The sequence below is a fragment of the Beta vulgaris genome, chromosome 3 (assembly GCF_026745355.1).
Source record: "Beta vulgaris subsp. vulgaris cultivar EL10 chromosome 3, EL10.2, whole genome shotgun sequence".
In the NCBI taxonomy this organism is placed as follows: Eukaryota; Viridiplantae; Streptophyta; class Magnoliopsida; order Caryophyllales; family Amaranthaceae; genus Beta; species Beta vulgaris.
This window is the reverse complement of record NC_079204.1, coordinates 54,762,832-55,051,189: the sequence shown is the minus strand read 5'-3', so window position 1 is coordinate 55,051,189 and position 288,358 is coordinate 54,762,832. Positions and strand designations below refer to the sequence as shown.

The 288,358-nt window shown below is 34.8% G+C and overlaps 22 protein-coding genes and 2 long non-coding RNA genes across 31 annotated transcripts; 8 read left to right on the top strand and 16 right to left on the bottom strand.

Moving 5' to 3' along the window:
• Positions 1-5,838: 5,838 nt before the first annotated feature.
• LOC130590858 (putative disease resistance protein At3g14460) lies at positions 5,839-6,477 on the bottom strand. Its single transcript, XM_057393443.1, has one exon. It carries the CDS (start codon positions 6,475-6,477, stop codon positions 5,839-5,841), a length of 639 nt encoding a protein of 212 aa, XP_057249426.1.
• A 32-nt stretch (positions 6,478-6,509) lies between these two features.
• LOC125495789 (putative disease resistance RPP13-like protein 1) lies at positions 6,510-8,471 on the bottom strand. The gene has a single exon (XM_048640614.2). It carries the CDS (start codon positions 8,469-8,471, stop codon positions 6,510-6,512), a length of 1,962 nt encoding a protein of 653 aa, XP_048496571.2.
• A 26,631-nt stretch (positions 8,472-35,102) lies between these two features.
• LOC125495432 (putative disease resistance protein RGA3) lies at positions 35,103-50,850 on the bottom strand. 3 transcript variants are annotated; one of them, XM_048640011.2, is made up of 11 exons: positions 50,671-50,850; positions 49,228-49,560; positions 48,444-48,604; positions 47,791-47,856; positions 45,875-45,992; positions 45,675-45,784; positions 45,518-45,574; positions 42,800-42,923; positions 37,697-39,454; positions 36,198-36,256; positions 35,103-35,442 (listed from the first exon to the last, which is right to left on the bottom strand). In XM_048640011.2, exons 2-11 carry the CDS (start codon positions 49,466-49,468, stop codon positions 35,389-35,391), a joined length of 2,748 nt encoding a protein of 915 aa, XP_048495968.1. In that variant the 5' UTR covers positions 49,469-49,560; positions 50,671-50,850; the 3' UTR covers positions 35,103-35,388. The 3 variants fall into 3 exon arrangements, with proteins under 3 accessions (XP_048495968.1, XP_057249180.1, XP_057249181.1); XM_057393197.1 differs by lacking the exon at positions 45,518-45,574; XM_057393198.1 differs by lacking the exons at positions 45,518-45,574; positions 45,675-45,784; positions 45,875-45,992 and having other exon boundaries at positions 50,671-50,846.
• Positions 50,851-54,931: 4,081 nt separating this feature from the next.
• LOC104889631 (syntaxin-52) lies at positions 54,932-60,470 on the bottom strand. Its single transcript, XM_010674895.4, has 7 exons — positions 60,301-60,470; positions 59,538-59,807; positions 56,625-56,830; positions 56,438-56,538; positions 56,246-56,290; positions 55,475-55,610; positions 54,932-55,299 (listed from the first exon to the last, which is right to left on the bottom strand). The coding sequence occupies exons 2-6, from the start codon at positions 59,753-59,755 to the stop codon at positions 55,485-55,487; spliced, it is 696 nt and encodes a 231-aa protein (XP_010673197.1). The 5' UTR covers positions 59,756-59,807; positions 60,301-60,470; the 3' UTR covers positions 54,932-55,299; positions 55,475-55,484.
• A 1,701-nt stretch (positions 60,471-62,171) lies between these two features.
• LOC104889630 (protein sym-1) lies at positions 62,172-68,482 on the top strand. Of its 2 annotated transcripts, none has more exons than XM_010674893.3 (8): positions 62,172-62,714; positions 64,161-64,248; positions 64,447-64,541; positions 64,785-64,857; positions 64,997-65,089; positions 65,215-65,301; positions 66,279-66,359; positions 68,055-68,482. In XM_010674893.3, exons 1-7 carry the CDS (start codon positions 62,326-62,328, stop codon positions 66,357-66,359), a joined length of 906 nt encoding a protein of 301 aa, XP_010673195.1. In that variant the 5' UTR covers positions 62,172-62,325; the 3' UTR covers positions 68,055-68,482. The 2 variants fall into 2 exon arrangements, with proteins under 2 accessions (XP_010673195.1, XP_010673194.1); XM_010674892.4 differs by having other exon boundaries at positions 62,173-62,714; positions 68,051-68,482.
• Positions 68,483-83,928: 15,446 nt separating this feature from the next.
• LOC104889622 (calmodulin-binding protein 25) lies at positions 83,929-85,201 on the bottom strand. The gene has a single exon (XM_010674880.4). It carries the CDS (start codon positions 84,919-84,921, stop codon positions 84,205-84,207), a length of 717 nt encoding a protein of 238 aa, XP_010673182.2. The 5' UTR covers positions 84,922-85,201; the 3' UTR covers positions 83,929-84,204.
• Positions 85,202-92,578: 7,377 nt separating this feature from the next.
• LOC104900760 (uncharacterized) lies at positions 92,579-98,005 on the bottom strand. The gene is made up of 4 exons (XR_791103.4): positions 97,741-98,005; positions 97,486-97,637; positions 96,254-96,643; positions 92,579-92,791 (listed from the first exon to the last, which is right to left on the bottom strand). It is a non-coding gene; the product is annotated as an uncharacterized LOC104900760 (long non-coding RNA).
• Positions 98,006-101,439: 3,434 nt separating this feature from the next.
• Positions 101,440-123,967, top strand: LOC104889623 (hypothetical protein). The gene is made up of 22 exons (XM_010674882.3): positions 101,440-101,721; positions 101,992-102,175; positions 102,264-102,348; positions 104,402-104,441; positions 104,540-104,788; positions 107,049-107,148; positions 107,228-107,302; positions 108,789-108,887; positions 109,049-109,165; positions 109,490-109,605; positions 109,768-109,867; positions 112,218-112,573; positions 113,802-114,129; positions 114,782-114,981; positions 116,132-116,350; positions 118,696-118,882; positions 120,020-120,258; positions 120,499-120,591; positions 120,683-120,784; positions 121,017-121,374; positions 122,589-122,726; positions 122,808-123,967. The coding sequence occupies exons 2-22, from the start codon at positions 102,044-102,046 to the stop codon at positions 123,696-123,698; spliced, it is 4,224 nt and encodes a 1,407-aa protein (XP_010673184.2). The 5' UTR covers positions 101,440-101,721; positions 101,992-102,043; the 3' UTR covers positions 123,699-123,967.
• Positions 123,968-124,353: 386 nt separating this feature from the next.
• Positions 124,354-134,390, bottom strand: LOC104889624 (putative disease resistance RPP13-like protein 1). 2 transcript variants are annotated; one of them, XM_010674883.3, is made up of 5 exons: positions 134,003-134,390; positions 132,235-132,352; positions 132,034-132,113; positions 127,123-127,150; positions 124,354-126,378 (listed from the first exon to the last, which is right to left on the bottom strand). In XM_010674883.3, the coding sequence occupies exons 1-5, from the start codon at positions 134,075-134,077 to the stop codon at positions 124,580-124,582; spliced, it is 2,100 nt and encodes a 699-aa protein (XP_010673185.2). In that variant the 5' UTR covers positions 134,078-134,390; the 3' UTR covers positions 124,354-124,579. The 2 variants fall into 2 exon arrangements, with proteins under 2 accessions (XP_010673185.2, XP_010673186.2); XM_010674884.3 differs by lacking the exons at positions 132,235-132,352; positions 134,003-134,390 and adding an exon at positions 129,962-130,162.
• Positions 134,391-141,944: 7,554 nt separating this feature from the next.
• LOC104889737 (putative disease resistance RPP13-like protein 1) lies at positions 141,945-144,671 on the top strand. Its single transcript, XM_010675035.2, has one exon. It carries the CDS (start codon positions 141,945-141,947, stop codon positions 144,669-144,671), a length of 2,727 nt encoding a protein of 908 aa, XP_010673337.2.
• A 10,818-nt stretch (positions 144,672-155,489) lies between these two features.
• LOC125495431 (putative disease resistance RPP13-like protein 1) lies at positions 155,490-164,322 on the bottom strand. 3 transcript variants are annotated; one of them, XM_048640007.2, is made up of 5 exons: positions 164,040-164,322; positions 162,114-162,231; positions 161,913-161,992; positions 158,319-158,346; positions 155,490-157,519 (listed from the first exon to the last, which is right to left on the bottom strand). In XM_048640007.2, exons 1-5 carry the CDS (start codon positions 164,145-164,147, stop codon positions 155,718-155,720), a joined length of 2,136 nt encoding a protein of 711 aa, XP_048495964.1. In that variant the 5' UTR covers positions 164,148-164,322; the 3' UTR covers positions 155,490-155,717. The 3 variants fall into 3 exon arrangements, with proteins under 3 accessions (XP_048495964.1, XP_048495965.1, XP_057249179.1); XM_048640008.2 differs by lacking the exon at positions 164,040-164,322 and adding an exon at positions 159,857-160,057 and having other exon boundaries at positions 162,114-162,138; XM_057393196.1 differs by lacking the exons at positions 161,913-161,992; positions 162,114-162,231; positions 164,040-164,322 and adding an exon at positions 159,857-160,885.
• Positions 164,323-173,657: 9,335 nt separating this feature from the next.
• LOC125495788 (putative disease resistance RPP13-like protein 1) lies at positions 173,658-176,462 on the top strand. The gene has a single exon (XM_048640613.1). It carries the CDS (start codon positions 173,658-173,660, stop codon positions 176,460-176,462), a length of 2,805 nt encoding a protein of 934 aa, XP_048496570.1.
• A 4,245-nt stretch (positions 176,463-180,707) lies between these two features.
• On the top strand, positions 180,708-184,636 carry LOC104889626 (putative disease resistance protein RGA3). 2 transcript variants are annotated; one of them, XM_057393195.1, is made up of 3 exons: positions 180,708-180,877; positions 181,968-183,734; positions 183,866-184,037. In XM_057393195.1, the coding sequence occupies exons 2-3, from the start codon at positions 181,997-181,999 to the stop codon at positions 183,889-183,891; spliced, it is 1,764 nt and encodes a 587-aa protein (XP_057249178.1). In that variant the 5' UTR covers positions 180,708-180,877; positions 181,968-181,996; the 3' UTR covers positions 183,892-184,037. The 2 variants fall into 2 exon arrangements, with proteins under 2 accessions (XP_057249178.1, XP_010673190.2); XM_010674888.3 differs by having other exon boundaries at positions 181,968-184,636.
• A 1,092-nt stretch (positions 184,637-185,728) lies between these two features.
• LOC104889625 (putative disease resistance RPP13-like protein 1) lies at positions 185,729-188,662 on the bottom strand. Its single transcript, XM_010674885.3, has one exon. It carries the CDS (start codon positions 188,660-188,662, stop codon positions 185,729-185,731), a length of 2,934 nt encoding a protein of 977 aa, XP_010673187.2.
• Positions 188,663-190,537: 1,875 nt separating this feature from the next.
• On the top strand, positions 190,538-191,134 carry LOC125495787 (disease resistance protein RGA2-like). Its single transcript, XM_048640612.1, has one exon. It carries the CDS (start codon positions 190,538-190,540, stop codon positions 191,132-191,134), a length of 597 nt encoding a protein of 198 aa, XP_048496569.1.
• A 7,376-nt stretch (positions 191,135-198,510) lies between these two features.
• On the bottom strand, positions 198,511-201,299 carry LOC125495784 (uncharacterized). The gene is made up of 7 exons (XM_048640609.2): positions 201,023-201,299; positions 200,749-200,934; positions 200,544-200,654; positions 200,399-200,447; positions 200,208-200,308; positions 199,367-199,492; positions 198,511-198,890 (listed from the first exon to the last, which is right to left on the bottom strand). The coding sequence occupies exons 1-5, from the start codon at positions 201,292-201,294 to the stop codon at positions 200,261-200,263; spliced, it is 666 nt and encodes a 221-aa protein (XP_048496566.2). The 5' UTR covers positions 201,295-201,299; the 3' UTR covers positions 198,511-198,890; positions 199,367-199,492; positions 200,208-200,260.
• A 7,430-nt stretch (positions 201,300-208,729) lies between these two features.
• On the bottom strand, positions 208,730-221,917 carry LOC125495430 (uncharacterized). The gene is made up of 3 exons (XR_007272067.2): positions 221,850-221,917; positions 212,054-212,125; positions 208,730-208,821 (listed from the first exon to the last, which is right to left on the bottom strand). It is a non-coding gene; the product is annotated as an uncharacterized LOC125495430 (long non-coding RNA).
• An 8,127-nt stretch (positions 221,918-230,044) lies between these two features.
• On the top strand, positions 230,045-232,111 carry LOC130590667 (protein FAR1-RELATED SEQUENCE 5-like). The gene is made up of 2 exons (XM_057393193.1): positions 230,045-231,238; positions 231,964-232,111. The coding sequence occupies exons 1-2, from the start codon at positions 230,198-230,200 to the stop codon at positions 232,096-232,098; spliced, it is 1,176 nt and encodes a 391-aa protein (XP_057249176.1). The 5' UTR covers positions 230,045-230,197; the 3' UTR covers positions 232,099-232,111.
• A 3,042-nt stretch (positions 232,112-235,153) lies between these two features.
• LOC130590857 (uncharacterized) lies at positions 235,154-239,621 on the bottom strand. Its single transcript, XM_057393442.1, has 7 exons — positions 239,322-239,621; positions 239,033-239,172; positions 237,873-237,960; positions 236,766-237,343; positions 235,805-236,053; positions 235,449-235,595; positions 235,154-235,353 (listed from the first exon to the last, which is right to left on the bottom strand). The coding sequence occupies exons 1-7, from the start codon at positions 239,596-239,598 to the stop codon at positions 235,159-235,161; spliced, it is 1,674 nt and encodes a 557-aa protein (XP_057249425.1). The 5' UTR covers positions 239,599-239,621; the 3' UTR covers positions 235,154-235,158.
• A 177-nt stretch (positions 239,622-239,798) lies between these two features.
• LOC130590668 (uncharacterized) lies at positions 239,799-241,536 on the bottom strand. Its single transcript, XM_057393194.1, has 2 exons — positions 241,244-241,536; positions 239,799-240,225 (listed from the first exon to the last, which is right to left on the bottom strand). Exons 1-2 carry the CDS (start codon positions 241,439-241,441, stop codon positions 239,854-239,856), a joined length of 570 nt encoding a protein of 189 aa, XP_057249177.1. The 5' UTR covers positions 241,442-241,536; the 3' UTR covers positions 239,799-239,853.
• Positions 241,537-248,206: 6,670 nt separating this feature from the next.
• Positions 248,207-252,747, top strand: LOC104889738 (putative disease resistance protein RGA3). Its single transcript, XM_010675036.3, has 2 exons — positions 248,207-248,487; positions 248,977-252,747. The coding sequence occupies exon 2, from the start codon at positions 249,677-249,679 to the stop codon at positions 251,732-251,734; it is 2,058 nt and encodes a 685-aa protein (XP_010673338.3). The 5' UTR covers positions 248,207-248,487; positions 248,977-249,676; the 3' UTR covers positions 251,735-252,747.
• A 2,983-nt stretch (positions 252,748-255,730) lies between these two features.
• Positions 255,731-257,223, bottom strand: LOC104889739 (disease resistance protein RGA2-like). Its single transcript, XM_048640608.2, has one exon. It carries the CDS (start codon positions 257,216-257,218, stop codon positions 256,139-256,141), a length of 1,080 nt encoding a protein of 359 aa, XP_048496565.2. The 5' UTR covers positions 257,219-257,223; the 3' UTR covers positions 255,731-256,138.
• Positions 257,224-260,463: 3,240 nt separating this feature from the next.
• Positions 260,464-262,408, bottom strand: LOC125495429 (uncharacterized). The gene is made up of 5 exons (XM_048640004.2): positions 262,099-262,408; positions 261,825-262,010; positions 261,620-261,730; positions 261,282-261,523; positions 260,464-260,565 (listed from the first exon to the last, which is right to left on the bottom strand). The coding sequence occupies exons 1-4, from the start codon at positions 262,368-262,370 to the stop codon at positions 261,457-261,459; spliced, it is 636 nt and encodes a 211-aa protein (XP_048495961.2). The 5' UTR covers positions 262,371-262,408; the 3' UTR covers positions 260,464-260,565; positions 261,282-261,456.
• Positions 262,409-270,346: 7,938 nt separating this feature from the next.
• On the bottom strand, positions 270,347-272,475 carry LOC125495783 (putative disease resistance RPP13-like protein 1). The gene is made up of 2 exons (XM_048640607.2): positions 272,004-272,475; positions 270,347-271,917 (listed from the first exon to the last, which is right to left on the bottom strand). The coding sequence occupies exons 1-2, from the start codon at positions 272,473-272,475 to the stop codon at positions 270,347-270,349; spliced, it is 2,043 nt and encodes a 680-aa protein (XP_048496564.2).
• Positions 272,476-288,358: the final 15,883 nt, after the last annotated feature.

Genomic DNA, 288,358 nt, shown 5'->3' with positions numbered 1-288,358 from the left:
AGAAGAGAGCTTGAAGGACTTCTTGGAGAAAAGAGGATGATAACAACAATGGGAACCAACAAAGTGGAGATAAGAAGCCTAAGCCTAATGGTGGATTTAACCAAACTGAAAAGAGTATCTAGTCGGAAGCCTAATGGGAACAAGGTAATGGGAAGAAAGCTGAGAACTTTTTTTCTGCAAAAGGTGTGATGAGAATACACTGAAAGATTGTCAAGGCAACTTGGTGACATGCCATTATTGTCAGAAATTAGGGCACCTGAGTATGAGTGCTTTAGAAAAGCTGGTGGAGAACCTGCATCAAACCTGACCCGAGTAGTAAGGCCCCTAGAATGATCAAAAAAGTTAGCTTCTTTCAATGCTGGTGATTAAACCAGAGATGAGGAATTAGTCTAAAGATAGAGTTTTTGTCATGAACCGCCGTGAGGCTCAGAATGTTTCTGAGGTAGTAGTTGGAACCTTTTTCATTAATTCCTTGTCTGTCAAAGCGTTTATTTGATTCAGAGCATCTCATTCATTTATTTCTAGCACTTTAGTAGAAAGCTCCAGTTAAGCAGTCCAGTGTCTATTTTCATTAGAAATTGCATTGCCATCAGGGAATGTTTAATTGTACTAGTTGCATAGTCAAGTACCTTTAGTGATAGTTGGGTGAACTTTTCATCCGACTTAGTTGAGTTTGCTTGTCAGACCTCGATGTAGTTTTGGGGATGAGATGGTTGGGAAGATTAAGGCTCAGATTGATTGTGAGGCCAGAAGTGTCCTTAGTCGGTCCAAGAAAGAAAGGGTGACTTATAGGAAGCTTGGGAAGGAGAAGGGAATGAAGATAGTGTCTGCGATGAGAATTCAATCTTATGTGAAGAAGGGGTGTCCGTTATTCTTATGTGGAGTTCAGAGGATTGAAAAGGAAGATGAGAATAGGGAGATCCCGTCGTATCTGAGTTTCCTGATGTGTTTCCTGAAGAGATACCGGGTGCCACCGGTTAGGGATCTTGAGTTCATCGTAGACTTGATGCCAGGAACCGGACCTATTTCAAAGGCTCCTATAGAATGGCTCCAGCTGAGATGAAAGAGTTAAAAGTTCAGTTGGAGGAGCTATTGGAAAAAGGGTATATAAGACCTAGTTCGTCTCCTTGGGATGCACCTGTATTGTTTGTGAAAAAGAAGGATGGTAGTTTGAGGTTGTGCATTGATTATCGGGAGTTGAACAATGTGACGATCAAGAATAAGTATCCACTTCCGAGAATAGATGATTTATTTGATCAGTTGAAAGGAGTGGGGATTTTCTCGAAGATAGATTTGAGGTTAGGTTATCACCAATTGAGGATTGCTGAGGGTGATATTTCTAAGACTGCATTTAGGACGCGTCATGGTCACTATGAGTTCACAGTGATGCCATTTGGTCTGAATAACGCACCTGCAATGTTCATGGATTTGATGCATAGGATTTTCAGGCCATGCTTGAATAAATATGTGGTTGTGTTATAGATGATATTTTGATATATTCGAAGGTTAGGAGCAGTCATGAACTGCATTTGAGGGAAGTTTTGTCCACCCTAAGAGAGCATAAGTTGTACGCCAAGTTCTCTAAGTGTGAGTTTTTGGTTGGATAAGGTTGCATTTTTAGGACATGTTATCTTAAAGGATGGAGTTTCAGTGGATCCTGCTAAGATTCAAGCGGTGCGCGAGTGGCCAATACCAAAGATAGTGTGTGATATAAGGAGTTTCCTTGGGTTAGCTGGTTACTATCGAAGATTTGTAAAGGATTTCTCGAATATCTCGAGACCAATGACTAGCCTGATGAAGGAAGAATGTAAGTTTGTTAGGAATCCAGAGTGTGAGGAAGTTTTTTTTTTGGTGTTGAAGGAAAGGTTGACTACAACACCTGTTTTGGCTCTACCTGATGAAAGTCAGCAGTATGATGTTTATAGTGATGCTTCGAAATTTTCGTTAGGGTGTGTATTGATGCAGAACCGGAAGGTCATTCTTATGCTTTTAGGCAGTTAAAACATATTAGGTGAATTATCCAACTTGATCTTGAATTAGTTTAATAGTGTTTGCTTTGAAGTTATAGCGAACTACTTGTATGGGGCAACATGTAAGTTGTACACAGATCATAAGAGCTTAAAGTATATTTCACTCAGAAGGAGTTGAACATGAGGCAGAGGAGGTGGTTGGAGTTGATCAAGTATAATGATCTAGAGATCCAGTATCATGAAGGGAAAGCTAATGTTGTTGCTGACGCATTAAGTCGAAAGTCGAGTCATTCAGTTAATGCAATAGTGTTGCCAAGTCAGTTATGTGTCGAGTTTCTAGAAAATGTCATTGGAAGTAATAGAAGAAGAAGGTGTTGAAGAATTATTGGGTTCTTTGTCGATTCAACCTCAATCTATGATGAGATTAGGGAAGGTCAATCAAAGGATGAAAAGTTAGAAAAGATTCGAGAGAAGATCCAGGATAGTCAGGTATCGAATTTCCAAATAGCCGATGATGGAAGTATTCGGTTCAAAGGATTGTGGTGTATACCAAATAATAGAGATAGTTAAGCGGAAATTAATGGAAGAAGCTCATAGCTCACCTTATTCAGTACACCAGGTGGTGATAAGTTGTATAAGGACATGAAGCAAATGTTTTGGTGGCCAGACATGAAGCGAGAGGTAGCAGAGTTCGTGGCTAAGTGTCTCAATGCTAAAAGGTCAAGTTTGAGCACAAGAGATCGCAAAGGAAGGTTCAGCCCTGGATATTCCGAGATGGAAATGGGAATTCTATATCAATGGATTTTGTGTCTGCATTACCAAGAATTAAGGCTGAAAATGATACAATTTGGGTAGTGGTAGATCGTTTAACTAAATCTGCAACTTTCATACCTATGAAGAATACTTGGTCGATGGATCAATTGGCTAAAGCATATGTGAAGTGGGTGGTGAAATATCATTGTGTGCCTAAGGACATTGTTTTCGATCGTGATTCACGGTTCTTGTCCAACTTTTGGCAGAGTTTGCAGAAGGCTTTGGGTATTAATTTGTTAATGAGTACAACTTTTCATCGGCTACAGATGCGCAAAAGAACGAACATTCAGACTTTAGAAGATATGTTGCGATCTTGTGTTATGGAGTATCAGGGTTCGTGGGAGGATTTCTTGGATTTGATAGAATTTTCCTACAACAACAGTCATCATGCAAGTATTGGTATGTCTCGTTTGAGGCTTTATATGGTCGGAAGTGTAGACGTCAGTCTGCTGGAATGATATTAGTGAAACTGTGGTGCTTGGACCGAATTCCTCAAAGAGACGGCGAAAGAGGTAAAGTGATTCAAGAAAAGATCAAGGTTTTAAGAGTTATGCTGATTTGAAGCGAAGGGATGAAGAGTTTCAGGTTGGGGAGAAGGATTGTTGAAAATATCTCCAATGAAAGGGGTGATGCGATTTGGGAAGAAGCGAAAGTTAAGTCCAAAGTATATCGGGCCATATGATGTGTTAAAGAAGTTCGAAAAAGTGGCATATAAGTTTGATTTGCCAAATGATTTAAGTCGAGTCCATGATGTTTTCCATATATCTCAGTTAAGGAAGTATATTTCGGATGTGTCTCATGTGCTGCAACCTGAGGCCATTGAATTAGATGATAGTTTGACTTACGAGAAAAACCTGTAAGAATCCTTGATAGTAAAGTTAGAAGTACTCAGACTTAGGATGTAAGATTAGTCAAAGTATTATGGTTAAACCATCATATTGAGGAAGCAACATGGGAAGTTAATGCGGATATGCGCAAAAAATATCCGGCGTTGTTTTTCGAGGTTAGTTGTCGAGTTACGGGGTCGTAACTCCTTTTAAGGGGGTAGAATGCGATAGAGTTTCGCGCTTCTACTATAGTTATGCATTTAGCATATTTTTGAGTCAGTATATGCATTTTAGACATGAGCATTTGAGTCAGAAACTACAATTTTGAATTTTAATCCGTTTTTGGAAAGTGTTTATGACTTTTTGTCTTAAGTTTCGAGGTCGAAACTTCTTTTAAGGGGGGTAGACTGTAAACCCCATATTTTTAGTATTTATTTAAATAATAAAATATTTATTTTATATTTATTTTCTAAAATAAATATTTTAAGCAAAGGGTATTTTAGTATTTTTAATTATTTTGGCGGGAATATGGCGCCAAAATTGAATTTGTTAAGCTTTTGGTATTAAATCCTAGTCAAAAAATTTCAGAAAACCAAAAAAAAAAAAAAAATAAATTTTTTTTTTTAGGGGCCATATATTCCTACGGGATTTATGGTGAATGGAGGGAGTTTTGTTTTCCTATAACTTCCAAATTTATGATGGATGTTACAAATCTTGGTTTAATCCCTAATTTATGGTGAAGGTTACAAATATTTAATTTTTGAAATTAAGTACTACCTATTCTACTCCTATAAATACCCCATACCTTAAGCCATCTTTCCACACAACAACTTTGAAGAATTCATATTCTCTTACTTCAAAGTTCTTCTTTCTCTTCCTATGTATTCTAGTTTTATATTTCTTATTCAAGTTTCAATTTTCTTTTGTTAAGAAAAAATTTTCATATTTCTTACTCAAAAATATTATGCTCATGATAGATCATTCATGTTTAAATTCATGATTAAGTTCATGTGGTAGATTGCTTGTTGGTTGGCTATGAGAAAGCTCAAGTATAAGAATAAGTGAAGATACTAGTATTAGTTTGTGCAAGATCAAGGTACGTTATGTAGCTAGATCTTTTAAAATGTGGTTTATATGATAAAGTTGTTTATTATGGTTGGATTGGTTTAGAAATTTGGTTTGAAATGGTTACAATATTTTATTATTTACTCTTGGAAGTGAAAAGAAGGAATGATTTTATCAATCATTTTTATATAGAAGTTTTCTTATCCTTTTTGGAAAATTAGATTATTTTTACAAGGAAAGGTTGATTGGTTTTTATGAACTTTGAATGTTCAAAAAGTTGTTTATGAGGAAAGGAGGTTTATTCATGACTTACAAGTCATATTATTATTATTTCCGCTTGATTAATATCAAGAGATTCAAAGTCCACTTGTTGGCAATTATAGTTACCCCTTGATATAGCTCCGTGATGGGATGACTAGCTTGGGGGTGTGCACACTTAGCAAAATAGAAGGGGTGATAAGAAGAGGAATTGTTTTCAGGATTATTTTTAATCCAAGTTGTTTGGAAAGAGTTTGTTCTTAAAAGGTTATTCTTGAATTATTATTCAAGTGTTTGGAAAGAGTTTGTTCTTAAAAGTTTATTCTTGAATTATTATTCAAGTGTTTCAAAAGAGTTTGTTCTTAAAAGGTTATTCTTGAATTATTATTCAAGTGTTTGGAAAGAGTTTGTTCTTAAAATGTTGTTCTTGAATTATTATTAAGTGTTTGAGAATAGTTTATTCTTAAAGAGTTATTCTTGAATTATTGGTGATGGAGTTTTCAAAATGAAAAATTGTTATGAACTAACAAATGTGTTACTTATCTAGTACATTTCATACTCAGTTTTATACTGACCATATTTCCTTTTTCCTATTTGGCTTTGCCCTGTTTACCTTTTTGGTAAGCAGTTTTACAGGTGAATTTTGGATGTGCATGGGAGCATACTAGGAAGGGATCTTCACCTAGATTAGGGTTTTTATTTATATTGAGTTTTGAGACAATATTTACTTTTATTAATAAAAAAAGTATTATTATTATTTTTGGTTAAAGTCTTCCGCTGCAAGTTATTTTGGTTAGTTAGTAGTTGGTTGTCGAAAGCGTGTTAGTCACGTGGCGGTAATACTCCTAAATTACTCAAATATTATTTATTAAATTATTTATTTAAAAGTGAGTAATTTGGGGGTGTTACAAAGGGCACCTCACAAATCTTAACTCCTTGAGGCAAGGCATGTCTCCATGCTCCAATCTATTCCAACTAGCAAGTTGTTCCATGTTACGCACTTCTAAATATTCCAATGCCCCAAACCTCCGCTCCTGCTGGGAATCCCCAAAAAAATGACGATCAACATGCTTTAACTTGCACATTGAATCCAAATTAAGAGTCGTTAGAACTGGAAGTTTCCACAACGGTGGGAGTTCGGTGCAATGTGGCCAATGGTGCAAGTGAATCTTTTGAAGGTTATGGAACATTTGACTGTAAAACCACAATGGATAACTAAGACCACTATAATTTGTCACCTGTAATTCCGCCAAATTTATAGGAGGTTGAAGCTCATTTAAAATCTCTGTCGCATTTGAAATCTCTGTCTTAGCTGATGATTCAGGCATTGAGCTCTCTGTCCATTGTAGCTCTAACCTTGTGAGTCCTGACTTCAAGGACAAGGAGGCCATTGCAGCCTCACTTCCGTCTTTGACATTTTCAAGATGCACAATCTTTATTGATCCTTGAAGTGCATTCATATGTTTTAGCTCAGAGATTCGATGCCCCTTGTTCTCATTCACTATAAACTTATGCAAGGTTTGCAGGTTGATCAGTTTTCCCATTTTGGGTGGAGTGGAAGTTAAATTTGTTAAGGTTAAATCAAGATGAATAAGATTGACCAGGTTGGAAAATTTTTGGGCAGCTGTTGAAGTTGAGAACACCCTTTGAGTTTGAGAATTCTCAGAGCGTAAAGTTTACAAGTTGCATCAGGCAACAATCTGATTGTGGTGTATGAGAGATCGAGGTAGCGGAGGTGTTTAAGTTTACCTATGGATCCGGGTACAGTTGTTATACAAGAACGACTCAAATCCAGCACACGCAGGAACTTCTGAAATACACAGCAAGGCACTCGCTTAATGTCCGTTCCATATTTGTGCATCAGAATAAATGTTCTCAGGTACTGAGTTCTTTTAGCAATATTCTGAGATATATTATCTTCAAAGTTTTGGCAGCATACTGAGATATGACGAGTGTCTTTTGGAAGGTCAGAGTCGTCACCTCTATCAAAGCTATAACACATATTAGAGGCAATAGATTGAGCAATGGTACGAGTGATTTCAAGAACTTGGAAAGAGGATGGATCTTGGTGATTTTCTTCATTGTTGATTGAACTTGGTTCAATCATAGATGCTGGTAGCATTTCATCAAAATGTTGGTTGGCAGTTTGTTCCCAGTTTGTCCACTTTTCTAGCTGAATGAAACCTTCTGCCATCCAGAGTTGGAGCAGATCATCCTTGTTAAGTACGTGTTCGCGCGGAAACAAAGAGAAGTATGTGAGCAACTTATTTGAAGACCTTAATCCCGGATTTCTAAAACTCAACACTTGAAGTATCTCTTGTCCGACTAATCCCCACAAATCTGATCCCATAAAATACGAGATGGCTCCAATGGCACTTCCATGTCTGCTTATCTGAGCACATAATGTATGTGCAGTGACACAGGCCACTAGTGGCATGCCCATGCATTTTTGAGCAATTCGGCTTGCATTGCGAGTAAAGAAGTTTCGCTCTACCTCAGACATAAGTGCAGGATAAACTCTATAACTAATCAATTCTTTACAATCCTGATCTGTCATTCTCTTCAAATAAAATGGAATGGTGTTGGTACCCCACGCCACTCTTGGATCACGCGTGGTTATGAGAAGCGTTGTTTTATTGGTTTCAGATCGGAGGTTTTTCGATCTGAAAATATCTTCCCAAGCCATCATGTTTCTCGGTGACACATCTTGCAGATCATCTAAAACAAGCAAGGAACGAGTGGACAAATGAACACGAGCTTTGGCACGACGAAACTCACGGGTTCTGACATTATTGAGCCTACCAGCTGCTTGACCCCACCAAATTATGTGGAAATGGTGTCTTAAACTTGCATCATCCAGTATGGATCTAGCAAGCGCAGTCTTCCCAAGTCCAGTCATTCCAACTATGGAAACACCAACAACATCTTCTGTCAAGAGTTTTTGTACAATGTTGTCCTTGTCACTCTGCCTTCCTTGAGGGAGGGCCAATGCATCTGAAAGACGCAATATTTCATTCGGATCATCTTGCACCCTGCTGTGATTGAGTGAACTCTGCGGCCACAAGTTAATTGCTTTCTCCATGTTCTCCAATTCTCGAAACAAGGTGCTTATCTTACGAGGGAGTCCCCACATTGTCAATTTCGACAAGACGATCTTGTGCGCTTCACTTAACATTTGATCATCCTCAGGTAGCCTCATTGGCCCCCGATGGAGAAGTCTGTACAGCCAATTCCTCGGACGAGTGAGACGCTGTCGCCGCCTCATGCTAGCTAGTTTTATGCTATCTATTATGTCCTCTATGTCGTAGCACATCTTGGTTAGCTCTTGCACCCATGACTTCCATCGGGCCACGTCCATCAACTGAGGATCAAGCTTATCAAGCCTTTCTTGGATTCTTTGAGCTGCCATATCCAACAGTCTAAGGTTTTTATTTACATCTACTAGATCTCCGACTCCATGGCTGGCCAACTCCAACAATTTATTTGCTGTTATGGCAATGGTGGAAGCCGCCACGGAGGCTCCAAAGTCGGCTGGCATATCAAAGTAGTTAAATTTTATTACTAGTAGCTAGTTGAGAAAGGTGCAACAAGTGTGGCAAAGGGATATAGAGTGGCAACAGAAAATTGATTAAGTAAACTGGAAAGTGCCTCCCTAATACTCTCTTTGAAGTCTGGCCTCAAATAAACTTCTTGTATTTTTCTCAAGTAGTCCACAATTTTTTTTAAATTGTTACGTAAATTCTGCTCAAATCAGTTTTATCTGCAAATATGGGTAAGCTACATGAAAAATCAGATTTGATTAACAACAATAAGTTTCAATCAATTTTGAATAGTAAATTATTGTAAGTTACAGAAAAAAGACATTAGAGAATCAACAAAATTTAGTTTCATCATAAAAATCAGATTCAATCTATAAAGAGAAATTTTAAATGGTAAAAATAATTTCAATCTAGTAAATTTAGAGTGAAATTTGAATAAAAAGGCCAATATACCTCACATAACCCATGTAATGTGGACCCCCTAACTCTCTCATTCTCACATTGTCTTTCGATATTCCATGTAATGTAAGATACCCAGTTTAATTTCCCAATAACACTCTTTCTCGTTTCCTCGCTTTTATAATATCTACCAAAATCCCAATACTCCCTACTAAAATTTATCAAAAGGGAAATTTGAGTAAGAGAGTACTAGTTTAACGAATAATTATTGAATTATAATTGTGTATATATGGATATTTTGAGACTCTATCTAAGTGCGTGGATGTTCATACTAGATTGTTGAAGTACAAAGTAGTACATTGAGATTTTCTGAGAGAACAAAAAGTGAAGAGTATTAGACAACAAAAAGACTCGGCAAACACCCTTATTAAACGAGGATGTACAAGTTTGGTAAAACCGTAATAGGATTTTTGAGGGTTACCTAATTTGTGTTTTTGATGAATTTGGTGGAAATGAAAGTATTGGAAGAATTGAATAATAAAAAGATGTTGTAAAGCAGTATAATTGAGTGATACAGGTTAGTCATCATAAACCTTTTGTCATTTCCGTTCTTTATGCAAATACAAAATATAAAGGGAGATTAGAAATGTGGGAAAACTTGAAAGTTTTCAGTAGAACTGTTTATCACCCTTGGTTGGTTCTAGGAGACTTCAATGAAATTTGTCATGCACATGAAAAAATAGGAGGGAATAAACCAAAAGAGTACAAAATGAGAAAGTATAAAGAAACAATGGATTTTTGTAATGTTAGAGATCTGGGTTTTATAGGAAGTAAATTTACATGGTTTAACAAAAGGAGGAAAAAGCCTATATTTGAACGGCTGGATAGGTGCTGGGCCTCGCCCAGTTGGTCGCTTGACTACCCATCGGCAGTGGTCCATAATCTCCCAAGACTCTCTTCTGACCATAATCCAATTCTTCTAACCTTAAAACCATCTGATGTACCCCAACGAAGAAATTATTTTAAATTTGAGCCTTTTTGGATTGCTGAACCGGGCTTTGTTCCTTGGGTCCAGAGTAAATGGGGAGAAAATAATGAAGTGTTTTCACAGAAACTACTGGGCCTCACCCCTAAAATAAAAACATGGGTGGGAGATCACTGTAATATTTTTGCAAAGAAAAAGAAATTAATGGCAAGATTGAACGGAATTCAAGTAGCACTTCAAAACGACCCTACTAACACTTTTATATTTGATCTTGAAGTTGAGTTAAACAATGAGTTAAACCAAGTTCTAAACCAAGAAGAAATTTACTGGCATTCTAGAGCTAGATCTAATTGGCTACTTCAGGGAGATCGTAATACAAGATTTTTTCATCTTTCCACAATACTTAGAAGAAGGTCTAATAGAATAACTATGCTTAAAGACTCTTGCGGTAACAGTACCACAAACCATCAAAATATTGAAAACATGTTTCAAGATTATTATAAAAAGCTTTTCACCTCTGAATCAGTGTGCACATTCCCAAACATTTTGTCCCTAAATAAAATTGATTGTGTTAAAATCCCGACATTGGAGGAACTAAAGGATATAACCTTCTCAATAGGGAGCACTAAAGCCCCAGGGGATGATGGATATCACGCAATTTTCTATCAAAATTTTTGGGAGGATATCAAATCGGACCTATATGATCTTCTAGTTTCGATTTTTCATGAATGCAGTGTTACTAGAAACCTAAATACTACGCTGGTGGCCCTTATTCCAAAAATTGATAATCCACTAAGAGTTCAAAACTTTAGACCCATTAGCCTTGTTAATACAACGTATAAAATTATAGCTAAAACACTTGTTCAAAGAATCAGACCTCACCTCCATGATATAATCTCTCCAAACCAAAATAGTTTCCTCCCGGGAAGGGGCTCGGATGTTAATGTGATAATAGCTACTGAAATTCTCCATTCAATGAAAAAGAAAAAAGGGGGAACGGGGCTTTTTGCATTAAAATTGGATCTTGAAAAGGCTTATGATAGACTTGAATGGCCTTTCATAGAGCATTGTCTTAGGATGACTCATTTTAATGAAAATTCAATTAAGATGATCATGAGTTGTGTTACTTCAGCTACCATCTCCCTTCAAGTAAACGGAAATAGAACTCCCTCTTTTCGCCCATCAAGGGGAATTCGTCAGGGAGACCCCCTTTCCCCTTACATCTTTATTATTTGCCTTGAATACTTATCTAGGAAAATCCATGAAGCTTGTGCCTCTAAAGCTTGGAACCCTTTCAGAGTTAGAGGAGGGAAAACTGATATTTCACATCTGTTATTCGCGGATGACCTTCTACTTTTTGGTATTGCAAATCAAAAAACTCTTGAAACCATGAATCACATTTTAAAGGATTTCTATCATATCTCGGGTCAAAAAGCAAATGAAACCAAAAGTATGATTTACTTTTCGCCCAACACCCCCAAATATAAAAGACGATTTTGAGCAAGAGCTGAATATCATGAGTACAATTGATCTGGGTACATACCTAGGATTTCCCTTGTGCCATAGAAAACCTTCAAAGACAAAACTAAGTTTCATCATTGATAAAATGGAGAGTAAGTTAGCGGCATGGAAGGGTCGAGTTTTGTCAAAAGCCGGTAGAATAATCCTAATAAACTCTACGCTTCAAGCTATACCTAGATACTACATGCATCTCTTACTTTTTCCAAAAAATATTACAAGTAAACTAGACTCAATATGTAGCAGATTCTTCTGGAATGGGAATACCGAAGCTAGTAAAATCACTTGGGTGGCTTGGCATAACCTGTGTAAACCGAAATCGGAGGGGGAATTGGATGCATCTCTAACCAAAACCTGAATAAAATTAATCTTGCTCGCTTGTGCTGGAAATTGGATAATAATACAATGTGGGCGGCAAACTTTTTATTTGAAAAGTATGTGAAAAATAAAAACCAACCCACGAATTTTAACAAAGGCTCTCATATCTGGAGAAACGTGGGCTGGGATGGTGCGAATACAGTAAAAGCCTTGCGTGGAGGATTGGTAATGGGAAAGACATAAAATTATGGGGTGACTTGTGGTTAAATGGTCAATCTTTAAACTCTTTACTCATAGGGCCTCCAACCTTGAAGGAGTTAAATATGAATCTAAATGAGCTTAAAACAAAAGACATTACTCAACTAATTTCCTTCCAATTGGAGGATTACTTGATAAGTAAAATAAGAGGCATTCAGTTCAATGAAAAAGATGATAGTACCTACTCAACCTGGACGGATGTGAATAAATTTAACTCAAAATTAGCCACCTCACACATAACAAATCACAATACTACGGGGAATAGGAGCTGGGATTGGGTTTGGACGACACCGGGTCACCCCAAGCAAAAACTTTTCCTCTGGCAAACTTGGTGGGAAAGGATGCCAACAAATGCTAACTTAAACTGGAGAATTAAAAACCTAAGCCCGTACTGCACTTTCTGCCCAGGGGTGGTAGAAGACATGGAACACATACTGCGTTTGTGCACACGTGCAAGGGAGGTTTGGAACCTCACTAAAGTGAACATCCAACCTACTATACCTTTCAAAATCTGGCTAAAGGATAACTTATCAGTTAACTCCCTAAAAATTCATACTCCTTGTAATGCAATTTTTATATTCACAGCGTGGAATATTTGGCTAAGACGCAATGCTTGGGTTTTTTCTAAAACAAACGTGACATCTGATGTTCTCATTAAAAAATCAAATTGGGCCGCCACTGAATGGTTCTTTACTCAGAACCAACCTAAGGTGGGAAAAGCTCCCAAACCCGGAACCGCTACTTGGAAACCACCACCCTTAAACCAATATAAAATAAACACAGATGCCTCGTTCTATGCCAACACAAAACAAGCCAACTTAAGTGGAGTTTGTCGTGACCATGCTGCCGATTGGGTTGAGGGATTTATAATGTCAACTTCTTCAAGTAATGCCTTGGAAGCGGAAATTCATGCAATTCAAATAGCTCTAAATTGGATTAAGATGAAGAACTGGAAGGAGACTATTTTGTCTTCTGATTGCCTACGTGCAGTACTAATCATTTTGCAGGAGAAAGTGCTAAATGATATTTCCTCAGATATGATTGCATCTTGCAGGGAGTTGCTCCAAGAACTCAGAGGCGTCAAGCTGGTTTTTGAAGGAAGAGGCTCAAACAAACTCGCAGATAGCGTGGCTAAACAAGCTAAAGGATTATCGGATGGTTTTAATATTTTATGTACTTTAAGCTCCCCCCCCTTGTTTTGTAATGAAATCTTCCTAGCTGAAAAACAAAACTTAAATACTGGTTTAGCAGAGGGGGCTTCGAATGAAGGCCAACCTGGAACTGGATTTAATGGGCCTGCTGTTTTGTAGTAACTTTTTGCTTAAGTAATGTTATCCTTCTTTTCAAAAAAAAAAAGCAGTATAATTGAGTGGCAAAAGAAGCTTAGATGCTAGAAGAAACTTAAAGAGGTAGTTAGACTTTGGTCTTTATACTTTATATATAGGCTTGAGGAAGAACGAAAATTGTCGTAGAATCATTTTTTTCTAAACATGCAGAAAAAGTCATTGACATACCATTCCAATTTCGAATCTCAACGTTTGGAGTTGTAATCTAAAGAATGGTTCACCTTAAGTCATTATTAGTAGTTTGGAGTCCATTATATTGGTACCAATAGAGCATATGCTCATTTTTATTTTTTTTTGGCTCAAGGTTTTAACAACGGTTCTGCATTGACTTTTGCATCTTCTATATATTCTATCCGTTTAATTTTAATCTACACACTTTGACATTTTACACTATTCACAAATTTCACTTTGACCATCATTTGTGATTCATATGCGGATGAAAATATAGTCATGTGGAATCTTGTTAGATTCACCATAACGTGTATTTTATTAATATGTACTTTCTATAATTTTTACAAATACAAAACTAAAGATATATGTCATCAAAATTTTACATTGGCATTCGTGAAAAGTGTAAGTGTATAGATTAAAATGAAACGGAGGGAGTATCAACCATATATACTAGCTTATTGATGTATATAAAAATGTAAGTATATAATTATATTCAATGTTATCGCATTAGTCTAATTCTATAATTTGAAAGTATCAACTTCTATTAATTCTACTAATAGATATATTAGAGATTACTCTTGTGTATTAAAAAAGGTAACTGGACCAATTATTAGAGAATGAATGAAGTTCTAAATTGTCAATATTTCCAAGAATGGATCCCTTCCATAAGGAATAGCACTATAGCACCCGTTCAATGTTCATGGGATGCAAGTTAGACTATCAAAATTATAAAGTTGCTTTAGTGATTTTAAGAACAGATTAGGTCAGTGATTAATCTCATAAGATATGTTGTACAACAAACATATCACATATTATAGTGCAATAATTTCTCGCTCAACACTTAAAGAAAAGGAGATTTTGAGGGAACTTTTGATTTTCTATTTTGGTTAACATAAGTTTTGTCGTACGATACAAAATTACAAACAAAGGTTAAATTAATTATTTTTTCCTTAATTTTAATCTAGCGAATTTAAATAACTAGACTCTTTTACTATGTACTCTTAACATGCAAAAGTAAACATAACACTGTCTCTGATAGGTTAATAACTCAATGGCGCTCCCACCGCAAGGATGTTGTGAACTTAATTTTGATGGCTCTGTTGTTGGGACCTCCGTTTCGGCTGGTGTAATCATCCGTAACTCTGCCGGACAAGTATTAGCAGCCCAAACTTATCATTTTGGTCAAACTTCAGCTCTTGTAGCTGAGGCCAGGAGATTGCGCAATGGTTTTAGTTTGGCACAAAATCTCAATATGCAAAACATTTATGTCGAAGGAGACAGTCAGATGGTGATTCACATTCTTCAAGGTCGATATTCATGTCCATGAAGCATTAACACTCTCATCAATGAGATCCGGTTGAAAATTAGTCGAATGACTATTTGTTCCATAGATCACATTTTCCGCGAAGCCAACTGCACAACAGACTATCTATCAAAAAAAAGGTCACACTATTTCTGCTGCGGTGGTGGACGTTGACATAGGAAATGATCCTACGCTTGCCTATTTTGTAAACTTAGATTTGTTAGGTTACTCCCATGAGAGAAGGATGCCCTAACTTGTCCTTTTGTATCCAAAAAAAAAAAAAAAAAAAAACTCAACTACTCAAGGCGTATTAAGAGTTCCCTTCTTACAGTTCCTCTTAATACTTTTCATCTTACCTCTATTTAGAAATAAAAGATAATAACTCAAGGTCAAAAGGAGTATTTTGATGTGTAGCTTACCCTTGCAAGTAACTACACTGAAAATTTCAACTAATTTACTTAAGTATGGTGACAGTCCGATAGATAAGCCTCGGCATTAACCATCACTACGAGACAAACTGACAAAGAATAAGAAAGAAAAGAAAGATTTTGTGGCTAACAACTCAACCAGAACATATGCTAACATGGGTTTTAATATTGACCTGGAGTATCAAGTATGGAAGTCCTGCATATATCATCTGTTGTGGCTCTCAATGATTAACAACAGCTGGGTCGTGCCGTCGTGGTAATGTGTTTATTCGAAAAATTGTTTTGCATTGATTGAATTCTTTGGAAACTATGTTGAACTTAGGCTCCGTTTGGTAGGGCGCAAAACATTAGCAGTGTAAAATGATTTTCATGGAAAACAATTTACAATGGAAAACACAATTCCAAAATTAGTTTTCCGTTGTTTGGTTCGATGTAAGAAAAATGATGAAATGAAAGGAAAGGAAAATGAAAGGGAAAGTAAGGATGTAGTGAGTGGAGTGTACAAGAAATATAAGGAAAGTGAAAGTATTGGGTCAGACCGTCTGACCCAATGCTTTCTATCAGACGGGCTCTCTCTCTCCTTATTCCTCATCATCCTCCTTTTGACTTCCCCTTATTCCAAACCACCTCCACAACAATGGTCATCACTCATCACCGTTGTTCTTGATCTCCCTGTTGAAGGAAACATGTGGGTGACACATTTTCTCATTCTTGAAAACCAAACCCCCACAAATTTACCAACTTCCCAGACCTTAGTAAACGCCGTAGTAATAGTATATATACTTTCCTTTCATTATTTCCATCCATCATCGTCTTTATTTCACGATCGTTTTACTTCCGACGACTGTCTCGGCGGAGACGACACCATTGTTTGAGAAGAAGGTGTGATTCTCGCAGGACTTGTCATAGCTGCCGCCATGGAAGAAGGAGATCGAGCGAGAGAGAAAATGAAATCACTATCAGACGCAGAGGAATGAAAATGAAACTGACTGAAAAAAACAAAGGATCCGTAATGAGTAGTATTGCTGATGGGCCGTACTTCACTTTCTTCTAGGTTGGAAGAAAAAAACCAGCTAAGAGAAATGAAGAAGAAGGAGAAAGTGAGAGAAAGCTGAGGTTAGTGTTTTATTTTCTTTTCAGTTGGACTTTGTTTTCTTTTAGTTGGACTTTGTTTTCTTTCAGTTGGACTTTGTTTTTTTTCAGTTGGACTAATTGAAAAAAATGAAGACTACCTGAAAAAGAATGAAGACTACCTGAAAAAAAATGAAGACTACCTGAAAAAGAATAAAGACCAACTGAAACCCAAAGTAAGTCTAACTGAAGTACAAAAACCAACTGAAAAAAAAGAAGACTAACTGAAAACAAAATGAAGACTACCTGAAAAAAATGAAGACTACCTGAAAAAAAATTAAGACTAACTGAAAAAAAATTTGGAACCACCTGAAAGTCGTCCGACCAAAGATTATGGTCGGACGAGTCCGACACAATACGTTCTCATAAGGAAAATAGTTTTCCCTTCATTTTGAAAGGAAAATGGTTTTCCATCATTGGGAGAGTAATTTTACCCCAAGGAAAAATGATTTTACACTCTTTTGCCAACCAAACAATGTAAAACTGAAAATAGAGGAAAATAGTTTTCCGAAAAAATATTTTACGCCTACCAAACGGAGCCTTAGTCAAATTTGATTTCCACGTTTCTTTCTTATGGCTTATCCTTTGACTTGAGATCCACGATAATGGTATCATTGTAGTTTCATGAAAAAGTTCTTTTTTATGATTGTATCTATAGTATAGAATTAGGAAAATAAGGTAAAAGAGAAGGAGCCGATGTAATATTTTATTGTTACTCTCGTATTTTTTAAAGATGTTCCCTTTTGACTTATACATTTATTAATGTACAATTTTCACTTTTAATATTATAATTATTATTAATAATTTATTATGAAAAATTGATATTTATGAAAATTTATGTTAAGAGAAAATCAATTACATATTCTATGCTAATTTTGGTTTTTATACATATGTAGAAAAATATGATCATAGTAGAGTTCATAAATAGTGTAAAAATCATATTGGAGTATCTATTTAAAACTAAATGGAGTATTATTTATTTGACCGCACAACAGATATATTACTAAGGCTATGTACTTATGTTACTATTAGAGGTGGTAAAAGTTGACATGATTCGCTAACCCGATCGGAAATTAGCGGGTTTGGGTCAAGGCCGGTTTCAACCTGTTTAAGTAAGCAGGTTGACCCAACATGACCCGTTTATTAAACAGATTGGGTTGGGGTTGAACATTTCAACCTAAATCCTACGCGACAACCTGTTTAACTACTATATTCTACTATCAATATTAATCGTTGAGCTTGAAATAACTTGAATATTTTTCAATAAATACATATATTTATTCTTTGGTTATCCGTTTTGGTTTATCTAGGTAAGATATTACTATATAAGTCGTGCATTAAGAAATATGACGTACATTTGTTTAGTTTATATGTATATGCGCTCTTGATAAACGGATCAGGTAACCCATTTAATAAATGAGCCGGGTTACGGTTGAGTGTAATTGACCCTTTAATAAATAGATTGGGTTAGGTTGAGGGTGTTCAACCCGTCTATAGTTAGACCTGATACGATCAATTTACTAGCTATATAGTTACTATGTGATATAATGTTTTACCTCTCTAGTATAATGTAATAATATCTATTGTATATATATAATATTAGAGTCATAAGATCTAACGTTATAATCTTTCATTACAATTTTCTTCTTAAATGACGAGAGAATGAATATTATGCATGTTAGAGTCATGTGATCTAATGTTGTATCATTCTAATCTAATATATATTTATCTATTACTTGCATTTTCTTTTTTGCAGAAGGACTTAAATTAAGAAGAGAGATAGAGGATAAAAAAGAACCTTATGTCCTAAGAGAAAGAATATATTGTCAAAAATAGAAACAATGCAAGTAGTAAGAGATTTGCCAAAAATAAAAAAACAATGCAAGTAATAAAAAAATAGAGGAAGTAATTATTTAGCCGAAGTTACATTGAAAAGGCACAAATTCTTATATACAGCCGACCACACCAGAAATTTCGCTTGTAGTCGACCTATATATAAGCCCAGGTGGAAATTAGCGCTTCTTCTTACGCGTGATTCTCTTGTGAATTACATACCAAATTCTTCTCTCTCGTGGTTGAAGCCGACGACAACGTTACTTCCCCTGGACCTCTTCAAGACTCTTTAACATTTTCTCTCTCCTCAATTCATTTCTTCTATTTTCTCTCTCCTCCATTGAAGGAAGCTTCACTCGTTCTCTCTCTTCTTCTTCTTCTCTTTCTTTTCAATCTCTGAAGAACTCTTGTATTTGATATCTATCTTGTATTTTCTCTATCCTCTTTCTAAATTGTTATCTTTAAGGGGAAAAGAGTTTAAAGACTGAATTAGATAAGTTAATTTGGGGATTTTAAATGGAAGTTAGTTTAACGTTTTCTTTTATTTGGGATTTCAACTGAGTAACCTCCATTGTTCATATCATTAACCTTATTTATTCATATCATATCATACCAGTAATCTCATTTGTTCATATGAGCAACCTTAAAATATTATATGAGTAACCTTATAATATTGTTGGAGTAACCTCGTTTAATACTATGAGTAACCTCATTTAATCTTATGAATGACCTTGTTTAATTTTATGAGTAACCTTGTTTAATCATACTAGTAACCACATTTATTTAATTATATGAGTAACCTCATTTAATCATACGAGTAACGACTTCAATGATTTTACACTCTTTTGCCAACCAAACAATGTAAACAGAAAAATAGAGGGAAACACTTTTCCAGAAAAACGTTTTACACCCTACCAAACGGAGCCTAAGAGTAACCACATTTCTCTATAGGAGTGACACCTTTTTATTGTTAAAAGTAACCACATACTCATACAAGTAACTCCATTTGATCATAAGAGTAATTCCATTTGTTCATAAGGGTTTGTTCATAAAGGTCAATTTCAAAAGGTCATATCTCAAAACACACTTAATATTTTGGGAAGATTCAAGTTGGGATGAAAATTTAGCTCGATAACCTTCCGACGCATGGTCAAAAGCTCGATTCCGATGAGAAACAAGTGAGATATAACCATTTGAAAATGAGCTGACGGACTGACAGGGTAACAGGATGTCGCGCTGCGACCACAACTGTAATTTTACGTGTAGCCGGCCACATGCAAGTCCCGCGGTTGAAAAGGTACCATACTTTGCCAAGTTGTTCCGCCGTTCTAATTTCAAGTCAAGGGATACGGTGATACGGAGAAGCTTTGTTTTGAGGACAATACCATCCTTGCTCTCTGCATCTTCGATGGCTAAAATCGCATCAAATTAAGTTAGTGATAGTCTCCCTGTGTAGTTTGAATCAAAAAAAAAAAAAAATTGTCTCACTGAGTAGCAAATTTTTTTTAGTTTAGTAGTTTTTGTTTTCACTTTGCTACCATCCATCCCATAGTCATTTAATTCTCTGATAATAAAACAATAATAATAAACTTTGACCATATTTCTGTGTTAATAATACTTCATCCTTTTTTTTTTATTAAGCAAGTCCTTTCTTCCAAAAAACTCTCACTTAAAAGAAAAAGCGACTCATTTAATAATAACAGAGAAAATATAAACTACAAAGTCAAAATATAATAGATGTGGTAGAATTTGTATATCAAGTTGTACGTTGCTGAAAAATTGTACGGTTTAATAGTAAAAAAATACATCTATACTAAGAGTCTGTTTTCTTCGACATAAAACAACTAAACTGAACTGAACGCAACTGAACTGAACTGAACTGATTGCAACTGAACTGAATTAAATTATAACTAATAGTAGTGATAATAATATAATATTATTTAATTAATAATAATAAGTTATTAAATAAAATAATAATTAACCGATTATGAAAACTAGTTAATGTTCGATAGTATTATTATTTTGCCTAGTAATTCAACTATCAAAACATGTATTTTTTTTTTATTTCAACAATGACAAGTATTATTGTTGTTATTATTAATAGTATTATTGTTGTCATCTACTAAAAAGTTTGTACTTTGAACAATAACAAATATTATTGCAATGTGTACTTCTTAGGCTTAAATTATCATTTCAATATAATTAGCCGAATCATATAAAGAAAGTATTAGCAAAACAATAATTAGCAATATTAAAATAATAATATATAATAATAATATATAATTATTATAATCATATCACAACAAGAATGTCAGTCTTTAGCGTCCGCAAAAATCAGACGCTAAAAACGCGGAATCGGACGCTAAATATATTAGCGTCTGCTGACGGACGCTAAATGGCTGATGCAAAACCCTTGGTCGCTACTTCTCCAAATTGCGTCCGCTTTGCGGACACTAAAAAATTAGCATCTGATATTTCGAATTTAGCGACCGTTTCCTAAGCAGTCGCTAATTAGCATTGTTTATAATAGTAATAGTAGTAATAATAATAATGATAATAATAATAATAATAATTATCATTGTTTTATTACCAGCGAATTAAATTACTGAACTGAACTGAAAATAAGTTGGGGAGAATAGGCCCTAATATATTGAAAGGTGTTACTAAAATACTCCCTCCGCTTCCTAAAGATCTTCTTTGTTACTGTTCCTACAGATACGAAGGAGGATCAATTTGTGTGGGTGTGGGGTGGGTAAAGTAGGAGAGATAAAGGGGTTAAGATAAATAAACAAATAAAAAAGGGTTAAAGTAGGATAGAGAAAGGGAGTAAAATTGAATTAATAATGTAATGGTGGACCATATGATAAGGACATGAGAGGGTAAAAAGGGAAAAAATTTCAAATAAGGAATAAAGTAAAAAAGGGAAGATCTTTTGGAAACGCACTTAAACGGAAAGAGTGAAGATTTTAGGAAACGGAGGGAGTAATGTTGTATAATTACAAGGTATCAAACACGTGACCTTTGAAATAAAAAGTGAAAGTTTGATCATGAATCCAACATAAACAACATTGTTTAATATTCCAAAATAAAATATTATAATGTCTTTAATTATATCTAATTAAAAGATTTACACAAGTAGTTAGATACCTAACCTTTTATAATATAACAATAGTGTATTATATATAGACATAAACTCTTATTCTAATTCATCGTAGAAAGTTAATAAGATATTACTTCAACCCCAAAGTTTTAAGAATTTCTTTTTTAAAATATCATGCAATTACTTATTATATCATTACGTCAATATTTCCTCACCGAAAAAAATTTACGAAAAATATAACATGAGGCATCACCTGGTCACTCACTGGTTGATATATATAAAATGTCAAGATCCATCAATTAGTATTGTACAATGGGAGTACCGGAGTATATTGTTCTACGACCTATCATGCGTTGAGGCTTGCATGATATGTCATGGCTAACAAATCATCAGGCACTAAGCACACGTTAAACAAAGTATGTTCTTTGGTAAGAATCAGAGGCATCTTTGATTTGGTCTCCACTAACAACACAGTCCTTTACCCCTTGACATTAAAATATAGTATGTAACAGACAGTGCCCCTCCATTTCCCAAAGAGATGTATCTAGAATAGTCTCATCATTTAGTGGATACTTAATACCAAATTTGCTACTCCCTCTGTATTTTTTTATCTTTCTCACTTAGAATCTTGATACTATTTACAATTAGAAAGAATCTTTTAGATTTTTCTCAATATATAAGAAAAAATATAGTCATGTGAGATCTTGTTTGATTCGTCTCAATGAGTACTTTATTAATATTCAATTATTATAATTTTTACTAATATGTGATGAAAGATATTTAATGTATAATAAGTGCATTGGCAAACGTGCAAAGTCAAAGTAGGAAAGATAAAAAAATACAGAGAGGGAGTACCACATAATTTTGATTATTAGTATATCATGACTATCTATCTATATTATTATTAATATATTAAAAGGCGTGCGTAAATCAGGAACGGTGTCACGTGGCGTTCTCCCTAGGGAGTCTTAGTTCATGTAATCCATGTACATTGAAAAAAATTAGAAATTGCATAGTATAAGTTTTGATCCCATGTCCTCAGGTTCATGTACTAAAGTTTTAACCACTAGACCAAGTTGTATTTAGTGATATCATATCAAAGTACAATATAATAAATGAATTTTTTTTTATCCGGGGCATAACTCTGGCCCAATAACTAGTTTATTAATAAAAGTTGTAAACAGTTATACACAATTCTAATAGCATTTTACATAAAACATTTGATTTTACTTTATCCGTTGCTAAATACTTCATCCATTTTCCTAAATCCTATCCACTTAAAATAGACCCAATAACTAAGAAAAATAGGAAAAGGGAGCACTGCACATATCCTTTAGTTACTTTCAAGGAGTAAAGAGTAGAAACAAGACCCAATTTTTTTTTTTCTCTTTAACATGTAAATAAAAATGAAAGAAAGTATATATTAGTAAAATATTATACTCAAAGTAGGATACATCAATAGTGCGCAAGCAAAGCACTATTCTCACATTATTTGTATACAATATTTGGCCGGATTTCATGCTAAACTTTACAAATTCTAATCATAAAATACCTTAATTAATATAAAAATAAAAAAATAATCTATACACTTTGTACTTTGCATTATGGATATAATCTATTTTAGTTTGATCATTTTTTGTTATTTACAAATAAAGAAAAATATAATTATGCGGAGTCTTGTTAGATTTGTCTTAATATATACTTTTAATAAATCAATCAATTTGTAATTAATGATAATTGAAGATTATAATTATTAAATTTATATATTGACAAGTATAAAAAACAAAGCGTACAATTGATGGGCAGTAGACACTTATTTATTGAGGGATTTTTTTTTTGAAAGAGAAATTTCATTAATTGAAGGCCAAACGGCATTTACAATAGATATTAAAGAAAAACAAGATACAATGAAATAAGGTTAAATCAAATTCGTCTTCGAAAAAACTACAATGAACCAAATCGAGCAATACATCGCAACCCCTTGTATTTGCTGAATAAACAACTATTGATGAGGAAGTCTATCATTCTGACATAGTTTGAGAAGAACAATCTTGATCGAGCCATGTTTACCGCATCCGAGATTCCAATACCTTCATGTTGAGTCTCGAACTTCAACTAATGAGAACAATTTCTCATACCTAAAAACAAAAAAACCATACTCACAACTCCCATAGGGGAGAAGGAGATCTCCACAATAGAGAGTACTAAAAAAATCCCATAAAGAGATACTAATTTATTCAACAGAAATAAAAACTGAAAATAAAAGAGGGAGAGGGGCTTACCATGGATGAAAACATCCATGGCGCAACCCCCTAACTGATGAAGAAAGGGTAAGGGAGGCCAGGGTTTAGAGAGAAAAAGAGAGAGAGGGGGGAGGGAGCGGCCCCCACATAGTTGATAGACGAGATATATTGTTGTTTTTCTAATTGTTATATATTTATTGGGAGATAACTTTTCGTTATGCAAACAATCAACAAGTTGTGTGAAATTTCTTGGACTATTGTGCTCCTATTTTAGATTTTACCGAAGATATGAAGAGATTTAAGGATGTTCAAATTCCTTATGTGTATCGGGAAGCGAATAAAGCAGCGGATTAGCGGCGGATTAGTTGGACTTCCTCGTGGGACCCAGCGTAGTTTCTTTCCATATAAAAATGCAATTTTTGTTTCTGTCAAGGGAACAAAAAGATAATGAACTATTTGCAGTTGAACGGGTACTCGCGGCTCCTTTAGGAGATCCCCTCAAAAAAAAAAAAAGATTTTATCGACTTAATACAATCTTTGTCCTTGTCAAGGGGAAATAATTTTTTTTTTTTCAAACAAACTACATCTAACTTACAAGTTACAAACGAAAAAGAAAGTTATGACTTATGACTATGAGTGGTATCTGACCGTTTTTGACGGGAGATATTCTTCTTCTGATTCTTCACTTGATCAAGCTATGCCTATCTCTATTAGTTTATTATATATGTCAAGATCAGATGAAGTATAGTGTTCCTATTTAAAATAATTAGGGCATATTTAGCAAAATTAGGGGTTTTAATAACGGTTAGCTGTAGTTGTAGTTGTTGGGGGGTAGCTGCTAGCTGTCTACTAGTAGCTGTTAGTGATTAGCTATCAAAGTAGTTATTTAATTAAAAGTGTTTAGCAAAAGTAGCTATTGAAATTGTAAAAAACAATAAATGACATTTATTCTTTCTTTTTTTTTGAGAAAACAAGAATAGATATATAAATAAATCCTCAATAATCCAACAACTTAGCCATGGTCAGAATGACCACGCACCATGCTACCAATATTACAATTAAGCAAGTCTGTATCTAAAAACTTAATACAATCCGGGGGAGGGATACAAAGTTCATGCAAAACATTAAAGCCTACGGTCCTCCCTTGTCCATACTTTGCTATTGAATCCGCAAGCTTGTTGGCGAGTCTACCTTCATACTGCAGCTCCAGACCGGATTTCCTTGGAGCAATGCCCTACAATCATGAACAACATTACAAACAATATTCTTGATATTCCTATTATTTTTTATTTCCTTTAAAGCATTTACGCAATCTGAAGTGATGATGCATCGGTCCCAATTCTGGTTGATTGCCCACTTGATGGCCATTAATATACCTCTTAATTCAGCTTCCATGGCATTAGAATATAAGTGCTCAAGAAAACCGCACCCTACCACTTACCATAGGGGTCTCTGCAGATTGCCGCTAAACAAGATTATTTTGATAACACAAGAAAAGAGCTGTCCACATTGATTTTGAGGGTAGATGCCGGGGGAGGGGCCAAAACTGGCTCACTTTCGAACCAAGGGGGTTGCGAGATACAGATGGTAAGGAGGAGGAGGAGGGTAAGGAGGATAGGGAGGAGTTGGGTGCTTTTCCCACCTTAGGTTGGTCCCTAGTGTAGAACCATTCGGTAGCGGCCCAACTGGACTTTTTGATTGTAATGGAAGAGGATATATTTCTCTTGGTGAAAACCCAGACGTTACGCCTTAACCAGAGGCCCCATAATGTGAACAGGAAGTCCACTTCTGGAGGAACCCCATTTAGAAGGTGGTTTACATTTTTTGTGATTTTTTCTTTTAGCCACTCCTTGAATGGTATAGTGGTGTTATGGTGTTCGTTCTTTTCGTCCCAAACCTGAATGGCCCTAGGACAATCTCTTAAAATGTGGCTCATGTTTTCAACAATATGAGGACAAAACGGACAAAATTTATTGTAGGAATTAACTCTATAGTTAATGTTATCGAAATAAACTACAACGATTTCATATGTACGTTCAATAAATTTAATATTTATTTTTTCAAATAACTTGCATAAAAGGAGTATACGATTATTTATGATGATCTTCAAACCTCAAAAAATTTATATTACCTATTTTAATTAAAACGCTTGTGGAAAAAATTGTAAAATATTAGTTATATGTTATCTTAAAAATAAGTATTGAAATCACATAAATGAAAAATAAATAATTGCCACAAAATGAGAAGCAATCAATAAACAAAAAAGGAAAAAGAAATTAAAAACCTTGGTTAATAATTCTACCTTATGCTAGTGTTTACTCCCTCCGTTTTATTTTAATCTACACACTTACACTTTTTAGGCATGTCAATGCAAAACTTTGACGATATATATATATATATATATATATATATATATATATATATTATATATATATATATATATATATATTATATAATAATATTATATATCTAGTTTTGTATTTGTAAAAATTATAAAAAGTGCATATTAATAAAATACATACTAAGACGAATGTAACAAGATCCCACATGACTATGTTTTTATTCACGTATAAATCACAAACGAGGTTCAAAGTGCAATTTATGAATAATGTAAAATGTCAAAGTGTAACAATATAATTAAAATGAAACGGAGGGAGTATTTGCTAGACCGCTACCTGTAAATCTCAAATGTTACTTGTAGTAACGTTCCACAACCGCTACCCGCTACTACAACCATACTTTACCAAACACTCATAATTTTCTTCAGTAGTGTTTCAATCTAGTCCAACCGCTACCCGCTACCCAAACCTGGTGCCAAACAGGGCCTATCTAATAATTTAAAACAATGTTTTCTTTTATGAAAGAATTTAAAATGAGAATCAATGCAACTTGTCATATGAGTAAGTCAATAATGGAATATGCAATCACCATTAATAACTTGACAAAATAGATTGTCACAATCAATTCAACAAAATTAATTAGAATATTCCATCAAAAAAAGCTAGCGATATATATCGTGACAACTAATACTTCGTATTTACAAAGTTCAAACAATTTGAACATTTATAATCGCTAAAGAGCTATACTTTATTTGCTGACAAGGAATTATTGGATCATTGGTCACCTTCAATTTAAAAAGATAATAAAGTCTACAAATTAAAATAACCTCAATAATATACATCACTATCAAAATAATTTAGATAAAAAAAACATGTCCATTCATATATATAACTATATAACTTTATTGACGCATGCATCGCGTGCATATACAACCAGTTTAGTATTGACCTACGATAATTTACAGCCAAAGGTCTAAAGGATTATCGATGTAGAAAATCCAATAAATAAATAAAAACACTATCCATTTCAAGATTTTATCACAGGACATGGAGGCTTCAGTTCAGCTGCAGGACTTTGCAACATTCCGTTTTATTTGAATGGCACATCGAGATATCTTTATTTATTATTTTTTTAAAAAAAAAAATCTACTTTCAACTTTTAGGTTTTCTACATGATAGTCCTTTTTATATTTTTTCTTATATTTGGTAGCCACAAACTTTTAGGTTTTTTACATGGTAGCACTTTTAAGTAAATTTCGTCAAGTTGTAGTTAATTTTGACATTTATTAATCTGGCACGCAAATCGAGACATTTTCGACATCCAAAATGAGTAATTCTAATCATTTTTTGAGAATAAAAAGGGAGAAAATTTGTCCTTAAAAGCTTGATTAAATGTCGGCGGAATTGTCAAAAAATTAATCAGAAATACTCGTTTTAGGAGTCGAAAAATCTCGATTTGCATGTCAGTCTAATAAATGACAAAATTAACGATAACTTAACGAAATCAACTTAAGAAATGCTACCACGTAGAAATCTAAAAGTTCGGGGCTACCAAATATAAAAAAATTTAAGAAGTGCTACCATGTAAAAAACCTTAAAATTGGGGGATACCATGTAGAATTTTCCAAAAAAAAAAAATATTCAGAGTAAGCAATTCTATAAAATCATGAGCCTTTATATAAGAGAATACTAGTTATTAGGCCCGGGCTATGCCCCGGGTAAGAAAAAAAATTTATTTTTTAATATAATATTTTATGATAATAACAATAAATACAACTTAGCATAGTGGTTAAGACTGTAGTATATGTACTCGAGGTCTTGGGATCAAATCCTATACTATGCAATTTCTAAATTTTTTTATTGTACATAAATTACATGAACTAAAACTTCCTAGGGGTAGTACTAATAACATTAATTAATTACAACACATATTTTTAATTTTGTGGAAACATGGATCATTAAGAGATGTTAGATGAGATGGTGATTCTTTGAAAACAATTACGTAAGGTCAGAGGTTCGAGCCTAGGCTTCAGCATATTTATTTTTTAGATAATGACCACTTGACTTTGTTGGTTAACAGACACGTGGCAAAATTCTAGTGGCAGGAGGAGAGTGCCACGTGGCGCATCGACGTTGTTACGCACGCCTTTTAATATATATGTATAGATATTATATGTGAGAATAGATTAATGTTTTGAATACAAACAATACTTTTTATAGAATATGCAACACTTTTTAGCACATACTTAACTTTTCTTTATAGAAAAATAATTCAACACTTTTTATAGCATGCACTTTTTATAACATATAACTCAGAGAACATATCTTATGAGTTTTAGAACATAAACACATCTTTTTAGTCTTTAGAATGTAGAACCTAATTCACATACACACAAATGAGTCCATGCGAGAACGAGGTTTTATGTGAGATATAAGAACAGATCTCAACCCTTAAATCATGGCTCGTTTAATGGCCTAGATTAAAAGGTAAAACTTGAAAGAAAATTCCTAAAACATTCATGTTTCCCTCTCCTCACGTTTCTTTGGTTTCTTTTGTTTTCAACACTTCTCTCTTGCGAAGGTTCACTCCTCCATCTCCAAACTCGAGAATGGAAAACTTCTAAACCAAGTATTTCTCTTCTTTTCTCTTTGCTTCCTGCTTTAATTTTTCTATATTCACTTTTTTATTCCATCGATTGAGATCTAGGGTGAGAGAGATGGATTAAGCAGCGACAAACTTTCTATGAGTTTCGACAATAATGGTGGAAGAAACTTGCAATATGGACCGCAATTCACAGACCTTGTTAGACTATGTATATATATATTATGTATACATGAGAAATTAAATGAGAATGAATCTCAACCATTCGATTGGATTAGAGTTACAACACTTGTTCATTAGAGTTATATCCCCCTAAAAATTTTTGAGCCCAATTTTTTTTTTTTTTTGAATTTTTATTTCTAATATTGTTTTTTTGAGTTACATCACTTTTATTTTAGAATTACATCACTTATTCATAAGAGTTATAACGCGTAAAATTCATTCTCATTTCTTATGTAAATATGCATTATCATATATATATATATATATGAAAGAACAAAAGTATGTATACGTTATTATGTATAGTACAATAAGTTATGAGTAAAGTCCCATTCCGACAATGGAGATAAACTCAGCTGAGGTTCACGCCATTAACCGAGCGATAAAGATATCCCTCTCATGTGAGGTAATTAAATCTCACCCGATCATCATTGAATCCGACTCAAAGAATGCAGTAAGCTGGTGCAATGCTAGCAACTCGGGGCGTGGAATCTAAACTTCGTACTAAACTCCATCAGAAAAGTCCTTCACTTGCATCTCAAAGTTGAAATTGTTCACAAGGGCCGGAGAGGATCAAATTCGGTGGCTGATGCGCTTGCTAAGCAATTCCTAGCATGGATGTAGCTCTATAGTCAGTTGTATAAGGGCCTGCCTAGTTTTACATACTCTCATTTTGTCTCTGGCTAGTTTGGATATATGTAACTTCATGTTGCAGCCCATGTACTAAAACGCAAGCGAATTTGCTGCTTTATAAATGACAACAGCAACTTATCAAAAAAAAAAGTTATGAGTGTAATATGTTACATCCAAGACGCGCTGATATGCAAATGGATAATTTAACTCTCTTTGATTGAATTATACAAAATGATCCATTCCCGTCCAAAAAAAATACAACTACTTTTAATCGCGAAAAAATATTTTATAGTAATATAGAGATTATGTTTCCTTTTGTTTCATTTTGATTAATATATAACACGAAAAAAATATTTTTTCTAACCTATGCACCTTGGACAAAGGTTAAGGGTTATCTATATTAATTAACTAAAATAGAATATCCTCCCTACCATTAATTATGCTATATAAATGATTAGTTTTCTCATATATATATATATATATATATATATATATATATATATATATAGGAATGAGATCTCGTGAAAACTGAAAACAAGGGTAACTTTTAACCCCTTTAGGGTAACTTTTAACACTTTTAGGGTAACTTTTGCCAGTTTTGGGGTAACTTTATTATATCAAGGGTAGTTCTATATATTTGAAGGATAACTTTATTTATTATAAGACTAACTATTATAAAACTGAAATTCATACAACCTATTAGCCCAATTGGCAAAACATTGTGTAAGACACAACGATGTAGGTTCGAATCCTTCATAGGTTTCACTATAATCAAAGTTAAAATAAGTTACCTTAAAATCTAAAAAGTTGTCATAAAAAAAGGTAAAAGTTACCCTAAAAGTGGTAATAGTTACTCTTATAATAAATAAAGTTACCCTTGAAATATATAGAACTACCCTTAATATAATAAAGTTACCCTAAAAGTGACAAAAGTTACCCTAAAAGTGTTAAAAGTTACCCTAAAAGAGTTAAAAGTTACCTTGTTTTCAGTTTTCAGATTAAGAGATGTTTTCAGCGGATCCTACCCCTATATATATAATCCTACCCCTATATATATATATATATATAAATATAATATATATATATATATATATATATATATATATATATATATATATATATATATATATATATATATATATATATATATATATATATATATATATATATAGTTATATGAGAATCATGATACAAATGCCCAATATGAAAGGCCCAACAACCTTGGGCTCTGATACCATGATAAATTTGATACGACTAAAAGTGGGCCTGTGCAACCCAATATCGAGGAGGAGAGTTCGGTCTACATACGAGCCCAAAAGAGGTTACATACTAAAACCAATCGGCAATAGTAGAGAGTAGCTCCTCTCGCTGATATTGTGGTACTTTCTCTCCTTTTTCTCCAATGTGGGACAACTCACATGTGCACAACATACATGGGTTCAACAAAATCGGCTTAAGACATCGAGCAGGTTCGATCAGGTGATACTTCAGGCCAAAGATTCAGCCTATATCAAGTCATGCCCATGTTTATCCTCAAAGGGAGTCGTGACACTTAGGGACGGCTAAGGCCATGTGTCGGGTAACCCTAAAATATAAGGGCCTAATTCTTCAATTAAAGTAAAAAAGAAATAAATCTAATTACAAGTGTTCTTTTCAATTTATCGAGTGTAATGTTGGATGCAAATTCAAATAGATTAATTTCTATTTGGTGTTTTTCTTATTCTCCAAAAAAATTAATGACTCTTCATTTCTTCCCATTCACAAAAAAATTTATAATTAATTTAGCACAGGACCCTTAAATTATACGAGACTGCCTGGCGAAGTTTGTGGATTGATCGAGAGCATGTCACCAATTTAAGACTTAACCTCGCAAGAGGTACTGTAGTATACTAATCCATGTAAATAGAGTATATATGTCCTTTTACATATGTACGCCTATATATGTATATATATAAGGTCCTTGATGTACAAATTCATGTGAATGTAAACTTTCTATTTGTTTCACAAATTATCATTGTATAGTATTATGCAAATGATCTTCTATAAATAGTTATGTAACATGAATATAGGCAGACTGGAAGACAGTGCTTGGAGGCTAAATAAATTATAGCTTTATGTACCTATGTAAGTTAAAGCAATTTATAGTTCTATGAGTGGAACAATAATAAAGTACTTTTAATTACCAAGAATGTCTTGGCCTAATAATTAAGATGGAGGCAGTGGCGGATCTTGACCAACAATTTTACAGGGGCCGAGTAGGAAAATTAAAAGCTTAATTATAAAATTTAAATGATGAATAAAAACACTAACAAAAGCACATCATCAAAGTTTAAATATATTATTACCATCGGTTACAAAAAAACTTGTAGCTAATGTAATTGCTCTAAATCCTTACCCTTCTATTTTTAGACAGCTTTATCCATTTATTTATTTGACCAATATCAAATTTTCAAGGTATTGAAAGAGTAGTTTACAATTAAGTGGGTAGATTTCTTAGAAATTGAAGGAATAGTTCATTAGTATTATTAGTAACTAAATCGATTATCAAATTGTTTTCTTAAGGCACGACAAAAACAAAAAGGTACATCTATCATTTCTGATTATTAGGAATAATTTGAGAAAAAAATTCTGATTAGTTTAGAAACTTTAAAAAAACAAGAAGATACTTACAATGAATAAAAGATTTTGCAATATTAGGAAGACTATAAGCCAAAGATATAGGGAAAAAAAATACTTACAACAAATAGAAAAGATTTCTCAAAAATTAGAAAAATAATAAGCCAAAGATAAAGGGGAAAAGGAAAACAAATAGAAAAAGAAATAGAAAAAGAGAAAGAAAAAGAAAAAAATGAAAGGCATAAAGCATGCATGGAGAAGGATCGAACATGAAACCTCCTACTACAAGTAATATTCTTGCTTCGCCACTATGCCAAACCAAACTCTTATGTACTGTTTTGCAGTTTAACTGTTTTCATTTTTCAAAATAAGAGGGGCCAGGCCCCTGCCCGCCCCTCTTATAATCCGCCCCTGGATGGAGGTGATATGAACAATAGGTCACAGGTTCGAATCCTCCTTCCTTATCTTTGTACTTTGTACTGCTTCGTGACTAAGATATTGAATGCAATATACTTTCAAAAGCCTAAATATTTGTCCTAGCTTCATACATACAACTAACTTTGAGGTCCTAATAATAAAATAAATTTGTATGGATATCACCAAAGTCTATTAGCAAACACAAGTCATGAGTGTCTTCCATAAAATTCCCAAGATGCGAAGTCACTAGGGTGAATATCATCTCGGATCATGGTCCGAGAGCGTGCTAGTGGGCAGCCTAAAAACAAAATTAAGGAATTTTCCTTCCAGACGGACTCATCTCAGCCATACACGTGTATAAGGATTATCCACCCTGTCAGAGAAATAATACTTTTATAAATAGCCATTTGGTACTAGTCTGCAGGTACGTTCTGAACATTGCTTTCTCTCTCTATCTCTTTACTTTATCTCTCTAAATTCTTAGCGGACACAATACTGACTTGAGCATCTGACGGGGTTTTGGCATCCCCTAAGGGTAGTTTACATTTGTTTAATTTCCTTGCAGACATTTACTCGCGGAAGCCCACTCCTTTACTGACAGACACGTTTAAGGACCGTCATCGTTCTGATACCGAAACAACTTGGCGCTGAAAGGAGGAGTACCCTATTTTGTGAAGCAATCATGGATAATGTAGACAACTTGTGAAGCAATCATGGATGGTTATCTATTTTCTTTGAGTTAGAAAAAAGGTAAGTATGTTAATTTTTATGTGTCGATATAAAAAGGGAGTTTTAGTTTCGAAATTGAGTTCATCAAAGAAAACGTATTTTGAAAGGAAAAGATTTTATAAAAAAACCGTTTTAAAAAAGGATTTTTAAAAACCGATTTAGAAAAATTAAAGGATTTTGTAAAAACCGATTTAAAGAAAACGTTTTATAAAAGAATTTTGAAAACAAAAGGAATTTTAATAAAATAAAAAAAAAAAGTAAAACTGGTTTTGTTAACACGTTTTAGATAAAAGTTGATTTCCAGTTAACTTGGAGAATTCTATCTTATAAGGATTGAGGAAAAAAAATCAGTTTTTTATAAAAGATAAAAATTGTTTTAAAAGGAGAAAAGTTTTATCTTTTAATCTTAGGAATAAAAGATGATCATATCTTGGAGAAGGTTTTTCGTTCATAAAATAAGTTATATAAGGGATAGAAACTCAGAATTAGAACTCACATTTTCAGATTTAATATCAGAGATTTCGGGAGCTGAAAACTGATTCCCAAAGCACAGAGTTCTGATCAGATTAGGTTATTATACAATGTTTGTAATTGTCCTCTGTTTTGCTTGAATAAGAAGCACGCTTTTGAGGATTTATTCTTTCTGTAATTTCAAACATAATAGAGAGTAGCAACACTTAGGGTTAAGTGTTGGGGAGTACTACTAGAGTTAGTAGTGGGGGAATCGTATTGTATCAAGAGGTTGATATTTTAGGATTCAAATAATAAAAGAGTTTGTTTGTGTGGACATAGATCTCGGAGTTGATTGAACCACGTTATTTCTTGTGTCTATTATTTGAATTTGTTGTCCTCGTAGTTTGATACAAGTTAGTTGTCGCAAAAACGTAAATCGAAGAAGTTACGGGTAAACGGACTATGTTAGGCACTATGCTATATTGCGAAAAACGATTAGTTTTTGTCATTCAATTCAACCCCACCTCTTGCGTGTCACCTTGTACTCCAACCAGTGGTATCAGAGCAAGCTATTCTCGAAAGGCTCATTCCTAGAGAATAGAAGTCATGAACATGCAAGATGACTCTTGAGATAGACACACAAAGTGTCTAACTTTTAACGGAAAAGACAACGGATGGTGGAAGGTGAGGATGAGGATCTACATCCAAGGATCGGACTATGAATGCTAGAAAAGGACATATCCTTATCCAAACCAAAGATGCTGCGGGAGAAATGGTTGACAAAGAAGAAGATGACTATAATTCACTCGACTATGCTAAGGCCGGGAAAAACTACAAAGCAATGAGTATTCTCCAATATGGAATTGGACCTGAACTCAAGGATCTCGACTTGCACTACAGCGAAAGAAATATGGGACACGCTGGAGTTGGCCCACAAAGGTACGAATGAGGTAAAACAATCTAGAATAGATTTGCTTGCCCAACAATATAAATTGTTTACTATGAATGAGGACGAATCTATTAAAGAGATGTTCACTAGATTTACATTAATCACTAATGAATTGTGTCTCTATGCACAACATATAATTCTGAAGATTTAGTGAGAAAGGTGTTAAGAAGTTTAACAAATCGATGGCTCCCAAAAAAACCGCTATTCAAGAAGCTAAAGATTTGACTAAACTTTCACTAGAATAATTGATTGGATCATTTATAACTCATGAACTTGTTTTAGACTCTAAAACTAATGAACCAAAAAAAATAAAGGTCTAGCCTTGAAGAACTGAATTGGAAATTGAAAATAGTGATAGCGATGATGATATTGATTTTCTTATAAGGAGATTTAAAAAATTTCTCACAAAGAACAAAAACAATAGTCCTAGAAAAAATGAAAATTTCGAAGGTAAGAGCACTACCTATAACTTTAAGAAAAGTGCTACTAATTCCGGTTGATGAGAAGCCTAAAGAAAGAAGGGAGCAATCCAAGAAAGAATTTAAAAAGGAATGTCCCTTATGGGATGATGAGAAGCCTAAAGAAGAAAGCAATCCAATAAAGAATTTAAAAAGGCTATGATAGGTGATGTTTGGGGAGATACATATTTTGATGAAGAACATAAAAGTATTATTCAAAGTAAAAACTCGAAGTATCATTTCAGTTACACACTGATTTAGATAATTAAATAAAGAGCTAAACTCATCCAATAATAACTCTTACAAATTGATACTATTTAAAGGTTCAAAACATCTAAAGGCAAGTTTGAACATTATTGTTAAGAAATCTCACTTGTAAAACCCTTACTTTATGAGTAAGGTAAAACCAAGAGAGTTCCTATATAAAGCAAGATAAACATAAGTAAACTCATAGCTCGAGATATAATATTATTCCACACTAGTATCCCTTTGCAACTCAGCATCTGATGTTTGTCCGTTATCCTGAAAGTAACCAACAATATCCCCTCAAAAAAAAAAGTAAGCAATAATTAAGCGTCACACCTCCAAAAAAAAGGAAAAGAAAAATAAATTAACAATGGTGAGCAATCAGCATTGACCTTGTTTGAAATGCTATTAAACGGAGCTAAACAGCTAATTATATAACAAATTTATTCTCCATCCACCCATATTAATCGTAACACTTATTATATGCGACCGTCTCATACTAATTCGTAACATTTTAATTTAGACATGGACGAACTCTGTTTATTATTATTTTTCACTTTACAACTATATTCCACATCCTTATAGAAAATAATAAAATAATATTTAAGTTATTACTCCTTAGACATACCCACCTTCAATTAAAGGACCCAAACAATTTATCTATAATATAAAATAAAGATACTTTTTATTTGAAGGGATAATATAAAAATACCTACTATCTTTAATCAAGTAAGCTTTAAGAATAAAATAATGAAACTCTGTACCACTTTATCTACTTTCTAAAATTCTATGTAAAAGGATGTATCGCGATTAATATGGAATGAGGGGAGGATATATAATATTATATGCGAGAAAAGTCCATGTATTCATATATGTATTCTTCAATATCATATCTTTTTGTTAATAGATTTTCATTACATTTATAGTACTTCATCCGCTTTGTTTTAAATGAAACATAAGAGATTGACACGAAGTCTCTAAAATAATAGCAGAAAACATATAACAATTTAAATATTCAGAAACAAGCATACCTTTCGATCAACTTGGTCTTCGCCTAAATCAGAATCATCAGAATAGTCGGAGTTGCTGCCTGAAAATAAATACGTACGTAGAATATAACTTGATGATTAGTATACTAAAACCTATGTTAATAAAGTTTAATTCTTACCCATAAATAAAGAAGATTAATATAGTACAATTATACTGGCAAAATATTAATGGGTAAATCTTAACTAAATAACGTTATTTTCATTACCAAACCCTAATTAATCCCTATTTGAGTCTGTTATTCCAATATATCACCATTAAAACACAACCAATGACCAAAAAACTGGAAAAGTGTTATGGAAGAAGAGAGAGAAAAGGGTCGTAGAAGGTAATTTCAATGGTTGTCAATTAAGGTAAGTAGGTCATACAAAGGTAAATCAAGATTTCGTAACAGGATTAAGGATTAATGATTAAAAAGACTTACATTCGTTAGTCATTAACGACATATAGTGAGTTTTTAAGAAATTGGGAAGTACATGGTGAACTTTAGAAGGTTAGAGGGTATTTAGTGTAAAAAGAAATTACTCGGAGACATTTGGTGAAAATTTCGAAATTAAAATTTGTGGCATATATGTATAGGAGAGAGGGAGTACCAAAGGGTACATTCTCTATCTCTCCCCCCTCCCCCATTTGTACTCACTTTGTATACGTTTGGATTAAAGAGGAAGTGAAAAAGTAATAATAAAGAAGATTTAGCGTGGTCTACATGTGAAAAAGTAACAATAGCTTTAATAAAATTAAACCTTCTTCGTATAAAATTAAGGGAAATTCTCAATGGTAATCCTGCATTTTGACTTTTCCTGTTTCGTGTTCAAATTTAATTTTAATTCTTAATGGTAAGGTAATTAACCCCAAGTTTATGATTATACTTGAGAGAGTGGTATGAATAGCCATTTGTTGTTATAAAGAATTAGTAAAAGGGTTCTTTATAAACTAATTAAGGTTTTATAGACTAGAACGAATGACATAATTTCCTTAAAAAAGCTGACTTTCCTTTGTGGTTCATTAAAAACTTATTTCATTCCCGTATATAGAAAGATATGAATGAGAATATGATTTTTTAAAAGGGAAGTTATGTCTATCTATACGCTAAAATACTTAGTTTGAATACAACCCTTTAGCAATTGCATATAACAAAATTAAATATTGTTAATACTAATTTCTTAAGTATAACCATACATGCACGGTTACCATTGAAAATTGAAATTATGTTTGGCTACTAAAAAGGAAAAAGCCTGAATTTAATTTTACCGTTGAAAATATTCCTAAAAATAATACAACACTTGCATTTTTTACAATTTTTAATATGTCATTTTAATTATTATTATCTTCAATTATATAATTTTTGAAATGGAAAACTACACACGTGAGATGAATGTAACAAACTCCAACTTGACTACCTATTTTTCACTATATCATTATTATATAAGAAAACATTGTCGTACATAGAATGTAAGAGCCATAATTTAACTTAAAGAATTACCTGTACCCTCGCTATCATTCTGTGTATCGTCTTCATTCAATGTGCGGGGATCTTCATGATTAATCCAGATATTGGGCACTTTCCGTATACTCTCCCAATCTGTACTTCCCTTTGAGCAGCTCTTCTCTAAAATCGAACAACGATTGATAATCAGAGTCTCTTTCGTAGTATGGGGTACTGATTCAAAAATTTCGCAACGGCTTATCTCCGCATGTTTCAAGCAATGCAGGTATGGGAGGAATGGAAGTGTAGCCAACTTTGGACATTGCTTGATCACGAGCGTAGAAAGGGCTGGAAAATCACAACTTTTTGTTCGTTCCCATCCTTCCAAACTAGACATACCGTCAATAATTAGCGTCTCCAACTTAGGAAATGCAACATTATCATCTCCACGTAGAACATTATTATCGATCTTCGACACATTATTCATTTGAACAATTTCAAGATACTCGAGATTCGGTAGCGCTCCAAGAGATATGTCGAGCTCATTGTTTTCACATTCAAATAGGACAATACGAACAAGCTTCTCGAGCTCGTATTTCTTGCCCATCCAAATTGGGAGCTGGGAGCCAGGGTAACAATACATCTCCAACTCCTGTAAGCATGAGTGAGGCTGGAGCTTTTGAATTACTTGAGTGTGGTCACCATAATTTTTATCTCTAAGACGATCCCATCTTAAATGCAACTGAGTAAGGCCCTTTTTATCCCTTAAAAGACCATCATCAACCGAGTCTGAAGGTACATTCTCCAATCCGGAGAGGCAAAAGAAACCACTGAGGTTATTCAAACCCTTCAACTCGTTAATGTTGCAACCATCTCTATCGTCCACAAGAAATGCCGAAAGGGTGCGAAGCTCAGTAAGGGCTCCTAAGCTTCTAGGCATGTAACTCAACTGGCCAAGAACATCAAAGTACAAATGGCGAAGGTTGGTTAATTTTCCCATACCTTTGGGAAGCTCACAAAGATGTTTGCATCCTTTAAGTTTCAAGGTTTGTAGCTCGTGAAGGCAACCTATAGAATCCGGTAACCTTTCAATTGGTGTGTATGAAAGATCAAGATAGCGTAGCAGTGTCAAATACTGTATGGAGCTTGGCAGCTGAGTTATCTCACTTCCACTCAAATCCAATGCTTGCAAAGATTTAAGAGCTAAAAAAACTCCAGATGGTATCTGTTTGAGTGAAGAACCGTAATTACGGAGGAATAGAAGTGTCCTCAATCCATCAATTTTTTTTAATGTCGTGAAAGTTGTTTCATTGATACGATCAACCAACACTGAGACATGGCGAGACTTTATAGGTGGAGCACAATCTGAACTTTGTTCTTTGATCAATTGGGAATAAAGATCATGACTTTGCGTCTCAACGAAAGAAGCCTCAGTTTTGTCAGGGTTACTTTTGTACATCATTTTCCCTGATGAAATGTCAAGTCTTGAAGGTAAGAGGTACTCATGCTTCTCAAGAATCTCAAAACATAAGTTACCAGCATCTTCCATTTGCATCTGCTTCATAAGCTCCCCATCCATGTCGGATCTCTTTAAAAAGCCTTCTTCAATCTGCACATTGTTCAAAAACCCTCCAGCCATCCATAATTGAACTATTGTGTCTTTCTCAAATTCATAATCACCTCCAAATAGAGAACAATAGAGTTTCGGCTCTTCTAATAACTCCTCTTGCAATTCGATCAGTATCTTCTTTCTTTCTTCATTAATATCGACCTTGCTATACATATTAATTGATTCTGAATCTTGGTTGTGCAAGCCTACATACAATTTCGTAACAAAATAGTAATAAGCCAAGGTGAAATTCGAAAATTCTAAAGTGAGTATCAATCACCGCTGATCACCACTATGCTTAAATCGCAATCATGGATTTATCAGATGAAATATGCGCCGTAGAATTGAATATAACAAATATATATTTACGGAATCGAAAAACAGATTGATATTGGTTCTTAAACCTAGTTATTGGACGGATCGGTCCGGGTTATTTTATTGGTCCTATAATAATCCTATCCAATACAAGCCTTATAAAATTGACTCTAACCCTTTAGTCTTTATTGAAGGTTAATTTAGAAAAATCTAGATGTCTAATGTATCTTAAAGATAGTTTAGAAATATCTTGTAAAATATCTAATAATATGTGATTTAGAAAAATCAAGACATAAGATATTAGAAATTTCACAAACTTTTTATAGAGGCGGGCCACACCTTCAACTAATAGTGTGGCCACCCCCCTTCCTCTAACTAACCCCTCCCCTTCTCTCATGTTGTCACGCCCCTTTCCCTTTTTCTCTCATTTTTTTTTTTAAAACTCTTTCTTTCTTTTTTTCTCTTCTCTCATTTTGTCCTATTTTTTTGCCTCATTTTCTCTCTCCTCTTATTTCCCCTATTTTTTTTTTCCTATTTTCTTTCTCCTCTTATTTCCTCTAGAATTTTACCATTAATTCCCATCCCCTTCTCTCAAGCACTCCCCCCCCCCCTTCTCTCATTTTTTTTTTGTAAACTCTTTCTTTTTTCTTCTTTTTTCTCTTTAATGTCTCTCATTTTTCCTATTTTTTTGCCTCATTTTCTCTCTCCTCTTATTTCCCCTATTTTTTTCCTATTTTCTCTCTCCTCTTATTTCCCGTATTTTTTTTTCTTATTTTATAATACGAGGAGCCTATTACTCCATAATAAGTAACTATTATTATTTGTATCATTGTTTTATCATACGAGTAACTCATTTTATTCTACAAGTAACCCTCATATATATTTTCAAATGACCCATTATATTATAAAAGTAATCTCATTAGTTAATAAAAGTAACCTTAATTAAATGTATAAGTAATCTTATTTATTTGTTCGAGTGACATCATATGTTCACAAAAGTAAACCCAATTATTATATAATAGCTTGAAATATTTATAAAAAATAACCATAATAAATGTACAAGTAGCCCATTAATTAGTTCATAAAAAGTATCCCCATTATATATATAAAGTAATCTTATTTCTTCATAAAAAGTAAAACGCGTTGCTTTTCAATGCTAAAGTGTTACTTTTAGTGAATTAGAGATTACTTTATCGAATACTAAGGGGTTATTTTACTGACACTAGGGATTACTTTTTATAATGCTAAGGGGTTACTTTTACTGTAAGTATAGGTTACTTTTGTACCTATAAGGGTTACTTTTACTATAAATAGGGGTTACTTTTACTATAAATAGGGGTTACTTTTACTGAAAGTATAAGTTACTTTTTGTAACTGTAATGGGATTACTTTTACTATAACTAGGGGTTACTTTTACTACAATTAGGGGTTACTTTTTGTAATGTTCATGAGTTACTCCTACTAAAAGTAGGTGCTACTTTTGTAATTATAAGGGGTTACTTTTTAATTATAAGGGGTTACTTCTACATTAAATGGAGATTACCTTTTGTAATTATAAGGGGTTACTTTTGTAATTATAAAGGGTTACTTCTACAGTAAATATGGGTTACTTTTTGTAATTATAAAAGGTTATTATTACTGAAAGTAAGGGTTGTTTTTTATCATTATAAAATGTTATTTTTACTGAATTGGAGGTTACTTTTGTAATTATAAGGGATTACTTTTACTAATGAAAAAAAAACTCAAATCTCCTCTCTTCCTCCACCACAATCTCCTCTCTCTTCATCAAAAGAAAGATAGCGTGAATCTTTGATGAATGAAAAATGTGGCTACAATTTTAGAGTGTTACACCTCACACTCACACTCTCAAACACATCTTTCTCTCTCATCAAACACCTTCAACCATTTCTACATATTTTCACACTTCTGCCTCCCTTGGCATCCCACATATATTTGTCAATTTATCATTATAAATTTGACACTTCTGTCCTTTAACCTCCTCACTAAACCTCTTTGCTAAATCACACTATGGACTAAAATTACAGTCCTCTTTGTACTATAGCAGGATATATAGAACTAAATATGTGAACTCTGGCTCTACATTTCTTAAAGAGACCCTGAGAAATTAAATCTTGTAAGTTGATTAAAGTAATCATTCATAATTATGCTTCATATAAGAGTCCTAAAGAACCAAGGTATTTAGGAGTAGTGGATATTATTGTATCTTCCAAACGGGAAGAATTCAACAGCATCCTGACTTGCATAATTTCTGCAACTGTATACCTCCTCCATATTTTTTTAATTGCAAGATTGAAGGTTGGCGCACTTTTCGACGAGGCCATGTGAAGAGGAAAGAGATAAAAACAGATAAACAGAGGGACCCATGTTACAAGAGAGAGGTATATAAATTTTTTAGTAATGTTGGAATGGATACTGAACTTCCATTAATGGGAAGTGTCGCAATAGAAAAAAGATTTCAAGTATAAATAACTCTAGATTAGTACTACCTCAATTTCAATTTAAAGCCACAATGGACTTTGTTATCAATTTATGATATTGAAATATCAAATATATGTGTAAATCATAATATAAACTTACCTCCTTACCGGAATATAATTTATTCAATTACAAGCACTATCGGGTGGCACACACCTTCACAGGGTACATCCCAGGTACTGTCATTCTCTCCCCCTGCTCCCCTCTCCTCTTTACCCCTTTAAATGTTGATCTTTGGGCAATTAAGATAGCATGGTGAGTTGGTGACAGTAATAGTTGCAGATGAAGCATGGGGTACCGACGAAAATGAGAAGTGGGGGAGTGATGCCTGTACTCAGGAAGGGAAGAGAAGAGGCTGCACGGTTGGAGGTTCATACAGCAGTGGTTGGGGTCATACTTGGGGAAAGAAGAGAGGAAAGGAACAGCAGAAATGGTCATTTGTGCTGGTGGCAGACAGCTATCTCTGTGATGAAAGTGAGGTTCCTTTTCATTCATTTCAACAGTGTGGCAAGCATGAGAAACCCCATAACCCTATATGGCTCCTATCCCTCTAATAAGGGAAGTATGACTACGAGTATAAAAGAAAATACATGAGTGCATCCCCAATACAACACGGTTCCGAGTGATGGACCAAAGTCACCTAAGCAATTTTCCGGCTGCAGGTCAAAATAAATATAAAGAACCTATATATGAAGTGAAAGAAAACATGAAAACTTGGAACAATTGGTTGACAAACTAACCATATTCTGTTTGCATGATATACTTAGTGCCCATCATCAATGCAGTTAAGAACTCCCCACGTGTGCCATAGCTTGTAAACAAGGATCTTCTAACCAGTGTCAAGCGTCCAAGACACTCCAAAGCCTTAACAGAAAATGTTGAGCTATCAGGGTCAAAAATATAAAATTATCTCACATGTACATAAAAATTAATTTATACCAGTTCCCAATCTGCTCATCAAACATACACCAATTTTTAAAACTAAAATGAAGTGAAAAAAAGGTGAGGCAACATGAAATAAACAGTGAAATATTTGTTTGTCAACCTAATTCCAGTTTAAATCAGTGGACAAAAATTGTTCATAAATATTTGACAAAACCTGTACTTCTGCTAGGCAGCAGGATTCTAATTATACCTTTCAGGAAAAGGAAGATGTAAGACAAACTGGTATTCAAAGAAAGTACATAAGCGCACAAATTCTTGAGCTTTCTAAGCTCCGCATAAAAACTGTTGAAGGCATATTACTGTCTGCCAAATATATATATGATACACTGTACACAGATGTACGAAGATATGAACAAATGTTGCATTAAATTGCTAGGCAGCAAGCCAGCAATCCTTCCCCTGGTCACACTGCTATGAACTGACATAGCTTGGACACTTTAATGGCAGAAATTAAGGAAGAAAATGAGTTTTTTATTGAAAAACAGAAATTACAGCAATATAAAATGATAGTTACAAGCTTTCGAGAGGCTTGTTCTCTCCCATTGAACTTAAAAAGCTCACCCAATTTTTCTTAACAATTTTCAACATACCCCTATCTCTCTAATTAACCCTATATATAGAGTAATTTCCTTAGCATAACTACCTAGCTTATTTCCCAAGCTACTCATTAAGATAAAACCTAAATTATCATCCCCCTAAAATATCAGTTCATAGCACTACCGGCCGCCCAAACTTCCACCTTGTCCTCAAGGTGGATAGTAATCAGCGTTGAATTCTCGGCCTCGACAGTTTTTGACTGTCTCTTGTCGAAAATTGATGCCCGGCTTCCACTGGCATTCAAGCTCCTCATTGGTGAGTACTTGTACATTTGGTCTTGGAGGTGGTGTTTTGTTGGTGGGAAAAGTGGGTGGAAAGTTCAGCTTAAAAGAATATTGGTTTTGTAAGTTGGAAGGCTGGTGGAAGGTATGTGGAGTGTTGAGCCCATGAGGTAAGAGAATTTCGCAGCACCTAATACAAATTTAGGAGGGATTTCCTAAGGTTTGGGTTGATGAATTGGGCCGAAATTCAAAAAATATAGACATGGTGAAAGAAGTGGTTAGTATGGAACCCTTGACCTCATCATCACGTGGCCCCAACAGCTTAATTCCATCACTGATGGTAAATCTGTGGTCATTGACTAAAGTACCCAACATCTTTTTCATTTGGCTTCCTCTCAGGCGAAAGATGGGCATATAAAAACAAAGGACTTCAAGGAGGTTCTTATAATACAAAGATTTGGGATCTTCAACTGGTGAACAAAATGTCCTTCCTTAAGTTACCTGAGACTATGTGCACCCGCATTAAGGAGTGCAATCCCAGATTTAATGAGAAATGTCTACTTCTCCAAAATTTCATTTTGTTTCTCAAGAAATTTTTGTTGAGGTAATATACACTTGTCAACATATTAAAGTTAGAGAGTGATCGGCACTCTCACTCTGAAAGGCAGATAGCACTGCTTCAAATCAAGAAGAACTGTGGGATTATCAGCAAATGCTAAACATTGTCCGTGCAATTGACAAGCAAAAAACAATATAAAGACGAGAACATCGAGAGAATCAATAAATACACAATTTCCACCATAAACATGCATAAAAGCACTAGTCAGAACCCAATCCTTAAGATGATCACGATTCAAGAGGGTCCATCAAATACACATTGACCTCCACTATGTTTGTGCATTGCATGAACAATATACAATAATGTAAATATCAGAGAGATGTGAGAACTTATTTGTTAAGAATGAAGTTACACGACAACAAGGAATGGGCCTCAACCATATATTACATCCCCCCAATTCAGTAATATATTTATGGCATCAATTTCTACGAATATGCTTCATCTTGTTATTATCCAGGGTCGAAGGGCGAAGGCCTTAGACAACTCAAGTGGCATTTGGTTAAATTTTGGCTCCGAGAAAATTTGTTTGGACGAGTATTGAGATATATATCTACATTTTATATCTCCCAAGCACTACTCTGGAACCCTTGACCTCTCTCTCTACCAGCTTGTTACATCTTGAAGAAATTTAAACCCATGTCTATACACTCCTCCTAACCAAACATCCCTCGGCCCAGATATAGACAAGGTATATGATGCAAAAATATAAGAACACTGGTAACCAAATAGTTTCTAAGCAGGCAAGTTACATCTAAGGCTACAGAGTGCAGAACCTTGAAGGAGGATAAGAGAGCAGGAATTCACAAACTATCGCAGAAATAGCTCAAAGAATGGAACAGAAATTAACTAACATATCATACTAAAGTTAACTTTGTCATCTTTCATTAAGATTTAAAGCTTACAAGAAATATCTCATAAGCTCTTCTAATAAATTAACTGCCAGAAAATAGAATTTTGAGAATGGACCCAAAAAGTAACTTTGACATTCCCACTAAAAAGTATCTGAAGTATTCTTACTCAAGTTAACCCGTTTTCTATTCCTTCAGACCAACCACAGGGAGAAGTGTGGTACTCACTAATTTTGAAACAGGAGGACTGGTGCCAGCATGATAGTCATAATAGTTAAAATATATCTGTCACCCCATTGAAAAATGGTTAGGAGAGAAGATGCTGGATAGCATATTTTTTTCAGAGTAAATAGTAACGATATCACTTTCCATGGTTTAGAAGTACCTGAATTGCACTAACATCATCCGAACTTCCATTATCTGACGTTTCCATAAAATCAAAAGATAAACATTGCAGAGAAAGTGAAAGAGCCAACTCCTGCAACTTCTGTTGAGCTACATACCCAGAAACTCTTAGGAGGGTCGAAGAATAGATTCTATATGAAGAATTGGAAAGAATCACTAAAAAAGTATCTTGCTGGTTACCATTATTTATTACTCCAATCAATGATGTAACGGATATTGAATAAATTTCAAGAAGTGCCTGATCTATGAACTTGGTTGACACCTTCCGATGTTGTATTACAGAAAATCCTGGAGTTTGCTGTTATTGGAAAGAGTTTGAAGCACCAATCAGTAAAAAGAAGTTAAAGCAATTGAAGAAGGACGCAATCATATCAATCAATCTTCAACAGCAAACATCAATCCTTAATAAAATTATTGTATTTTCCCCATGATATGGTGACATGGAATATACGACTAAATCTATGATAGCAATATAGCAACTGTAACTGTGGCAAAAAGGGGTGGCAGATACAAGTTGACAGTTGAAAAACTACAAAAACCAGAGTGAGACATATATACTGAGGCTGAGAAAACAGAAAAGATCACACTCAAACTACAAGCACAGATATGGATAGAGACAATTAATTTCCATGAATTGAACCGGATTTATCATTCAAGTTCTGGAATTGTCAACTCGATCACAGAGTACAACATCCAATATGAACATGAATTAACTGAGCTCGAAGCTTCAATTCATTACTCCCGGAACATTTTAGTAGCGCCTTCAGTCCTTGCCTCATTTCATAAGGGCCTGAAAGTGGCTCTATTCCATTGTATATATGAAAAGTTACAAAATCATCATATAATGAACAAGAAATCTTATTTGATTGCTAAGAATATGAAAGGTCAGGGTTGGACCCACCCCCACCTCATCTCAGAATTCTCTTCAATTGCAATACGTTGTAAAGAATACAACTACACCATAAAGCATAAAGTTCCACTTCAGTAACACTATGATACCACTATACTGTAACCGAACATGGACTAAACTGTAACCGAACATGGACTATTCGAGGCCTTGATCTTTGACAAGGGAGATGGTTAGGTAGAATTAATCGCTTTACAGCGATAGCTGCCTCAATTAGTGAAAGTAACATGTATGATACAAATGGGTAGCATGTTCAATACGAAAGGGCGCACAGCCATAGGCCAACCAAAAACAAAATCATTGATCCTGATGCCAATAATTGGTAAATTATCCAAAGGGAAAACTCATAGCGAGACAACTGCAGGATTTGTTTAAAAGCATCAATGTAGCTTTTTCTGTTATGCAGTAAATTCCAGTAATCTGCCTACACAAACAAAGACCTAGTGGTGTGTTTGGAAACCAAAAATTCATTTGAAATTCTAGAATTCGGTCAATTTATATGTTTAGATGATTAAATATTTGAAATCTGGAATAGGAATTTGGAACTACAAATCAAACATGACCAGTTAACTACGTATTGACCAGTAAATAGAAATTTGGAACTACGTATTTGAATTTCACTAGCTCAAAGCCCAATCACTTGCCAAACTTTAGTCGACCATAACCTCCGAGAGTTTTGCTACACCGCCACTTTTTTACCGGTTTTGGAACCAAACCTCCTTCCCTCCACTCGTTCGACCTAGATCTACTCTCACTGATGATCTTGCGCAAAGGCTGCAAAAATCTTGAGAAGTTCTTCCCTAATTCAAGCTCTACTATATAGTGGCAATGGTAACTTGTAAATTCTTTATCATATTAGGAAATGAATTGAAAATTAGGGAAAAGAGAAATTGAGTGGCTGAAAATTACGAAGCTGATGCTTGTGAAGGTTATGATGATATAACAATGTAATATGAGGATAAAATCTTTAACATCTAGGTTTTGTTAATTTTGTTAGTTAAATATGGGCACGAAAGCAGACATAGCATGTGTCCGGCCGATCATTCCGCTGGCATCTAGCATCTCGCATTCCCAAACACTACGTATTTCAAGGGTAGCCAAAAGGTAGGCTATACAGGAAATGAATTTATAAAGAGAAAAATAAAAAATAGTCGCCTTCCCTAGATCTATACAAGCAATTTTATCTTACCTGATTCATCTCACTCACAAGCTGGTTCAACATCTTCAAACCGATTGCATAACAAGAGGATTCAGGCTGCAAATAAAGCAACTTAAAACATTGTTCAAATCATACATTATTGGAAAGCAATAACATCATGACCAAAAACTTTAATTGCAACTTGAGGAAAGAGGGTATGTTCACATAAAGCAACCTAACACATCGTACAAATGGTACATGCGAGGCAAAAATACATGGCCACTTGCTAGCAGCTTAAAACATTGTTCAAATCATACAAATGACCCCAAAACCAGGCAAGGCAAACCTTCATTTAAGGGGAAGGATCATTAGTTCATCGTGAATAACATGTCTGAGGATCTTTTTTTTCTGTAAGCGACATTTTTCATACTGTATTTTGTAAGACTCAAAGCATCTTAATCAGAAACTGACATCCAATGAACTTCTGTAGAACATTCAACACTAAGAAAAAGGAAAAGGAACTGAGCAGAAACGACAAAAAAACTAGGTTGTAATGTTGTATGCTTACTGCCTACAAAGAGGAGATGAAATGAATAGCTCAAATATCAGATTCCTCAAACAGAGGAACACATGAACATTTATTCAAGAGATTAAAGATTGAGATAAGCATTTTTAAATACTTGCAAGGGGTTACGTTCGCTAACCTCATTCAAGAACTTCACAGAATCACTAATGAACTCTTGAAATTTACCATCACCAAACCAACCAATTTTTGTCAATCGACATACAAGTTGAATCAATGAAGTCGTTACAAAATTCTCCAAATCAGCACTTCTAGTGGCCAGATAGTTTATAACACGGTTGCCTTCAGATCAAAGTCACACAGGTCAGATTAATAAATATGAGGACAAAGTTTCAAAGCTTACACATCGTCAATATACAATTACGCAGTATATCAGAGAGGATTCAAGTACCTAATGTTTCAATCTAGTGGGGGGGGGTATAGAGTAGAGAGAGCTTCATTTACTTTTTTTAAGGTACAGAAGGAAACTTAGGGAACCTTCTTTCAAGGGTTAATAGAGAGAACTGCATGCTCATAGCATTTTCTCCAAAAAAAACACATGACTTGAATTCTACTATCCTCGGTCACACTTAATAAGCCAAGATCTCAAAATGTCCCTTTACAATGGAATTGGCTCAAAGCATAAATTAATCCTCAAATTTCATGTCATTCAGAGTGAATGAGATGACCCATAACCTTTCCACCCAGAGGTTAATTTCACAGCAGAGTGAACAAGTTTCTTTACTTTTTGTTGCATATATTTTATGTCATCCATATGGCGGAGAATTGAATCATATTCAAAGTTGCCTTGCAAAAAACAGTAGGAACTGCAATCTAAAATATGGAAAAAGAGATAGTAACCGTAAAAGTAAAATTATATCAAATGCAATCAAGGTACAGAATAATCAAATGGGAAAAAATATTACGAATTTGAAGCTGTAGCTGCGAAGGAGGATTATTATCAGTGACATGCTTCAACAAGCTTGAACTAGCAAAATAAACAGCATATGGATTTTTTGCATTTTCAAGTACGTATTCCAACTGCGAAATGAAGTTGGGATCCTGAAAGAACTGCTTGAACATGTTCTCAGCATTAGCTCGCTCGGCTGAGTCGTGTGAGCTGTAAAGTCCCTCACACAATGCTTCCAGCACTGCCAAATTTTCCATGTAGAGTTAAAGTATGCAAGCACGACAACCAGCAGGTAATTATTCAAATGTGGTCTCTTGTTTCCCTGAATTGAACGCGGTAATTTCCAAACCTGAAATATTTAAAAAAAAAAAAAAATCAAAGAAATATCAATCCAATTATGATATTTAAAATTTAACTTCAAGAAACAACATGCCCAAAAAAACAATCACCACCAGGCCACCAACCAAATCCCCAGTAGCAATTTCCCAGTGCAGATATAAAAAGAAAAGAAAACTAACAAATCCAATAATATCTCTAAATTCTTGATTGAATATCCAGTGAAATTCATATCCAGATTGTGAAGTACTGCAAGCAATTACCAAATTGTTTGTACCCAAAAACAGTCAAATTAAAATATACAATACCCTGAACTAAATTCAGCACTAGATTGAGTAAACGAAAGACGACCACAAATCAAGAACTTAATTGAGTAAATGAAACTCAAACCCAGATTATGAAACACTGCAAGCAATGACCAGATTATTCATACCCAAAAACAATCAAATTAAAAGTTACAATACCCAGAACCAAACTCAGAACTAAAAAGAGTAAATGAAAGACAATTATAAATCAAGAACTTAATTGAGTAAATGAAACTCAAACCCAGATTATTCATACCCAAAAACAATCAAATTAGAAGTTACAACACCAAGAACCAAATTCAGAACTTAATTTAGTAAATAAAATTTAAACCCAGATTGTGAAGTAAAATTGCAAGGAAATTACCATATTATTCATATCCAAAAAAAAATCAAATTACAAGATACAATACCCAGAACTAAATGCAAGAACTAAATTGATTAAACGAAAGACAATTATAATTCAAGAACTCAATTTAGTAAATAAAACTTAAACCCAGATTGTGAAGTAAAATTGCAAGGAAATTACCAACATTATTCATACCCAAAACAATCAAATTAAAAGATACAATACCCAGAACCAAATTCAGAACTAAATTGAGTAAATGAAAGACATTTATAATTCAAGAACTTAATTCAGTAAATGAAATTTAAACCCACATTATAAAATGTTGCAAGTAATTACCAGATTATATCATACCCAAACAAAGATACAATACCCAGAACTAAATGCAGGAAGTAAATTGAGTAAATGAAAGAAATTATAACTCAAGAACTTAATTGAGTAAATGAATTCAAGAAAAATAAAAATAAAAACTCACTATCAAAAAAGTTATCTCTACTGCAAATGGTAATAGCGCCTTCAAAAAATGCTACGAGAAGATGTAATCGAAGATTAAGAATGTAGTTTGTGATTTTGTTTTATGAGAGAATTTTGTGATCAAGTAGTTTTTAATGGAGAGAGTTATGAGCATATATATGAGTATATATATGAGTTGAGGATTAGAGGTTAGAAAAAGGAGGGAACAAATCTTTGGTCGGTTTGTTATTAAGTACTACTATGTCTAATTGTCTATGTGGGATAATGTACGAGGTTGTCCTAAATTATCACGATAATACGTAAAATTGTTAAACTGGCGTTAAGTATTTTGGAAATATTTTTATTTATTTCGGCAAAATAGTGCGCAATTAAGAAATTTGCAATAGAAAATAGGAAATGTTTCAAGTTGAATTTTATTTCAACATATAATGATATAAATAGTTATTTGGATATTAAATCGCGTTAACAAAAGACAATGAGTCCTTTTTTTAATTATATGTGAAAGTATTGGGTCAGACCGTCTGACCAATACATATTGTCAGACAAGCTGCCCAGTACTGTACAATTTTAATTTGCTTTGTTACGCAGAGCTGCTGATATTTCTACCACTTTCCGAGTTCGTTTCGAGTTGCCGAAATCGGAGCTACCACGGCGGTGACCTGGCATTACTGTCGCGGGTGACGGAACTCCTGATCATCGCCACTGGAATAATTCATACCTTGGGCCAATGGTATATGTGGAGAGAGATAAAAGAGAAGTCCAAATACATAAGGAACCAATTTCTTCTTGATAAACTACTGCAACAATGGCGACAGATGGTTGTGAGGTGATGGAAGAAGACATTTGACTCCAACAAAAAGACCTCATGAAGACCTCATAAAATCAAAAAGACCTCATGAAGACATTGATGAAGAAGATGATGGGATAATTACAACAAAAAAGAAGGAAAAATTTTTAAGAGAAAGAGATGAACTCCAAAACTTTTGAAGGTGATAAAAATTTTGTGAAAGAAATTGCAGCGAAGCAGAGGTGACGGGAGGAGAGAGAAAATGATGTTCAGTCTTCATTCTTTTCCTATTTTCCAATTTCAGTTGGACTTTGTTTTGTTTCAGTTGGACTTTATTTTGTTTCAGTTGGACTTTGTTTTGTTTCAGTCGGACTTTCTTTTGTTTCAGTTGGACTTTCTTTTCTTTCAGTTAGACTTTCTTTTCTTTCAGTTAGACTTTTTTTTCTTTCAGTTAGACTTTCTTTTCTTTCAGTTGGACTTTCTTTTCTTTCAGTTGGACCAACTGAAAGAAATAATGGGCCAACTGAAAGAAATAATGGACTAACTGAAACAAAATGAAGACTACCTGAAGAAAAATGTAGACTACCTGAAAAAGAATAAAGACCAACTGAAACCCAAGTAAGTCTAATTGAAGCACAAAAACCCACTGAAAAACAAAGAAGACTAACTGAAAACAAAATGAAGACTACCTGAAAAAAAATTGGAACCACCTGAAAAAAAATGGAGACTACCTGAAAAAAAATTGGAACCACCTGAAAGTCGTCCGACCAAGATTATGGTCGGACGAGTCCGACACAATACGTTCTCTAATTATATATAGGAAAAATTGTTAGAAAGTACCTATTTAAAACACTTTTTTAAAAAAAACTACCTTATATCATGTTTATTTTACAAAACTACCTTATAAGTGGAAAAACTTTAAAAAGCACTACCAAATTCATAATTTTCTAACTATGGTTAACTACTCCCTCCAATTTTCCCTCTAATATAAGATTATGAAAATACCCCCTAAATTCAGTACGTTACAATTACGATATCATCACTTTCTTGATCACTTGATGCTCTATCTCTCAAATATACATGTGGCAAGCACAAGCACACCTTCTCTCCCCAAAAGTCAATCCCAAAAACAAACCAGCAGTAAAAGTGTCTAGTAGAGCAAGCTTTGCACCATCATCAAACCATATTCTTCATCATCATCAACGACATCAATTCATGACCCAAAACCCAATTTCTATCTGCTTTTGTTACTCATAATGAAGAATTAATTGGTGAAGCAAAAGGTTGGGAGAAGAAATTACACAAACGATTTAAGGGGTATTCAATAGTTTAACGCTCCTGTGAGGGAAATTAGCAAAGAGGGGTTGGGGTAGTTTAGTATTCTTAAATTAGAGTGATAATTGGAGGAAATAGTTAACCATGGTTAGTAAATTCTGAATTTGGTAGTGCTTTTTAATGTTTTTCCACTTATAAGGTAGTTTTGTAAAATAAACATGATATAAGGTAGTTTTTTTTAAAAAAAGTGTCTTTAATAGGTAGTTTCTAACAATTTTTCCTTATATATATTGAAAACATTGGTTTCAACTTTTGAATTCTGAAAATTCTGTTGTGCTCCCAGGATCACGGTGTCCATAATATACCTAGTAAATTTGTTTTATTTTCGATGAGTAAATGTTCTATATCAACAAATGTTTGTTTTAAGCATATTTTTTAGCGAAAAAATTAATTTTTTTGTGAAAATTGTTCTATTTCAATAAGCAAATGTTGTATTTCAAGAAATGTTCATTTCAAGCATAATTATCAACAAAAAAAATATGTTCTATTTTCCTTAAACATTGTTCTATTTTCAATAAGCAAATGCTCTATTTCAATAAATGTTCGTTTTAAGCTTATTTTACAGCAAAAAATTATGTTCTATTTTCACTGAAAATTGTTCTATTTTCGATAAGCAAATGCTCTATTTTAAAAAATGTTCGTTTACAACTTATTTTTCAGCAAAAAAATATGTTCTATTTTCTATGCAAATATGTTCTATATTTGTTGAGCAAATGTTCTATTTATATAATTGAATTCTTATAATGTTCCACTTCAACAGTATTATGCTCATTTTCTTAATTGAATTCTGATAATGTTCCACTTCAACAGTAAAAGCAGATTGTAGTGCTAGGATAAGTCTCTAATGTTGCAGGATTGATAATTCATATCTACAATGTTTTTTTAAAATTTATGTTGCTGACATATTGACATAGATACTTTATCTATTTCTTTTTGATGCTATATGTGCCATTTTGGTAAGTAGATTAAATAATCAAATATTTCATCTTAAAAAAGTAAAAATAGTATAATGATATTGAAAAAAGGAAGGGTTCCACGTGGTAGATTGCAATTCTTACTCACACTTTTTAAAAACAATAGATAGTAGATGTTTTCACTTCAGTTGATAGTTACTACTTCCGTACTTCTTTTGATTTAAGACCAAGAGGAGATATTATAGTTTAAAAATTCCACATGGATATAAGTCTTTCAAGTACTCTTTGATTGAATTTGATGATTAATTAATACATATGATGATACAATGAAATATTTCGTGCAAGTCTTATTGATAGTCATATTTTAACTAATACATAATTAAAGAAGTTTTTACGGATCAAAGTTGTACATCATAGTTCATGTAAAAGGCTAGCAAGTACTAGTTCTTTGTAGGATGAGTGCATTCTTTAATTTATATATCTCCTCCGTTTCAATTTAATTGTGACACTTTTAGAATCACGGAATCCTGACAATTTTTGGAGAGAAAAGAGATAGAGAAAGAAGATAAAAGGGTTCCATGTGATAAGAGAGGGATAGAAAGAAGTTATTACCCAAAATGAAAGTGTCACAACTAAATAGAAACTTCCTAAAATAGAAAGTGTCGCAACTAAATTGAAACGGAAAAAATAACTCTTGTATTGCATGGGTTTAAAGCTAGTTGATAAAACCAACGACCTGAACTCCTAATTTTCTATTCCTTGATTTCTCTTGTTCTCCCTAGCTTCTTCCTAATTGAAGAACACTTGTAATGGTATGTATAGAAGTGGTTGGTGGCGGTGTTTACAGTAATCGCATCGATTTAGCAATGGTGGGGAGTTTGATGGCACTTGAAAGGTCCGGGTGGTGGAGAGCTCCAAATGCACATATCACACATCTTCTTGCATAATCTTTCCGAAACAATGGAGCCATGAGCGAACATGGTTCAGACAGATTTATTTATGCGAAACAATGGAGCCATGAGCAAACATGGTTCAGACAGATTTATGCACAACAAAGAAACAACTCTCCCCTTTACCACTGTTGAGAACTGGTTTTAGGGTTTGACACATAAGTTCTCATTACTTTTGTTGGACATCTCTTCCTCTTTCTGGGAATTCGCAGATCGATGACCGATTAGGCCTACATCAAGCAGGGTGCAAGACAATATAGAGTAAAAGGAACATGATACTGCTAAAATAGACAATGAGCTTCCAATAAACCATCCAGAATTCATGAATAAGTACGAGCTTAGGACAACAGAAGCTAATGTTTACAAGTAAGGGGGTCATCAGAGAAAAATTCAGCAGATGCTGAAATTTAACTTGAAGAAAGACTAGATGCTCTTAGAGGAATAATACAGAAGGGTGAGAATTGCGGAAGACACATATACTTTATATACTATGCATGAAGGCTGCCCATTTTGCAACTAATCCATAATCACTGCAAAAAAATTAAGGTCCAACAGGTACTTTAAGCGATGAAATCACTTGCAGATCCCAATATCTACACTTTCGCTGACAGGTCCGAGTTCAATTTGCCATCCAGGACCTACAACTGAAATTGAAAAAAATTGAGAATGACGCCATGCTACTATAAGAAAACAATTTCCTAAGAGAGAAAAACAAAATGAGGAAAGCGCTGCATAAAGGCCGAAATGAAGAGAAAAAACATAGGTGACAATCCACTGTTTGATTCTCTCTAAAATGGGTAAAAGTAATCTTGAACTTACCAACATAGTCCTAAAAATACTTGATCAGGGCCAATACGACAAGGATGAGAAACACAATCAAGATAACCAGTAGACACAGGCAGGTGCAACCTCCCTTGGTGCGTTTATTGAAAACGGCCAATCTCCTTTGAATACGCTGCTCCAAGAGGGGTATATACATATTAGAAACCCAAAAAAATCAAATAAATCAAAACAAAATAAAATCCATGAACCATTAATAAATTATGTGCAACAGAAACGAAACCTTAAAAGATAAAACAGAAATTTGTCTTCAATATTCAAAATGAGTTTTATAGTCAACAGTCTTGAAATAATGAAAACCAAAGGATAAGGGATTTTCAAGGGTGAAAAGTAGATCTAGATAACCAGCACATACTTATGCCAATCTTCTTATGTTTCTGCGTGTGTGTCGCTCACTAGTCAAATCTCACAAGATTATTAATATGGTCTCTGTCAGTTTGAATTATGCACCTGAACTAAATTTGGAAGATTATTTGGAAAATAATGAAAACCAAAGGATAAGGGATTTTCAAGGGTGAAAAGTCTCCGTCACAAGATTATTTAATATGGTCTCCGTCAGTTTGACATGAACATATGATCAGAACGACACTATTTCAAGTGCTAATCTTTTTCAATTCCCAGCAGTAGTTAGGAGGTACAAACTACAGGCTGGGAACCACACTCAAATGCAACTATTGTAACAAAAGCAAATATAAACAAGAGGTCATGCAAAAAGCAAGCAAATGTAAAAGCACAGCGAGAAGTAATCACCTGCAAACGAGAATTCGTTGACTCCACATGGTCATCCAAGGTATCCTACAATTAAAAGATCAAGATTTAGAATTTTATAGAAATTACAGCGACATCAAAATAAACCAACAGAGAAAGAACAGCAATGTATTTATATTTAAATCATTAAGAAACACGAACGAAATATGTAATTGACCCATGCTAAAACACTACCAGGAGCCTAGTGTGAAGGTTGAGCTCTTCGTTGACTGCCAGTGCTATATGTTTTGTGCTTATTACTGTCTCCTCCAATTTCTCAAGGCCCTCGTCTTGTTCTGCTCAGGGAGAAAACTCTGATGTAAGCAAAATCACCCAAAAGAGGGATACATAACAATGTAAAGATGTAAACTTATTTTCCTACCTCTCATAATCTGACGTTGAAAACCTACAATCCCCTGGTTATCCATGTTAGATGCCCTCTTTATTACATCATCTGACTTTAAATCTGGACCAAGTAAGCGGTCCCTGTAAGCAGCACTGTATGAATTGAGTGTGTTTGCCATCTGATTGACTTTAGATTTCATATTCGTCAGCAAGTCATTACGTCTATTTATCTCTTTCCCTGTTCTGCATCAACATGAAGAGCATCATCAACATAATCCATCATATCCAAACATACAAACAGATAGGAAGGCAATAAAAGATCAGAGAGGGTAAAACAGAACACTACAGACAAAGCATAAGAGGATCTTAATCTAGCAACATAAATGACTCCAGCCCAATCCTACAGTTGTACTCTCATCACTCTTATTATTCTTGTGCATCAGCTTTAGGTGCATAAATGCTACAGCACACATGAAAAGATCATAAATAAGTAGATAACCTTTAAATATTTTAAATAAAAATAAATAGATAAAACCAGAAAAGACTTTAGCGTAAAGAATATTTGTTATTGAGACATGCGGGAACAAGTGTAGAGAAACAATATGGAATCAAGATATTTGGAAGAAGCTTGGAATTGCAGATATTGAGAATAACAAATGAGAAAAATCAGATACGTGATTTAGGCTTGTCAGACGTTGAAAATATCATCTTACTTATTTTGTCTACTTCAAACTCTTAGATTAATGGAGAATCTGTCAATATGTGAAATCTCTAGCTTATTGTGCAAAATCCTAATGTTTTAGTTATGTAGGAATGGATGGAGTGTTGGTCATTTGAAGGAACCATTTCAGTGCTCTAGTTAAATGATAAATACGACCTGAAAGACTCGGGGTCTCTTTAGTTCATCCAAGAGAGAAGGAAACGAAGAGACCTGAACCAAGAACGAATATTTAGCAATGTAATTTAATCAGCTAGGGTAATGGAATAATATTCACTTCAATAGTGTTTGATTTATAGATATGAAAGAAAAAGAAACAAATCGCTACTCAACTTTCGCAATCCTTTACCCGCTATGCTATCTTCTTCTTTTTACTAAGTGTCATCCTCCCTTGACCCAGCCCGCCCTACAACCAAATGGCATAAGATACTAACCACCCAAGGTCAATATGAGCATGAGTGCATGACAATGGGAATATTTTGTGAGCATAGTAGAGATATAAGAAGTTTTAACTTTTAATACCAGTGGCTAGTGAATAATAAAATATTTCTAGATCCAGTATCAAATAGGGAGAATTAGATACGAAACACTACCACTAGCGCAAAGCTCGATAACTGTCACTTGGCATTGGGTATTGTAATAGAAGATTGATGCGGTTTTCTCTTCCAACAAAAATTTGGTGCCACTGCCACCAGAAGGTCCGGAAGACCGGAACCATGATTGCCACTTCTCTAACTCCTTGCCATAACTCTTTTTGTGGCTTCCAAATTCCAAGGCTGGCAGTGCATGAGCAGTTGACCAGAAATCGGCAGTAAGTGGTGAGTGGTTGGTAGAGGTGGTCATTGTGGGAGTCACTGGTGAGTATAACTTGAGTTGTGGTGATGGTGGAATGAAGGTTGAAAATTTGTGACGATGACATGTTGACAACATTTCAGACAACAAAGAGAGAATATTCCCTAAAGTTGGATTCTCCTATCCCTAAGGGTTGAGGCCTTTGAGGGGAACCAGTGCAAAAACTTTCAGGTAATTCCATCATGGAAAAGTGTGAAAAGGGAATGCAAAAAATGTGAGCCCAACACATAAATAGGGAATGCAAATATTGTGATCCCAAAACATAGATAGGGAATGGAGGCTCTACATTTCTTTTCGTTTCTTAAAACCCTATACCAAGCAACCCCTCCTTGTAGTCAACGAAGTCATGGACATATTAATCAGCTTGTGTTCATCCCAAAGTGTAACTCATAGCTAATGGGAAACAAGAGTCCATGCAAGAAATTCATAAACTACAAAAAATTGAAGGCAGACACGGAAACTGCAGAACCCAATATATTAATGCAAAAGTATTTGGACTCTATAATCTTGCCTTTTTTAACCTGCCAATCTAAAACATACTTCCTCCTTTTCAAACTTAAGTACTGCTTTGAGTTTTAAGGTCAATATTTTGAACTTGGACAAGTAATTCGCTACAGTATATATCAATTTGCAATATAAAATTGACATTGCAAGCTTAATCGTAAAATTTCCTTCTGTAATATTATGTTTTACATTTGTTCATTCTTTTATGTATCAATACAATTAAAGGAAAAGTTTGGCGAAAATGACACTATATTTTTGGTAAAAGGAGCAGCGCCACCAACTAGAGCGGGTGTATACGGCAGCACCACTGTAACATTTTGTGCACCCAATGACATGGGCCATAAAATTTATTGAATTTTGGTGAATCTATCTATATTTTGTCGACGGTAAGCCATAAGTGGGAAGTACAAAGTCAGAGAAAGGGTTTTATAAATGGTTGGACAAGTGGAGAACCGCCCGCTTTATAACCATATCTCATAGGGAGCAACAGCAGTAAAATACACGCTGCCCTCTGCTCCCAAAATTAAAGTTTATGTTGCCCTATACATCCAACTTTAGTTGGTGATGCTCCATACAACCCAGCAATAGTTAATGTCATAAAAGCTAATTATTCCAATTGGACTAGAAATTCATCTTCAGGACAGCAAATATAGGAAGAGCAACATAAACATAGGAACCCCATAACAAAGAGCCACTGGAAATCTCTTACTGAAAAACAATCATGGTAAACATAAAGACATATTGGGACCTTAAAGCATACTTCGTTCTCGGCATTCTTATTACAGGTCCTAAGGGAAGATAAAGTTGCAGCGTAGCATTGCACTAAACAACCAAAAATAAATCATACTAACAATTGTTTCAACTCTATATACTTACATTGCCTGCATGCTTGGGAGCTTTGCTAAAAGTGACTCCAGATTTTCAAGTTTAGTATTCAATATGGTGATCTTCCTGCGAGTGGCAGAAAAATGACGCTGTGTCTGTGTTCCAGTTGCCGGTAAAGTACTCGCCTCCGAGACCATGCTGTTTATATCATCAGCAAGCTTTGATGCTTCATTATACTCCCTCATCCATGACTCAGAAAGAGATGCCATTCCAACTAACAGTAATATATAGAACTTCTAAGAAGATTCGGCTACCCAACACCTGAAAAACCAATATCATATCACAAAACTTGAAATCCTCAGAATCCCTAAAATTAAGTAATCAAACTGCAAGTTTTCTCAAACAATCAAAACCTAGAGAAAATTCAAAAGTTCTGAAAACTGAATTCCTGCTACCAGAATATAAAAACCAAGCTCAAAAGTAGTATAATTTACACACAAAGGAAAAAAAAATCAGGAGCAATTGGAATTTTCTTAAACCCTATAATTTAATCATATATCAACAATCAAAAAAGAGGGGTATCATAACTATCCTAGTGAAGAATTTATAACAATGATTTTAACAAAATTCCAACACTTTCCGTACAATTGATGCGAAATTCAGATAAAATTATCAGCATCAAGAATTCAGCACTAAACGAAAAAGAGGTGAATTGAAGCGCAAAATTGAATATCTCACAAGAAATTTCGGCAATCAAATTACAAATTAATCAAGATAAATCATCAAGATGAAGCGAAACTACAATAACAATTACCTGAATTTGAAGATAAAAACTAGGGTTAGATGAGTTTCTGGATGATTTTGCTCAAGATAAACAGCATTAAAGGAGGAGAGAGAGAAAAAGGCCGCGTGGAGAAAGGTATAGTGGAATTTGCGCAATTTCGCAAGGTATAGTTGTTGGTTCTTCTATGCTTCTAGGTTGTCGTAATGTGAGTTGATATATTATCCTAATGAGTGGTTATACATGGATTTTAAAATTCAAATTTGTATTAAGATCGGGAGTAAGATTAGGATTAGGATTAGGATTAGGATTAGGATTAGGATTAGGATTAGAATTAGGATTAGAATTAGTATTAAGATTAGGATTAAGATTAGGATTTACTAGCTCCGGTATGAAGGGTGAGATATATATTGTAGAGGTGGAATACGTTGTTTTTGATATCACAATAGTGTATTCCATTAGTAACTACGATATTTCTTGAAAAGAAAAAAAAAATCGGTTAATCAAGTTTAATTTAGTTTAAATTTTGTAAGCTTTTTGGCTCAAAAATGATGATTTCAGACATGATTTTAAAAAAAAAAAAAATCAAAAAAATTTGATTAGTTTGGCCCAATTTTTCTACATTTGATTACTAATATCCAATCCTAGTTAGGTTTTGCAAGCCCCGTCAACCTGGAAAGAACAACTTTATTGAGCAAATGTGAAATTTCTTGATAAACGTATATTATAGGATCTATATGAAATAATGAAAAAAATAATTTTGAAAACATACATTTGTGATGAATAGGGAAAAATAAAAAAAAAATGTTATTGTGCAACAAATATCATGACATTGATATTACACTTATGCGTTGCATAAATTACATAAGTTTTTTTGGGGGGATCCTTTTAGGAAAAAAGAAGATTGTAATAACTAGTCTGTATAAGTGTAAAATCTCTATGTCCCTAGCTTTTACGTAAGTTAAGAAACACAATTTGTAATTTGTAGGTATCAAGAAATTTAGCAATAAGTTTATACATATTTGTAATTAGTTTATATATATATTTCATGCAAATTTGCATATATTTTATATTAATTTATACATGATACACATAAGTTCATACATATTTAATTTCAATTTATTGGACATACATTATTATCAATTCATGGACATATGTTGACACTCCGATATTAGTTTATAGAACTTAATCTTTCAATAACCGAAAGACCATCATGAATCTACATATTACCTTTTTCCTTTCCACCACGATCAACACAATTCAATCTACAAAAATTTAAACTGTTAGTGAAAGACAGTAACGACCTTGCAAACATGAGATTGAATTAATTGATGTTGGTGGTGGCAAATAAATAAGTACTCTTCTTTCTATCTTCATTTTTTGTAAGCAAATCAGATTGCCCATAGAATGGAGAAAATAAAACCAGGTGTTTGCTTCATTTACAAAAAAATTGAAATGTGATGATTTCAATAGAGGGCTGAGAAATAAAGCAGGTTACTATATATTAATGACTACAAATTTGCTGTTGGTTTAATTAGGGTTGGGGGGACTTCAAGAACCAACTTTTTATATTCAAGCATGACATAAAAAAAACTGATAAGCAAAAAATATTGTTTCATATCGTTTTTTGGATTGAGGAGTTGAAGTGATCTTGGTTATTCTTAAGATGGTCTCAACCAAGTTTTAAATTAAATATTTTATATCAAAACACTAAATCCTCGTCTATCTTGTCAACAAATATGGACATTCATAATATAATATTGTCTATAATTTGGAGAAACTAAAATCTAAATTAATTACAAAAATAAAAGCATTTTCAAATCCATTACAAGAATCAAAGGATGTAACATGCCACTTGCATATATAAATACTAATTACTAGTAAAAAATCCACTTAAAGGCACATTTCATGCCCCCATCAAGCCAAACTAGAAAAACACTAGAATTTTGTCTTAAAACTTCCATAACCCCAACAAAAACCCTTGTGTTGTGGCCAAAGTTATAGTACTACCACCATAACTGCACAACATATTATCATCTTAAACAAACACCCAAAAAAATGGTTCTCACCACCTCCACAACCATTCTCCGCAACACCCATTTCCTTCTCCCCCACTCTTCAATTCTCTCTCCTCCAAAATTACGTCCTTCTTCTCCCCGTAATTTCACCTTCTTTCAACCAAACCCACTTCAAATTCCCAACTTTAGAACTTCCCAACAATCTCAATTTTCCATTTGTTACTCAAATTTCAGTAAAAAAGAGTTGGGTTTTTCTGGGTTGAGTAAAAATCATATGGGTAAAGGTTATTCTCGTCTTTCCGCCGAATCTGGTGGTGGGTCCGGCGGTAATGGCGGAGGTGGGTTTGGTGGGTCCGGTGATGATGGTAATAATGGTGATGCTAATGGTGGTGAAGATGGGAATCAGTCTAAATGGAGCTTGATTTCATGGTAAAGTTTCAATTATTTGGTGCTTATTTTTTTTTTTTTTGTGAAGTAGTGAGTTAAGTTGGCATTGTTGTGGCAAATTGTGCTGAAATTGTGGTTATATAGTTAGAATGTGATATGAGATTGAAAATTGTGCTAAATTACGGTAATATGGTTAGAATATGGTGATGAGATTGGAATTTGTGCTGAAATTATGGTAATGTGGTTAGAATATGGTGATGAGATTGGAAATTGTGCTGAAATTGTGATTTTTAGTTTATGTTAGGGAGTGGGTGTAAGCCGAAACCGATGTAAATGAAGACAATAGCATGTTTATGCACAGGGATGTACTAAGGGACCTTTGCTTAGCGATTTGTGTCACTTGATGTTATGGATGATGAAATTGATTGGATTGTTATGTATATAAAAGGAATGAGAACATGAAATGATTGCATTATGATGGTGGTGATATGTGGAGGGAGGTGGGTAGATTGTGATCGAAGCAAATGAAGAAAACAAGCATGGCGGAGACTCTAGCAAATGAAGAAAACAAGCATGGCGGAGACTTAATTGGCTTTGAGTTTATCATCTTAGTCAGATGAGCTGATACTTCTTTGTTGGTTTGGTCTATATACTACTATTTGTTAGCTGTATATTTATTACTTTGGTGACTTATGACTGATGATTGATTGGAGAAGGGCATTGAAAGATTGAAGAACTTTAAATTTGTTGGGATGAAAAAAAGTGTGGCTATTAGCCCTTCTTTGCAGGCTCTGCCTCCCCCTGCGGATAAGATGGGGCATTTGGCTTGCAGCGCTAATTTTTTTTGGCTGCAAACTTCTCTCAGTTGAATGAGCAAGTTTGACATGGTTTCTGTTTTTTGTTGCCAGTAATGGTTATATATGATGCTTGACTGACAATATTTTTATGGGGTCATCCTCATCACAATTGAATTACTTTTTAACACGTGCACTAAATCCAAATGTCTCACCAAATTGTCTAAACTTCTTAGAAGTAGCAGAAGTTGGTGCATCCTTAATTAATGGAAAAGTTCTTTTCTATTGCTGAATGATGGTATATGCAATCCTGTCCTACTTGCCTTTGGGTGGAAGAATCCACAGGCACTGGGGTAATGTTGATGTTGATGTTGGCATTTGACATGCTAGTCTTGGCAAAAATGTTAATGGACCTTTGGTTTAGTAACATTGACGCCTAATATATGTGTATATACTATTGTGGTGAAGTATATACCAGAGCTTTGTCCTCATGAAGTTCGTCAGGCTTTACTTATGGCTTATGAAAGGCAGTACAGGCTGTAGCACAATTATTATCTACCGGATATAATTTATTAGCTAAAGTATGTGCAGTGTTTGAGTTGGGGTATTGCTATATGAGTGAGTTATACAGTTGCACGTATTTTGCTTGGGTTACTTTTCCATCTCTTACTGATGCTATTACATGGGGTTGCAGGTACATGGACCTTCTAGTGAAGTTCCCTGTGCTGACTAAAGCTGTGACTTCTGCATTGTTAAACTTGATTGGAGACGTGATTTGCCAGGTATTACTTCTCACAGCTCTGTTGCATTCTCAGTTTCTCACAGGGAAGGTTGAAGTGTCGAACCATGTGGTTCTTTTTGTCCGGTTTAGTAGCACTGTGCATATTGCAATGGTTTATATTGTTTAAGCAACTTTTTTTAGCATGTGGATTTTGGTATAATTGTTTCTGTTAACTGACAGAGTCATCTTGCTCATACAGCTTGTTATAGATAAAGTCCCATCGCTGGATTACAAAAGGACTTTCATGTTCACCTTTTTGGGACTGGCTTTGGTTGGTCCAACACTGCATTTTTGGTATTGTTCCAGAACCTAAACATCCTGTAGACATTATTCCACAGTTCTTTCATTATTTGCTCTTTTTCTCGATTGACAGCTTGTAATAGCTTTTAAGGTCCTTTGAGGAATGAATCAAGTACTGGATACATATTATATTATCAGTGCCATTCCATTTTAGTGAACTTTTGATACTTTTAATCTTTTTCTTGCGCCGTATAAGAAGTGTGCCACCATCTAATAGGTGCAATTTTATGTAATTAGGTATCTATATCTTAGTAAATTGGTCACTTTACCTGGAGCTTCTGGTGCTTTCCTGCGTCTTCTACTTGATCAGGTTATTTCTTGTCTGTTTATCTATAATATTTTCTCTGTTTGATTTGGCCTACCCCTGTTAATTAACTTCTATAGCTGCTATGGTGTTTCTTTTCTTCCTTTGCGATTGTTACTCAAAAATGGATTCATATATATTGCAGTTCTTCTTTGCACCCATCTTTATTGGAACTTTTCTCTCTACATTGATCACATTGGAAGGAAGGCCTTCAGAAGTTGTCCCAAAGCTTCGACAGGTTTGTGGAGTTATATCTTGTGATCTTTTCTTTTCTCATGCTCTGTTATTTCATGGGAACTGGGATTACTAGTGTTTTGCACCTTCATACATACATTCATATTAACTGAAGTTAAATTGTTTCAGGAATGGTTTTCCTCTGTGCTTGCTAACTGGAAATTGTGGATACCATTTCAGTTTCTGAATTTTCGTTTTGTCCCCCAGCAGTTCCAGGTTTGTAAATATGATCTCTCAAAGGTTCATACCATCTGATATGTGCATATTGTGGAGAGTCTTATTCATACTTTTTTGAGGAGGGTAAGGAGTTACTGTCCTAGCTCCAGCCCCAGTGATCACCTTAGTCTATGGGTCATGTTGGGCAATGAACTTGGACCGGGCCAAGCCAATATCACTGCCCTAGGGTTTAGGTGCTGCTTGGAAGTACATGAGAAATGACGGAAGTCAAGTAATGTTGATGTGTTAGCTTAGAGCATCTCTACATTTTGCATATCATGTTGGTTTGGAAAGGCTGTATGCCCTATTGCAGGAATTGCATAACTAATACTGGTTCAATTGATTAACTAAAGACTAAAGAGATTCTTCTTTATTGAGGGTGGTCGGTCCTAGTAAAAGTTACTTTGGAATGACCTGTTTCTTTGTTATGAACTGAAATCTGAGATCAGAATGGATGAAGAAGATGACTTCGGTTCATATAATGGAGAACTACAGAAATTAAAAGATGCACAAGCATTTGAGGCTTCTTATCTCCAAAACTAAACTACACTGACTAACACGAATAGTCGATATTCTTTTGATAATATCCTTCCCTTTCTCACCATCTCCTTTACGTAATTTCTGCCTGTTTCATCAAGCTACATCTTAGCAGAATATAATACTATTTCCCATGCTACTCTTCTCCTTTAACTGGCTCATTGCATTATTATATGTCTATATGGTTAGCAGAGTGCCTTTTCTTGAGGGGGGAGGGATGATGTACCATGATTTCTTGATGTAGAGGGAAGTATTGGCTCTTGTTTGTTTGATATTTGGCCACTTAATTCATAATGGCCAATAACCATTCTCAAGCTGTTGTGTGTAAGACATTGTATCCGCCCCCCCTCACCAGATTCTGTGCAGGCTTCTGGTTCTGATCATGATAGGATGTTTTGTGCATATCTCATACTTTCTTCTACTTTTGGTATGAATTTCAGGTTCTTGCTTCTAATTTTGTTGCTGTGATATGGAATGTGATCCTATCATTTAAAGCTCATAAAGAGGTTGCTCCAAAATAAGTATGATTCTGAACTTTTTCTCCATTCCTTGTTGATGTAATTATTTTATGAAAAGTAAACTGATTTTGAAAGAAAGGTTGAGCATTCAAAATCTGATTTACAATGCAAGTGTTTATTATTTAATGTCCTATAAGACCCTGCATACATCTTCAACACACCATTTATTAGGGCTTGATGTGTTTAGCAGAGAATCTGTGGAGGAAAAACCAGTTTTAGCGTCTTCGACTTTAGTATATGACATAAGATATAGATTACTTATACTGTGATGGTCTAACATTGAAGAAATTGAACATAGTATACCTCTTTGGAAAATATATCTGGCATGTGGTTTCAGGAATGGAATAAATTAGGTCATGATACTTACCATGAATAATAAATGTAATATTACAGCTTTCTGTTTTGGTATGTCCAAATTGTTCGTCGTATCTGGTCACTTTGTGTCCCAGAGAATATTTATCATTACCTCAGGCTCAATAATATCTTAGTCACTTTTCTTTTTTGAGGAAACAAATGCTGTGCATTTTAATAACCCTTTAAAGAGGTGAAACAAGGAAACCAGAGACTGTTATGCTACTGCTATGGGAAGGACAGACATTCTCGAATCCCTGTATTGGAATTGTTGGAATTATTCTTAGGTACAAGAAACTTATGTGTGGCTTGCCTTTGTATAGGTCCTGTAATACATTGACTAGTCTCTAAAACAGTTCATTCTTTATCTTCTAATCAACTTTATTCTCTCTTACCCGTAGTCGGGGACTGAGGCTGGGCCTTCAGCCCAAGGGTAAGATTTTCTCTGACCTATTTTGATGCAGTGATGGTTGGCCTTCCACATAGTATTCAATTTTGCAGCCAATAGTTAATAAGATTTTGGATTTTGAAGCTTACTGCCTTTGGCAATCCTTCCAACCACGATCATTTCTTATATGCCTAGTACTTGCATTGCAAATATATATTTAAGTCCGACATTGATAATTGAATGGTTGTAGTAGTACAAGGATAAAAACTAGGAGCTGCTATGGAGTGAGTTGGACTGAAATAAATATTTTTTGTTTGAGCACTTTCCACGTACTATTTATAAAAGAGAGAGAAGGCAGGAAGGGAGACGTGAGAGGCAAATGGAAGGAAAGAAAAATGTTCTAAAGCACTCAAATCTCTCCACTCCTAAAGACAATTAAGGTTCTGTTTGGATGGATGGAAAATGAATTCTCAATGAAAAAGATTTTCCAAGAGCAAACACAAATGTAGATTAGGCTCCTTGCAAGAAAAGTTAGAGAAACAAAGAAGATTAAATTTGAGGAGAGAGGACGAATGGGAAGAGTAAAAGAGGAAGGCAAAGAATGTGGTGGAGAATTTAGCATTCCTTCCTGTAAAATATAAAAGATATTCCAGCCTTGGATCTTTTTTTTCCACTCTTAGAATAATTGTTTCCCACCCCTTCCAAACCAAACAAAAGAAAACGGGAAAAACTTATTTTCATGGAATATGTTTTTTCTTCTATCCAAACACTAAATGGTGGTTCATGAAAGATTTTTGTCGTGGGAATCGAATTCCCGACCCCTTTCTCGTACAATCGTATTACTTTAGAATGGTAATCCCTCCCCTTAGCATCCCTTTTTTCCCGCATCGCTGCAGATCAATAAGTACATCTTGAAGGTGATGTTAATGCTCATGTGGATGTCTTCTTGATCTAGGTAGCTCGGAGCAGATTCGGCTTCCCAGGCATCAATCTGCCCACCTACCTGCTTCAGTATCACTTGTCTGAAGCACTGAGTTCTACACAGGTTGCTCTTAATGCACTAATCACTTCCTGAAAATCTCAACTTGTAAATATTCATCATTTGCTTTTTATCTGAACTGCATCATTGGGTGAACATGCATCACCTAAATGGACTGAGACACTTTCTTAAGGAAGGTGTCTCCAATTTTGCCGAACTACCTCATTTTACGCACTCTGAGCTGCAGAACATGGGAAAAGCTCTAGTATCTAACAGTGCATATCAAGCTTGGTATCAATGGCGGTATTTAATCACTGAACTTATGTAACTTAGCCTCATTGTATATGGATTCAGTTGGAATGACAGTTCCAAAGATATATCTGGGGATCTCAGTGTCCCCTTGTCCTCTGTTCTGCAGATAATTGTCACTCCATTGTTGTTCGTTTTAAGAATGCCTGAAAGTTTGTCATGGGCGGAGTGCCGGAGTGTATGCATTAAGAGGTGATTCCAAATAGGTATATGGGTTCGGAATAGTTTCCAACGTTGAGATTTTCTAGTCATATATGGCATCTGATAGAAGTATCTATTTTTTAAGGTAAGAAGAATTCCCTTGCAAAACAGAGGACCTTCTAAATTATAACCACTTATTCAACTTTGATTCTCATCTGATATAAGATCCATCCCTTAATGGGTATAGAAAAAACCACCCCTATACGGCTATACCAAAGTGCTATAAATACTAAAATATATTTATAAAATCCATAAAATTATGGGTGATTACACCCCTCCTCATTCAAAAAATTAGAAATTGCATAGGGGTGATTACACCCCTCATTAAAAAAATTAGAAATTGCATAGTATAGGTTTTGATTTCGTGACCTCAAGTTCATGTACTAAAGTTTTAACCACTAGACCAAGTTGTACTTAGTGTTATCATATCAAAGTACAATATTAATAAATGAAATTTTTTCTTACCCGGGGAATAGCCCGGGCCTAATAACTAGTGTTGGCTTAAAAGACGCACTTGATAATACAGTCATATATTAAACATTATCGTATAATTCTAATTTTTTTGTTCGACATTGTCTTTACCATTATCATTTACCACTTACCACCAACTATTTTCAGCTGATTGCTACTCCAATTTTTATTCATCAATTTTTTCTACGAATTTCTTATTTCAGTTAGTCTTGTAAGCGACCGTCTACTTTTAATTTAAAAGTAGGCGCGGCCCAAGCCCAATATTAAGAAGAGAATAAATCATTTTTTTCAATATAGTGACTAGTTTAATCTATTTAGTGACCATTTTAATCTATTTAGTGACCAGTTTAATCTACATTAATAACATTCTTTAATTCATTTAGTGACTGATTTAATCCATTTAGTGACTAGTTTAATCCATTCTGTAAGACTGTCGGAAATATTTTTAAAAAGTGTTTGTTCTAATTCGAAATTCAAAAGGAAATAAAGGAAAGAGAAGAAATTGACGACTATGATGGTGCAAGATACCTAAAAATAGTGTTAGGTTAGAGAGAAATTGAATGGGCTTATTAGGAGAATGTAGGCTTGGATTGTCTAATTTTATAATAAAATTAGACCGTCTATTATAATAATTTGTGTTCTTATTTTATATAATATCTAGAGATTTTCTTTTCTATATTATGGAGTTAATGATGTCAACCACGATAAGTCAGCGAAATGTCAATAGTTGAGTTGGCTTCAATAAAACATGAAGCCCGTTATCTCCTTGGTGGGCCTTAACTAGTTACGTGTGAGGGTCTAGCATAACAATCAAAAGTGGGCCCAAAGTCCACGTTTTTGGTCCATTAGTGTCTATTATGTTAACATGCAACATAATGATTAATTTATTATTCATTTTCTTGTTAGCTGAATGTTGAGCGAGTTTATTTATGATGAATGAGAAATTTTCAAAAATTCAACTACTTGTTAAATCTTTCACTTCACTATCATCAATTGACTAATATAAATTGTCAAATCTTCTCATCAAATTCATGATAAATACTCTTAAATAGCGACATTCTTGTACTAATGCTTGTATAACCATTAATCAGGGGGAAATCACACTGATTATTTGGTCAATAATTATGTTCGACTATTTCTTTTTTGGTAGTAAATAGGTTGGACTACTATTATCACTTTGAATAACTCATTTATTTGGTGATGGTAGTCACATATTTTATTCATTCCCCCCTTTTCACAAAAATACGTAGGAATTTATGACTAATGGTCGTATTATTGGAGTTACATGAGTAGTTTTTGTAAGAGGAAAAGAAAAGCATAGTAGAGTTGAATATACATCTTATAAGTTTAAAAGAGTAAAATATACGAATAAAAAAAAATTACGGGATAATTGATTTTTAGGAGGTTTTGTCATGATTCATGCATAAGGCCCCTTTGTTTCCGATATTTAGGATGTTCTAACTAATTTATGTTTATATACGCAAAAGCTACTTCTCAAGAATGCCACATAAAAAAGTCATGTTATGAAATGATTGATATTTATATTGATTTTTTTGCGGGGATATACCTCAATAATGTTTTTGGTACCTTTTAACAAAACTTAAATTTAGGTTGGTATATCCCGACAAAAAAAAAATTAGTGAGGTATATCCCTACAAAATACCTTATTACCCTAGTATATCCCCGCAAAAAACTCATTTATATTTTGTAAATGTGTCAAATTTTTAACGTATCAAAACTCATTTTTTTTCTTATAAAAACTGACAATAAATTGGACAAAACATAATTTATTTGTATTTTGAGACATGTTTTTTAGACTAAGAAAAATTGAACTGATAGAAAAAAAAATAACAAAGCAAAACTGAATTAAACTGAATTGAAATGAACTGAAAAAGTCCAAACAAACATGTCGTACTTATACTCTCATATTTCCTTCAACTAGAGAGGGATGACATGTAAGCATCCAACCATGCAAGAGACTAGAGAGAGTGATCTTATACATGTAGGGTAAAATATTTTCCATTAAAAAATGAGAGTAGAGTGAATGACGCAATGCAAGTGTAAGCATGACATAGGAAAAATGTGGGACCCAAAAAGTAGAGAAATCCACCGCTAGATAGTTAGAATAAAAAAAGACAAAATGGGCATACACATTACCCAAAACACTGACATGTCAGCATCTCATGGTTAGCCCGTCTTCCCCGTCCCCTCCTACTTGACAATGACTAGTAAAAGTCAATCATTCAATTTTTTTTTAATGTGGACCAAACTTACACCTCATCTCTCATCTTTTTACAATTATTGGTTACTTTCAAATTTCCAAGTACCACTACTAGTAGAATTTTCGATTTTTCAGGAACTGATTATAAGTGCCGTTTGGTTATCTTTTATCAATGAAATTATTTTTTTTCCTGTCAAAAAAACCACTACTAGTAAAGTATTTAATTACTTATTTTTTCTATCAAATGAAAAAAAAATACTTCCTTCGTTGTTAAATAGACTTCCCATTTCTAATATTACCACAATATATAAGTGAAGAAAATCTTTTAAATTTTTTTTCAATATATGAGAAAAAATATATTCATATGCAGTTTTGTTTGATTCGTCTCGTTTCGTACATTAGGAAAATTGAACTTTTAAATTTTTTACTAATATGTAATTAAAAATATTAACGATAAAAAACATTCATCGATAAATGTGCATGGGAGAACTAAACAATGTATTAAGGGACAAGGGAATAGTAATAATTTACTTTACACTGTTAACTTTGGAGTTTGTAGCTTGGTTTAAGGCTTTTAATTTGTCATGGTACTGCTAAAAAAATTTAAGGTGCAAAGAAGATGATAAAAAAGATACTCAAAACTGTTTGGGATACTTACTTCGTTTCTTTTTACTTGGTATATTTCTATTTTGGAAATCAACCTACCAACTTTGATCGATTATTTTGGTTTATTTATAAGTAAAAATATAGTCATATGTGATCTTGTTAGATTCGTCTTGATGTATCCATAATATCATTGTTTTTGTATTTTTTACTAAAATAAATAAGAGATATTAAGAGTTAAAAAAACATCTTAAAAATTAAGCCCAAACAATGTATCAATTAAAAAAATAGATAAAGTATAATTTAAGTGTTACACCATGATTTTTTAATTTGTAGAAAGAAATATAGTTTTGATTAGTTAAATATACAAATATTTTGTGTTGGGACACAAAGATTTGCTTTATATTTTTCATCGACATAAAAAAAGACTTATGATAAGGCAATAAAATAAATGTTCTCGTGTATAGTTTGTTTATCGATGTTATACAACATTCCTTAATAAGATTATTTAATTAAAACTTTTTTATAACAAATTGAGAGAAAAAATATTCCAATATCATTCTTGCAATTAATTCATACTAGTCCAAATTATTATTTTTCCAATCACATTAATATCATCATATGTAGAAGAAACATTCCCAATTGGCCAATAAAATTTCAGTAATGCCATTAAATCAAAAAGAAAGAGGTGACATAAGAGAACAATATCACAGTAAAATAAAATATAGATAAAAAAAAAGGTCCCACAATCTTTTTCATCCGATGACTTGATCACATTTTTCGTCCTAAAAAGCCACGACACATCTCTGACTCTGTTTATTTAGTCAACAACTACAACTTCTCCCACTACCCCATCTTTCTCATATGACTCACAGTCATACAGAATCTAATCTATTTTGAACTTCTTTACGCACAAGTAAGAGCTTAGTTTAGCCCCTCCTTTTTATTTCATTAATTGTTGTGGCATATGGTTCATCTTTATCAATGACTTAATGACTATACTTTCTCCATGTTACAACAAATAATGGTGGTTGTACTAGTATATCTCTTATCACAATTACTATCATATTTGATTTTTGGCGAATATATCGTGTCATAATTAGACCTGGTTATTGGACAGGGTAGTCCAATGACTAAAGGAGTTAGCGTCAAATTTACAAGGCTTTTATTGGATAGGGTCATTATTAAATAAAGAACAAGTTCGTCAATGAATAATGGGAATAAATGATGGGGACTCCCATCAAGTGATTTATTTACCATATCGCCTTCTTTTTTAACTTTGGCCTATATATTTGATTGCACCTGAATACCTGATAGCTATGCACCAATCTTAGCTTAGTTAGCTAATCTGATCCTTAGCTATGAACATACACTTGAATAATTGAATTCAACTTTTTGGGTCACCGTCATCTATGAGTATTAGCCTTTTTCACATGTTTTTGGGCCTAGGTTTTTTTGTATTTAATGTAACCGTGTTTACTGTGTAGTGTAACGTAACTTTACTTTGCCTGGACATGAATGTACATGCATGCAACGCACGCATGTTGACAAGGTTTTTGGAGGCCAGTAAGTACAACTTTGTTCATTTCTTCCGACAACATCATTTTTTACCTTTGATTTATATTGCAATGAATTTGCCTACTCCTAATAGTTCTTTCTAATGCATGGAGAACATTGTAATTTCAATCATGAAATTACGGATATTAAAGATAGATATTACGCACTTTGTTAAAATATTAAAGATAGTATTTGATTATTTTGATCCATCCATCAAAAAAGTAAATGTTGCCTCTAAATGAACAGGCCATCTAAAAATAGAGGAAGCACGATGAAATTTAGGCCCGTTCTTTTGCACAGGCTGAGAGAATCTGAACTGAACTGAACTGAGAGAAACGACACCGAAGATTGGATGGTGGCCGGAAGCCATCAACGGTCACCATACATACAGAATAACGCAACGAGTAATTGAGTGCGTGTTTCAGTTAGGAGGACATGTTTGAATGTGAAGGTGAAAGAACAGCGTACACTATTGATTCTTGGGTCCATCAGTAGGCAGAGCGCAGAGGCACGCAATTTTGTAACTGCCACACATGGAACAACTTAACGTGACAGTAGCACACTATTTTTGACTTGCAAATTGCAATACAATTGTACTATAATAATGGTCTCTTTAGCAAGAATGAGCAAGCCAAGATCAGCATACACGTAGTATTGATTATTAGTAGTGTTTTAAACTTTTATTCATGGTAGGCAAAATTTTTATGCGCAAGTTTCATTAGATAAGTAAGCATTGAATTTAACTATGATCTAATTAATTAAAGTGTTATAACTAATTCCTTAATCGAATAATATATGTTCGTTATCGTCATTTTCAATTTCAACAACTACTTTTACTTAATACTTGTGTGTTAAATAATTATGAAATGCTAAACGCTAATAGCTACTTGCTAAATTGCCAACACTTACTGTAGCCTATGTTACTCAGACACGAATTGAGTGTCTACTCGGATATGGGGTGCCCAAGTGTCAGACGCGGCTATTTTGTAGAAAAAAGTCAAGTTTTTAGTTTAAAATGAAGTATCCAAGTAAAATATCGTGTCAGACACGACGCGGCACGACACCCCATTTTTAAGGTAAATGAAGGTGGCGGAGTAACACTGACTGCAACAACTAACAACTAAGGTAACCGCTAACCGTTTTGCCAAATAAGCCCTAAGTTTTAATTTAGGAAAGAATCAATGTTATGTTATGCATGTATGATCACCTTTTTTATTTACAACTAATCTATAAGCTCCCGAGTGATGTTGATTGTAGTCCTGTAAGTCACACCAAAGAAAGATAAGCAAAGGAATGATAGTTAGAAGTTAGAACTATATTTATTTCTATTGGGGCTTGATTTATCGCCTATCTTGATTTCTATTAGGCCTTGTGTTTGAGGTGTAATGCAATTATGTTTTTGAGATAGGGAAAAAATGACGGCTTTAGAAGCATAATATTATAGATATCATTATATCAATATAAAGTTACATGTTAATTGTGAATAATAAACTGATTTTGTTAATCCAATCTAATCTTTGCTCATCAACAATGATGTGTAGTACATAGTACGTAATAACTAAAACTTATTTTTACTGTATCACTATATAATTTTTATCACATATATCGAAACATATTAACATTGATTTTTATTGATTATTTAAACTAATAAAGCTATATTGAGGACAAAAATAGGTTAGTAAACTATTGAAGTTATATATTTTTTACTCATCAAAACTAAACCTGGCAATCGGACCAATCGGATCTGGATTCGGACTAGAGCAATTCAGCTGGGACCTTTCGGATCAAGTTAAATTCGAACCGAGCGGGCCATTTCGAAACGGATCGAAATTCGAATTATGTTTCAGATCATCATTGGATTGGGATGCTTTTCGGATCGGACAATTGTGGATCAGATGGTGGGTTGTCTCATCTTTATTATGTATGGAGTTGTTACTCCTTTGATTTGATGGTTTCTTTGACCATGAGCTTCTATTATGTATGTATGGAATTGTCACTCTTCGTGTTTTCGAAAGGTATACATAACTAATTTGCATAGTCAGAACTTGTGCCAAAGAGTACTTGTGATAATCATTTTTTTTAACGAGTTAAGTTCAGTACTTTGGATCAAAGCCTGATGGATGCCAATAATTTCTTATTGCTTTGAGATCGGGTTACCTTTGGATCAGATTAATTTCGGATCGGACAAGATCATATTGAGTCATTCGGAATTCGGATGAGTTTCGGATCAAGATTATTTCGGTCCGTATCGGATCATTTCAGGTTCAAACCGTTTGGTTCAGACCCAGATCGGACCACAGATCGAATATTTCGGATCATGACCAACTTTGCCAGGTCTAATTAAAACTTATTAATATTACAAGTTAAACAACACAGACCTTACTAATTTAATATTTCGGATCAGGACCAACTTTGCCAAATCTCATCAAAACTGATTAATTTTACAAGTTAAACATCCTAACCTTACTAATTGAGTTTTTTTTTTTTTTTTTGAGGGGACCTTACTAATTGAGTTTATTCCCTCTTAATGTCCCATAATAATGATAATATACGACTATACAAGCACATTTCAAAGTTGGTAGACTTGTTGAGCATCATGCAAAAGCTTAGGCTAATTCCTCATCAGATACGACTCAGATGGTAAAATTTGACCTGGAAATTAACAATTAATGCTTTTGTAGTATTGCTTGAGATTGGTGGTATAATCTAATCCAAAATGGCTGATGAGGTTCTTGACATATTATGACCAAAGCACTTTCGTCAGCAAAAAAAAGTGGAATATTTATACAGGTAGTAAAGAAGGTTGGGAATTTAATCCAAAATTGGTACTCTATTTTTCTTTGCCTCCAAATTAGTGACATTTTGAAGCTAGGTCCCTTCTTTTTCCCGACTTTTTGATAAGAAAGCAATGGATTATGGACGGTTCTTGGATCATTATAATCTGCCAATCTGGATATGACTGTGTATGTACTTGTCAACCACTCAAATCTTAACCTTAGCTTATGACTAGAAGTATTTGTAAAGAATGGTACAAAAAATCATACAGAAGCAAGCGGCAGATAATAGTCGAGTAGTGTTGATATCAATTCTAATTTCAAAGATAATGGAATCGAATCTTACCACTTGATTTACAGTTTTACAATTAACGATTTACAATTGAATCTCAAAAATCATAGACTATAGTAGAGTAATCCCCAATTTTCCCCGTCTATATTTACAAGAGCTTCATTATCTTACCTTATATATATAAAAAAAAAACATAATCAATTGTTCATTAATTGCGCATACTACTTCTTAGGAATAAAAGAATCAAGTTAGATTTTAATCATCATTCTTTGTTTAATCAAATTCTTTCAAATCTCTCTAATTTTTGTAGAATCATGTCACGAGAAAAGAGATTGAACAAAGATGTTTAATAGGATCAGGATCGAGTCTATACTAGTACTATATTAAAAGGTGTTCGTATGAAAGTCTATGTGTCGCATGGCACCTCCTCTAAGGTGCTAATACAAATGCTCGATTTCAATGTCAAATCTCTCAACTAAAATAGTAACATTGTGTAGTTAATTACGAGGTATCAAACTCGTGAATTATGATATGACAAGTGAGAGTTTAACCATGAATCTTACATTAAATCAATGTTTAGTATTTGAAATTAAAAAACAATAATGTCTTAAAATCTATATAAATATATTGAAAGGCGTTCCTAGACAAGGAATGTGTCATGTGGCGCTCTTTTTTTTTTTTTTTTTTTTTTTGACAAAAGATGTGGCGCTCTTTGCCTAAGGGTATTTAGTTCATTTAATCCATGCACAATAAAAAAAATTAGAAATTGCATAGTATAGGCATTGATCTCATGACCTCAAGTTTGTATACTAAAATCTTAACCACTAGACCAAGTAATATTTGGTGTTATCATTTTAAAGTACAATATTAATAAATGAAAAGTTTACCTTACCCGGGACAAAGCTCGTACCTAATAATTGGTTATAGCTTATTTAAAAACTTATACAAGTAGTTAAATCCCTAACACTTTAATGGTAATAACAAGAGATCGTTGTAAACATAAACTCTTAATTCAGCCATTTTTTTTTTGTAGAAAGTTAAGCCATTTTTTTTCATGACGTTAATTTTGTCCTCACCAGACAAAAATTTACGAAAAATAGTAACCCGGAGCATCGCACGGGATACTAACTCGATGAAGTTAAATCCTATGCAAGATCCAATTCTTAGTGAATTTAGTTCGAAATCAAAGTATATATTTTATTTACCAAGGATGTCTCGGCCTGACCTATTAAGATTGAGGTACTATGAACGATAGGTCACAGTTTCGAATTCCTCCTCCCCTTATTTGTACTTTTTACCGTCTTCGTGGCTCATATGCATAAAAAAAGTATATATTCTATTTAGTCAAAATTGTTTTCTTTTATTATAATCGATATATTTCCTTTTGAGTCGAGTTGATTTAATTCTAAAGGAAATGTGAGTTACGTTGTCATGAATCATAATGACATCATCCTACATAAATATTACTCCCAATTAATAATTAAGACCGTACATTAAACACGGTAGAGGAGGGTTATGTACGTTTATAGTAAACAATACTATTTCATTCAACTTATATACCATGTTAACTAATTAAGTTTGGTACATTTATCTTGTACCACCAAACACCACTAAGCCACTTGTTGTATTAAAGCAAAGTCAAGGTCAATGAATTGTCATTCTGATCTTGTAAAACATTATGACCATTACTTTGACTTGTACAAATATACTAGAAGTAGTACATGTTAATAATATAAAGGAACTAGCCTAATTAATCTCTGTCACATAGAATTAAGCAACTTCATTCATTATAAGACTATTTGGGATTCTAAGTGTACTTAGAGTGTAATACTAAATATAAAATGTACTTCACTTTTATGATAGATATATTAAAAGGATTTCCTAACCTATCGCACAAGTTATAGGTTAAGAGAATTATACAAAAAGTTTGCATTTCAATATCCAACCAATCTTCAATATTTATTCTTATTTATTATTTCCGAATAGAAATTTGTTGTATTATATACTTTTCTTAATGAAATCTTGAAATTCTTAACCTATGCCTTATAACACAGGTTAGAAAAATCCTATATTTATAAATAGATCAAGCTTGAGATTAAACTTAGCTTGGAATTAATTTACAAATTTGCATTTAAAATTTGGAGCCGGGCTTATTTTTATCTTCATATTAGTGCATAAAAGCCATGATTTACTGAACAATATTTAATACTTCCTATGATTTTTTTACCCACTTGAAATTCTGACTCTTTTTACAATAAGAGAGAATCTTCCAAATTTTTCTTAATATATAAGAAAAAATATAGTCATGTGAGGTATTATCTGATTCATCTCAATAAATACTTTATTAATATTTGTAATATGCAATAAAATATATTTAAAGTTCATAAATACATTAATAATTTTTGTAAGGTAAGGAGAAGGTGTCCTAACCGGACTGAAACCTCACTCAGGTCAACCCGACCCGACTTTGCAAGCAAAAACCCCTTGGAAGTAGGGAAATGGTAAGGGAAAATCTCATCCCCAAAGTGCTTCTAGTAGGGTTTGATCCCACAACCTCAATGTTGTGAGATACAAACCAAATCATTAAACCAAGTAGTACTTGGTATTACATTAATAAATAGCAAAAAGAAAATGACATAAAAGTATTTAGGTATGGAAGATAGTATTGTTGACTTGTTGTACATCCCTTACCTAAAGAAAATCCAGGCGAAAGAATAAAAAAAAATACGAGAATAAGGGATAACCTAGTGGTTAAAGCTTTCCTCCAAGTTTCAGGAGGTCAAAGAATCAATTCTCACGCTTAATAATTTGGGATCTCCTTTATTTCTTCAACTTATCAGGATTTCTTATTACTTTATTTTAAAAAAAAAAACTAGTTATTAGGCCCGGGCTATGCCTCGGGTAAGAAAAAATTTCATTTATTAATATAATACCTTATGATAATAACACTAAATATAACTTAGTCTAGTGGTTAAAACTTTAGTATATGTACTTGAGGTCTTGGGATCAAATCCTATACTATGCAATTTCTAAATTTTTTTAATGTACATGGATTACATGAACTAAAACTTTAGGGAAAGCGCTACGTGGCACATAGACGTTCTTTCGCACGCCTTTTAATATATTTGTATAGATAAAAAAGATGCCAATGGCAAAATGGCCATCAATATCATTGCAGATTGGAACTCTGTGATTTGAGGCGCCAAAGATACCATCTATTACATCACTCCATATGGCATATGCTACCTTATTCAATAGGCAACCGTAGCTTAAAAGTTTGGTAAAAATCGATCATTTCATTTTTATCAATTACCATGTCATCAACATATCATTAGCTTCAAAGCCTTCAATATCGTCTTGATTGGCGTTACGTGTGCCAGAATTGCTCTCAATTATTGTATACGCAAGGAAAGAACAAGTAACAAGTTATAGGTAAAACTTAAAAGGTAGTACTAATAGTACTGGAGTTTGTCTAGGCAACCAACCGTTTGAGTCTTTTAGGAGACTCAAACAGGGGCAATTTGGTCATTTTAAGCTTTGGAAATTTCACTCGCGTGTTGTTTGGTACCAATGCTAGGTTAGATTGGTACATTGTCCGAAAATTTTGATACCAAAGTAAGGTTGCTTGGTACCAATCCTGATAACAATGTGATACCAATACCAGGTTATAATGGTACCAATGTGAGTGTTTGAGTCTTTTTTGGACTCAAACAGTTGGTTACCAAGGCTTTCTCAATAGTACTGCTAGTTTTTTTATTCCTTTTGAAAGATTGCTGGTTATTCCCTCCGTCCTATTTTGTAGTTCTTGTATTTTATTCGGATGTCTCAAAATGCTGTTTTTATATCTTTTGTTTTCATTTTAAAACATCACTTTTTGTTCTCTTTCTTCGCTTTTTCACATAATTTTTTGACACCTCATTTAATGCTCCTTCAATTTCATTGGTTAATTATATAAAAAAAAAATATTTTTTTACTCTCTCTCTCTCCTCTTTTCATATGTCACCTATTTAATGTTTTCATTTTTTTATGACGAATTGACGATAATTTCAAAAAAGCAATTCCTCCCTATGCAAGTACTCCTTTCGGTCTTTTATTACTTTACCCTTTTTTTGCATAGAGTTTTAGGAGAAATAATATTGTGGGCCATAGAAAGAAAGAAAAACTATTATTTTATATTAAAGTTGAATGTATTTGTGATAAAAAGTTAATGATCTCATTCCAAAAATAGAAACAAAAGAAGTGGGTAAACTAATAAGAAACATCCAAAAAAGAATAGGGGTAAACTAATAAAAAACGGAGGGAATACATCATAATTATTGTTTTCTTAATTCCCGTGCCTAAAATGAAATGAGAACTATAAAATGGGACGGAGGAAGTACCTGCTAAGTATTTTGAAAATTCTCATTGAATTTATTATATAATTCAGGGGTGACAATGAGATGAGACAACTCGCGAGTTACTCGATCAAAACTTGACTCGGTGAACTCAAATTGAACTTGAGCTCGACTTGAGATGTGTGTGAATACAGTTGAGAAACTCGATGCTCGACCAGGAAACTCTTGAGAAGCTCGAATACCCAATTATCATTAGCAAAATACCTAAGAATAGGAGTTAGCTCAAGTGGGTAGAGCGCTCCCCCTTGGCCCCTGAGGTCAAGGGTTCGATCTTTTCCCCCAGCATTATGCTGGGGTATTTTCTTAGCATGCTATGCATGCCTTTACCACACAATGTGTTGGTGTTTCCTACAGGCTAGTAGCCTGGTGTTTCCTACAGGCTAGTAGCCTTGTTAGCTCTTTGGCTGACTTAATTTCCTAATAAAAAAAATCATTAGCAAAATACCTAAATTCAATATTTTTTACTCCCTCCGTCCCAAAATATAGTTCCCATTTCCATTTTGGGTGTCCCAAAATATAGTTCCCATTTCCATATTTAGTTCCACATTTTTCCGTAATTTGCCTAGAAAAAACGTGTCCCATTATTTATTTGCTTCTTGAACTTTGTTTTTTCCTTTGTTTATTCAACCAAAATGTTACAATTAATGCTCTTTCACCAATTATCTCCATTCTCTCTCCTAAAATCATCTTTTGCCATACAACATTTATTTAAATAAACAAAAAATCTTTACTATCCCAACTTGCATAAATTACCGTGAAAAAAGGGAAATGGGAACTATATTTTGGGACGGAGGGAGTATCTTATTGTTGCTTTTAACATGAGAACCTTGCAAGCTATTCGAAATCAACTCAGTTAATGCCCGGATAAAACTCGACTCGAGTGAGCTCAACTCACTCAAACTCGACACGAAATGCTAACAAATCAAGTCGAGCTAGCTCAAACTCGAACTCAACTCGCATCATTGCCACCCCTTAAATATCATATTATAGAAAGTCAAAATAGTTTGGTGGAAAGTGTTCAGCATATATTTACATTAATTACTACTTCTTACTCTCTTTTTTTACCCCAGTCAATTTTATGTTTCTTGATACAATACTTTGCCAGTTTTTTTTAATTATGGCTCCGTTTGGTAGGGTGTAAAACGTTTTCCCGGAAAATTGTTTTCATCTATTTTCAGTTTTACATTGTTTGGTTGACAAAAGAGTGTAAAACCATTTTCCCTTGGGGTAAAATTACTCTCCCAATGATGGAAAACCATTTTCCTTTCAAAATGAGGGAAAACTATTTTCCTTCTCTCTTTTGTACACTCCTATCATTACCTCCTTACTTTCCCTTTCATTTTCCTTTCATTTCATCATTTTTTTTACATCGAACCAAACAACGGAAAACTAATTTTGGAATTATGTTTTCCATTGTAAATTGTTTTCCATGAAAATCATTTTACACTGAAAATATTTTACGCCCTACCAAACGGAGCCTATAAGTAAATTTTATTTGAAAGTTATTCACATCTTTAAAATATATATATATTGATAAAAATCATAATATGATCTCACATGATTAATTGCATTAAATATGCCAAAAGTCGACTATATAAATACTCGTCAAAAATCAAATTGTTACAATTACAAAAACATCATAAGAAGTATTTACTAATCACTAATGACCGACAACCTGACATTTAAGATACGTAAGTACCGCTAATTGACTATAATTACTGTCTCTTTTATCCTTTTTGTTACTCTTTTCTCATACTATCCTGTAGCTATCATCACTATCAAATCGGACAAATATAGATCTAAAATATTTGGTACCCATGGCATAAAAGATCAACAAATAGTTTGGTGTTGTGCAGGTGTTATGAACCCAACTACATTAACATAGGTATAGTACGTGAATGTAATTTTGCAGCTCATGTTCTCATTCAAAAGTATTTAAATAAGCAAAGAAATAGATTAAAAGAGATACAAATGAGCACGAAACGATTTATGATATACCACATCATAATCAGATCAGGATATATACATATTAGTATATTACAAACGCGTTATGGATCGATGCAATAAAACAAAATAATATCAAAATAGACCAATCACGCAAAGATTGATTAACTCATTTCAAATCAAAATTTTTGGATTGTAGAATGTCAATTCAATTTCAAATCGATGGATAACTCATTTTTTTCTCAAGCTATCACTCAAAAGTCGAGTAATTAGTAATCCATTTTTTTCATGTCGGATTTATTTTTGTGAGTGCTAATAAATCAAAATCGAATCAATCAATAAAGTACTTACGGACAAAAAAGTTGCTTGTTCAAAAGAAACGACTATTATTCGGCAAAAATCAAAGTGTTGCAACTAAATGAAGCATTTACTAATCATTAGGATGACCGGTAAGTTGACATTTTAGATACGTAAGTACCATTAATTGACTATTATTACCATCTTTTTTATCCTTCTTATTACTCTTTTTTCATATGATCCTATAGCTATCAATCCTCACTAGAAAATAGGACAAATATAGATCTAATATATGTGGTACCTATATATGGCATAAAAGATTAAATGTATTTGTTGTAGCTCAAATTTTCAAGATATAATTATAACTTTTTTTCGTATACATCTACATTTGTCATATGCATATTACGTGAATTTGATTTTGTAGCTCATTTTTTCACTCGAGAGGATTCAGTTAAGCAAACAAATGAGCATAAACACAATTACCACATTATAATGTAGATCATTAGATGTTTTATAAACGCGCTATTGATCAATGCAAAAATATAAAAAAATAAAATCGAAATAGACAAATTAGGCAAAGTTTAGTCAATTCATTTCAAATCAAAATAATACAGGCTTGGATAACTGTCAATTCAATTTCAAATCATTGGTCACCTCAATTTTTGTCTCAAGCAAGCTATAACTCAAAAATCGATAATTAACAATCCAAATATTTTTCAAATCGATTTATTTTTGTGAGCTCTGATACATTAAAATCGGAACAGTCAATGAATTATTTATAACAACCAAGATACTTGATCAAAATAAACGACTATTATTATAATAAGTACATAAAATTTAACATCATAAGGTCCATAAATTTAAACTACATTACACTTTAACCCATCAACTAAAAAAACTCCGAAATATTAACAAAACCCCACTATTCTTATCTAAATATCCCTCTGAGAAACACCCATTTAAAAATGGGAAGATTTTTTTTTTTTTAACAAAAAGAGATACTCAAAAAAACATATCATAAAACAGAAATACCTAACTATGTCACCTATCTTTTTTTTTTTTTTTTCCTAATTCCATGACTCCAAAGTTGGGAACCCAGTAAACCCATCAAAATCCATCCTCGGCCCACCACCACCTTGACCCACCACTGCAGGCGGCCCAAACTCAACCAAACCCGGGCCCATAACTTGTTGTTGATTATGATCCAAGAAAAAAGCTGACGTGTCAAGTGTAGGTAAAACACACCCGGTTTGTAACCGGTTCACTACTCCAACCGGCCTTTGAGGCTCCGGTTTAAGTATCGATCCAACTTGACCTGAAACCGAACTCGAGTTAAATCGAACCCCAGTCACTTGTTGAACCATTTGTCTAAAATTCTCCGGGTCAGCCGTTATAAACGTTGTAGGAGAACGTTTCGAAGCGCGAGACTTACGTTTCGTGATCTTCCCACTCGGAGGCGCAACGTTTCGAAACGTCGTACGTTTCGAAACGGTTTCAGTCTCAGAACCACCTCCTGAGCTGGAAAAACTCTGTGTTTGTCGCTGTGATGACGGCGTTTCGACGCTAAAAAGTTCCGCGTACGAAACGTCAACGTCCGAAACGTTATTGTTATTATTATTACTATTATTGTTGTTATTGTTGTTGTTGTTGCATATCGATTTGTGAAGAGCTTTAGTTAGTATATCTGCATCACGAGCAAATGCTTCGGATATCCATGAGTTATCGAATGTAGAACGAAACGCCCACGTTTCGTTACTCGCAATCAAGTTATCAGATGAAGCCATTTTTTACTGGGAAATTTGTGAGGAAATAATAGATGAAGAGAAAATATGATGAATTTGTATGAAACTATAGAAGCATTATATAAGGTATAATTGGAGGTTAAATTGATGGAAAAAATTGAGTCAAAGTAGAGAAGAAATGTGGGATTGATGGAAGTTAATAAATGAGTCTTTTAAGTCAAAAAAAAGTGAGGTTGGAAGAATGAAGATAAGAAGTGTTGAAAAGATTTGAGATTAGTGAAGAAGGAAATGAAGGAGAAAGTATGAGGAGGGAGAGATGGAGTTTATAAGAAGAGAGGGGAATAAATAGGACGGTGTAGGTGTGGGGTTCATATAAGCGCGTTTCTTGGGACACGTACTCTGGTTTTATTTGTCCGTACAAAGTTTTTGTAAGATTTTTTTAACCATGGTTAGTTTTTTCACTTGATATTTTGCTCACATCATGTTCAAACAAAAGGGAAAAAAAAAAAGTTACTAGTTTGTTGCTTTTATAGTGTTGACTAGTTTTAGTAATTTTTATTTAGGAGAGATATTGATATGTTAGGGGAGTAGTAGAGGAGTTTGGATATTCTAGAGTTTTAGTGAAACTTTATAAGGTAGAGTTGTATTTGAACTATATTAGAGCTGATCAACTTCAGCCTAGTTCGATTTTTGGGCGGGTTCGAGAAGAATTTTTAGGTCCGCGGTCGAGTCTGGTCCAATCTTGGCCCGAAACAGCGGGCTTAGGACACAAAGATTGGCCCGAATTTTAGCCCGGTCCGACCAATGGGTAAATGGGTAACTTTTTTTAAGGCGTGACCCAATCCATAATAACCTCTAAACCATACCTTTTAAAATTAGGCTCGTATTGGTGGGAGGAGAGAATTAGATGGTGGATTTTGATGAGAAAAAATAAGGCGGGTTTTGAAAAGAGATTATATGAGCCATTATTTTGTTATTTAATGGTTGATATTGTTCAAACTCTACTTTGTAGTACTTTGTAGAGTTATTTTACAACTTTAGAGGATCCAAATACGGAGTAAAGAGATTTTCAATTTGTCAAGGATGAGAATCGATTTCAAGATATTTTGGAAACTCTAAAATATGTTATAATAATCACTTAGATATTGGTAATTTTTAGTTGACTATTTTAGTTATTGGTTGGCACTAGTTGTGTATGTGTATACTTCGACCTTATCTCTTCTGGTTTGAACTGTAGTAAGTTATAACAAAAATAAATTGAACTAAAACTGTGAGAAGAAAAAACATGAACTAAAAGTAGATCAACTTAAGTGAACTGAAATTGTGCCTAAAAGAACGTGATCTTCCTCCATTCCATTATTATTGCAGTATCATTCCTTGACACGTTATTTAAAAGCAGATAAATGATTTAAAGATACTATAGTCATTATTTCTATTTTTGCATACCATTATGAATAACACTACTAGTATACTATAGTCATTTCATAATCTTTTCATGATTTGAAGATACTATAGTCATTTTAAAGATCTAATGTTCACTACTACCAAAAATAGCAAGAAAACAAGTTGTGCGGGTAGCAGTGTAGTCGGTACAGTGATAGTTTGACGGTCATGCCGCGTCGTCATTCGTCGCTATTCGTCTACGCGTAAACTATTCCTAGACTAGCCAGTAGCTTTTACTCATACTAATATAAATTATGCAAATTCTGTTGTTTAAATTTTAAAGTCAAAATTACATTAAATGAAGTCAGCAGCAAAATGTTAGTCTTATTTTACCTAACTGTTGCCTTCAAAATGACTGCCTTCAAATTTGAAATACTCGCCCGTTCCAAATTATTTGCTACATTTGCTTTATCACAAAGATCAAGGAGGGAGTGGGGACCATTGCCATAACAAGAATTAACAAAAAAAACAAATAGGTAAATTGTGGGACTTATGTATTATATATGGAAATATTTACAAAAACCAAGGAGGGAGTGATGGCAAATTTGTAAATAAAGTGTGGGACCTATGTACTATATATGGAAATAGTTACAAATGTAACAAATAAATTGGGACACACCTAAATGGCAAAATGTAGCAAATAAATTGGGACGGAGGGCAAAAATTATTAAAAGAGACGGTCTAATTATAATATAAAAGTAGACCTAGTAACTAAATGGATTAAACTAGTGACCGAAATAAGTTAACCTAGTCACTATTGGGCTTTAATATTGGGCTTAGCATTGCCTAATTTTAATTTAAAAGTAGGCGGTCTCTTACAAGACAAACTCGACGGATGGAGTATTAATTTTGATAAAAATCATTGGGCCCATACACAAGTCCACTTCAGATATCGGGGTTGACTTAAGTGGTGAGCTTTTCCATCTTCCCTAGTAAGGTCTAGAGTTCCATTCTAAAATCGATTGGTAATAGGTGGAGTAACCGACCAATGTATGTGTTAGTCATTCTCTCTAATTCTTCAATGTGGGACAATTATTCCTAACTCACATGTGGGTTTTACTCTTAACAAATTTTAGTTCGACTTTTATACGTGCCAATGTACATTTTGGATAATAGTATCTTTAAATATCCAAGTAAATATATATAATTGGTACATTTTGACTATTGGTAATGATAATCTTATCATCATTGGGCCTTTTTTTGAATTTACTTTCAGTTTAATTTATTTCATTTTCGTTAATTTCATTTCAGTTTTTCTCTACAATTTAATTTCTATCAATTTGGTTTGGTTTAATTCAGTCAATTTAATTTCTCACAATGTAAGAAAATGAGGCCTAGGGTAATAGTTGATGTGTTGGCTACTAATGGCTTGATAAATTAAACTTGACAATCCTGTATTTTATTCTAAATAAAACAATGATTGTAGTTAAACAAACAAAACCAATTAAATTAAGATATCACACAAATATATGGTGAAGTTTAATTTGGCATGATCTATATCAAATAAATGGAATCCAGTAAAAGGTTCAACGAGTGATTCTCATGGCTTTATGAGTTGTTATCAATGAAATATTGTCCTGTTTATCAGTGATGATCAATATTTTCTAAGATGCCTTTGGCAAGTCCACATCAATAAAAGAGCTAATTTGTTTATCTTATTGCAATTTTTTTCTTTTCGTAGTTGGTTAGTTAGTGGCTTAGTGCTCCCTTGCCTCCTTTTAGTCGGTCATGATTTTTACTCCCTATTGAGATGTCTATAGAGATCAACTGTTTTTCTTTCGGATTTTAAAAAATTACAACACTTCGATTTTATGATTGTTAATACATAACTTTAATATTAGTATCTATAGAATATTCAAATAATTCAATAATATTTATATTATAGTTAAAGAGCAATATGCAAACAGTGTAAAATTTTAATTAAGTAACATCATTACCATTTTTAAATACAACGGAACCATAAAACTCAAGCTCAAGGTAATTTGTTGGATAGCTTTTTGAAGGTTTCTCCTTCTATTCCTATAAATTAAAGAATGTGGAAGTTGCTTGGGTTACCCCTCCTGAACATGCCTTTAAGCTTAATTTTGATGGTTGAAAGTTTTCAAATGGTAAAAGCTTCCTTTGGGTTCACTATCCGGGATCATTTGGGAGGTCTTTGTCTTGCTGATGCTATGGCTTTGTCGTCTAATTGTTCTATTCTTCAAGTTGAAGCTTGGGGTGTGAAGGCAGCTAGGTTTCTCAATATTTCCTCTTTTAAAATCAAAGGGGAAAATCTTGTGGATATCAATTCTATAATTAGGAGATGTTGAAAGATATCGTGGGATCGGAATTTTCTGGTTCGGTTGTGATTCGATTGAAGACCTGGAGAATGTTTCATAAGTTTCGTTCAACCACTATTTTAGAGAAGCGAATCAAGCGGCAGATTTCATGGCTTATAAAGGTCACGAGGTTTCCTCTCTATTATATTGGTTTTCTTCTTCTAATTTCATCATCCGAAAGAATGTTGTAGACTAGTCCTATATTAGAAACGTGCGGTACCTAGTTTTTCTTTCTTATAACAAAAAAAATAAAGCTAGTGTTATGATTTATAAGTGAAGACTTATAAAATTCAAATCTTGTTATCATAAGTTTGTGGAACAAGCTAAGAATTTGGGAACATAAGATTAATTTGGTAAGATGAATAAAAAAGAAGCAATGTGATGCTTTCTTTTTGTTAAACATGTAAAGATACATCAACATACCTATCTTAGAGGACAAAGGGTGAATATGTCTCGAACGTTTGCCAAATCCACGCGAAAAGTAATTACACTCCAGTAGAGAGGAATTTATGAGATCCCTGTGGTAAAATATATAAGACTCAATTCTAGGATCTTTGTAGTATTGTCAACATCAATAAGCTGTCACATGCTCAATAAAAGAGCTATTACTATACTATTGTTATAGGCTATGAAGCTCATATGAACTCATACATATATATTCTATGAATTATTCTTGTGTTAAGAAAAAAATACTATGTGTCGACTTCAATACTGTATTTCCAAAATCAATCATTGCTTTAGATATTAAGACAAATGGTTTATTACTTTTCAAATATAAGTCTCAACAATTATTTGTTTCCATCAATCAACTATCAAAAACTATTTTTATTATGGTCAATACGATAAATTTATATATCTATAAAGTTTATTTAAATGCACCCGGACCATTTCTTGAATAACAAATAAAATAACTTGTAGTTAAATTTTTATTTATATGCTTTTTCGGGAATTGATAAAAAAGTCACATTTGAAATTGTAGCACTTAATTTTTCAAATATAAATAAATAGTAAAAAAAACACAGATAATAATAATAAAAAAAGAAAGGGAACAAAAAGTGACGATAAATTAATAATGAATTTATTTTACCTTTAACAAAATTCTTAGAAGGATGAGGGTCCAATAATATTCCTTACTTTCTAGATTAAATGTGGGGTCATGAGCTAAGAAAATATAAACTTTACTTTATTAAAATGGGCCCACAAACGAAGAGATAAAAAGATGATAATTAAGTACCAAAAATAATTGGGAGCAAATGAGCAATGGAAGAGAAATCACATGCGGAAGCGATGACGTGGGTTTTTTTTTGGTGATATGATGAGATATGTGACGTGCAATGTTTATACTCCCTTTGTTTCATTTTAATTCTTACACTTTGACATTTTATACTATTCACGAATTGCATTTTAATTCTCATTTGTAATTTATACGTGAATAAAAACATAGTCATGTGGGATCTTGTTAAATTCATCTTAGTATGTATTATAGTAATATATATTTATTATAATTTTTATAAATACAAAACTAGAGATATATCATCAAGTTTTGCATTTGGCATGCGTGAAAAATATAAGTGTAACAATTATAATGAAACAGAGGGAGTAAAAAGTTCTAATAAAAGATTGAAAATGAAAGATTTGTACTTTCTCAGTTTTATATTACTCGCTACATTTCTTAATTCACATACTGCTAGGTACTTTTTCGAAAAGAAAAAGGTAAACAGTAAAAAGAAAAAGGGATCCATATGAGAGGAGAGATAGAGAGAGTTTATTGCCCAAAAAAAAGTATAACAAGGAATGTAAAACTTCTCACTATGAGAAATATGGCGAATATTATGAAACTGATAAAGTATTTCGTCATTGAGATTTTAATTTTAAAATTTGTGGTATGATTATGATACTAGCTAATAGCTATGATTTGTTATTTGTTTCTTCCACATTGGAGACATAGTGTAGCCTTGTAGGCCAAGTTTTGTTGGGGTTTATGGGAGATCGAGGTCGTAGCCCACGCCTATGTTGGGCCCTTAATTTGGATTTTTGCAAGCCTAACCCACTTGATATTTATACTCCATCTCCTTGTTTTAAATTGTAACCATATAAAAGATTTACTAATAATATCTTAAAATAATTCATTGGCACACATACTGCCTTTGTTATATAATAAATGAAATACTTATTATTTTAAACCATTTCAAAATAAATAAAACGATACTATACTTGATACTTCTTTCGATCTATTTCTCATTCTCGCTATTCATTACATGGGTCTCTCTCTTGTTTTTTTTTTAATCTGTCTTTTCTATAAATCTTCGTGCAAAGATTCTTCGTTTCATTTAAAAGAAAACGAAGGAAGTTCAATATTATTTACATACACAAATTGTAATTATTAGACATATTTGTTGGCAAAAAATTATGGTCAATGTTCAAATTTAACCATAAAAATACAAAGTCTAACTATTTAAAAACACGAGAATGATATGTTATCTATATATTTAAAAATAATATTATTGTAAGGTCATCATCATTCTTCAAAATGCACCACAACACCAATGATGAAGACTTGTCTTTTACATCATCAAGTTCTTGATGACAGCTCACTTGATAGGATGTGAACATATTAGTGTTGATTATCTAGCCTAACTATGCAAAAATCGTGGATTAGACTATGTTTATCTGGCTATTTTTGTTGAATTTTTTTTCCTAAATTTAATTACTTAATTAGCTAAACTTAGCTTATGGGTAGTTTAACTTAAATATGCAAAAACCTATATTAATAAATAATAAGTTAAGGATAACATCAAAAAAAAAAAAGAAGTTAAGGATAACAAACCTTAGTTGTCATTTGTCCACTTCTTAAGAACAAGTTTGGTATGAAATTAAGTTTCAGAAATTTGTAAGAGAAACAACTAAACAAAGAAACCATAATTTATGTTATTTGTTGTTTAATTAGTACTACTATGAGTGAGGATTGAGTAACATACACTTAGTTTATTAAGGATATAGTAGTATAACTATATATATATTTCCATCAAATTATTACCTTTGCAAAAGATTATGATAATATATTATCCTTCTCAATTTCACTCGTGGAGTGGGATTCAAATCCTTTAGAATTAATTTTAGCGAAACTCAACAAGGTAGAGTTGTATTTGACCCATATATTTTAAAATCAAAGGGTTCATATTAGGTCCTGTTTGGGGAACCATTTCTGGTGACTTAAATGATAAGGTGCTACAATTTTAAGTTACCTTATATGATTATTGGTGTTTGGCCTGGTGGAGGAACTTAAATAAAATTTAAGTCCAAAACTTGACTGAAATTGAGTTGGAGTAAAATATAGCGTTTGAGATCGGGTGCTGATTTTTTTAAGCCTAAGAAGATATTTCAACTACAGTCATACGTAATTTTATCAAACAAGTTATGCAATCAGCTAGCTTATCAGTTTCAGCGTCTTAACAGTTTCAGCTGCTACCTAATCAGTTTCAGCCACCCACTACAACAAATTGCCACTTGTGCCACGGTAAGAATCGTGGCCCAAGTTAAAGGAACCCGTGGCTATGTAATCTAGCCACGGGAATTTTGGAAAGTACTCCCGTGGCGCAAGTGGCCGTGGCTAAGATTTTGCCACGGGAAAATAGAGGGTGTGGCGTAAAGTGAAATGTATGCCACGAATACTCCCGTAGCTAAAATATCCTTTGCCACGAGTATTACCGTGGCTGCAAAGCCTTTGACTCAAGTACTATTGTGGCTAAAATAATCCCTTTGCCATGAATTTTACTGTGGCTAACAAATCTTTGACTACAATTTTTTCTCATGGCTAACCAATTCAGTATGCATAAGATCTCCCGTGGCAAGAAAGAGAGTACACGATTTTATATATGTTACCAATTTCATATGCCAAATATATATTTTTGTGCAAATAAATATATAGTAAACCATAATTTTTAATATGGAATAACGAAATATTATTATTAATATAAAATTTCTAATATCTTTACATTAAAATGTACTTGAAATAAAAAGTTCCATGGCAACTAAATAAAAACACAATATTCTCCATTCTTTTTACATAGAAAAATTATAAACTACATAGTACTTTAATTGTAACTAAGAATGTGTCTTGTGCTTGATAATATGTACCCTCTTTCTCCAATCTGTAACAAATCAAAAAAATTTGTTAAAATACTATAGTGACATCCATTAATCTTGCTTTGATCGAACACAAATTAAGAACCAAAAAAAATGCATTAACAATATTAGTGTCTGGTTGAATTCTCTATGTCTACAAGGATCCTCTTTCTTTTACTATATTTCCTTTTCAAAATGAGAGTTGATCAAACACATATTGAAAATTGAATGCCTTCCAACTTTGAGTTTTATTTACATATCAAATTAAGCATTTCACATAAAGGTTTTAATTTTGTGAAAAAAGCAAGACAGATTGTGTTTTCCCAATCAACACTAATGGAGGAGGCTCTAAGCTGAAGGCTGTCAATGCTCTTCATAAGAAGCTGAAGGCTGTCAATGCAACATCTTTGGTATCTGCATGATTTCAGATATTATATTGCTTCAACGTCAGAAGCTACTGATATTAGCATCCCAACTTAAATGGAAATGTACACCCTTGTCAGCTTCTTAAGCATAATATCAAATTGTACATCTCTCATGCCCTAGAAGAAGATTAAAAGGAAATTTCTAAAATGGTGATCACTCTTCAATTGTATATAAGTTATTACTTGACAGTAGTACAAGTTCTTATGAATTACGATCTTGACTTGGGTAGAAGATAAGAAAAAACCCAGTTATTTGCTCAAATCTAAAACAATGGTATAGGCTAGGATATTCGATATGTTGTAAATGGTAAGTGAAAGTCCTCAATTACCACTTCCACATACAAGCCAGAGCGATTTGGTTGTTGTTTTCTATGATGATGAACCTGCTAGTATAATATCAACATTCAGAGAAAAGTCCAACTGACATACCCTTAGTACCAGCCCCTTTGACAGCCAATAAAACCCACAAAATTTACCCTATAACACCACTTCATTTCCACCAGAATACCCTCTAAACGTCACAGTAATCAGCCATTATAACACCAAATATATAGCAGCAAATATCACCCAAAACCTGCAACGATACCAATGTATCACCTCCAAAACCAACAGCAAAAAAGCAGTAGTAAACCACCCCTTTTACAAAATTCAATGAATAGATAGGTGCTAAGAATTACCAACAGCCAATGATCAAATAATATTAATAGAAATTATAGTAACCAGTTAGATATTGCATTGATTTACCAAAGAAGTGAACCAATTACTATCACACTCATTCGAGAGGAATGTGAGCTCTCCAAGTCTATCACCTTACACTTTTCTGAATACCCTTCTCCTTATCCTACTCTCTTTATTTATAGATCCTAGAGTAGATTCTAGAATGTCAGCTACATTCCCCCTGGACAGACATTTCTCTAACCAATCTCCCTGAATTTACTCTTAGCTCTTTTTTTGGCAAAAGTTCTCTTTATCATGTGTATGCAATGCTATTCTGTTTAGCAAGTTGTTGATAAACCACCACTGATGTGTTTCTTATGGGTGCAGGACAGATCATTATTCTTTTCTTAAATCAGGATCCAAACCTTTTGCGGGCTTATGTTGTCCGACCTGAAGGAACTCCTCTTCTTGGTCTCCTGGTATGTTTAATAGGTATGATGTATCAAATATGGGTCATATATATATATATATATATATATATATATATATATATATATATATGCTGGTGTACAATCTCTGTATCTGGGTTAAAATAGTTAATTATGTATGCTTTGCATAAAGTGGAAACTGTAGAATTCTTATCTTCTCTATTAGGGATATTGAAACAAAGATATATATATATAATTCATAGTTCCTGTGGGTAATGATGGGTAATCGCCCTGTAATCCGGGCGACAATGCTCATTTGCTTTATTTGATCATCGAGATATGCACCTTGAGCAGGAAGGAATTAATTGGGCATCTTGCGCACCAAATTGCTCAATGTGCAATTATTTGCTCCATTGTCATGGAGTTGAGGGTAGATGAACAGGAAAACTTTTGGTTGATGATGTTTTGAGTCTAGACTGTAGACACTTGGAGTATCTACTATATTAGACAGATGTATAATTGGAAGCATGCTTCTCTAAGGGATTTTAGTGGAGTGCTACGACATTGTACTTTTTTTTTTATTTACTTGGACACCTCATGACTAAGTACGTACTACCTACTGAAGTTCTGTGGGGCTGCTTAGAGATTGACATACCCTTAGTACCAGCCCCTTGGACAGACATTTCTCTATCCAACTCCCTGAATTTCCGCACCCACTAGAATAATAGTAACTAACCACCTGCCAGCTCACTCTTTCACTCCAGTATTCTGCCAGCTCATTCTATAATCTAGTATTCTTCCCCCTAGACCTCCTGGTGTATGTGAACCTGATAGAATGCAGTCAAAAGTGATGTAGCAATAGGCAAGCTTACAGTGTGGAGATGTTGGTAAATGGAAAGTGAAGAAGAATGATTAATTCACGAAATAGGCTGTTATAAGTATAACCTTATACAATGTTTGTAGCTGAAGGAAAACATCGAGGTTGTATAATTTATTTGCAGTTTGATGTAAGACACATATTGCTAGAATTTGATCGAATATGAATATTGTCAGGTCATCTGAATAATTAATTAATTCAGTTATCCTAGGAACTACTTCTATGTATTAGACCAATAATCAGGCCTTTATAGATATTAAAAGGCATGAAATTATAGTATTAGATGTTGCTATGCTATTGCTTCGATATTTTTATGATTTTTATACTTCTTGAGTTCTTGTTAGGGAATCATGCAAAGTACTACCTCCAGTATCTCTTAGGTCTAACAGAGTATCTATAATACGACATCAAGTCAGTTGGGAGCTCAGCAATTGGGGTTAACCAAATAATAGGCGTAGTTGTTTAGTATGCTAAATTTATAGGAGGAATGGGTTATTCATATCAAGGTTATACAATCCATTACTTTAACTGAATAGTTAATCGATTGAGCCATTCAAATTTCAGGTGTGTTGTTTGGGCAGGTCAATCTCAGCTTGGGTAAAAAACCAGGTATCAAGTACGATTCACGTCTAGGTCCGGTTGGAGTCACTTTGCCAAGTCCTAGACTTGAAGAGAAGGCTAAAGGACTCGGTTGTTTTGCTTTGTTAATGCTAAGAAGTAAGAAGCAGACTACAGTGAGTTCCTCCAAAATGTTGACAGGAGCAGCTTGTAGAATTCGGCTATAAGACCCACAAAATTAACAGCCAATAAAACCCACAAAATTCACCCCATAAAACCACTTCATTTCCTCCAGAATACACTCTAAACGTCTACAATAATCAGCCATTATAACACCAATTATACAGCAGCAAATATCACCCCAAAACGTGCAATGATACCAATGTATTACCTCCAAAACCAAAACCAACAGCAAAAAGCAGTAGCAATCACACCCTAAAATCCCCTCTAGGAAAATATAAGAAAGTAGGTTCAGAAAGGAGGAATGCACTCCAGGAATAATTAAAATTAGTATTTCTATTATTATGAAAGATAAGTACTTACTTTAAGTCGAAGAACCATCACTCGAGGAATCATTATCGTGAAACATATCTATCCCAAAACTTTGTAGTATACGCTTGAACTTGTTCTCCCAAACCTTATTGTTTGCAGCAATTTTTCGATCTACCTCATTCCTGGTTTTTTCGGCTTCATTCTTGGCAAACTCAGCATCTTTCCTAGTTTCTTCAGCTTCCTTTCTAGCATCCTTGGCCTCTTTTCTAGCATTCTCAGCGTCATTTCTTGCTTCTTGAACTGCTTGTTCAGCTATCTTTTTAGCTTCAACCACCTCTTGATGTAGATCAATTCGAGAAGGCTTGACTTGAAAATGCTTTGTAATGCTTTTTCCTGGTCCATAAGCTCGTAAATACCCATGCGTATCTTTGCCAAGTACATCTAGAAATATTTGTTAATGGAAAAAAATGAGAAATTTGCTTCAGCTAAAATATGGAAAGCAGATACTTCAGAGAAAAATGCATAATCATATTCTATTTTGCAGCATGCACAATATCACTCAAAAACAAAAGTTGCTGAAGCAGGAAGTCAGAAATTTGAACGAGGGTTTCTCCAATATTCAAGCCTTGGATCATATCTCAGTACCTATTATGATTTGTTGCTGAGGCTAACTTACAAGCAGAACTGAATAAGAAACAAGCTGTTATTGCTGACAGAAAAGATTGCAGGCCCTGCCCTCGGCCTCACTGAGAGTCAGAAGCAATTGATGAAACTCACTTTCACAGGTGATGAGATTAATGCTGCAGTGTTTTCTCATTGCAAATGGGAAGGCTACTGGTATTCATGAATAAGAGCCAGTCAAGATAAGTAGATAACTTTCCTAATGAATACTGTTATGTAATGTAGAAATTTCTAAATCTTGATCCTGTCGGTTTGGCCTTCTTATAATTAGTAATTAATCAAATAACTCTCAGTATTGCGCTTAATCGGGATATTGAATATTTTACATAACAATTCGATAATTTAAGAAGTGATTCAATTGCTTAAAGAACAAATTAAACACAACTAAGACAGAATTCAGATATAGTGAAAGCAAAATTGGATATTATCGAATATTTTATATACAACACAAAACGACTAAAATCGAAAATTGCACACATAAATCCCTAAAATAATCAAAACAGTTCAAACGCGAGGAATGAATAAAGAATACTGTTCTGTAATGTACAGGTCCATAAAATATTTTATATACACCATGAATAAAGAGAGGAATGAAGAATTACCAGTTCAAACGCGCAATTCTACAAGATGAAGGACCGGTGAATTGCGTTAGACTGATGACGAGGTCAAACGCGTAGAATCTAGAGTAATTGAATGCAAAGCGTAACTCCGTAAGGATGGGTTCTTCGTCTTCTATTCTCTTTGGAACAGATGTCTGAGAAGATTTTGATTATCAAAGAAACGACGGTCAAACAACAATGGTTGAATTGCAAAGCATACAAATTCATAAAAACCAACCGATTGAATTGCAATCTTACCAACGACGGTGTGAGGGAGAAGCCGATCGTCAAATTTCATGCATGAATTACAGTGGTGGTTTTTGAAGGTAAGAAGAATAGAGTTAGATAAATGTGTGAGGAATAACTCAGCCTCAACCAAAGTAGGTTTAGAATGCCAAAATTCCTTCTACCGCCATAAGCATATGATTAGCGCTAATATTTTGGAAATTACAAAAAAAAATTGATCTAAATTTTACGTTTAAGTAAGAAACAAATACTGAACCAAATATGCTTAAATATGTGTGTTTAATAAGTTAATATGAAAATAAATATAAAGGAGAATAAATAAGTTAATAAATTTACAACAAATTTATTTACTTAAAAGGCATTATTTATAGATAGATTTATGTGTTCCTAGTTGGTTGTTAAACACTTTTTTTCGAAAAAAAAACTCAACATTTCTATAAAAAATGTTAATGTATTTTAACAAAAATGGACCACATATACCCTACTTTTAGTATGTATTATGTTTAATATACTTTTATATAGAATAACAAAGTCTGATGGCTAAATTTGTGATGAAAGGTATATTTATTGCCATGAAATTATAAGCCACTATATTCTATTTTCCAGTGGCCAACATAGATTTAGCCACGAAAATTTGTAATGTGGCAAAAATCGTGGCATAGATGTATGTTTGCCACGAAAAATTTCTTACTCTTGGCTGAAGTTTAAAGTTTGCCACAAGAAAATATCTACCCGTGGCATAACTTTGATATTTGCCACGGGAAATTATTTACCCATGGCATAAATTTTTCTTCTTCTTTAGATTATGTCTTACTATTTATTTTTCCCGTGGCTATATACAATTATGCCATGAATTTTGATTTCCCGTGGCATAATTCGTGGCACAAGTGATGATTTGTTGTAGTGACCTTATCTGTTTCAGCTCTATTTCAGTCAGTGCCAAACATAGCTTTAGTGGAAGGGAAATATTTAGGAATGGACTTATTTTACAACTTTAGAGGATCCAAATGTCGTGGAGTGTGGATTAACGGATGAAAGTACAAGATTGATGCTTGAGCAAAAACATATTGTCGGAAAGCTACGTGCATGAAAATGTGTAGCTAGACTCATCTGCTTTTTGGCCATTCGTGGATGAAGAAGTCCCTGTGACAAGGATATATTATACTAAAGTTGATCAATAGCTAGGAAAAAGATAAAAGAAGATGATGATCAATGAAAAAGAAAGTTAAAATTTGAAGTGAGAATCTTAAATACATGCATTTTTTTGATCATATACATACGTTTAGTTGAAGTAAAGGATATATAAAGAAACCAAAAGGATAAACAATAAAGCAAAAAAGTGATTCTCAAGTGATTACTCCACCCATGGACTGTGGACACTGATCATATTCATATGTCTAATAATTGAAGAAAGTGTAACATTTTATCTATTTACATTTGATCCAAAAGAATTGTTCAAAATTCCTTTTCTTTTGCTAGATAGCTAGGGACACTTTAGGAGACATGATATCCTTACTCTTCTCTCCATTCTTAAAGTATTTAACTCGCTAACTCGGATTAATGTGACTTGCGAACGGTTCTGACTTAATAATATCTTCCACCTTGATTGTTGAGTGGTATTGTATGCATGGTGAAAAGAGAGAAAAATAATCTCTTATAAACCTAAAAATAAAATATTACTAGTCCTTTGACTAATTTGAAAAGATGAATTACAAATATAAAAATATCTTGAGATTACAATTTCGGAAAGGCCAATGAAAGTTGAAATTACTCTTTCTAATTTTTATAATGAATAATTATAATAAAGTTACTTATCTCTTTTCATTTTTGCTAATTTTCGTTGTTTAATTTTGGACATTCTTCATCCTGGGCCAAAGCAACGGATACATTAAGTTTCAAACCAATTCTATAGTAGGATTTGAACAAGAAAATATATTATATGGAATACCTCGTTGAGTATTTGATCAAGAGCACAAATGCTCTTTCTAGCCATTCTTTTGAAAAAAGGACCCTTCTTAACGTCTTGTAATTCATTTTTCATGAAATATATGTAAACAGGATTTGGCGAGTTCTGATCATTTAGAGTTTGAATAAAACTCTACTAACATTTTCTTTTGCTTCACCCTTTTCTTTCTTCCCAATATGCCACTTATATGAGAGTTATCTAGTTGAAGAACTCGAATATTATGAAAGGAGTAAATCACTACACCCTTACTAGCAAAAAATATAAATATTATTTTGTAATTGGCTTTATTTAAATCAACTTATATATCCACTTATTTTCATAAAAAAAAGTTTAGACTAGTTAAAATAGGTTAAAATAAGTTATAATAAGTTTAGATTAGCTCTAATAGTAACAAACACCTTATAAAAATAAAGTTCAATAAGTTTTGAAAAGTTTGAATAAAATCTAATAAGTTCAAATAAGTCTAGATAAGTTTCAACAAGTTATAATAAGTTAATATAAATAAGTTAAGATAACTTAACACAAATCAAAATAAGTTGAATATAATGCATTTTATATTTATTGCCCATGGACCTCTACTTGGATTGTGCCTAAATACAAAAGTAATCATATGGATCTTTCAAAAAAAAAAAAAAAAGTAATCATATGGATTCTTACTACTCACAATTAAAACCCATTGCAAAAAGCCAATTCGAATAATACCGTGTACCCCAAATCTATTTAAAGGTACTCTCTAGTTTTTAAGCCCAATGGAATAAGATGAAGAAGCCCAACCAAATCTTGTAACAATGCCCACCAGAAGTTAAACTGTTGGCCCATTAGATAAAGAAAAATAAGACTAATGCACGATATAAAAATCTTTTTGATCCAACATGTCAATGCTTTTAGCCTTTAGGTACAACTATAAAATACCGGCAAGAGTTAATATAGGCTTAGTTGATTGGAGGTCATCCTTTCTCTTTTATGAGGTTGTAAACTTGTAATAGGGATTGTTTCTCGTCTCTTGTAAAATGAGATCCCTCAAGTTTCCTCCAGTCTCCACTAGCAAGTAGTAAAGGATATTTATTTTATCTCTAAAAAAACTATAAAACAAGAACCCCTAGTCTAGAATTATCTTCGAGAATTCTGGTGTCAATGTAAAAAGACTAGAACACCCTTACTCACATAATAACTAAAACTAGTTTTTAGGCTCAGGCTATGTCCCGAGTAATTATATCTTTTATTTATTTATTAATATTTTACTTTGAAGTAATAACATCAAGTAATACTACTTGGTTTGGTGGTTAAGACATTAGTATATATGGTTGTGATCACGGGATTGAATCGTACATAATGCATATTCTATTTTTTTTTTAATGTATGTGGATTACATTGCATGGAACACTCTAGGGAAGGCAGTCACCATGCAGTATCGTCCCGTACAAATCCCTAGTCTATAAGTTATCTTGGATAATTTCGGTGTCAAGACTGTCAACATAAATCAGCCAAAACAACCTTACACACATTATAATTAAAATTAAAATTGTTTAAAAAATAATGTAAATATTAGTTTATCAATGAATCTCATCACATATGTACATGTTTATTTAGTGTTCGTTAAATTAAATTAATATCAATTTTATTTAGAACAACTTTAATTTATAATTTTTCCTACCTATTATTATCATTGTCAAATATAATAATTATTACATAAAATAATAATTTCTTAATACTTGTTTTTGCAAGCATCGTGTGCATACGGAACGAATTACCAAAGAGGGAAACTCTCCGCGGGGAAGAGAAAATGAGGAATGTAAAACTGAGCATAGCATAAGAAAATTGAACTAAGAATTCCTCAAACATCAAACTTCAAAACAACTTTGTGATTTCTTCCACTCACACAGCTTAATTCGATGATCACTTTAAACTTAAAAACCAGCTAATTCATCTGCATCTTCAACTCTCACGAATAAACTTTCATCATCTCTAACTTTTTGTTGCAGATCCAATTCAATCTTTACCTCTCTCTCCTCCCCGCTTTACTCAAGGTCAGTGCATTTTTTTTTTTCGAGAATTTATTTGGTTTAAAATGTCCGATTTTCTGATGCAATTATACATGTAATTATTTGTGTTGTTTGTTTTAGTTTTTCATTGTTTTGATCGTTCAATTTTATGATAATCGGTTGATAAATTGGTTTCGGAGATGATTCTGTTAAAATGTAGGTTAATTTTGCCGAATTCGATGAGTTACGAGAGTTAGGGTTTTCAATTTTATTGATGTGAGTATGTTGAAGCTGAATTTTAATGGTGATTTGCAGAATCAACCAGATCTAACCTCTTTTGTTAGAGAGAGAAAGAGTTTGCGAAGAAATGCTAAGGTTAAGGGCATTTCGCCCGACAAATGAGAAGATAGTAAAGATTCAAGTTCATCCAACGCATCCATGGCTTGTCACTTCGGATGCTTCTGATCATGTTTCTGTTTGGAATTGGGAGCATCGTCAGGTTTATACTCTCTTTTCCTTTTTCGGTGAATTGGAATTTATGAAATGAGCTATGAATGAAATGTAATTGTTGTTTGTTTTGATTTTAGGTTATTTACGAGCTAAAAGCTGGCGGAGTTGATGAAAGGCGGCTTGTTGGTGCCAAATTGGAGAAGCTTGCTGAGGGTGAATCTGGTAATGTTGAATGTTTTTATGCTTGATCACTTAGAATGAAAAGTAGGTCTATTGTGCAAGTATGAGAATTTATTTTGTGTAATGAAGCTTTTGGTGTTAGTAGTGTACAAGTTCTCCCCTTGCTTGATCGAACTAGTACAATTTATAGTTTGAATGAGTCAGCGATGTATAGTTGCCGTGACAATATTTGGATCAGTATTCTAGTGTCATAATGTACCTTAATCCTTGCTCCTCTTATCTTTTGTGTAATATTGATATTTAAATGTTAGAACACTGGCATCCTGCAAGAGTTCGTTCAGGTAGTAGTTTGATGTTAGAGTGGGTTACCTGATGATTGATCAAAAGTGAGCAATGTTCTTTATTCTTTTCAGGACCCTTCTTCAACAAATTTTTAAGACAGGAATTGGCAACTACCCCACTGTTAATGAATAGTTTTTTCTGTGAACCAAAGTCGATTTTTTTTAGCCATTAGTATTTTCTTCCATTTTTCATTTCGCTGTGCTTGAGGAACAACTCAAATATAGCTTGCTGTTGATTTTTGTAAAAGTTTGTAGTTGTCTTTTTGACGAAAATTTCTATCATTTTGATTTTGCATCTAGTATTACGTTTCAGGCTCAGAGAGATGAGGTTCTCCAAGTTTGGCATTAAATATGCTCTTAGATTGAAATATCAAGTCAAACTTTTTACAAAATATAGTTAAACTTAGAGGTCCTTTGTTCACAAATCACAAAAGAGATAAGAAGAAGATTTGTTTTTGCAGATAACTTTCCTCCCAAATTTAAGTTTTTCTCCAAGGCTCTGGAGAGTACAAAAAATGTAATTTCCTTTAATATTACTTATTTATTATGTCCTTGTTTTTCTTTTTCCCTTATATGGTCCTTGCTTTGTATAACTATGAAAGAATTGGCTTCCACCCTTCTGGCCAGGAAGTAGTCCATTCTTTTTTTTTTTGTGACGGTAAGGAAGTACTTCATCTTTGCTTTCTATGCAATCAAGCTACGTTTTTTGGGCTTTATGGGTGAACCTAATATTCAATCAAAGACAAACTATAACCAGCTGCCTAGGACAATAACAAGGACATAACAAAATCAACCATCACCGTCTTTACCAAAGGCTACACCTACTTACTAGACTTGGGCTACGCCTACTTAGTACACCTGCTGTGTAAGATCTCTCCCCTTGATTACTGCCCTAGCAAACATAAAAAGCGTTTGGAAGAGCATGAAAACTCCATATGGGATGAGATGAGAGGGAAGTCAAACAAATTGGCTTCAGTTATGTGAAAATATCCTCTATTGTCATGTAACCAAAAGTCCTAAATATAGCTGCATCTGCTTAAAGTGGTGGTTGAACTGAGTAGATCCAACTAGATCCATAATGGATAGCTTGGCAGTTGACATCAGAATTAGTACACAGAAGATAAAAACTGAGCATGGAATTGGGATTAGACGCAGAGTGTTTGCTCCAACTTACCTTCACCTTTCCTTTCTCTCTTTTATAGGGTTTTAGGATGAAAATTATTTTGAAATAAAATAACTTTACGTAAGTGTGAAAGCCTTGAATCTGCAATAGAGGAAGGCTTGTAAAATATGCTACTTGTATTAGGGATTATCATATTTAGTCCAGCAGATGAGAAGATGTAGTCCCAGAACCCAGCTAGGCATGCTCATGAAGTTATGATATAGCCAGACCAACTTGAGATCTGACGTATCCCAAGCCTTAATGCTGGCCAATCTGACTCAGCCTACCTAGAGGCTGCAAATAATCTGCTTGAATAAAAACCTTGAGATATTAATCAATGTTTTTTTGGTGTATATGTACTCCATCGTGGTAGTGTTAGTTCGTATCATGATGGATGTCTCTCGGCTGTCATTGATGAACTTTTTTTCTCAAAGATTATATAATCATGATTGGCTCTATATGAATTATCAACAAGAAAATGAAATTTAAAATTGTCATGTTACTGAATGTAGATTTTTTTTGTCATTAATGTGTTCTTATTAGCCTTTGCTGACATTTTCTTACTGCCTTTGCCAATTTATGCTGTTAATAGAGTCTAGAGGGAAGCCTACTGAAGCTATACGGGGAGGGAGGTGAGGAGTGCTTACTCGCTTTCCTTGCAATTGATGGTTTAATTTCTGATATTCTGTGTCGCAAAGTTTTAATTTTATGTGGTGGTTGGTTGTTGAAGCGTTAAGCAGGTCAATTTTTATGATGATGATGTACGGTTTTGGCAACTTTGGCGTAATCGAGCAGCAGCTGCTGAGGCTCCATCAGCAGTTAGTCTTGTCACTTCTGCTTTAAGCCCTCTAGCTCCAGCAACAAAAGGAAGACATTTTCTGGTCATCTGTTGTGAGAATAAAGCTATTTTTCTGGACTTGGTAACTATGCGTGGTCGTGATGTTCCCAAGCAAGAACTTGACAACAGATCCCTAATGTGGTAAAGTATCTAGAACTTCGAAATGTATAGCATGTTTATAAGTTTTTATCCAGGATATTGGCCAGTGATCTAAAGATATGAGGTGAACTAAGGATTTATCAGTAATGCAAGAGTAGAAATTGTGCATCTGGGTTAAACAAGGTGCATGAATTCAAACCTAAAGGTATAGTCACTCATTTGAAGAATATCAGACACTGAATTGAACATTATAATATTGCGACAAAAGCCACTGTATTTCGGATATTAATAAAACATGATGGTACACATTTGATGTAGTAGAACAGTAGGATTCAAGTATTTCAGTTTTTGTATTAGAAACATATAAGAGTCGGTAATTAATTACTCTGAAGTGCATCTCTTGTGCCTCAAGTGCAGCAATGCCTTAGGGAGCCTTGACTATGCCTCTATAAAATTATATCTCCTTGAGCAATGAACATAAATGAGATACGACTCTGCTCCTTGCGTCTTCTGTGTGCCTTGTTCCATGCTGTCCATGCTACTTTGCATGTTATGTATGATATATTAGGGCCCGCTCGTTATCGTTTTTTGTTTTCAGTTTTCAGTTTTTTTGAAAACTAAAAACCAAGTGGTTTTCACTTTTCAGTTGTCAGTTTTCAAAATCATCACGTTCCGAACAAATTTGACTAATTTTTTTATTCATTACAGGACATATATCATGACTTTGAAAATCAAAAAACCAAAAAAAGAAAACCACAGTAATACCGAACGGATTCTTAGTTTTTTGATTGCTCCCCCCCCCCCCCAAAAAAATTTTTTTTTATAAAAAAAATCACAAGGGTTGTGTGTTTTTGTACTTCCTCCGTTCCAAATTAAATGCACCAATTTCCATTTTGGGAAGTTTCAAATTAAATGCAACAATTCCAAACCTTCTATTTTTGGAAAGTTTTTAGGTGTGAATTTACGAAAATACCCTTACTAAAAAATTAAACCACACTTAATTATACCTAATGATCATCTAAGCCTCCGTCATCAACCCCTTTAAGTTTCTCTCTAATGACATTTATACTAAAAATATAAGAATAAGAGTGATGATATCATAGAGTGAATTGTTCTCTGTAATCCAGATTCTTTTCATTTCATTTTGTGATGCTTACAATGGCTCTTTACAAGGGCTTAAACAGTAAGCTAAACCTAGAAGAAACCTAAATGACAAGGCAACATAGAATCAACCTAGACAGTTGTGCAACAGCCTTAGGACTACCGGACAAAAGAAAGGACAACTAGCATTAATTGGTTGCTGATCATTGGCACATGATCCCACGCACCCAAATCTTCCTAGAGAGTAGAGATGTAGTGTAGTGCTGCTGTAGGAAGGACAGTGTACCTTCCTCAACACTCTCTCCTCGCTCCCACAGTTTCTCTCTCCTCACTCCCACCCACCACCACTTTCTATCTCCACCACCATCCTCCGAAATTCATCCCAACCACCCGTCGGAATTTGTCCCCACCATCACCATCCTGGAATTCGTCATTCGTCTGCATCTTTTCGAATTCTGATCTCTCTCTCTCTTCGATCTCCTTCTTCATCTCTCTTCCTTTCTATTCTCTCTCTTCGATCTCCTGCATCTCTCTCTCTCTTCGATCTCCTTCTTCATCTCCCTCTCTTTCTTGTAGATGTGGTGGTTTCGAGGGTGAGGTTGTTGGTTTTAGTGGCTGGGGCCTGGGGTGGTTGTTCTCAGATGGAATGGGGTTTTGCTGGGTAACATTGGTGGTTTGGCAGGTCAAGTGGGTTTCGGTGGGTAATGTGATGCTTTCGAGGGCTGGGGGCTACGAGGGCTGGAGTGGGTTTCGGTGGGTAATGTGATGATTACGGGGGCTGGGAGCTGCAAGGGATGGAGTGGGTTTCGGTGGGTAATGTGATGCTTTTGGGGGTTGGGCGCTGCGAGGGACGGGGTAGGGTTGGAGTGCGTCAGATGGTGGTTTTGCCATTTCGGGCCAGTGGTGGTGGCACGGGTGGAAGGTGGTGGCAGCTCAGGTGGAGGGGTGGTGGCTTGAGTGGAAGGGTGTTGGTTAAGGTGAATACGAAGTAGAGGAGAGATTAAGTGCCTCGGTGGTGGTGGTAGTCTCGGTTGATTAGCCCTCACTTTTGTTAATCAACCCTTAAGAAATTTTGCCTAGGAGTCCGTGTCGACCAAATTATTGCATTTAATTTGGAACGGAGGAAGTGTGAGATTGCGTATTAAACTGGGTTGTTTTTATAGATGCAATTGCTAACTCATGTTTAAATTTGGGATTGCAGCATGGAGTTCCTGTATAGATCCACTGCAGGTGAAGGTCCACTAGTTGCTTTTGGTGGATCAGATGGTGTGATTAGAGTTCTTTCAATGATAACTTGGAAGGTTAGACTGTCAGAAACCTTTCTGATTCCTATGGACTTATGATACCTTGTTTCCAAAAGGTTTTGATGCTTCGTTACAGCTTGCTCGGAGGTACACTGGAGGCCACAAAGGAGCTATAAATTGCCTGATGACTTTCATGGCTTCTTCAGGCGAGGTAAACCTTTATAGAGTTAGTGTGAACACTGACATCTTGTGCGTTCGTTAAATTATAATTTGTTGTTAATCTGATCTTCTCATCCGTATCTTCTTAGCTGTTTCATTGCCCTCTAGTTTGGAGTTTCTGCTTATATTGCCATGTTGCCGTTGACCTTTGTACCTTTGTTTTACTATGGTTTAAAGTATCACATCCTTTTATTACTTTTCTAAAGGAATCCTTCGTCATCTGCTCCGCGGAACTCCTGCAGGCTTTAGATATGGAGATGTCCAGAGTAGCCTACTTTCTCTTTTCCTATTTAGAATTTAGATCTCAGAGACTCAGACCTGGCTATTGCATGCAGACTAGATAGAGAGATAGTAAGAAGTAGTTTACTTATTATTACACAAGTGTGAATATTTTTTAGGATGTCCATTTAGGGATGCAGTTCTTCAGGTAAGTATGAAGTCTATTTAGGGATAGAGGGAGTATTATTGTAGCTATGTAGTTTAAATTTGTGGTGAATGCATTGAATTCCTTGGTTTGCTGGAGCCCACTGTAGGGGTATGGACTAGTATAAAACCAGAATAAGCCCCTGTTTAGACTTATTTTTCAGTTCAGTTTGTTCATCAGTTCAATTCAGTAATGTAGATGCTCTTTTTTATTTTTGTAAAGAAAATCATTGCAAGAGAAAATATGCTATTACCAAATAGCCATTTAACATAGTAAGAATTTACACATCAGAATGTAATGAACTAGCCTAAGGGAGGGACAGTGTAGACAATGCAGAATCACTTGAAAATTAAGTTAGAGGATGCTTGAGCAACAAAACATGGGGTATTAGGTAGTCTATAAATAGACGAATTTACGGAGAAAGAAAGCAGGCTGAAAGTCGTGAGGAATTACTTTGGCTTTGTCAGGGAGAGAACAAGACTCTCTATTGCTGCACTACTCAAACCTCGTTGTTGAATCTGATGCATTGGATATGGTATGGAAAATTAAGAAAAATACTGATTCGAAGAGATGAGGCCATGAGGGAGTGAATGATTTAAGACAAGAGAGATGACAGCCTTCTCCATAATGTTAAGAATGGTTAGTTTGTTTGCAAGAATTTAGGTGATCCAATGTAATATTCCAGGTTTTGCTCAGACTGGAACCATAATTTGGAACAACCTGACATGGGGCCTGAATCAATTTACTCCAAATTGGTCTGGTTCTGGTCCTTTTGTATGGTCTAGACTCTAGACTGATCTGTGCACACCCCTAGTTGAAGGGGTAGATAGTGGACTTGTAGGCTTTGAATCGCAGGTGTTCTTGGATATGTCAAATATTGATTGAAACCTCAAAACTTTTGTTAATAAGGACACTATGAATGGAAAATGGGGTTGAAATTTTCTGAGTTTTATGACATGATGTGGATTCTCTCTGTATAGTTGAACCTTGTGCATCTGGGAGCTAACCTGTCGTTATTGCTGATTAATTTCATCATTATGCTGCATGACTGTAGGCGTTGCTGGTCTCAGGTGGGAGTGATGGCTTGCTGATACTCTGGAGTGCCGATCATGGTCATGATTCCCGAGAGCTTGTACCCAAACTTAGTCTAAAGGTACCTGTTCTGTTCTCTCTACTGATCTTATTGAAAATGGTATTCTCGTAATGATAGGCACTTCTTGGCCATTGTTTGTTTTGAGACCTTTTGAAGCCTTTTCATTTCCTTTTTTATTCGTATCTTCTAAACTTGCCATTTGTTTCATGCTAAATTTGAAGGCACATGATGGTGGAGTTGTGGGTGTAGAATTATCAAGAGTGTCTGGTGGTGCGCCACAGCTTATCACAATTGGTGCTGATAAAACACTGGCTATATGGGACACAATATCATTCAAGGTAGGTTGTGGATGCTGTAGGCTTGTCTTCTTGGCAGCCTTTCTTTGTTTTTATTGTAAGATGGCTGGTTAATTCTTGAATGCTACGTGATCAGAAACGTTCACATACTGTTTCTTGGTTTTCATTTTCAATATAAGAGTGAGGACACTAGGCCATTGATGGTATATGCTCATATGCTGATAAATGCTCTTATGACACCCGGGTTCAAGATTTCAGAATTTGTGATTCTAATGGGAAATTTCTGGTGTATAGACTAGAAATAATGTTTCCTTAACATATGAGATTCTAGATTGGCTATCTGACATGATTGTTCTTCTTTCTCAGGAGATGCGGCGGATAAAACCTGTTCCAAAGATGTCTTGCCATAGTGTGGCATCTTGGTGCCATCCTCGTGCTCCAAACCTTGATATATTGACCTGTGTGAAGGATTCACATATATGGTAATACTTTTGCAGCACATATCAAACTTCTCCCAGACATCACTTTCTCTATGTTATGTCCTGTTGTGCTCTAGCAAACTAGCAGTTGGCTTTGAGATCACTTTGTATCACTTCAAAGTGACTGGCATAATGTTTTTACATGCATTGTTGGCGTTGTGACAGGGCCATTGAACATCCAACATATTCAGTGTTGACAAGGCCATTATGTGAACTTTCCTCTCTTGTTCCTCCACAGGCTCTTGCACCGAACAAAAAGCTCCGGGTATGTTTCTTGCAAGCTTTTTTTAGTGTAGTTAGATAAGTTTGAAGTCCTAAGTGTGGAGGGGTTGATGAGTTTGCTGAATCTAAGTATGTGAAATTTTCTTCCTTTTAATGTATTGGCGATATTGTGGGACGTAAATCTGAGAGCTGGAAGCCAATGGTATGTCAAGTTAGGGGATCATAGAAAATTTTCTAGCCTTTGGTAACTTCTGCTTTGTAAAAGGCTTCTCCTCTTACATTGAGTTGAACATATTTTGAGTTGATTACCGACATGTTTCACCATAAGGATATATCCTTATGGGTGCTTTTACAAACATAACATCCATAAAGTGTACGCTCAACGCCAATGGTATGTCAAGTTAGGGGATCATAGTAACTTATCTTGTTTTGTATAAAAAAAATGGAGGTTTCAAACATTTAAAACGACTTCAATATGATTATAATCTTATCATATGTGTGATTCTGTTTGTATTAGTACGCTTAATGCTTTTGATACCAGATCAAAACGGCTGATGGGTAAATAGCAGATGTCACAACGTGTTTTCGAAACACGCATTACAGAACAGCATTACATGAAAAGGGAAGTTCAGAATACATGACATCATGGTCCTGTGTAATGTAACGACATTGTCTCAATTCCTGATTTTTGTGTGTTTAAGGGTTTGAATCTACAAAGAGAATTAAGGGAATTACGAAACAGTTTGATAGTTTTGTTTGGTTCATACCAGTGTAACATAATTTGCTTTTCAGTTAGCAGTTTTCCCCAGAATGGGTCAAAAATAGCCCAAAACCGACCATAATCTGCTTTTTTCAGTTCGCAATTCGTTGGGAGATTAGGAAATTTGTTACTCTGGTTGATACTCTAAATAATTTTTCATTTATATATACAACGTGTATGTTTTTAACTAAAACAAAGAATAGTACTCACTTAATTATTCCTCCTGTTCTTCGTTATATTGCTCGATTTTCCTCTCTTCAATTCTTTTGTTATTAGCCCTTCTCCCTCTTCCTCCACTACCACCTCCCAGATTGATGGACCCCACTGCTCCCTTCTCCCTGTTCAAAACAGCTGCACTCTGTTGTGGCCAAAAGCATATTGGCCTTTTAGAGGTCAAACTGAGGCTCCAATGGAGTCTCGATGGTCAAATTTGACCTACTAAATTGTGCCTTTAATTTTTTAAAGATCCACTTGGCCTTCCTCTAGTATTATAGTATGATTCGGAGTATGAATCTGCAAAGTATTGGATGTGTTGGGTTTATGGAGGGTGAAAGAGTGGTGGTGCTTTACATTGTGTGATGGGGCAACTTCTACTTTTCTGATTTGAGATTGGTGTTTTCAGTCAAGAGGGCAGTGGTTGTGGCTGGCTGGAGAGGGTCAGGCTGGGGGAAGTAGTGCAGGTGGTGGCGCAGTAAAGCTTGTTGCAAGGGGGGTAAAGTGGGGGATGGTTGCTTGAGGGCCGTTGTGACACAGGTCAGGTTGTGAGGATGGGCAATTGAGTGGCTGGCGAAGGAGAGTGCCAGTGTTGGTGAACCTAGTGGCAGTCTTTCAGGAGCTAGTTCTGCTAGATGAATAAGATGATTATGAGCAATTGACACTTAAATAGTCGAAATCTAATTCAGAAATACAAGTCCTAAGGGGGGATTGAACCAAGTTACGAAGATAGAGAAAACCCAAAAAAGCAACCAAATCCTAGTAGAATCAAAAGGAGAATTCTGTTTCTCTTGACAATGCTAATTAAATGGCCCCTTTGGGTTGGTCTCTCACTTGAAATAGTGTGGCAAAATTCAAATTTTATCAAGTTGCTATGTAATGATTTATTTGGAGCTAGTATGAAGCTGAGTCACATTCCTGTTAGGGTAAGGGTAAATGGCTAATTGTTTATTGGTCAATAAGCTTATAAATATTTCTGATCTGCCAGCATTGACAAGTTTTTTCTGCATTGGCTAGAAAGCTTTTTTTATTTATTAATTTTTTGACAAGGATTTCAGGATGGAGTCAATAAAATTCTGAGCTGCTGTAGTTTGTTCCAGACTAGGTAGTTATAGACTTATAGTGACTGTGTACTAGTCTAATCCTGAAAAGATTCTGATGAAGTTGTAGGGAAGCAGGTAGCTGGAAATTGTATTGCTGAAATTCATAGCAATCCTTTCAGACCATTTGCTTTATGTTCTACTTCTGTATTTTACTTTGGAGACTTTTCTAGATAGTATCTTTGTTGAACTTAAAGTGCACTTATCTGTTGTTTTTATTGGTCTAGTCATTCTTAATATGGTTTGTGTGAAATATATTGAAATTCATTGTATAATGGGATGAAAGATCCAGGATTAAGTGTGAATACTTGCTATTGCAGGTTTATTGTATGGTTGCACACCCTTTACAGCCTCACCTGGTTGCTACTGGAACAAATATTGGTGTAATCATTAGTGAGTTTGATTTTCGAGCTCTTCCACCTGTGGTTGCTTTACCGTCACCGCCTGGAAATCGAGAGCATTCTGCGGTATATGTAGTTGAAAGGGAACTTAAAGTATCAACCTTTCAGTTGTCTAATACAGCAAACCAATCTTTGGGTAGCAATGGCTCATTGACTGAATCAGCTAGGTCTAAGGTGGACTCAGAAGCATTGCAGGTCAAACAGATAAAAAAGCCTGTCAGTACACCTGTTCCACATGATTCATACTCAGTTCTTTCTTTGAGCAGTTCAGGAAAGTAAGTGTCCTATATAGATTCGTTTTCAGCCAGTTTAACTCTATGCATGTAGTTTATACTTTCTCCATCCTTTTTCTGTTGCAACATATCTTTTTGTGGTCAAACTTGACAAATATTTAACCATATGTATATATTCAATTGTAATCAAAATAAATTATCAACTGAGATATTGTTAGATTCGTCTCAATGTGTATTTCCAAATATCAGCTTGTAATAACAATATTAATGGTCAAAGTTTGCGTTGGAGCCTGGAAAAAGATATGTTGGAATTGTCGAAGAATGGAGGTACTCTTCAACGGTTCAACCCCCCAAAATTCTCTTGGTCTGGGTTTCTTTTGGAGTCTTTGTGTGACTCTTGAGGTCAAAAGAAGTTTATAAATTATTTCTTTGGGATTGGTGAAGGTTTTAGATATAAGTTAGTTTTTGGTCTTGAGTAATGTGCTGGATGATTTTTCTGTGTTACATTTCAATATCTCAAGACAACTAATGTCATTTAGTGTAGAAAGATGTCAGTAAAATGGAGGAAGTAAGTCATTTTTTCATAATATGCATTGGGAACATTGTAGCTTAATTCTTAATTTCCATTAAAAACTCATAATATCATCATTAAATTTGATAAAAAAAACAATAGAAGCGTAGTGAAGTGGTGAATATATCTCTATATTCTATACCCGAGGTTTTGGGTTCGAGAATCCATGTTGGCAACGTTTATATTTGTTTAAATTTATGAAAATGACGTGGATTGAATGGTATTGGAAGAGGGATGGGTGACACGTGGTGGGCTGGCAGCCTGCATTTTTTTTTCCACACTTTTTAATAATGATAGTAGATGTTGTTTTCCAATCTATGGTTTTCAAAATGGTAGTTGATGTTGGTTGGTTGACAAATTTTTGGAGGTTGTTGATTAGCGTAGCTAGTTTATTGGGGTCTAGACCTTACTTGCATCATATCACCTTTTGTGATGTAAGACGGACCCAACAATACATGTCCCCCGCCTCCCCTTGGAAGCAGCGTTCATTATGTATTTTAAGCCCAAGAAGTTTCTTTGTGTTTTGTAATATTTATTCGATTTGATCTCAACAGACCAAAGTGACCTCTGAATTTTTGGTCAACACCAATCTTTTCAGATTGGGACAAAGGGATCTCTAACATCTGAAGCATATCATCTTATTGCATGCTCCACCAGAAATTAGTCTTCTCTACCTTTCTCACTTATGGTCTGATGCAGGTATCTAGCTGTGGTGTGGCCCGATATCCCTTACTTTTCTATATACAAGGTCAGCGACTGGTCTATAGTTGATTCAGGCAGCGCAAGACTCTTGTCATGGGATACTTGTCGTGATAGATTTGCAATATTAGAATCTGCTGTTGTTCCACGAGTTCCTGTGATTCCAAAGGGGGGTTCATCTAGAAAAGCCAAGGAAGCTGCTGCAGCGGCTGCAGCCGCGGCTGCTGCTGCTAGTGCTGCGTCTTCAGCCTCTGTTCAAGTTCGAATTTTACTGGATGATGGGACATCTAACATACTGATGAGGTCAATTGGTGGAAGGAGTGAGCCGGTATTGTTCTGCATCAGAATCTTTCAATAAAGTGCTTTTACATTATGCCACTTGATACGATAAAATAAGTTTTCCTTTTCCTATGGAAGTGTAATCTTGATGGGCTTTTGTCCCCTTTCCCTTATTTACTTCACCTAGGTTAGATGTTCCATGTCTTTGAAAGAGGGAGAGCTCATACTTATACCAACCTAATGGGATTTGAACCCCTGGGCCTGGGGGATTTGAGAGCAGTGAAGGGGTATTGAGTTTGGTAGGTGCAGATGTGACGGAGAATTGCTCCCCGGGAATGGTATTTGCTATTTAAATATTGGGAAGTTGTTGTGGTTGCATCTTGACTCAAATGCATGGGACAGGCTTTGGTCCGATTTTACTAAATGGTGTTAGTAGTACATTGCTGATGATCAGTATATATTGAAAATGGCCACTAGAGTAAGATCTTGAGATTTACAGAACTTGTCTTGCGTTAGATTATAGTTGTGCATGGAATAGGTTTATTGGTGTTAGTGATGCATTCTTCATCTTGTTTCTTTGACAAAAGTGATACATTCTGCATGTCATATTAGTTTATATGTATGATTTCACATCTGATATTAAAGGATTTGTTTAGCTTTATCTGCATATCGTGATGTTTCTTCAATTAATCTGCAACCAGGTTATCGGTTTGCATGGAGGTGCACTCCTTGGTATTGCATATCGAACTTCTCGCCGTGTTAGTGCTGTTGCAGCTACTGCAATTTCAACAATTCAATCAATGCCGTTATCGGGCTTTGGGTCTGGTGCTTCGTCATTTAACACATTTGACGATGGTGTCGGTTCTGGAACCTCATCCACTCAAAATTTCCAGCTTTATAGGTCAGTCATTCTGTTTCTGTTTAGTGAATCGTATCTCAAGTAGTGTGCTTGGCCTACATTCCAATTTTGTATTGAGTCTTCTGATAGGTATCAAGCCATACAAACCCTACTTTTTTCTATTCTTTTAATTATCTAAATGTGTAATGATTCATATCTTTAAGACATTAAATTAAATTGACTTATTCATATATGGTAGTGACTTAAAGATAGATTTAAAAATTCTATGAATTTTATAATTTTTTTTTTACTAAACGAATCCTTGCCGTACCTGTTTTTTGAAATTTCGATTTTGCTGTTTTCCGTTACCGTATCTGTCCCGATGCTACATAGATTACCTAAATACCTAAATCCTAATGTTAATTACTTACTGCTAAGCCGAATATCTCAAGATTGTAATATGGATTATATTTTGAAATGATTTTTCTTGAAGTGTTTTTAAAATTCATGGATTGGAAAAAAAGTGGTAGGTAGTTGGTAATGACCCACCATCCATAACTCACCAATAATTGTAAGGTGACATTCGAAAATTTTGAGACAACATGGCTACTTTTCTAGCTATAAAATTTGGACTTTAGTTGGTGTTAGATGCGGGCTTCAGGAATATTGAAGTGGAGTCGAAATGCCTCACGGTGGTCAAGCTGCTCAAAGGCAGTCGAGTTCGAACTTGCACCCAAATTATTGTTGATGATATTTTAGCTTTGAAGAATCATTTCGAATTTTGCTCTTGTAGTCATGCTAATAGATTGTGTAATCGAGTGGCCCATTCCACTGCGAATTTGTCTTTCGTTGCAAGAGGTGAGATTTTCGATGGAGGATCACCCAAACGAAATTTCCTCCCTTGTCGATTTCAACAAGGCTTTTGTTGCTTAATATATTGATCATATTTCCGAAAAAAAAACCTTTTTTTTCTTGTATACCCGCTATTCTTGCCACAATGAGATTTCACATGTTCACAAAATTGGTAGGCACATATTTTCTTCAAAATTTGGTCTCTTGATCATTAATGGCCTTAATGTTCAGCTTGATTGCACCATACTTTCATATTCAGCGTCCTTACCTCTTCAACATTTATTTGTTCAATTTCTTTTCTTGAGTAATATTGGCTTGCATAATCTCTTAAATTCTTATCTGATCAAATTTTTGCCTGCAGCTGGGAAACTTTTCAACCTGTAGGCAGTCTTCTCCCACAGCCAGAGTGGACAGCTTGGGACCAAACTGTTGAGTATTGTGCTTTTGCCTATCAGAAATATATTGTTATATCCTCCTTGCGCCCTCAGTATAGGTACCTAGGAGATGTTGCAATTCCATATGCAACTAGTGCTGTGTGGCATCGCAGACAGCTATTTGTTGCTACTCCAACTACCATCGAGTAAGCTACTTAAGCTTCAGCTATGTGGTTCAACATCATCTGTTGTGGTTTTCACCACATTTGGCTCTTATCTGTTTTCATTTGTTTATGGTGTTTCTTCTATATTTAATCGTTTATCTATATATATGTATATGTGTATATGCTGTTTATATATACTTTTTTAAAACTTATTCATTAAATTGAACTCTAATCGTAGAATCATAAGTGCATGTTCATCATTTCTAAACTCTGGGCCCATTAAATCACAACTGAACATCCTAATTTTCAAATTAGATCTTCATCATTTTTGGGTTGCAGGCTCATCAACTCCATCCCAAGAAGCTCAAGGTCTAGAAAAGTTTGAGAAGGATCTACTATCAACTACTCCCTCCATTTCTCAATATAAGGTCTAGCAAGATGGTCTTGCTGATAATATTGTATTGGTGGACGAGATTAGAGAAGAAATTAAATTCTAAATTATAGCACTGTATGCATAACAATAGAATTTTCGAGGTTTTAGTAGGTTAAGTCCGAGCATTCTGAAAAGTGAAAACATGGAGTACAATTTTACTAATGAGAACTAGCTAAGTGAGGTGGTGGTCATATTGGATGGCAAGGAGTTATCTATGAGTGAGTATTTTAGATATCTTGGCTCGATTTACAAAGGAATAGAGATATTGACTAAGATGTCACTCATAGATGCAGCTGGGGTGGCTCAAAGGACGAGGAGTAACTCAGATATTGTGCCATTCCTCGGAGGTTAAAAGGAAAGTTTTATTAAACTATTAGTCGAACTGTATTATGTCAGTACAAATGAGGGAGGATCACATTAGGAAGATGGGGATGCAGTTGCAGAGTTGCATATGTTGAGATGAATGCGTGGACATTCCTTAAGAGATAAGATCTTAAACAAAGGAATGCAGTAGAAGGTTGGAGTCATGGACAGGGTAAGATAAGAGAGAACCAATTGAAGTGGTTAGGCCATGTGAAACGTTGAGTAGATGATACCCGATAAGGTTTGCGGAGTGTTGGGATTACGGAGATCTTAGAAGTCGATGGAGGCCAAAGATGACTTGGTTAGATAGCTGGTCTATAGTTATGTGCTCCTGGTAGCTTGAGTGTGTGATAGTTTTTTCTCTATTTTCTGAAAGATAAACCGTCTATGGGCCATGGCAAGGTTAAGAAGGATTATCATTAACTGGTGTTACAGAAGCCTAGTGAAAAGCATGTTGGAAAAAAGTGGTGTAAAAAGAAAAACAAAAAAAATCTTAAAGAGTACGCGACTTTCAGAAAAGCAGACTTGGTGTGATCTGTGATATTTAGTGGTCTGCAGTTACAGCTCCAATACAGCGCTTTGCTGGTAGTGGCATTGGTGCTACACAAAGTTATATACATACTCTTTTTTTTTAATACTTGCATCATTTCCCTTTTAAGGAAGTTGCATAATTCTTGCATCATTACTTAAATTGGCAATGTGTTCTCTGTATCTCTCTCTGATCACATGGACTTTCCTTCTTATATCTCTCTCCTTTTCCCATGGTCTCGTAGAAAACCTCGCCCAAGCTACATGATGCAAGCAAAGAAAAAACGGGCACTAATATATAGGGCTGGGTTCCGATGAGAATAATCCTTACATGATAACATGAGAACACTTTGTTAGAATCCTTTTTAACAATATGTAATCCATTTTGGCTAAACTATAACCTTTTTTTTTTTCCCTTGCACCAAGGATTATATTTTCAAGAAAAAGGATTATCATGTAATATGTCAGAGAAGGATTATATTTTCACTATTATGGATTATAATTTCACTAATATGGATTATAATTTTCACTGTTCTCACGGTCTCATACAAGAAGTGTTCTCATGTGAACTTTATCCTATCTACTTCCTCCGCTCCAAATTTATTGCATTACTTGCCTTTTAGTAGTTCTTTAATTAATGCAAACTTCTATACATGGAAAAAATATACCCACACATGGGACCACTTATATTAAACAACTTTTCTCTCTTACTAATACCAGCCCCACTTCCAACTTCCTCCTAAATTTCCATGCCAAAAATCAAGTGTTGCAATAATTTTGGAGAGGAGGAAGTATATGTATAGATTCTAGCCACACTTAAAAGCCAAGTACTCTACCTTTGAGCTAGCAACCCTCATGGTTTGTGCACTATTTATTACCGTAATGCAACACTTGAGAAGAAGTAAACTCGCCAGAGCAATCCTCATGGTCTGCACTATTCATCACCGTAACGCGGTGATTCTATAAAACCTTGGAATATGATGCAGGCTTTAGGCATAAATTCTTCAGAGGATTCTGGTTTGTGATATGTGCTTACATGCGGTTCATTTTGAAACTCTGTCAGGGTGGTTTTTGTGGATGCTGGAGTTGCTCAAATTGATATAGAGACAAAGAGGATGAAAGAAGAACTGAGACTGAAAGAGGTACAAGCTAGAGCTGTTGCTGAGCATGGTGAATTGGCTCTAATATCAGTTGATGGTCCAAAAACTGAGACAAATGAGAGAATTCCTTTGAGACCACCTATGCTGCAGGTATTTAGTTTTCCACAACAATGTATGCTCCTTCCCCAGTGCTGCATAGCAAGTTATGTTCTATTCTTTAGGAGGTTTTACTTTTTTTTTTTTTTGTAATTGTTTTGTGGCAAGGAAACAAATCACGGGAATCAGATTATTTTAACCTTGTGTATGGAAACTTCTGATGATTGTATTTTTCCTGGGTTGATGTGACTGATAAAATCAATCTCAAAGGACTAGCTTGGTTGATAAACTGCTGAATGTCTATCATTCAGATCTTCAAACTCCCTTGACACTTGACAGCACATGTAAGAACTGATGAAATTTCAGCTGGTTGTGATATAAACGTATTAGATCTATAAAGTAGCATAGGTTCATGGAGTGTTATTGATTGAGCTATGCAACTTGATGTATCTGGATGTAGGTCCAATTACACTATACGGTGCGGACATATAGAATCAGGATTGAACTCTAAAGGCTAGGTCACCGAATTCTACGCTAAAGGATCGATTATGCAGTTTGCTTAAAGATTAAATTAACTGCAAGCTAAATTAAACTGATTTGTGTAAGTTTAGAGGAATTAACCACCAATTCACAAAGATTAACTCATTATTTTGCAGCAGCAAAATATGTGTTAATTGATCAAACACCTATATTAAAATGTTAAAAATGTAGCCCAATTTATAGGTTAGTAGATGCTGAGAATTCCAGAAACAACTAGGAAAAGAATCAACAAACATGGCTCTAGCAACCTTCTTAAACCATGTAGAATAACTAACTAAATAAAAGATATTTTTTAGCGTATGTAAAATTTACTCCACAAGGGAAGGGCAAAACCATGTACTTTCCTAGTTGAAATAAGAAAATATATGAAGAATCCTGATGAGATTAGGACCCAACGAGCACCTGTTCACATGTTTCTCCACTCGTATAGACACTGTGCCATGCCCTGTAGTCCAGTCTGATATTTCACTGTGCCGTTTTAGCTGGGTGCTTGTAGGCTTGTCGTACAGAGTCTTGGTGGCTAATTGCGGGTGTAACTTTATGAAAGAGTATGTGTTGTGAAATCTTCTATTGCTCGCTGATTCTTTAGAATGTAAAAATATGTGTGTTGTATGATTAACAGATGAATGATGGATGATAATATTCTTGCAGGTTGTAAGATTAGCTTCATTTCAGCATGCTCCTTCAGTGCCACCTTACTTAACATTGCCAAAACTATCGAAAATCGATGGGGATGATTCAGGAATGTCTGATGGAAAAGCTAACGAGATCGCTGTTGGTGGTGGCGGAGTTGCTGTTGCGGTTACTCGCTTCCCTATGGAGCAGAAACGACCAATTGGTCCACTTGTGGTTGTGGGAGTTAAAGATGGAGTACTCTGGCTAATTGATAGGTAAAGTATCTTAAATATAGTGCAGCTGTGATATCATGCGTGGTAAAAAGAAGCTAAACTTATGGGTGCTCTTCTTAATCTGATGCTTAACCAGAAAAGAAGAACAGGAACTTGTCTATGACATTTCTTAATTATTTTTCTGTCTTGAATTGTTCAATGTTGCTACTTCTGTCTTGCCTGTATCCGGTATTCTTGTGTATGTAAGTTTTATTTAAATGCACATCTTGATATCACCTCCAGGTATATGCGTGCACATGCCTTATCTCTCAGTCATCCTGGTATACGTTGCCGCTGTCTTGCTGCCTACGGTGATGCTGTCAGTGCAGTAAAATGGTAATGTTATTCTTCAGATTTCCCATGCTAGCTGGGTGCTTGTGTTTTATGAGATGGTTCATTAATTATTTAATTGCTTTTGCATCCACAGGGCTACTAGACTTGGCAGAGAGCATCATGATGACTTGGCCCAATTTATGCTCGGAATGGGTTATGCTGCAGAAGCTCTTCATTTGCCCGGAATATCTAAGAGGTGAAGCTCATGCTGCATATTTTCCCCATCCATATTTACACCTACTTCATTAGATATAAGTTGTTGCTGATCTTTTCAACTAAGACACAGTGCTGATTCTGCTTATGGGAAAGGCCAATTGCTCTTTATGATTTGTAGTGGCCAACATTTTGATTAGTCGATGCCTGCATCATTGCTATTATACACTGCTGATAAAAGTTTTTAATCTGTGATTTCATCTTTCATATTGCAGGTTGGAGTTTGATCTGGCCATGCAGGGAAATGATTTGAAAAGAGCTCTTCAATGTCTTTTGACTATGAGCAATAGCAGGGATATAGGAAAAGAAACTTCAGGGTTGGATTTGACGAACCTTTTAAATGTAGCTGCTAAGAAAGAAAATATAGTCGACGCAGTTCAAGGAATAACAAAATTTGCGAAGCAGTTTTTGGATCTTATTGATGCTGCAGATGCAACGGCACAAGCTGAGATTGCTCGTGAAGCCCTTAAGCGTTTGGCTGCTGCTGGTTCCATAAAGGGATCCTTGCAAAGTCATGAGTTGAGGGGCCTGGCCTTGCGACTTGCAAACCACGGAGAGTTAACACGCTTAAGTGTATGTTCCTCATGTGCTCTTCCTCTTTTGTTTACCCATATGCTGTAATTCAAGCTATTAGCATCTGGATTATTACTTATCAATCTTATGATGCTTACTTTTGTGAATTTCATCATCTAATTATAATATGCGTAAAAGACATGCCTTCAGTAATTTTCAATTATTTACCCCCCATGTACCTGCCCTTAATCAGTGCATTTCTTTGGACAAAGATACTGTTTTTTTTCTCTCTCCAGAAGGTGAATGTTTCACAGAACATAGTGGTGGATCTTGGCCTTTGGATCTTAATTAGCTTGGTTTGTGCTCTATCCTTATCTTGATCATCATGTCAGGAATACATCTATTCCTCCACTAAGGTTCACATACGCAAGGAGATCCAAGGGGAATTCAGGAAATCAGTAGGAAAGGAGGTTCTAGAAGAATTCAATTGGCAACACAGCTATATTGTCTATTTCAGTGTTTTGTCCTTTTTGATTGAATATTGCTGTTAGAAGAAGAATATTCCTAGGACTAGCCTATAAGTAGAGGAAGGGCAGCAGGAGAAAGGTATTCAGAAAATCATTGAGCTTTGGTTTGTATTGGGAGGAACCCAGCTCCTCAAAAGCTTTGGAAATTGCAGCCTTGTTTTCAGTAATACACTAGTCCTTTCCCTCTAAAAGTTTCCATCTTTCTTGCGTTATTATCTATCCAAGTTGGTTCATTACACATTAACAACGTGAGCCTGCTAGAATATGCAGGGATAGTGGTTCCCATCCTTGCACGACTATGGAAATGTACATCCTGCTTTGCTTTCTCTTCTATGTTTTTCTTACCTACCCAGTGTACAAGAGATGTTAACAGTACATAAAAATTTTTATCTTTAGAAATTAGTGTGACATCAGGGAGACTGTGGGTAAGGCGTTTCTATTCGCAGCTTCTCATTGAGGCAGTGTATGTGTTTACAGAAGTGGTGAGCAATAACTTGGGAGTCCTTTTTGATGTAGATTTATCCCTGCAACACCATAGAGGTTGATGTCCTAGGTATTCTAGTTAGGCATCTTAATGGTTCTTCAATGCTCTGATATGTGACACTGCTCCTTTTCTGGGTTGTCTTAGTTGTTATACATTATTCATGTGGATTTGTTCGAATATTGCTTTTTCACATCTGTTGCTTCTTTTTTGTTATGGTTCTTCCTGTGGCCTGAAAATTTGTCTAATGCTCTAATTGATTACAGACTTTGGTGAATAATTTAGTCTCACTTGGTTTGGGACGTGAAGCCGCATTCTCGGCTGCAGTTTTGGGTGATAATGCTCTCATGGAGAAGGCATGGCATGAAACAGGGATGCTTGCGGAGGCTGTGCTTCATTCCCATGTATGGTTTTCAAGTTACAGGGAGCCTTTCCTTTTTAATTGTTATCACTGCCTTCTCATCTGACTGGTGTATATATATCAGGCCCATGGACGACCAACTCTTAAGAACTTGGTTGAGGCTTGGAATAAAATGCTGCAGAAGGAGATTGAGCATACTCGAACGACTACTAAGACAGATGCAACTGCTGCCTTCTTAGCTTCTTTGGAGGACCCCAAGCTTCCTAGTCTAGGAGACACTGACAAGAAACCTCCTATTGAAATTCTTCCTCCAGGGATGAGCTCCCTCTCTCTCTCTATATCAGCTCCAAAGAAGCCGCTGCCTACTTTAAAGGGGTCACAACAGGAGCCTGGTAAGCCGTTGTTATTAGGAGCACCTCCTACCACCGCACCAATTAATGGTGTTACACCACCACCAACAGATTCTGGTGATTCAAGTGTTGTGCCTCCAGCAGAGTCCAGCCAACCTGGAGCTCCATCGACAGCGGAGTCAAGTCAACCTGGAGCTCCATCTACAGCAGAGTCAAGCCAACCTGGCGCTCCATCTACGGTAGAGTCCAGTCAACCTGGCGCTCCATCTACAGTAGAATCCAGCCAACCTGAGGTCCCTCCGCCAGATTCCACCCAAGCTGGAGAGGAATCTGGTGAAGCTGTAGCTCCTTCTGCCGAAGTTTCAAATCAACCAAAACCTGAAGGAACATCTTCTTTACCAGATTCTAGTGAAACAGGAGCTTCAAATCAAGTCAATTCAAGCGAGTCAGAACCTACTAAACTAGCTGATTCTAGTCAGTCAGGAGCTCCACCACCAGCTGACTCAAATCAACCTGAAGCTCCACCACCTACGACTGATTTAACTCAGCTCCCCTTGGATCCTAAAGTTGCTGAGCAACAACTACTCGACAGTATAGGTCCAGAGGTCGTCGCTAAACCAAGCAACTCAAGGTCTCCATTTGCTGATCTAGCACTGCTTATGTAGCCAGCAAGTGAACAGATGTGTAGAGTTTTTTCCTCCCTCTTAAAATTAACAGATATATATTGTATGATATCAGTTTGCATTTGTAATTGTTTTTTTTAAAGTTTCTTGGAAATGTCACAATTGATTTTTATACTCAATATTCTTTGTATCATTGTATTCGATAGATTTAGGTTCAGCTAGGGTTTTTTTGGATGCTGTATTACTGTATACTTCATTTGTAGAGTTTTCTACCAGTGTCATCAGAGCCATTTGTGATCTGTTTCTTGGGATTTGACATCTCCACCTGTTAGTTCTTCTTTGGCTTTTTTTTTACTTAAATTCTTGCTAAGTGTGATTTGTGATTAACTACAACAGTTGCTACCCTTCATAAATTAAAGTTGGCTGTATGTATGAACTTAGGACAAATATTCAGGCTTTTGAAAGTATATTGCTATTATTATCTTAATTACTGAACTAATTAATTATACTATCTCTGTTTTATATTATTTGCAATGATTAGATATTTTCTACTCATATTTTATGTTAAATCGTTATAAATAATATGAAACGGTTTGACGGGTACGCAAACATCTTCTTGTAGTTTTCCTTTATTCTAGCAATTAGAAGTACTTTATTGTTCCATTCTTAAAACTAGAAATTGCTTTAACTTACATAGTTACATAAAACCATAATTTATTTAGCATCCAAGCACTGTCTTCCATTTCCAGTCTTCCTATATTACATAACTATTTATAAAAGATCATTTGCATAGTTACAGTACAATGATAATTTGTGAAACCAAAAAGATAGTTTTACATTCACATAAATTTGTACATCAAGGACCTTATTTATACATAATAGGCGTACATATGTAAAGGACATATATACTCTATTTACATGGATTAGAATACAAGAGTATCTCTTGCGAGGTCAAGTCCTAAATTTGTAACCTGCTCTCGATCAATCCACAAATTTTGCACAAGTTGAGTGTTTAAACGATCTTTATCTTGGTGTTTTCGAAACCATTTTGTGATCAAAGGGCATTCTTCTATCACCAAAGTCACAAGTGATATGGACAAGATATAGTCAGGCAATGCAGCAAGTTTTCGACAGTTGATTACTTCGACATGCTTGAGACTGTACAGTTGCATAAACAGAGAAGATGGGATTGCAACCAAGTTAGAACAACGCTCAATTGTGAGCTTTTGAAGAGATGGATAATCTCTCTTCTCTACTTCTTTCCACATTTCCAGCTTAGAGAGGCCAACAATTGTAAATCTCTCTAGGCTTGGAAATGCAACAGAAGTGCTATCGAATCCTCGAAACTTTTTCCCAATCTCTATCACATTATTCATTTCCACCAAGCTTAAGTACTTCAAAGATGGTAGTTGTCCCAAAGAAGGAAGTACATCTGAATTATCACATTTGAACAGGGTAATACTAGTAAGATTTTCGAGTGTAGGATCTCCGATCCAACTAGGAAAGCTCGTACCACCATAACACGATATTTGTAGTTGTTCCAAGCTAGAATTTGGGGATAGTGCTTGAAGAATCTCATCTTGGTGTATTTGCTTATTACTAGATTGATGCAAGTCACTCCACCTCAACTCCAACTCCTTCAAATGCTTCTTTTTGAATAACGCAGCTTTCTTAACTTCTGAAGGATGTACAACATTTTCCAACCTTGATATGCAAAAACTTCCCTTAAGCTTATTCATTTCTTTCAATTCTTCGATGCTTCGACCATCATCCTTATGTACAAGATATGCTGATAAGGTCTCAAGCTCTGTAAGTTCTCCCATTCCTCGCGGCAACAAAGATAACTGTCCAAGGACATCAAGCTCAAGATGTTTCAGAGATCTTAGCTTTTTCATCCCTTCAGGTAGTCTAAATAACCTTCTACATTCTTTGAGTTTCAAGGTTTCCAATTTCAAGAGGCATTCTAGAGTTTCAGGCAATAACTCAATCAGGGTAAATGAAAGATCTAAGTACTTTAGTTCAATCATATTCCCTATTGAATTAGGCAACTCAGAGATATTAGTTCTACTCAAATCCAACACCTCCATATGCTTGAGAGCTGCAAATACATTTCGCGGTATCTTGCTAATACTTGAAACATCCTCAGATAACAGTAGAAGTGCTTTAAGATCCTTGAACTCTTTCAATCTCTCAAGACTTACTTCGTCGATGCCATCAACCACCAACGAAACATATTGCACTTCCTTAGATGCTTTATGATGATGCAAGTTCTTCAATAGAGAAAACTTCTTATGTAACATTGTGCTATTATCTTCTTTCAACTTATTTGTATTTACTTTATATATGTCTTTTGCATTTGGAGACCATGTTGTTGCTTTTGTAATATAGTCATTAGACAATAGTATTCTGAAATAGAAGTCACCAATACTATACTTATGCTCACCCTTAAGAAAACCTCCTGATATCCACTGTTGAATAAGTGTGTCTTTCTCAAACTCATGATTTTGGGTAAAAAGTGTGCAAAAGTGCCACATTTTTTTCTCCCCTTCTAAGTGATACTTAATTTCATCTGCTGACAAAGCCATATCTTGCAATTTATTCAAGAATTTTTTCCTCACCACATCTTTGTTTCCTGTTGACAAGCTTGATTTTTGATCTAGTACACCCAACTGCTTTCTTTCTGGTTTTTTCCCTGATGTGCTCCCTATCCATGTATTCTTGCCTGTATCCATTATTGCAACAAGAGGAATGTTAGATAAATCTTAACGAGTGGTCAAACAATCTATTGTTGCGGTTTTTTTTTAAGGTATGCCACTCTTTGTTTTACATGAAAATTTGTTATACAAATGATGTAGTTTATAACATAGTTTAGTTAGGCCACAAATGCAAAACATAAAGTTATCATTGTACAAAGTTGACTTTAATGCAACTTTGAGTAATTTCATTTTTTATATTTCATCCGTTCTTTTCTAATTGCAACATATATTTTTTTATAATTAAACTTGACAAATGGGCTTAGGTGGATCAAAGCATTCAAGAGATAGCAAGAATGCTAAGTCCAATTCCTCAATATTCAATCAATCTTCTTCTTCAGTGGCCCAAGCAAGATCATCTTTTTCCAAATCAGAGAGGTATGTAATCGCTTATGCGAAGCTTTTGGATAGGGTCCAAGGGAAGAAAGAATGTTAACCGTATATATATTTAAAAGTAATCAATATTAATTATCAAATGAAACATTGTTAGATTCATCTTTATATTATTTAAATATAAACTTTTTAATTTTTACTTACACATAATTACGATATTAATGGTCAAAATTTGTATAAAAATCCGTGAAAAAGATAGGTTGCAATTAAGAAATTAAAGAATAGAGGAAGTATATTATACGCTCAATATAAACAAGAAGGTAGACATTAGATACACAAGAACTAAGTGAGATCTAGATTATTTTGATCATCATAAGTACCTTCATAGCTTGTGGATGTTTTCAGCATCTGCATGTGAAGTGAAGAACAAGTTAGGGAAAGGAAAATTATGTGAGCAAGTAGCAAGAAATGAAGGAAAAACATGTACACAAGTTTCCAGCGGAACATAATGCATACATGATACATACTATCATAATCCTCCGTTTCTTTTTGTCGTTTCAGTTGTTTTTTCACCATTTTCGTTACAAATGTTAATCATTGATATCTCTAATTACGTGTTGGATAGAATTTAAAAAAAATCGATGTTGTGTAAATTCATTAGATAAAAACAATATTCCACATGATATCTTATTCATATATATAATATATTGGCGATAACTGATAATTTATCAACAAAATTTGGCTTGATAATCAAGATATTCCATTTAGGAACAATGAATAGAAATTAAAGGAGCAGTTCATTTACTTTGCGAGCACAAAACGAATTAATCCTAATGGGTAAATCAATTAGAAACAAGAAAAAAGACTCGATTTCTATTCGTCGCCCCCAAATCTACTTAAAATCGCCCAAGTTTATTTTTTTAGACTATTATACCCTTTTTTTTTTCTCACACTACCCACCACCCCTACCACCCCTGCCAACCCCGACCACCCCCTGCCATCACCTTCGCGTCACCCCCACCACCAATTCCACCACATTCGCGTCACCAGCCCCCACCACCACCTTCGCATAACCACCACCACCTTCAAAAAGCTGGGCGAAATTTTTTTAAAATCGCGAACGTCCAGCCAGTTGGACGTTCGCCCCATGGTATGAATGTCCGGCCAGGACGTTCACCCCATGGCCGAAACGTCCTCGCCGGACGTTCATACCATGGGGCGAACGTCCTGGCCGGACGTTCGCGTTTTAAAAAAAAAAATTCGCCCTTTTTTTTTTTACAAAAAGATCGCCAGCTTTTTTGAGGGTGGTGGCTGCGGTGGACCGACGTCGCGCGAGTAGGTTGTCGCAGGTAGCAGTGGGAAGGTAGGTGGTGGGGGTGGTGTGGAAAAGGGCCAACGGGGAGAGGGTGAAATGGCAGTGGGATTTATGGGAAGGTAGGTGGTGGTGTGGGTGGTGAGTGGTGTGGAAAAGAGGAGAGGGTAAAAGGGTAGTGGGGAGGTAGGTGGTGTTGGTGTTGGTGGTGGTGGTGGAGGAGATGGGTGGTAGAAAAAAAAGGAAAGGGCAAAATGATCCATAAAAATAAATTTAGGGCGATTTTAAGTAATTTCTAGGCGATGTTTAACAATCCCCAAAAAAGATGCTCAAAATGAAAGAGTTTCTACAATTAGCTATTATTACACTGATATTAAATCATCACTTTGTGCTCATCTCCAAAAAAAATTATCCCTTTGAGTAAAGTTTTAAATCACTAGGGTGTACCATGCAGACTAATTTATGTTCATTTAGAACTTTCCTTTTTAGTATATTTTACTCATTTAGATGATTTCACATGAGCAATGAACATAAAAATAGTCTTAGGCGTACCTTTCCTCCGGTATACCCGGATGTTTGATAAAATTTGTATCTTTAAGACTCATAAATTCTTAGAATTACGAACTCCTTGTGATTATAGTAAGATATACTTCTTTATTTATTTTTAGTTGTTTCAATCTGAAGTTATATATTGTTTATACTAGTAAAAAAACTAAAATATAAATATCTTGAATAAAATAAATTGAGACACATCCTTTGATATTTTTCTTGATGATATTAGTTTTAATATATTATACATAACTCTAATTTGCTTTCTCTAATCAAATAAAAAAAAAAAAGATTTTTTGTCCCAAACTCCCTTTAACTTTCAAGTTTTTACGAGAAATACCTTACTTTTACCATTTTGTTGTTGACAACTACCTTATGCCGGTTTCCGGCATTGACTCTTGTTTTTTCCGGTTTTTTTTTTATGTCACGTTATATCACTTGAGCTCTTCAAACCCTTTTTTCATTTTCCCAACCCTAGCTAATTTCCCCATTTCCTCGTGCGCACACACTCTCTCATATCTTTGTGACACTTTGTACCACCATTAAATTCCTCTTATACTTAAATTAAAATTGAAACAACCTCCCTCTCTGCCTCCTCGAATCTCAAGCAATTTCCACAAGAATAATTAAAAAAAGAACTCTAATTTGCTTTCGAGTGGCTTCACAACTATTTTTTAATTAAGTTTGGGATATATTTGAAAAATCTAATCATTCTTCTTTATTTTAGCAAATATGACTTTTCTTTAGGGGATCAAAATTTCAGAGAAAGGGAGTAATTAACTGACATCAGCGTTAAATATAAAATCTAGTAAAAGTTTGAATCAAAGAGAATGACCCAACAATGGTAGGACTTGACCTCGGCTTATCTGAACCAAAATTTTTACTCGATAGTACGTGCCTTATATCTTGTAACATAGGATTAGTTTTTTGTGCACGTTATGTGTGCAATAACATTTTGGGAATAATTATTGAAAAACTAAAAAACAAAAGTTTCTATTTAACTTCACCTCTATTTTATGAATAAGAAAGATTGAAATACTTACAATAGTATTTAAAAACACATTAATAAATAAGTAACGAAATTGCATCTCTAACTAATTTTTTTGTCAAAGTTCTAAACAACCCCATGAACCATGACAAAAAGAGACAAAAATAATGCAGTCGTTTTTCGCTCTTTTCAATTCTTAACGACTCCTCCCATTCAGAAACTCATCTCTCTCAATTTCACGCAATTCTTTTTCCATATCTATTTAATTGAAATAATGCACTCACTTTTTCTGATTTCTTTTTCATCATTTTCCTCAATTCTCTCCCCAAAATTAAACCACACACTCGATATTTCCGTATTTTTAGCTAACCTCTCAATCTCCGCTTCTGTGGACTTTGAATAGAGCTTTGAGTTTCTCAGCGAGCTCTCGCCGAGTTCTGCTCCCTAGTCATCGAGTCCACTCTCCTCAAACCTTCGATCATGATCTCGTCGTCATTGGAGCTGGCTTTGGCGATCATGGTGCTGCTCTTTATGCCGTCGATAAGGTAATTTTGAATATCAAGTTGATAGGCTGAAATTCGATGATGGGCACAAAATTTTTGTTTTCAAAATGTGGGTTGAAGTATTTTTTTCTCAATTATTTTTTAATATCTAGGCACAAAAACAATTCGTGTTGAAGTATTTTGTCTCAATTTTTTTAAATATTATGGCACAAATTTGAAGTTATTTTTTTGATGAAATTTGATTTTTTTTTTTCCTGACCATTTATGATATAATTTTAATTTGAATTTCAACTATATTTAAATGAAATTTTAAATAAACCGTAATTTAAGTTTTTTTTTTTAAAAAAAAAATCTAACACATCACATATTCGTAAGATTTAGGCCCCGTTCTTTAGGACTAAGAGAAACAAAACAAAATTGAACTGAAATTAACTGTACTGAACTGAACTGAGAGAAACTGAATTGTAGAGAGAAATTAACTAAACTGAAATTAACTGAAAATAAGTTCAAAAGAACATAATTTGAGTTTGAATTTGAGTTGGCCCTGTAATGAGAATGACGTGTATTTTTTGTGTGTACAGTAGTATTAATGTGTAGTAAGTTTTATTTGATTATAAATCTTTTAATTTGATTGAATCTTTTTTATTGGCAACTTTAGATTGAGCATTACATGAGTTAATTGGGTGTAATAGAGATTTGATTGATTTGTTTTTGGCAAGTTTATGCATTGAATTGGTTTTGATTAATTGCTAAAGGTTGTTTTTGAAAATCAGAAATGTAATATTTTATGTTGTGGAGGGCAATTAAGTAAATTTCTTGGGAGGACACCATTACTCCTTCCTTGGCTTATAAAATAGAGATAATTCATACATTGAAAATTCTATTGTGCTCTCAGGAGCACGATGCACTTTATGCACTCAGTTTATTTGTTCCATTTTCGATGAGAAATGTTCTATTTCAACAAATGTTCATTTTAAGCATATTTTTTAGCAAAAAATATGTTTTATTTTTCGTAAAAATTGATGTCTTTTCAATAAGCAAATGTTTTATTTTAACAAATGTTTGTTTTAAGCTTATTTTTCAGTAGAAAATTATGTTCTATTTTTCGTGAAAATTGTTCTATTTTCGATAAGCAAATGTTTTATTTTAAAAAATATTCTTTAACAACATATTTTCCACCAATTTTTTTTTTATATTTTCCCTGAAAATATATTCTATATTTGATAAGCATATGTTCTATTTAAAAAATTGAATTATAGTAATGTTCCTCTTCAACAATAAAATGTTCATTTTCGTAATTGGATTCTGGTAATGTTCCACTTAAACAGTAAAATGTTCATTTTCGTAAATGAATTCTTGCAATGTTCTATTTCAACAATAAAATGTTCATTTTCGTAGGTTAATTTTGTAATGTTCCAACTCAATAGTAAAATGTTGGTTTTCGTATTTATAAATGTTCTATTTTATATTTTGGGAGCACAATTGTCATTGTGTTCCTGAGAGCACAATGCACGCATTAATCATACATACATAAATCAAGACTATATATAAACTAAGTAGAAAGACGGATTTTGTTTTGGATTGCGAAAAAGACAAATTGAACTTTTCCAATTTCAATTAGAATGATGATGTGATCATATATCATATGATAGATCGAATATTTCAATGTCATATAGTGTATCAAAATTTTTCTAGTCAAAAATTCAATTCGACTAGGTACTAGACTAAGCGGGGAATATAACAAAAAAGAAAAATGAAATTAAAGGCCCCATCCGATCATATTTCTCCAGAGATGAAAGAAAAGATAGGCAATCTTTTTTTTTCAAAGCTACCGTCTCAATAGAAAATATATTTTTGTTATAGGTCCTGTTCCTAACTTATTTGATTTCTTTTTGCCTCTTTCTCAAAAAAAAAAAAAGCTAATGTAAAAATTACAAACCTCCAAATGCTTGTAGACATCGAACAGGTTCAGCCATTCATGGCTTGCCAATTCATCTAATACAGCCTCAGGGGTAGCTTCTGCAAATAATAATTAGAACACAAAAATTCAAACATACAACAAAAAAAAAAATACTATAGGTTATATTTGCTCACAATAATAAAACTTTGGAATTGCACAAACTATAAAAGTGCCACACACTTTTAATACCGCCTAGTCTGTTCACAGCTTCAACAACTATTTGATGAACGTTTTCTTCAGAGACCAAATCTTTAGTTTCCACAAAACGTGAGATGCTTGATGATGGTGTAGCTGGTTCCTGCAAATGCTTCCACAGAAATTCTTTAATTACAAAGTTATGTAGCCCCTTTAATTCGAGACCATTAATCAATTTGTTGTACGTATGCAAAAATTGTATCCATATCTTAGTTTTTCTAAGGGTGTTCACCATCAATTAATCGTACAATTAACCTTAATGGGTCGATTAATCGTTATAATGGTTATGAAATTTACCAACCATAACCTACGTTGTTAACATATATCCTATTCTAACCCGTAACTAGGAGTGAAAGTTTGGTGTGCGGTTTGGATTAGAGCCTAATCCAATCCAATCCGAATAAAAGTTGGATTTCAATTTTGCAATCCGAATCCAAACCAATTAGGGTTTGAATTCGATCCAATCCCATCCGAATTTTCATACTCTAGATTGGATCCGATCCGAAAATTCGATTTTTTTTTATAACTCTAGTTTTTCGATGAAATAAATTAAGCACAACAGCAACCTAATAGATTTAGGAAATGAGAAATTAAGTGCAATTAGTGTTTAAGGAGAAGGGTCGAAGTGCTATGTGTATTGGGCTATGGAGTATGTTTTGTTTTAAAAAAAAATCACTTAAGCACTTATGCCCAATCCAGATACATAATATATACAAGGCATATTACTATTCAGTTATATTAGATTTTCGGATCCAATTACCCTCAATCCACTCCTATTCGAAAATCCAATTTTTAAAAAAACTCAATTCGTATCTAATCCGAACACAGTTCAAATCTGATCCGAATTACTAATTTGGATTGGATTGAATTTTATCCGAATAACTTTAACCCCTACCCGTAACTTGTATTTTATGAAATTAAATTCACTGTGATAGAGAATATTTAGTGGTTGTTTGGTATACATGGGAATTTAATTCTCATGGATACTTCTATTTCTTAGGAAGTTATTTCCGTTATGTAATTTCTTAGGAAATGAGCATGTTAAATTGACATAAAGAAACTTGCACTTTTCATGAATTGATGTGAGAATTTTAAATGACCAAGGAAAGCTAGGTGAATAACTTCTCACGTTTTGAGGGGAAGAAAGTTTCATTTCCCTTATTTTCCACACTTTTTGTTAACTAAACAACTACCCAAATAAGAAAATCATGGGAATTTCTATTGCCTACAGAATTTCTTGTATACCGAATAACAACTAAAACTATTCTTGAGATTTCAACCATCAGCTTATTCTTTTGGTTGGGTTGGTACTTTAATACACCATAATGCATTACTGAATAAGCGGTTGTTTGGTATACGATAAATTATATAGGCAATAGAAATTCCCATGATTTTGTAAATTGGGTAGTAGTTTGGTTGACAATAAGTAAAGAAATTTTCTAAATTGGGTATTAGTTTGGTTGACAGGAAGTGAAGAACACGGGGGCAATGAAAATTCTTGAGATTAAAATTCCCACAAAACGTGGGAATTTATTCACTTAATCCCAAATACATTAGTCAATTTCCTAATAATTACAAAAAAGAAATAACTTCCTAGAAAATAAAACTTTACATGAGAATTGAATTCCCATATATACCAAACACCTACTAAGCATTATTGATTGATATAGTAATTTTAGATAAAGAAAAAAGGAAATGTCATATATTTTCTCTGTTGATGATTTAAGTTACATAATATGACCTATGACATTACCTGTGTTAATCTCTTCTGTCCGCTTCTTGTTGATCGCTGCAATTCAAGCAATTGTAAATAATATTTTTTCATCATGTTTCCTGCAATTTTTCCCGCAATTCCAAATTTGTTTCTAACTCTTTTGGTCTGTTGCCAAAGGAAAATTCAAGATCATATATGACAACCAATAACCCAATATGTCACATTTCAAATAGTGTATGGATTCGAAATCTTAAGATCAGATCGATTTGGGGAGAAGAAAAAAGAGACAAAAAGGTGGTGGCTTCTTGACTTTTTTTGTGTTGCTTCACCAGATCATACATACATATATATAAACAATATATGGCACATAGGAAAAAGAAAGGGATGGACATCGATCTCGACGATTCTCCTTTGTTAATTGTTTATCTTTATGTTTCTTAGTTTGTTTATTGCAGATATGTTTCTTTGTTCATTGTGTTTTCTTTGTCTGTTCATTAAGTTGAGTGATTATTCATCAAATATTTTATCTTATGTTCATCTTTTTTTTTTTCTTGTTGTTTATTGTTAATTTAGATGTATGTTCATTGAGTCTCGTGTGTTGTTCTTTTGGTTAATTTGTTCATTGAGAATGTTGTTTTGTTCATTGTGTTGAATGGCGCACACGATTTAAATAATAGACTCGTGTCTACTAGGGGTGAGCACAACTGGGTACTCGGTAGAATTTCATAGGCCTGGATCTAGACCCGGACCCAGTGGGTATTAAAAATATGGAATTGGAATTGGTCAAACCGAGTCCTAAATTTTTGGACCAAGACCCGAAACCGGTGGGTACCAGGTCCAGAACTGGGTACCCAATTGTAAGTTTAACAGTATACTAAGATGGGCCAATTGAGCTATACAATTTTTTAAAAAATTAAATGGGCCTTAAGGCCTACTAAGTACTAACTTTTTACTTAACAACTATTATTCTATTACCAATTCTATATGAGTATATAAAAAAAACCAATTCTGAGTATCGGGTACCTGGACCTAGACCCACTCCAACCGGGTACTCAGAGCTGGAACCGGTCAAATTGAGTACCCACCAGGTACCGGGTCCGACAAAATTCTACCTAGAATTGGAACCGGATGCAACTGGGTCCATTTTTTTGGACCCAGACTCGGACCCAGTTGGACCGGGACTGGGTCCGGACACGACGCGTCCATACCAGGTCCGGGTTTGGGTCTGGGTACCTGGAGTTTCTGCTTAGTCCTAGTGTCTACCACCTAATTTCCGAAAAAAAAAAACACTTGTTCAATATAAAACCAGAAGGAAATGAATAAAAGAAGTTGCTCCCGTTTAGACTTTAGTTCGTGCGTCTAAGTCCTTCAGGAAACCGTGTGCTTTTGAGTTGCTCTCTCCAACACCTCATCCATATTGTGAGATGTGTGTTTAGATCATATTATATACTGAAGATCATGAATCATGATATGCCATGTTTATGGTCAATATTCATTTCATTATATATATATGCTTGTTCTTTTATTACCTATGCTTTTATTATAAATTGTATCTTCTCTTTTGAATGAAACATGACATGTGTTAATTCATTCAAAATTGTATTTTTTTTTTGTATTATGTTGCAAATTGTATATGCTTGTGTAAACGTACAAATTATCATACCGAAATGAACTATATACAACAAGCAAAGAACAAATACAATGAACCAAACCCAGTAAGCCACACTAATGATATTGAAAATAGTCTTGTAATTAAACGTGTTGCGTGTTACCGTGTCGAATTTGCATTTGAAAGTTCAATACCAAACCCGTTTAAAAACTAGGTCATGTTAGGTTGATCCATTTATTTAAACGAGTTAAAATTACTAAATACTACCTATTAATTTGTTCGGATTGAAGTCAGATTGTTGGATCATATCATTATTTACCCCTTCATATTCTCAAAAGATATAAAGTCTCTCAGTATTATCTATAAAATTAAATGATAAAACAATAAATTCCTCATTTCCAGATCTTATACACAATTGTTGAGCCCATCAAAGAAGGTTACTACTAGACAATGAAGGGGATAATAAAATAATGTATATTTTAGAGGGAAAATTCTCGACTCATTACCAAAGTATTAGAGTCACATCTTCAAACATGTGTTTTCCTTCACAATTTTTCATCCCATATATCATTTTCTAAATTGTTCAATAATTAACATTACCATATATCATTCTTTATGAAATACTATCCGCATTCTTTTCTTCAATTTTCTATCAACAACCTATCTGTAAAAATCATGAACTTCTCTTTGATTTTTATAGAGATTCTTTTTTCTCTCTCCTGCACTTCGACCCAAAATCTCGAACACCAAGCTCGATCTTCTCTCTTTTATTTAGACTTTTGCAGCAAGAGGAACACCACAATTGGTGGTTTTGGGAAGAAAATTGAGACATTTTTTGTCTATAATAACGAAGATGAATGAGAATAAAATCTAATATTATGCTAAAGAACACCATAAAATTCCGCTATTTAAGGCCAATTAAAATAGTGGAGCTTGCATCATTTCCCATACATTTCAATAACATACCATATTGTGGGGCAGACAATTCCTTATTTTTTCCCTCTAAATGTGTTAGAAAAAACAGAGTAATTCATTTTTATTCATATTACATACGCATACAAAATTTTCGAGCTTGACTATTGAGTTCCATCAAAACTCATAATATCATCTTATTTAAATAAAGTGGACTTTGCAATTTGTAAGATGCCTGTAAGATGCCTTAAAAAAAGCTGGCGTAACGATAATCTTAATTTATTAGTATTCATATTATGCTAACGATCGCCTTTGTCATGACTCATGAATAAACTTTCTTCATGAATTCAATTATTGATCTTAATCACTTGTACAAGTGTATAATCGTATATTTTAAGAGTATGCACAAGGTCAAATTAAATGAGATCAATTGCTATTAAATTATGGCAACCACGTAGAAAGCTTGATCAATATGACCTTTCGTGAATATTCTAAGTCCTTAATCACGTAGAGTGATGGAGTATAAAATTATTCACGGACCTTCAATCATTATTTAAGTTTTTGGTTAAGTTGATCCTTTAATATGTTACTAGAATCAGTGTGACAGAAAAGTCACAGGTTCGAATCTCACCCACCAACCTTTTGCAATGTTTGCTAGTGAGTTGTGAACATTGCGTTTGGAAAGTCTATTTTACCATTACTTCCAAAGTAACAATATCATATTTGTCCCTTAACTCTTGTGATAAATATTTTGGTATAATAGATGTGTGTCAGTGTGTATATATATAAAATTTAATCCCACTTTTTCGAGGCAAATATAACGGACTTTTCAGGACAAAATAAGATCGGTCCAAAATTTAAACTAAAAATAATTTTTTAGGTTGCCGAAAATCCACTCTAAACCCAAAAAAATTGGGTCGAGCTCGAATTTGAGCCCAAAAAAAATGCCCAAGCCTGGACATTTTTGGGCTAGGCCGGACCGGCTCACTTTGTTCATCTCTAATATTAATATATATAGAACCATAATCCAATGAGAACCAAGTCTATAATGAGAATGAGAATGAGAATGAGAATCAAGTTTACCCCTTAAAAGTAAACTAAAAAGATAATAAAGTACTCCCTCTGTTTTTTTTTTCTTTCTCACTTGAAATCTTGACACTATTCATTCATAAAGAGAATCTTCTCAATTTTTCTCATTTTATAAGAAAAATGTAGGATCTTGTTTGATTCGTTTCAATTAGTACGTTATTAATATTCAATTGTTATAATTTTTACTAATATATAATGAAATATATTTAAGTTTAAAGAGTGCAATGGGAGACGCGCACAGAAAAGTGAGAATGACAAACAAAAACAGAGGGAGTAAATCATATTGAATGAAAAGTAAATAAACAAAAATGCAACTTCTTATACTTGATATTTTAATTTAAACTTTTTAAGGATAAAAGTACATTAATGAGTATAAAATATCATTATTGGCATCTAACATTTCAATTTATCTTGTAAAATTACCGTCTTGGATAAGTTTAAGTTAACTTAATATTAGAAGTAAAGGTAAAACTAGTAAAAGTAAGTAAAATTGGCCCAAAAGTAGATGAAACTTCTGTAAAAGCAAAGAAATCGGGAATCAATATAAAAAGTTGCATAATTACGAAAAAGTCATTAATGACATGGGGTCTAAGGGCTTATATTGGTTCTTGCTTCTCATTATAAAGCGTGGTTCTCACCGGATCTTGATTATACATATGATTTAGTACTTATAGAGATACTATTAAGGATAATATTTTCTCACCTAAATAGGATATAGTTTGTATAGATTATTGTTATATCTATTTTTCGGATTCCTAACATGATCAGGAAACATATTTTGTAAACCCTGTAAGTTTAGATCAATGGAAACACTCCAAGGTTACGAAGTTTCTAATAATCTAACATGGTATCAAGAGAATAACTTAGTGATCCGACCTTAGCACAACAAAGAAAACCATCCGGACCTCACATCCATGTTCACCAAAGTCTCGATTTTCTTTCTTGTCCTTTGCCTCGTGCTCACCTGTGATGATCCTACTGCAACCAAAGTCTTCCGCTTACATTAACCTTTTTAGCCACCATGCTAGGCGACGTTGAAGGCAAAACATCCAACATGCCACCTCCGCGTACCCCTCCCCCTGTCGCCTTTCATCCAGCACAAGCAGTTAGTAATATAAAGAATGAGATTCCAATCATACTTGATCATGAAAAGCCTCAATATTCCAATTGGGTTGAATTATTTGAAATCCATTGCCATCATGCGCGCAATGTTTTGGATATATTGATCCAAAAACTATGTGCTCCTTGATATTCCGACCGATTTATGGAATCGTCTTCTTGATTCGATTGTAAAAAAGTCGATCTATGGCATCATTTCTTATGACTTCCTTCAAACCGTCTTATATCGCGGAGTCACGGCCCATGAAACATGAAATAGACTAAAATTTTCCAGGACAATAAACACACACGAGTAGTGTAGATGGAAAATCAATTTAACGCCATGCATTTGTCGAATTTTCCCGACATCTCTGCCTACTATCAACAACTAAACATCTCAAAGATCAATTAACCAATGTTGATCAAATTGTTTCTGAGCAAAAATTAGTTTTGCGCATGGTTTATGGGCTCGTTCACACTGAATTTAACACTATTGCATCACTGATACAATAAACGAATCCTCTATCTTCTTTTGAGACGGCCCGATCTCGTTTTCCCCTAGAAAAATCCAGATGTTCTCAAGAGCGAGGCACCTAAGCAGGCCCAATCCTTTGTTGCTACGAATGATACTCCACAAAATCAGGCCCAACCGCAGGCCTAACAACAAATTTAGCCCAATAACCGCAGAGGTGGCGGCGGCGGTGGCCACATCGGTGGACGCGGCAGCGGCCGCGACAATGCTGACGGTGGCAGGGGACGTGGTCGAGGATGCGGCCAAAACAATATCCCCAGCAAACTGCCCCAATGTGGCCAGGCATCCCTCCCTTACATTGGGCCAATCCTCCTCTACAACCCAATCCGTACTGGACTCCTCAGCAAGGCGCAAGTCCTATGCATCAACACCTTTTCCTTACCCTCGACGGGCCTATGCTCCTGGACCCATGTCTGCCCATCCATCTTAGCGTGGACCTCCTGCCTAGTAGCAAGCTTATCCGACTTACACAACCCCATATGGACCCCTTATGACTCCTACGAAATTGGACCATGCCTTTTCTACTATGAGCCTCCAACAGCCAGATGATGGATGGTATATAGACTCGACTACTACATTTCACATGACACGTAACTCAGGTATGCTCATGCCCTTATCTAAATTCAGCACTAATAATCATATTTTAGTTGGTAACGGGGTCCACATTCTAATAACGAGTTATGGTCATATCTCTCCCCCCCCAAAACTTACCCTTCGTGACATTTTTCTAACTCCTCAAATAATTAAAAACCTAATTTCAGTTAGAAAATACATATGTGTTGTATTACATATTTGCATATATGTAAAAAAATTTTAGCATAATGGATACCGAAAATACATATTTGCATAATGCATAATGTATTACATTTGCATATATATGTAAAACCTAATAGTATAACTTAAATACCGGTTAATGGTTAATCGAAAAACGGTTAACAAATTAGGCGACAACCAGTCTAAACAGTTACGGTTCGCAAAAAGAGCGATCTGAAACTTACGGTTACTGAACCAAAATGTTATTTCGGGACGGTTAACCATCTGTGAACACCCATAGACACCACAACCACATTTGGTTTGGAGCCTAATAGTTAAAGACGACCCCTTTAACATTGTTCAACAAACCAAAATCAAGCCCTAGTTTTATCGTCACAAATAGCATAAATAAACCCTAAATTCGTGAAAATCGTTTAAAAAAAGTGGGAGAGATAAGAACCTTGCAATTTGCAAATTTGATTTCAAAATTAAGAAAATAAAAACGTTCCTTGATCGGATCTCGATTTCCAGCTCGAGACTTCAACAAATTGAGATATGATTAAAATTAACAAGATAGAATGATGAGATATACCTATTGTACAAATAAGAGTCTAGTTTGATATATTTTAGGAGTCGTGTTTAAGAATGTTTCCTAAACCTTGTTGTATATATATTTGATTGATTAATTTGAAAAAGGTGAATAATTTTGAGATTGGTATTGATTACTGTTTATGCCAATTTTGTACCAAGTACGCAAAAGGAAAAGGGAACCAACAACGAGATCTTTACACTATGGCAATCAATATTAACGAATAAATGAAATATGTAAAGGAAATAAAACAATAAAAAGACAAACGAATTGTTAACGCGGAAAACCCAAATGATGGGAAAAACCGCGGGTGATACTCTTGATCACCAATCCACAAATATATGCCGACGGCCTCAATACAAGGGTAAATTATAATATCAAGCTTTCTTGTGCCACTATGGAAAATATTAGAGTAGAGAATAAAGAATATGAATGTGTGCGTGGAGAGAGAGAAGTAGTAGAAGAGAAACTAGGGTTACATTGAACTACATATATATATAGGCTATGAGAAGTAGTAGAAGAGAAACTCCCTTGAAGATAGGTAGTGCCTTGTTTATCTCTAACTTCCTCCTGATTTTCCTCCAGCAGTTATACCCAAAGTCAATGCCAATCCCATGATTCTTGCTAACTGATATTTAATTCCTTCTTTGCTAATATGAAATTTTCTAGGCCCAACAATTACCATAGAGAATTTTAACAAATTGCTTCAATAGAAGAAGAAAGGGATGCATGAAATTACCTTCTTATTGATATCCTCCACCAATAATTTTTTTTTTTGAGTAAATAAAGGAACCACAGTTTACATACTAATATTTAACATATTACAATCCGAACATCCACCAATAAGATTGAGTGGCACAGATAATGATACAAGAATATTTTTCAGCCATTGGAGATTTCATAGACACTTTCCAAATATTATTATTCAACAAACGACAGCATTGAATACCAATTTTTTTTTTCTATTACATGTTTAATTTTCATTTTTCAGAACATGATGAAGAAATTTTAAAAGATGAATGATTGAAGAAAAAAAATATATTTACTTGACTAATTCTAATTAGTCTAATAATTGCAGAATTAAAAACAGATGACCGATGACCATAGTTTATTACGAGAATCAAAGCATGAACTACATGTCTACATGTATTAAGTATATCATTTGATTCCGCGTTTACATTATGTCCTTTGGTCTCTGCACTCTGCAATTCTTCGTGGTTGTGCTGTCGTTATATTATAAAGCGACATTGAGATTCTAACTACCTAGGAAACTTACCTAGTCAATCTGATGAACCAAAAACACTCTGTACAATAATATACTTCAAAGATAAAATGATCACTTGATACAACTTTTCTCTCATTAGTTTCCCAAAGCCTAACTAAATAAAGTGGAGCAAATATGGAGTTTATTCCATTGGCATCACCTTTTCTCACAATCCTGTTAAAGAATTTAACAGATCTCGCCATCAACGAGATCAGTCATATACGAAATGTAAAAGAAAATTTCAGATCACTGATCACAAGTTCTGAGGTGGTGCAGCACAAGCTTAATCAGCTTCATGACGATGAGCACTTCAAGGTGCTTTTAAGGGAGTGGCTGCAAGACGTGACCAAGCTATTCTACGAGGTGGACGACATAATTGATGGCGTAAGGCTTGACATAATGAAGCAGAATCACATTAGAAGCAACACTAAGACGAGTAATTCTGCTAACTGTTGTCATCCGATCCCAGAAAGCGAAACACAGTTGGCAGGCAACAATTTAGCATCATTGAAGAAATGGAATTTGCCTCGTAATATAAAAGCTCTCGAAGATAAGCTGCAGAAGATAGACAGGGAGGTGGATGGCCTACTTCAAGCTGCTGCTACCAGTAACCGGGTGGGCAGAAGTTCAACTGCTGCTTATTCTTCTACACGTCCACAAAGGCCGCTTGCTCGAGCAAGATATAAAGACAAGAGAGCCATAATGCAGAAGTACTTGCTCAATCCTTCATTTACAGGGAAGGGTGTTTGCATTATTGGCATGTCAGGCTTAGGAAAAACAACACTTGCTCGATTTATTCAGAACGATGCCACGATCAACAAAGAGTTTTCTGTCAAATGGGCTTCTGTGCCGGATGATTTCAATTCTACGAGCAGCATCATTGATGAACCATCTATGGACGGTCATGTGGCTTATGGATATCCTGTTACAGGGCCACCACATAAAAGAAGAACTTTGCTCATGTTGGATGACATGTGGAATGTGCATCACTTGGCTTGGAGTACATTGCTTTCCAATCTTGCTCCTGAAACTATCTTTCTTATCACTACTCGTGATCCTAAGGTTGCTTCTGTAACTGCTACAACTCCATACTACATTAACCGATTGTCTGACGAGGATTGCAGGGAGTTGATTCTGAAAGGGTTGGATGAATATCCAGGCAGTCTATCTCATCATCGATATGGTCACAGTATTTCTCGAATAGCCGAAAAATGTGCAGGTTTACCTCTGGTAGCTAACTGGTTCAGTTTAGCGATATCAGCTGAGTGCATCTCACAGAGGTCAGAAGAGGCAATTTCACATTTTGAGGAAACGAACTTGTGGGATTTGAGGGAGTTTTCTGATCAAATCTTACCAAAGTTAAGATTCAACGACCCTGTTATGCCACCAGAGTTGAGTAAGTTTCTTGCTTATTTATATCTCTTCCCTAATGATTATTACTATAGAAAAGACGAACTCTCGCAACTTTGGATGGCAGAAGGTTTTGTAACACCTGAGGAGTGGACTACCTTAGGCTTGAAAAATGCAGGACAACATTTTGATGATCTATTGTCAAGGTCTATGTTACATGTTTCACATTACCCCACAGAAGAAAATAAAATGGTTGCTTGTAAAATTCATGAGTTTACTCATAGGTTTGCTAAGAATATAGCTTCCTACCTAAGCCATCATCAAATGAATGATGATGGTGACCGACCATTCCTTCCTACGAAACCCGTCTACCATTTGTCACTATGCTGTCAAAACGTAACTTCATATCACTTAAAGGTCATTGAAAAATTCTACACCCACTTAAGGACATTTCTTTTGTTGCCTAAACAAAGAGCCAACCTCAGTGAAGTCCCTGAGTCTTTATTTCATAAATTGAGGTCATTACGTGTACTGAGCCTAAACAGATCCCTAATACATACTCTTCCTAGATCAGTTTGTAAACTTGTACACCTTCGTTACCTAGATGCATCTGATACCCCAATCCAGAGTTTGCCAGAAACAACCTGTGAACTCCTTGGTCTGCGCGTCATAAAGCTTAGATACTGTCCACATCTTCTTCAGCTGCCTAGCAGAATCTCGAACCTAGTTAATCTAATCCGTCTTGATGTGGATATCAACAATTTGCGTTCCACACCAGATTACATAGGAAGGCTAACCAACCTTCAAGCCTTAGATGCTTACATTGTGAAGAATAGAGAAGGATATCGTATCACAGAACTAGGGAACATGAATAGCATCCGCGGGTCAATCAAGATAATGGAGCTTGAAAATGTTCAAAATTCGGGAGAAGCTGAGAATGCCAAACTACGCCTAAAACCCCACCTTAAAAAACTGGAGTTGCATTGGACAGACACAACAATGCGAGTAACAGCGATGGTAAGAATCCTCAATAAGCTTCAACCTCATAATAACTTAACAGAACTTCGGCTGACAAACTACAGTGGAGCTGCATTTCCAAGTTGGCTTTGTAGTAGTTCGTGTCATCTGAAGGTCATTCGTCTGTACAATTGCTCATACATTACTGAACTTCCAACATTCTGGAAGCTTCCACTTCTGCAAACTCTTTCCATTGATACAGCACGCAATTTGGTCCAATTAGGCCGACAATTTTTTGGGGATGTTAACTACACCAGGTTCCCACAATTGGAGTTGCTAGAACTTAAGAACATGCAAGGACTTACTAGGTGGGAAGGATTGAAGCCTGGGGATATGCCTCATCTTCGCGAGCTGAGGTTTGTCAAATGTCCTGCATTGTCTGTCTTGTCTACTTTGCGACACTTAACTTCACTCAAGAATTTAGAAACCGTAAAGTGTCGAAATCTACAAACAGAACCAGATCTTCCTATGGGGGTCGATACTTACAAGTTTTGATCGCTTTGTGGAGTGAATTACATGCTGATGATCAAGAAGAGGGGCAAAAAAAATTTCAACAAGCTATTGTATGGAACAATATCAGATCCATTCATATATAGTGAGCGTAAATGTGTGTTTTTTTTTTTTAAGTGTAATAGTGACTAGTGAGTGTTATCTGTACTTGTTGGTTGTTGAATGTCGAATAAGCAGTGATGGCTAACTTGCCTGACAGTATAATGCTTAATATCGTAATTTTTTTTTTTGAAGGAAATTCATGTTTTTATATTCTAAGTGGGTAAAATAAAAAGCTATCAATGGAGTATTCCATATCCATTTTTTATCATCACTACCATTTTACACTGAGACATTACAAAAGACCGCGGAGAAGCACAATTTGCCTCGTTAAGTATACGAAATCTTGGCAAACAACCTCTAGGGATACACGCATATTTGGATTTATAAAGAAGAAAACCAGACAGGAGACTGTATTTCACCAAAAAAAAAAAAAAAAAAAAAAGACAGGAGACTGTATTAGAACATCAAACTTTTTGTTCTTTTGAAGCACACAACTTGGAGATCTTCCTGACGCCCAAAGGCTTCAAAGCAGGCATCAACGGCTGCATTGTGCATCGATGGTCCTAGTGCCTGGCTTAGCTACAAGACCCATGTGCGCTTGTCGATTTTATTTAACTTGGACAACAACTTAGACTACTTTCAATGTCAGTTTATGCATTTTGATTACAACAACCGCAGTACTCTCTTATAAACGTATGTAAGAACCGGTGAAATTTTCAGCTGGTACTGGTATAAACGTATCAAATCTATAAATTAGCATAGGTTCATAGAGTGGAAATATAGATTAGGATTGAACTAGAAAGGCATAGGCCACTAAATTTTAGGCTAAAGGATCGAGTATGCTGTTTGCATAAAGATTAAATCACCTGCAAGCCAGCTAAATTAACCTGATTTGTGTAAGCTAATTGCTCTTTAAGATTTTTAGTGGCAACATTTTGATCAGTTGATGCTTGTATCATTGCTATTACACAGGGCTAATAATATTTTAGGCTGTGATTTCATTTTTCGATTTGCGGGTAGGAATTTGATCTGGCCATGTGAGAATCAGAGAACTCTTACATGAGTTCTTTAGAGAGAGAATGATAGAGGAAGCAAGACTTGAGAGATGTTCTTATTATCATAAGGAATGAGCTTACATCTCTTTTATACTAGTTACAAATAGAAGAAACTAAATCAGTTATAGAATAACAAAGTTTGTTATTACAATAACAGAATGTAACTAACTAATAACAGAAAGTAACTAAGTAAATCTCTTTATTCTTCATATCCCCCTTCAAGCTGGACATGATTGGAGTCAACAAGTCCAAGCTTGGCAGTAAGATACTGATGCTGTGGTCCTGGTAAGGCCTTTGTTAACAAATCTGCAAGTTGCTCCTGGCTTGAAACATGAGAAGTTTGAATAAATCCAGCTTCTACCTGCTCCCTGACATAATGACAATCCCTCTTTAGATGTTTTGTTCTTTCATGGAATACTGGGTTCTGAGCAATGTGCTCAGCAGCAGTATTATCACAATATAAACAGATGGGAAGAGGAACATGCACTTTTAAATCTTGCAATAATCCTTCAAGCCAAACTACTTCAGAAGCAGTGCTTGACATACTCCTATACTCTGCTTCAGCAGATGATTTACTGACAGTCCTTTGCTTTTTAGTTTTCCAGGACACCAAATGATTCCCAATGAAAATACAATATGCACTTAGAGATCTGCTAGTAAACAAACATGTGCTCCAATCTGCATCACTGTAGGCCTTAACTACATCATCACTGTTGGCAGAATAAAACAAACCAAGATGAAGTGTGCTCTTCAAGTATCTAACCACATATAATGCTGCCTGTAAATGTGGTTTTCTGGGGCAACTTAAGAATTGACTCAAGTGTTGAGTAGCATAAGATAAATCAGGCCTTGTGATATTGAGATACAACAACCTGCCAACCAACTTTCTGTACTGTTCTGGCTCTTCTAAAACATCACCCAATTCTGTGGACAAAGCTAGTCCTTTAGGAAGAGGAGTACTAACTGGTCTGGAATGATTAAGATTTAGATCTTTAATCATGTCCAAGATATAGTTCTTCTAGCTAAGCACAATTCCTGAAGTATTTCTAATGATCTCAATTCCCAGAAAATACTTTAGTTCACCCAAGTCTTTGATTGTAAAGGCTTTATCCAAAGCAACCTTTATTTCATCAGTTTGTAATTGTGAGGTACCAGTCAAGAGCATATCATCAACATAAACCAGCAAAATAATAAATTCACCTTGAGAGTCTCTAGTAAACAATGAGTAGTCTTGCTTAGATTGAGTAAAACCAATGGACATCAGAAATTTATTGAGCTCTTTATTCCATTGTCTGGAAGCCTGCTTAAGGCCATAAAGAGACCTTTTAAGGTGACAAACCTCATCAGATTTGGCTTTATCATAGCCCAAGGGTGGCTTCATATACACCTCCTCTTCTAAGTAACCATGGAGGAATGCATTGTTAATGTCTAATTGACATAAAGGCCAGTGTTTGGCAGCAGCAAGAGAAATCACAATTCTCACTGTAGCAATCTTAGCAATGATAAGTCATTTATATATATAGTTTTTAGGTACATTTAGGTTGCATTTTAGAGCATTTAGTTTCATATTTAGGTTCATTGTTGCATTATATTCTTAAGTTATACTTTTCTACTCCTATTCGGTATGTTTTCTTGTTTTTGATGAATTTCAGGCATTGAAGACGTATTTGGTGTATGATTAGCTAAACTTGAGGATTAGGAGCACTTGGAAAGAAGTTACAATGCATAAGGATCTTATGGATATGTCATAGTACGAGTTTGAGCAAAAACGAAGCGGAAAATCATTAGAAGAAATGTGAAAAAGGAGTCACGTCTACTCTTATGATCATAACTTTTGACGTGCTTATTAAAATCGAGTAATTCCAGCATATTTGGAAACAAGACTTGAAGAGATTTCCAACGATAGGTGGCACACCCCGAGGAGACTTCTAGTCAAGGAGTTATGTCTTTCGGAAGATTGCATGTTTCTGCTGGAATCTGCCACGCATCGCGCGGATCACTAATCCGCCTATTAATGATTTATTTAAGACTTTCCTTATCTTGTAAATTACTTTCCTAGTCATATTAGGTTAAAAGATATTATTTAGATAAGTTTTTCATTCTTTCTCTCGCCTCTCCCCTTTCACGTTATTTTTTCTTAGTTCTAGGTTTAGTTTTTCTCCTCTCTTTTTATCTCTAGTTTTTAGTTGTAAACCCTAGTTTTTATTCTTTTTCATTAATTCATGATTTCTTTTAGTTTCTTTTCTTGATTTCTTTGATTATGTTTTTATTTGTAGATTTAGATTTCATTATTTATTTCATGATAGAGTAGTTTTTATTTCTAGGGTTTGGGAATCCAACGTTTATATGCTATCATTTGATTGATACTTATTCATGGTTTGATTAGTTATTGATTTCTCTAATTAATTAGTGTTTATTGTTAATCTTGCAATCTATCAATTGTCTGATTAAATATTGTTAATATGAGTCATAGATCGAGAGATAGTACTCTTTAGAGGCTTAACTACAATTAGCAAATCTGATTATGTTGAGCGACCGTACTAGCATATGTTGATTTGAGAGTGTTAATGCCTGACCAAGGATTAATCTGCGCTCCAGATATCTGATTAATTGAACTGTGATAATATTTTGATAGTTTATAGTTATAAACATGGTGAACCATTCCCCTAGATCTTTTTAGTTTGATTTTCGTAGTTTGATTAGTTTAGAACATTAATTCACTTATTCCTGATCTTGTTTAGTTTCTCCATATATTAAAAGCTAGATTAAAACGACCATCTCTCTGTGGATTCGACCCTACTTACCCTACTACATTGTTAGAAGGTTTTGTAGGAATTATTTTTGACGGGTGTACGACAACCTATCAAGCAACAGGAGAAAAGGTGTGAGTAAAGTCTTCTCCTTCAATTTGCTGATAGCCAGTTGCAACCAACCTGGCTTTGTACCTCTCAATACTCCCATCTGCCTTGTGTTTAATTTTAAACACCCATTTAGAGCCAATTGCTCTCTTGCCAATAGGTAAAGAAGTTAAAACCCAAGTTTGATTCATTTCAAGGGCATTTAACTCTTGTTGCATGGCCTCTCTCCACTCAGGAAATTGGTTAGCTTCCTTATATGAAGTAGGTTCATGTAAGCAAGTGTTGGAAGTTTGAACATGAAAAGATTCAGAATGAGAAGAAATAGGAAGAGTGGGACACACAAAATCCTTGTATTTAGGAGGAGGTTTGCTAAGCCTAGTAGACTACCTAACAGCAGGTATGATTATGTTATCAGTGTGAGAGGAGACATGAAAGTCTTGAAGAGAACTGTTAGATTGAATATCAGGTAAATTGATGACATATGTGGACTCTTGTGAACAATTAGAATGCTGAACAGAATTGTGATTGGTAATAGGAGAGTCTGGAACAAAATTATGAGAGTTAAGAGAGTTAGAATGCTGAACAGAAGGAGAAGGAGAATTAAGAGAAAGAGAAGGAACATTAGGATCCATAGGTGTATCAAGAGGAGAAGAGCAGTGATTGTGAAAGGAAATAATAGGTATATCAGAAGATGGAAGATTAGGAGATTTATCAATCTGGGAATGAAAAGGAAAAATATGTTCTTGAAAGACAACATCTCTAGTGACAAAACACTTGTGAGACTCCATGTCATAGACTTTGTATCCTTTTTGACCAAAAGGATAGCCAATGAATATACACTTTGTAGCTCTTGGACTAAATTTGTCTTTATGTCTGTCTATATTGTAGGAAAAGCATTGACAACCAAAGACCTTGAGAAAAGAATAGTATGGGGATTTATTAAATAAGATTTCAGAAGGTGTTTTCCAATCTTTGACCACAGGATGCATTAAATTGATGAGAAAAGTAGCTGTAAGTAGGCAATCACCCCAGAATTTAGTAGGTAGGTTGGCTTGAATTTTAAGAGACCTAGCTACTTCCAATAAATGCCTATGTTTTCTCTCTACACGTCCATTTTGTTGTGGTCTACCTACAATGCTAGTTTGATGTATGATGCCTTTATTTTGAAAAAGGGTAAGACACTGATCTTGGATGATTTCTGTACCATTGTCTGATCTGATAACTTGACCTTGGTATTGAATTGGGTTTCAGTTTGTAAAAGGAAGGAAGATATGGTTCTGTAAACTTGCATCTTATTATGTAAGAGATAAGTCCATGTACATCTACTATGATCATCAAGGATGGTGAGGAAATATGAAGCTCCTGTCATGGTTTTGGCTTTATAAGGGCCCCAAAGGTCTATATGGATTAGATCAAAGCAATGAGAAGATCTACTGACACTTCTTGGGAAAGGAGTTTTATGATGCTTAGCAAAAACACAAATTTCATAAAAGTATTCACTCAGATGATCACAAGAACATACATATTTCATTTTGGATAATGACATGTGACGCAATCTTGCATGAAGTAAGTCAACTTCTGCTTTTGTAAGATTTCTTTCCTTTGGAGAAGAAGCAGAATTCACTACAGCTATATTAGTAGCTGTAGTAGGTAAAGAATGAAGATCAGAATTGGTAGAAGATGAGGAGTGAATGAGGTATAAGCCTTTGTGTTTAGAGCCTATAGCTAGAATTTTAGATGAGTGTTTGGAATCATAGACAACACACTTGTTTGCACAGAACACTACTTCAATATGAGATTTAGCTATCAATTTTCCTATGGAAAGCAGATTATGTTTAAAATTTGGCACATACAACACATCCTCAAGCAATAGATCATCATGAATCTTGACACTACCAATTTCAGCCACATATGAACAACTTCCATCAGGAAGGCCAATTTCCACCAAATTGTGTAATTTCCTTTTATGTACAAACAAACTATCATCAAATGTCATGTGATCAGTGGCTCCTGAATCCACTATCCAAGTGCTTGTAAATAAAAGAGGATTAGAAGTAATACCTGCATAGTTAGCATATGAACATCCAGTATTATTGGGGGAATCTGCCCCAACTTGCTTCCCTTTCATAGCTCTCATTACTTCTTGAATTATTGACTGCATCATCATGAACTCAGAAGTAGTACCACCTTCATTTGATTGAGAGGGACCAGCTACATTACACTCAAGAGGATTATCAGCAATATAGTCTGCTGTATCAACAGACACATGTGCAGCAAGTTTTCCAGTTCCAGGTTTCTTAGTGAACCAATCTGGATATCCTTTGAGCTTGAAACATACATCCTTAGTATGTCCATTTTTTTTTGCAGTACTCACAAAACTTCTCTTGCTTATCTTTCTTCCAATCTTTCTTATATTTATCCCTAACATAATGAGGCTGTCTTTGTACAGCTAGAGCATTCATTTCATGAGTCCCTGGTCCAGCATTCAAGCCACTAACCTCCTTTTGTTTCTCCATTTGTAGAGCTAAATAAAAAGCTCTACTAATTGAAGGTAAAGGATCCATAGCTAGGATACTACTTATGGCATTGTCAAAGCCACTATTTAAACCTAACAAGAACTGCATCAATTTCTCTTCTGATTCAAAATCAGATACTCGTTTTACGAAGTTACAGCTGCATTTGGATAAAATTCCACATGTACAGGAAGGAAAACTTCGTAAATTCTGAAGTTCATCCCAACACCTCTTCAATTTGCCATAATAGTTCATAATAGATTGATTCTCTTGTCTGAGACTATCTATTTCACGTTTTAATTGATAAATCTGTGGTCTATTACATTGACCATAACATTCACAAATCTCACGCCATAATTGTGCAGAAGATTCAACAAACGTATAATTCTCACCAATTTCTTCACTCATAGAATTCACTAACCACCATGTTAGCAAATAATCACACCTCATCCAACGATTATAGTCTTTATCAGATTCATCAGGTTTAGGAAGACTTCCATCAAGAAATCCTAATTTGTTCTTAGCAATGAAAGCTCTTTTAACATTTTTTTTCCAGCTAATAAAATTGCTACCAGTGAGATTTACTGCAACTAGTTTGTTCACAGTTTGATCTGAACCAGTTATGAAATAAGGATCGTTGTAAGCAATACTTACATTGTGAGTATTTGATGAATTCAATGTATTTTGTTGTTCTCCAGATTTTTCGCCAGAAGTAGGTATAATTTCCACCATTTTTGTAAGAAATTTGAGAAGATAAGCTCAACTCAATTGATTTATGTGGAAAATCAAAAAGAAAATTTTAAGCGATTGATCAGGTTGATCGAATCTGCTCAGATACCATGAGAATCAGAGAACTCTTACATGACTTCTTTAGAGAGAGAATGATAGAGGAAGAAAGACTTGAGAAATGTTCTTATTATCATAAGGAATGAGCTTACACCTCTTTTATACTAGTTACAAATAGAAGAAACTAAATCAGTTATAGAATAACAAAGTTTGTTATTACAATAACAGAATGTAAATAACTAATAACAGAAAGTAACTAAGTAAATCTCTTTATTCTTCATACCATGCACGGAAATGATTTGAAAAGGGCTCTTCAATGTGTTTTGACTATGAGCAATAGCAGGGATACATGACAAGAAACTTCAGGGTTGGATTTGACGAGCCTTTTAAATGTAGTTGCTAAGAGCAACTCCAATGATAGGCTTTTTGGACTTGCTTGTAATATTTTAAAATAGCGAGGAAGTTGCTCAACCATTGGAGTAGAGTTTAATAGGTCTGCTAGAGAGCAATCGTTGCTTGCCCAAGCAGGTTCCTTGACTACAAAAAGTGATTTGTGGTGGGACCCATTAGTTAAATTACCAATGATATGCAAGACTAAGAGCTTAGTTGGCAAAGTGAGTCACATTCAAGCTAAAACTAGTTGTTGCTTGCCATTGGAGTAGTATGTAGCTTAAATTTATTGTAGCTTGAAAAGATGATGTGGCATGACAAACAATAAGGGTTGTTGCTTGCCATTGGAGATGCTCTAAGAAAGAAAATATAGTCCCCCATGTATCTGCAAAACCATGGAGAGTTAATACGTTTAAGTGTATGTTCCTCTTGTTGTTATTCAAGCTATTAGCATTTGGATTATCATTTATCAAAATTATGATGCTTTTGATTTTCAATTATTTACTTCCCCCATGTATCTGCCCTTCATTAGTACATTTCTTTGGACAAAGATTCAGTTTTTTCTATCTCTTCAGAAGGTAAGTGTTTCACAGAACATATTGGTGGATCTTGGCCTTTGGATTATCTTAATTAGCTTGATCATTATGTTAGGATTAATGGTGTTACAACGGTTAGGAAACAAGATGTTGTAGTTTGATTATTGCGGAACAGAAAATCAATGAAATAATAAAAGTGAGAAAACAATAAAGATAAACAAACAAAAAACACAAGGATTTACGTGGTTCAGTCAAACTTGACCTACGTCCACAGGGGGGTTAGATGTTCTTCACTATAATGGAGAAAAACCACAGAGAATAATACAAGGAGTCCTAAATTCTAGAGGCTAAAAGTATTTCATAAGTTGTGTGTAAATAATGAACACCAAAAGGTCCTTTTATAGCATAAGGAACCCCGTACAAAAATCCTAGAATATATGCACAAAACCCTGAAAAAAGCTGATTCGGAAACGCATCTCGCAAGTCGCGGTATGCTCTCGGCAGTTCTTCGTAAAATGTGTTTAACTTTCTCGTTTCTCAGCGGAATCGGGTATATGATCTATCGTTGGAAAGCTCTTTGAACAAGCTATCACCTCCAATTTGAATCACATCAAAACCATTTACAGATTGAGAAATATGTGCATTCAAAGTCACCTTTATGCCATTTACAAGATTTCAAGTCACAAATAACAACAACCAAGCTGGAGCTAGTATTTTTTCTCCCCCTTTAAAATTAACAGATTTATATTGTATGATATCAGTTTGCATTTGTAATTGTTTTTTTTTTTTTAAATTTCTTGGAAATTTCACAATTGATTTTTATACTCAATATTCTTTGTATCATTGTATTCGATAGATTTAGGTTCAGCTAGGGGTTTTTGGATGCTGTATTGCTGTATACTTCATTTGTAGAACTTTCTACCAGTCTAATCAGAGCCATTTGTGATATGTTTCTTGGGATTTGACATCTCCACCTGTTAGTTCTTCTTAGGCTTTTTTTTTTTTTACTGAAATTCTTGCTAAGTCTGATTTGTGATAAACTACAACAGTTGTTACCTTTCATAAATTAAAGTTGGCTGTATGTAGGGGTGTAAGTTCGGTTTTTGGTTTGGTTTAAGGTCAAAACCAAACCAAACCAAAATAAATTCGGTTTTGAAATTTCCAAACCAAATCCAAACCGAAATTCGACTCAATCCAAACCAAACCAAACCAAAATATGAAATCAAAAACCAAACCAAACCAAACCAAACCGGATTTTTTTTATCTTTCAAAATCCAAACCAAAACAAACCATTTTTTTTTCATATTCCAAAATCCAAACCAAACCGAAATGAAATTAAATCAAACCAAGATAAAAACCAAACCGAATTTAAACCAAATTTTTTGATAATTTTTATTTCAAGTGACAATATTTTTGTATTTTCGTAATTAATATTAAAAAAAAGAAACACAAAAAAATAATAGACAAAATTCGTATGTTAAGTGACAATAATTCGATTTTTTTCGGTTTTTTCGGTTTTCCAAAACCAAAACCAATCCAAACCATAAAACCGAAAAAATAATTTTTTTGAATCCAAACCAAACCGAATTTCAAAAAAAACCAAACCAAATTACTAATTCGGTTTGGTTTGGTTTGGTTTTCGGTTTTTAACCAAATAACTTACACCCCTAGCTGTATGTATGAACTTTAGGATAAATATTCAGGCTTTTGAAAGTATATTGCTATCATTATCTTAATTATTGAACTGATTAATTATACTACCTCTGTTTTATATTATTTGCAACGATTAGATATTTTCTACTCACATTTTATGTCAAATCGTTACAAATAATATGTAAAGGAGGTAGTATTTTGTGTTTACCCTTCTATTATTGTTTAGTATCTAAATAACAATCTTCTTTTCTCTTTGACGGGTACGCAAACATCTTGTAGTTTTCCTTTATTCTAGTAATTAAAACAGGTACCCCTTTCTCCTCAACTTCCTCCTCTCTCATCATCAACTCCTCCCAGCCCCCTCCGCGCGTTATTCATGTGCGGTGGCCCCCCCCCCCCGCCGGCGGCTTCTCACAGGCTCAATTTTGACGGCTCCGTTCGCCAGAACTCCGCAGCAGCTGGGATTATTATTCGTGATTCTGAAGGTCATCAGCTACTAACGGCTTGCGCCTACAATCTTGGCTCAACAAAGGTCTTCATAGCAGAAGCCACGGCACTACAGCAAGGCCTCCTCCTGGCTATCTAACAGGGGGTCTCTTCTCTATCTTCATATTGAAGGTGACAATCTTCTTGCCATCAATGCTGTGCTTGGAAATTGTTCCATACCATGGCAGATTGCTCATCTAGTTCGTGACATTCGCACTCTTCTTGGCTCTTTCTCCTCTTGGACCCTGCAGCATATCTATCGAGAGGCAAATCAAGCAGCAGGCTGGGTTGCAAATGTTGGCCATCTGATAGAGTCTTCTTTTGTCATAGATTCTTGTTCTAATTCTGCTTTACAGTTCATTCTTGTAAATGACATATTAGGTCCACCCCTCGTGCAGAGGGTCTCCTAATATTCTTTTTCTTATCTTAAAAAAAAAAATTAAAGTACTTTATTGTTCCATTCATAAAACTAGGAATTGCTTTAACTTACATAGTTACATAAAACTATAATTTATTTAGCATCCAAGCACTGTCTTGATACAGTTCCAGTCTTCCTATATTCATGTTACATAACTATTTATAAAAGATCATTTGCATAGTTACAATACAATGATAATTTGTGAAACCAAAAAGATAGTTTTACATGCACATAAATTTGTACATCAAGGACCTTATTTATACATAAAGGACATATATACTCTATTTACATGGATTAGAATACAAGAGTACCTCTTGCGAGGTCAAGTCCTAAATTTGTGACCTGCTCTCGATCAATCCACAAATTTTGCACAAGTTGAGTGTTTAAACGATCTTTATCTTGATGTTTTCGAAACCATTTTGTGATCAAAGGGCATTCTTCTATCACCAAAGTCACAAGTGATATGGACAAGATATATTCAGGCAATGAAGCAAGTTTCCTACAGTTGATTATTTCGACATGCTTGAGACCGTACAGTTGCGTAAACAGTGAAGATGGGATTGCAACCAAGTTAGAACAACGCTCAATTGTGAGCTTTTGAAGAGATGGATAATCTCTCTTCTCTACTTCTTTCCACATTTCCAGCTTAGAGAGGCCAACAATTGTAAATCTCTCTAGGCTTGGAAATGCAACAGAAGTGCTATCGAATCCTCGAAACTTTTTCCCAATCTCTATTACATTATTCATTTCCACCAAGCTTAAGTACTTCAAAGATGGTAGTTGTCCCAAAGAAGGAAGTACCTCTGAATTATCACATTTGAACAGGGTAATACTAGTAAGATTTTCGAGTGTAGGATCTCCGATCCAACTAGGAAAGCTCGTACCACCATAACACGATATTTGTAGTTGTTCCAAGCTAGAATTTGGGCATAGTGCTTGAAGAATCTCATCTTGGTGCACTTGCTTATTACTAGATTGATGCAAGTCACTCCACCTCAACTCCAACTCCTTCAAATGCTTCTTTTTGAATAACGCAGCTTTCTTAACTTCTGAAGGATGGACAACATTTTCCAACCTTGATATGCAAAAACTTCCCTTAATCTTATTCATTTCTTTCAATTCTTCGATGCTTCGACCATCATCCTTATGTACAAGATATGCTGATAAGGTCTCAAGCTCAGTAAGTTCTCCCATTCCTCGCGGCAACAAAGATAACTGTCCAAGAACATCAAGCTCAAGATGTTTCAAAGATCTTAGCTTTTTCAACCCTTCAGGTAGTCTAAATAACCTTCTACATTCTTTGAGTTTCAAGGTTTCCAATTTCAAGAGGCATTCTAGAGTTTCAGGCAATAACTCAATCAGGGTAAATGAAAGATCTAAGTACTTTAGTTCAATCATATTCCCTATTGAATTAGGCAACTCAGAGATATTAGTTCTACTCAAATCCAACACCTCCATATGCTTGAGAGCTGCAAATACATTTCGCGGTATTTTGCTAATACTTGAAACATCCTCACTTAACAGTAGAAGTGCTTTAAGATCCTTGAACTCTTTCAATCTCTCAAGACTTGCTTCGTCGATGCCATCGCCCACCAACGAAACATACTGGACTTCCTTGGATACTTTATGATGATGATGCAAGTTCTTCAATAGAGAAAACTTCTTATGTAACATTGTGCTATTATCTTCTTTCAACTTATTTGTATTTACTTTATATATGTCTTTTGCAATAGAAGACCATGTTCTTGCTTTTGTAATATAGTCATTACACAATAGTGTTCTGAAATAGAAGTCACCAATACTATACTTATGATCACCCTTAAGAAAACCTCCTGATATCCACTGTTGAATAAGTGTGTCTTTGTCAAATTCATAATGTTGGGGAAAAAGTGTGCAAAAATGCCACATTTTTTTCTCCCCTTCTAAGTGATACTTAATTTCATCTGCTGACAAAGCCATATCTTGCAATTTATTCAAGAATTTTTTCCTCACCACATCTTTGTTTCTTGTTGACAAGCTTGATTTTTGATCTTGTACACCAAACTGCTTTCTTTCTGGTTTTTTCCCTGATGTGCTCCCTATCCATGTATTTTTGCCTGTATCCATTTTGCAACAACAGGAATGTTAGATAAGTCTTAATGAGTGGTCAAACAATCTATTGTTGCGGTTTTTTATGTATTTTTTTTGAAGCTCTTTGCTAAGATAAAGGGTCTTTTCACACTGGAACTTTTCGCAGGTTAATCCGGTCTGGGTTTGCGGGCACACTTTGAGAGGGAGGATAGTAAGAGAAAACCCTTACTCAAAGTGCTCTTAGTGGGGATCGAACCTTTCAGCCTTGAGGTTGGGATTTGGGGAGTTCTCTCCTTACAAGTAGGGCAAGTTTAGCTTGGTGTTTTTTTTTTAATGTTTGCCACTTTTTGTTTTACACGAAAACTTGTTATACAAATGATGTAGCGTTTACTACATGGTTTAGTTAGGCCAACTTAAAATTAAAATTACATAGTGCAGAGTTGACTTTAGTGTAACGTGAGTAATTCCCTCTCTTATATTTTCTCTTTTTTAATTCCAGCATATTTTTTTATAATTAAACTTGATAAACTTTGACCGTATATATATATATTTAAAGATAACATTAATTATTAAGTATTATATTATTAGATTCGTCTCATTATATATTATTTAAAATATCAATTTTTTTAGTTTTTGTTTATACATAATTACGATATTAATGATTAAAATTTGTATAAAAAACCGTGAAACAGATATGGTGTAATAAAGAAATTAAAGAATAGAGGAGGTATTCAGGTATATTATACGCTAGCTATAAACAAGAAGGTAGACATTCGATACACAAGAATTAAGTGAGATCTAGATTATTTTGATCATCATAAGTACCTTCATATCTTGTGGATGTTTTCAGCATCTGCATGTGAAGTGAAGAACAAGTTAGGGAAAGGAAAATTATGTGAGCAAGTAGCAAGAAATGAAGGAAAAACATGTACACAAGTTTCCAGCGGAACATAATGCATACATGATACATACTATCATAGTCCTCCGTTTCTTTTTGTTGTTTCAGTTGCTTTTTCACAATTTTCGTTACAAATGTTAATCATTGATATCTCTAATTACGTGTTGGATAGAATTAAAAAAAATTGATGTTGTGTAAATTCATTAGATAAAAACAATATTCCACATGATATCTTATTCATATATATAATATATTGGGGATAATTGATAATTTATCAACAAAATCTGGCTTGATAATCAAGATATTCCATTTAGGAACAATGAATAGAAATTAAAGGAGCAGTTCATTTACTCTTGTCCCAAACTCCCTTTAACTTTCAAGTTTTTATGAGAAATCACCTTATAAAAAATTATTGTCCCAAACTACCTTACTTTTACCATTTTATTGTTGACAACTACCTTATGTCGATTTTCGGCGTTGACTCTTGTTTTTTCCGGTTTTTTTTTATGTCACGTTATATCACTTGATCTCTTCAAACCCTTTTTCATTTTCCCAACCCTAGCTAATTTCCCCATTTCCTTGTATGCACACACTCTCTCATATCTTTGTGACACTTTGTACCACCAATTTACCATTAAATTCCTCTTATACTTAAATTAAAATTGAAACAAACTCACTCTCAGCCTCCTCGAATCTCAAGCAATTTCTACAAGGGTAATTAAAAATAAAACTCTAATTTGCTTTCAAGTGGCTTCACAACTATTTTTTAATTTTTAATTAAGTTTGGGATATATTTGAAAATCTAATCATACTTCTTTATTTTAGCAAATATGACTTTTCTTTTTGGGATCAAAATTTCAGATAAAGGGAGTAATTAATTGACATGAGCGTTAAATATAAAATCTAGTAAACGTTTGAATCAAAGAGAATGACCCAACAATGGTAGGACTTGACCTCGGCTTATCTGAACCAAAATTTTTCCTCGATAGTGTGTGCCTTATATCTTGTAACATAGGACTTACTAGCTTTTTGTGCACGTTATGTGTGTAGCAACATTTTGGAAATAACTATTGAAAAACTAAAAAAACAAAAGTTTCTATTTAACTTCACCTCTATTTTGTGAACAAGAAAGATTGAAATACTTACAATAGTATTTAAAAACACATTAATAAATGAGTATAAGTAATGAAATTGCATCTCTAACTAATGTTTTTTGTCAAAGTTCTAAACAACCCCATGAACCATGACAAAAAGAGACAAAAATAATGCAGTCATTTTTCGCTTTTTTCAATTCTTAACTACTCCTCCCATTCACAAACCCATCTCTCTCAATTTCACGCAATTTTTTCCCCTCTCTATTTAATTGAAACAATGCACTCACTTTTTCTGATCTCTTTTTCATCATTTTCCTCAATTTTCCCCCCAAAATTAAACCACACTCGATATTTCTGTATTTTTAGCTAACCTCTCAATCTCCGCTTCTGTGGACTTTGAATAGAGCTTTGAGTTTCTCAACGAGCTCTCGCTGAGTTCTGCTCCCTAGTCGTCGAGTTCACTCTCCTCAAACCTTCGATTATGATCTTGTCGCTATTGGAGCTGGCTTTGGCGATCATGGTGCTGCTCTTCATGCCGTCGATAAGGTAATTTTGAATATCGAGTTGATAGGCTGAAATTCGATGATGGGCACAAAAATTTTGTTTTTAAAATGTGGGTTGAAGTATTTTTTTTTCTCAATTATTTTTTAATATCTAGGCACAAAAACCATTCGTGTTGAAGTATTTTGTCTCAAATTTTTTAAATAATATGGCACAAATTTGAAGTTATTTTTTTGATGAAATTTGATTTTTTTCCCGACCATTTATGATGTAATTTTAATTTGAATTTCAACTATATTTAAATGAAATTTTAAATAAACCGTAATTTAAGTTTTAATTTTTTTTAAAAAAAAAATCTAACACAGCACATATTCGTAAAATTTAGGCCTCGTTCTTTGGGACTAAGAGAAATAAAACAGAATTGAACTGAAATTAACTGTACTGAACTGAATTGAACTGAATTGAGAGAAATTGAATTGTAGAGAGAAATTAACTGAACTGAAATTAGCTGAAAATAAGTTCAAAAGAACATGATTTGAGTTGGCCCTGTAATGAGAATGTCGTGTATTTTTTGTGTGTATGTAGTATTAATGTGTGGTAAGTTTTTGATTATAAATCTTTTGATTGATTGAATCTTTTTTATTGGCAACTTTAAATTGAGCATTACGTGAGTTGATTGGGTGTAATAGAGATTTGATTGATTTGTTTTTGGCAAGTTTATGCATTGAATTGCTTTTGATTAATTGCTACAAGCTATTTTTGAAAATTAGAAATGTAATATTTTATGTTGTGGAGGGTAATTAAGTAAATTTCTTGGGAGGACACCATTGCTCATTCCTTGGCTTATATAATAGAGATAATTCATACATTGAAAACTCTATTGTGCTCTCAGGAGCACGATGCACTCCATGCACTTAGTAAATTTGTTCCATTTTCGATGAGAAATGTTCTATTTCAACAAATGTTCATTTTAAGCATATTTTTTTAGCAAAAAATATTTTTTATTTTTCGTAAAAATTGATCTATTTTCAATAAGCAAATGTTAATTATAACAAATGTTTGTTTTAAGCTTATTTTCAGTAGAAATTTATGTTTTATTTTTCGTGAAAATGTTCTATTTTTGATAAGCAAATGTTCTATTTTAAAAAATATTCTTTAAAAACTTATTTTCCACCAAAAAATTTGTTCTATTTTCCCTGAAAATATGTTCTATATTTGATAAGCATATATTCTATTTAAATAATTGAATTATAGTAATGTTCGTCTTCAAAATAAAATGTTCATTTTCGTAATTGGATTTTGGTAATGTTCTCTTAAACAGTAAAATGTTCATTTTCGTAAATGAACTCTTGTAATGTTCTATTTCAACAATAAATGTTCATTTTCGTAGGTAATTTTTGTAATGTTCCAACTCAACAGTAAAATGTTCGTTTTCGTATTTATAAATGTTATATTTTATACCGTGGGAGCACAATTGTCATTGTGTTCCTGGGAGCACAATGCACGCATTAATCATACATACATCAATCAAGACTATATATAAACTAGGTAGAAAGACGAATTATTTTTTTGGATTGCGAAAAAGACAAATTGAACTTTTCCAATTTCAATTAGAATGATGTGATCATATATCATATGATATATCGAATATTTCAATGTCATATAGTGTATCAAAAGTTTTCTAGTCGAAAATTCAATTCGACTAAGTACTAGACTAAGCGATGAATATAACAAAAAAGAAAAATGAAAGGCCCCATCCGATCATATTTCTCCAGAGATGAAAGAAAAGACAGGCAATCTTTTTTTCAGAGCTACCGTCTCAATAGAAAAAATATTTTTGTTATAGGTCCTGTTCGGCTGTTCCTAACTTATTTGATTTCTTTTTGCCTATTTCTCAAAATAAAAGCTAATGTAAAAATTACAAACCTCCAAATGCTTGTAGACATCGAACAGGTTCAGCCACTCATGTCTTGCCAATTCATCTAATACAGCCTCAGGGGTAGCTTCTGCAAGTAATAATTGGAACACATAAATTCAAACATACAACAAAAAAAAATTACTATAGGTTATATTTGCTCGCAATAATAAAACTTTGGAATTGCACAAACTATAAAAGTAGCCACACACTTTTAATACCGCCTAGTCTGTTCACAGCTTCAACAACTATTTGATGAACGTTTTCTTCAGAGACTGAATCTTTAGTTTCCACAAAACGTGAGATGCTTGATGATGGTGTAGCTGGTTCCTGCAAATGATTCCACAGAAATTCTTTAATTACAAAGTTAGGTAGCCCTTCTAATCCGAAACCATTAATCAATTTGTTGTACGTATGCAAAAATTGTATTTATATTTTAGTTTTTCTAAGGGTGTTCACCATCAATTAATTGTACAATTAACCTTAATGGGTCGATTAATCGTTATAACGGTTATGAAATTTACCAACCATAACCTACGCGTTAAGAAGCTATTATCACATCTCCGATTCTAACCCGTAACTTGTATTTTATAAAACCTTTATTTATGGTAATAGAATATAGAACTATTCCTATGAATTTAGTTATTAGCGTAAGCTTTTGGTTGAATTGATCATTTAACACACCATAATGCGTTACCTAACTGCATGTCCAAAAGGTTATGAAGTTTTACTAAGCATTATTGATAGTTTAGCTACACGAACTTGTAACTCTTTTTGTAGTCCTTATTCAATTGATTTAAGACTCATTTTCCCGGTCCATGTAGTGAATTTAGATTTAGATGAAGCATTTGGGCTAAAAAGGTCAAGTATGCTCCTCATTCCTGCCATCTTTTGATTTCATTTATGAAAAAGAAATACCACTCAGTTTTATGCATGTTCGTGTGAAAACTAGTATGTTTTAAAGGGTATAAGATAAGATAAAATAAGAGGTTAGATAGCACAATAAGGGGGCGTTTGGTTGAGGGGTGTGAAGAAAGGGAAAGGGTTTCCAAGCTTATGTTTTCAAACTTATGTTTCCCTTACTTGATGTTTGGTTGATGATTTTTTCCTTTCTCTTTACCCATTTTCCAGTTTAGAATTACCCCCCTTACCCTTAGATCCATTACCCAGCCCCCAGAGGTTTTGGATACCCCCAAATCCCTCTACACCATAACACAACTGACCACCACCACCACCACCAGGCTGACCCTACTGACCACCACCACGACCATCTGAGCCGCCGCCACCACCCTCCACCTGAGTTGCCAACCCCCGCAACCCGCGAAAAACCCCACCCCACCCACCGAAAACATATTTCCAGCCGCCAAAACCCACCCCAACCCTTAGAAACACCACCCAACCGACGAAAACCTCCCCCCACCCGTCGAAACCCCACCACAGCCCTCGAAAACCTCCCCCACCTGTCGAAAATCCCAGCCCAGCCCTCGAAAACCTCCCCCACCTACCGAAACCCTACCATAGCCCTCGAAAACCTCCCACCACCCGTCAAAAATCCCAGCCCAGCCCTCGAAAACCTCCCCCCACCCGCCGAAAACCCCAGCCCAGCCCTCGAAAACACCCCCACCCACCGAAAAGCCTAGCCTAGAAGCCGTTGGTCACGCGCGACGCCGGTGCCGGCGTAAGTGAGAGAATGAGATTGGGGGACGGAGGGGGAGGGAGGTAAAGGGTCAACTTTTGTTACCCTTTCTCTTGTCTAACCAAACACATGGGTAATTTGGAGGGTTTGGAATTCCTTTTCTTTCCTAACCCTTACTTGATTCCTTTCCCTTTCCTCACTTCCAACCAAACGCCCCCTAAACTAGAATGTAAGTTCCGATACGATAAGATGAGACAAAATGAGTTGAATCAAACAGACCCGAAGTAATCAAGAGTTTTGAGCAACTCAAACTAAATCTTGACTAACAATGAACAAGATTTCTTAGATAGAAAAATGAGATGTAATAGAGGAATAGAGAGAAAATAGAGAGACTAAGCTTAAGCTTCTAATTGATTTTCCCGCCTAAAATTCTGTTGAGGTTGTTATAACTAACAAGTAACAATCTCCTATTACAGGTACATAATATGATCTATGAAATTACCTGTGATAATCTCTTCTGTTCGCGTCTTGATTGCTGCAATTCAAGCAATTGTAAAGCACCAAGTGTTGATTGTATGTAAGATTTATCTTTTCTAAATAGTTTCATCATATTTCCTGCAATTCCAAACTTTGTTTCTGATTTTTTTTATTGGTGTTGCAAAAGGATAATTCAGGATCATATATGATAAAACCAATATGTCACATTTTAAATATTGTGGTTTCAGAAATCCTAAGAGATGAATTTAGGGAGACAAAAAAGGTGTCTTGTGCTGACTTTTTTTTGTGTTTCTCCTCCAGATCAAACCTACATACATATATGTATTATGTATATGTATAAACAATAATGAAAAAGACAGGGAAGATAAAATAATACACTTGTTCAATATAAAAGCAGAAGGAAATGAATAAAAAAAGTTGTTGCGGTTTTAGACTCTACTTCAAATACTTCATGCATCCAAGTTAGGAACACCGCGTAGACCTCCGCCGGCCGCGGGCCGCCGGGTTGTGATGAGTGTTTAGTTTATATACTCATGAGCATGATGATGTGCACCATGTTTGGGGTCAATATTCTTTTTTTTTTGTGTTTGCACCCGGTTCACCCTTCGGAATATATCGGATCGAGGCCAAGTTTGGGGTGGTTAGGTGTCATTCCTCTCCTAAGGGTGTTGCGGGGATTCGAACACGGGTCCGTCCTACCAAAGCCAGTCCCCATCACCACTAGGGTCAATATTCTTTACATTATTATATATGTATAATTGTATATATAGGGAAAGGCTATTGTGAAAACACATCATTTAGGTGAGAACATTTTTTTATGTGAAAATCTTATTTCTATTATATAAGGGAAGGGGGGAGCAATGGTATCCTCTTTTGAAATGCCTATTTTGCCCTCCTTCCTTTTCTAAATTGCAAATTCACTTACAAATCAAAGGGGGCTTCAAACAAAAATATCAAAAATATAATTATAACGATCATTCACAAGTCAACTAAAATCATAAAATTGCATAATTTGCGTTATGCAAATCAATAAAAAGAGGAAGCTTTATAAAAACTTAAAAATTCACTTACAAACTACAACCTATGAAAAAATTGACTTGAAATCAAAGTGTCCACTTTCTTTACAATTTATGAAGTACTGTACTTAATTCAAAAATCAACTAAAAAATTATAATATTAAAAATCATAAATAAATTCAATAAAATTTCTATTTTGTTCATAAAATTTAACTTTGAAAAGTAAAAAAAAAAACAAAAAGAATGGTGAGAGACTTAACTGACAGAAACTAAACCAATCAAATTTTGCAACTAAAAACAATTATACTTCGTATGTCTAATGTTCAAATTGTGACTCTTATGCCGAAGAAAATCGAGTTTCTGTTTCGAAAAAAATTCAAACACGCATCGCGTGCAAAAAATTCTAGTGTTCTATAAATTAAGTGATATGTTTTTAATTATGTCTTCTTCTTTCTAAAAAACATACTCCATTACAGTTTCAAAATCAAAATCAAATTCAAACAATTTCTTCACAAATTTGATAAAATTTTCTGAAATTCAATCTATTTGGCTCGCATTCATTCACTGCAAATTTATTTTGTTTCTCTCTCTTCTAGATAAGACTAATTCTCTCTTTTCAAGAATACCCATTTTCTTTACTAAGATAGACTTAGTTGAGGCTCCATGTTCAACTTCAATCAAGTTCTTTGCAAGTGCAATAAAATTATTCATAAAATATTCAACTTATTTAGAATGAATTCATGTTTGTTCTCTTTTCTCAAGATGTCAACTTTCACTACTCAAGAATACCCATTATCTCTCCTCAAAAACTCCACTAAATTCGAGATAAAATTTAACAAAGTTTTTCATATATAAATCAACAAAGTTACATGAATTCAATAGAGGTTCTTACCAAGTTTGACGAATTCTTCATCAAAAGCTATGAAGTTCGATTTTATTTAGGTGGAATTTCATGTTCTAAAATTAATTTGTTATTTCATGTTCTAAATTTTGTTAATTAATGTTCTAAAAATCATAGTAGTGTTCTATAAATAATTGTTGTTCTAAATATCATAGCGGTGTTCTATAAATTATTGTTCTAAAAAGTATTGCATAAGTTCTAAAAAGTGTTGAATATGTTCTAAAACCAAAAAGTTAAGTATGTTCTAAAAAGTATTGCATATATATTCTTTTATTGGGGTTGTTAACTTTTGTAAATTATATCTTTTTTTTTCTAATGAAACATGAAATGTGTTAATTCATTCAAAATTGTATTTTATTATCAAACATGAAATGGGTTACTTCTACTATCACCAATTGATTTTAGTATGAAATCTTCTTTGGGCTTATAAAGTGGACCAAACCTCTCCTCCTCCTTGTTCGGATCACCCAGGCCCGTTATGAGTAGCTCCTTATAACCAATTGACAATGGTAGGAGTAGCTCTTCTAACTTATATTGTGGTATTTTCTCTCCTATTTCTCCAATGTGGGACAACTCACATGTGCACAATATATATGGGGTTCAAGAGTTTGTATCTCACAACCTTAAAGTTATGAGATCAAACTTCACTAGAGGCACTTTGGAGGTGCGATCCCCTTACCTTCCCCACTCCACCTCCCACTTTCGAAGGGTATTGCCTGTGTAGCCAGGTCAATTAGATTAGCATGTGCGAGGTTTCGATCTAGTAGGGCACTTCTACTTACCAACTAAAAATTTTTATATATAGGGGAAATCTCTTATGAGAACACATCTCTTATGTGAAAGCAGATTTAGTTTTAGAACATATGTAACATTCTTTAGAACATACTTTTTTTTAAAAAAAATGATTTCTTTTTTCGGTGAAACATACTTAACTTTTTTGAACATGTGAAACATTTTTTATGACATATGCCACACTTTTTAAAACAACATAATTTACCTGTTTGTTGTTTAGGAAATATACATAACTTTTTAGAACATATGCAACACTTTTTAGAACAACATACTTCACTTGTATGATATAAAAATAGTGTATATGTTCTACAAAATGGTGTACATGTTCTAATATTTTACTAGAATTAATTTAGAATACACTTGTAATAATTTATTACATACTTGAAATAATTTAGAACATGTTGAGAATAATTTGGAACATAACTTGAAAGAATTTAGAACACACTAAAATAATTTAGAACATACTAGAAATAATTCAGGACATAAGGTTGAAAACATGTGTATAACAATATATGTATAAGTGTTGATTAGGTTTTTACGTAAAATGATGCGTTCATGTTTTAGAAATCATAGCATATGTTCTAGAAAATTTTGCATATATATTTTCATAAGTGTTGAATATGTTCTAAAAACAATAAGTTAAGTATGTTTAAAAAAATATTACATATGATATGAAAAGTAGTGTTTATGTATCTGTTGTCACATATGATATATATTCTCACATAAGGACTCATTTTCAATATATATATATATATATATATATATATATATATATATATATATATATATATATATATATATATATATATATATATATATATATACACACACACACACAATGGTATGGGTTTGGAATCAGGAATGAAATCAATGTGGTATAAGTTTGGAACTTGATACCTAATACCATGTGTTGGATTTTATTTGGAAACAGATTTTTTTTCCTTTATTTAATACGTAGAGGCATTGGTATGAGTCAAACGCACATCCCCTTGGGTTTCTAAACCCCATACCTTATTTTGAGGTATGGGCTTTAAATCTATCAAATTATTAAACAAACACTAGGTATGAGTTTTGCTCATTCTAAACCCATACCTCACACCAGAATCATATGAACCAAACGCCCCCTAAATGAGTTTATATTAACCATTTTAGTGCAATAAATGTAATCAATCTGGTTAGTAAGGTCAAGAACCGTTTTGGTCGATTTTGATCCAAGAATTTTTAGGTTGTCGAGTTTGAACAAATACGAGTCTTCATATCACAAGTTTGCTTCAAAAACCAATTTTTTCAGGTCGGTCTTGAATCGAGTAAGTCAATATTTGACTTGTCTATCTAAAAGTGTTATTTAAACATATTTATAAACATATTTATAAATTTGATAAATTAAAATTTAATAATCTTAGTAACAATATTCCTAAAGGTAATAAATAGTAGGTTTTTAGCTATTTAACTTTTTAACTTCCTACTACCATTTTAAACTTTTTTAACATATATTTTTTTTATACTAAAAAACAGACATTCCGGTTTGTCGATCCGGACCGAAAATCCAAAATCGGGATTTTCTATGGACTGAGGATCATACCATAATCTTCTGTCTAGTCCGGTACGGTTTAACCCTGATCTTTGTACATCCCTAACCGCCATTACTAATCGTCTAGTAAACAAGTTATCAATTCTTTGATTACATTTTTTTCCCTAAAAAATAAACAAAATAATTGTGGTCATGTCAACGCAATGTGGGGTTTTTCATGTGGTAGATCAAACAATGAACTTGCCCTTTATTTGCAAAAAATTCAAATCTCGTGTTCTTCTCTATTACATGGGATGGGATGGGGTAGCACCAAAATGTCCAAATTGAATTTAACAAGTAATTACATATTTGATATCTCTTTAAAATTTTAGAAAATTTAGGTTAGATTTATATATTTTTCAATATTTTTGCAACTTGGGACATTGATCATATTATAACGTCTCAATTTTTCAAATAATTTTTATTACTAATTCTAACATAAACTAGTTTGTAGATCCGAGTGATACTATGATTTTTTTTTTAGTTCATTTTAGTAGTATATGCTCTTATGTTTTCATAGGGCCACTTGATTTTGATCTTAGATTTAACGTTTAGTATTATTTAGGGAGAGCTTCCAATCATTTCACATGCATTCAAATAATATACCATATTGTGGGGCCAGACAATTGCTTAATTTTTTTCTAAATGTGTTGGCAAAACAGAGTAATTCATTTTTATTCATATTATATACACACTTTTAGAGCTTAATTGTTGAATTCCATCAAAACTCACAATATCATTTTATTAAATTTTATATAACGTGGACTTTGCAACTTGGAAGATGCCTATAAAAGCTGGCGTAACGATAATCTTATTTTATTAGTATTCAGATTATGCTTTTGTCATGAATAAATTTACGTCATTAATTTATTATTGATCATAATCACTTGTACAAGTGTATAATAATATCGTATATTTTAAGATGATTGCATAAGGTCAAATTAAATGGGATCAATTGCGTACAAATTATGCTAACCACGTAGAGAGCTTGATCAATATGACCTTTCGTGAATATTTAAGTCCTTAATCACGTAGAGAGTTTGATGAATATAACCTTAAACTCTATTGTTTAAGAGTCAGGCTAAATAATGCACTGTTTGGTATCGAACATGTTTTCTATTTTTTTTTTTTTTTTTTTTGATTTCAAAGTAACAATTATTGATCAAAGAATGTGTATATATAAATATTATTTTTGTACATCAACTATGTTTGCACATCAAAATAAGAAATCATGTTTGCACATCCAAAAATCATATTCAACCATCGATGATCTACTTTGGCTATTGCACATCTCAAAATTACGTATTTTGTACATTCAAAAAATACGTTATTATAATATATATAGAGAGAGAACCAAGTTCCAATGAAAACCAAGTTTATAATGAGAACAACAACGAATTTAGTAATTTACATGTAAAGCAAAAAGACAATAAAGTAAATCACATTGACTAAAAAGTAAATAAACAAATATGCAACTTCTTATTCTTGATATTTTTAACTTAAAAAGTACATTAATAGCCCTAAAACATCATCATTGCCATCTAACATTTCAATCAATTTTGTAAAATTACCATCTTTGATAACTTCAAATTAAAAGTAAAGGAATATCTGGTAAAAGTTAGTGGAATTGTTCCAATAACCCTGGGTTTCGGTTTGTTGTAATTCCGGGTTGGGGTCGGGTTGTTGAACGACGAGTTGAAATTCCTAGTGGTGTCCAATTCAAGGGTGGTGCAATTATGGTGTCCAATTCAAAGGTGGTACAATTGTTAGGTTTCGTGGTCCGATTCAAGGGTGGTGTTTGATTTCGTGGGCGCTGCGATGCTGTTCGATTCAAGGGTGGTGAAGGTAGTGTTGGCCGGGTACTAGGTAGTGGGCAGTAAGTGAAGGTGGTGCTGGATGGTGGTTAATATTTCCTTAGTTTGTATTTCCTGATCACCTGCTTAATGCCTTAATCATACTCTTATATATTCTTTTAAATTTATTTTGACTGAACTGAAATTAAACTAACCAAAGTGAAATTAACTGAATTGAATTCAAATAAAATTAACTAAACTGAAATTAAATTAAATTAACTAAACTAAAATTAAATTAACTAAACTGAAATTAACTGAACTGAAATTAAATGAACTAAACTGAAATTAACTAATCTGAATTTATTTACTGAACTCAACTGAAATTAACTGAAATGAGAGAAACTGAACTGAATTGTATATTTAATTTTCTAAAATAATAATATTTGATAATATCAATAAGTATCAATACTTATTAGCAATACTTATTAATAATAATATAAATAATAATAACAACAACGATGACAATAACAATAAAAATAACAATAATAATAATAAAAATAAAAATAGTAATAATAATAATAGTAATAATAATAATAGTAATAATAATAATAACAATAAATTTAATAATGATAATAATAATAGTAGTAGTAATAATAATAATAAATTTAATAACAACAATAATAATAAATTTAATAATAATAATAATAACAATAATAATAATAGTAGAAATAATAATAACAAATAATGAAAATAGAAATAAAAAAATATTGTTATTATAAATAATAATAATAATAATAACCATATTAATAGTAATATTGAAAACAAAAATAAAAATTAAAACATTAGGTAAGATTGAACTGAAACAAAATGAACTGAAATTAACTTAACTGAAATTAAATTAACTGAACTGAAATTAACTGAACTAAAATTAGTTTAAAATAACTAAACTGAAATTAAATGAACTAAAATTAACTGAACTGAAATTAACTAAACTGAACTGAAATTAATAGAAAATAAGTTAGTCCGAACGAACATGGTCTTGATACTGCATTAGGAAATTCTTCCTAGGAGTTTGTGCAAAAGCCAATTATTGCAATTATTATGTTAATTACGAAAGACGTACAATGTTTATGCGATCAAAACTTAGCCTTTTTAAATTTTTGGTCCAAGATCCACCACTACGTCCAGTAATCTGTTTTTGATGAATTTGTGGCTTTGAGCCCTGAAGTTTGGGTATGATTTAATTGCCAGATCTTTACATATAAATGATATTACAAAAATAAGGTTGATCCATTAATAATAGGTTTTTAACTATACTAATATAAACTTTTACCTGTTCTCTCACAATAATACAAACTTTTGATTATTTTTAGATAATACAAACTATTGCCTTTTCAGTAGGGCAATGTGACTTTTAACGTGTGAAACAGGTAAAAGAAAATTTTAAAAAATCGAAAATCTCTTTCTCTCTTCTCCCCTCCTCTACCAACTGAAACTCCACCACGAAACCACTGGACTCTCCCCCTCACCTGGCCACCACAATCACCTGCAACACCACGTCTCCTCTCATCCACCTCAGAAAACACCATTCCTCCCCTCCCCACCCCCGAAAACACCACGCCTCCCTCCCCCACTCCCGAAACCACCACGTCTCTCTCCCCCACTCCCGAAACCACCCCCACCACTCGTTCACCCCCGAAACCACCCCCACCACTAGTTCACCCCCGAAAACCACCCCCACCACTTGTTAACCCCCTAAAACCACCAAACCCAACCACCTCACCCCCGAAAACCACAAATCTCGGCCACCCTAGCCTCGAAAACCACCCCCCTCCACTCCCTCACTAATACACAAAACCCAACCACAACCACCATGAACCCCACCCATCAAATCTTGTCAACACCACACTCACTACCACAAACCCCAGATCACCCACAATATAAAAACCACAAACCACCTCAAATAAACCGCCAAAGCAAAACATCACCACCATTATTTCTGGGTGGGGCTGATTTGGGAGAGGGCGGTGGGTTTTAGGTAGGGGGCTAATTTATTGTGGGTGAAGGGTTGTTACGAGGGTGGGCGGTGGGTAATGGGTAAGGGGTCTGATTTCAGGTAGGTGAGGGGTTGTTTTGGGTGTTGCGGCTATTTATAGGTGAGTGATGGGTTGTTTCAGGGGTGGAGAAAGACAATGGAGGGGGAGCAAGAGAGAAGAATGAAATGAAAAAAAAAAGAGGAAGAAGAACTAGAGCAAACAAGGAAGAAGGAGTAAGTGCCACGTAAGCAATTTACCTACACCAACAAGTGACTAACCGATCATACCCTATCGGAGGAATTTTGGGTAAAAGTTTATCTTATTTTAAAAAATTAAAGTTTGTATTATTGCGAGAGAACCCCTTAATAATAATAGTAATAATGATTTATTGTCAAGATGAAACAAGTCTTTTGTAGAAAAAAAAAAACCTTATAATTTCTTTTTACACGGAAGTACCAAAAGGTTCCTTTGGCAATTTAAGATCACCTTATTTCCTCCTTCACCATAGCCAATTATTTCTTCAACATCTTCATATCATTCAACAATGGTTTTTTCTCAAGGACAAGATCATTTATGACATCTCTTTGCCAATCAGTGCTAATATGATACCACCATATTCATATAACTAGTAGAACATATTGCATCCCCATCTCCATTTTTAAGAATGAAGAAGTTACAACCTAGAAAGAGTGAAAGACTCTGTTTGCCTGTTTGGGTTATTTTATGTCCAAGACCTGACCTTTGCAACAGTGACACCACAAGGGTCTGTTCTCCCCAACTTATTTTCAGTCTAGTTCAGTTCAATTCAGTTCAGTTCGGTTCAGTTCAATTCAGTTCAACTGTGGACAATACTTTTACCCTCACATATCACTATTCATTTCAGTTCAATTCAATTCAGTTCGATTTAGTTCAATTCAGTTCAGCTATTTTATGCCGAAGAGACCAAGCCCAAAGTCCACAACCATATTTGGTACAAACAAGTGGGATAGAAGATTTTTTAGCCATTGGTGATCTAGATTCGAGATTTCGTATACACAGACTTTCCAAAATCCAAATATTATTATTCAACAAATGACAGCATTGAATGCCATTTTTTTTTGTTACATGTTTCATACTCAGAACATGATGAAGAAAGTTCACAAGATGAATGATTGAAGAAAAAAATTTATTGACTTGACTAATTCTAATTAGTCTAATAATTGGCGAATTAAAAACGGATGACCGATGACTATAGTTTATTATGAGAATCAAAACACATGCACTAGTTTTATATGTTGTAGACTTGTATATTGCTTTGATTTGATTCCGCGTTTTCATCATATCTTCTGCAATACTTGTATTGTGCTGTCGTTGTATTATGAAGTGACATTGAGATTCTAACTACCCAGGAAACTTACCTAGTCAATCTGATGAACCCAAAAAACTCTGTACAATGATATACTCACAAGATAAGAGCAGTACTTGATACAACTTTTCTCTCATTAGTTTTCCAAATCAACTCAAAATTAGCAGCAATGGAATGGTATATTTCAATTGCAGCGTCTTTGCTCAAAATCCTGTCACAAAAATTAGTAGATCTCGCTAGCACCGAGATCAGTTACATACGAAAGGTGGACGAGAATCTCAGGTCACTGATCACAAGTTCTGAGAGGGTGCAGCACAAGCTTAATCAGCTTCATGATGACGCGCGCTTCAAGGTGCACTTGAGGGAGTGGCTGCGAGATGTGACCAAGCTATTCTACGAGGTGGACGACATAATTGATGGCATAAGCCTTGACATAATGAAGGAGAATCACATTATTAATCAGCAGCAGCAACTGGCTATTATAAAAGAGCAGGAGTGCCGCAGCTTTTTTTACTTGATGTTACAAAGAAGTATCTCTAGGAGGAGTAATGCTGCTGCTAACCATCGTCATCCTAACACAGAGATCGAAACACAGTTTCGACGTAGCAAGTTGGCATCATTGAAGAAATGGAGGTTGCCTCGTAATATAAAAGCTCTCAAAGACAAGTTGAAGAAGATAGACAGGGAGGTGGATGGCCTATTTCAAGCTGCTGCTACTAGTAACCGGGGTAACAGTAGTTCAACTGCTGCTTATTCTTCTAGCCATCCACAAGGACCGCTTGCACGAGCAAGAGAGGAAGACAATCGAACCATAATGCAGAAGTACTTGCTCAATCCTTCTTTTACTGGGAAGGGTGTTTGCATTATTGGCATGTCAGGCTTAGGAAAAACAACACTTGCTCGATTCATTCAGAACGATGCCAGGATCAGGGAAGAGTTTGTTTCTGTTAAATGGGCTTCTGTGCCGGATGATTTCAATTCTACCAGCCGCATCATTGTTGAACCATGTATGGATTGTCATGTGGCTTATGGATATCCTGTTACAGGGCCACCACAAAAAGGAAGAACCTTGCTCGTGTTGGATGACATGTGGAATGTGCATCACATGGCTTGGAGTACATTGCTCTCCAATCAAAATTCTGAAACTATCTTTCTTATCACTACTCGTGATCCTATGGTTGCTTCTGTAACTGCTACAACTCCATACTATATTAACCGATTGTCTGACAAGGATTGCAGGGAGTTGATTTTGGAAGGGTTGGATGCATGTCTAGGCAGTCTATCTGGTCGATATATTCACAGTATTTCTGAAATAGCCAAAAAATGTGCAGGTTTACCTCTGGTGGCTAAGTGGTTCAGTTTAGCGATAACAGCTGGGTGCCTCTTACAGGGGTCAGAAGCCGCCATTTCACATTTTCAGGAAACGGACTTGTGGGATTTGAGGGAGTTTCCTGATCAAATCTTACCAAGGTTAAGATTCAATGACCCTGTTATGCCACCAGAGTTGAGTAAGTTTCTTGCTTATTTATATCTCTTCCCTAATGATTATTACTATAAAAAAGATGAGCTCTCGCAACTGTGGATAGCTGAAGGTTTTGTAACACCGGAGGAGTGGACTACCTTAGGCCTGAAAAATGCAGGACAACATTTTGATGATCTATTGTCAAGGTCTATGTTACATGTCTCACATTACTCCACAGAAGAAGATAAAATGACTACTTGTAAAATTCATGAGTTTACTCATAGGTTTGCTAAGAGTTTAGCTTCCAACCTAAGCCATCATCAAATGAAGGATGATGGTGACCGACCATTCCTTCCTACAAAACCCGTCCACCATTTGTCACTATGCTATCAAAACATAGAACCACATCACTTAAAGGTCATTGAAGCATTCTACACCCACTTAAGGACATTTCTTTTGTTGCCTAAACAAAGAGCCAACCTCAGTGAAGTCCCTGAGTCTTTATTTCATAAATTGAGGTCATTACGTGTACTGAGCCTAAACAGATCCCTAATACATACTCTTCCTAGATCAGTTTGTAAACTTGTACACCTTCGTTACCTAGATGCATCTGATACCCCAATCCAGAGTTTGCCAGAAACAACCTGTGAACTCCTTGGTCTGCGCGTCATAAAGCTTAGATACTGTCCAAATCTTCTTCAGCTGCCTAGCAGAATCTCGAACCTAGTTAATCTAATCCGTCTTGATGTGGATATCAACAATTTGCGTTCCACACCACCTTACATAGGAAGGTTAACCAACCTTCAAGCCTTAGATGCTTACATTGTGAAGAATAGAGAAGGATATCGTATCACTGAACTAGGGAACATGAATAGGATCCGCGGGTCAATCAAGATAATGGAGCTTGAAAATGTTCAATATTCGGGAGAAGCTGAGAATGCCAAACTACGCCTAAAACCCCACCTTAAAAAACTGGAGTTGCATTGGACAGACACAACAATGCGAGTACCATCGATGGTAAGAATCCTCAATATGCTTCAACCTCATAATAACTTAACAGAACTTCGGCTGACAAACTACAGTGGAGCTGCATTTCCAAGTTGGCTTTGTAGTAGTTCGTGTCATCTGAAGGTCATTCGTCTGTACAATTGTTCATACATCACTGAACTTCCAACATTTTGGAAGCTTCCACTTCTGCAAACTCTTTCCATTGATACAGCACGCGGTTTGGTGCAACTAGGCCGCCAATTTTTTGGGGATGTAAACCACAGCAGGTTCCCACATTTGGAGTTGTTAGAACTTCAGAACATGCCAGGACTTACTAGGTGGGAAGGATTGAAGCCTGGGGATATGCCTCATCTTCGCGAGCTGAGGTTTGTCAACTGTCCTGCATTGTCTGTCTTGTCTACTTTGCGACACTTAACTTCACTCAAGAATTTAGAAATCGTAAACTGTCCAAATCTAGAAACAGAACCAGATCTTCCTATGGGGGTTGATAGTTACAATTTTTGATCGCTTTGTGGAGTGAATGACATGCTGATAATCAAGAAGAGAGGCTAAAACCCTTCAACAAGCTAAGCTATTGTATGGTACAATATCAGATATTTTACATATAATGAGCTTAAATGTGTAATGTACTTTTTTGAGGTGCAATAGTGAGTGTAGTTTCTGTACTTATTTGGTTGTGGAATAAGCAATGATGGCTTACTTGGTTGACAGTAATGAATGCTTTAAATTGTAAAATTTTGAAGAAAATTCATGGCTTTATATTCTAAGTGTGTTAAATAAAAAGCTATAAATGGAGTATTCCATATCCATTCTTTATCATCACTACCATTTTGCAATGTGAGACATTACAAAAAAGCGCAGAGAAGCTAATTTGAACACCAAGTTGAATTTATGTACACACAGACTCTTAGCAACCAACCTCCAGGCCGTCTAGGAATACACACGACTATTCAGATTTATAAAGTAGAAAACCATATACTTTTATACAGAAGATAGGATACTAGAAAATCACCAATGTGAGACATTGAGCTTTTTGTTTTTTTTGAAGCACATAACTTGGAGTGAGAAAGACTAATAACATAGGAAAAATTAGGTCGTTACTAGCCTCCTAAAATCAAACAAACCTAACTAACTCACTAAACTAGGTAAAGTGATAAGTAAGGGTCGAAATCCACAGGGACTAAGGAACACCAAAATGTATTAATAAAACAATAAGCTAGGCCCGAATCAAGTCGGAAATTGTCAATAACCAACTAAGAACTATGAAAAAGCTAAATATCAAAGATAACTAAAGTTAGGAGATGGGATTAAACACCAACTAATCATGAAATAGGCATAAGAATATCAAACATAGAGATAATACATGAACACTATTTGAATTAGCTATTGACCCAACACACAACTCTCATCCTACTCTCATAGGCAAAGAAATCCTCAAAGACATCAAATAAGGACTCTCATCCATTACTAACATATCCCGAGGTTCAAAGTAACCCAAGTCAATAATAGAAATCAATAGGTCACACTCTCATGCCAACCTAAATCAATCAACTCCATCTAATACGACCTTCAAGTGATCAAAGAGAATGCAACATAGATTAGAAGAGCTAAACAAGCAATAATTTAATCACACAAATCTCTAAATCCAATCTCAAATGCCCAATCAATCATGGTTGGGTTTTCACCCAAAACCTAACCAACAAACTACTCCATAAATACAAAAATGAGGACTTTAGAGAAATTAAACTTTAATAACATGCTAATAATCATTAATCTAACATTAAACTAGATAAAATAAATCATAAATAATTAAACTAATCATGAATAACTAATCTAAGAAAAACAATTAAAATAAAACAATAAAAGAGGAGATAGAGTAAGAAATGCTCATTGATTAGTGTGGTGTTGGATATGCAATGGTGTGGTGTAGGTTAAGGTGAATAAGGGAGTTGGAGTGAGTGTAGGAAAGGTTGGGGTGTGGTGTAGGATATGCCTTGTATTGTAATTTTAAATCTCATACCATAGCTCCAATATGCTCACCTACAAGCAACATCAAAACACAAGGGGAGATACGAGAGATAAAAATAATAAAATAAGAACTAAAAACTAGTAGAAATAACTAATTAATCTTTTTTTTTTTTGAATAGTAAAATTAATTCATTAATAAAAAGTCATACGACATCTACATAAGCAATCGAATCAAACAAATACATAAGTTGAATCAAACAAAAATTTTCTTCATAAAAACTACGATCGTCAAACAAATCTTGTAATGTGGAACATCTCCCGCTTATATCGCTGGAAAATACAGCCTTGTTGGAGAGACAATCTAACAATCCCTTGTAGTCGTGATGATGATTTCTGTCGGATTCATCTGACATTCGAAAAATTGATAACCTTTGTGATCCCGCATAATTCTTCACCAACAAAATAAATTCACGGCAATCCATTAGATCTAGTATCCCGGATTGTAACCTGTAGAAATTCCCCCTCTAAAAGAGGAGAAAAACCCCGTCTTTCGAAGGAGGTCGAAAAACCTTGTCTTTCGAAGGAGATCGAAAAACCTTTTCTTACGAAGGAGATCGAAAACCCTTTCTAATAACTAATTAATCTAATTAAACCATAAAATAGAAAAATAAGAATTAAAGGCTTAAAAAGTTAAAATAAATGAAATTAAACAACAAAAATACTCTAAAAACTACCCCTAAAAGTGACATAAATGTCACTTATCAACTAACACTTTAATAATAACTCCGAACAGATTTCAGATGATGCATACTTTATTTGTAGAGAATATTGATGTTATATTTTTTTTACCACAATTTCTTTTAAGGTATTGTTTTCAAACTCAAGTCTTTTAATTTTTTTTTTACTTATCATGTCATGATGTGATTTTTCAATTTTTTTAATGGACAAAAAATACGAAAAGTAGCAAAATAAATTATGAAATTTAAAAATAATAACATATTTGTTTATTATAACTGACTCGAGGCATTACTCGGGCAAAAAACTAGTTTATATTTCAAATGAGAGGTTTAGTTCACTCCTAAGCCTCCCTATCTCATTTATAAACATTCAGAGCTCACTTTAAAAAAAAAAAAAGAAATCATTTTTTTCTTTTAAAAAATAAAATAAAAATTACCAATATTAGATAGATCCATGCCCATGGGGACTCAAACTCATACTGTCTCCAGCCCCGACCAATTGACATTCCACTTCTCACCACGAAAATCACAATAGTAATTAGTATGTACTTCCTTTGTATTTTTTTATTATCTTTCCTACTTTGACTGTGCGTGTTTGCCCATGTACTTATTCAATCTTAAACATATTTCATTACATCTTAGTAAAAATTATAATGATTAAATATTAATAAAAAATCATTGAGACGAATCAAATAAGACCCCACATGACTATATTTTTTTCGTATACTTCCTTTGTTTCTTTTTACTTGCAACCATTTGACTTTCACGTCTGTCAATGCATAACTTCAACCATTAATATCTTTAACTACCAATGACTAAAAATTATAAACAGTAGATATTAGGAAAATATAAATTAAGACAAACCTAACAAGATCCCACATAAATATGTTTTTCCTTAACTATGAACCACCAAATAGTAGTATAAACTAAGTACAGTTAGTGAATAGTGTAAAAGTCAAACCGTTGTAAGTAAAAAGAAATGGAGAGAGTATATTGAAAAATTTGAAATGAATTAAAAAAATTCTCTCTAATTATAAATAGAGATGGCAATGAGTAGGGTCCCCCTAGGATCCAGATCCCTTTTTTAGGAAATGATTCAGATCCTACCCGGATGCATTGAGTAATAAGAATGAGGGTCCAGATCCGGATGGATCATACGAATCCGGGTCCTAAACGGATCCAAAACAAATTCTTGCTTCTTTTCTTCAAACTATCCTAAATTTTCACAATAATTTTAAACAATAAAATCATCTAATATCAACCAAAAATTACACTTAATTTATGAAAAATAACCATTGCAACCATTTACAACTATTTAATTATCAAACTGTAGATTAATCAACTAATTCTGAAAAATTAACAATCATCAATCAATTTTTCGAACTCAATTATCCAGTAAATTCGCACATTAATTAGAACAATAATTCGAAATTCAAGCAAAAATCCGTTATTACATATAATAATTAATATTATAACATTAAATAATAATAATATAAAAATGGATAAACGGATATAGATCAGGGTAATAATTTAATACCTGGTCCAGATCTTTTTTTCCAAGAAGGATTAGATCCTATCTGGATTCATAGGGTCTCAAATTTGAGGATCTAAATTCGTAAAAAAAATGAAGCTGAATCCACGAATCTGAATAGGATCCATTACCCACTGTCATCTCTAACTGTAAATAGTGTCGAAATTTCAAATAAGAAAGATCAAAAAATACAATGGAATCTCTATTCTATATGGGAAGAGGGGTATGACACCAAAATATTAGAAACCCCATTTTACCCTCATAACATCTCTATTATAACTACTTCTTTTAATGAAATAAAAAAGAAAACTACCTAATTAATTTAAAAAATAAAAAAATATTACAAAAAGAAAATCATCAACAATTCAAATATTCCTAATTTATTAAAAATAATTAATAATTAATTTAATTTTCTTCATTTTCTAAAAAAATAATTTTGTACATATGTTTGCACCAATTGCACGCATCGCGTGCCTATAAAAACTAGTAGTTACTTCCCCTCTTAAGTCTTATCCCCTTTACTTGTTCTACCAACTCCGAAATTCCATAATCATACTCTCTGCTCCCCCCTACCATTTCTATCCTCTGTGCTCATTTTCGTCGTCCATGTTTCCACCTCTCTTCTCTCCATCATCATCATCATCATCCAAACAACACCTTCATTGTGGCCCCAAAAATTACTGGTATGTGCTTTTTTTAAAGAAGATCTCAATTTATGCTACTGAATTTAGAAATTGTGTATCATATACATCTAATAGTTGATTAGATAAAGCATTGAGATAGAAAAAAGAGATATTTACTTTTCAATTTCACATGATGTTTTCAAAGATAGCTAATTTGATCATCAAAAAATATTGTAAATTAGTACTATTGATTGTTTATATATTTCGTGCTTAATTAGTTTTGCTTTTCACATTCAAACGACGCGTTCGATGACTTCATGCTGATTAGTCAAAGTAAATGAATAATTTTGCAAATTCTTTCATTATATTATGCTTGTATACAAGTTTTGGAGTAAAATTCTTCATTATATAAAGGGTAGGAAATGAAAGAGAAACGAGGAGAGAAAATCAACGGTGATAGCTCAATTCTTAAAGTCCACTAGGTTATAATTAAGAAGTTCTTGAGTTTATCTATGAATCGCGACGACTTTATCATACTTATACTTGCTTCTTAAATAGTTGATTGTATTAGTTGATTTGAGTAGCGAATTATATCAATTGATTAAACTAACAAGTAACAGATTGGACTTGCGATGTTGGTAAATTTAGCTGTTGTTTTTGGTGGTTAGATCACATGATAACAAAAATGCTGTTAAAATGGTTCCTGGTAGCGAAGGGGAGATTAGTTGGATTAGCCCACTTCTCCGTAGGTTATATATTCACATATGTAGCTTTCTTGATTGCTTCTACATTGGGCAAATTTTGGTTAAGTGTGTTGTCTTCGCATGGTTGTTGAGATAGCCACATCTAGAAAGTTGAATTCTTGGAATTTTTAGACTCAATTAAACACCGCTTTCAGGACACTATGGCCATTGGCCAATAACATAATGCATAGCAAAGTTTTTCTGAATGTTTTTGGTGCTCGCTGCTGGCTGCTGTGAGCTTCAAGAATCAATTGCCTATCAACTTTATTCAGATGAGAAAATCGGCATTCCAGCATTGTGGGACGAATACTTAAAATTAAAATTTCAGTCTTTATGAATTCCTTGTTCTAATAAAATTAATGATGTCAAATTTAATAAGTAATGGCAACTGCTGTTTAACTGTACAGGTTGTTTGAGTAGACCACCTCTCTGAGTGATGGAGGGCAGTGAGGGCCAACAAGAAGGCATTCAGAAGACAGAACAATTTTTCTGTAAGAAGTTGACTGAAAATGATGTTTTACGTTCACTCTCTGTACCAGAAAGCCACTCAGATGTGTTCTTTGAGGCACAAGATGAGAATGGTGAGGTTGCTGTATTTGACCTTCATAGTGGGGAAGAGTGGCGTTTTTGTTTGAGGTTCTCCAAAAGCAATAGAAAATGCACCTTCCTCAATGGCTGGCTCCAATATGTCAAGACCAAGGACTTAGTTGCTGGTCATTCCGTGGTATTTCACCGTAGAGTTGGACTGGAAAGTACTGAGAAATTGCACCATCAATTGTTCATAGAATGTATAGCTAAGAGTCAGAGGCCCTCTGAAAGTGGAAAGCCCGAGTCATCATCTAGCAATAGATCAGGTCGGAGGAATACCCGAAATAGTCGAGCTTTTCATGCCATGTTGGACTGTCTTCATACTCTAGAAGATAATATGCATCTCTTTGTGCGGGAGAAATGTATGAACCAGTCAAGGCTGCCTGTTAGTCAGAACAAATCTAGAGTTTCACGTAACTACAAGTCAGACTCACTGATCAACTTTTCTCAGATTTCTGCAGAATGTGAAAATTGCTTCCTGTATTTGAGTCTCTTTCCTAAGGATTATGAAATTGACAGAGATACGTTGGTGCAGCTGTGGTTGGTAGCAGGTCTTATTAAGGAGCCGTTTGCTCATGACATAGCTGTTGCCTATCTTGAAGCTCTTCAGTACAGTGGGTGCATTTCCTGTTCAATGGAGGACCAGAGAATTGGAAAGGTGTGGTACAAGGTGAATGAATTTACCATTTCTAGCTTCTTTTCAAAAAGATTCAACCACAACCACCTTAGGGTGGACAAAATGGGTGATGCAATCATAGATAGGTCTCAGAAGCCTCCTGATCATGTGGCAGTGCAAGGTTGGCCTCAAAATCTTGGAGTGCTTAAAACACTGCCATGGATGACGACTCTTTGGTTCTTACGTGGTTATGAGTCTCACATAGAGTGTTTGCCGTATAATTTCTTTATGTCACTGAGGGTACTGAAGGTTTTGTGTTTTAATGGAACCAAATTATCAGAGATCCCAAGCTCTATAGCCATTTTGAACTCTCTGGTTTACCTGGACCTCTCAGAGACCCTGATTAAATATTTGCCAGAAACAATTGGCCGCCTCCAAAATTTGCAAATATTGAAGCTCCAAAATTGTCCCCACCTGGTTACACTGCCTAAAAACACAACAAAGCTAACAAGCCTTGAACATCTAGATCTAGGTACACATTGCTACTTAGATTCTATGCCTTCTGGGATGGGAGCTTTATCTCGTCTTCGCACATTGTCAGAGTTTCCCGTTAGCCCAAAGTATGGATGCAGCATAACAGAACTCAAGAACCTTGAAGACCTCCAAGGAAGTTTATGCCTCTCGAGGCTTCAAAATGTTTCCAGCTTAGCAGAAGTTGATCAGGCTAACGTAAGGCAAAAAAAAGGTCTTTCAAGACTGGAGCTTCGATGGAGTCCCAGACAACAAAAAGACTCTAAACTTGATGATGAGATCATTGCATATCTGGAGCCCTATTCATACCTGACCCACTTACGCATACTTTATTATGGTGGTTCTGCATTTCCAAGTTGGATTGCTAATCCATCTTTCAAGAACCTGGTGAGCATAACTCTTTTCAAATGTGAACAGTGCCAGCTCCTACCATCTCTGGGTCAGCTACTCTCACTTGAATCACTCAACTTAAATGGACTGTCTGGAGTGAAAGTTATTGATCTTGATTTCTGTGGAGATAATACACCCAGTGGTGATGGAACTCCTAATGTGGCATTCCCAAAATTGCAGAATTTTGCACTCACATCCATGCTTAATTTGGAAGAATGGAGAGATATGGGAGAGTTCTACTTTTCTTCCCTTCATAAACTTGCAATAAAGGACTGCCCCAAACTCGCTTCTTTGTGCAGCCTTTCAAATGTCCTCTCACTTCAAGTTTTGGAGATAAGTTATTGTCCTTTACTTCCGTCTTTGCCAATGGGACCTTTGCCTGCTTCAGTTGGAAAACTATTGATTGAAGATTGCCCCTTACTTAAATCAAGCTGCTCAGAGCTGCATGGTCAAGATTGGTATAAAATGGAGCATATTCCCAGCATTTGGATAGACTATGAAGAAATATCTGCCCCATAATCTGAAAGCGTGCAGGACGCATCCAAGAAGTACGCCATATCTACTCAGTATTTTTATGTATCTCATGATTAAAGACTCATGCAGCCGACCCCGTCCTATTGGGAAAGGCTTGTTGTTATTCTTGTTTGCTGTTTGATTGGAAATTACAAACATCACTTTTAACAGCATTATTCATCTAGATAGTGTGCAAAAATTGGAACCTCTCTAGAGGTTACCAATGCCAGGTTGTATGCTGTCTGTTTATGATTCTGGATATCACAACACCGAACTGCACAAGTGTCATACTGAAGAGTTCACCACGCAGCAGCCAGGCCATCGGCTACCATTGTGCATGCAATGTCTAGCCAGGTATATAGTGGGAGATATTCCCAGAATTGCTTAGATTTTTAGGTTAATCTTCTTAATCAATATATCTAATGGACTATTGGACTATATAGCTGGAGTTCTTTTTCTGCTGTTCTGCATATATATATATATCTCAACCGAAGCCGTGAACATTCTTGAATATCTGAATTCTAGACTTTCTAGTATATTTTTCTCTTTGCAAGTTGCAACACTGAAGGCTTATCATTTATTCAGAATATTTAGATAGAATGGATTTGAGTTAAATTGTTGTAATTCCCTTAAATTATATAAATGGGCTGGATAGTGTTTTATATGTTGACCTGAAATGCTAAACCATGAATCTGTCTAGTATATTCTTGTTTAAGACAGTTAAGCTTAAGATAGCTCAAGCTACCACATCTCGGCTCCATTTGGTAGGGTGCAAAACATTTTCAGTGTAAATTGATTTTAATGGAAAACAATTTACAATGTAAAACACAATTCCAAAATTAGTTTTCCGTTGTTTGGTTTCACGTAAGAAAAATGATGACATAAAAGGAAAATGAAAGGGAAAGTAAGAAGGTAGTGGGAGGAATGTACAAGAGAGATAAGGAAAACAGTTTTCGCTTCATTTTGAAGGGAAAATGGTTTTCCATCATTGTGAGAGTAATTTTACTCCAAAGGAAAATGGTTTTACACTCTTTTGCCAACTAAACATTGTAAAACTAAAAATAGAGAAAAACAGTTTTCCAGGAAAACATTTTACGCCCTACCAAATGGAGCCCTCATGGTAGAAGTCTAATTATATATATCCATATAAGTCACATAAGGCTATATGGATACGCTGACTTCTATCTATATATCAGTCTTGTCCTTGTTTCCCTTATTGATTTTTCTAACTATACAAGGCATATTTGTTGAATATACATGAAAAGATTGTCTTATGCTAAAAGTTACCAGTTTAATTATTTAAAAAATTAATAAGATACCAGAAGCTTATTTAATTGAACAATATCCCTAAAGGTGAACAATCTAATTTTATTATCCAGAAGATTGGGGAGCCAAATATGTTCTTTTGGTACATATATATTGCCAAGGAATGAGGGGGAAAAAAAAAGAGAAACACTCCGAGTATACTGCTTATCTGTTACTAAAGCTACCATAGTAGTAAACGTATTTAATTATCAGTTTTGACATATTTCAGGGACGGTGATCAACTTCGTGAATTGTATAGCTAGTCAAGGTTTCAATGGGTTCAAAGTCAATAACTACCCTCGGGACCAAGCTGATCTTGCACCAATCAGCACCACCTTCTTGAAGGCATCTTTGTTTTAGCAAATCACTATCTTCGATGATCAACTGTTTAAGAGACAGCGGCATAATTCCATCCGGCAATGACTGCAGTGCTGCACAATCCTTTATTTCCAAATTTATCAGGGCAGCAAGCCGATTAAGATAAGGCAGAGCGCGCAACACTGGACAACCCAAGATCCTGAGATCACGTAAGCGAGGCATGAACATTGTTCCTTGCCACTTTTTAAGGTTTTCCATGTCTTGAAGTATTAGCAACTCCAATGCCGGGAAATTAGAAGTTGTTCCTCCTGAAAACTCATCATCCACATATTGCACCCTGCACATTTCCTGTATATGAAGAGCTTTCAGGTATGGAATTTGGCCTAGAATTGGCAATCTTCTGCATCCATAGCATCTTCGCAGATGAATGCTAGTGAGCTTGCATTCTGGGCTACTTAACCAATTCGGAAACTTAGCACCACCATATCCAATCACTTTTAGTTCTTCCAAATCTCGGTGAGGTTCAAGTCTCTTGAGGACTCCTTTTGCTTGTAGTCGTGTATCATTCGAGTCCTTGATCCATCCAAGTTCCAACTTTTTGATGAATCGCTTGTTGCCCAGCATGGCTTTCTTAGCTTCATCTTTGTCCCCAACGTTTTCAAGTTTTGTAAGGCATATCGATCCCTGAAGCTGCTTCAAATTATTCAACTCTGTTATCCGACACCCATCCTCAGTACCCACGATAAATTCAGGAAGTGTCTGGAGTTTGGTTAGCTTCCCGATGTGAGGAGGCATACAAAACAAACGTTTGTCTAACTCAAGATGAACTAGGTTAGTCAACTTGTGCATATCTTTAGGTAGTTCAAGTATATAACAACCAGTTAGTCTGAGCACTTGTAGTCTAGTGAGCTTAGAAATTGATATGGGCAAGTCCTCAACATATGTCCTAGACACATCTAGGAGCTGAAGGTGTTTCAAATTGCCAATTGATCCTGGGAGCTCCTTGATATAAGTTGCACTCAAGTTGAGTACTCGAAGGGATTGTAGCTTACTGAAAAGTCCATACGCAAGCTCTTTGATTTCTACGCGCTCAAGGAGGGTAACAAGTGTACGCAAACCCTTGCATTTTTCCAAATCCTTCAGTACTGAAGTTGTAATGTTCCGGGAAACAAGAGATACATGTCTGGGTTTACTGAACCAAGTCCGAGAAATCACAGTAGAAGAGGGCATACCGTTGCTCAAAGATGAGTGTGCATCGATAAATCGTTCATCGATCCGCATGTAAAGGTCTGAGCTGACGTGTTGAGTATAACAGTGGATATATTCGTGCATTTTGTAGACTATTGCCTCATTTTCGTAGACAATAATTGACCTCGATAACAACTCATCAAACAAATGGTTCCCCATTTCTTCTAGGCTGCCTGCAGTGTGGTGTGGTTCCCCTGGATGCCCTTGCATAATGAATCCTTCTGCAATCCAGTATTGTACCAGATCTTCCTTCTTGAAATTGTAGTCGATAGGGAAAAGAGAGAGATAACAGAAACAATTTTTCAGAGGTTGGGAGATATCTGAATAATTCAACCTGAAAGCTGGAAATATTTGTTCTCTAAATACTGGTATCTCCCATAAGTCTCTACACAAGATGTTGGACCATCGTCCCTCAGGCTCAGAATAGAGGTTGAGTTTTATGACATTGGCCACCAAAGGTAAGCCTTTGCAGAATCTTTCAGCTATCTCAAGTGCAGTCTGTTCCTGTGTATGACGCCTTCTCTTGGAATTGTTAGTGTGGGTAATATATGATTCTGAATCCCCTAGGATGATCGATTGACAATCTTCTATAGATAGCCCTTTCAAGTAATGGGTAATGACAGGAACAATACTAATAGAAGTTAATGACTTTGTGACTTTCGGATTGCGAGTGGTGATAAGAATGGCGAATGCAAGGGTGGAATGGAGAAGAGATTCAAATACTTCCCAATCTTGCAGATTCAGAAAATTACACAAGTCATCTATGACAATGAAAATTCTTTTTCCTTTACACCAGTCTCTGAAAGATTTCAGTTCAACCTCTAACTGTTGTTTCTCCTGATACTCCTCCATATCTGCTTGGACCATTATTGACCTTAAAACTTCAGCCAAATTGAACTTCCCTGACAAATTAACCCAGAATTTTTGGTCGAAGAACCGCTGAATCTTGATATCGTTCTTGATCCTATAAGCTAGGAAGGTTTTCCCTAGCCCCAGCATTCCTTCTATCAACACAATGATACCAGTAGTCCCTCTCCCTGATCTACTGCTGCTGGCAGCACTACTGCTCCCCCTGAAGGTCGTCGAAAGTAACAGCATCTTGATGATCTCATCCTTCTCGGACTCCCTTTTGAAAGGCTTGAAGTCAGTCAGTGGCCCACTTCCAACTGTGTTTCTGGGATGTTCCATGCTATGAAGAGTAACCAAGTTAGATGCTTTTTCTAACAGAGCATCCAAGTTCTGTTGCTGCTCGTCGATTTCCCGAGAGACAATCCAGTTCTTCAAGAATGACAGATCGTTCTGTGTCTTCCTCATCTCACCTACGACATCTGCAATTAAGTCTTCGATGTCATAACAAGCTCTTTTAACATCCCCAACCCACTCTCGGTGCAGCTTGCTGCTTATGAGCTCCCAACCATCTACCTTATCAAGCATTGATTGAGCTTTGACATAACTCATCTCAAGAGCTTGGAGCTTCTTCTCCACATCGGCAATCACATGGCGAAACTGATCACAACCAAAACTCTTAATGGTGTCTATAAACTCTTGCACAACAACAGATGCAAACACCCCAGTAACAAATTCTAATGCCATAACTAACAAACTCTCAGAAATCACCCTGCTCAAAACTTGTATGTGGTGCTTTTTTTTTTTTTTTTGCAGAAAGTATTATTTTCTGAGATCTAACTTGCACAATCTGCAGTTTACTATGTTACTTATTTTTCCCTCCCCTTTCAAGCTTCTTTGTTTTTTTTTTTCAAAATTTTCACAAACTAGAAAAGTTTTTCTTGAAGAGACTACTTTCAAATGATGTCACATAATGTTGAATTTTCTTACCCACATCCTTCACCACTCATCACTGCGAAGGTTCCTAGAAGTTGCATTATTGATAATGGATGGGGATGGGGATGCACTCATGTAGGACAACATTTGTTGGTAGTCCTCTTCAATTAAGCCAAAATTATAGTCTAAAGTTAATCTTTCTTTCTAAGAAGTACAATACATTTGTGCATTTTTTATTGAATTTCTTATACATTATAGTTCTAATCTACATTTAATTAAATATTCAGTGCTTTGCCTGGGAAAGTCAGATGAGCAGGTAAGCATCATTGTCTTGTTGAGAAAGATGCCAGTGACAAAATATACTTCATTAGTTCTTCTTTAATTGCAACCATTAAGTTCTCACGACAAAATCTTGACAAATTAATATCTTTAGTCATAATGTTATATAATTATATAAATAAGATATTTAGAAAATATACATTGTGTTGAAGTTCGTCAAATAAGGTCTCTGATGACTATGTTTTGAATTACTTAGGGGTGAATAATGGAAAAATCAAAATTTTGCAATAAAAAAAGAACGGAGATTAGTATAAAAAATTACATTGATAAAAGCCTGTGATATCTGAACTGCAAGTGAAGTGAGTAACTACTAGTGATTTTATTACTAAGTTGCCAGTTAACACTAGAATCATGAGAAGTGAGTACATGAGTGTTATTTAGCAATGATATGAGTCAGATCGAGGATGTTGTCATATTGGATGGCAACGAGCTGTTTAAAAGTGACTGTTAAGTAGCGTGGGTCGAACTTTAAAGGAATGCACAAATCGACCAAGGTGTGACTTGTAGGATCTATTCATTTGTTGCATTTAAAACGAAACAAAGGAAGTATATAGGTACGAGTGTTGGACATTTAGGTTTTAGGAAGGTCATATTACGAATATGGGTAGTCGAGCATATCTTGAGATGGATGCGTGGGAATTGACTAGATGATGCACCGATAAGGGTAGTGTCATTGTTGCTGCTGCTTTCCTTTTTTCAGTTTTAAAAGACTGTAAAGTCAACACTTTTATGTTGAAACTTCCAACATGCTTCCTCCACTTGTTCTATGAAAGCCAATGAGTTCCCATCAGAAATGAGAGCAGCCTAGTGGGTAGTTAGCCATTTCCATTTCCCTGCATCTCTCTCTGACACATATTATCTTCCTTGCTCTCAATTTACTGGAAAGAATGGCCTTAGAATTTGTCTCTGGGTTCATTGTGTCATCATTATTACAAGAGTTGGTAGATAAGATCAAAGCTTCAGCTGCTGATGCAATTGGTCTTGCATATCATTCTGATGTGGAGGATGAGCTCAAACAACTCGAGGCAACTTATGTAAAAATTCAGTCCATGCTTGATAATGTAGATGGACGGGACCTGATATCGAGCAATTGGCACCAAAAGTGGGTGGCAGATATCAGAAGAGCTTGTTATGAGACGGAAGATTTTACAGAAGGTCTCAATCTTGAGATTCTTGAGAAGGGGGATGCTGGATTTCCCTGGTCTTACTGGACAAAATGGGGCTTGTCTTCAAAAATTCGCGAGTTGCAAAGAAATTCTGTTACATCTAATACATCCACCATATCATTTTTTTGTAAAAACTCCTGGATTTTGTGATGAGAGACACCTTGGTGTGGACAAAGAACCGATGATTGTACCTGACGATGAAAGCTTCCAAAGAAAACAGGACAAAGAAAGCATTATTCGGTTGCTTCTGCAATCAAGCAGCAGCAGTGTGGTTCTGATAGCAGGGATGTTCGGGGTGGGAAAAACTGCGCTAGCCCAAATGGTCAAGAATGACTCATCAATACAAAGTCATTTTGATCACAGATTATGGGTTCCTGTGTCGGGGGATTTCAATCTCATGAAGGTTTTATGCTCAATGATCTTAGACCTGCAGCTTGAGCAAATCAAAGAGGACAGATCATTTTATTCTCCTCCATTCCCTGAGCAGCAATATACAAGGCTGTTTATGGGCTTGTGCAAGGAGAGAAGGGTTCTCATCGTGCTTGATGACTTATGCAATTTTGTGAAGCCTCAAGATTGGGAAGATTTCCAATCTCTCCTCCTTGATCCCTCTTGTGTGTTTGCCGTTCTCATTACCACCCGCAACCCAAGAGTTTCCTTTATAGTTGCTTCTCTTAGTAGGAGCACTACTGCTTCCTACTATTTGCAACAGATGTCTGATGAGGATTGTGGGTTGATCCTGCAGAAAAAAGCTGATATTGCAGCTGTCAACAAGTGAACGCGTTGTGGGAAGAATATGTCAGCAGTTGTTGCAGTTCAGATAGCTGAGAAATTTTGCAAGGGCTTGCCTTTGGTGGCAAATATGATTGGGAACGCCTCTCCTTGAAGCAAGAACATAGTTTGTCTACTATGCTACAGAAAGACTTGTGGTGCATGCCAGAATTCAGAGAACAAATCTTTCCAGCTTTCAGATTAAATTATTCTGATCTCTCCTTCTTTCTGAAAAATTGTTTCCCTTACTTTTCTCTCTTTCCTAAAGAATATGTCTATAGGAAGGATGATTTGGTTCGGTTATGGTTGGCAGAGGGCTACATTAAACCCCAATTTTCAGGTTTCCAATATTCAGACTGCTCAGAGTATGCAATTTTAGAAGAACTTGCCAATCATTACTTCGATGATGTATTATCCCAATCCATCCTTCAGATATACCACCCATTTGATCAAGAGGCACAGTCTATAAAATGCACGAATTTGTTCACCGCTATTCTCAATTTATAGGCTCCGACATGTATATTCAGCTTGATGAGCAATTTGTGGGTGCTTTTTCAAGTTCCACAAGCCAGATGCTGAATTCCGCAGATATTACTACTCGATATAGAAATTGTCGACATCTTTCTTTGCTTTGTCCAAGTATTGCAAGGCCATTATGGAAGGATATAGAAAGACATTCAGAGGGCCTTAGGACAATTTTTTCCCTAAGTGAACACATAAGCGTTGGCCAAGTCAGCTACACCTTTTTCTGAAATTACAATCCTTGCGAGTACTGAACTTGAGTGGAACTGATATAAGTGAGCTACCAGAGTTCTGGGTAAACTCAAACATCTCGGCTCCTTGATGTTTCCAAGACTGATATCCAAGAGTTTCCAGCATCCATTACTGACCTTCATATGTTACAATTTCTCAAAGCTGATCAATGTCCTCTGCTTCTTCAATTACCCAAAAAAACAAGAAAATTGTTTCATTTATTACACCTTGAGGTTGACATCAAGGGTTTGAGTTCTATGCCGTCTAAGATAGGGAACCTAAGTAATCTTTGTACCCTTCCTGCATTTATGGTAGGTAGAAAGGATGGGTATCGTCTCACAGAATTGAAGAATATGAAGAACTCCAAGGATCGATTTGTCTCACGAACCTTGAAATGTCAAAGATGAGGAAGAAGCAAAGGAAGCAATGTTGAAAATAACCATTCCTTAAAAGAGTAGAGCTTGAATGGAACAGATACTCAACGCATCAATCGTCACTGAAAATGTCCTCAGCTCCTAGAACCACATGAAAATTTAGAAGAGTTACAAGTAACAGGATATAATGGCGCTCAATTTCCAAGTTGGCTTAGTAGTCTGAGTGTAACTTGACTAGCATTCACTTGCTAAATGTGACCAGTGTAGCATCTTGCCATCACTGGGAAACTTAACACCTGAAAGTTCTTCATATTGAGGAGATGCATCATGTAGAATACATCAGTGTTCAATTTTCAGGAATAGGATTGGATGCAGGATTCCCATCATTGCAGTCTCTGAAATTCCAAGACATGACAAGCCTCACGAAATGGGACGGGTTACAGCGACTCAAATGCCTCGCCTTCGTGAACTCAACATCACAGATTGTCCAAATCTAATTACCCTTCCTTCACTAAACTTGCTTGCTTCTTTGAGAAACCTGGAAATAAGCTACTGTCCTGAGTTGCAGGCATTGCCTGAGAAAGGCTTGCCCTTGTCATTAGAAACATTAATTATTGTAAAAGTGATCTGTTGAAGGAGTGTTGCTTACAAATCAAGGTGTGATTGGAAAAGATCAAAGCCATACGCAATGTAGTCATTGATTTTGTGCAGATACCAACACTTGCCTGATAAACTTAGTCACTTTTGTACTGATAATCCTTTTTCGGATTTCATTTGGAAAATTGATTTTATTATTTTGGAAAGAGTTAGATTGTGATTGGTTTGTAATAGGATTTTTTTATGGACTAGAATGCCCAGGTTATGAGATTACTTTTATGTTCTGCTGAGTTGTTAGTAAATATTAATAATAAGTTTTTTCTGGGGTGCATAGATTTCACTATTTCTTTTACAATCTTTCAACAAATAAAACTGATATATATGGTATAGCTATTTTCTAACAATGAAAGTTAATTTACAAAGAAAGTAATTTTGGATTAATGTCCTTTTACTTAAGGAAAATTTGTCAAAAAAATCTTTTAAAGATTCAATTTTGCGAGAAAAAAACCTTATAAAGCATTCTTTGTAAAAAGAAATCACAAACTTAATTTTTCTTGCAAGAAGAAACTTATTCCCATTTTATAATGTATTTTTTCTCAATTTCGGCGTTGACCCTTCTATCTTTCTTTAACCCTCTATTTCCATTAACTGCAACACCGCCCCTATGCATCTCAAAAACTACACCGGAAAATGGAAATATATTTCATCTTGCAAGAGAAATTAAGTTTGTGGTTTTTTTCGCAAAGAATGCTTTAAAAGATTTTTCTCGGAACTTTCAAAAGGTTTTTTTTAACAAATTTTCCTTTACTTAACTATGTTATATTTATTACTTTTGTTCAACAAAGCTAAAATCAAGTTGCCCTTACCTAAAATGATAAGTAAAAAGAACACTAACTTTTTGGCACCCATAAGCTCTTGTTTTGCAAGAATTATTGTGTTATTGTTCTTGTAGACTTGTACTTGTAGTCTCTCTTTATACATAGATTATCTTGATTCTTGAATATCTAATCTAAAATTTATACATAGATTATTATAGGATATTGATGTGGATTTGATTTTTCAGATATTAGATACTTGATCCAGTATTCAGAATAGAGCACTGTATCAATGTATTATGGGGTCTTATTTTAACAATTTTACTGCAAAAGAAAATAAAACAAAAAGTCGGTCACATTAGTCGGTACAATATCATATGCTAATGACAGTAGATGTAGCTAATTGAGAGTTCACAAACAAACATTCAAAAAAATTATGCTGTATGTCGGATTTCCAGTAGCAGCAGATCTGAAATTTTTGGATGTTAGAGATCGGATATATATAGTTTTACGGATATAAGATTTAGCAGATTTCAAAGTGGATTCGGACCCTGTTTAGACTGTTTGGACCCTAAAATGTAGGAAAAAGTGTTGGTAACTCATAGTGAGATGTCGAAATGGCATCTCACAAAAATTTGCTACCAAAGTTAAGTCAAAGTGGTGTCAAATTAGAGTCATTTGGTACCAAAATGTGTAAGGTACCAAAATTTTTGTGAGATGTTATTTTAGCATCTCACTATGAGATGCCAATCCAAGCTCAAGATGTAGTTTTAAGACTAAAATTTATTTTGGCTTGTGAATGCTAAATGGAGTATATGGTTTTGTAATGTTCAAAGGTTACCGTTCGATACTCTCTCAGTATCTTCGACCTGCAATATTAGTAAAAATTATACCGGTACGGTAATAATTTAAAACGAATCAAACAAGACCTCACATGATATCTTATATTTATATATTGAGAAGAATTTAGATGATCTTCTCTAATTGTGAATAGTGTCAAGATTTCAAGTGAGAAAGATAAAAAGATACACAACAGTACTTAATACTTTCCTGTGATATTGATGAAGTGTTCTTCTTCTTATTTAGTCATGTAATAATCATTTAGAAAAATTTGCCTTGGGAGACTACTAAAAAGTCAAAATTAGATGATTTTTTGAATACAGAGGATGTCTTTTGGAAAAAAAAAAAAAACTTGAGGGGCATAAGAGATAAGACCATAGGATTACATATACAAAAGGTTAGGAGACCCTCCGCACAAGGGGCATAAGAGATAAGACCATAGGATTACATATACAGAATACTGCTAAGGATGAAAAAATTGAGCAAAGAAGTGAAGGCGTTGAGGGGTTGAGTCTCAAGATATTGTTTAATGCTACATGTGTATTACATAATGAACAGTTGAGCTTGAGCTCAAAATGAGCAGGAACTTAGAAACAGAAACTGTCCATAGTTGAAGTTTTACCTATAGGCTACATACTGTCCTCTTCCGAGGAAAGGAAACCTTGTGCTTCAGAATCAGAACAGGCAATTGGAGAATCTGACTTTGAGTTTGCAAGCACAAGGTCTGCTTTCCTCCTTCCCTGCTCTTCGGCCCCTGCTTCGGCCCCCTCTTCGCGTTGGTATATGAACAAATTAGGACTATGCTGACTTTCAACCCATCTTGAGCCTCCATGGAACAACTTAAGCTAAACAAGGGACATCTTCAATCACTAATGTTTTAAGTGAAGTAGGCATTAATTCTAGCTGATTTGGCAACGATGGAAGTTTGGTGCATTGATTTAATTCCAAATATTCAAGAGAAATCATGTTTGTGAGCTCACAAAGAGCAGCTAATTTTGTGCAATTCTTGATTGAAAGCTTTTGTAGACATGGAGTCGAACCTTCCGATGTTGCTCCATATTTCTAAGTTAATCATTGATTTCATCTCTAATTTCTGCAGTGCTGGAATGCAACAAATTGATCATCCTCGTAAACAGCAGAAGGATTGAACTTGTTTGTCCGGAAGTGAATATCAATGAATCTAATTCCAATCAATTCGATTAAACTGAGTGATTCAAGTGAAGGTAGCTGGCCTAGAGATGGCAGGATTTGACAGTTTGCACATTTAAAAATGGTTATATTTCTGAGGTTCACAAAAGATAGGTGGCTAATCCAACTTGGAAATGTTGATCCACCATAACAGACTATCCGTAGGTCTTGGAGGCTTGTGTGCGGTTGTAGATAGCTGATCACCTCATGATTTACTCCGATATGTTCTTGGTATTCATCATCAGTCCATCTCAACTCTAACTTCTTGAGTCGTTGCTTAGATATGAGATTCGCCTCCTCAGCATCGTCTAGGCCAGCAACATTTTCAAGCTTGGAAAGGCAAAGCTTTCCTCCAAGGTCATTCATGTTTCTGAGTTCCCTAATGCAGCAGCCAATTTCTCTACCAACAATAAACTCTGACAAAGTGCGGAGGTATGTTAGTGCTCCGATCCCAGCAGGCATGGAATGTATACGACGAAGGGTACCAAGATCAAGATGTCGAAGGCTTGTTAGCTTCCGGGTGGCTTTTGGTAATGCTAGTAGACGAGGACAATTTTGGAGCTTCAAAGTTTGCAAATTTTAAGGCACTCTATGGTTTCAGGCAACCTTGTAACGAGTGTTTCAGAGAGGTCAAGGAAACGCAGAGATGTCCGTTACCTATAGAACTTGGCAGCTCTGATATTTAGTTCTGCTCAAATCAAGAACACGAAGATTGTGCAATGACATGAAAAACCACAAGGAATGCAATCAACATTAGCCCTATGATCCTGCAACAACAAAAGAGTCCTCATTTTCGTTAAATTTTCCAAGAGCCTGAAGATCTTTTGTGAGTAAACACTGCAAAGTAACATGTAAGTGTTTTGTTTCTGCTATAGGATCAATCAAAACACTACTAGGAGTATCAGAGATCACCCTTACAGGATTGATTTTAGACCTTTCAAGGACTTGTTCCGGAATTTCAAATCCAACCATCTTGTACCACATCTTCCCAGTACCATAGTCTTGTTTCAACAACGAAACGACTTCTCCATACTTAGAAAGTGCTCTAAGATAGGCAGCAGCAATTTCTTCTGGATTCTTCCCATGATGAGATCCTCTGCCATCCATAACTGAATCAACGTATCACCATCAACTTCGTAATCCTTAGGGAAAAGACTACAATACACCAAGCAGTCCCAGCATTCCTGTGAGACAATTGCATAATCCTCTGCTCGCGTAAGCGACTTCATACACTTGAGCATATCCTCATAAGCCTCTATTTCTCTAACACCCCAGAACTTGTATAAATTGTTTATGTGCTCTGAATGTTCTGCCTTGTACCCAGTAAAATATTTGAGCTGCGTATCATTATCTTTGGCATTCGAACTGAGCCAAGAGTTCTTTGTCCTAATCGGCGGTGATGCTTTCTCGCCGGAGAAAGTGATCTTGGATTGATCCATGGTAGTTGGACAAATTTAGAGGAAAGATGTAGGAGGCTAGGAGTATGTTTTTATGAAGTAAATACTGTTTGCCTCTCTTCTGCTTAAACTAATAAAGTGGCAAACTGGCAATGCATAGGATATTATTGTTTGCTAAGTGCTAATAAAGTACGTGAAGTTTCGTTTTTTGTCTTTAACTGGGAAAATCACCTTTACTTAGCCACTGCTTTCTAGTTCCCACACTCCAGTTGTAATCCATTTCAACCTTCAATTAGTATACATTTTCACAAACTCTTCAAATTTGATTGAAAGGTGGTTTATTTAATCTAATGATTAGCTCCATTTGATTGGGTGTAAGACATTTTCAGTGTAAAAAAAATTATAATAGAAAACACAATTCTAAAATTAGTTTTTAGTTGTTTGGTTCGATGTAAGAAAAATGATGACATGAAAAGAAAATGAAATGAAAAGTAAGGAGGTATTGAGAGGAGTGTACAAGAGAGATAAGAAAAAGGAAGGAAAATAATTTATTATGGGGATGTTTAGTCTAGGTGGGAGCATAGTGGTGATGCTCGAGTTTGCATCTTGGTGGGAGCACGGCCTTGATGGATATGGAAAGATGTTGGATCGGAGTTGATTGAGACCTCATTTTTTTTTCTTTGGTGAAAAGGAAGTGAGATTAGCTATGACCAATGTATGGAGAGGTGATGGTTTCGGGTATTTATGGTAGGATGCTCTCCTGCTTAACCGATCGCCAGGTGGGAGATTGTTGGGTCATGTGGAAAGGGTGAAGCAAGGTTCGAGGAACAAAACGACTGGAGTGTCGATGCAAAACTTTGAGGAATAATATCTCTAAATCACAACATTGGCAAGTTCAAAATTATCCTCCATTGCAAACAATATAATTTCACAACAAAAATCACAAAAAGACTAGCAATAAGTTTAGACCAAAATTTTGAACTATATTTGATTCCTCACATATACTCGCTCCATTTTCTTTTAATGGTTACACTTATACTTTTCATGCATGTCGATGCAAAAATTTGAGGAGTAATATCTCTAGTTTTTTAATTACAAAAATTATAAAAACTACATATTATTAAAATACATATTAAGACGAATCTGACAAGATTCCACGTTACTATATTTTTATTCTCGTATAAATCACAAAAGATGGTCAATGTGAAATTTGTGAATAATGTAAAATATCAAAGTGTAAGAATTAAAAGAAAACGAAGATAGTGTTATGCTACCAAAAATTATCAAACAAAAATTCCATATGTTAGGAAGCCAACATTGTAAAATCACTCAAAAAGATAAAGTATTCAAATCGTTATGAGCAAAAACTTTCAGTCACTCCAGTTTACCACAAAACATACCACTTCGAAAAAAGCAGTCTTGAAACAATAGCAAATGGACTTCACATCTTATGAAATTCAACCACAAGAAAGTAGACAAGGATTAGAGATTGTTGGACTCAAACTCAATCCCCAATTACAAATTGGACCATGTAAAACCCACACTTTATGAGTATGGTAAAACCATGGCCTTATTCAGCTAAGAAAGCAATAAGCCCTCTCATGAAGCCAAGTTATAGAAGAAAGAAACTCTTGCTTAATTGCAAAAAAATTGAATCCCATCACATCCAATACCAAGGTGATTGCTTCATCCAATGTGCCTTCAAATCCTCATCAAATTGAATTTCTTTTGCTTCCATCTCCGTCAATCTCAGGAAACCCATCGGCTGAATTGTGCTTCTTGACAAGTTTAGAGCGCCTCTGATTAGAAAGTAAAATCAAAGCTAAGTTTTCCGTTAACAAAGGAAAATTAGAAAAAGAAAAAGAAAAAAAGCCAATATTGTTTTCACAATTATGCTAAACAACACATCATAAATTTCAAACACCAGGGAACCCAAAAATAAGAAGAAAAACCCTACTAGACCAGCACCTCTAGCAGGTCAACCAGCCTAGCTACACAGGTTAATGCTTGAGAGTAGGGGAAATTAAAGGGAATCCCTATTCCCAAGCACAAAAAGTTCCCCCACCACCTCCACCAAACAAACTTGGTTAATTCAACATGAATATATATATATATATAATATATATAATATATATATATATATATATTATTATATATATAATATATATATATATATATATATATATATATATATATATATATATATATATATATATATATTGAGAATGTACTACAAATGAAGTTGTAATAAGAACTAAGATCCAAATCATGTTACCTAAATAAATGCAAAGCCGCTGCATCACCTTCGCATACAATCGTTGGTAAGGTAGCATGCTAACAAATCTCGGACCTCGTTGATTTCGGTAGTGGTGAAAGATCCCTCCCTTGATTCAAGGAATATCTTATAAAACAACCATAAGGAAACACATATAAGATCATTTTAAGTTTGAGTATGACTTTAGTTGACTCTAAAGAAATTGAGCAAATATTATAATGGAGAAATTAAGAAAATTGAGCTTAAAAAGCCGAAATCGGTCCAAAATAACATTCAATAACCCATAATCGGTTTCAAAGCATGTGAGTGGAATTTAATTTATTCTAATATTTATATATATGCTTATTATAACTATATATGACCTAACACGAGAATGAAAATGCGGGAGATTAAGAAAATTGAGTTAAAAAGGTCAAAATCGGTCCAAAGTGACCTTCATTTACACAAAATGAGTTTCAAAGTATGTGAGTTGACTTTAATTGACTCTAATGGTTATATATATACTTATAAATGCTATATATGACCTAACATGTTGCTAAATGCGAGAAGTTAAGGAAATTGAGCTTAAGAGGCCAAAATCGGCTCTAAACGACATTCATCTAACCAAAATGGATTTCAAAGCATGTGATTTGATTGTAATTGACTCTAATAGTCTTATATTTATTTATAAAAGCTATACATGACCTAACATGTGGCTAAATGTGAAAAATTAAGGAAATTGAGCTTACATGGCTAAAGTCGGCTCAAAATGACCCTGAATTGCATGAAAGGAGTTCGAAACGAGTGACTAAAGTGGGAAATTAATGAAGAATCTATAACTACTTATTAGATATGTTTATACCTTCTCAAGATCCCTGACTTCTTTGCAATTTGAGGTTACATCAAGCATGAACTTCAACACGTAGTAGCCACACAAATCGTTCCCCGTGGTTGTTGCGCACACTAATTATAGAATTACATAAAAAAATCATGTAAGAGTAAAACATATTTGTTTTTTTTTGCTAAAAACATAGCTTAACTAATATGTATTACCTTCATTGCTTTCCACTGAGGACTCGTTCCCATTACTTTCTTCAACGAACTACAGTTCAATTATTTTCATGTTAGAAGTACGTGGCTGTATGATGAAATTTGCAAAATGTGTTATGCTAATAAGTATTTTAAATAATAAATATACCTATTTATGTATGATTTGAGTTGTAAGGGTCGTGGTGGATCTTGAGCTAAAGAATCAAACTGATATACTGTGTTGTTTTTAGGACAAATCACAAGGAGCGACCAATGGCCACTAAAATCCGAAAAAAGTTAGGAAGCAATCGTGTGAGTACTTCTATCATATAATGATTAAATGGTAAAAATAGATACAAGATTAAGAACTATACCCTTCAACACAAGGGGCAAGTATGAAATTCTTTTTTGTAGAAATAGATTTGTCGACACTTTGATGAATAGACTCCTCCACCTCAACTCCGTTAGTCAAACGTATGTCAGCTCTGATCGTACTTGGACATAACCACCCAAATTGCTCTGGTATGCAATTGCGTCCACAATGATCATTTTGGAGTAATCTTCATTGCACAACCAAGTTCGCAACATAAATATATTATTGTATATTGCAATGCAATTTTATATATTTCATGATTACAAATGTTTTACCTCATGAAGACTTGAATCAAGGAAACATTCAACTTCTCTTTGCAAAGGAACTCTTTGATATCAACTTTAGACACCCATATCGATGCATCCTTTTTGTAGTTGAATTGCTTGGAATCCAACTTCACCTCTATAGGTTTATCATCTGAGATAGCACGCGCTTTCTCATATAGCTGTAAGCATTCAGCAGTGAGACAGTCGATCTTTGGCTTCTCGATCCAAGTATCTTTAGATGTGTCAGTTTGGCTACTTAAACCATTGGAATAAGCTTGCATTCCTTCATCCGCAATGACGGCCTTTGGTCGGCATGAAACCAGCTGCTTCAAAACCTAATAATACATATATATTTATGTACTCAGTAAAACCAAAGGTAAAAACATTTAACTTATTTAGTTAGTTAATAGGTATGAAACAAATCAATATGAATATGGATTCTATATCCTTGAATTTACTTCGTCTGAAAATCTCACCCACACTGATGGCCACATCACATAACCAAATAGAAACTATTCATCAACCAAATTGACACTATTCATCAACTAAAGTTTTTCAAGTGGGATATTGTAGTATTCGTTTCAATGTAGTCTATTAAATATCAAATTTTTATAATTATTTCTTCTGATCAAGAATATTAATAATCAAATAAACATATTAGGTTGCGTGAAAAAGTGAAGATAACACTTATTTAGACACGAAGGGAGTATGTAATTATGTATTAGGAGTAAAAAATTGTTGAAGTTAGTAGAAATACGATTTATGGTGTGTCAGTGTCACATTCTATCTAAGTGCCTCCATATTAATTTTCTTTCTTTATACTTGCATCACATGGACTACACACATGTTAAGAAGGATTATTAGAGAACAGAATCAAATAGAGAGGAGGAAGGCAACTGTCATATTTATTAAATGGCTGGTTCTTTTCAGTTGAAGAGTTATAGAGAAAAGATAAATTATCTTTGCATGATCAACAGAAGAGTTATAAAAGTACCCTACAAACAATTTTCAGTTGAAGCAAATGCGGAATCCAATACCTTCGAGTCTACTCATGGTACACCCGGGTGTACCATGAGCATGGTACACCCAAGGGTATTCTTGTAATAAATTAGAACTTCATGTGCTCATTTGACACCAAATTTGCTCATATAGCCATTTTTCTCATTTACACATTTGCTCATTTTGCTCATTTTGTAATAAAAGTGTTTGCTCATTTTCTTAAATGAGTAGAAATGTTTGCTCATTTGCTCCTTTTGCTCATTTTGTAATAAAAGTGTTTGCTCATTTTATTAAATAAGTAGAAATGTTTGCTCATTTGCTCATTTGTTCATTTTGCTCATTTGCTCATTCGCTCATTTTGCTCATTTGGAGAAAATAGTCTTGGGTGTACCATGAGCATGGTACACCCAGGTGTACTATAAATATTCTCAATACCTTCTCATTACTCTGAACTTCCGATCCTTTACAATCTTTTATTTGGCCGAATATGGCGCTTCCATGGTTCTTGACAAGTGTATAACCCTGGTTCAATTTAAAAAGTAAATTGAAGGTAAGTTTGACTTCAAAATAAAGAAAGTTATAATTAGACCACTAAGTTTATTTCAACAATTACACCAAACTAAACACCAGAAACTTCAAATACTACTACACAATGTTTTGGGTAACTGAAAAGCTCCTATCAGCCATGCTGTCCATGATTAATAACAATAAGTCGTACTAGCTAGTTCAAACTCTTGGACAATGCGGTTGTAGATTCAATTTGTGTCCCATTCTATTTAATGAAACCTTAGACTGAAGCTGAATTATCTTTGCATGATCAAGAGAAGAGATCGAAATTAAGTACCTAAATAACCCATTCTGGAAAAGTAAAGACGTTGCCTGAATTCGAAGCAGCTGAGTTAGCTCCGTCAGTAACATCAATCTCTTGATGCCGAGAAGCAGGGACGTCATTCGAAGCATCTGATGGAGATCCGATGAACTCCTCATCATCAATCTCGCTTTTCAGAACATGTAGTAACTTATGCCGATCCTGACCTCCAGTTCGACATCTATCTCTAAGCACCTTGCAATTTCTTACTATGAGTTTCGGAAGTGACTGTGGAAGGTCTGGTAAGGAATTTAGTTCTGGGCAATCTTCAATTTCTAATTTTTGTAATGAAGTAAATTTTTTGAGTGTGGGCAAGTTTTCGAGCTCTGGACAACTTAGGATTTTGAGAATGCAAAGGGAAGGCAAAACATTTGATTCCAGATATGTGCAGTCCCAAAGCTTAGTCATACTCTCGAGAGTCAATGATTTCAATGATATAAAACTTTTAGTTGTGGACACTTCATGAAAAAGACTCTTCACAGATTTTAACATGGGAAACTCCTCGAGGAAAAGGGTTTTGAGACGCCGGAGTTCCGCAAGCGGTGGTAAGGTATCACAAGAAGGAGATTTATTCAAGTGTATCTTCTCAAGCAAAAGAGAGGAATGAGACATCCACTTCGGAAACGCGGCAGAAAGTGTAGTTCTTTATTACTAGTTCTTTCAAGTTATCATGAGGTTTTAGGCCATTGAGAACCTGTTCACAAACTGAACTATCTTCTGTCCATTCTAGCTCTATCCTTTTCAGATTAACCTTTTCACACAACTTGGCTTCTTTAGATTTTTCCTCACTTTCGACATTTTCAAGACCTGTTATGGAAATTGAACCCTGAAGACTGCTCATATTCTCCAACTGTTTTATAGCAAACTCTGGTTTTTTACTCACACGAAAAAAAGGAAGGGTCTCAAGATGAGAAAGAGTTCCAATGTTTCCAGGCTGCATATTCATCTTCCTTATGTCTGCTATTTCCCAATCAACATATCGCAAATCAGTCAATTTTTCAAAATCTTTTGGTAATTGACGTAATTTGGTGTCTTTGATTTTGAGAAATTGCAAGTTGTTAAGCTCACACAGTTCATCAGGTAATGTTTCTATAAGGGTATAAGAGATATCCAAAAATCGAAGGTGTTCCAACTGATATATGGAATCGGGTATATTGTCAATATTGATTCTATTCAAGGCCAATACTCGAAGATATTTTAGTTTCTTAAAAAGATTGGGAGGTATTTTTACCTTTAGATCAGTTTTTCGATTGGACAAGGAAAGCAACGTTCTGAGGCGCTTACATTTCTCAAGTTTCTTCAATAAAGGTTTGTCAATGTCACACAACAATGACAAATGACGAACACTTTCTATGAGAAGAGACGTAGACGAACCTGGAGGAAGCTGCAGAAATATACTTGAAGCGGCTAATTTTGATAAATAATGGTTGAATTTGTGCAACTTATATATTGAATTTTGCTTATCGGAAGCTTGAAGTATTGATCTTTGAACTATATCATTGAATGAGATTTTGCCTGTTTGAACTTGCTCAACGAACCCTTCCGCTGCCCAAAGTTGGACTAAGTCGTCGACATTATAATCATATTCTTGAGGAAAGAGCGCAAAATAAGCAAGACATCTAGTCAGATGATGTTTCTTATCTGAATGTTCCGAACTCAAAATCGGATAAATTGTTGGATTATGCTCCAAAATTAGTCAAATAGTTTTCCTAATAGTTAGGATTAGTTGCTAATAATTAGTTAGTGGGTTAACAAGTAGTGGTCTAGATAATGGTCTATTTAGTGGGATAAAAGTAGTGGGATAAAAGTAGTGGACATGTTATTAGTAGTGTTTTGTAAGCCTATAAAAGACACTTATTGTATTGAGATTAATTGAGCAAGTTTAATGCAAAACTTCTCCATATATTATTTAATCTCCTCTCTACTCTAAAAATTATCATGGTATCAGAGCTTTAGGTTAGATCCTTGGAGGCCAAAAAAAAAAAAAAAAGAGAGAGAGGAAGTAAGAAGTAAGCCATTGCAGGCCATCTTCTGTTTTATGAGTGAAAAAAATATGGGGCAAACCACCATGGCAAGAGTGGTTGAAAAGAAAAATATTTGTGATTATATGCAAAGTGGTGAAGAGAAGTGCTTCACAAAGTCATGGTGGAGAGAAGTGCTTCACAAGGTCGTGCGGAGAGATGTGCTCCGAAAATGTGACGTTGGTAATGAGAAGTGCATTACATTAGGAAGAGAAGTGATTCCATGTTAATGGAGAGAAGTGCTCCATGAAGATTAAAAAAAAATGAAGGTCCATATATCATACGGGAAGAATTACGAACAAGCAAGATTGTGACACAATGTTTAATCTTGGCTCTTAGAAATTTTGGAGCAAGGGGGTGTGTTGGATTATGCTCCAAAATTAGTCAAATAGTTTTCCTAATAGTTAGGATTAGTTGCTAATAATTAGTTAGTGGGTTAGCAAGTAGTGGTCTAGATAATGGTCTATTTAGTGGGATAAAAGTAGTGGGATAAAAGTAGTGGACATGTTATTAGTAGTGTTTTGTAAGCCTATATTGATAAACTTCATTGGGCCCACACACAAGCCCATGTTGGAGGAGAGAGTAACCACATACAAGGTTGGCAGGGTTCCATCCTAAAACCAATTGGTGATAGGTGGAGTAACCCACCAATCTATATGTTAGTCATTCTCTCTCTAATTCTTCAATGTGGGACAATTATTTCTAACTCACATGTGGGCTTTACTCTTAACACTCCCCCTCACATGTGAGCCACCTTTAATCTTGCAATTTGGATAGGTCACAACATCCTCGTTGGGCTCTTTCCGGACTTCCAACATGAGGTCAACTGGGCCCCTTCTTGGGGCCATTACAATTCTGTTGGGCTTATTTTTGCTCCAAACAGATCTTTAACACCTTCCATCTTGCATTTCATAACGGGCCAAGATCGTCTGCTCTGATACCATGATAAACTTCATTGGGCCCACACACAAGCCCATGTTGGAGGAGAGAGTAACCACATACAAGGTTGGCAGGGTTCCATCCTAAAACCAATTGGTGATAGGTGGAGTAACCCACCAATCTATATGTTAGTCATTCTCTCTCTAATTCTTCAATGTGGGACAATTATTTCTAACTCACATAAACTTGAAGAGAATTAGAAAGACGACATTTTTATATATTTTTCATACTCACATAATAAATAAACAGAACAACCTTTAAATAGACATACAAAACACTACTAATAACATGTCCACTATATAGCCCACTACTTGGTATCCCACTAACTAGACCATTATCTGGACCACTACTTGTTAACCCACTAACTAATTATTAGCAACTAGTCCTAACTATTAGGAAAACTTTTTGACTAGTTTTGGAGCATAATCCAACACACCCCCTTCTCCAAAATTTCTAAGAGCCAACATTGAACATTCTGTCACAATCTTGCTTGTTCGTAATTCTTCCCACATGATGGACTTTCATTTTTTTTAATCTTTATGGAGTACTTCTCTCCATTAACATAGAAACACTTCTCTTCTTAATGTGATGCACTTCTCATCACCAAACATTTGTTGATGCACATTATCACCAACACCATATCTTAATTTGTTGATGCACATTATCACCAACCTTCACTCAATGAAGCACTTTTCTCCATAAACTCATTTTGACGTTGCCATGCAAATTGACTAAGTCCACGACTTTAATTTCGGAAACCGTCTCTGCGTTGAGTACGACTTCCACACACTTGTAAAGATTACTCGATCTTAACCTCAACAATTTTTTTTTAAATGCTTTTGATGCCCTCTTTTTCATAGGATTCAAATCCATTTTCATGGGCTAAAAGGGAACCCAACAACACATCACACCCAACCATTACTTTCATAGTTAAACACAAAAAAATTTCACTTAAACAAAGAAATTACTCACAAATAATGAAATCAAGCTGCGTTGCTTGTTTCTTTTTACTCAATTTTTTTTAATACTCTCTTTCTCCCTCTATCTCTGTTTTTTTTTTTTTTTGCTTCATCTCTTTCCCTTTTCCGGATCTAACCTGGAGCTCTGATACCATGTAGAATTTGTAGAGGAGAAAAAAGAGAAACTTGAAGAGAATTAGAAAGACGACATTTAAGCCATTGCAGGCCATCTTCTGTTTTATGAGTGAAAAAAATATGGGGCAAACCACCATGGCAAGAGTGGTTGAAAAGAAAAATATTTGTGATTATATGCAAAGTGGTGAAGAGAAGGCTTCACAAAGTCATGGTGAGAGAAGTGCTTCACAAGGTCGTGCGGAGAGATGTGCTCCGAAAATGTGACGTTGGTAATGAGAAGTGCATTACATTAGGAAGAGAAGTGATTCCATGTTAATGGAGAGAAGTGCTCCATGAAGATTAAAAAAAAATGAAGGTCCATATATCATACGGGAAGAATTACGAACAAGCAAGATTGTGACACAATGTTTAATCTTGGCTCTTAGAAATTTTGGAGCAAGGGGGTGTGTTGGATTATGCTCCAAAATTAGTCAAATAGTTTTCCTAATAGTTAGGATTAGTTGCTAATAATTAGTTAGTGGGTTAACAAGTAGTGGTCTAGATAATGGTCTATTTAGTGGGATAAAAGTAGTGGGATAAAAGTAGTGGACATGTTATTAGTAGTGTTTTGTAAGCCTATAAAAGACACTTATTGTATTGAGATTAATTGAGCAAGTTTAATGCAAAACTTCTCCATATATTATTTAATCTCCTCTCTACTCTAAAAATTATCATAAATTTCGTCTCTGAATTCTTGCAGATCCCACAAGTTGAATGTGGTCCGGTCTGCCTTTTTGCATTTAGCTAGAAAAACTCCAAGGAACCTAGCAACCCCAGGCACACCTTCACAATAATTTGCCATGCTCTCAGCAGTATCTGTTAGAAATCGGAGCCGTTCCGGGTCATGAACTATTCCTTTTTGCACAATCACTTCTTTGCAGTCCTCCTTCAACAAGGGCTTGAGAGTATATTTAAACGTGCCTAAGGTTTTTGAAACTCCTGGACTCAGAGAGGTGACGAGGATCTTCATATTTATGTTTTCCATTTCACGTACTTTAGACAAGAAATCATCCCATTCACAGAGCCTTACCTCGAACAATCTGTCAAACCAGATCAGTAACCTGCTTTTCTTGTTCTTTAACGCTTCTTCCTTGCAATTCAACAACTTTTTGATACTATCTTTACAATTGAAGATGCCATCTTGCACATTGACCTCTGATGTCTCAAAGTCGTCAATAATTCTTTGGTCCTTTAGGATATTCAAAGCAAGCGCCGTCTTTCCAACTCCATGCATACCAACTATACAGACTCCATTTTTATTGTTGGAATATAACTCTTCAATGATTGCGTTGATGTCATCCTGCCTACCTACAAAACAACTTGTTGAGCTGTTCCGCCAATCACCCTGCTTTCCTTCATCTTCTTTTTTTTGGTTCACCTTGAATCATCTTCAATTGTTTTGTTATCTCATCGATCTTTTCTTGCAGCTTTCTAATTTTCAAGAACGTCTTTCGAGATTTCAACTTCGTTACAAAGTTCAACTTCTTCTTGCACAAGTAGCGCTTAGTATTTTTAGTAATCAGGAGTGCTATATCTGCAATCAGATCTTCAGCGTCATAGCAAAGTTTAGTAAGGGTATCCAACCGATCTTGCACTACAGTTTTAAGTCTGCCCTCCAAAAGGAACGTTTCCACCTTTTTAGACTCGTTCTCCGCGTTCAAGATTGTCGTTTCTAGCACTTCCAGTGTCCTATTATATTTCCTCAATTCATGGATCTTTGTAATGACGTCGTTACCTATACGAGTCAATAGGAAATTGAAAATACCTACTACAAAACCAATTCCTAGTTCAATCCCCATAGTCTTTGGATGATGGTGCAACCTTTGATGGCTTTGACAATCTTCCCTTCTATTTTTTCACGAAACAAAAGACAGAAAAGAAACAAAGGTGTAAAGTTAGAGAAAAGTAACTGCTAAGTTCGGTTGAGATAGCTAAAAGTTCGCTTCGCCATACCATCTATGATTATGATGAGTCTACTATTGATGGACAAATATGAATATTGTGATTTGATCAACGATGACTTTGGGTGTATAAATGTTGTTAAATTTTTTTTTTGAGGGGTGTATAAATGTTGTTATTATTAATATGGCAAATGAGTATTGAGAAAAATATGTATTTTTTTGGCTTATTTTATGGATATTTACTTCTTTTCTGACAATATTTTTTTTCATTTTGAAGTGACTTTTCTGACACTATTTAAAAACCCTGAGGCTGATCATCTGAAAGTGGAAAGTTGAGAAGAATAGAAGATAATGTAACCTATAGTTTTAGATCCGCTATAGGTAATGGCCAGTATTACATCAGCTTTTTTTTTTAATGGTTGCTTTTTTTTTACTTGCTATATTTTAATTTTTCTTAATAGAGACTTGACCGACCAAAAAGTAATATTATCATATTTGTGTTTTTTTTTCACCAAAAAGTAATATTATTATATTTGTTTTACTCTTTTTTCACCTAAAAGTGCTCTTTTTTTTTTTTTTTTTTACTTTTTTCATCTCATTTAATGCTAAAGGGATCAAAAAATACACTAAAAAAAATTGAAAAAATTGAAACAGACATCTCCTAAATACTAGTGAAAATAACAAGGTAGCAAATAAAATAAAGGGAAAAACTTTGTCTACCCACTGGGTAATCTACCCATTAGAGATAGACATCAATAATAAGTGGAGTTCAACTCAGCAGAATTATTAATTTTTTAATTGTCTATTTCTAATGGGTAGTCTACCCAGTGGGTAAATGTAGCAATCTCCTAAAATAAAATAAAATAAAGGAAGTATGTTCGTACTTTGTTACTATCTTCCTCTTAATAATAACTAGTTTTTATATGCACGCGATGCGTGCAAAAATAGGTAGAAAATTAATTTTTTTTAGGGAACGTAGAAAATTAAATTAATTGTTAATTATATCGAGTAAATTAGAGATATTTGAATTGTTGATGGTTTTCTTTTTGTATAATTTCTTTTTTATTTTTTAAAATTAATTAGGTAGTTTTTTATTTAATTAAATAAAGTAGTTAGAAGAGAGATGTAATGAGGGTAAAATGGAGTTTCTAATATTTTGGTGTCCTACCCCTCTTCCCATATAGAATAGAGATTAGTGAACTTAGTGGCATGCGGTTGAGGAGATCATTAGATAGCTAGTGAGGGATGACATTCTTTGTTATGAATTATGATGTTGGTCATAGTTTCTACTTACCTCCGTTATATAAATGAAGGAGGAAGGAAGATGGTGTCCTCCTTACAAAAAGTCTGATACATCCTTAATGAATTTAACTTGTCATATATATTAAATAATCTTTTATTCTTACTACTTGTCATACATATTGAACAAGTTAATAATGAAATTGAATTTGAAATTTCAATTAAATATTAAATTAAGGAGAATGATTTCATCTTCTTACATATGTGTGAAAAACTCTGACAAAAAAAAATAAATTGACAATATAACTTGATTATTGACACAATCAAAAAAAAAACTTGAATTTCATAGTATTAATTAAATTGATAATATTTTAAAACCTAAAGTTGATTATTATTCGATAATCTCTATTATATAAGTTAATAAACTCTTCCACTTTATTAGTATTTAACGATTGAACCTGATATGTACACAAATTCTTCCACTTTATTTGAGCATAAGCTTTTTTCTACTTTATATTTCCTTCTCTCAATACTATATTTGAATAATGATGAACGAATAAATAAAAATCCAATGAAACATTCATCTAAGAAAAACATATTATAAGAATTAAAAAATATGGTAAATATCTCTTCGAATCTAATTTTATGTAACACTGATGAATAACTAATTGAAAAAAACCATAATACGACTGACTCGCACGTAACATGCAAAAAATGTTGGTTTTATTGTAAGGTAGATGGTAACTGGGACAAGTTCCAACCTAATAGTGTTTCATTTCCCTTTCTTAATTAAAAATGATGTTACGCGAATAATATCACGAGTTAAACTTTGGATTATGAATTGTTTATGTGTGTATATAATATATATATTAATATTGTTTTATAAACTATTTTCAAAATAAAAATTATTATTTAATTAAAGGGATGGAGTTAGAATTACTTAATTTTTACTACTTCTTTTGGTGTGTTTATTTCCTTTCATCTTTTCACTTAAATTTTTTTTTGAAGGTTGGTAAAAGTGATTATTTTGTCATGATTGAGCGCACATATATACCCAAGACTACATAGTTTTTTGAGAAAAACAGGATGGGAGGATTTTATTAATCATAATCAAGTTCTACTAAAGCTAGGATGCCTTGCGGGAAGTCACTTAGAAAGACTTGCTCAATGTCGTTCGAAGGTAATAGTCTAGCAACTACATAGTTTGAATATGCAGTAGTTTTTATTTTGCATTTTGAGTTTAATTAATTATGGTACTGTGGTTTGATTTAATTTAGTTAACTCAGATTTGTTTTAATAAATATTTATAGAACTTGAGTTGTAAGTTTACTTTTTTCAATAAGATAGCATTACATGTTATATTTTAATATTAGATGAATGATAACACTCTAGAGGTTTGCTCAATTATTTTCAAATGAAAATGGATTTCAAATAAAGGTTTGTGGATCAAATTTTTAAGTTAGGCTAAACAAGTACTCCCTCTGTTTTTTTTTTATCTTTCTCACTTAGAATCTTGGCACTATTCATACTTAGAGAGAATCTTCTCAATTGTTTTCAATCTATAAGAAAAAATATAGTCATGTGGGATCTTGTTTGATTCGTCTCAATTAATACATTATTAATATTTAATCATTATAATTTTTACTAATATATAATGAAATATATTTAAGTTCAAAGAAGTGCATTGGGAAGCGTGCACAGAAAAGTGAGAATGATAAAAAAACAGAGGGAGTATTTGACCTTCTTTTCATTGCATTAGTTTATTGAGTCAATTAGGGTTTATTATTATCATACTCATGCCAAAAAAAAATTAAATATAATACATGTCTATTCTATTTTCAACCCTTATAATTTTTTCGGATTGATATCTTCTCCTTAATTAAAATTTTAAATTCAACATTGAAGGAAAAAAACTAGAACAAAAATTGAAGAAGAATTACCTGGAAAATTTTCTAGCAGAAGGAAGATCAAACCCCTAAGATGCCAAGATAATTTTGATTGCTTGATTATGCCTGTAAAAGAATTCAGAATTTCTAAAACATGCTTGGGAAGGATTTCGAAATATAGTAAAAATTTCGATGGAGAGAAGAAAAAGGAAAATATGAGTGTTATTTGCCATAATTTTCAACATTTTTTGGCTTTTGGTTGATGAATTATGGCCCATTCTACATCTTAGTAGCTACTAGCCCAGTCCACTTGGTCACTGTCTTGTAATAAACTAGGATTTAATCTTTTTGTCTTATAGTAGAAAATATCCTCCTAAGGATTACTGCTAGCAGTATATATATAGTAGGTTGTTGTCTCATAATGTGATACAACATATCAACCAACGAAATCACCCTTGAATGTGTCGCAATCTTCTCTTCTCTTTCATTTCCTTTCTTTAGTAACCACGATTTAGTCAACATGGTATCAGAGCTGGAGGTTCGACCAGTGAAGAAGATAAATTATAGGTAGATAGTTCTTCAGATATTTCTAGTGTTGTTGTAAGTTTGAAAAAAAAAAGTTTATCATAATGTTGATTGCTGGGAAAGAAAAGATAAGCCTTTCAAATATCCACAATTTGCTCTATGTGAACAAACTTTTGCAGTAAGACAAATGTAGAGTGATATTTTACTCAAAATATTGTGTCATTCAGGATGTAAGAAGGCCATAGGTTGTAAGTGGTTGTTCAAAACCAAACATAATCCAGATGGCAGCATAGACAGGCACAAGGCTAGGTTAGTAATCCTAGGCTGCAAGCAACAATATGGCGTAGACTACCAGGAGACTTTTGCCCCTGCAGCCAAGCTAACCATTAAGCCAAGAATGAATCAAGCCTACCAAGTTCACTCACAAGTAGCTAACAATGTTATGTTGCACAATGATGCTGAGTGTAATGTAGCTAAGAGGATCCTCAGGTACATCAACAACTCTCTAGGCCAAGGCATTCTTCTAGCTTCTCAATCAAGTGCTCATCTGACAGCATATTGTGATAGTGACTGGGCTGGATGCCCTATGTCCAAAAGGTCAGGTTTTTGCATCTTATTGAGTTCCTCTCCTATCTCTTGGAAGTCCAAGAAACAACATGTTGTTGCAAGATCCTCAGCTGAAGCTGAGTACAGGGCCATGGCCCTCACAGCCTGTGAAGTCACTTGGGTCTCTCAACTCTTAAAAGAACTGGGTCTCAAACATCTTTCAGCTACAGTCATGCATGCACTGTGACAACAAGGCAGCCCTCTCTATAGCTGCCAGCAACCATCTTCACCATGACAGAACCAAGCATGTAGAGCTTGACTGTCATTTCATTCGAGACAAAATTTCAGAAGGCATCATCACTACGAGATATGTTCCAACTTCTGAACAGGCTGCAGATCATGTCTTCACTAAGCCTCTTACCATCTCTCAACATACTCATTTACTATCCAAGCTAGGAGCTCTTTCCAATCCCTCTTAGCTTGAGGAGGAGTGAAGAAAAGGAGGCATACTACCCTCTTTTTATTGTTACTTGTACTACCTACAAGTTTGTTTTGTAGTGTCACTAGTGGAAAAACACATGAAGGGCTGCGCTAAAAAAGGCCCTTAGGGCTGCGTATTATGACAGCAGCCCTTCACTTTTAGTGAAGGGTTGCGTTTTTAAACCGCAGCCCTTCTTTGTACAAAGGGCTGCGATTTTGGCACAAAACCGCAGCCCTTCGACGCAGAAAAAATAAAATTAAAATGTTTTTTTTGACATTTTAAAAATCAACAAGAACAGTCGAAATTTATAGATCTTAAACTCAAAAACGAAAATGAAAATTAAAAGAACAAAAACGAAAAAAAAAACTCATTCGTTGGTGGTTGTAATAATTTATACATTCCATTCACCATGTAGTTTATTTTCAGTTGACGAAAATGAAAAAAAAAAAAAATGAACTTGCCTACAACAGTTAGATCTTCAATAAAAAAAAAGATGAGAAAAGAAATTGAGAAAAACAAGATCAGATATGACGTTATTAGCTTAAAAAAATCAACCGAAATTTAATCATAGATAAACAGAAGCCTCCTCATCAATAACAACAAAAAATTAAACCTAACAACAGATCTTAGAAGAAACAACAGTTACATCGAAAACCAAAAATTATTAGAAGAAGGATGCTCATGAACTTGACTAACAACAGTTACATCTTCAATAAGAAAAATTCGGTTAAGGAAAATGAAAAAAAAAGAAACAAAAACAAAAATGAAAATTAAACAAAACTCAAACTCAAACTTAGATCTGAAAAAAAAAATCAAAACAGATTGTTGGTGGCTGAACTGGTGGTGTCGTGCGTTGGTGGTTAACGACGACGAAGCCGTTGGTGGTATCGTGCGAATTGAAGCCAGTTGGTGGTGTCGTGAGGAACGACGAGACAGAAGGTGAGAGAAATGAGCGAGGGTGAGAGAGAAACGAGGGTTGAGCGGGTTTTGATTGTGAGTTGAGGAGAAAAAGCGCAAGAGATGAAATGGGAGGAGAGAGAGGGGGTGTTTCAACAAATCAACAGCGACATAATGAAAGAATTGGAGGGAGCTTAGGGGCTAGGGCAAATAGCCATAATAAAGAATTTCAGGCCCAATAGGGCTGCGCTTGACTAAAAAACGCAACCCTTCTTATAGTTAGAAGGGTTGCGTTTTTTAGTCAAGCGCAGCCCTTTATCTAAAGGGCTGCGCTTTTCTTTAAAAACGCATCCCTTCTAGTGCAGCCCTTCTAGTGCAGCCCTTCCTTTTTTTTTTCCCTAGTGTCTTATTATTACAATTATACTAGGTGACTCTTGTCTTGTTTTTAGTCAATCAATTCCTAGGATCATGTGTTGATCCCTGCACTACTGTACACTACAGCTAGCAGTAGTGATAGTGGAGGATTACACCTCCTGTTTTTCTCACTCTCTTTGTCTATATAATGCTGAGATTGTAATATGATCGTTTAAGACAGATAATACAAAAATATTCCTCCCATTCCTGTTGTTATTTTCTCTGCTAAAACCTTGATGCAAATATTAAAGTTTTCAAACTCCATACACGAATTCTAGCAATCTTTTTTTTCCCGCTGATACATCACATTGATCAGAAGAAATCCTTTTAGAAAAGTTAAAACCAAATAACTAAAAGGTAACTCACTCCTACTAAAGCCTGTAAATGATAAAAGCAAAGCTATGTTTTGTAGTCTAACATGTGAGCTGCACATGCTTAGTAAGCTGGACATGTTTATATAGTAATCAGCACATGTTTAGTAACCTAGCTGTCTTGGATCACGTGAGGATCCATCTAGGGATTGGAGCTGTGTCCTTAGTATATAAGGCTGCATAGGTCATCAGGTTGTAACTTATTCAATACAACAGAAATATATTTGCTGAAATCAAGGAGGAGCCGCCTTTGAGCTACCTACCTTCATTCAAGTATATTCTCAGCTATACTTGGAAATATCAGTAGATTTCACAAGACTCTTAGCTTAAATTTGTTTACATGGTATCAGAGCAGAAAGAGGTAAGTGGAATCTTTTTAAAGTTTGTCACTTTAACAGCTTGAAAAATCTCTACCTTTTCCTTATTCCAGTTGAATCTGTGTTCCTATACTTCTGGGCAATAGAGTTCTGTGTTGAAAGAAGAAAAAAAAAACTTAAGTTTTCCTATCCTGCATCATGACTGAAAAGGATACATCAAAAACGACTATTGAAACCAATAGTCCTCTGTATTTGCATCCTTCTGATGGACCAAATACCTTGAAGGTAGACTGTCAATTGACAGGAGCAACAGACTACAGACCATGCATGGAAGAGATCCATGGAAATATCTCTTGCAACCAAGAGAAAGTTAGGTTTTGTCACTGGAGCCTTGACAAAATCTAGTACTGATTCAGTTTTAAAAGAAGCTTGGGAAGCTTGAACAGCATGGTTACAGCTTGGCTTCTTAATAACATGACTGAGTCCATAAGGAGGTCAGTGATGTATATGAAATCATCTAAGGAAATCTGGTTGAGTCTTAAGCATAGGTTCACTGTGAGTAATGGGAGCAGGAAATATAGACTCAACAAGCAAACTTATGAAGTAAAGCAGAATGAAAGGCCTATATCTGTATACTATACAGATCTTAGGGTGCTTTGGGAAAAGATTGAGTCAATGAATGACTATCCTTCAATTACCAGTGTAAATGCAGAAGTCACTGCTTATGTTGAGGCAATAAATCAACAAAAAGAAGAACAAAGATTGTTCCAATTTTTAAATGGTCTGGATCTTGCATATGGGCCCTTGAGAAGTCACATACTGTTGATGCATAACCTTCCCACTGTAGAGGGAGCTGTATCTATGGTTCAACAAGAAGAATCACATAATGAAGTTGTAGGAAAAGAAAAGGAAGAAAGTGTAGGTATAGCTCTTTACAACAAGAATGAGAACAAACTCTATTGCACTGTTTGCAAGAAGAGTAACCACACTGCTGAAAAGTGTTGGTTCAAGATAGGCTTTCCTGCCAACAGTAATAAGAACAAGCAAGGGAACAAAAGTTTGACAACATCACAGAAAATAGAAGTGGTATGGCAAGGTAAAGCCAAGGTTACACTGGAGGAGGTCAGAAACAAGAAGAAGGGTGGATACAGTGCTCAAGTGAGTGGTGGAAGTGCTGAACTTGCAACAGCTATTGCCAACAACTTCAGGAGATGTTGAAGTGGGCTCTAGCTCCAGCAATATAGCAGCTAAGCAGGGAGGTGATGATACTGATGATGAAATTGACAATCACTTTGCAGGCATGGTGTCTTGTCACTTTGTTAAAAACATGAGTGATGCATGGATAATAGATTCTGGTGCCTCAGACCATATGATTGCTAAACTGGAGCAACTTCACAATGTAAGAAAATTACTTGAGTTAATCTACCTAATGGTGGTGTTGCCTATGTAACTCACATAGGAAATGTTTTTCTTAAAAATGGCATTGAACTCAAGGAAGTCCTATTTATTCTGAATTCAAGCAAAATCTTTTGTCTGTGCAAAAGTTATGTGAACATGATAAATGTGTTGTAATGTTTCACAAAGATCACTGCGTTCGGCAGGATTGCACAACACAAGAAACTAGGGACATAGGAAATGCCATTGGGGGGACTCTACTACCTTCAAAATCAGCCAAACACCAGCCAAGATACAATACTCAGCTTCAAACACAATACAGCTCATCACCCAAGACAACCTAAGGCAAATACTAGCCAAAATAGTGCTATGAATGTAACTCACAACAGTGAGAATTCTGTTTTTAATGACTCTTTTGTTTAAAAAATGTGTAATGAATTCAAGTTTGCAATGCAAAGTCTTTCAACTACTCTTTATGGCATGTTAGGCTTGGACATGCTCCCACAAGCAAGCTCAAACATATATCTTGTTTAAAGAAACACCTTGAAACAAATCAAAATGAGATTTGTCTTTCTTGCCCTATGGCTAAACTCACAAAATTCCCCTTTCCCTTGAGTTATACCCAAGTGGCAGGACCTTTTGACCTAATCCATATTGATATATGGGGTCCCTATAGTTCCTTACAAAGGAAAGTTTAGATTCTTTCTTACTATAGTAGATGATACACAAGAGCAACTTGGGTACATTTACTAAAGAATAAATCAGACTCTCTCAGTACTATTAAAAATTTTTGTGTGTTTGCAAGAACTCAATTTGACAGGAAAGTAAGAATAATCAGATCTGATAATGCATTGGAATTCAAAGATCAAGGTTGTGTTGGCTGGTTCACAAATCAAGGTATAGTTCATCAGACAAGTTGTGTAGATAGACCACAACAGAATGGGGAGAGGAAACATAGGCATCTACTTGAAATAAGTAGAGCCTTGAGGTTTGGAGCAGGATTGTCATTAGCCTACTAGGGTGATTGTGTTGTTACTGCTGCACATATAATAAACAGGTTACCTACACCTGTTATTAAAAACAAAACTCCCTATGAAATAATGTTTGGGAAAGAGCCTGATTACTCACACTTGAAGAGCTTTGGATGCTTTGCTATGGCTTATAATCCTGATAGAGAGAAAGATAAATTTGCTGCAAAAGCTGTGCCTTGTTTGTTCTTGGGCTACCCTGATACTCAGAAGGGGTATAAGCTGGAAAACTTGCTCACTCACAAGCAGTTTGTATCAAGAGATGTGAGATTCTATGAGCACATCTTTCCTAAACTAAAAACTAAAACTCACACCTTCATGAACCCTATACCAGTTGATCTACCTAACCTTGTACCTAGTAATGTTGATACTGATGTGTCATACCTGCCTGAGCCCTCATCAGAAGCTGTTCATGAGCCCAACCTACCTGAACCAGAACCAACTAACCAAACACATGACCAAACCCCTCACATACAACCTACTGTGATCCCTACCATCACTGACCAACCTATGTCTACACCTCACCCATCAGAAAGTCTACAAGAATCTCAAAAACTCCCACATGGCTCAAAGACTTTGTTACCACTTCACAAAAGAACCATGTTGATGAGCAAGCTAAAGAAGTAACTTCAGTAATATCCACAGATGTTAATGAACACTTTGTGAATATGGTGAAACAAGTTGTTGAGAATAAGGAGCCTAGATCCTACATTGAAGCAGCTGCACAACCTGGTTGGGTGGCAGCAATGGAACAAGAGCTTGCAGCTCTTGAAAAGAATGAGACCTGGGAAATAACAAAGCTTACCTGGTAGAAAAGCTATTGGCTGTAGATGGGTGTATAAAACCAAATACAAGGCTGATGGAAGTGTAGAGAGGAAGAAAGCAAGGTTGGTTATACAAGGGTGTAATCAAAAGAAAGGAGTAGAATACACTGAAACATATGCCCCTGTGGCCAAGATGAGTACTATAAGAGCCTTGTTGGATGTGGCAGCAATGAACAAGTGGCACACTTGTCAAATGGATGTGCAAAATGCATTTTTGCATGGAGACTTAAAAGAGGAGATATTTATGCATATGCCGGCCACCAGGCTATATCCCACCTGATAATCATGTAAGTGAGAGGGAGAATGACACTCCAGTGTGTAGACTTAAGAAAGCTTTATATGGGCTAAAACAGGCCCCTAGACTGTGGTTTGCCAAACTGTCTAGTGCTCTTCTGTCATTTGGCTTCAAACAGTCACAGGCAGATCACTCTCTATATGTGCAAGAAGATAACAGTCACTTCACAACTGTGCTAATTTATGTGGATGACTTGATAATTACTGGCAATAGTATTACTGCCATCACACATCTTAAACATCTTCTTAGCACCACTTTTCACATGAAGGATCTGGGAAATTTAAGCTATTTCCTAGGCATGGAGTTCACTATCTCCTCACAAGGAATCTTCATTTCACAGAGAAAATATGCTCTTGAGCTACTCATTGAATATGATATTGACAAAACAAAGTCTCTAAGCTTCCTATTGACACTCATGTCAAATTGGAACCACAAAAGGGCACACCTTTACCCCATCCTGGAAATTATAGAAGATTAGTAGGTCAATTGATCTATCTTACACTCTCAAGGCCTGATATTAACTTCTCTCTTCAGTTGTTAAGCCAATTCATGCAGGCTCCCACCTCTATTCATATGCAAGCAGCTAGAAGAGTGTTGAGATACATTAAACAGGCTCCTGCACAAGGCATTCTTCTAGCTAGTAACACTGCAGCTAAGCTCACAGCCTATTGTGATTCAGATTGGGCTTCATGTCCCTTTTCCAGAAGATCTACTATTGGGTATTGCATTCTATTAGGATCTTCTCATGTATCATGGAAGAGCAAGAAGCAGAGTGTGGTAGCCAAGTCATCAGCTGAAGCTGAATACAGGGCCATGACCCTTATCAATTGTGAAGTCACTTGGCTCATGTCCCTTCTTAAAGACTTGGGCCTCAAGCACTTGAACCCAGCTGCTTTGAAGTGTGATAATCAGGCAGCTTTGTCAATAGCAGTTAATCCTGTATATCATGAAAGAACAAAGCACATTGAAGTGGATTGTCACTTCATTCGAGAGAAGATCACTAATGGCATTATCAAGCCTTCCTATGTTCCTTCCAAAGAGCAGCTTGCTGATGTACTGACCAAGGCCCTACCTACCTACCAGCATAAGAAGCTTTTAGGCGAGATGGGAGTGCAATTAGCATCATACAGATGAGAGGGAGTGTAAATGATAAAAGCTATGTTTTGTAGTCTAACATGTGAGCTGCACATGCTTAGTAAGCTGCACATGTTTATATAGTAATCAGCACATGTTTAGTAACCTAGCTGTCTTGGATCACGTGAGGATCCATCTAGGGATTGGAGCTGTGTCCTTAGTATATAAGGCTGCATAGGTCATCAGGTTGTAACTCATTCAATACAACATAAATATATTTGATGAAATCAAGGAGGAGCCGCCTTTGAGCTACCTACCTTCATTCAAGTATATTCTCAGCTATACTTGGAAATATCAATAGATTTCACAAGACTCTTAGCTTAAATTTGTTTACAAAGCCAAAGACAACCAAAACTCTCTGAACGTTCTCTTCCTTCAATGAACAAGAATATATAGATGGATTCCAAAGATTTGCTTTCAACCCATAAGAGTTAATAACAATTTAAAAGCACGTAAAAATAGGTAGACGTAGGGTTTGCCTAAGCAATAGAGGATTAAATCATGAGCAAAACAAATATGAGTAAACTTCAAGGTAGGTGAAACTTAAATTGGTCAAGCTTATTTACTCATTCTAATTAAGATTCTTGAAAGATACTCCATACACACCACAAACAAGAGAGGAGAAAGTGGATCACCCTCTCTTACTTTGACCTCTTTTCAAACTAAAATACCCTTGCATAGTGGCATTTATCATCAAGGAAAATTTCGGAGTAGTTAGACACTCCATAACTAGCTCAGTATGCAGATCAGGGAACCCATAACATTAAGCATTTATTGTAAAAGCTTCTGGCCCATTATATCATAAGCCTTCTATTAGAGGTGATCAAATGGCGGATCGGGCCTAAAAGAAATTTCCCAAAAGTCGAGTTGGGCCGGGCCAAAATTAGGGCCAAAATTTTGTGTCTAAAGCACATTTTTCTGGCAAAAAAAAAAAGGGCTTTTCAGGTCAAAATTAAAACTAAAAAGTTCTTTTTAAGTTGCCCAAAACTCATTAAAATTTGGGTCGGGCCAGAAATTTGGGCCAAAAAAATTGCTCAAGCCCGAGCATTTTTCGAGCCGGGCGGGCTCACTTTGATCATTCTGTATATCCTCCTATATATTCTTGACTAAGTCTTAAATAACTATAATATTGTGCAGTATCCATAATCAAGTTAGGCAACAATCTCCTTAATCTACCCCAAATAACTTTTGTGATACCTTTGTAATAGGACCACACCTTAGGCTTCTACAGTTCTACTCATAGTGAATAGGCATTTCCACATTCTCTCCATGTTCATTAACAAATGAAACCTAGTTAGGAAATGATTGATTTAGCTGAATCTTAATAGCTACACTTGCATATTCCAATTTACCACGCTTTTGAGTAGCCATATCAACTTTTTTGGCTTCCCAACCTGCCCAATAATTTTGAGTAGACATTTTTCTCCCCAATAAAAAAATCAAGCTTCAACTGCACCCAAATAGGTATTGTTTAAATAACGTATTTTTCAATATCCTTGTTAGGACCCATTTCACCTCTTAAGACCCAGCATCAACCAGAACTTCAATTTCACCGGTCCTCACATTAGTATCATCAGCAACATTATCAAATTGTTGTAAAATAGGAAAGGTCGAAGAACCTACCTCAATTGCCTTCTCTATTCGCTGCTGTTTTAAATGACACAACAATGCCTCCATTCGCTGCTGCTGATAGAATATGTATACTAAAAGTTTAGACGCCTTTTTTTATTTTTCAGTGTAAACCGAAATAGTAGAATATGTATACTAAAAGTTTCATAATCTCATTCTAATTTTCGCGTTGTTTAAGTCATGAACGTTTAGGAAAATTCTACATGATGACCTCCTACTTTGGATTTTCCTACTAGATGAGTAGATGGTAGGCCAAAAAATTTTTATATCAAGTGACCTCCTACTTTGACTTATTATACTTATTAACCTTATTTTGCTTAAAACCTTATTTTCCCTCAGGCTCAGAATAGAGGTGGAGTTTTATGACATTGGCCACCAAAGGTAAGCCTTTGCAGAATCTTTCAGCTATCTCAAGTGCAGTCTGTTCCTGTGTATGACGCCTTCTCTTGGAATTGTTAGTGTGGGTAATATATGATTCTGAATCCCCTAGGATGATCGATTGACAATCTTCTATAGATAGCCCTTTCAAGTAATGGGTAATGACAGGAACAATGAAAGTATTGAGTTGAATTATATTTAACGTAAAGAATACATCCTGTATATATAATACAAAGTATAACTAACCTAGCATAAACATAGGAAAGATAAAAGATAAAATACAGTTAGAGATATACAAGGGAATGAATATCCTAAAGCATAACAGAATAATATTCTAAAGATAACGTAACAAACTACGTAATCTTATCATGCCCCCGCAAGATGGACGGGCGATCAGTGAGGCCAATCTTGAGTAACAGCGTATCTAAGCGCGGCCTTGTGAGCGGTTTTGTTAAGAAGTCAGCTAGTTGGTCGCCTGTAGGAACATGGACCACCTTAAGCGTGCCATTTTGAACATTTTCACGGATAAAATAAAAAGCAAGAGCTAAGTGTTTCATCTTGGAATCAAACACAGGATTGGCACTGAGAAATGTGGCGCCCAAATTATCACAATAAATAACCGGTTGGTGCGTAATCGAAAGACGAAGCTCAAGAAATAAATTACGAATCCATAAGAGTTCTCCAGTAGTGTGCGCAATGGCACGATATTCAGCTTCAGTAGATGAGCGTGCTACACCCTTTTGTTTCTTTGAGCACCAAGTAAGTGGATTGCGACCCAGAAATATAACATGACCCATAGTGGAAGTGTAATCGTCTTTGTTGCCTGCCCAATCGGAGTCCGTAAAAGCATGAAGAGTAGGAGGAGAAGCACGATGAATTTGGAGACCTTGATCCTTAGAACCATTGAGATAGCGTAGCAGCCTTTTGAGAGCATTCCAATGATCTATAGTGGGAGAGGCCATAAATTGGGATAGTCGATTTACCGCAAAGGCAATATCAGGACGCGTAAGTGTAAGGTACTGGAGACTACCAAGAGCTGCGCGATAGTCTTTTGGAGCAGGTAAGAGAGTGCCGAGAGTAGCAAGAAGCGGGGTACCAACCGCAAGAGGGGTCGAGGCTGGCTTGGCATCTAACATGCCCATAGAATCAAGCAAGTCACACACATATTTGCGTTGACTGAGAAATAATCCAGTTGAAGTAGGAATAACTTCAACGCCAAGAAAATAGGAGAGAGATCCTAAATCTTTTAAAGCAAACCGAGTTTCCAAGGTTGTGATAAACTGGAGTAGATGATCATGATTTGGCCCAGTAATTATGATGTCATCGACGTAGACAATAAGATATATAGCCTTGGTAGAGTGATGTTGAATAAAAAGTGAGGAATCCGAAGCAGCGCGTATGAACCCAAGACTGACTAGAAAATTCATGAGCTCATTGTACCATGCCCTAGGGGCTTGCTTGAGGCCGTAAATAGCCTTGTGAAGTTTACACACTGCTGTAGGAGACGTGGAGTCAATAAAACCATGCGGTTGGGCCATATAAACTTCATCGTGGAGAGTGCCTTGAAGAAAGGCATTGTTTATATCAAGCTGGCGCAAAGACCAGCCATTGGTGGTAGCTAGAGTGAGGAGAGTGCGAACGGTGGCAGGACGCACAACGGGACTGAACGTATCAGTATAGTCAAGGCCGGGCCGTTGTTGAAAACCTTTAGCGACGAGACGAGCTTTGTACCTGTCAACTTCACCGTTGGGTTTGTACTTGATGCGAAAAACCCATTTACTTTTTATAATATTAGGAGCTTGTTTAGGGTCAACAAGAGACCATGTTCCCATGGTAGTGAGCGATTTAAATTCGGCCTCCATAGCTTGCTTCCAAAGAGGGTGTTTTAAGGCTTGGGAAACAGTTGTGGGAAGGAGTTGAGAGGGGGAGGTAGTGGTGAGGTTGGCATATTTGGGATTTGGCTTAAAGATATTGTTCTTTGAGCGAGTGATGATACCGGGTGAAGAAGAGGAAGAGTGGCTGGGAGGACTGGCCAGAGGGGAGAGAGAAGGAGTAGAGTCTCGAGTAGGAGAGCGGGGAGGGGAGGAGGGAATGAGAGGAGAGTGAGATGAAGTAACGGAGAGAGAGTCAGCGTGAGTAGGGGAAGGGGTAGGCGAGGGAGCTGGCGAGGGAGTGCGAGGCGTGTGAGGGGGAGAATGGGAGGGCGAGGGAGGAGGTTGGAGAGGTGGTGTCGTGGTTGAGATAAGGGGTAGGGGCAGCAGACACCATTGATCACGGTTAGGAGGTGCAGGAGGTGTGAGTTGAGAAGAGAGTGTAGGGTAGGGAAATTCATGTTCGACAAAGCGAACATGACGGGAGGTGTAGATTTTGTTATTGAGAGGGTTGAGGCAGTGATAAGCACTCTGAGTTTTGGAGTAGCCAATGAAGATACAAGGGGTGGATTTTGGTTCGAGTTTGTGAGAGGTGTAGGGTCGAAGCCAGGGATAACAAAGGCATCCAAAGCTACGTAATTTGAGGTAGTTGGGAGGAGTGTGAAAGAGACACTCGAAGGGAGATTTTGAGGCTAGGGTAGGAGTAATCATGCGGTTAATGAGGTATGTGGCAGTAGAGAAGGCATAGCTCCAAAAGGAGAGAGGAAGTTTGGCATGAGAGAGTAGGGAAAGACTCGTTTCAGCGATATGTCGGTGGCGACGTTCGGCAAAGCCGTTGTGTTGAGGAGTGTGAGGAGGAGAGGTAAGATGGGAGACGCCATCAATGGTGAGATAGGTGGTGAGGGCTTCATATTCACCACCATTATCGGAATAGAGAATTTTGATAGGGCGTTCGAAATATTTCTCAACGAGAGCTTTGAAACGAATAAAAATATTTTTCGTGTCAGATTTACGTTTGAGTGGATAGAACCAGATATACTTGGTGAAATGATCAACAAATATAACATAATACTTAAAATGATCAAGAGAGTGAACAGGAGAAGTCCATAAATCTGTGTAAATAATATCAAGTGGTGCATGAGAATGTAAAGTAGATTGATGAAAAGGGAGTTTATGACTCTTATTACATTGGCAAGCATCACAATTGAAATTATTGAAATTGGAAATGCTAAGATTAAACTTAGATGCTAGAGATTTAAGGATTGCTAGAGAAGGGTGGCCTAATTTGTGGTGCCAATGTTGAGCAGTGTTGCTGGTAGAGGCGACAAAAGCCGTGGGTGTGGAAGAGAGCTCATAGACACCAAAGGAAGTTGGTCCATTAAGGAGAGATGCCCCCGTGAGACGATCCTTCAATACAAAGGAAGAAGAGAAAAACTCAATTAGCACATTATTGTGAGCACATAATTTGGAGATAGAAAGGATATTACGAGACATAGAAGGTGCACATAGGACATTATCTAAAGTGAGAGTGAGAGATGATGAGAGAGAAAGAGTTAATGACCCAATGTGAGTAATCGGAATACCCTTACCGTCACCAATGACGATTTCTTCCGTTCCATCGTAGGGATGATGAAGCGAAAGGTTAGAAAGATCATTAGTTATGTGGTGAGAGGCTCCAGAGTCAAGGAGCCATGAAGAAGCCGGGGCAGCGGAAGTAGTGGCGAGATGAGCACGAGGGGTAGGGGAGGGTGAAGGCGAGGCATTAGCATGGGGTGGAAGCGTGGGTTTGGCAGTAGGAAATTGATCAAGGAAAGAGGTGCATTTGTAAAGAGAGTGACCAAAGACATGGCACCATTGGCACTTGCCTTGGTAGCCTTTGGTGGGTTTTCGGGTGGAAGGAGAGGTAGGTTTGGAGGGGCGAGGGTTAGGCGAGCCAGTGGATGTAGAAGGGGCGGGTGAAGGCTGGTGTGCACGCGTAAAAGTGGCGTGAACGCTAGCGGGAAGGGAAGCAGGTGGAGCAGTGGTGGAGATTTGATTTTCGCGAACGAGTAGTTTTTCATGAAGCTCATCAAAGGAGATGAGCGTATCACGGTTATTAATGCCTTCAAGGAGGAGAGCATAGGCAGGGTCAGTGATACCATCACAAACTTGTTCAATAATATCCTCGGGAAGGACGGTGTCGCCAAGAAGGAGGCGTTGGTCAACACACATACGGATGGCATTCATGTAGTCAGTAATACACATGGAGCCTTTGGAGATGTTTTTGAATTTTGTTTTGAGAAGTTTTAGGTGACCACGAGATTGGCGAGCATAAGTATTGGAAAGGATGTCCCAAGCTTCTTTGGAAGTAGAAGCACGGGAGACTAAGGGAACAATAGAGGGTTCGAGCGTGCCAATAAGGGCACCGAAGAGCAGACGGTCTTGGCGGAGCCAAGTGAGGTAGGCGGGGTTGGGCACATCAAGGGCAGAGGTGGTCGAGGTGGCAGGTGTGGTGATAGTGGGAGGAGGTGGAGGGTGCGTGCCATCAATGAAGCGAGAGAGATTATAGCCAAATAACGTGGCTTGGAGTTGTAGTTGCCAGGAAAGATAGTTGGAGGAGTTGAGTTTGAGGGTGCTAGAGAGGTTAACAACTACAAGGGGGTGCTGTGGGTCTGCATCATTAGTGATAGTAGGGGAAGCCATGGAAGGGAAGGAGGCAAGAGGAAGCCGAAAAAAAAATGCAGGTTCAAGGAATGAACCGCTCCGATACCATGAAAGTATTGAGTTGAATTATATTTAACGTAAAGAATACATCCTGTATATATAATACAAAGTATAACTAACCTAGCATAAACATAGGAAAGATAAAAGATAAAATACAGTTAGAGATATACAAGGGAATGAATATCCTAAAGCATAACAGAATAATATTCTAAAGATAACGTAACAAACTACGTAATCTTATCAAACAATACTAATAGAAGTTAATGACTTTGTGACTTTCGAATTGCGAGTGGTGATAAGAATGGCAAATGCAAGGGTGGAATTGAGAAGAGATTCAAATTCTTCCCAGTCTTGCAGATTCAGAAAATTACACAAGTCATCTATAACAATGAAAATTCTTTTTCCTTTACACCAGTCTCTGAAAGATTTCAGTTTAACCTCTAACTGTTGTTTCTCCTGATACTCCTCCATATCCGCTTGGATCATTATTGACCTTAAAACTTCAGCCAAATTGAAGTTCCCCGACAAATTAACCCAGCATTTTTGGTCGAACAACCGCTGAATCTTGATATCGTTCTTGATCATATGAGCTAGCAAGGTTTTCCCTAGCCCCAACATTCCTTCTATCGAAACAATGACACCAGTAGTCCCTCTCCCTGATCTACTGCTGCTGGCAGCACCACTGCTCCTGAAGGTCGTCGAACGTAACAGCATCGTGATGATCTCATCCTTTTCGGACTCCCTTTTGAAAGGCTTGAATTCAGTCAGTGGCTCACTTCCAACTGTGCTTCTGGGATGTTCCATGCTATGAAGAGTAACCAAGTTAGATGCTTTTTCTAACAGAGCATCCAAGTTCTGTTGCTGCTCGTCGATTTCCCGAGAGACAATCCAGTTCTTCAAGAATGACAGATCGTTCTGTGTCTTCCTCATCTCACCTACGACATCTGCAATTAAGTCTTCGATGTCATAACAAGCTCTTTTAACATCCCAACCCACTCTCGGTGCTGCTGCGTTATGAGCTCCCACTACCTTATCAAGCATTGATTGAGCTTTGACATAACTCATCTCAAGAGCTTGGAGCTTCTTCTCCACATCGGCTATTACATGGCGAAACTGATCACAACCAAAACTCTTAATGGTGTCTATAAACTCTTGCACAACAACAGATGCAAACACCCCAGTAACAAATTCTAATGCCATAACTAACACACTCTCAGAAATCACCCTGCTCAAAACTTGTATATGGTGCTTTTTTTTTTTGCAGAAAGGATTATTCTCTGAGATTTAACTTGCACAATCTGCAGTTTACAATGTTACTTATTTTTCCCTCCCCTTTCAAGCTTCTTTGTTTTTTGTTTTTCCAAATTTTCACAAACCAGAAAAGTTTTTTCTGGAGGAGGCTGCTTTCAAATGATGTCACATAATAATGTTGAATTTTCTCACCCACATCCTTCACCACTCATCAGTTTCCTAGAAGTTACATTATTAATATTGATAACGCCATAACGGATGGGGATGCACTCATCGAAATAACTACTTCTCTATTTCAATTTAGTTGTGACACTTTTAAAATCACGGACTCCTAAGTAATTTTTGGAGATGAGAGAGATAGAAAAAGAAAATAAAATGGTCTCAGGTAATAGAAGAGAGATAGATAGAAATTATTACTCAAAATAAAAGTGTCATAATTAAATTAAAATTTCCTAAAATAGAAAGTATCATACCTAAATTGAAACGGATGAATTAAATAATTTCGATGAGATGTATTGACTTTTTTTATCTAATAGACTGTCGTCACACTTAATTATACACTTTACTTCCTACCGCTATTCTTGCTGAGATTAATATATGAGAACGTATTGTGTCGGACTCGTCCGACACAACACTCTCATCGGACGAGCAACGCAACGCAACGCGCGCGACTTATTAAAGACCGAAAAATAAAAAAAAAATAAAAAAAACAAAAAAAAACCTTTCATCCCTTCATCCGCTTCATCCGCCATTTGTTCAAGAACAAAAACTATCCAACACTTCCACTTTCTCACTACAAATCTAGTTCCACTACTGAAATCTAGTTCGTTACAAATTGAACAAGAAATGTCAGCCGAAGATTCGAATTCACAAATCGCAAGTTCGTTACAAATTGATCTGAGCAATGAGAATACTCACAGAGATCTCACATTACAAATCGAACTAAACAATGAAAACCGTAACACAGATATCACATCAGAAAAAAAAAGAAAGAAATTACATGAAGAATCAGCTGGAATACAAGACAAAGTAACAGGTGTATGTCTAAATTTAAATTTCAATTGCATTTACTCATTTTCAGTTATAATTTTCATTGTATCAGTTAGTATGCATAAAATTACTTTTACATTGCAACAAAAGTCTATTTTTCACTCATTAACTTTTTTTCAGTTTAGACTTAATTAGTTTTCAGTTAGACTTATAAAGTGATCAGTTAGAGTACTTTAGTTTTCAGTTAATATAGTATTATCTTACACTTAATTAATTTTTCAGTTGGACTTATTACCTCTTCAGTTAAACTTATTTACGCTTCAGCTGACTTATTTACTCTTCTGTTAGACTTATTTACTCTTCAGTTAGACTGATTCAGATAGACTTATTAAGTGTTCAGTTAGAGTAATTTAGTTTTCATTAGACTTATTTACTCTTCAGTTAGACTGATTCAGTTAGACTTATTAAGTGTTCAGTTAGAGTAATTTAGTTTTCAGTTAGACTTATTAACTCTTCAGTTAGACTTATTTACACTTCAGTTACACTTATTTTCTTTTCAGTTAGACTGATTCATAGACTGATTCATTTAGACTAATTTAGTTTTCAGTTAGACTTATTAACTCTTCAGTTAGACTTTTTAACTCTTCAGTTAGACTTATTTAGTTTTCAGTTAGACTTATTTGCTCTTCAGTTAGACATATTCAGTTAGACTAATTTAGTTTTCAGTTAGACTTATTTAGTTTTCAGTTAGACTTATTAACTCTTCAGTTACACTTATTTTCTTTTCAGTTAGACTGATTCATAGACTGATTCATTTAGACTAATTTAGTTTTCAGTTAGACTTATTTAGTTTTCAGTTAGACTTTTTAACTCTTCAGTTAGACTTATTTAGTTTTCAGTTAGACTTATTTGCTCTTCAGTTAGACATATTCAGTTAGACTAATTTAGTTTTCAGTTAGACTCATTCAGTTTTCAGTTAGACTTATTTAGTTTTAAGTTAGACTTATTTTCTTTTCAGTTGGTCCTTAATTTATTTCATTTAGTATAATTATTCTTTCATTTGATACTATTACAATCATTCTCAGCTACACTTGTTTAGTTTTCAGTTAGTGCTTTTGTTCTTTAATTTAGTGTCCTAATTTTTTGACAATGAACTCAACAGCTGAACATGAATATCTCAAGTACATCAATGACGAAAATATCAGTAGCAGTTTAATAGGGAGACATGTTACAGATCACAAAGATGGCTACAACTTGTATCAAGCACACTCAAGAGCATTAGGATTTAGTATTAGGAAACAAACTCTAAGGAGGAGGAGAATTGATAATTCAATATACGAATTCTACTTGGTTTGCTCAAAGGAAGGAGGCTCAAAATCAACAAACAAAATAACAGAACCAAAAGAAAAAGACACACAACAAGAAAAACCTGTTCAGATACCAGATGTTGAGCAGCCAACCAACAAAAGAAAGGAAAGAGTAGTCAATGAAACAAGAACAGCATGCAAAGCCATGGTCAGATTTAAGCAAGAAAAACCTGGTGAAGACTTTGTTGTAGTAGCTCATGAGTTGCAGCACAACCATGAGTTGGTAATACAACAAGAAATACATCATCTGAAATCAGAAAGGAAGATAACTGAACAAAAAGGACAACTAATACAAACAATGGTTGAATCTGGCATAAAGCCAATGCATGCATACAACTTTTTGTGTCATGAGGCTGGATCAGAAGAAGTAGTGGGCCACACAAAAAGGGACCATCTAAACTATATCACACAGTACAGAACAAGATTGGTTGAAGGAAAGGATATGCAGAGTGTGTTGGACTTACTTCAGCAAAGAGCGGATGATGATCCTGCATTCTTCTACAGGCTGAAATTTGGGGAACATAACAACATCGTCAGCTACTTTTGGCGAGATTCAATGATGTTGGAGGACTTCAAAGCATATGGAGATGTTATGATATTTGACACAACATATAGGACAAACAAATATGGACTGATATGTGCACCATTTGTTGGCATAAATTGCCATTGGAAAACAACAATGTTTGCATGTGCTTTCATAACTAATGAAAAGGAAGAGAGCTTTGAATGGCTACTAGAAACATTCAAGAGAGCAATGTGCCAACAAGAGCCAAAGACAATTTTCACTGATCAAGATAAGGCAATGGGCAATGCAATTGAAAAGGTATTTTTCAGTTAGAATTATTTAGTTTTCAGTTAGAATTATTTAGTCTTCAGTTTGAGTTAATTATTTATAATTCAGTTAGACCTATTTAGTTTTCATTTAGACTCATTAATTTTTCAGATAGCCTTATTTACTTTTTAGTTACACTAATTTACTTCTCAGTTAGACTCATTGAGTTTTCAGTTAGACGTATTTAGTTTTAAGTTAGACTCATTGAGTTGTCAGTTAGACTTATTTAGTTTTCCGTTAGACTAATTTAGTTGTCAGTTAGACTCATTTAGTTTCTCAGTTAGACTCATTTAGTTGTCAGTTAGACTCATTGAGTTTTCAGTTAGACTCATTTATTTCCACTATTTCAGTTAGACTTCTTTCTTTTTCAGTTAGACGTCTTGATTATTCAGGTAGACTTAATTAATTTTCAGTTAGACTTATTTAGTTGTCAGTTACACTTATTTACTTTTCAGTTAGACAAATTTACTTTTCACTTAGACTTATTTAGTTTTCAGTTAGACTTATTTAGTTTTCAGTTAGACTCATTTAGTTTTCATTTGGGCTTCATATTACTTCTTTTTGTCTAATGAAATTTTCAGTTAGCATTTACACTGTTTTCAGTTAGACTTCTTAAATTTTCAGTTGGTCTTCATATTATTTTTTACCTTTTAAATTAGATTCACAAGATTCAAATGAAAGTGATTTCTAGCATAATATGTACTATCTTAAATCAGGTTTTCCCAAATACAAGACATAGGCTTTGCCTTTGGCATATAGAGAAGAACTTTGTAAGCCACTTCGGATCCCTCAAGACCAATGAAGACTTCAAGGAACATGTTCAAGAACTGTTTGATGGGGTGTCAAAATGAATCAGGCTTTGAAGAATTGTGGGCGAAAATGATGGAATTGTATGGACACGAGAAAAAGAATGGTTCGAGCAAGTATATGATCAGAGACACAAGTGGTGCACCGCATTAAACAGGGATATGTTTTCAGCTGGAATCTTATCATCACAAAGAAGTGAAGTCACAAATAAGGCAATATCATTCAATGCAAAAGCAACAACAAACCTGTTTGAATTCTATCATATATTTGAGCAAACAGTGAAAAGATGGAGAAGCAATGAAACTAGTGACAACTTCCGGAACAGAACTGAACGTCCCAAAGCCGTCAAATCCAAATCAAAGCTTCTGAAACATGCTGCTGATGTATACACACTAGCACTATATAATGACTTTGAAACAGAGTATGAGTGGGCAATGGCATCATTTTTACGAGCATTTGCAACAGAAAACTCACAGCTGAAGTTGTTTGAAGTCTCACCAGAAGAAGATTTCAGCAATTCACATACAGTAGCATACGATGAGGCGACAACAGAATTAGTGTGCTCATGTCAATGCTTCACAGAGACGGGATGCTTTGCTTTCACATAATAAGGGTCATGCACATGTTCAGCATATTTCAAATACCACAAAAATATATCCTTAAGAGATGGACAAGACTTGCAAAGTCAGCAGTATGGGAGAATGTTCAAGGTTAGTGAAATAAATCAATATGATAACTGACAAATGAAAGCAACTAACTGAAAAACTGAAGACTCCAACTGAAACAATTAACTGATCACCTGAAAGATTTAATTAGTGAACTGAAAAAAAAAAGGCTCCAGCTGAAACATTACTATAACTAACTGATAAATTAATGTTACTACCAGAACATTAATTGGGGGTTTTCTTTGTGTGTGGGAGGGGGAATATTAGTAGTGGGGGTTTTGGGGGTGTGGGGTTTAACACTTAACTAACTGAAACAATTAACACACCACCTGAAAGAATTTCTAAGCTATCTGAAAATTTTAGTTAGTCAAATGAACTAATTGACTAAGAAACATTTATTAAAGCAGACAAGGACAAAGCCAAAATGCACAGTTGTGGACACCATGGAGACATGCAATAACCAAGAATTTCTACAACCTAGTGTCAATATGTCAATCAAATGAGGATGCAAGAACATTATGTGACAAGTCGTTGAAGGAATTATACAAATCAGTGAAAGAAGTTTTCAAGACTGATCAACAAAAACAACAAGAAATCGAAGATGAAGAACTACGAAGACAAACAGTTGAAAATCCTGAGGTGATAAAGACAAAAGGAAGACCACCAAAGGGAAACAAGAGAGTAAAAGGACATTTTGAGAAGCGTAAAATGAAGACAAGGCATCCGAACGAATATGGAACAAAAACCCCAAATGTACCTCAAGTTGAATAGTGTTCAAATAATATTAGTTTTCAATTGTATTCCACTCAGTAATTGTATTGAAATTTACACTTGTTTATTCCTAAGCTACTCGAAATTCATTAATATTAGTATTTATTGTCCTTCAGTTAGACTTGTTTTTTTTTTCAGCTAGTCTTTCTAGTGCTTCATTTAGACGTGTTTACTTTTAAGCTTATATTAATTCAGTTTCAGTTAGACTTGTATATTTTTCAGCTAGTGTTAATTCTGCTTCAGTTAGACTAATTTATTTCTCAGCTTATCTTTATATTGCTTCAGTTAGACTTGTGTCTTTTTCAGCTAGTCTTAAAATGCTTCAGTTAGACGTATTTATTTTTCAGCTTGTATTAATTGTACTTCAATTAGACTTGTGTATATTTCTGCTTCAGTTAGACTTATTTGATTTTCAGCCTCTATTAATTACGCTTCAGTTAGACTTGTGTAGTTTTCAGCTAGTATTAAATTTCCTTCAGTCAGACTTATTTATTTTTCAGATAGTATTAATTGTGCTTCAGCTAGACTTCTTTATTTTTCAGCTAGTCTTTATAGAGCTTCAGTTAGACTTGTTTATTTTTCAGTTAGACTTAATAACTCTTCAGTTAGACTTGCTTGTTTTTCAGCTACTATTTACAGTGTATAAGTTAGACTTAAAATTTATATTTACAAATATATGTCATACACTTATTATTATGAGTTAGATTTTTCATTTTTCAGTTGGTATTTGTATTTTTCCAATTAATTTTCAAACAACTTCATTTTTACACAAATGTATTCCATTCAAAGTAAGTGTAAATGTACAATTCATTAAAGAACAAGATATAAAATGTAAAATGAGTTCTGTGCTATTTGTACTGTACATTGCAAAATTCAATGGTTTCTATTTCTACTGTACATTATAATAATAATAAAAAAAAGTTTGGCACCTAAAATAATGAAATTTCAACAGTTGCTCTATTTTCACTTTGTCTCCAAAATTATTATTCAACACATCTTCTACTTTCGCCTCATGATCCCTCCTTCGCCGTAAAATGTGTGCTTCTTTTCTATTCGTCTTCTTTGATCGATTAAATGCTAATTTATCTAGGACAGCCTCTTTATCCTTCCTTATCTTCTGTCTTGCCATCAGTTCAGGTTTCTTTGCAGACCAAACATAACAGTCATGCTTCACTTTCTCTCTCAGTTTGTTTAAAGGATGGTCCACAAGACGAACAGCAAGCCTACACCGCTCAAGGTTTTTGGTGGCTGCCTAAAAAAAAAAAAAAAATCAAAACTATTAAAAAAGGTTCAAAAATGTAACAATTACAAAATAAAACTAACTGAAAATAAACAACAACATCAACTAGTCTTTATAGTGCTTCATTGTTTTTCAGGTAGTCCTTATAATGCTTTCAGCTAGTAATGATTGTGTTTCAGTTAGACTTGATTGTTTTTCAGCTAGTATTTATTATGTTTCAGTTAGACTTGTTTATTTCTAAGCTAGTCTTTACAGTGCTTCAGTTAGACTTCATTATTTCTCAGCTAGTCTTTATAGTGCTTCAGTTAGACATCTTTGTTTTTCAGCTAGTCTTTCAAGTCCTTCACTAACTGCTATCATACCTTTTTCTATTAAAAAACTTTCAAAAACAGAAATGTAACAAGCAAAATAAAGTAATCATACCCTTTTCAGGTCAACAAGTGCAGCATGGTTAGTATTATGACCGTCATACAGCTCCATGGTTTTGATTGCATAGACACCACAATCAAAATTGTTGTCCTTGCTTCTCCAAGGGAAGTAAAGAGTTGATGTTTGCCAATGGTGGAGACGATCAAAATCACGACACTCATAGTCTCTTGCATAAAAGAATCAAAAGCACGACACTGCATTTGAAGATCAAAAAAAAAAACAACAATTAAAAAACAAGTAATAAAATGGAACAAAAAAAAAATACAAATGCTCATAAAAAGGTACTTACAAAGTATGTAAGACCGTTAAATTCCTCATGCTTATATCTATCAATGTCCTTCATGTCTGTACGATTGTCAATATTTTCAATCCTTTTTGCTTTCTTGTTCAGCACCAAGACAGTATAATGATCATCCTTGTGAACAGGAACAAAAATCTGGAAGATAAACATAAGATGCAAAAGCAATAAGTCTACCTGACAGAGAACAAAAAACGAAATGAAATACTAAAAACACTAGCTGAACTAAAAACATACACTAACTGAAAACATAAACTAGGACTAACTGACAAGTAACATACACTAACTGAAAGAGAAAATTACACTAACTGAACAAAAAAAAAATAGTTAACAATAATACAACTAACCAGTTCAGCTTCTCGAATATCATTGCGTGGAAATGATTTCACCCATGAAGAAATAGCTTCCTTACATTTCTTGTAGAATAAATCATCATCTTTTGTAATAAGCTTTTTCTTGTTTTCTTCCCATTCCTTAAACTTCTGATCATACTGCCTAGTGCCCTCCAGGTTCTTCAAAATAATCTCATTTTCAGCAATCTCACTCTCAAACTGAACCTTTTTTACCTTCTCAGCACACAACCAATTGATATAGTTCTACAACAAAAGAAAATAGATATTATGACAAACTGAAACATTAAGTTTAGTTTTCAGTTAGACTTTTTAAAATGTCAGTTAGATTTATTTACTTTTCAGTTAGACTTATTAAGTTTTCAGTTAGACTCATTAAGTTTTCAGTTAGACTCATTAAGTTCTCAGTTAGACAAATTTAATTTTCAGTTAGACTTATTTAGTTTTCAGTTAGACTCATTAAGTTTTCAGTTAGACTCATTAAGTTCTCAGTGAGACTCATTAAGTTTTCAGTGAGACTTATTTACTTCTCAGTTAGACAAATTTACTTTTCAGTTAGACTCATTTAGTTTTCAGTTAGACTTATTAAGTTTTCAGTAAGACTCATTAAGTTTCAGTTGAGACTCATTAAGTTTTCAGTTAGACTCATTAAGTTTTCAGTTAGACTCATTAAGCTTTCAGTTAGACTTATTTACTTCTCAGTTAGAGTAATTTACTTTTAAGTTAGACTCATTTAGTTTTCAGTTAGACTTCTTTATTTTTCAGTTACACTTATTTATTATTCAGCTAGACTTATTAAGTTTTCAGTTACACTTATTTACTTTTTATTAGACTGAAAACATAATATGACCAACTGAAAAACATAACATACAAACTGAAAAACAGAAGATGACTAACTGACAAAATAATATGACCAAATGAAAACAAACATATAAAACTAAGCAATAACAACACTTACAAAAGGCATAATATTAAACCAAAATCTCCTTGTTGCAGAAGGTGATTCCTCTTCTTGCCTATTGAACATGAAAGCGCATCCGTCAATAACTCCACTTGTCAGCCAACCTTGACGAGGCATGCTAATTAAGTCGAATTTGTACAGCTGAACCGCATAGTTGCTATGAGGATTATCAAAATCCACAATGAGATCACTTGTAAGTTCACTTTGCATAATGTCATTTTTCATCTTCACTTCCTCAGAATCTGTATCCAATGACATATATGCAACATCTTCATACTCATTGTAAAATAGATAATCAACCAGCAACCTCTGGTCAGGAGACAAATCACTCAAATATCTATTATAATGCTGCAAACTTCGACATAATATTATGCCATGGTTGTTGACAGGAACAGCATGCAAACCAGGCGTAGAAGATGAAACAACACCAGCTTCATTATCATACTCTTCTTTTTTAGCCTTGTCAGATGATGATTCAACTCCATGATCAGCAATCCTATCAATCAGGTCCTCCAAACCTTCATCGTCATAATCATCACCTGGTTCCTTAACCCTCACAACTTTCCCAACTTTCTCTGAAGAAGGGTCATAGTCCCACCCCTTCAATAATTCAGGTGTTGAAGGGATTTCTGACTTTACTTGTTTCTGAGGTTTGTAGGATTTGTATGATGATTGATCAGAATAAGAGCCATCACACTGCATTCAATTAAAATATTAAAAAAGCATGACAGATATACTAACTGAAAGATAAACATACACTAACTGAAAATAAAACAGATACTAAATGACAAGAAACATAAACCAAATGAAAATTAAACAATTACTAACTGACAAGAATGATACACTAACTGAAACATAACATAATACTAACTGACAAAAAAGAAACACTAACTGACATGAAACTTACACTAACTCAAACATAAACTGATACTAACTCACAACAAACAAACATACACTAACTGAAATAAAACATATACTAAATGACAAGAAACATACACTAACTAAAACAGAAAAATAAAAAAACAGAAACTAAAACTATACTTACTCGAGGATATTTTACATTTACTGGAGTGATGATTGGAATTGAACTTCCAACACCCTCACCACTCTCTTCACTGTATGGAAGATCCTCAACAACAGGACTAGGAGTTAATAGTTGGAATGAAGGGGCATCGAAATCAGCAATGTTTTTCTTTTTAGCAGAAGAATCAACTCTCCAAGACTTTCTGCTATATACATTCTCAACTGCTTCAACAACAGGAGGAGGAGGAGGAGGAGGAGGAGGAGTTGGAGTACGAAGATCAACAATATCAATACCAGCAGCGGTGCGAGTAGGGACGTGTGTAGAAATTTTACACTTATCCTTATCCTTAGCCCCTTTGACTTGATCATCATCAGCATTCCTCCTCTTCCTATCAGCTTCCTTTGGTTGTTCTTTCTCAAAATCTTAATTCAAAAACAAAAAAAAAAAAAAAAATATAAAAAGTTAGAGTATCAAAATTTTCAGTTGGTCTGAATATTCTTTCAGTTTGACTTGTTTATTGTTCAGGTAGTCTTTATAGTCCTTCAGTTAGACTTGTTTATTTTTTCAACTAGTCTTTATAATACTTCAGTTAGACTTGTTTTATCTTCCGTTAGACTTATTTACTATTCAGTTACACTGATTAAGTTAGACTTATTAAGTGTTCAGATAGAGTAATTTAGTTTTCAGTTAGACTTATTAACCTTCAGTTAGGCTTATTTACACTTCAGTTAGACTTATTTTCTCTTCAGTTAGACTTACTTACTCTTCAGTTAGACTAACTTAGTTTTCAGTTAGACTTATTTAGATTTCAGTTAGACGTATCTACTCTTCAGTTAGACTTATTTGCTCTTCAGTTAGACTGATTCAGTTAGACTAATTTAGTTTTCAGTTGATATACTTTTCAGTTAGACTTATTTAGTTTTCAGTTAGACTTACTTACTCTTCAGTTAGACTAACTTAGTTTTCAGTTAGACTTATTTAGTTTTCAGTTAGACTTATTACCTCTTCAGTTAGACGTATTTACTCTTCAGTTAGACTTATTTGCTCTTCAGTTAGACTGATTCAGTAAGACTAATTTAGTTTTCAGTTGATATACTTTTCAGTTAGACTTAATTAGTTTTCAGTTAAACTAAAACAGTATTTCAGTTGTTATTTATAAGATATTATTTCCTTTAGAGCATCACATTTTTCAGTTGGTCATTGAATTCTTTCAATTAGGAATAACATGAAAGAAACTTACTTCCTCCTTTCTCTCTTCTGTATAAACCCCAGCATCCAACTCCTTATTTCTTCCTTCCTCTTTATCTCCTTGAAGACCACAATCATCATCAGCATTGCCAGTCTTCTTCTTACCATCTTCCTTCGGTTCTTTCTCATTATCTTCATTCAAAAACAAAAGAAATGAATAAATTCATTGACAAACTAAAACTATTTTTCCACCAGATTAAATAAAAACAAATACAAAAAGTTTCATTTGGTATTTATATGATATTCAGCTAGTATTAATATTATTTCAGTTAGAATATTACCTTCCTCTCCATCTCCATGAAGACCAGCATCCTTATCTCCTACTTTGTCTTCATCTCCTTGAAGACCAGGATCACCATTATCTCCTCCTTTGTCTTCATCTACATGAAGATCAGCATCCTTATCTACTCCTTTGTCTTCATCTCCTTGAAGACCAGGATCACCATTATCATCAGCATCATCATCCTTTCTCTCATTATGATTCTGGTGATCCTTATCATCACCATCATCATCATCATCATCATCATCTTCTTTATGCTGATCATCATCAGCATTCATCTTCTTCTCATCCTCCTCTCCTTCTTTTCATCATCTTCATTCAAAACATAACAAAACAGCTAAATACACATAAACTGAAAAAATTCATTTAGTATTCATCTCATTTTCAGCTGGTGCTCATATTATTTCAGTTAGACTGTCAAAGTTTTCAGTTGGTCATTTTATTCTTTCCGTTAGAGTTCCAAAGTTAGCTATTTCACTTCTTCAGTTAAACATTTCTTTCACTTAGAGTCTAAAATTTTTATTCCAACCAGATTACAAAACTACAACATGAAAATAATATAATGAAAGGAACTTACTTCCTTCTTTCAAATCAACTCCATGAACACCAGAATCCAAATCAGGAACATTTTCAATTCTTCCAATCTCCAATTCAACAGGCCGCTTCACCAATAGTGAAATTGTAGGATCAACTTTGTTTGCACTGTCTTTCGCTTCCAAATGACGCTTGCATATGTCGTCAATTTGACTCAGAAAATCTGGGTTAAATACTTCACTATCATCCAGAGAAATACTGTCTTGAGACAGCTTCTCGCCTTCCTCACGAATATTCTGGGCAATCTCCAAATTAACTTGACAGAATGCAAGCGCATTCCTCTTCAACTTGTGCATGTTCTTCACATATTCCTTCAATTAAAAGAGCAAAATAGAATAAACAAACAAATCAATATGATGATGACACAGAAACAACATAAACAGAAATATAAGGACCATCTGAAAGAATCAAACTATCAAATGAAAACTTAAATGAAATATAAATAAACTTATTTAGTTTTCAGTTACACTAATTTAGTTTCCAGATAGACTTATTTAGTTTTCATTAGACTTATTTACTTTTCAGTTAGACTTATGTACTCTTCAGTTAGACTTATGTACTCTTCAGTTAGACTTTTTTAGTTTTCAGTTAGACTTATGTACTCTTCAGTTACACTTCTTTAATTTTCAGTTAGACTTATTTACTTCTCAGCTAGACTTATTTACTTCTAAGTTAGACTTATTAAGTTTTCAGTTAGACTAATATAATTTTCAGTTAGACTTATTAACTCTTCAGTTAGACTAATATAATTTTCAGTTAGACTTGTTAACTCTTCAGTTAATAGTTTCACATCAACTGAAAAAATACAAAGATCAACTGAAAGAATACCAACATTAACTAAAAGCAGACCACCATCAACTGAAACAATAGCCTAGATTATTTTTAAGGTACTCTATATAGTGCTTCAGTTAGACTTCTTTGTGTTTCAGATAGTCTATATAGTGCTTCAGTTAGACTTGTTTGCATTTCAGCTTATATAGATTGTGCTTCAGTTAGACTTCTTTAATTTTCAGTTAGACTTATTTACTTCTCAGCTAGACTTATTTACTTATAAGTTAGACTTATTAAGTTTTCAGTTAGACTAATATAATTTTCAGTTAGACTTATTAACTCTTCAGTTAGACTAATATAATTTTCAGTTAGACTTGTTAGCTCTTCAGTTACATAGTTTCAGTTAGACTTCTTTATTTCTAAGTTACACTTCTTTACTTTTAAGTTACTCTTATTTGCTCTTCAGCTAGAACTGACATTATTTCAGTTAGAGGTCAACAGTCTTCACTTAGAGTTCAAGAGTAAAAAAAATAAAAACATAAGATAAATGAAACTCACAGGAACACCAAGAGCATCTATTTCCTCATCAGTCATCAAACTATGAGGAAGATCCATGATAAGCTGCCTAGTTGAAGGTGATGGACCCTCAACCACCTTAATTATAGGAGAACCAGACTTCCTACTAGCAACACTAACACTGGGAGTTTTAAACTCAACCTTCTGTTTTTCACGCTTCACCGGCAGAATAAAATCCATGTTGATCTCAAACTGCTTCACAACATCAGTCAAATCCTTCTCATCCTGCCAATAACTGATAAATGGCTTACTCACATTTGAATAATCCAGATTACGACACTTGAAGTTGTGAATAACAGCAAGATCAAAGCGCTGACGCATCCCCGAAGCTTGAATGATACTTTCTTCTGTCCAAGCTCAATCTTCTTAATCATAATAGACTGATGACAGTCCAAAACAGCAGCACAAAGACTTCTCAATATATATCCACACCAGTCATAACTTGAAATTGCAGATACATCTTCTAAACTCTTGGCACATTTCAGCACAGGCCCTAAATCAGCTATAGGACATAGAAGCTTGGACAACGAAAAAATAACAAATAACTTCTTGAAATCATCCCCGGATTCATATTTCTTAAACAAATCATCCCAATTTTTTCTACCAATATATACCTTCTTGGGATCAGAAATACCAAGAAACCTATGCCAATCCTTCCTGGCACTTCCAGCCTCTACCTGACTACCTTTCCTCCTAAAGGCATCATCATCTATAACCTCTACTGCTCTATCTGACACAGGTAACCCCAAAACATCACTAATGGTAAACTTATTAAAAATCAGTTTACCATTCTTTGTTGAAAACATCATTCCAGATGCATTGTAATTTAACAACACCTCCAAATTCAGATTAGGACAAAACTTCTTTATCCTAATATCTAAGAGACTCCCAAACCCAATATCCCTAATGTCTCTTTTTTGCTCATCACTGAAATTACTAACCACTTCATTTAAATGGGAATAGTCTGACAATACTTGTAGATTAATTGACTTTATTTCTTGCTCAGTGAAATTCCTAACAAAAGTGAACAAAAATAACTTTAAAACATAAAAAAATAACACAATCATATAATATAAAAGGAGAATAATGAAAAAAACATACGATCTATCAAATGTGTCTTTCTGTTGATCGGGATTAGATCTTGAAAATGAAAACTTGATTGGTGATAAATCAGATTTGCCTTTCTTCTTAGACAAGGATTTATCACATCTGAAAGAAAGAAAGTTTAATCAAACAACATTAACTGAAAAAATACAAAGATCAACTGAAAGAATACAAACATTAACTAAAAGCAGACCACCATCAACTGAAACAATAGCCTAGATTATTTTTAAGGTACTCTATATAGTGCTTCAGTTAGACTTCTTTGTGTTTCAGATAGTCTATATAGTGCTTCAGTTAGACTTGTTTGCATTTCAGCTTATATAGATTGTGCTTCAGTTAGACTAGTTTATTTTTCAGTTAGTCTTTACAGTCCTTCAAAGTAACTTCTTTATTTTTCAGCTAGTATTTGTTGTGCTTCAAGTAGCCTTGTTTATTTTTCAGCTAGTCTACATAGTGCTTCAGTTAGACTTGTTTGTTTTTCAGATAGTCTATATAGTGCTTCAGTTAGACTTGTTTATTTTTCAGCTAGTCTATATAGTGCTTCAGTTAGACTTGTTAATTTTTCAGATAGTCTATATAGTGCTTCAGTTAGACTTGTTTGTTTCTCAGATAGTCTCTACAGTCATTCAAAGTAACTTCATTATTGTGCTTCACTTAAACTTGTTGCTTTATCAGCTAGTCCTTATTATTTCATTTAGTATAATTATTCTTTCATTTCATTCTATTCCAATTACACTTAAAATTTTTCATTGAAAATTTACATTACTTCAGTTACACTTGTTTCTTTTATCAGTTAGTCAATATAGTGCTAAAGATACACTTGTTCGGTTTTCACTAGTATATAAAGTGCTTCAGATAGACTTGTTTGGTTTTCAGCTAGTATATAAAGTGCTTCAGATAGACTTGTTCGTTTTTCAGCTAGTATACAAAGTGCTTCAGATAGACTTGTTCTTTTTCAGCTAGTCTATATAGTGCTTCAGATAGACTTGTTTGTTTTTCAGATAGGCTTATTTAGTTTTCAGTTAGACTTATTTAGATTTTAGTTAGACTTATTTAGTTTTCAGTTAGACTTATTAAGTGTTCAGTTAGAGTCATTTAGTTTTCAGTTGGACTTATGAACTCTTCAGTTAGACTAATTTACGCTTCAGTTAGACTTATTTACTCTTCCGTTAGACTTATTTACTCTTCAGTTAGACTGATTCAGTTAGACTTATTAAGTGTTCAGTTAGACTTATTTACACTTCAGTTAGACTTATTTTCTCTTCAGTTAGACTTATTTACTCTTCAGTTAGACTGATTCACTTAGACTTATTTAGTTTTCAATTAAACTTATTTAGTTTTTCAGTTAGACTTATTAACTCTTCACTTAGACTTATTTTCTCTTCAGTTAGACTTATTTGCTAAACAAAATCAACTGAAAAAATATAAGAATAAACTGAAACAATACAAGAATCAACTGAAGGAATATAAATATCAACTGAAAACAACATCAACTAAAAGAATACAAGTAGCAACTGAAAGAATATTATAATCAACTGAAAGAATATACAAATATCAACTGAAAAACAACAACAACTGAAAACATCTGTATAAAACAACAAAAACTGAAACACAAACCCTAAAAACATGAAATAAATACTCTGATAAACTGAAAACATTCAAAAATAGAAAAAAAAAATATCTAAACTACTCTAAGAACTTGAAATCTACCTTGGATCATAATCACCATCTCTCTCTTCTTCTTCCCAGCAGTAGACACTGCCAAAATTTTTCCTGAAGATCCAAGACTCTTCACCTTCTTCGACTTCGGGCTACATTACAATTACAACAACAAAAACGCTCAAATTTTGAAAACAAAAAAAAATTACAGCAAAAACAAACGAAATTATACCTAGAATCATCATTTCTAATCCTCTTCACCATATTTGCGATGCAAATGTAATGGATTATGAACAAAAAAACACGCTAAGTTTCAACAGCAGAGAAGCAGAGAAGCAGAGGAGCAAAAAATTCTAGAAATAATCAGTAAATAATATATCGGTTTCTTTGAAATGAAGAAGAATCAGTTTTAAAACTAGCGAGAATCAAGCAGAAATCCAAAAAACAGTTTCAAAATCGAAAAAAGATAATGACCTAATAACCGTTGTATGTTTTTTCTAAAAATAAACAAAACTGCTGATCAACAAAACAAATATGAAAAAAAAAAGGAAAGCCCGCGCGTTTTTGTTGGCCAGGCCCGTCCGACGGAAGCTATTGGGTCAGACGGTCTGACCCAATACTTTCACTTAATATATTAACCCATCGGGTAAACAACCTATTAGATATAGACAGTTAAAAAATTATTTACTTTATTAAGTGGGACTTTACTAATATTAAAGTGTATCTTTAGCGGATAGATTACTCATTAGGTAGCCAGTTTTTTTCCCACCGTTAGGATAATTGGTATCCTGAAATTATATCTAACACAGTGAATCAGTATCGTCCACTAATTCAAAAAGTTCTGGAAGTTTTTTTACCCTCTGAATTCTATCTCATAGCTTTGTTAATTGTTATCAATTACTTACAATTTGATACTTACATATTTGTAAATGAAAATCTAATGTGATCCTATTACTTTTTTCGTTTTTTTTCCTTGTTTGAGAGAAGTATGTTATTTGGTCAAATATACTAGAATTTTTCGCACGCGATGCGTGCTTGAATTTTTTTTGAAACAGAAACTCGATTTTCTTCGGCATAAGAGTCAAAATTTGAACATTAGACATACGAAGTATAATTGTTTTTAGTTGTAAAATTTGTTTGGTTTAGTTTCTGTCACTTAAGTCTCTCATTCTTTTTGTTTTTTTTTTTTTTTACTTTGCAAAGTTAAATTCTACGAATAAAATAGAAATTTTATTGAATTTATTTATGATTTCTAATATTATAATTTTTTAGTTGATTTTTGAATTAAGTACAATACTTCATAAATTGTAAAGAAAGTGGAAACTTTGATTTCAAGTCAATTTTTTCATAGGTTGTAGTTTGTAAAGTTTCCTCATTTTAGTGATTTACATAATGTAAATTATGCAATTTTATGATTTTAGTTGACTTGTGAGCGATTGTTATAATTATGAAAAAAATTTATGATTTGAAGCCCCTTTGATTTATAAGTGAATCTGTAATTTAGAAAGGAAAGGGGGGCAAAATAGGTATTTCAAAAAAAGACACCATTGTTCCCCCCTTCCCTTATATAATAGAGATATATAAAAAAAACTTAATGGATCAAGTTTACAAAAACTTATAGTGCACTAGAAACAATAAATATAGTCAATTTTCATTTGATATAATCAATTTTTGTATGATGTAATGACTTTTTATATAGTCAGTTTTTGTGTAATAAAGTCATTTTTCTAACCTAGTCAATTTTTGTAAGAGATAGTCAGTTTTTATGTGATAAAGTCAGTTTGGGTACACAATAAATTATTGTAAACCCGATTCACCCAAAACGTATTGTTCCTTCAATCAACCTAGTGGTGTCAAATTGTCAAAACATATTCTCCAATAGTTCTAGGTATACCCACGGCAAACCAGATCAGACTCGGACAAGTCATGATTCGACATCATTTTTTATGTTGGGAAGTTTCATATTGGTCATATCATTACTGCACAATTAAAATTCTAAGTAGGATCATAATGGAGAAGGTAATTTCGTATTATAAAATCATAGAATCATAAGATTCGAATCGAGATTTTAATAACAACGAGTGGATAACTAAGTTAGGATTTATAAACTTATAATACAAAATATAAGAAGTACTAATATAATACCATTGGATTTATTGAGAGTATCTAATGGTGAAGGAACCTTGGATCCAAATCAAATAGTATGGCTTCCTATCTCTCGTATGGGAGATCAAGGTTCAAATTTGGGTGAAAGCAAAATTTCAATGTCGGAGGAGGGCTTTGGGGCTTGTTGGACTTCCAAGTGAATCCTCTGGGTGGGTAAATGGCTCTGTGCAAAGGCAGACCAAAGAAAATTCTTTTTTACCACGAGATTCCTAGAGGGGCACAATAAAAAATCTAATGGTCAAAGTACAAAACTTTTAATACAACTAAAAGTATTATTTTAGCCCTTATAACCCGTTCAAAGGATTGCGAAAACCTTAATTAAGCCCTTCGACCTTCATTCAAGTAAATAGACCCAAATATGTTCAGAACCTGAATATACCCCGATCCGAAAGTGCTTCGACATATAATTTGCTCGATAATGATTATCTGAACCCGAATCGAAAAGTTGTTATATTAGTTTCTTTCTAAACAAATTTAAGGAAAAAATTGACATGAAATACTATATATGATTTAGCCACTATCCATTAATTATTTCACTTTATTAGTCTTATATGTGTTTTATTTATTTGCTAGATTGAAAACTTGTTTTTACCCCGGTTCGATTTAACCCGATCCGATATGGCCCGAAATTTCATGGACCCGTTCTCAAACGCATCCTATGCTAACTAATCCGAACATAAAATTGGCTCGACCCGTAATTACCCTACCCATACAATATGACCCGCTTACCACCTCTTTGTCTAACCATATGTAGCATTATATCATGACTTCTTGTTCATTTCTCAAACGCATCCTATGCTAACTAATCCGAACATAAAATTGGCTCGACCCGTAATTACCCTACCCATACAATATGACCCGCTTACCACCTCTTTGTCTAACCATATGTAGGATTATATCATGACTTCTTGTTCATTTCTTAGTGTCGAGACACTAAAAATATTCACTTTGGGTTTTATTTTGAAATCCTAAATCCAAAATTTGATTTTTTTTTGTAAAATCAATTTGGGTTTTGTTTTATTATTTGATATTCACTATTGGAGTTCTTTGGAGACTCCAATAATAACTATCAAATCAAAGTTAAGTTAAAATCAAATTTATTTATTTTTACATAAAGTTGAAACCAAATTAGATTTATACCAAATTGACTCTTACTTTATAACAAACTTTTATTTTGGTTAATTTTGATACCAACTTAACTGTAAATTACCAACATAACTGTAAATTACCATTTACCAACTTAACGGTAAGTTGATACCTCTAGTCTGTAAATTAGAATTACCAAAATACCCCTAAGTTGCCACGTTGTTTTTGTTTGAAATTTCTTGAGGTATTCTTGAGTTTTGGTTTAATTTTTAAAAGGAAAATGATATACATAGCCCTATATAAGGTGCTTAAAATGAAAATAAAATATTAAATCAAGTATTTATTACCTTAATTGATGTGAAAATGTGTCTTCAATTCTTAAACTGTTTCCATTTAAAGAAATGTATTTAATGCTTACATATAACATTACCTTTTTAAAATATTTAATGCTATGTTTGGATAGCAAGATTTCATTTCAAATCCTGGATTTGGATGAAATCTAGTGTTTGGATGGCATGGAATTTGAAATCATGGAATTTGTTCAAATTCTTATCAAAAGCTTATATTAGTAGAATTTGAAATTCAAGCTATTACATTGTCATTTGAAATTCTCTTCCCATACATATGACATATCCCAACTTCATGAGTATTTATATTTCAACTTCACTCATTTTCTTTCTAATATTTATTTCTCTCTCCTTTAATAAACCCACACTTTTTCTCTCTCCTCCATTAAACCTCCATTTCTCTCTCCTCTATCAAACCCCCTTTACAAAACAATGATTAGGAATTGAAATACAAACTTTAAATTCAAGATTTCAATTCCATTATTTGAAATGAAATACAAGTTTCCAAACACTACCTTATTGAATTTTGAAGTTTAAAGGGTATCTTAGGAAATTAATATACTTGAATCTCAGTGTATGATAAAGGTATTTTAAGCCCAAACACAAAGTTCCGGATATTTGAGAAATTTCCCAAATGTGAAGAATAATTTGAGAATTACGTCAAAACCCCAAGGATACCTAAGGAAATTTTTTTTTAGGGCCAAACTTGCGCAGTGGAAAATCCACCATTTTTCCCAAAGTTGTGAGAGATGTGCACTGTTACATGATTGGAGTGTTCAACATTTCAAGTTTCAACCTAAAATTCATGTACATAGTGAGAAAGAAAAATCGATAATGGCGGAAATATGTTCAGACAATAACCTAGTAAGTGTTTGTATTTCCTTGAACTTTAATTAAATTGAAGAACATGTAAAACTTCTTTGAATTTTTAATGTTTTTGTTAACTATAAATGTTCGCTATGCATTCAGTTAATTTTTCTGTTCTTATCTTTGCCTTGAATAAGCCAAAATTATAGTCTAAAGTTAATCTTTCTTTCTCATAAGTACAATACAATTGTGCATTTTTTATTGAATTTCTTATACATTATAGTTCTAATCTACACTTAATTAAATATTCAGTGCTTTGTCTGGGAAAGTCAGATGAGTAGGTAAGCATGATTGTCTTGTTGAGAAAGATGCCAGTGACAAAATATACTTCATCAGTTCTTCTTTAATTGTCACGATAAAATCTTGACAAATTAATATCTTTAGTCATAATGTTATATAATTATGCAAATAAGATATTTAGAAAATATACATTGTGACGAAGTTCGTCAAATAAGGTCTCTAATGACTATGTTTTGAATTACTTAGGGGTGAATAATGGAAAAATCAAAATTTGCAATAAAAAAAGAACGGAGGACAGGTTAGTATAAAAATTTACATTGATAAAAGCCTGTGATATCTGAACTGCAGGTGAAGTGAGTAAGTACTAGTGATTTTATTAGTAAGTTGCCAGCTAACACTAGAATCATGAGAAGTGAGTACATGAGTGTTATTTTAGCAATGATATGAGTCGATCGAGGATGTTGTCATATTGGATGGCAACGAGCTGTTTAAAAATGACTGTTAAGTAGTGTGGGTCGAACTTCAAAGGAATGCACAAATCGACCAAAGGTGTGATTTGTAAATCTATTTATTTGTTGCATTTAAAACGAAACGGGGGAAGTATATAGGTATAAGTGTTGGACATTTAGGATTTAGGAAGGTCATATTACGAAGATGGTAGTCGAGCATATCTTGAGATGGATGCGTGGGAATTGACTAGATGATGCACCAATAAGGGTAGTGTCATTGTTGCTGCTGCTTTCCTTTTTTCAGTTTTAAAAGACTGTTAAGTCAACACTTTTATGTTGAAACTTCCAACCTACTTCCTCCACTTGTTCTATGAAAGCCGATGAGTTCCCATCAGAAATGAGAGCAGCCTAGTGGGTAGTTAGCCATTTCCATTTCCATTTCCCTGCATCTCTCTCTGACACATACTATCTTCCTTGCTCTCAATTTACTGGAAAGAATGGCCTTAGAATTTGTCTCTGGGTTCATTGTGTCATCATTATTACAAGAGTTGGTAGATAAGATCAAAGCTTCAGCTGCTGATACAATTGGTCTTGCATATCATTCTGATGTGGAGGATGAGCTCAAACAACTCGAGGCAACTTATGTAAAAATTCAGTCCATGCTTGATAATGTAGATGGACGGGACCTGATATCGAGCAATTGGCACCAAAAGTGGGTGGCAGATATCAGAAGAGCTTGTTATGAGACGGAAGATTTTACAGAAGGTCTCAATCTTGAGATTCTTGAGAAGGGGGATGCTGGATTTCCCTGGTCTTACTGGACAAAATGGGGCTTGTCTTCAAAAATCCGCGAGTTGCAAAGAAATCTGTTACATCTAATAAATCCACCATATCATTTTTTTGTAAAAACTCCTGGATTTTGTGATGCGAGACACCTTGGTGTGGACAAAGAACCGATGATTGTACCTGACGATGAAAGCTTCCAAAGAAAACAGGACAAAGAAAGCATTATTCGGTTGCTTCTGCAATCAAGCAGCAGCAGTGTGGTTCTGATAGCAGGGATGTTCGGGGTGGGAAAAACTGCATTAGCCCAAGTGGTCAAGAACGACTCATCAATACAAAGTCATTTTGATCACAGATTATGGGTTCCTGTGTCGGGGGATTTCAATCTCATGAAGGTTTTATGCTCGATGATCTTAGACCTGCAGCTTGAGCAAATCAAAGAGGCCAGATCAATTTATTCTCCTCCATTCCCTGAGCAGCAATATACAAGGCTGTTTATGGGCTTGTGCAAGGAGAGAAGGATTCTCATCGTGCTTGATGACTTGTGCAATTTTGTGAAGCCTCAAGATTGGGAAGATTTCCAATCTCTCCTCCTTGATCCCTCTTGTGTGTTTGCCGTTCTCATTACCACCCGCAACCCAAGAGTTTCCTCTATAGTTGCTTCTCTTAGTAGGAGCACTACTGCTTCCTACTATTTGCAACAGATGTCTGATGAGGATTGTGGGTTGATCCTGCAGAAAAAAGCTGATATTGCAGCTGTCAACAAGCGAACGCGTTGTGGGAAGAATATGTCAGCAGTTGTTGCAGTTCAGATAGCTGAGAAATTTTGCAAGGGCTTGCCTTTGGTGGCAAATATGATTGGGAACCGCCTCTCCTTGAAGCAAGAACATAGTTTGTCTACTATGCTACAGAAAGACTTGTGGTGCATGCCAGAATTCAGAGAACAAATCTTTCCAGCTTTCAGATTAAATTATTCTGATCTCTCCTTCTTTCTGAAAAATTGTTTCCCTTACTTTTCTCTCTTTCCTAAAGAATATGTCTATAGGAAGGATGATTTGGCTCGGTTATGGTTGGCAGAGGGCTACATTAAACCCCAATTTTCAGGTTTCCAATATTCAGACTGCTCAGAGTATGCAATTTTAGAAGAACTTGCCAATCATTACTTCGATGATGTATTATCCCAATCCATCCTTCAGATATACCACCCATTTGATCAAGAGGCACATGTCTATAAAATGCACGAATTTGTTCACCGCTATTCTCAATTTATAGGCTCCGACATGTATATTCAGCTTGATGAGCAATTTGTGGGTGCTTTTTCAAGTTCCACAAGCCAGATGCTGAATTCCGCAGATATAACTACTCGATATAGAAATTGTCGACATCTTTCTTTGCTTTGTCCAAGTATTGCAAGGCCATTATGGAAGGATATAGAAAGACATTCAGAGGGCCTTAGGACAATTCTTTCCCTAAGTGAACACATAAGCGTTGGCCAAGTCAGCTACACCCTTTTTCTGAAACTACAATCCTTGCGAGTACTGAACTTGAGTGGAACTGATATAAGTGAGCTACCAGAGTCTCTGGGTAAACTCAAACATCTCCGGCTCCTTGATGTTTCCAAGACTGATATCCAAGAGTTTCCAGCATCCATTACTGACCTTCATATGTTACAATTTCTCAAAGCTGATCAATGTCCTCTGCTTCTTCAATTACCCAAAAAAACAAGAAAATTGTTTCATTTATTACACTTGAGGTTGACATCAAGGGTTTGAGTTCTATGCCGTCTAAGATAGGGAACCTAAGTAATCTTTGTACCCTTCCTGCATTTATGGTAGGTAGAAAGGATGGGTATCGTCTCACAGAATTGAAGAATATGAAGAACCTCCAAGGATCGATTTGTCTCACGAACCTTGAAAATGTCAAAGATGAGGAAGAAGCAAAGGAAGCAATGTTGAAAAATAAGCCATTCCTTAAAAGAGTAGAGCTTGAATGGAACAGATACTCAACGCATCAATCAGTCACTGAAAATGTCCTCGGCTCCTTAGAACCACATGAAAATTTAGAAGAGTTACAAGTAACAGGATATAATGGCGCTCAATTTCCAAGTTGGCTTAGTAGTCCTGAGTGTAACTTAACTAGCATTCACTTGCTAAGATGTGACCAGTGTAGCATCTTGCCAACACTGGGGAAACTTCAACACCTGAAAGTTCTTCATATTGAGGAGATGCATCGTGTAGAAAACATCAGTGTTCAATTTTCAGGAATAGGATTGGATGCAGGATTCCCATCATTGGAGTCTCTGAAATTCCAAGACATGACAAGCCTCACGAAATGGGACGGGTTACAAGCGACTCAAATGCCTCGCCTTCGTGAACTCAACATCATAGATTGTCCAAATCTAATTGCCCTTCCTTCACTAAACTTGCTTGCTTCTTTGAGAAACCTGGAAATAAGCTACTGTCCTGAGTTGCAGGCATTGCCTGAGAAAGGCTTGCCCTTGTCATTAGAAACATTAATTATTGTAAAAAGTGATCTGTTGAAGGAGTGTTGCTTACCAAATCAAGGTGTAGATTGGGAAAAGATCAAAGTCATACGCAATGTAGTCATTGATTTTGTGCAGATACCAACACTTGCCTGATAAACTTAGTCACTTTTGTACTGATAATCCTTTTTCGGATTTCATTTGGAAAATTGATTTTATTATTTTGGAAAGAGTTAGATTGTGATTGGTTTGTAATAGGATTTTTTTATGGACTAGAATGCCCAGGTTATGAGATTACTTTTATGTTCTGCTGAGTTGTTAGTAAATATTAATAATAGAGTTTTTCTGGTGCATAGATTTCACTATTTCTTTTTACAATCTTTCAACAAATTAAAACTGATATATATGGTATAGCCATTTTCTAACAATGAAAGTTAATTTACAAAGAAAGTAATTTTGGATTAATGTCCTTTTACTTAAGGAAAATTTGTCAAAAAAAACCTTTTAAAGATTCATTTGCAAAAAAAAAAAAACTTATAAAACATTCTTTGTAAAAAGAAACCACAAACTTAAATTTTCTTGCAAGAAGAAACTTATTCCCATTTTATGATGTATTTTTTCTCAATTTCGGCGTTGACCCTTCTATCTTTCTTTAACCATCTATTTCCATTAACTGCAACACCGCCCCTATGCATCTCAAAAACTACACCGGAAAATGGGAATATATTTCATCTTGCAAGAGAAATTAAGTTTGTGGTTTTTTCGCAAAGAATGCTTTAAAAAAATTTTCTCGCACAAGTGAACTTTCAAAAGGTTTTTTTTAACAAATTTTCCTTTACTTAACTATGTTATATTTATTACTTTTGTTCAACAAAGCTAAAATCAAGTTGCCGTTACCTAAAATGATAAGTAAAAAGAAACTAACTTTTTGGCACCCATAAGCTCTTGTTTTTGCAAGAATTATTGTGTTATTGTTCTTGTAGACTTGTACTTGTAGTCTCTCTTTATACATAGATTATCTTGATTCTTGGAGTTAAGCATAAATACGAGCCCTAAGTTTTAGTACTTTTCACTAATTGGGGACTCTAAGTTTTTTTTTCACCCTTAGAGTACTATGACCACTCTCACGCTATATTTTAATTAGTTGTGGTTAAAAACTTAGTACCTTGAGTTAAAAATTTAGTACCTTGAGTTAAAAACTTAATACCTAGGGTTATCATTCATTTGGTTGTTATTTGCGTCTTGAATTGATCAAACTGCAAATACAAGTTTCACTTTCTTTTATCTCCTCTGTTCAAGAAGCTTCCCAAAGCTAAGGTCAGACTATTGTTGATCCAAACTCAGTTTTTGCTTCCAATTTCGCACTCTTGCTGCTCCAATTTAGGTAAGTTGCTCCAAAGTTTTTTTTTTGTTTCAATTACTCAACTTTTTCAATATATATGTTGGGTTAGGGTTTATTAATCGTTTTTTCCTATAAATTTTAAGTTTTATTCATGAAAATATCATTGAACTGTAGCAATTCAGTTGATGATGAAATTGTTCATTTTTAATTAATTAAGGTTTTCAGTATAAATTATGTTTTATATTGAAGAAAAATGCCAACTATCTATGAGCATAACAGAGGAAAGGGAGGTTAAGGCCTAAGGGTGTTTGAATTCATCTTTAGTCTAGATATTCAAATCTTAATTTACATGAGTTAGTTCTCATCATAAGGCATTATTGAATTAGCCTTACACAGAATGATGATGATGATGCATAGTGCATTACACAGAAGGTACCGATTAGAGGTTACAGAGGTGTAAATGTAATTGGCCTTTTTTTTTTTTATAATTAGCAAGGACTAATGTTAATGTAATTGGGCTTTTTTTTTTGGTTCAATAGATTAAGGATTTGTCAACCTCTATGTGAATGCACGTTGACTGTGAATGAAAGAATGGTAGTACTACCAAATGTAATTTTGGCATTCCACAAATTTGGTTCAAGACGCAAATAACAACCAAAGGAATGATAATCCTAGGTATTAAGTTTTTAACTCAAGGTACTAAGTTTTTAACTCAAGGTACTAAGTTTTTAACCCCAACCAATTAAAATATAGGGTAAGAGTGGTCATAGTACTCTAAGGGTGAAAAAAAAACTTAGAGTCCCCAATTAGTGAAAAATACTAAAACTTAGGGCTCGTATTTATGCTTAACTCTGATTCTTGAATATCTAATCTAAAATTTATACATAGATTAATGATTATTATAGGATATTGATGTGGATTTGATTTTTCAGATATTAGATACTTGATCCAGTATTCAGAATAGAGCACTGTATCAATGTATTATGGGGTCTTATTTTAACAATTTTACTGCAAAAGAAAATAAAACAAAAAGTCGGTCACATTAGTCGGTACAATATATTGCTAATGACAGTAGCTGTAGCTAATTGAGAGTTCACAAACAAACATTCAAAAAAATTATGCTGTATGTCGGATTTCCAGTAGCAGCAGATCTGAAATTTTTGGATGTTAGAGATCGGATATATATAGTTTTACGGATATAAGATTTAGCAGATTTCAAAGTGGATTCGGACCTGTTTAGACTGTTTGGACCCTAAAATGTAGGAAAAAGTGTTGGTAACTCATAGTGAGATGTCGAAATGGCATCTCACAAAAATTTGCTACCAAAGTTAAGTCAAAGTGGTGTCAAATTAGAGTCATTTGGTACCAAAATGTGTAAGGTACCAAAATTTTTGTGAGATGTCATTTTAGCATCTCACTATGAGATGCCAATCCAAGCTCAAGATGTAGTTTTAAGACTAAAATTTATTTGGCTTGTGAATGCTAAATGGAGTATATGGTTTTGTAATGTTCAAAGGTTACCGTTCGATACTCTCTCAGTATCTTCGACCTGCAATATTAGTAAAAATTATACCGGTACGGTAATTTAAACGAATCAAACAAGACCTCACATGACTATCTTTATATTTATATATTGAGAAGAATTTAGATGATCTTCTCTAATTGTGAATAGTGTCAAGATTTCAAGTGAGAAAGATAAAACGATACACAACAGTACTTAATACTTTCCTGTGATATTGATGAAGTGTTCTTCTTCTTATTTAGTCATGTAATAATCATTTAGAAAAATTTGCCTTGGGAGACTACTAAAAAGTCAAAATTAGATGATTTTTTGAATACAGAGGATGTCTTTTGGAAAAAAAAACTTGAGGGGCATAAGAGATAAGACCATAGGATTACATATACAAAAGGTTAGGAGACCTTCCGCACGAGGGGCATAAGAGATAAGACCATAGGATTACATATACAGAATACTGCTAAGGATGAAAAATTGAGCAAAGAAGTGAAGGCGTTGAGGGGTTGAGTCTCAAGATATTGTTTAATGCTACATGTAGTATTACATAATGAACAGTTGAGCTTGAGCTCAAAATGAGCAGGAACTTAGAAACAGAAACTGTCCATAGTTGAAGTTTTACCTATAGGCTACATACTGTCTCTCCGAGGAAAGGAAACCTTGTGCTTCAGAATCAGAACAGGCAATTTGAGAATCTGACTTTGAGTTTGCAAGCACAAGGTCTGCTTTCCTCCTTCCCTGCTCTTCGGCCCCTGCTTCGGCCCCTTCTTCGCGTTGGTATATGAACAAATTAGGACTATGCTGACTTTCAACCCAATCTTGAGCCTCCATGGAACAACTTAAGCTAAACAAGGACAATCTTCAATCACTAATGTTTTAAGTGAAGTAGGCATTAATTCTAGCTGATTTGGCAACGATGGAAGTTTGGTGCATTGATTTAATTCCAAATATTCAAGAGAAATCATGTTTGTGAGCTCACAAAGAGCAGCTAATTTTGTGCAATTCTTGATTGAAAGCTTTTGTAGACATGGTAAGTCGAACCTTCCGATGTTGCTCCATATTTCTAAGTTAATCATTGATTTCATCTCTAATTTCTGCAGTGCTGGGAATGCAACAAATTGATCCTCCTCGTAAACAGCAGAAGGATTGAACTTGTTTCTCCGGAAGTGAATATCAATGAATCTAATTCCAATCAATTCGATTAAACTGAGTGATTCAAGTGAAGGTAGCTGGCCTAGAGATGGCAGTATTTGACAGTTTGCACATTTAAAAATGGTTATATTTGTGAGGTTCACAAAAGATAGGTGGCTAATCCAACTTGGAAATGTTGATCCACCATAACAAACTATCCGTAGGTCTTGGAGGCTTGTGTGCGGTTGTAGATAGCTGATCACCTCATGATTTACTCCGATATGTTCTTGGTACTCATCATCAGTCCATCTAAACTCCAACTTCTTGAGTCGTTGCTTAGATATGAGGTTCGCCTCCTCAGCATCGTCTAGGCCAGCAACATTTTCAAGCTTGGAAAGGCAAAGCTTTCCTCCAAGGTCATTCATGTTTCTGAGTTCCCTAATGCAGCAGCCAATTTCTCTACCAACAATAAACTCTGACAAAGTGCGGAGGTATGTTAGTGCTCCGATCCCAGCAGGCATGGAATGTATACGACGAAGGGTACCAAGATCAAGATGTCGAAGGCTTGTTAGCTTCCGGGTGGCTTTTGGTAATGCTAGTAGACGAGGACAATTTTGGAGCTTCAAAGTTTGCAAATTTTGAAGGCACTCTATGGTTTCAGGCAACCTTGTAACGAGTGTTTCAGAGAGGTCAAGGAAACGCAGAGATGTCGCGTTACCTATAGAACTTGGCAGCTCTGATATTTTAGTTCTGCTCAAATCAAGAACACGAAGATTGTGCAATGACATGAAAAAACACAAGGAATGCAATCAACATTAGCCCTATGATCCTGCAACAACAAAAGAGTCCTCATTTTCGTAAATTTTCCAAGAGCCTGAAGATCTTTTGTGAGTAAACACTGCAAAGTAACATGTAAGTGTTTTGTTTCTGCTATAGGATCAATCAAAACACTACTAGGAGTATCAGAGATCACCCTTACAGGATTGATTTTAGACCTTTCAAGGACTTGTTCCGGAATTTCAAATCCAACCATCTTGTACCACATCTTCCCAGTACCATAGTCTTGTTTCAACAACGAAACGACTTCTCCATACTTAGAAAGTGCTCTAAGATAGGCAGCAGCAATTTCTTCTGGATTCTCTTCCATGATGAGATCCTCTGCCATCCATAACTGAATCAACGTATCACCATCAACTTCGTAATCCTTAGGGAAAAGACTACAATACACCAAGCAGTCCCAGCATTCCTATGAGACAATTGCATAATCCTCTGCTCGCGTAAGCGACTTCATACACTTGAGCATATCCTCATAAGCCTCTATTTCTCTAACACCCCAGAACTTGTATAAATTGTTTATGTGCTCTGAATATTCTGCCTTGTACCCAGTAAAATATTTGAGCTGTGTATCATTATCTTTGGCATTCGAACTGAGCGAAGAGTTCTTTGTCCTAATCGGCGTTGATGCTTTCTCGCCGGAGAAAGTGATCTTGGATTGATTCATGGTAGCTGGACAAATTTAGAGGAAAGATGTAGGAGGCTAGGAGTATGTTTTATGAAGTAAATACTGTTTGCCTCTCTTCTGCTTAAACTAATAAAGTGGCAAACTGGCAATGCATAGGATATTATTGTTTGCTAAGTGCTAATAAAGTACGTGAAGTTTCGTTTTTTTGTCTTTAACTGGGAAAATCAGCTTTACTTAGCCACTGCTTTCTAGTTCCCACACTCCAGTTGTAATCCATTTCAACCTTCAATTAGTATACATTTTCACAAACTTTTCAAATTCGATTGAAAGGTGATTTATTTAATTTAATGATTAGCTCCATTTAGTTAGGTGTAAAACATTTTCAATGTAAAAAAAATTTATAATAGAAAACACAATTTCAAAATTAGTTTTAGTTGTTTGGTTCGATGTAAGAAAAATGATGACATGAAAAGAAAATGAAATGAAAAGTAAGGAGGTATTGAGAGGAGTGTACAAGAGAGATAAGAAAAAGGAAGGAAAACAATTTATTATGGGATGTGTTTTATTATGGGGATGTTTAGTCTAGGTGGGAGCATAGTGGTGATGCTCGAGTTTGCATCTTGGTGGGAGCATGGTCTTGATGGATATGGAAAGATGTTGGATCGGGGTTGATTGAGACTTCGTTTTTTTTCTTTGGTGAAAAGGAAGTGAGATTAGCTATGACCAATAATGTATGGAGAGGTGATGGTTTCGGGTATTGACGGTAGGATGTTCTCCTGCTTAACCGATCTCCAGGCGGGAGATTGTTGGGTCATGTGGAAAGGGTGAAGCAAGGTTCGAGGAACAAAATGACTGGAGTGTCGATGCAAAACTTTGAGGAATAATATCTTTAAATCACAACATTGGCAAGTTCAAAATTATCCTCCATTGCAAACAATATAATTTCACAACAAAAATCACAAAAAGACTAAAAATAAGTTTACACCAAAATTTTGAACTATATCTGATTCCTCACATATACTCGCTCCATTTTCTTTTAATTGTTACACTTATACTTTTCACGCATGTCGATGTAAAAATTTGAGGAGTAATATCTCTAGTTTTTTAATTACAAAAATTATAGAAAATACATATTAAGACGAATCTGACAAGATTCCACGTTACTATATTTTTATTCACGTATAAATCACAAAAGATGGTCAATGTGAAATTTGTGAATAATGTAAAATGTCAAAGTGTAACAATTAAAAGAAACGGAAATAGTGTTATGCTACCAAAAATTATCAAACAAAAATTCCATATGTTAGGAAGCCAACATTGTAAAGTCACTCAAAAAGATAAAGTATTCAAATCGTTATGAGCAAAAACTTTCAGTCACTCCAGTTTACCACAAAACATACCACTTCGAAAAAAGCAGTCTTGAAACAATAGCAAATGGACTTCACATCTTATGAAATTCAACCACAAGAAAGTAGACAAGGATTAGAGATTGTTGGACTCAAACTCAATCCCCAATTACAAATTGGACCATGTAAAACCCACACTTTATGAGTATGGTAAAACCATGGCCTTATTCAGCTAAGAAAGCAATAAAAGATAGTATATTAAGCAAGACAAACTAAGCCCTCTCATGAAGCCAAGTTATACAAGTAAGAAACTCTTGCTTAATTGGAAAAAAAATTGAATCCCATCACATCCAATACCAAGGTGATTGCTTCATCCAATGTGTCTTCAAATCCTCATCAAATTGAATTTCTTTTGCTTCCATCTCCGTCAATCTCAGGAAACCCATCGGCTGAATTGTGCTTCTTGACAAGTTTAGAGCGCCTCTGATTAGAAAGTAAAATCAAAGCTAAGTTTTCCGTTAACAAAGGAAAATTAGAAAAAAGAAAAAAAAGCCAATATTATTTTCACAATTATGCTAAACTACACATCAGAAATTTCAAACACAGGGAACCCAAAAAAAAAAGAAGAAAAACCCTTCTAGACTAGCACCTTTCGCGGGTCAACCAGCTTAACTACACAGATTAATGCTTGAGAGTAGGGGAAAATAAAAGGGAATCCCTACTCCCAAGCACAAAAAAGTTCCCCACCACCTCCACCAAACAAGCTTGGTTAATTCAACATGATAATATATATAATATATTATATAATATATATATATATATATAATTATATATAATATATATATATATATATATATATATATATATAGAAGTGAGTTCATATGAGAAAGCATACTTACATGAGAAATGATAATGAATTTTATGCGCTATAACTCTTATGAATAATTGATGTAACTCTAATGAAAAAGTGATGTAACTCCAAAAACAAAATATTTGAAAAAAAAAATCAATTTTTTTTAGAGCAATATAACTCTAATGAATAAGTGTTGTAACTCTAAACCAATCGTGTGGTTGAAATTCATTCTCATTTCTCATGTAAGGAGCATTCTCATATATATATATATATATTTATTGAGAATGTACTACAAATGAAGTTGTAATAAGAACTAAGATCCAAAATAATCATCATTGTACCTATATAACTTGTAAACGCAAACCCACTGCATCACATTTGCATACAATCGTTGGTAAGGTAGTGTGCTAACAAATCTCGAACCTCGCTGATCTCGGTAGTGGTGAAAGAACCCTCCCTTGATTCAAGGAATAGCTTATAAAACAAACATAAGAAAACACATAAAAGATCATTTTAAGTTTGAGTATGACTTCAGTTAACTCTAAAGAAATTGAGCAAAAATTATAATGGAGAAATTAAGGAAATTGAGTTTAAAAAGCCAAAATCGGTCCAAAATAACATTCAATAACCCATAATCGGTTTCAACGCATGTGCGTGGAATTTAGTTTATGTTAATATTTATATATATATACTTATTATAACTATATATGACCTAACACGAGAATAAAAATGCGGGAGATTAAGAAAATTGAGTTAAAAAGGTCAAAATCGGTCCAAAGTGACCTTCATTTATACAAAATGGGTTTCAAAGTATGTGAGTCGACTTTAATTGACTCTAATGGTTATATATATACTTATAAATGCTATATATGACCTAACATGTTGCTAAATGCGGGAAGTTAAGGAAATTGAGCTTAAGAGGCCAAATCGACCCTAAACGACATTCATCTAACCAAAATGGATTTCAAAGCATGTGATTCGATTGTAATTGACTCTAATAGTCTTATATTTATTTATAAAAGCTATACATGACCTAACATGTGGCTAAATGTGAAAAATTAAGGAAATTGAGCTCAAATGGCTAAAATCGGCTCAAAATGACCCTGAATTGCATGAAAGGAGTTCGAAACGAGTGACTAAAGTGGGAAATTAATGAAGAATCTATAACTACTTATTAGATATGTTTATACCTTCTCAAGATCCCCGTCTTCTTTGCGAATTGAGGTTATATCGAACATGAACCTCAACACGTAGTAGCCACACAAATCGGTTCCCGGTGGTTGTCGCGCACACTAATTATAGAATTACATAAAAAATCATGTAAGAGTAAAAAATATTTGTTTTTTTTTGCTAAAAACAACTAGCTTAACTAATATGTATTACCTTCATTGCTTTCCACTGAGGACTCGTTCCCATTACTTTCTTCAACGAACTACAGTTCAATTATTTTCATGTTAGAAGTACGTGGCTGTATGATAAAATTTGCAAAATGTGTTATGCTAATAAGTATTTTAAATAATAAATATACCTATTTATGTATGATTTGAGTTGTAAGGGTCGTGGTGGATTTTGAGCTAAAGAATCAAACTGATATACTGTGTTGTTTTTAGGACAAATCACAAGGAGCGACCAATGGCCACTAAAATCCGAAAAAAGTTAGGAAACAATCGTGTGAGTACTTCTATCATATAATGATTAAATGGTAAAAATAGATACAAGATTAAGAACTATACCCTTCAATACAAGGGGCAAGTATGAAATTCTTTTTTGTAGAAATAGATTTGTCGACACTTTGATGAATAGACTCCTCCACCTCAACTCCGTTAGTCAAACGTATGTCAGCTCTGATCGTACTTGGACATAACCACCCAAATTGTTGTGGTATGTAATTGCGTCCACAATGATCATTTTGGAGTAATCTTCATTGCACAACCAAGTTCGCAACATAAATATATTATTGTATATTGCAATGCAATTTTATATATTTCATAATTACAAATGTTTTACCTCATGAAGACTTGAATCAAGGAAACATTCAACTTCTCTTCGCAAAGGAACTCTTTGATATCAACTTTAGACACCCATATCGATGCATCCTTTTTGTAGTTGAATTGTTTGGAATCCAACTTCACCTCTATAGGTTTATCATCTGAGATAGCACGCGCTTTCTCATATAGCTGTAAGCATTCAGCAGTGAGACAGTCGATCTTTGGCTTCTCGATCCAAGTATCTTTAGATGTGTCAGTTTGGCTACTTAAACCATTGGAATAAGCTTGCATTCCTTCATCCGAATTGGCGGCCTTTGGTCGGCATGAAACCAGCTGCTTCAAAACCTAATAATACATATATATTTATGTACTCAGTAAAACCAAAGGTAAAAACATTTAACTTATTTAGTTAGTTAATAGGTATGAAACAAATCAATATGAATATGGATTCTATATCCTTGAATTTAATTACTTCGTTTGAAAATCTCACCCACACTGATGGCCACATTAGGGGTGATAATGAGCCTGACAAGCTCGCGAGCAGCTCGGGCTCGGCTCGGTCAAAGCTCGGTCAAAGCTCGGCTCGTTGAAGCTCGGCTCGAGCTCGGGCTCGGCTCGAGACTTAAACGAGCCGAGCCGAGCTAGGCAAAGCTCGGCTCGTAAAGCTCGTGAGCAGCTCGTTTATTATTTTATATTAAAAAAAATATTCTTATTAAAAAAATATTTTATATTAAAAAAATTTAATACTAATTTATATTTTAATTTAGATTACAAATTATATATTTTAATTTGTGATCCAACTTCACCTCTACTCCACTAGGCACTAAAGTCCCACATTGGTTAAGAAAACAAGGATCAACCTTATTTTCTTTATAAATAGCTACTATTCCTTACTTCAACTTAAAGTTTAATTTTGTATCTCCTTGGTTGGGAAACAAAAACTATACTTTATTTTCTTCATAAAGGGAATGAAGTATAATTTTAAATAGTTGGTTATTTAATCCTTAAAATATTTGATAATTTTTTCTTTAGCAAAACATGGAGTCCCACATTGAAATTTTAACAATGCTAGGAGGGATTCCAAGTTATAAAAGCATATGTAAACAAAACAAGGGTATAATGAGTTTGTTTTCTTAACAAAACATGGAGTCCCACATTGAAATTTTAGCAATGCTAAGAGGGATTCCAAGTTATATAAGCATATGTAGAATGAGTTTGTTTATCTTAAACAAAACATAAAGTTCCACATTGAAATGGGGATAGTGAGTTTGTTTTTTTTAACAAACCATGAAGTCCCACATTGAAATCTTAGCAATGCTAAGAGGGAAATCAAGTTATAAAAGCATATGATGGGTGAGTGAACAAGCTCACCTATTTCGAGCCAAGCCGAGCTCATTAGTCGAGCCTAAACGAGCTCGCGAGCCGAGCCTAAGCGAGCTCGCGAGGCGAGCCTAAACGAGCTCGCGAGCCGAGCTCGAGCCCCAAATTTCCATCACGAGCCGAGCTCGAGCTCGGCTCTTTCAAGCTCGGCGAGCTCACGAGCCGAGCCGAGCTCGGGAAATTATAAACGAGCTCGAGCCGAGCCCAGTGCTATTCGGGCTCGGCTCGCTCGATAAGCACCCCTAGGCCACATCACATAACCAAATAGAAAATTAATTTCTTTCAAGTGGGATATTGTTGTATTCATTTCAATGTAGTCTATTAAATATCAATTTTTTATAATTATTTCTTCTGAGCAACCAAGAATATTAATAATCAAAGAAACACATTAGGTTGCGTGAAAAAGTGAAGGTAACACTTATTTAGGTACGAACGAAGTACGTAATTATGTATTAGGAGTAAAAAATTGTTGAAGTTAGTAGAAATACGATTTATGGCGTGTCACATTCTATCTAAGTGCCTCCATATTAATTTTTCTTTTTCATACTTGCATCACATGGACTACCCACACAATTTAAGAAGATTTATTAGAGAATAGAATCAAATAGAGATGGAGAAGGCAACTGTCATATTTATTAAATGGCTGGTTCTACTATGGAGATAAAGATGAATTATCTTTGCATGATCAACAGAAGAGTTATAAAAGTACTCTACAAACAATTTTCAGTTGAAGCAAATGCGGAATCCAATACCTCATCATCAATATCATTTGGAGAAGGGATGTCAATTGAATCACGTGCGGACGCAAATTCCTCCTCATCACTCTGAACTTCCGATTCTTTACAATCTTTTATTTGGCCGAATATGGCTCCTTCATTGTTCTTGACAAGTGTATAACCCTGGTTCAATTTAAAAAGTAAATTGAAGGTAAGTTTGACTTCAAAATAAAGAAAGTTATAATTAGATCACTAAGTTTATTTCAACAATTACACCAAACTTGAACAAATTAACAACATCAATCTGATGTAATGAGGAGAGAAAATATAGAGAGAGAAAGAAGAAGAAATTTATTACTCAATTGCTCAATGATTACAGAAGCTTAGATTGCTATTTATAGCTCAGTGAACTAACTACTAACAGAAAGTAGTTATTACAGAATTAGTTACAACTAATTCTGTTATGTAATAACTTAACATCCCCCCTTCAAGATGGACTTGGTGTTGTAACAAGACCAATCTTGGAACTTAGGAAGTGGTGTTGCTCAGCACCTAAAGCCTTGGTCATAATGTCAGCTAATTGAAGAGCTGATCTGACATAAAAGAGCTGAATGAATCCTGATTGCACATTTTCTCTGACATAACAAACATCCAACTTGAGATGTTTAGTCCTTTCATTCACACATTTGTTCTCAGCAATGTGTTTAACAGCCTTGTTATCACAGAAGACAGGAATAGGCTGTGAAGTTGTGATGCACAAATCTTGTAAAATACCATCTAACCAAGCAATTTCACTGGTTGTTTGACTAAGACTTCGATATTCTGCTTCTGCTGAGCTTTTGAAAACAACTTTTTGTTTCTTTCTTTTCCATGAAACAAGAGAACTGCCTACAAATATACACCATCCAGTCAAAGATCTTCCAGTGAATGCACATTTTCCCCAGTCTGCATCACTATAACCAGTAACATTGAAGTCTGTTTTAGAAGAATAGAACAAACCATAATTTAAAGATCCTTTGAGATATCTCAATACATGTAATGCAGCCTTGTAGTGTGGTTGTCTAGGGGCATGTAGAAACTGACTTAGTTGCTGTACTGAATAAGAAATGTCTGGCCTTGTCATGTTCAAGTACAACAACTTCCCTATAATTCTTCTGTATACCTCTGCATCTTCAAGTAACTCACCTTCTTCAAGAGAAAGTCTCAAACCTCTAGGAAGTGGAAAAGCTGAAACAAGAGCATCTTCCATTTGAGTATCTTTGAGCAAATCTAAGATATACTTCCTCTGATTCAACATAATTCCAGATTCATTTCTGGTAATTTCAATACCAAGAAAATACTTCAATTCCCCTAAATCTTTGATAGTGAAGGCTGAATGTAGATCAGTTTTCAACTGAGAAATGAGAGCAATATCATTTCCTGTGATTAATAGATCATCTACATAGGCTACTACTGCTATGAAGGATGTATCAATAGTTTTTGTAAACAAAGAAGTATCACTGGCAGATTGTATGTATCCTTGTTGTAACAAAAACTTGCTAAGTTCTATATTCCATTGTCTGCTTGCTTGCCTCAAACCATATAAGGATCTTTTAAGTTTACAAACCAAACCTGTACATTCTTTTGTGTAACCTTTTGGTGGTAACATGTACACCTCCTCATCAATAAAGCCATGAAGAAAGGCATTATTGATGTCTAACTGATGTAAAAACCATCCCTTTGCTGCAGCTAAAGCAATCAACACCCTGACTGTGGTGAATTTAGCCACTGGACTATATGTTGATTTAAAATCCTTGCCTGCAATCTGCTTGTCACCCCTGGCAACTAACCTTGCCTTACACCTTTCTACAGTTCCATCAGCTCGATATTTAACCTTATAAACCCATTTGGAGTCTATAACATGCTTATCAGAAGGTAAAAGAACCAAATCCCAAGTTTCATTGTTTTCCAAAGCATCCAGTTCAAGTTGCATAGCTTGTATCCATTGTGGTTCACTTTTGGCTTGTTCATAAGAGACAGGCTCCTTAACACAAAGCATTGTGTGTAGATTATGTAATGAAGTAGAATCAAGATGAGATAGACTAGGTTCAGTATGAACATTGAATGATAAAGAGTGTGAAGTGTCAGCAGTTTTCAAATAAGTAAGAATGACAAAATCTTGAAGTTTAGAAGGTAATTTGTGAATTCTTGTAGACTGTCTAGGTTGTGGTATAGAAATAGGAGAAGAAGTAAGAATGTGATTAGTAGAAATAGATGGAGAAGAAGTAGAAGGATGAGAAGAATTAGAAGAAGATTCAGCATTAGATGTATTAGTAGACAAAGGAGGTATGTTAAGAACAGACTGAGTAGAATCATGTGTATGAGAAGAAGATGTATCAGATATAGCATTAGGAATAGGAGAAGAAGATGAAGATAAATCTGTAGTAGGAATGAGTGTAGGAGAAGAATTTGAATTGCCATAACAAGGAAAAGAGGAAGAAACAGATTTTTGTGAGAGATCAAGATGTGATGTTGTGTGAAAAGGAAATACATTCTCTTTGAATAAGACATCTCTACTAAGGATGATTTTGTGCTGTTCAAGATCATATAATTTGTATCCTTTTTGACCAAAAGGATAACCAAGCAAGATACATCTTTTAGCTCTAGGTGCAAATTTATCAGTGGATTTAGAAAGAGGATAACATAGGCAGCCTATGACTCGAAGTTGAGAATAATCAGCTGGTTTTCCCATAAGGGATTCATATGGTGTTTTCCATTTTAAAACAGAACTAGGCATAAGATTGATAAGAAAAGTAGCAGTGAGTAAACAATCTCCCCAAAATTTGAGTGGCAAATTAGCATGAAACTGAATAGCTCTTGCAGTTTCTAACAAATGCTTGTGTTTCCTCTCTACCCTCCCATTTTGTTGTGGGTTTCCAGGGATAGATTTATGATGAATAATGCCCTTTGCAGCAAACAAGGTAAGACAACAATCTTTAACAATTTCAGTCCCATTATCTGTCCTAATGGTTTTGACAGTGGTTTGGAAATGGTTTGACACATAAGCCAAGAAAGCACTCACAACAGGAGCTACTTGTAATTTGTTTGAAATCAAATGAGTCTTGTTTGTGTGCAGTCATCTAGGATAGTAAGAAAATAAGTGGCACCTGAAAGACAAGGTTGCCTATAGGGTCCCAAAGATTTATATGCACTAAATCAAATGGTTTGCGTGCATGGGAAACAGAAAGGAATAGGGCAATTTGTGATGTTTAGCTAATACACAAGCCTCACAATCAATCACATCTTGACTATGAATATCAAAAGGAGTAACCAAATGTTTCATATTATTGATAGAAATGTGCCCTAATATGGCATGGAAAATACACAGATTAGGTTGTACATGAGAAGTATTAACAGAAGAGAATTTCTCAGTAGAGATTACATTTGGTATTGACTTATCAGAAGAAGAAACAACTTTAAAAGTGTAGAGACCAAGATGTCTTGTGCCAAGAGCCTTGACTTCATTAGTCAAAAGGTCCTGAAATAGGCAAAAATCTTGTTTAAAACATGCCATAAGATGATTCTGATCAAGCAATTTGCCTACATAAAGTAGATTATGATGGAAATCTGGCACATATAAGACATCATGAAGAATAATGTTTGGTGTTAACTGTATGGAGCCTGTTTTATGAACTAGAATAACTGTGCCATTTGGTAAACCTATTTTAACTGGTTTGTTCAATGAGGTAAGATGTGTGAACATAGTAATAGAACAAGCCATGTGATCAGCAGCACCAGTATCAATTATCCAAGTAGTAGGAGAATAAGAAGGAGTAATGTGAGCTGCAAATGAGATACCTGCAAAATTGACTGAAGAGTGTAACTCAGTAGGTGAATTGTGAGAACCTCCAGCTATGCCTTGCTGTGCCAATTTGATGTATTGTTGACAGAAATTCACCATTTGTGGATCAATCATAAGATTCGAAGAAGATCCAGGGGAAGAAGAAACTTCCAGTGGTGAATTTCCAAGTATGCCAGATGATGAATCAGTTATAAGAACATTTGCAGCCATTTTACCTTTATTCTTCAAAGTTGTGTACCACTCAGGGTAACCTACCAACTTGAAACAAGCATCAATAGTATGTCCCTTCACTTTACAGTGCTCACAAAACCTCTCAGACTTATCAAACTTTATTTTCTTGAAATCTTTCTTACCAGATAAAGCATGATAAGAAGGTTTAGAAATATTTTCCCAGCATAAAAAGCACTTGATTCAGATGAAGGAAAAGAAGTAGGATTCCTAAGTTGAAGTTGTTTTTCAACTTGTTGCAAGGTATAATAAACCTTGTTTCAGGTGGTAAAGGATCAGTACTAAGTATATAGTCTTCACCTGATCATAGGAATCATTTAAGCCAGCAAGAAATTGAATCAACTTAAGTCTTTGATCACATCAAAGATCTTCTTCAAATATACCACAGGAACATTTAGAGATAGCACCACAAGTGCAATCAGGTAATCCTTCCAATGCATTGAGTTCATCCCAAGAACGTTTCAATTTACCATAATGTTCAGCAATTGTATGATTATCTTGCTGTAATAAAGCAATTGATCGATGTAATTGAAAATTTTGAGGAATATTTGTAGATCCATACCTTTCAGTGATTTCAAGCCATAATTGACGAGATGAAACCACAAACAGAAAATTTTCAGCAATGGACTTCTCAATTGAATTCAAGATCCAAGTCATCACCATATAGTCATTTCGTATCCATTTCTGAAAATCCTTTGAAGTTGATTCTGGCTGTAATAAGGTTCCATCAATGAAACATAATTTGTTGCGAGCAATCAATGAATTCGTATACTCCTACTCCAATTGAGGAAATTACTGCCATTAAAGGAATGAGCAGTCAAAGAAAGAGATGGATTATCACTTCCATGGAGGAAATAATGATCATCAAAACTCAGATTAATGTTCTGAGTAGAACTGTCATTCGAATTTGCAGAAGTCATTGTAACAATTGAAGAGTTTACAGAAGAGAAAAAGAAGTTGAACAAGAAAGAGATAGAAGATTGCGGAAGAAGATTGCGGAAGATAATTGAGCTACCGTAAGCTCTGATACCATGAACAAATTAACAACATCAATCTGATGTAATGAGGAGAGAAAATATAGAGAGAGAAAGAGAAGAAATTTATTACTCAATTGCTCAATGATTACAGAAGCTTAGATTGCTATTTATAGCTCAGTGAACTAACTACTAACAGAAAGTAGTTATTACAGAATTAGTTACAACTAATTCTGTTATGTAATAACTTAACAAAACTAAACACCAGAAACTTCAAATACTACACAATGTTTTGGGTAACTGAAAAGCTCCCATCAACCATGCTGTCCATGATTAATAACAATAAGCCGTACTAGCTAGTTCTAACTCTTGGACAATGCGGTTGTAGATTCAATTTGTGTCCCATTCTATTTAAGTGCCAAAGCTGAAGTTCGGGGTTTAGACTGAAAAGCTAAATTATTATCTTTGCATGATCAAGAGAAGAGATCGAAATTAAGTACCTGAAAAACCCAATCTGGAGGAGTACCATCAATCTGCTGATTCCGAGAAGCAGGGACAGCTTCGAAGCATCTGATGGACTTCTGACCACCTTACCATCAATCTCTACGTGCGGAACATGTTGGAACTTAGGCCAATCCTGACCTTTAGGTTCACATCGATCTTTAAGCACATTGCAATGTCTTACTATGAGTGACCTAAGTGATGACTTTGGAAGGTCTGGTAAGGAATTTAGTTCTGGGCAATCTTCAATTTCTAATGTGTCTAATGAAGTAAAATCTTCGAGTGTGGGCAAGTTTTCGAGCTCTGGACAACTTAGGATTTTGAGAATGCAAAGGGAAGGCAAAACATTTGATTCCAGATATGTGCAGTCCCAAAGCTTAGTCATACCTTGAGAGTCAATGATTTCAATGATATAAAACTTTTAGTTGTGGACACTTCATGAAAAATCTTCACAGATTTTAACATGGGAAACTCCTGAGGAAAAGGGTTTCGAGACGCCGGAGTTCCGCAAGCGGTGGTAAGGTATCACAAGAAGGAGATTTATTCAATGTATCTTCTCAAGCAAAAGAGGAATGAGACATCCACTTCGGAAACGCGGCAGAAGTGTAGTTCTTTATTACTAGTTCTTCAAGTTATCATGAGGTTTTGGCCATTGAGAACCTGTTCACAAACTGAACTACGTTTTGTCCATTCTAGCTCTATCCTTTTCAGTTTATCCTTTCCACACAACTTGGCTTCTTTAGATTTTTCCTCACTTTCGACATTTTCAAGACCTGTTATGGAAATTGAACCCTGAAGACTGTTCATATTCCCCAACTGTTTTATAGCAAACTCTGGTTCTTTACTCACACGAAACAAAGGAAGGGTCTCAAGATGAGAAAGAGTTCCAATGTTTCCAGGCTGCATATTCATCTTCCTTATGTCTGCTATTTCCCAATCAACATATCGCAAATCAGTCAATTTTTTAAAATCTTTTGGTAATTGACGTAATTTGGTGTCTTTGATTTTGAGAAATTGCAAGTTGTGAAGCTCACACAGTTCATCAGGTAATGTTTCTATAAGGGTATAAGAGATATCCAAAAGTCGAAGGTGTTCCAAGTTATATATGGCATCTGGTATATTGTCAATATTGATTCTATTCAAGGCCAATACTCGAAGATATTTTAGTTTCTTAAAAAGATTGGGAGGTATTTTTACATTTAGATCAGTTTTTCGATTGGACAAGGAAAGCAACGTTCTGAGGCGCTTACATTTGGCAAGTTTCTCCAATAAAGGTTCGTCAATGTCACACAACAATGACAAATGACGAACACTTTCTATGAGAAGAGACGTAGACGAACCTGGAGGAAGCAGCAGAAATATACTTGAAGTGGCTAATTTTGATAAATAATGGTTGAATTTGTGCAACTTATATATTGAATTTTGCTCATCGGAAGGTTGAAGTATTGATCTTTGAACTATATCATTGAATAAGATTTTGCCTGCTTGAACTTGCTCAACGAACCCTTCCGCTGCCCAAAGTTGGACCAAGTCGTCGACATTATAATCATATTCTTCAGGAAAGAGCGCAAAATAAGCAAGACATCTACTCAGATGATGTTGCTTATCTGAATATTCCAAACTCAAGATCGGATAAATGTCGTTTCTGAATTCTTGCAGATCCCACAAGTTGACTGGGGTCCATTCTGCTATTTTGCATTTACCTAGAATAATTCCAAGGAACCTAGCAGCCCCAGGCAGACCTTCACAATAATTTGCCATGATCTTAGCATTACGTTCTAGAAATCGGAGCCGTTCCTTGTCATAATCTTTTCCTTTTTGCACAATCACTTTTTGGCAGTCTTCCTTCAGCAAGGGCTTGAGAGTATATGTAACTGTGCCTAATGTTTCTGAAACTCCTGGACTCAGAGTGGTGACGAGGATCTTTATTGTTATGTTTTCCATTTCACGTCTTTTAGACAAGAAATCATCCCAATCAAAGTTCGGTATGTTCAACAATCTGTCAAACATGATCAGTAACATGGTTTTCTTGTTCTCTAACGCTTTTTTCTTGCAATTCAACAACTCATTGATACTACGTTTACAATCGAAGATGCCATCTTCCACATCGACAATTGATGTCTCAAATTTGTCAATAATTCTTGGGTCATCTAGGATATCCAAAGCAAGCGCCGTCTTTCCAACTCCATGCATACCAACTATACAGACTCCAGTTGTATTACTGGGAAATGAAATTAACTCTTCAATGATTGTGTTGATGTCACCCTGCCTACCTACAAAACACCTTGTTGAGCTGCTCCCCCCCCCCAATCAGGCTGTTTTCCTTTATCTTTTTTTTCTGATTCATCTGTTAGCATCTTCAATTGGGCTATTATCTCATCGAGCTTTTCTTGCAGCTTTCTAATTTTCCAGAACTTTTTTCCAAATATAAACTTTATTACAAAATTGTGCTTCTCACACCAGCCGGGCTTACACATTATATTCATTATATCGTCCATCAGATCTTCAGCCTCATAGCAAAGCTTAGTAAAGGTATCCAACCGATCTTGTGCTACAATTTTAACTCTGCCCTTCAAAAGGAAGGGGTCCACATCTTTAAAATTTCCCTGCGCCGTCGAGATTGTCATTTCTAGCGCGTCCAGTTTCCTCTTATATTTCCTCAATTCATGGATCCTTCTAAAGACGTCGTTACCTATACGAGTCAATAGGAAATTGAAAAGACCTATTACGAAACCAAATTCTGGTCCAATCGCCATAGTCTTTGGTTGATGGTGCAACCTTTGATGGCTTTGACAATCTTCCCTTCTATTTTTTCACGAAACAAAAGACAGAAAAGAAACAAAGGTGTAAAGTTAGAGAAAAGTAACTGTTAAGTTCGGTTGAGATGGCTAAAAGTTAGCATTTCACTTATTCTCTATTACATAAGGGAAGGAGGAGTAACGGTGTCTCTTTTGAACCGACTATTTGCTCCTTCTCTTTCTAATTTACAAAAGGAACTCAATACTAAAATGGGGTAAACAAAGCCACTGGAAATTAATTTTCAACATCACTCAGACTCCCTTATTGAGGAAATTGAGAAAATCACGTTGTAAAATCACGCAAACCACTCAAATGATCAAAAAACTTTACAAAAACTACAAATTAACTTACAAACTAAAACTAATACACTAGGACGTCAATACATACAAAAACATTCATAAAATTCACTTACAAATCATTGTTCTTAATAACCATTCACAATTACATACATACTCACAAAAATTACCTATAAACACAAATTTGAGAATTAAAAACATAAGATTTTGACAATGATATCACACATTCGTCCATCGGCGGTTTGCGAACTTTCAAATAGGTACATAATTCTTTTAATCTTCAAAGTTATTTCACATTAGTCGACTGTTATGTAGTTGAAAAAATGGAGATAATAGCAATTAGTTGAAAAGGGATTTATATAATTAGACTTAAATTTGATTATTTTCATATAAAATCAAAAAAAGATGTGTATGAAATTTGATTCATATATGACACTGATGAAAAAGTTACAAATTTAGTTCTTTTTTTTTTAAATTCCAATATAAAATTTTTGCCCAAAACTTTTGTAGAATATCCATGTTCAGAAATAAATTTTGAAAAACAAAACATATCAAACCTTTTTCGAACAACTTTTGCAAAAATCCATTTTCAGGAAAAAAATTTACATAAATTTGCGGAAACCATTTCATGCGAAATCATATTGTGTATGAAAAATTTGAAAGTTCATTTCACCTGTAATTGAAACTCAAAGTGTTCAAATTTAGAAAAAGGATAAAAAATTAAAAATAATCATTTCATGTGAAATCAGATTGTGTATGGAAAACTTAAAATTCCTTTCAAATATAATTGAAAATCAAAGTGTGAACATTAGAAAAGAGAAAAAATTAAAATGATGAAATTCTTAAATATCTATTTGTGAAATCAGAATTTAAAAGTTAGACAAGAAAAAAAAAATTAAATTTTATTATACTTTTCGTTACAATTTTTGGGATCATAAAGAAATTATTGAAATCCATATCTATTATAAATTTAAAAAATGAATAAAACCAAAAAAAAGAACATGACGATATTTAGTAAAGAACATCATACTGATTATAAAAGAGCATGCGCATACAAGACTTGAGAAACAAAAAATATTCATATTCACAAAAATGAATCACAACATAAAAAGAACATGGAAGAATCTTATTCACAAAATGGAGGTGAACTTAAAATACTAACTTGCATTTTCAGTTTGTTTACTACTTACTATTAGACCTAAAAATATCGTAGCACATATCGCGTGCACAAAAGGCTAGTATTTTAATATTAGATGGATGGTAATACTCTAAAAGTTTGGTCAATTATTTTTAAATGAAAATGGATTTCAAATAAAGGTTTGTGCATCAATTTTTAGGTTAGGCTAAACAAGTATTTGACCTTTTCATTGCATTAGTTTATTAAGTCAATTAAGGTTTATTATTAACATACTCATGCCAAGAAAAAAAAATAAATATAATACATGTCCATTCTATTCTCAACCCTTATAGTGTTTTTGGATTGATATCTTCTCCCAAATAAAATTTTAAATTCAACATTGAAGGAAAAAACTAGAACAGAAATTGAAGAAGAATCACCTAGAAAATTTTCTAGCAGAAGGAAGATCAAACCCCTAAGATGCCAAGATAATTTTGATGCTTGATTATGCCTGTAAAAGAATTCAGAATTTCTAAAACATGCTTGGGAAGGATTTCGAAATATAGTAAAATATGAATTTCGCTGGAGAGAAGAAAAAGGAAAATATGAGTGTTATTTGTCGTAATTTTCAACATTTTTTGGCTTTTGGTTGATGAATTATGGCCCATTCTACATCCTACTAGCTATTAGCCCAGTCCACTTGGTCACTGTCTTGTAATAAACTAGGGTTTGATCTTTTTGTCTAATAGTAGAAAATATCCTCCTAAGAATAATTACTGCTAGCAGTATATATATAGTAGGTTGTTGTCTGAGAATGTGATACAACATATCAACCAATGAAATCACCCTTGAATATGTCGCAATCTTCTATCTTCTCTTTCTTTAGTAACCATGATTTACTCAACATGGTATCAGAGCTAGAGGTTCGAGTGGTGAGGAAAATAAATTATAGGTAGATAGTTCTTCAGATATTTCTAGTGTTGTTGTAAGTTTGGAAAAAAAAAGTTTGAAACTTTATCAAATGCTGACTGCTGGAAAAGAAAAGATAAGCCTTTCAAATATCCACAATTTGCTCTCTGTGAACAAACTTTTGCAATAAGACAAATGTAGAGTGATATTTTACCCAAAATATTGTGTCATTCAGGATGCAAGAAGGCCATAGGTTGTATGTGGTTGTTTAAAACCAAACACAATCCAGATGGCAGGATAGACAGGCACAATGCTAGGTTAGTAATCCTAGGCTGCAAGCAACAATATGGCATAGACTACCAGGAGACTTTTGCCCCTGTAGCCAAGCTAACCATTAAGCCAAGAATGAATCAAGCCTACCAAGTTCACTCACAAGTAGCTAACAATGTTATGTTGCACAAAGATGCTGAGTGTAATGTAGCTAAGAGGATCCTCAGGTACATCAACAACTCTTTAGGCCAAGGCATTCTTCTAGCTTCTCAATCAAGTGCTCATCTCACAACATATTGTGATAGTGACTGGGCTGGATGCCCTATGACCAGAAGGTCAGGTTTTTGCATCTTATTGGGTTCCTCTCCTATCTCTTGGAAGTTCAAGAAACAACATGTTGTTGCAAGATCCTCAACTAAAGTTGAGTACAGGGCCATGGCCCTCACAGCCTGTGAAGTCACTTGGGTCTCTCAACTCTTAAAAGAACTGGGTCTCAAACACTTTTCAACTACTGTCATGCACTGTGACAACAAGGCATCCCTCTCTATAGCTGCCAACCATGTTCACCATGACAGAACCAAGCATGTGGAGCTTGACTGTTATTTCATTCGAGACAAAATTACAGAAGGCATCATCACTACGAGATATGTTCCAACTTCTGAACAGGCTGCAGATCATGTCTTCAGTAAGCCTCTTACCATCTCTCAACATACTCATTTACTATCCAAGTTAGGAGCTCTTTCCGATCCCTCTTAGCTTGAGGAGGAGTGAAGAAAAGAAGGCATACTACCCTCTTTTTATTGTTACTAGTACTACCTACAAGTTAGCTTTGTAGTGTTATTATTACAATTAAAATAGGCGACTGTTGTCTTGTCTTTTAGTCTATTAATTCCTAGGATCAGGTGCTGATCCTTGCACTGCTGTACAGTACAGTTAGCAGTAGTGATAGTGGAGGATTACACCTCCTGTTTTTCTCACTCTCTTTGCCTATATAATGCTGAGATTGTAATAGGATCGTTTAAGACAAATAATACAAAAATATTCCTCCCATTCCTGCTGTTATTTTCTCTGCTAAAGCCTTGATGCAAATATCAAAGTTTTCAAGCTCCATACACAAATTCTAGCAATCTTTTCTTTCCCCGCTGATACATCACATTGAGCAGAAGAATCCTTTTAGAAAAGTTAAAACCAAATAACTAAAAGGTAACTCACTCCTACTAAAGCCAAAGACAACCAAAACTCTCTGAACGTCCTCTTCCTTCAATGAACAAAAATATATAGATGGATTCCAAAGATTTGCTTTCAACCCATAGGAGTTATTAAACAATTTAAAAGCATGTAAAAATAGGTAGACGTGGGGTTTGCCTAAGCAATAGAGGATTAAATCATGAGCAAAACAAATATGAGTAAACTTCAAGGTATGGTGAAACTTAAATTGGTCAAGCTTACTCATTCTAATTAAGATTTTTGAAAGATACTCCATACACACCACAAACAAGAGAGGAGAAAGTGGATCACCCTCTCTTACTTTGACCCCTTTTCAAGCTAAAATACCCTTGCATAGTGGCATTTATCATCAAGGAAAATTTCGAAGGAGTTAGACACTCCATAACTAGCTCTGTATACAGATCAAGGAACCCATAACATTAAGCATTTATTATAAAAGCTTCTGGCCCATTATATCATAAGCCATCTATTAGAGGTGATCAGATGGCGGATCGGGCCTAAAAGAAATTTTCCAAAAGTCGAGATGAGCCGAGCCAAAATTGGGGCCAAAATTTTGTGTCTAAAGCACGTTTTTTCTGACAAAAAAAGGGCTTTTCGAGTCAAAATTAAAACTAAAAGGTTATTTTAAATTTCCCAAAACTCGTTCAAATTTGGGACGGGCTAGAATTTGAGCCAAAAATTTTGCGCAAGCCCGAGCATTTTTCGGGTCGGGCCGGGGTCACTTTGATCATTCTGTATATCCAACTTAATCAAGCAAATGAAGAGGAAGACTTCCTCCTATACATTCTTGACTAAGTCTTAAATAACCATAATATTGTGCAGTATCCATAATCAAGTTAGGCAACAATCTCCTTAATCTACCACAAATAACTTTCGTGATACCTTTGTAATAGGACCACACCTTAGGCTTCTACAGTTCTACTCATAGTAAATAGGCATTTTCACATTCTCTCCATGTTCATTAATAAATGAAACCGGTTAGGAAATGATTGATTTAGCTGAATATTCCAATTTATCACGCTTTTGAGTAGCCATATCAACTTTTTTGGCTTCCCAACCTGCCCAATAATTTTGAATAGACATTTTTCTCCCCAATAAAAAAATCAAGCTTCAACTGCATCCAAATAGGTATTATTTAAATAGCGTATTTTTCAATATATATCCACGTCTTGGGTCCATGGTTTAATAATGACAGGTTCACTATACATATATATATATAAAAAGGTCCACCATTAAAATTTATCATGATTCTCCGTGGTTGTGAATCTTACAGTAAACACCCTTAGCCACCACATTAATCTTGTTATGACCCAGTTCACCTCTTAAGACCCAGCATCATCCAGAACTTCAATTTTACCGGTCCTCACATTTGTATCATCAGCAACATTTATTATCAAATTGTTGTAAAATGGGAATGGTCGAAGAACCTACCTCAATCGCCTTCTCTATTCGCTGCTGTTTTAAATGACACGACAATGCCTCCATTCGCTGCTGTTCATGACCAAGAGCTTTCAGGTTCTGGTTGACCCAAAGAATTAAGCAAAATTTAGACGCCTTTCAGTGTAATTTATATATAATGCATATACTTCACATATCACAAATCTTTATTAGTCCCAGATCCAAGTATAAAAATGATTTTGACTTCAATAGTTCAATACATACAACGAAATAGTAGAATATGTATACTAAAAGTTTCATAATCTCATTCTAATTTTCGTGTTGTTTAATTTAAGTCATGAACGGGTTAGGTGACAAGGTCGCGTTTGATCTTAGTATTTTAATTTAGGAAAATTCTATATGGTGGCCTCCTACTTTAGATTTTTCTACTAGATGAGTAGATGGTAGGCCAAAAAAAATTTATATCAAGTGACCTTCTACTTTGACTTATTATAGTTATTGACCTTAATTTGCTTAAAACCTAACTAACTCATCATTTAAAGAAATTTACTAATCTACCCTTCTAATTAAATAACTAAGGGTGAAAAATCCCTCAATTTTGTACACCTATCTTACATTTATCATTTAAGGCTTCAATCGTAACAATAGATCAATCTCCAAAAACTAGTCAATAAATATACTTTTTCCGCATATAAATCTCAATTTAACTAGCCTAACCCACCAAATTATACAATTTCCTTCTACCCCAAAGGAAAATGAAATCAAATAAATAAAATTCTACTTTTGGGTTTCAGGTGATGAAGATCAATATTCACATTAACCAAGTTGTGAATAAGAAGTAAGGAGTCTTGAGACTTGGATTATTACGAAACCTGAAGTCTTTATTGTCCAAATTTTGGCTCCAATTTTTTGCTTTATGATAGTTTTGCTGAGATTACAATATTTCATAAGACTAGTAGTTTTATTTTGTTTTTTTTTTTTTTTTGGTTAACAAAGCTTAATAAATCTTAAAAGAGTTTGTTGCATAGACGGATATTGTTGTTGGATGAAACTTGAATGTACTTGCTACGAATTAGACACTTGATGCATGCGAATGTTCACAAGTTGTGCCAAAAATAGTTGAACCCAGATCATTGCTCTTCCCCCTGTTAGTCTCCCTTAACTATTAGCTGGGAGATCTGGAAGATGGTTTTGAATTAGGGTAATTAATTAGGGGGATATGTTAGTAAATTTACTTTAAATGATGCAATTAGTTAGGTTTTAAGTGAATTAATAAGGCCACTAGTATAACTAGTCAAAGTAGGAGGTCACTTGGTATAAATTTTTTTGACCTGCCACTAAATAGAAAAATCCAAATTATGAGGCCACCATGTAAACTTTATCTTTAATTTATTTGAATTGAGATGAAATCGGATTCCAAATCATAACATTTCATTCAAAATCTAAACTTTTCAAGTTGGTTTTAGGCCAGGTTTCGAATCAGGTTAATTTTGGACAAGTGTAGTGAGGATTCCAAGTTGGAATGACATGGGTAGGATCTAGGTTACCCCAAACCTGTAAATTTTTATATGGACTATATCCTCCAAAGACCCACCGAATCTGAAAAAATCTAAACCTTTACCCTGGCCTGCTATGTTTAGCAGCTCTCGAGTCAAAGGGGTTCGAAGTGGGTCTTAAACTTCTTACTCGTTCTTGCTTTCATTGTTTTTTAACTCGCATTTTTTACATGTTAGGATATCTAGTTCAGTAAGGTTTCTGATATTAGGTTGTACATATACTCCTTTATAGTTTAATGAGAAGATGGATGAGTTTTCACATATTTTAAACCTTAACATGGTATCAGAGCCACTCTAATTTAGGATATCTAGTTCAACAAAGTTTACGATATTAAGTTGTATATATATTCCTCTATAGTTTATTGAGAAGATGGATGAGTTTTCGCATATTCTAAACCTTAACAACTGGCTTAAACATTCTTCAGTTAATCATGTAACATTGTGGGGTTTTTAAATAGGTATTACATGAACGATGACCATCCTAAAATTAAGCTATCAACTATGATACAAAACTGTTGAGTTGGTGACCCTAGCATTTCAACAAAGTAAAACAATGAAGAAACAAGTGCTTTGGTGCAGAAAAAATCAACTACACTTTCTTATATTAAACAATGAGCATTAATGGCCTACCCTTTTAAAAAAAGAGGAAAACATCCAATCAGAATAAAAATAATAAGAAAACAACTAAAACACAAAATTAATGAGGACTAAGCGAGGTATAGACATATCCCTACCTCGTCTAAGAAAATTCTATTCAGTTTTAGCGAAGCACAAGTGAAAGAATGAAGTTGGGATTCTTGAATGAAGGTTGATTAGCAAGCCAATTAATCTGTTGCATGATTACCTTCTCTATAGACATAAACCACTTGGATTGTCCAATCAGGAACATTGAGCATATTTCAACAGTATTATAAGGAGAGCACATTCTCCATAAGCTGCTTCATTGTTGCAGAAGGGTTGAGCATAGGACAGATCGTTTCTCCATAAAACTTAAAATAACTAAAAGATCACACATGAGATGGTCCTTTTTCCTATTTTCTTGATTATTGGATCAATAGTAAGTGGATAGAACTTAGGAAAATAGAGGGGATATGATCAGACTAGAAAACCAACTTTAACTAAACACTAGCTTAAGTCACTTTGAAGGATAGTTTTCAATACTCTACTTTCCTTCAAAGTTTGGTAACTTCAGTTTCTTGTTGGATTGGACGTCTATTTTTCCGTGGACTTACACTAGTACACTTGACAAATCTTCAACAATCTTTTTTGATCTTGATCGAGATATCAAGATCCCCACAAAATTTCCATAAGAACGTACCAACACACTTCTAGAAGAGCTTGCTCACTCTCTTCTTCTTCCAATTTCTCCTTGAAATTAGTTTCCTCTTGCTCATCCCTTATTTTATCCTAACACCTTGCTTCCTTGTGATCATATCTCTTACATAAATGCTATTATAATATCACTCAATAACTATATATTTATTGATTCACATTAATTTGGAGCTTGACCACAACATCCTCTTGCTCCATAAGCACGACCACATAAATTACCTCTGCCATGACCATAACTTATTTCATTTTCTAGCTACAAATGACTTTTTAATTGCCACTCTTGTGGAGGTTGTTGGGCTTTTGTGGAGTCTGTGCCAACAAACAAGGCAACAAGTTGCTTGGGAAGCTCGTGCAACGCAAGTGGAGGAAGCCCGAGCCTCAGCCCAGTAGCACGCATAAAACAAAGCCAAGGAGGCCCAACCCCGGCAGCATGGGAGGGCTATACCCAATTGGGCGGGCACTACTTGGTTGGTTGATTCTGCCTCCAATACAGAATGTAACTGATGTGTTTTAAAATATACCGCAAGTGCACGGTGTCTGTTTAGCAGAAACTGGCAAATACGGGTCGATCCACAGGGAGAGGAGTTCTACAGATTTGTGTCAATTATCTAACTATTTGCAGAGAGTAAATGATTGATTAATTAATAACTAAACTAAAATAAACTAGAACGCAGAAAAATGGAGATTTATCAAATAATTAAAAGCCTAGGGCAATCGATCGGTCCACCATGCTTATACCAGTTTAATCAATATAATATAGTTCAACAACACTTGGATTGAGGTTCGAATAAATGAAATATTTCGCTAATCCTTGGTCAGGCATTAACAACTCCTAGATTAACATATGCCAGTACGGTCGCTCAACATAATCAAATCTACCTATTGTAACAAGCCTCTAATGAATATGATCTTTCGATTCTAATTCTTATTAGCTAAACATAACTCATGATATTGCGCAATTACATGAATTAAACAAGTATAACAAATCAATAGGAATTATTCTAATTCAATCCAATTATTGAAGAACATCAAATCACAATCAAAAAGGTATAAACATGGCTTCCCTCTCTAAACCCTAGAAATAGACTACTCACTCATGATGATATTGAAAACGATAAACATAATCAAAGTAAAAGAATTCATGAAATTAAACTAAGTAGAGAAGATACCAAATGATTGAAGAACGATGGAAAAGGAAATCGACGATCTATATAATCTTCCAATGTAAAAGTTCAACAAAAGTAGAGAGAATAAACTAAGTGTTTGGCCCTAAAAAACGTAGAAAATAAGATAGGTTTAACGAAAATACTAAAAACCTATTTATACTAATTACAAAACCGGCTAAAAAACCCGAAAAATCGCGTCCTGAGAGTCCGCCCGGTCGACCGGGCGAAATCCGCCCGGTCGGGCGACGGTGATCAGAAATTTACGACAAAAAAGCAAATCCGCGCCGGTCGGCGCGTAAGCAAATTTTCCATTTGGTCGCCCGGTTGACCGGGCTAACATTCCTTGAATTTTGGTGAAAAAATAATTTCGCCCGGTCGGGCAAAACCGCCCGGTCGACCGGGCGGAGAAACAGTGATTTTTGCGTCAACTTGTGAAGGTTGTATCTCTCAAACCAGATGTCGGATTGGGGCTGTGACCTATCATTGGAAAGCCCTTGAAGTCTAGTTTCCAACCCAATTGGAATTTTGTGATTATCAATTGTATATCAAAAGTTATGGTCAAAATACTGAACAGGTGTCAGTTTTTACACTTCGTTCGCTAACTCTTTGCTTCATTCTAACTCGAAATTGTCCCGAATGGATGCATTGTGATCCTTGAGCAATATATCTTCATCTTCAATGATTGATAAGCTTGATCTTATGTAATCATAATCAATTTGCATCAAAGTAACCTGAAAATGAACAAACACGCAAACGGGGAGTAGTAGAGCACAACTTACGTAATTCATTCCATTATGCACCTAAATGCTCTAAAAGGAGTTCTAAATGCAATCAAAATGCATCTAAATGCTATATATATATGTGACATATCAAACTCCCCCAAGTTAAACCTTTGCTTGTCCTCAAGCAAATAAGACATGAACATGAATATGATTGCTTCACCCCTTTATATATGAAAACAGAGATAAAAATCTTTTGTAAACTCATAAATCATTCAAGTAGGCACAATTCAAGTTCAACTGTTCAGATTACTCTATTTACCAATCGCCCAAACAAGCAGTCAAATGCGGCTGCCTTATATGACATGCAAATCTCGAAAAGGCACTCACTGGGGTGTCACTCCTCTCAACATTTTTGTGGCAGGCAAAAGATGTGCCCGATCACTCACCATCCCAACCATAATAACCCTTCCCATCACACTCTCATGTGTTTAGAAAGGTGATAATGCACTCACCTAATCATGTCGACTCAAGTAGCGAACGTACTCTTTAACCTTGACAAACTGACCACATCAATCATAGACAATGTAAGCGCAAGCTCAAGAGGACTTTTTCAGGGTTGTAATGAGGCTTAGGTATGGGTATGGATTATGTATGGGAAATGTGGTGGAAAAACCAAGAATAGGGGAGCACAAGTTACTAGAAGTATCAACCTGAATATAGCCAATAACAGTGTCCCAATTCTATAAATCACAAAATTTTCAATAAACTCATCCTTGAAGCAGTGTGATGAATTTTTTTTCTTTGCAAGCACTTGTAAAAGAAAGAATTTTTGACTTTTTGTTCGTTTCTTCTTTTTCAATCTTTCTTTTTCTTTCTCTTTGCATTTTTTTCAATCCCATAATCACATGTATTTCATTTTGCTCATTCTTTTCTTTTTCTCAACTTTTGTACCTTAATACAATCATCTCCATCCAAAGTAACTCATAAAAACTATCTCAGATACTAACTCAAACATATGCTCCCCCAAGCTAGGCTTGGGATTAATATCAAAATAAGGGCCATGGGCATGTAATGAGGTTTAGTAACCTGAAATAGTCATTAGGCTCAGCGGGGCTAAGGAGGATAAAAGTATATCACAAAAATCACTTTAAGGCTCAAAAAGCAGACAAAAGAACGCCTCTATCACAACAATTGCCACATTATCAGATATCAATGCGTACGATGTCAAAGTCAAGATCAGTCAGCTAATGAGGAACTAACACACAAGAAAACAGAATGGATATAGAAATGAATCCATTGGCAAGAATGAATCCTCACAGTCTAACCAATTCAAGTATGCAGTCAAGATAAGCGCTTTATTATCAAAACTCATTGAGGGTCAAGGCATTTAGAGTTCACATTCCAGCATCACAATCTCAAGTGCCCAACTATCCAGATAAAGAGCCCAAATATACTTTCAAAGAACATCATGGGGCACAGGGAAGCAATCACACCAATCCAGTCAAATCGTATTTTTCGTATTTTTTCAGCAATATTTGTTTTTTTTTTTTTCTGAAAGCAAATAAATCTGGCCTAAGAAAGCAAAAATCTACACTAAAAGGTAGTAAAAGAGAGAAAATACATACAAAAATCCTCCCCCAAGCTGAACGTGGCAATGTCCTCAGTGCCGCAAGATGAACTATAGGACTATGCTTAGAGGAAAAATTAACGTTAGTACGCTCCGCTCTCTCACTCTCTAAAAGGGAAATAAAAAAATAATAAGAAAAAAAAGATAAGAGAAAAAAACTACGGGTTGCCTCCCGCTTAGCGCTGGTTTATAAAGGTCCCGCACGACCATATTACCTCCTCAATCTCAAATCGGAGGGGCTTGGCAATGAGTGCCCCCTCATCAAACATTTTCCTCCTGCAGCAATTTTGCTCAAGCATAGGAGACTTAACAGCATTGGTTAGTTTAAAAGTGACATTATCATCACCAACACTCAAAGTTAAAGACCCAGACTTGACATCTATAACAGCACCAGCTGTACACAAAAACGGCCTACCAAGAATAATAGGAATTTGGGCATCCTCCTCCATATCAAGCACCACAAAATCAACAGGAATATAAAACTTTCCCACCCTAACAGGGACGTCTTCTAAAACACCTAGAGGGTATTTTATAGAACGATCGGCCATTTGCAAAGTAATTTGAGTGCACTTAAGTGCTCCCATATTCAGTTTCTTATAAACAGATAAAGGCATGACAGACACAGAAGCACCTAAATCACACAATGCCTTATCTATAAATAATGCACCTACATGGCAAGGGATGGAAAAACTACCAGGATCCTTCAACTTAGGGGGGTTCATTTTGTAAAAAGCACTACACTCTTCAGTTAGAGCGACTCGATCTACCCCACCAAAGTCTTTCTTTTTGTAATCATGTCTTTCAAAAATTAGCATAAACAGGCACTTGAGAAATAAGTTCAGTAAAAGGAATTGTTACCTCAAGGTTCTTGACCATAGTCAAGAACTTACCAAGTTGTTGATCGACCTTCGACTTCTGCATCCTATGGGGAAAAGGTAGCCTTGGTGTAATAGGCGTTTCAGAAACCTTTTCCCTCCGCTTTCCTGTCTGATCTTCCTTAGCTAGTTCGACCTCAGACATCGAACTCTTCTCCGCTTCTTCCTCTACCACCTCTTTCTCCTTGCTAGGAGCATCATCATCAATGGGCATGGGAGGAGCATCATAAACAGTGCCGCTACGAAGTGTAACGGCATTGACAGTCTCCTTTGGGATGGGTTGTCCCGGCAGATGACCTGGTTGCCTCTGTGCATTATTTTCCGCCACCTGAGCAAGTTGAGTCTCCAAATGCTTGGTGGTGTTCTTCAGCTCCTTGATGCTCTCCTCATGATTTTTCTGCATAGAAACCATCATTTTCATTAGATCAGACATAGTAGGCTCTTGGAGCTGGTATTATGAGGAGTTTGCTGCTGATAGCCTTGGGGTGAAGGCCTATTGAAACCAGGAGGGGGGTTTTGAGGAGCCCCTTGATAATATGGTTGTCTAGCAGCATGTTGTGGTAGGTTTTGATGTGGTGGTTGGTAGGAAGATTGTGGTGGAGGTTGAGGATTTTGAACATTGTTGTTCTTGTAGGAAAAATTAGGATGTTCTCTCCAACCTGGGTTGTGTGTGTTAGAGTATGGGTTGTGTGGAGGTCTTTGCTGAAAAACATTTGCATGCGCCATTTGATTCGGATCAGGTTGATTGTAGCAACAATCATGACCAAAGTGGCCTTGAACACCACACACTTCACAAAAGGAAGAAGTAATAGGAGCCATGGAAGACATTGCATTAATACTCATAGGAGGAATACTAGACTGCAAAGATTTCAGTGAGTCCATCTTCATGCTCAACTGGGCTACTTGTGAAGACAACAAGGCATATGCATCAACATCCAACTTTTCTTTGTAATAGTCCTGGAAGAACTATGATCATTCTCTGCTAAGTTGGCCAGAAAATTATACCCTTCATCCACCTCCTTATCTAAGAAGACTCCCCCTGCAGATGAATCGACTGTACTCTTGATATGGGGTTGTAGACCATTGTAGAATGCTTGGGTGATGAACCACTTATCCAGATTGTGGTGTGGGCATTCTCTCTGCAGATCCTTGAATCTATTCATATGTTTTCATCAGTGGTTCTTGTTGGAAGGTGGCAAGCTTGTGTCTTATTTCTGCAGTTTTGGTGGGAGGGTAGTACTCTTTCAGGAATGCTTCAGATATAGCACTCCACTCAGTTTCATTAACATCATTCAGCCACTTCTGTGCCTTGTCCTTTAGTGAAAATTCAAAGACCATGACCTTCAACTGATCAGGAGTGACCCCTTGGTGCTTAACGGTACGACAAAGCTGTTGAAACCGTTGTAAATGATTTGCAGGGTCTTCAGATGGATGGCCACCAAACTGATTCTGCTGGATCATGTTGATGAGGCCAGGCTTGATTTCGAAGTTGACTGCTTGTATATCAGGCATAGTAGGGCCTGTGGGAACATTGCCAGGAGAAGGTACCCCATAAGATTCAGCGACTTAGGAGGCATAATTGGTTCAGTTGGTTCTTCCGTGGCTTTTTCTGATTAGCAGACTGCTTTTTTCTTTTTGTGTCTTCTTGAGCTGCCGGATGGTTTTCTCAAGATCAGGATCAGTCTGAACTGGAGAACCTGTTCTTTTAGACCTGGGCATAAAAGAAACAAAGAAAAATGTGCAGTGAGATGGCCTCAATTGGAACTTGAAGTTCCAATGAGACAGCAGAAATAGTCAAATAATTAATCAGAAAGCTATAGAAACTAGCCGTCTCCCCGGCAACGGCGCCAAAAACTTGATGTGTTTTAAAATATACCGCAAGTGCACGGTGTCTGTTTAGCAGAAACTGGCAAATACGGGTCGATCCACAGGGAGAGGAGTTCTACAGATTTATGTCAATTATCTAACTACTTCCAGAGAGGAAATGATTGAGTAATTAATAACTAAACTAAAAACTAGAACGCAGAAAAATGGAGATTTATCAAATAATTAAAAGCCTAGGGCAATCGATCGGTCCACCATGCTTATACCAGTTTAATCAATATAATATAGTTCAACAACACTTGGATTGAGGTTCGAATAAATGAATATTTCGCTAATCCTTGGTCAGGCATTAACAACTCCTAGATTAACATATGCCAGTACGGTCGCTCAACATAATCAAATCTACCTATTGTAACAAGCCTCTAATGAATATGATCTTTCGATTCTAATTCTTATTAGCTAAACATAACTCATGATATTGCGCAATTACATGAATTAAACAAGTATAACAAATCAATAGGAATTATTCTAATTCAATCCAATTATTGAAGAACATCAAATCACAATCAAAAAGGTATAAACATGGCTTCCCTCTCTAAACCCTAGAAATAGACTACTCACTCATGATGATATTAAACGAATAAACATAATCAAAGTAAAAGAATTCATAAATTAAACTAAGTAGAGAAGAATACCAAATGATTGAAGAACGATGAAAAGGAAATCGACGATCTATATAATCTTCCAATGTAAAAGTTCAACAAAAGTAGAGAGAAATAAACTAAGTGTTTTGCTCTAATAACGTAGAAAATAAAGTAGTCTCAATGAAAATACTAAAAACCTATTTATACTATTTACAAAATCGGCTAAAAAACCCGAAAAATCGCGTCCTGAGAGCGCCGGTCGACCGGCGAAATCCGCCCGGTCGGGCGACGGTGATTCAAATTTACGACAAAAAAGCAAATCCGCCCGGTCGGGGCGAAGCGATTTTCATTTTCTGCCCGGTTGACCGGGCTAACATTCCTTGCATTTTGGTGAAAAATTATTTCGCCCGGTCGGGCAAAACCGCCCGGTCGACCGGGCGGAGAAACAGTGATTTTGCGTCAACTTGTGAAGGCTGTATCTCTCAAACCAGATGTCGGATTGGGGCGTGTGACCTATCATTGGAAAGCCCTTGAAGTCTAGTTTCCAACCCAATGGAATTTGTGATTATCAATTGTATATCAAAAGTTATGGCCAAAATAGTGAAAGGTGTCAGTTTTACACTTCTTTCACAACTCTTTGCTTCATTCTAACTCGAAATTGTCCCGAAATGATGCATTGTGATCCTTGTGCAAAATATCTTCATCTTCAATGATTAATAGGCTTGATCTTAGGTAATCATAATCAATTTGCATCAAAGTAACCTGAAAATGATCAAACACGCAAACGGGGAGTAGTAGAGCACAACTTACGTAATTCATTCCATTATGCACCTAAATGCTCTAAAAGGAGTTCTAAATGCAATCAAAATGCATCTAA

What these genes read in the sequence shown, in the direction of transcription:
- LOC130590858 (XM_057393443.1), bottom strand. Translation starts at nt 6,477, where the DNA reads ATGGGAAAACTGATCAACCTGCAAACCTTGCATAAGTTTATAGTGAAT.
- LOC125495789 (XM_048640614.2), bottom strand. Translation starts at nt 8,471, where the DNA reads ATGCCAGCCGACTTTGGAGCCTCCGTGGCGGCTTCCACCATTGCCATA.
- LOC125495432 (XM_048640011.2), bottom strand. Translation starts at nt 49,468, where the DNA reads ATGGAAAATTTGGCAGTGCTGGAAGCATTGTGTGAGGGACTTTACAGC. An exon ending in CTGTGAAGTTCTTGAATGAG is followed by an intron (nt 47,857 to 48,443) that starts GTTAGCGAACGT and finishes CTTTATTTGCAG; the next exon opens with CCTGAATCCTCTTGTTATGC. An exon ending in GATTGGAGTAATAAATAATG is followed by an intron (nt 45,785 to 45,874) that starts GTAACCAGCAAG and finishes CTGGGTATGTAG; the next exon opens with CTCAACAGAAGTTGCAGGAG.
- LOC104889631 (XM_010674895.4), bottom strand. Translation starts at nt 59,755, where the DNA reads ATGGCATCTCTTTCTGAGTCATGGATGAGGGAGTATAATGAAGCATCA. An exon ending in CTCCCAAGCATGCAGGCAAT is followed by an intron (nt 56,831 to 59,537) that starts GTAAGTATATAG and finishes ATGTTGATGCAG; the next exon opens with AACAGGGAAAGAGATAAATA. An exon ending in CAACGAATTCTCGTTTGCAG is followed by an intron (nt 55,611 to 56,245) that starts GTGATTACTTCT and finishes CTCTTGGAGCAG; the next exon opens with CGTATTCAAAGGAGATTGGC.
- LOC104889630 (XM_010674893.3), top strand. Translation starts at nt 62,326, where the DNA reads ATGGTTCTCACCACCTCCACAACCATTCTCCGCAACACCCATTTCCTT. An exon ending in GGTCCAACACTGCATTTTTG is followed by an intron (nt 64,542 to 64,784) that starts GTATTGTTCCAG and finishes TTATGTAATTAG; the next exon opens with GTATCTATATCTTAGTAAAT. An exon ending in TGCGTCTTCTACTTGATCAG is followed by an intron (nt 64,858 to 64,996) that starts GTTATTTCTTGT and finishes TATATATTGCAG; the next exon opens with TTCTTCTTTGCACCCATCTT.
- LOC104889622 (XM_010674880.4), bottom strand. Translation starts at nt 84,921, where the DNA reads ATGGCTTCATCTGATAACTTGATTGCGAGTAACGAAACGTGGGCGTTT.
- LOC104889623 (XM_010674882.3), top strand. Translation starts at nt 102,044, where the DNA reads ATGCTAAGGTTAAGGGCATTTCGCCCGACAAATGAGAAGATAGTAAAG. An exon ending in GGAATTGGGAGCATCGTCAG is followed by an intron (nt 102,176 to 102,263) that starts GTTTATACTCTC and finishes TTTTGATTTTAG; the next exon opens with GTTATTTACGAGCTAAAAGC. An exon ending in TTGGTGGAAGGAGTGAGCCG is followed by an intron (nt 114,130 to 114,781) that starts GTATTGTTCTGC and finishes ATCTGCAACCAG; the next exon opens with GTTATCGGTTTGCATGGAGG.
- LOC104889624 (XM_010674883.3), bottom strand. Translation starts at nt 134,077, where the DNA reads ATGATGAAAAAATATTATTTACAATTGCTTGAATTGCAGCGATCAACA. An exon ending in ATGTCTACAAGCATTTGGAG is followed by an intron (nt 127,151 to 132,033) that starts GTTTGTAATTTT and finishes CTTCACATGCAG; the next exon opens with ATGCTGAAAACATCCACAAG. An exon ending in AACATCCACAAGCTATGAAG is followed by an intron (nt 126,379 to 127,122) that starts GTACTTATGATG and finishes TAATGGATACAG; the next exon opens with GCAAGAATACATGGATAGGG.
- LOC104889737 (XM_010675035.2), top strand. Translation starts at nt 141,945, where the DNA reads ATGGAGTTTATTCCATTGGCATCACCTTTTCTCACAATCCTGTTAAAG.
- LOC125495431 (XM_048640007.2), bottom strand. Translation starts at nt 164,147, where the DNA reads ATGATGAAACTATTTAGAAAAGATAAATCTTACATACAATCAACACTT. An exon ending in AACAGAAGAGATTATCACAG is followed by an intron (nt 162,232 to 164,039) that starts GTAATTTCATAG and finishes AATCATTTGCAG; the next exon opens with GAACCAGCTACACCATCATC. An exon ending in ATGTCTACAAGCATTTGGAG is followed by an intron (nt 158,347 to 161,912) that starts GTTTGTAATTTT and finishes CTTCACATGCAG; the next exon opens with ATGCTGAAAACATCCACAAG.
- LOC125495788 (XM_048640613.1), top strand. Translation starts at nt 173,658, where the DNA reads ATGGAATGGTATATTTCAATTGCAGCGTCTTTGCTCAAAATCCTGTCA.
- LOC104889626 (XM_010674888.3), top strand. Translation starts at nt 181,997, where the DNA reads ATGGAGGGCAGTGAGGGCCAACAAGAAGGCATTCAGAAGACAGAACAA.
- LOC104889625 (XM_010674885.3), bottom strand. Translation starts at nt 188,662, where the DNA reads ATGGCATTAGAATTTGTTACTGGGGTGTTTGCATCTGTTGTTGTGCAA.
- LOC125495787 (XM_048640612.1), top strand. Translation starts at nt 190,538, where the DNA reads ATGATTGTACCTGACGATGAAAGCTTCCAAAGAAAACAGGACAAAGAA.
- LOC125495784 (XM_048640609.2), bottom strand. Translation starts at nt 201,294, where the DNA reads ATGCAAGCTTATTCCAATGGTTTAAGTAGCCAAACTGACACATCTAAA. An exon ending in TTGATTCAAGTCTTCATGAG is followed by an intron (nt 200,935 to 201,022) that starts GTAAAACATTTG and finishes TGTGCAATGAAG; the next exon opens with ATTACTCCAAAATGATCATT. An exon ending in CTCAAATCATACATAAATAG is followed by an intron (nt 200,448 to 200,543) that starts GTATATTTATTA and finishes ATTGAACTGTAG; the next exon opens with TTCGTTGAAGAAAGTAATGG.
- LOC130590667 (XM_057393193.1), top strand. Translation starts at nt 230,198, where the DNA reads ATGAACTCAACAGCTGAACATGAATATCTCAAGTACATCAATGACGAA. An exon ending in TGGGCAATGCAATTGAAAAG is followed by an intron (nt 231,239 to 231,963) that starts GTATTTTTCAGT and finishes ATCTTAAATCAG; the next exon opens with GTTTTCCCAAATACAAGACA.
- LOC130590857 (XM_057393442.1), bottom strand. Translation starts at nt 239,598, where the DNA reads ATGAATGCTGATGATGATCAGCATAAAGAAGATGATGATGATGATGAT. An exon ending in CAGAAGAGAGAAAGGAGGAA is followed by an intron (nt 237,961 to 239,032) that starts GTAAGTTTCTTT and finishes TCTGCTAAAAAG; the next exon opens with AAAAACATTGCTGATTTCGA. An exon ending in TTAACGGTCTTACATACTTT is followed by an intron (nt 235,354 to 235,448) that starts GTAAGTACCTTT and finishes CTTCAAATGCAG; the next exon opens with TGTCGTGCTTTTGATTCTTT.
- LOC130590668 (XM_057393194.1), bottom strand. Translation starts at nt 241,441, where the DNA reads ATGGATTTTATTCTGCCGGTGAAGCGTGAAAAACAGAAGGTTGAGTTT. An exon ending in TAGATGCTCTTGGTGTTCCT is followed by an intron (nt 240,226 to 241,243) that starts GTGAGTTTCATT and finishes TTTTAATTGAAG; the next exon opens with GAATATGTGAAGAACATGCA.
- LOC104889738 (XM_010675036.3), top strand. Translation starts at nt 249,677, where the DNA reads ATGGCCTTAGAATTTGTCTCTGGGTTCATTGTGTCATCATTATTACAA.
- LOC104889739 (XM_048640608.2), bottom strand. Translation starts at nt 257,218, where the DNA reads ATGTCATTGCACAATCTTCGTGTTCTTGATTTGAGCAGAACTAAAATA.
- LOC125495429 (XM_048640004.2), bottom strand. Translation starts at nt 262,370, where the DNA reads ATGCAAGCTTATTCCAATGGTTTAAGTAGCCAAACTGACACATCTAAA. An exon ending in CTTGCCCCTTGTATTGAAGG is followed by an intron (nt 261,731 to 261,824) that starts GTATAGTTCTTA and finishes TTCGGATTTTAG; the next exon opens with TGGCCATTGGTCGCTCCTTG. An exon ending in CTCAAATCATACATAAATAG is followed by an intron (nt 261,524 to 261,619) that starts GTATATTTATTA and finishes ATTGAACTGTAG; the next exon opens with TTCGTTGAAGAAAGTAATGG.
- LOC125495783 (XM_048640607.2), bottom strand. Translation starts at nt 272,475, where the DNA reads ATGGCGATTGGACCAGAATTTGGTTTCGTAATAGGTCTTTTCAATTTC. An exon ending in GGGGGGAGCAGCTCAACAAG is followed by an intron (nt 271,918 to 272,003) that starts GTGTTTTGTAGG and finishes GAGTCTGTATAG; the next exon opens with TTGGTATGCATGGAGTTGGA.